Raw genomic sequence first — 288,358 nt, 5'->3', positions numbered from 1 at the left:
TAATAATTTCTTTTTGTGCCGCTGTTACTTTCAATTCAGACATTTTCGTTTTCTTTTCGAGGTGCACCACGCGAACAACGAATACAACATGGCCAAACCAAAAGCCGAAAGGGTTAAAAAGGTACGCTAAACCCAACAACAAAGGGCCATAAAATTCAAAATTCTAACCTTCAAATTTTCTTCTCCGATAGGTCCTTGAGATAAGACGGCACCTAATGCAAAATTGCTTGCGTCTGTCGTTAAATTAAAGGGTTTTTTGAAATCCTGATATTGCAAGATGGGTTCATTAATTAATAGATTTTTACAAGTTTCAAAACAAGTTACGAATTAATTATTGTGCTTGATGGTCCACCCTTCTTTAAACATTTCGTTAATGGTTTAGTTAATTTCGCAAAATTATTAATAAAACGCCGATAGTAACCCAAAAGTCCTAAAAAACCTTTTAGTTGTTTTGTTGTTTTAGGAATAGGAAAATTCTTTATTTCTTAAGTTTTAGCCGGATTTGGTTTTACTCCCGATGGTGTTACTACATGACCTAAGTAAGCAACTTCACGTCTTAAAAACCCGCCTTTATCAAGTTGAATTTTGAAATTTGAGTCACTTAATCTCTGGAAAACGAGCTTAAGATTTTCTATGGGTTCTTGCAAGGATTTTGAGAATACAATTATATCGTCAAGATACACGAGACACTTTTCATTATTTATACTACGCAGTATGGAATCCATGATTTGCTGAAAGGTTGCGGGCGCGTTTTTTAACCCGAAGGGCATTCTCAGGAACTCATAATGCCTATTTCCTGTATTCAACGCGGTTTTTTGAATATCACTTCCTTCCATTTCGATCTGATGGAAACCAGACGCAAGATCAATTGTTGAGAAAAACATTTGCCAAGCTTGTCTAAAATATCAGTTTTGTGGTAAGGGATATTTTTGTCAATCGTCTTTTCATTTAACTTGCGGTAATCAATAACCACTGGCCATTTTTGCTTTCCGGTAACATCCAACTTTTTTGGTATCACCCAAATTGGTGATGACCAAGGCGAATCCGAAGGCCTAATGATCTTTTGAACTAACATTTTCTTTATTTGGTTATTGTCTTCCTGTCTGTGAACAAAAGGGTATCGGTATGTTTTTGTGTAAACCGATAACTCGTCGGTGGTTTTAATAGAGTGTTTAATCTTATTGGTGAAGGTTAACGGTGAATTCTCGTCATAAAAAATATCAGAATATTCTTTGCATAATTTTACAATGTGATATTTATCTTCCGAATTTAGATGATCGAGTCGGAGTTTTGATGTGTCCAATTTAGGTTCTGATGCCATGTTATCCTCGAAATTGTTTAAATCTATATTTTCAATTATTGAGATATCGAAACTTAACTGTAATAGGTTCAGAGATATCAATTATCACTGGTGAAATGCCGCTATTTAAAACTGTGGTTAACGGATAACCATCTTTTGCAACTGTCAGCGATTCTGGAATTTCACAGCTGCTAATTTTTTGGTAAGGAACTATCACATTACTATTTGCAACCGTAGTTTTTATCTTAATTACTTGCTCCATGCGGAGACTTACAGTAATAAGACAATTTACAGAATTTGTTTGATGGAATTGAATTTGGATACTTGCAAAAGGGGTGACTAAACGTTATGTATTATAGTTAATGTTGGCTTGCAAATATTTTAAGTTATCTAATCCTAACAAACCGTCGAACGCATGATGAAATTTAAAAAGGTAGAACTTTAAATCTTGGTTATTTAGTAAATTAAATATTTTTGAAGTTGGGAACAATGCACTAAACCCGTGGTTTGATTTTTGGAAAACTGTACTTACTACGAACGGGTCGTAAGGTATTCGATCAGGATAAATTGTCTTTACTACGTCAGGATTCATACAGATCTAGTTGATCCTGAGTTAATGAGTATCTTTAAGTTATGTTCAGGGAATATTATATATGATAACTCGCTGTTAGAATCTAGGTTGGTAATTAGATGGACATTGATCGTAGGTAGGGTCTAATTCGGTATTGTATACTTCTTCAATGACTGGCATATTCCGGGGACGGAAGTTTGAAGAGCAAGGACCTAGTCTTGAACCGTAATTAGATCTGTTTGAATTGGAACGAAAGGATCGTTGTGTACATACGGACATAGGTGTCGGTTTACGTAATTGTTTCGAAGGGTCAGGTTTAAAAACATTCCTTGGCTTATTACCAAAGACTTGCGAATTTGTAAATAATCTTTGAGGTCGTGCATTAGTGTTAGGTGTGATATTAATTGGTTAAGACGGAAAAGATTGTCGGAATTGATTTTGTGAATTAAATCCGTTCGAAAAATTTGGGAAAAATGGTCTGACATTTTGTTGTGGGTAATATTACCCAAAAGGTTGCGACTGTCGGGGTTTCATCTGTTGCTAATGTGAATATTGCATTTTAACATTGTTTGTTGGATTACTTTGAAAATATCGTACAATACTTTCAAGTGTAACGTATTGAATAGCTTGCGCAAAGTCAATAGGCTTCATGCAACGGATGGTATTACCTAGGAGTTCTTTTAACCCAGATAAAAAAGCTGTTAAAGCCAATTTTTGGTTCATACTACGTTTTACATTTGCTGTAACATTATCGTCATGCGCATCTACATAACTAACAAGTCAATTTAAAAGTTCTAAGACTCCATCATAGAACATTTTTTAAGATTCATTATTGTTCTGTTTCAACATTACCAAATCTCTCTTGAGACAAGTTTCGTCTCGAGTGTCTGCAAAATTACGGTTTAGGGTATCTTTTAATTCTTCCCAAGTAGTAACGTTTTGAACGTTTACTACAACTCGGGCATTGCCAGAAAGTTTACCAAGTAGACAATTCAACAAATAGATATTATGAAAATTATTTCTATTGGTAACATCATAAAAATAATCTATCAGACTTACAAGTTGCTAAAAACCTGTTTAACTCACTCGGATTACCATCAAATTCTGGTACGCAATTCAGATACTCGGGTTTAAACTGAGCCATATCTGTGATTACATTATCTGTATTAGAAATTGGTAATACAACTGTTCCTGTTTCAAGAACTTTTTTAAGATTTTCTTCCAAAACTTTAATATTGTCACGAATAACATAAGTTGCACCATATTCCGTTACCTAGTCTGGCCCCGGTCTCCCCCAGTGCACTGCCGAATCAGCGAGACCGGCAAATTGGGGTCATGAGACGAGTATTTAATCAGCGTCTCAAGCCATCGAAGATTACTGGTCTCTGGGTCGGTCTATCGAGCATCAGTCCGAACTTCCTAGTGCCCGGACGGCTCGATACCTTCTTGGAATCCAGGCTGAAAAGACGAGAGTTCTTACGCAACCCTGAGGTGACCGTCCGAACTCTTGAACCTATCAGTACTTGAAGCAAGTCCTTTGGGCGTGTCGGTCAAAGGGGTTCCCAGCTCGTATCGAGAGGGTTTCGCTTGGCGACACTTCAAGAGGGCTTGCAGGGCCTTAAGTAAGTCCTTTGGGCGTGCCGGACATAGGGGACCCAGCTCGTATCGAGAGGGTACCGCTTGGCGGCACTTCAGAAGGCCTTACGCCCATTCCCCCACACCCACGCATCGTCACACCCCCCTCTCAGAGAGTGTTCCATGCACGTCCCGCCAGCGGCGGTGTTAGCGGCCCTCCTAGTCTGGGGATAAGATCTATTTAGTGTAATCGAAGTATTAAATAAAGGAGACATACTTGAGCTACGTTTATTGTTTCTCTTCCTGCGCTACCCCCAAAACGTGACATGGTGGAGGCGCCTTGTTGAATCCCGGGGCTACTGATCTCCATATCTGTGGCCAAACCAAGCCGTACGCCCTAACAGGAATGAGAAAAGCGTACAACTTGAGATCAGCAAATCCTAGCAGCCCCATTCAACCAAGGCACAGGAGCTCAAGCGTAGGAGACCCTTGGATGCAAGAAACAGATTACCTAACCCTTACGCTTGTAAATACAAGAAGGGAAGACACTGAGCAGCCACAAGAACCAGAAAACGATCTGGAAAATACAGTGATAGAGACAGGAGCACAAGTACACCCTGAGAAAGGAGATAAAGCATTAGAAGGCAAGAAGGGGTCAAGAGAAATGGCGGACATTACCATTTCGGCGGTTGAGGCAGGGGAAAAAACACCCGCACTACCTCAATTCATCAGCCCACCAACGTTCAACCCGGGCAGTGATTCAGCCCCTCAGTTTATCGGCACATACGAGCGAACGGCAGTGGCCAATAGCTGGAACGATGCGTTAAAAATACTATACTTTCACTCATACCTGCAGGGCGCCGCAAACATTTGGTATAGAGAATATAAAGCAGCAAACCCTGACAGCAACTGGCAACACATTTGTCAAGCATTCAAGACTGAGTTTAGCGACGGTATCAACAGTCGCCATTTGCTTGCAAAGTTAAGGCAAAGGAAGCAAAGGGACCTGGAACAGACAAAGAATTATTTCTATGATCTAAGGGTCCTATACGAAGAATACAAAGAAAACGTAGATCTCGACGAATTCGTAGATATTTTCCAGAGTGGGCTAAAAGATATACCAAGAGCTAAATACTACTGGCTCACAAATTTTCCTAATAACCCACCTAGGAACTTGGACGAAGTCAAAAAACTTTGCATCACAATAGATAACGCTCCTGAAAAGTTCTCGACACCGCTCACTTTTAGACCGCAGCATCAAATAGAAGAACAGGCCGCTGGACCAGTAGAACAAAGACAGTCACCTTTTGGCAATCCCCGCCCTTACAGAACCCCGCCACCGCTCAGGAGAGACTATGGCACAAACCATGCCAGTAATCCAGAAAGACAGTACCAATCCACGAGGACATATGACAACAGGCTCAGGTGCTACAACTGCGGTAAAATAGGCCACTTTGCTGCTGTGTGTAGAAGTAGACAGCAGCACCCAAACTCCAGGGGGTGGCAAAACTAAGTCCCGTCACCCTCTCCACTCGGGGCACAACGTGCTATAAGATACTATACATAAATGCTGTTGTGAACGATTATTACGTACCGGCGATTATTGACACAGGTGCGGAACTAAATGTGATAAGCCATCTCCTGGTCAACAAAAAACATAGGATCAGAGACCCACCCACGTTGCTTGTGACAGCTGGCGGTCAGAAAGTAAGAAGTCTAGGCGACACATTGGCATCACTGGAGCTCAGAGGCAATTACAAGAAAAAATTAGAAATTAAAGCAACGATATTGGAGAATACACCACAACCCCTTATTTTGGGCATGGAGTTCTTAAGGGAAATGCAGGCAGCAATTTGCTTAATATCCAACATACTCACCCTAAATCAAGATTTGGTGATACCGCTCGGTGCAAAGCAAGATTCTGCATCCAAAAAACCATGCAAAACACGAAGCTGGAGAGAAGTGATCCAAGAAATACCTGGGTCCATCTTCAGTCTTCCGAGCAGCACTGCATGGGCCGTTGCAGTCTCTTCGGCTCCCAGTAGAGATAGAGGAGTGGGAAAAGCCATCAGGGACCATTTGGCAGATTACAACACAGAAAAGCTACCCATAGGGAGCGTGGTCAGTTTGTTTAAGAAAAACAGACATACCCTACAGATGATAGTAAAAGAAGAGGGTAGCGAATATATCCCTACTCATACGCTCCAACATTGCTGTAGGAAATTGAAAGATTGGGCAATACGAAATAAAATAAGTAAGGTGGCTATACCTAGATTGACATCCGCAAACGCAAACAGCGAGTCAGATTGGGAGAAGCTTAAAGACTTGCTGTATGAGACTTTCAAGGAAACGAGTGTGACGGTACTGGTTTCAAAAAATAGAGAACCCCGACCAAGAAAGACCAAGACACAAACCAGCTCCTGGAACACCCTGCCGAACTACATAGAAAACGATGACCGCTTGATAGTTAAGTTGAAGGCAAAGGAAGATTACACTCTGAAGCCAGGAGAGAAAAAATCCATCAAAACTGAACCAAAAATACCCCTATCTACAGAGATGTTATTAGTACAAAACGAGGGATGGCTAGTACGCAACAACCTACTATGCAACCTAGAAAGAGCCGAAAACTCTATATCATTGACCCTCAAGAACATAGGGCCAACTAGAAGGGTTATTTACAAAGACACAACGGTGGCACGGCTAGAAGAGCCCAGTGGGTTGAGCACCACAGCACTCTTTACAACACAGAGAATAGACGAAGAAGTAGTGACATTAGAAGACCACAAACTGGACCACATTACGGATAAGCAGTTCAAAAAAGAACTAGAGAGTCTACTGGTTGAATATGGGGACGTATTTTGCAAGTCACCAAAATATATGGGCAAAACACAACTGATAGAGCACAAAATAGAAGTAACAGAAGATAAACCAGTGAAATGCCGCCCTTATAGAGTCTCACAATCCGAGCGAGAAATCATTGACACACAAATAAAAGAAATGCTCAATTGCGGAGTAATAAGACCATGCCACTCGCCGTGGGCAAGCCCCGTTGTACTGGTGAAAAAGAAAGATGGCACGACGAGGTTCTGCGTGGATTACAAAAGAACTATAAACCCAGTCACCAAAAAATCATGTTACCCGATACCACAAATCGATGACATTCTCACATACATGGGAAATGCCAAGTACTTTACAACTTTGGACATGTTCTCGGGTTACTGGCAGATTCCTATAGAAGAGTCGTCCAAACAATACACGGCTTTCACGGCACAGGGACATGGATCATACGAATTCAACGTGTTAAGCTTTGGTCTATGCAATGCACCAGCAACCTTCCAACAACTTGCAGATAAGATATTTAGAGACTTAAAGTGGAAGGACATACTAATATATCTAGATGATATTATTATTTATTCAGAAAACTTAGAGGAACACTTAGCAAAATTACAAAAAGTATTCCAGAAAATGAGAGAAGCCAATCTGACCTTAAAACCGAGTAAATGCGAATATTTGCAGGAAAAGATAAGGATTTTGGGCTACACAGTAAGCAAAGAAGGAATAAGCCCAGAGGAAGAAAAACTTGCAGGGATTAAGCAATTCCCCACACCAAAGAAAACAAAGGACCTACAAAGCTTTTTAGGATTATGCAATTTTTATAGGAAATTTATAAAGGACTACGCGGTATTGGCACGGCCCTTACATGAGGCCACAAAAAAGAACAAGTTCTGCTGGGGTGAAGATCAGGCGAAAGCATTTGAACTGCTGAAAGAAAAACTGACGTCATCCCCAGTATTAAAACATTACAATCCGAATATAGGATGTACAATGCACACGGACGCCTGTATAGATGGAATAGGGGCAATTCTGCTCCAAGAAGGCAGTGACGGTCAAGACCACCCGATAGCTTATATAAGCCGGGCCTTGTCAAAAGCAGAGAAGAACTATTCGATCAGCGAGCTGGAGCTATTAGCAGCAGTCTGGGGAATGACCTACCTTAGGCATCTAATTTATGGACACCCTGTAAAAATCGTAACAGATCACCACGCATTATGCTGGATACACAATGTAAAAGATCACTCAAGAAGATTAGCACGTTGGGCTCTCAAGTTGGCAGAATTTGACTACACGGTAGTCTATAAAAAAGGCAGTAAGCACCAAGATGCGGACTGCCTATCACGGAACCCGGTGGCAGGATGGAGCGAAGTCGAATTAGATGAATTAGACGATATACCCACTTTCACGATATCAACGTTAGACATAGGAGAATTGCAGAATAAGGATAAGGCCATACTAGAATTAAAAACAGCAATAAGCAACCCCGAATCAACAAACGTTGACGCACTGACACGGCGAAAAATAAAGAATTTTAGGCTGAGGGAGGGCGTTCTGTATAGAGCAACACAAACTAAGGAAGGACTGGAACACGCACTCGTGATCCCCCGGTCACTTAGGGAGGAAATTTTGTGGGAAGCTCACAACGCACCTACCAGCGGACACATGGGGGTAACAAAAACTCTGAGCAGACTTACTCCCAAATACTATTGGGATTCGATGACTAAGGACGTCAGGAATTACATTAAAGGATGTAGGGACTGCCAAGCAAGGAAAGGGCCAACAAACGATAAGCCATTAGGGTTACTCCAGCCAATAAAAGTGGGCAAAGTATTCGATAAGGTAGGAATAGACCTACTGGGACCATTCCGGAGGAGTAACCAAGGCAAGACAACGATAGTGGTGGTAACAGACTACGCGTCAAGATACGCCATCACAGCGGCCCTGCCTAACGGGAAGGCAGGACCTGTGGCAAAGTTCCTATTAGAACGTGTAATACTAATTCACGGCGTCCCTAGAAGCATCCTCAGCGATAGAGGCAAGGTATTCCAATCCGAACTGGTGCAGGAATTACAACAGATTATGGGTCTGAAAAGCACTTTTACAACGGCATACCACCCTTCGTGCAACGGCCTAACTGAACGCTTAAACAAAACGTTGGCGGACATGCTGTCACTATACTGCAACACAGAGCAGACAGATTGGTGCACGTATCTGCCTTTCGTGACATTCGCATACAATACGGCCAAACAGGAGACGACACGTTTTAGCCCATTTCAACTAATATTCGCAAGAAACCCCACACTCCCACTAGACGCCACCCTTTTAGAAACTGAGGACGAATCAAACACGAACGAATTAAGAGAAAAAGCTTTACTGTTAAGGGCAATTGCTGTAGACAATATCCACAAAAAACAGGAGAAGGACAAGGACATTTATGATAAATACCACAGAAATGGTGAATTTGAGGTAGGAGATAGGGTGAAAATATTCATTCCTATCAGGAAGGTGGGAAAAAGTGAGAAACTGCTACTACGATGGTTCGGACCCTACAGAATAATAAAGAAACTCAGTGAGGTTAACTACGAAGTAAAACAAGAAAAAGGGAAAAAAACGGATATAGTACACATAGGGAGGATTTTACCATTTTACGATGAATGGACTTTGGGGGATATATCCGATGTGGATTCAGACGTAGAAAGCAAGGAAGTGGAACAATAAAATAAGTTGTAAGGGTAACATTTTGCATAAGTAGGGTGCAAACTCAGTATATTTCATAAAGCTAACATAGTCTAAACAATTATTTAAGTAGGTTGACCAATCATTACGCCTCTTCCGCCAGGATATCACAACCTAGGAACTCACGGAACAAGCGACCATCCCGCGCACTTCGAAGTGGACGAGGAAAGTCAGTAGAGGGCGCCACCACCCGCGAACTGAGTAACGGGTGCTCTGGCGCACAGTTAGGCAAGACGAAGCCGCGTAAGGCCGCCCTCCAGGAAGGAGCAACAGATTCCAGGAGAACCACAAGGGAGATAACAAGGGGAGCGTAATAGGACATAAGTTACGATTGGTCACACGGTGTAAATAAAGCCATGGGGCATGTAGGTTATTTAGTTGAGTTAGGGTTAAGTGTCCGGGGCGAACACTCTTCAGAGGGGGGAGATGTCACGAATAACATAAGTTGCACCATATTCCGTTACCTAGTCTGGCCCCGGTCTCCCCCAGTGCACTGCCGAATCAGCGAGACCGGCAAATTGGGGTCATGAGACGAGTATTTAATCAGCGTCTCAAGCCATCGAAGATTACTGGTCTCTGGGTCGGTCTATCGAGCATCAGTCCGAACTTCCTAGTGCCCGGACGGCTCGATACCTTCTTGGAATCCAGGCTGAAAAGACGAGAGTTCTTACGCAACCCTGAGGTGACCGTCCGAACTCTTGAACCTATCAGTACTTGAAGCAAGTCCTTTGGGCGTGTCGGTCAAAGGGGTTCCCAGCTCGTATCGAGAGGGTTTCGCTTGGCGACACTTCAAGAGGGCTTGCAGGGCCTTAAGTAAGTCCTTTGGGCGTGCCGGACATAGGGGACCCAGCTCGTATCGAGAGGGTACCGCTTGGCGGCACTTCAGAAGGCCTTACGCCCATTCCCCCACACCCACGCATCGTCACACCCCCCTCTCAGAGAGTGTTCCATGCACGTCCCGCCAGCGGCGGTGTTAGCGGCCCTCCTAGTCTGGGGATAAGATCTATTTAGTGTAATCGAAGTATTAAATAAAGGAGACATACTTGAGCTACGTTTATTGTTTCTCTTCCTGCGCTACCCCCAAAACGTGACAATATTAAAATTAGATTCCGTATTACTATTAATACTTTCTTGCACTTTCCGATCTTGAAAAGCGGAGTCGATATTACTAATAGATAAATTACTAAGTAAATCAGATAAAGCGTTTTCACTTTCTGTCATTGAGAAAAATTGCACTTACATAGCTAGTGTATTTTTTTTTTGTAGCGATGTCGTCCTCTTCCAAATTCCTGTCTACCTGCGAACTCGATCAAGCCTTTGATCGAACTCCAAATATTAGCGGTATGAAATCCAGTCGTCAATGGCGATTTTGGTACACTGTCGATGCTAGGAGCCCGCGAAATCGATGGGTAGATTTCCACGATAACGACTTGTTGGCCGTTCACTTCACTGGTAGGTCCTTTTCGCGATAAAAGTACCTGATTTTGCGATTGCCAATTAATCGGAACTCGGAAAATCAATGCACGATGTACTGAATTTTGGCAATCCTACAGACTGCGCCACCTAAGATTTGTGATTGAACAAAGCCGTTTTTAAAAACTATATTTTATTACTAAAATTAGAAATTACAAATTAAAGGAATAAAATACGTCTTAACAATTACAAAGCTAGACTCTGACTGCCTTAATACAAATTATAATAAAATAATGAAAACGAATTATGACGGATTCCCAGGACTAGTCAGCAGTATAATGGCTAGCTAGAGGCATTCCTAGAATAATTGGCCTCATAACTCCTGATAGAATGATAGAATGTTTGACTGTATCATTACTTCAAACTTTTTATTACTTTTAATTACTTTCAATCTATTCTCCTTTACTCTTACCCTTTCTTATCTGTCTCAACTTCCTTTTAAGAAGTTCGGGGCAATTTAACCCTTTGTAAGTAGAGCGACTTTTATATTATTTACCAGTTAGTAGTTGACGAACAAGTGCCTATCTCACTCAATTCATATTACAGGGAGTTTTTATGATCAACCAAATCATCCTTATAAACAATATCAAAGCGGTAGCTTCTGGTACTGTTAGATTTGGCAAGTTATCACTCTATGTTTAATAAATTTTTTTCAATTTTTGAATTTTATTTTATTAATCAATAATTCCTCTTTCTTGACACCTACCTTCCTCCCCACTCTTAAGTTTAACAGTTTTCCTATGCGCACATTCAAATTAACTTTTTTCAATAAATCACTTTGCTTCGTCCATTTTGCCCTTGTTCTGCCCTCAGCAACATACATCTGAAAGTTTTTGCACTCCCCTGTACGATTGGGGCTCCCGCACCTACGGGATGGGGTCCCCCGCCACGCGGTTTTTACTTTGTTAATTTTTACAATTAATATTTAGAATGTTAATAGTTACTAAGTGTTTTTTCTCCATGATAAGGTAATGAAACTTTTTTATACTTTGATTTTATATTCCAAATTCTTTTTCAACCGTTTTACAGTTTAGTTGCCTTCCATTAATGATAAGTTAACTCTTTGCTACTAATGGGTCTCGCTGTCTATCCCTGTACAGAAAGACAGCGTCTAATGTGTTAAGCAGCTTTTAAGGTATGTCCTTCGCCATTGTCCACATTTTTGAGTTCACCTTTGTTAGAGCGTTTTAATCCTTTTAGCTCCTGATGATGGGCATGTCTATGCCCGAAACTAGTCGAGCGCGCCCCCATTAACTGGTGGGTTAATAAATTTATAGTGGAGAAGACTGTGTGTTATTCCGCACCCTGTAATAAATTTTTGTTATATTCTGGTTCATTTTGTAGAAACTAAAAACTTAACCATGCTTGATTCAAATGATCAAGACGTGGCCGAAGTGGTTGTTATATGTATAGTCTTGGTATTTTATGTGGTTCAACAAATTAGCGATAGACGGAGGGGAAATAAAGAGACTGATCCAAGGAATTGGATTGAGAATAAACTTGCTAGGGAGATTAGAAAAGATGTTTTTGAGACCTGTTTGTAACTTAAATTTAAGTTTTTCGTAAGAAATTCTTTTAAAAATATATAAAGTGAAATAGATGATGTTGCAACTTGTGGAACTTTTACTAGATCAACGTGACGGATGATCTGAAAAAATTAAGGAAGGATCCAATTATCCAGAGCTTATTCGCTATGCTTCCAAAACATCTGTTTCTATGTTTAGCGGAAATGCTGCAGGAGAGTTATTGTTGTTATTTGAGATTTGTTTGTTTTGAGTTATTGTTGATATTTTGATTGTTTATATTATTGAGTTATTGAGTATATTGTTGTTGTGGAGTACATCGAAGAAGAATGGCCCTAAGGGCTGTCGATACAACGCCAGTCCATCTGGATGGTGTAATGCTAATATATTCAAGGATTGGATCGAATTTCAAAAGATACCAAGGCTTAAAAAGTTACAGGGCAAAAAAGATTCTTCTTTGTGACAATAATTTGTCTGCCTCCGAATAGCACAAATTTAACACAGCCACTTGATCCAGGCATATTTTCGTCCCCTGTAAATTGCGTGGAGAAAAGTATTGTCAGACTGGAAAGATACCGCATTCACCACCGTTGGCAAAGGTGATGGAAAATATTACACCGCACGTTGAGAACAATTTAAAAGGTGTTCTCCGAAAGTGTGGGATATATCCACCAAATGTCGAAGACGTATTGAGCCGTATTCCTACACAACAAAATTGTGATGACAATTTGGTGCAGTTAGGGTTTTTGAAACACTTTGAAGCAAAAACAGTAAAGGTAACGAGCATTGTTAAAAGCCGTAGAAAGAAGTTAAATCTGCTGGAAAAATGTATGCGCTGAACAACCAACGGGCGAAGAGGATGAAACAGATGAAGATATCATTCCGGCACGTGAGAATGAAGAAATAATGAATAAGACGTCTGGGACGCGAACTTTACTTACTTTTTCGTGTCCGAGTCCATACTACAATTTGTCAGCCCAGTATCGGGCTACGTCCAGAGCATTATCTTTAGCAAGCCATAAATCTTCGAGGGAACAGGAGCTTGGGCAGTTCCTGCAAACCAGGAGATGTTCCATAGTCTGTGTCACCCCACAGTCGCATCTGACATCCTGTTCGTTAATAATTCCCCATTTTGCGAGGTTCGTCTTTACAGGGGCAACTCCGGTTCTGAGACGGTTGAGGGATCTCCAGCTCCTCCAGTCCAGCCTGGAGCCTGCTGAGGGTTCTTGTTTTAAGGGGAAGGCTTCTGGTGGGTCTATCGGTACTGTATTCAGGAAGCCTCTACGTGACTTCAATCGCCTCACCGGCTCGGGTGCTTCATAGAGAGGGTGACGGCTATCAAATGTTTGCCTAAATCTTTCGGTGTGTTCGATGGCTAGTCGTCGGGTTGTTGGTGGTTCGCACCCTGCAGCTTTATAGAGCTCATCCAGCGGGGTGGCCCTCATGCATCCAGTCATAAGCCTGCATGTCTCGTTAACAGCAGCATTGATAGATTTGACATGCACAGACCTATTCCACACCGGGCAAGCATACTCCGCTGTGGAGAAACATAGTGCTTCAGCCGTTGTTCTGATCACAGAGGGGTGAGCTCCCCATTTACTTCCCGTTAATTTCTTGAGGAGCTGGTTCCTAGACGATACCTTTTGTCGGGTCTTATGACAGTGGAACTTGTACGTGAGGGATCGGTCCAGAGTTACTCCCAGATATTTCGGTTGGGGTGTGTGTAGTAAAACCGTCCCATTGGATCTGTAATTTTCTTCCGGCGGCCTTGGTGTTCAGGTGGAAGGCGCATGCTTGGGTTTTCGACGGATTGGGTTTCAGAGAGTTTGCTTTATAGTAGGCTGACATCCGTAATAGGGCATTTTGTAATATCTCTTCAACAACCGGAAAGTTTTTTCCTTGGGCTGCGATGGCCAAGTCATCGGCGTAGAGGAAGTGCTCAGTATCACCAGGTGTGGGTTGGTCATTGGTGTATATGTTAAACAATATTGGGGAAAGAACACTACCCTGGGGAAGACCGTTTTTTTGTGTCCGCCATCTGCTCTTCTTGCCTTCTAGGCTTACATAGTACCTCCTATTTTGTAGTAAAGATTCGATTACCCTAGTTAACTCGTAATCCTTGGTGGTATTGTATATCTTGGAGAAGAGGGCCCTTTGGTTCACGGTGTCATAGGCCGCTGATAGGTCCACAAAAACTACTCCGGTTATATTCCTCTCCTCAAAGCCCCTCTCAATGTGTTCAGTCAAAGCTAGAACCTGCCCCGTGCATGACCTTCCTGGACGGAACCCTCCCTGTTGTGGAATCAGTCTTTGGTCCACACAGTTCTGAATTTTGTTGAGTATTAGCCGTTCATAGAGTTTGTATAAGTGGCACAGGAGAGAGATAGGTCTATAGCTACTGGCGAGGCTTGGGTCTTTGCCAGGTTTTAATAGTGCGATGACTTTTGATTTTCTCCAGGACTTGGGAATTTGTTTCGTCGAATAGCACCTATTAACTAATTGTAGGATCCACCGCTTTGTTTTATCTCCAAAATGTTTAACCTGCTCCACGCACATGTCATCCACCCCTGCCGCCTTCCCATTTTTCAGACTGTGAATGGCCTCATTAAGGTCCTTAATTGTGAAAGGTGCATTAATAGTTAGAGCTTCACCTTCGAGGTTTCTGTGGATTTTACATGCTCTAGGTTTTGCATCGGTTTTTCCATTTATCAGCAGCTGGTGGGCGATCTGATCGGGCGTGACGTTACTGGGTTGTTTCGATTCCATAGGGTCCCCGTTAAGTTTTTTCAACAGGTTCCACGCGATCTTACTACTATGGGTCATATTCAGTTTTTCGATTGTCTCAACCCATTTTTCTTGTCGTGCATGACTAAGCTCTCTGAGAAGCAGGTTACCTGATTCCACTGTTTGATCGCTAAAAGGGTCATTCTCGTACGAATCTGTGTATTGATCCAGAAGTTTTTTCGATTCGGTGGTTAGACCTGGGATGTATTGTTGTCGACATCCTCTTGGTATTGCCTTTCTGGAAACGTATTTAACTTTTTCGACGAAGCACTCGTAACTTTCGGGGGCAGGTTCTATTCCATCCACTGCCTCATCCAAAATTCCGGCAAAATCAGACCAGTTTGCCTTTCGGAAGTTAAAACGTCTTCTGTAAGGGATCGTTTGCAATCTTATGTCTGCATAGATGTTCAGACCAACCGGTCTATGTTGTGTTTTTGGCAGGGGATTATATACCATCTTGATGCATCTAGCCTCAAGGTTAGTGCTAGTGAAGCAAATATCTGGATTTGTGCCTCGTTTCCAAATTTTACTGTGAAATGATGGTGGCAGTTTTGGGTCATGGATGAGAGAAAAGCCATTAGCATCTGCCCATTCTTCCACGAGGCTACCGTCGGTGTTGGTCTCCCCGTATCCCCATGCGGTGCTATGGCTATTGAAATCACCCAGAACGAAACAGTTCTCTCGATTCCCAAAATTGGATGGTACGTCAAAGACGAACTCCTGACCGGGCGGCTTGTATACGGACGTTACGGTACATTGTCCAATTTCCACTGTAAGAATCTCTATGTTATTCACGTTTGTTGAGCTCACAGAAGTTATGTTCTGATCAGGTTTCACAAAGATTGCGCTGCCGTAATTTATATGTGGCACCTCAATAGCAAGCTTCATTCCTGGTATCTTGGGCCGGGGTGAGTTGGCATCCCTATGTGTTTCCTGTATGCAAACAACATGGCACTTGATGCTTCTACAGAACTCTGAGAGCAAATCCTGCTTATTGTTAGTCAAACCCTCTATATTCACGCTTGCTATCGTCAGAGTTGGTTCTGAGAAGAACCTTTCTCTATCTCGCATTTTCCCTTGCAATGTAGGACTCGGTGGTGGAAGGATTGGCCGTCTCGAAGAGACGTTTCCAGGGGACGCCGGCAGTGTAGTTATATCTAATGGTTTTGTTTGTCGTTTGTAATTACACTGCTCGCGTGGAGGCTCCTTCCCTGTCCCCTGGGACGCGAAATGATACCGGTGGAATGCTTTATAATGAAACTCTTCAGATGATGTGGATTTTGAAGAACTTGCTAAAGAAAGAGAGAAAGAAACTGAATCCGTAAATTTTAGAGGAAAATCATCCCCCTCTTTCTCGGAAGTGGTAAAAGAAGTAGGTAATTTCGTAGCATTTTACTATGAAAAGCAATTATACCCTGGAGAAATTGTGTCTGTTGATGAGGAAACCGTAAGATGTGGGATGGACTGACGTTGTTGGTTCAATTAAACCTCCTAAGCAAGTGTTCAAGAAGGGTACATTTTCCGTTTTAGAACTAAATCCATTCTGTGATTAAAATGAATCAATTATTTAATATGTATTAATTAAGTTTATAAAATAGGTTGTTCGAGTTTATTTCAGTTGTGATTTCAGTTTTAGAACACTTTAGTTACAGTTTTTTACTTTTTACGTTAATAAGAGGCGGTGAGATTCGCGTTGCGACCACCGTACAGTATAAACGTGTGTAGCTCGTACTATCAGTATTCTGGAAACATCTTTTTTCATAGTTAAAGAATTTAAAGAATTTTGCTGTCAACAAGATACTTAAGTCGGGCAGAAAATAAAATAAAATAAAGGCTTGCTAGCCAAATTAACCATGTATCCTGGGAGTTCGCAAGATTCCGAGTCGGACTTGTCCTCCCAGGAAGAAGGGTTCAAGAAACCCAAATCTAACAAAAAGGGGAAGAATACCCAACTCTACCCCCACCACCCACAAGCAAAACGACCTGCACTGGAAAAAGTTTCTATCAAACCAACAACAAGTCCAAAAGAACAACACCAACCATCAACAACAACACTAAACTCAAATACCCAACATTTTTGTGTACATTTTCTGTAGTTGCACCGACCACTCTCACAAGAGTTGCACTAGCTCTAAAATGGGATGAAATTAATTCTAACAACAGAGTTTTTTAATAAATCCAATGACGAGGACAACACTAGAAAGTTGCTTAACATTTTACAGCAACAAAAGATAATTAATACGTTCAATCTGTGCCCACCTAATAAAGTGAACATTACAAACACAACCAACCACTAACCGACACTTTACTCCGTCCTACTCTGTAGTAGCGACGGGCGTTGACTTGGACATTAGCGATGAGATGTTCCTCCATCATCTGCAGAAAATGCAACTTAATATCCGGTTCTGCAAGAAAATCATCTCCCGTCAAAGGGGGAGCATCAAACCTACGCTAATGATGCGACTGATCACAGGAGAGCAGAATTCACTCTGCCATAACTACTCACGATTTTATAATCAATAAACGGTTACGGTTTTGCGGGTAAACCGTAACAATATAAACATCAGATCAATAAAACAAATAACAACAACAGAGAAAAACTGCTCAAAAAACTTAAAAAACAATTTGTTGAGGACTTCAATATCGCCACAAAGGCGGTTTTCTTTGGCAATCACATGTACATTTTGATGTTCGATTTGTTACTGCCTAACAGGATCTCCCCTACGGAACCCTTTGACCAACTGAGACAAACAATAACAAGTACAGAACATTCAATTTAAAACTGATTTACGCCAACATCAACGGACTAAACCATAACAAACACCTTGTATGTAGCTAAATAGAACAAAAACTAAACTTGGACAAACACCAACATACAGACACTGGCAGTTTATTTGCAGACACGGTAACACAATTAACCATGCCAGAGGAGGAGCAACAGTATTACTAAAACCAAAAATTAAACTAGGAATAGCAAACCCTCCCGCTCTAAATAACCCGTTAAATGACTGCCTTCACTTTACTATACCCTACATAAACTTTCACTAGGGATAAAACAGCTCCAGAATCTATCAGCGCCCAATATAACTTTTCAGCTATTGTTACCTTAGCAACATTGCAGGGCCTGGAGATTCTTTTCCACTCGCAAATGTTTATCCCTACACTAACACTTTCACTTATTCCCACGTTGCCTCCATGGCAGCCGGGCTTCGGGGCTGGGAAGCGGCTGCGTCGGAGTTTAAATTTAAAGACCCAATTTCGGCGGTGCATTCCCTAGCAAAATGTCCTGGTTGGTTACATCTAAAGCAGGTTCGTTGTTGCTGATTGCTAGTGGTTGTATTTCTGGCCCTTACAGAAGTATTTCTATTTTGGTTATTGTAAACTTGAGTTGCTCGTCTAGTGTCAGGACAGTCTCGTTGGTAGTGCCCTGGTTTGTTACACTTAAAGCATAAGTTATTTCTCGTTCGAACCTGACGGAGATTTCGGGAATTTGCATTTTGGCAGTAGTTGTCCGTGTGTCCTGGCTTCTTGCAAATATTACAATAATACTTTTTAGGCTGTACGTTTTGTTGGTTCAATTTAACGGCTCGACACTCTCGGCTGGTGGATGAATGAATTAGATTCTCTATACTTTCCTCTTGCTCGGCACACTCTAACGCTGCTGTCAAGTTGCTTGGTTTTTTACTAAGTACCCGTTGTTTTAAGGGATGCACTAAGCCCAATACAAATTGTGTGGAGATGTCCTTTTCCAGTTTGCGTCGGTCAGCGGCGTCATCCGTAGCATCTCCAGTCAACTCCAGGGTTTTATTAGCAAGCAGCTTCAGACGGGTGACTTAGGTCTAGTTAGCAATTCTGGCTTAAACGTACCTTCTGGACATGTTGAGTTGAGTTCAAGCGACAGGCTTTAGGTCAAGCGGCTACGTGGTTTCTTTACGAGAATTTTGGAGGGTTTTCCAAACACCTTAGTTTCACAAATCTTGCACACTGAAGAATTTTTGTAGAACTTATTTTGCACTACTGAACATGACTAGAACTTGATCCCATTAGGTCTTTTTTGGACTTTAACCGACTTTTCACACTTGTCTTCGACTGGATGACGTTTCAGTTTTGACTGCCCGTTTCTGACTGGCCGTTGGCCAAAATGGTGGCAATATTTATACTACGAAATTTACATCATTCTGTGAGCAGGAATGCGACAGAAACCAAAGCTTGGGGATCAAAAAGGTGAGAATTTGTGGCGACAGTATTACTTGGAAAAATTCCTTTCCTTATAAACACCTACTAATAGAAATATATCCCCGCTTCTGGATTAACGACGCTGGCCAATTAAATCTCTTAGAGGTTTGGCTTAGGATTTGAAGCCAGATTTTTCTTTCAAACTAGTCTTTCATTTAAGTGTTGTGTCTAGTAGTGTTCAGATGTGCCTCAAACTAATTCCGTAAGTTTTAATTTACAATTTTGACTTTGAAAAATAAACAAAAAGAAAATTGCTATTATTTTCCCGGGGCATCACACCCTACGCTTTTGGTAAGTTAGAGAGTCCATTTATGAAGACATACTACTGCAGACATATTCTGCAAATTTTTGATACAGCTAAGAGTATTGCCTCATTACAATGGGGAGATACGTACGGTGCAATTGCTTTTATACCGCTGTCTCCAGATAAAATTTTTGAACGAAATAGAATACTCGTTGTATTTGTTGTGTTATAGAGATTATTGGCAACGATGTAAGGTCGGTTGAGAAGTGAAGGTTAGAGTCAATTAGTGAGTTGAACGGCCTATACTGCCAAAGACAATAAAAATCATGGTGTTTGTGCTAGTAAGTGTCTCTCTAAAGTTCAAAGTTACTTCTATTCCGTTAGACATTGAAACCTCCGAGTAGTCGAAACACTTAATTAAACATGGTGGCAACTGAAAAACAATAACTAACACTCTTGTGTTGTTTCACTGAATGTCAAGGTTAAAAATCTTATTATGACTGACTAAAAGGAAAGAGTACCACACACAGTATCAACTCCCAGAAGTTTTAACTTCGCCGATCCGTCGTCTCGACAAATCTGAAAGTTTAGTTCGAGCGTCGACAAAGTTAGTTCCCTTATCGGATAATACAAGTCTAGGTTTACCGCCACGAGCAATAAAACGGTTAAAGGCTTGTAAGAATTTATCAGTTGAAAGATTTGTCACAAGTTGGCAAAAAACAAATAAATATTGCTGTATAGCATTTGACTTCTTTAAAATGTTTTGATCTTCTATCACGTAAGACAAAAGGACCAGCATAATCGACGCCGGTATGTTCCAATGGAAACTTCGCCTTGAACCTATCAGCAGGTAAGTAGTAGTAGTAGTAGCCGGTAATGAGTATAATACTAGAAATTTAGAATTAATGTACCCAAAACATAGATTACTCTCTTTGAAAGATGTCCCCAATATACATATATGCTTAAAGCTGTACCATTCGGGTTTTTGCGCCAGATCCGATCGATCCGAGTCGGGGGTGTTAGAAAAATCTAGTTCTAATCATGGTTAAATGGAATAACATGGGTGCAATTACATACTGCAAACGGAGAGTTTTAATCGTAACTTTCATTATTACCGGTAATTATTTAATATTTTCTACTAAATAGTGTTTATAAACGGTTGTAAACTCCGTTGCTTGACATGAGAAAAGTATTTTTTATTTGTTATTTCTATTTCTAATTACATTGTTTGCATTAATTTTGTCATACAATTTTTTGTTACCTAGTTTTGATGCAAACTCACTTGTGCACACCAAGAAATTAGTGCTACCTTAATCTTTTTTTTTAGAATCTAAATTTCGTATTCACTTTTTGTTGTTTCGAATCCAATACGGGGGTATTTGCAACATAATTCAAAAAGAGTAGTTTATTCTCGGTGTGTTTTCTGTTAAAAGAATGATGTTTCAGGGTGTTGCAAACATGTTGTTGTGTTATTTTCTTTAAAAAAACTCTTGTCTCTACTACCCTGTGACTGCTTCTTTGTTCTGAGGGATGATTTCTAAATGGATTTAAATTTTGCTATTTTTTAGTATCTGCTGTGCATATTCGTTTCTGTAAATTTAATGTGGCTTTTAATTGCAACTCGTAAACAGTCTAATAATGTGTTTTTGTACTTTTTAATGCCTGTTTAATGTCAACGTTAATGCATTAGAAACATGTCATTTAGTCATTTTGTAAATTCTAGATGTTCGTTAGAACTAAGTACATATTGTGCTCCAAAGCCTGCTGTACGGAAAAGATTATAAACATGAATAAAAAAATGCTTATGGAAACCTATGCTAACCTAGTGGCTGATCACATTAAATCAATCAAAAACATGGTTATGCAGCAATCGTTATTTTTTAATTAAACTGTCAGTTAAACAACAAATGCTTTAAAAGCTGACTCAATCAATTTAATTTAATTAAATTAATTGTTTGTTAATGACTTTTACTGACCTTTCATTATTTTAGAACATTTTAACCATTCGAAGGATCGAAACTTCAATGTAAAAATTAAAATGGGGTATTTATAATAAATGTTGCTATATGCATTGTAATTATTTTATCATACATCACTAAAATATACATACATAGTACATTATATAGTGAAAAATATAATTACTTTTTAAAATTTATTTATATTCAATTTAAATTTATTTCTATTTCGTTCCATTGATGTCCCTTACGTATCCCAAAAACTAAACTGCTTGTTCCCAACAATAACACACATTGATTTTACGTTGCAACAACGTTCTCACCAATGTTTTAACGTTTTTCGTTGATTTTTGGGAGTGGTTTTTTAGTTGAATTTACGTTGAATAGAAAACCGCCACCATATAACAACAAATCAACGTTATTTAATAACCTTATTTTATAACTTGTTTTTCAAAAACATTGCTATCTCTTGCAACATTTTTGTCAGACATACGGTTTTTCCAAAAAAATTCAATACCTTAAAACTCAGTAAATTTTTAGGCGAGACGAACAAACATACAAAATGATAAGTAAGTCTCCTGTAGACTTGTGGATTTATCCATATCAATACTCTTGGCTGGTTCCTCCTCAGATGTCTACTAAGATGTAAATGTAAATTCAGAAGAAACTTTGCAACAATAATTAACAACTTTAACTGAGTCTTTGGTCAAAGAGTTTATATAAGTATCACATTGGATATAAGAGAATTAATTATTTGAAATGTTGATTATTTGAAAATACTGACAGATTTTAATTCAACCACCTGACTAAAAACAATTCTATTAGTTTGACGTCAGACAGTTCCTCGAAAAGGTTGCCATCGGCCCGATTTCCAATATTAAATGTACAAATCTTTGTACAACTTGTTGACATTTTATGCGAGGATGCCAATACGAGGTAAATATAAGTGAATTTTAAATTTCAAAGTTCAGTTTATTCATGCCTTCGTCCGCCTGGGTAGATTGGTCGCGTAGGTTTGTAGCTTCAGTTTGTGTCTTCTCGCAATTGTGTAGCGGTGTGCTTCGATCCATATTGTTACTAATCACGTGTTTAAAGCATTTGTTTTTTAGCGTAGATGTTATTTGTTTAATTTCTCGTTTGGTGTTTTGTTCTATATTGCTTTACAGTTCTGTGGCGAGTTTTGTAATTGCAGCTATAGCCTCCTTTAAGATACAGACTTCGGGGAATTCCCTTTTTTTCTTTGGTTTGTCTGGGTTCTCTACTCCTCCCATAAAGGTGTCAGCTACTTTTCTTTAAAAGTAAGGGTCAGAAACAGACATACTTCTGCGCGACTTGAAAAATGTGTGTAAATCCTCTTTTAGTTTAGTCTTGTTGGTATTTGCTTCGCCTATTGTATTTTCCTGCTCTTTATCATCGTCCATTACAGCTACAGCGGAGCTTTCCTTATTTAGTGGTGTTCTTACAAGGCTCGACCTTCTTGCGAAGGCATTCCAGCGACGCGTGATTGGCCCTCCCCAGAATCAATAGGGCCGGCACCGGCCACCGGGGCTTCTACCCGATCGGAACCGGTGGTAGGATTTTTACCTACCTGGGGTACTGTTTTTTTGTTATCACACATCATTTGCTTGTTTTTCCTGCCCTTCGGCGTTAGTCATCCTGGTTCTCTCTCCACCGGGGTTGGTTACCCGATCTCGAGATAAACCAGAATGTCCAAGGGCCACCAGGTGGAGGTGCGGATAAGACTTTGGCCCCCATAGAAGTTCTTACTGCTAGAATGTCATATTGGTTTGGCACCATTTTTTCCAAAACTTGGGAGTTTATGTTTTGCACCCGTTATTTACTATTCATGTAAATTAATCCAAGCTTATCCATTTAAACTATTTAAAAGAACTGAAATTAAGCAGAGTTAGTCAATACATACAGTCATTTAACCAAGTCATTAGATTAGTTGTTCCCCAATTATAAGACATGCATTTGGAGGACTCTAAGGCAACTAAACAAGTTGATTTACGCGTTGAAAATTACGTGCTTGATGACACACCCCCACAGGGTAAGTTTTTTTAAACATTGTCAGAATAAGAATTCTGCAGGAAATTTGTTAAGTTGTTGTTGTGTTTTAATCTTATCAAAAATATATTATTTTATAAGGATATAAAATAAAAACATCTACGGAGTGGTGAAACTTCTGAGGTGTTTGTAAAAGAACATCCTAACCAAGCTAGATTTGGTCATGTCGCAAAATATTGCACTGAAAAACCATGTTGTCACAAATGTGATAGGGAGTACCAATGCAAAGACTAAAAATGGATCCAAATATGAGTCGACGCTCAGCCCGGCATATAAACTGTCCAATTTATAAAAGAAACTCATTACAGTATCAATGCAATATAAATTATGAAGACATTTTTTACATCATCCCGGCTAGGCATGAGAAGTAAAAGCATAATATCCCCTCATGGAACAGCTCTGAAGCCACCCCCATCAAATTCTAAACATCAAGAATGCTTAGAAATTACCATATTTTATCACAATTTACAGTGGTTAGGAAATAGTGTAAATAAAACTGAACAAATGTTGCAAAATAATTGAGAATGCAAAATTTTTGTAATAACAGAACATTATTATTATTATACAGAAATCATAAAGTCAGCTTGTAGCTTGATCATCAGGAATTTCAGAGTGGCAGCAAATTTCTGTAGAGATGAAGGTCAACATGGACAGCAGTTTATGCGAATGTGCTTGAATGTGCTTAAAAAGAATGCAGTGAGCCCTTTTAGTAAAACAGGAATTTGAATGTGCAGCATCTTCCTGAAACATGAAAAAAAGACAATAATAGTAGTAGCCTTGTATAGACCACGATCTGATAGTATTGCGCTTTATCAAATAAAATAAAATTTGTTGTACATCTCAAAACCACTTGAAAAAAAACTTTTTTGGACGTGATTTTAACATTGACATGGCCATAGAGTATTCAAACAAACCTACCCTCTTCTCTGTAATGGAATCCTTTGGAATTGCACCAGCCATTTTTGGCCACCCTAGAGTAACCAAAATGTGTAAGAAGTGTTCTGATAATATTTTTACAAATTGGAATGATGTAATTGGCTCAATTTTTAAAACGCACATCTCGGATCACTCAGACTAAAAGATGATTTTAACATTTCAAAACAGCGTAACATAGCGTTCTATATTATTTAACAGTGGTTGCAATAATTATAGTTCAGAAGCCACCAAACTGTTTATATATTGTTTACAAATGATGACTGTAACCATGTCAAAACCATAGAGTTTAATTTTTTCTGAGCCACTGGTATGGTTAATAGTTTAGTAAGATTGTTAGTTACATGCGTAGGATTAAATCAGTATTGAAATGGCATTCAAGACTCTCAATAACTCTACCCACCCAATCTAAACCTTCAACCTCCTCAATATTAAACATGGTCCTTCGAGCCGGATATGAACCAGCGAACTATGGATGCAGAGAGGAGTTAGGCTGGATAATTTGGGGAAGCACTCATCAATCCTTAAAACAAACCAACATTGCAGTAATAAGCATGATAACACAGTCTGAAGAGAAAGAATTATCACGGTTCTGGGAATTAGAGGAAATTTCGGAAAAACGACAATTAACAAGCGATGAAAATGCATGCGAGGCATTTTACGATAAAACAACATTGCGTAATTCGAGCGGTACGTACACTGTTCAAATTCCGTTTAAAAACGAAATTGAGTCATCGCAATTAGGTGAGTCAAGGCCAAGAGCGTTGGCACGTTTACTGTCCTTGGAGAAACGATTATCTAAGGATTACAAGTTGAATTTGGAATATAAAAAATTTATGAGTGAATACATTAAGCTAGGTCACATGAAACAGGTGCAGTGGAGTAACCAAATCCAAGGAAAATATTACATACCTCATCAACCAGCTATCAAAGAAACCAGTACGACTACAAAGTTGAGAGTAGTGTTTGACGCATCATCAGAAAACGACAAATGGAAAAAGTTTAAATGACATCATGCACGTAGGTCCTAAAATTCAAGATGACCTTATAGATATTCTATTACGTTGGAGAAGTCACAGAATAGGATTTACAGCCGACATAGAGAAGATGTATAGACAAATTCGATTTTCCGAAGAAGATCAGGAATATCACAGAATCTTATGGAGATTTTCGACAAACGACCCAATTCAAGAATTAAAGTTATTGACCGTAACGTATGGAACGGCTGCAGCACCATACTTGGCTGTAAAAACAATTCAAAGGTTAGCGGAAGACGAGAAAATGTCGTATCCAACAGCATCAAAAATCAGCTTACAGGACTTCTATGTGGACGATCTAATGTCAGGTGCAGAAGACGAAAGAGAGACAATTGAAACGGTGAATGAACTAATAAGCATGTTCAAGGCCAGCGGGATAACACTAAGAAAATGGTCTAGTAATAACAGGGAAGTCATAAAAGCAATACCAGTAGAATTGCGAGACGAAAGCGCAGTCAACATTCAAGAAGATGACACCAGAAGATCATTAGGATTATTATGGTCACCAGGTGACGATTCCATAAGATTTAAGGTGGCGTTAGCACCGTCACAAAAGCTTTCGAAAAGAACAATATTAGCGGACATTGCGAAACTATTCGATCCGTTAGGATGGCTAAGTCCAGTATTAGTCAAAGCAAAATTGATCATGCAAACATTATGGTTAGAAAAACTTAGCTGGGATGAAAAAGTCTCACAAGAAATAGCAGCTTGTTGGAATAAGTTTCGGCAGCAGTTAAAGTCCGTTGAAGAAATTAGCATTCCGCGTTGGACGTATCAATCAACCAAGAACAAAATTGAACTACACGGATTTAGCGATGCTTCAGAGAAGGCATACGGAGCTGTAGTTTACGTAAAAACTATAAATAACGACAAAAGCATCAAAATCACACTATTGACTGCAAAGTCAAAAGTAGCACCAATAAAAACAAAAACAACACTACCGAAACTTGAGTTATGTGGAGCAGTATTGTTAGCAAGATTACTAACTAGAATTAAAACGGCTCTACGTTTGAATAAAACACCCACATACGCTTGGATTGGTTCCATGATAGCATTATCATGGATCCAAGGAACGCCCAATAATTGGAAAACATTTGTGGCAAATCGAGTATCTGAGATACAAAACTTGGTGCCATCTCAGCATTGGAATGTGAAATCTGAAGAAAATGTAGCAGATGTAATATCACGAGGCATTGATCCCTCTAAAATCAAAGACTTTGTTCCATGGTGGCAAGGCCCAACGTGGCTGCAAGGAAACAAATACCCAGTAAACGCAAAAATTCCAGAGACCGAAGAAGAAAGGAAAAAGAGCATACAAGTAAATGTAGCGCAAAGAAGTGAACCCAAAATTCATGAAAAAATTTCATCATTGCTGTCAATGAATCGCATAATTGCCTATTGTTATAGATTCATTAACAATTGCAAAAAAACAGGCATCAGGAAAGGTACATTAACAATTCAGGAAATTAGCAGCGCTGAAGAAAAAATTGTTCGGTTAGAACAAGCTGGAGCATTTCACGCGGAAATTCAAGCTCTAAAATCAAATAAAACAATAAATAAACAAAGTAAAATAGTCAATTTAAGTCCGTTTATCGACAAAAACAATATCCTACGAGTAGGAGGTAGACTGAAACATTCACTATTAAAATACACAGAAAAACATCCCATAATTTTACCAGGAAGATGTCATTTAACAAACTTGATTATAAGAGATGCGCATAACACAACATTACATGGAGGTAACCAGAATACCTTAGCCTTCATTAGAAGAAAATTTTGGCTGATTAATGGAAAAAAGGCAGTAAAAAAGATAATTAACAATTGTGTAAAATGTATCAGATATAAAGCTGCTACAGCACAACAGTTAATGGGAAAGTTACCACCACCTCGAGTTACTCAATCAGCGGCATTTTTACACACTGGAATTGATTATGCAGGACCAATTCAAGTGCGAACCACAAAAGGACGAGGAAATAAATCATATAGGGGTTATATTGTAGTATTTGTGTGCTTAGCAACTAAGGCACAACATCTTGAACTAGTAAGTGACATGTTAGCTGAAACATTTTTAGCAGCGTTAAAACGGTTCATATCTAGACGAGGAAAATGTGCACACATCTATAGTGACAATGGCACAACTTTTGTAGGGGCAAACAACCTAATCGAGTCAGAAGTTATCGCGTTACTCAGAAAGGAGAAAATTGAGGATCGAAGCACATCGTTGGGCATACAGTGGCACTTTATCCCTCCCTCAGCACCTCATTTTGGTGGTCTTTGGGAAGCCGGCGTCAAATCCACAAAGTATTATTTAAGACGAGTGATTGGAGATACAACATTGACCTTCGAGGAGTTATATACGTTGTTAACACTTATTGAGGCATCATTGAACTCAAGGCCTTTGTGTCCGTTGTCCGAAGACATAAACGATGTTGCCGTTCTCACACCAGGTCACTTTCTAATCGGAAGAGAACTATTGTCACCGATTACCCCAATCTGCGAAGACATCATCAGTAATATCACAGACGTACAGTGCAGACATCGGTAGTGGAAGTTTAACTTTTGTGTTATTTATTATTTTTTTTCTGCTCACATAGATATCTGATATTTACAAATATGTCGGGAAATGTGTGCAAGTACTTAAACTGTGGAAAAAGTGGTCGTGACGGTGTCCGATTATTTAGATTTCCCCATAAGAACCCTGAACTTTGTCGAAAGTGGGTGATTTACTGCGGTATGGGCTATTTTTAACTAAAAATGTTCTTATTTAGCTTGCTTTAATGTAGTGCCGCATGATGCTTTTCTGTATTAACCTATTACCTTACTTAAAAGTTAAAAGACTATGTAAAAACCCATTGTCGCACTTTGCAATAGGTATTCAATTTGTTCAGGGTTAGGACTTCTTTAATATTATTGTCGATCAATATTATTGACTATCTCGTTTATTACGAATAGGTAGGTAGGTACACTTTTATAATACAGGGCTTTATGTTACTGGTTATTTGTAAAACCTTTTTAAAAAAAGATTATTTTATTAAAATAGTTACAAAATTAAAAATACTCATAAAACAAAATAGATGTTAATACAATAAAGTCTATGTCCATTCTGAATAGTGATTCCGGGGCCCGATGGATGGTCGCCGCAAAACTCCTGAGCTGGCAATATGCAAGAGTGGTCAAATATGCATAGTCTGCATAGTCAGGTGAAGACACACACATAACTCCTCCATCCCTAAAGGGAACGCAAGGGTGGAACAACTTGCGTTTCATCAACCATTTCCATATCGGATATCGGGCGTCTCTTGTTATTCATAATCCTTCTTCTCAAGAAACGTAGCAGCAAGAAACAGGTAATGGCCAGAAGAATTGTTATTACTGATGATAAGGACCATTTGGAATAGTTGGTGTGAGATTTCAGTAGTTCGATAGGTTCTTCTTGAGATGCCTGAAGTTGGAGTTCGTGAAGTTTATCCAAAGAAGTTTTTTCTAATTTGATTTTTTCCACTTGTAAAACGGGTATCACTTTTGCATCTTGTACATCCAGTAGACTAACAGGATGGCCATGAAACATTTTCCTCTCATTTTTAAAGACGTATCTAGCTGTGGTTATCGTGCAGTTAGGTGGTATTACAAAGAGGTAAGTTCCCTCCAAAATTAATATTTCATTTTCAATGCAACTAGTTTGGATTTTTTCGCTTTTTGGAAATATTCCTATGTAGTGGGCGGAATCAATTTCTTCTATAATAGTGTTTCCAATGTGAACTGGAACTAGGCGGCACTGGTCCAAGTCTTGTTTGATTGAAAGCAGTGACGTAATACAATCAGGATGTTCATGCATAGGTAGAAGATGGTTGTTATTGCAGTAATAGTTTGGTTGTAGGTAGATGCATCCTTCTTCATGGTACTCATACTGGGTTTTACTCAGGGTTAGGTAAGTTGAAGGTGGAAGGAGAGTACATTGATTTTGATTAGGTATTGAAAACAAATGATAATGTTCAAATAAATCTGAATGCACTAATGGAAAATCTAGTGAAAAAACGATTTTCTTTTCTATTGCAAAAACGTTTGTCTCTACCACACTATAATATTTTAAATAGTCTGACACAGAAAATAGCAATTGATCTAAATTATGTGAGTTTTGAAGATCATCGACCAATTTTCTAAGGTCTTGAGGCGAAATTATGCTTCTGTGCAGAATCTTTAAAGCGGCAAAGCTGATTGCATTTTCTATTTCAGTTAAGAAATTCAATAACGAATCTAGATTAACTTTAATCTGGTCCAGTACTTCGTGTACTTCTAAATAGGCTACATAATTAAATTCTGTAGTATTTAGATCAGATATAATCTCGTTTATCTTGTTTTCGATTGACGTTTGATTATTTGTTACTGTTGTTACAGTATTGTTGAAATTTTGCATTAAATGATTTGTCAGAGAAATTTGCTTATTAACCTTTTTGATAACATTGTTTTGACTGTTCTCAAGTTCCAAAATGTTCTGATGAATTTCTTTAGCATCATCTTCATCTAAGTTACCTGTTATATATTTTATTAAGGATCCCATGGGATTAATTAAACCTCTTTTAGCTCGAGAAGGGAATAAAGAATTCGTTTTTTGATTAACAACACTTATTTCATATCCTAAATATTTATAAGCTTCATATAAAGGAATTCGGTGTGTTAAAGAAGAGCTATTAATCGTTTTCTCTAATTTTTGATAATGATTTATGATTGATTTTACTTGATTATCCAATGGTCTAAGATGAATATAATAAAGAAATGTATGCGAAGCAGTTTTAATTTTCGCGTTACCCAGTTTGAATGGCAGGATACCGGGGTTAGATTTCAAGTTCTGAATTTGAACTCTCTGCGCTCGTGTCGGGTCTCGTTGCATCAAGTACAACAGTGTCATCGATCTGTAACACAGGATTTTGTGTCAGTTTTCTGGGATTTTTAAATATTTGCTTGTGATATGTATTTTGAGCTGTAGTTACAGTTAAATCATTACTTTGCAAAATGTGTTCAGGGGTGTACAAGGGATTTATTTCTGCTTGCCTATCGGTTAGTCTTCGGTATGCAATTGCACCGGGTTGAATTACAGGGGGGTCTTTCCTGTTTTCATTTAACTTACTAATGACCTTTTGTTTATTTTCAGATGTTTTTTGGTATATTTCTTTGTACAGCTTTTGCATTGATGACTTATGTTCATTGACTTGGTTATTGATTAACAATGCATCGTTATCAATATCTATCGGTTCTTTAAGTTGAAGATGACCAAAAATCAAATCAATAGGTTTTTGTTTAGTCACAGAATGTATGGAATTGTTATAACCCAATATTGCAAGATTGAGCTTTTCAACTGAATTTAAGTCTGGATTGGTAAGATTTAAAGTACGCAAATGTTCTAAGAGAGTTGAATGAAATCTCTCTACTATAGCATTACTATTAGGATTCAATGGCATTGTATAGTGCCAATTTATTTTGTAAAGCTTAGAAAAATCCTTGATCAGACTTTGATTAAATTCAGTTCCATTATCGGAAACTATGTTTTCGGGAATTTTGTAATTCGAGACAAATTGAATTAAAGATTGGTATACATGTAAGGCTGATAATGTTGGAAGAATAAAAGCTTGTCCAAATTTAGAAAAACTGTCACAAATAGTTAAAGCAACAACATTTCCAATTTGAAAGTGTCAACATGAACTGTTTCAAAGGGTTTTTTCGGTGTGGGTGTAAGTTGTAGTTTAATCAAAGGCGGATGACGTTCATATTTAATTTGTTGGCATATTGCACAATTATTAATAAATTTCCTTGTATCGTCATTCATTTTCGGCCAGTAATATTTTGTTCGAAGTTGGTCTATCGTTTCTTTTATACCCCTATGATTAGTAAGTCCTTCATGTTGTGTTTTTATTAAACTTTTTGTTTTTCTTCCTTAGTGACATCTATAAGTATTTTATTAGATTTTAATAACTTATAGGATGAATATTTAAACGTTTGTGGAATGAAATTACACATTTGCTTAAATAATGTGTCATTTTCATCATTCTGAAAATAATAGACATATTGACGTTTCGGTTCTCCGTATTGTTTGAGATGTTCGATGATTTGAGCTTCAAATGACTCATCTGTAACGTAAAGATACCATCTTGTCCTATTAACAGGTGTTTTAAATACCTTTTTGATTTCCATTCGCGGATTTGCGTCAACTTTTGTTACAACTATTTGACATAGGAAGTAATTAATCGGTTTTTCAGTAATATTGACTGACAATATGGGATCTTCAGCACTTGTGTGCACAGTTTCACCGTCATCGTCATCTTCGGAATCAACTTGACCAATAATCGATTGATTATCTGAAGCAATCTCTGTTTCGTCCGATGGTTTTGTGCTAGGTCCAGGTTCAGATTCGTCTAGTGTAGGATTTTTATTATATTTCCGCATGTAACGCAGAATCGGAAGTTCATCCGGGTCACTGTCAGACGATGACTCCGATATCTGTTTGTTACCACTGGTTTCGTTCACATTTAATTCGATCCTAGACAAGGCGTCAGCATTTGTATTTTTCTTGCCTTTTTTATAGATGATATCGTATTCAAATTCCTCGAGTTTAAGTCGCCAACGAACTAAACGCGAATTAGGCTCTTTTAGGTTCATTAACCATTGTAGTGGTTGGTGGTCAGTAATGATCTTAAATTTTCTTCCAAATAAATAAGGGCGAAAATAGCGTGTTCCCCACACTATTGCTAAAAGTTCCTTTTCGATTACCGAATAGTTTTGTTCTGCCGGATTCAAAGTCCTAGATGCATATGCAATAGGTTTATCCTGTCCTATAGGACCTTGTGAAAGAACACAACCTATAGCGAAATTGCTAGCATCAGTTGTCAGATTAAATTCTTTAGAAAAGTCAGGATATTGTAGCAATGGTTCATTAGTTAAAATAACTTTACAATCTTCAAATGTTTTTTATAAATAGGGTCATTAACATTTATAGTTGCACCTTTACGAAGACAGCTAGTAAATGGTTTTGTTAATTTAGCAAAATTTGGAATGAACTTACGGTAGTATCCTAACAAACCTAAGAAGGCTTTGATTTCCTTTGTGGTTTTAGGTATCGGGTAATGTAAGATGGCTTTAATCTTATCTGGGTTGGTTTAATTCCGTCTGGTGTTATAATATGTCCTAGAAATGCAACTTCTTTTCTAAGAAACTCAGATTTATCGAGTTGGACTTTCAAATTATTTTCACGCAATTTTCAAAAACTTTTTTCGAATTTACAATATGCTCCTGAAGGGATGTCGAGAAGACGATAATGTCGTCCATATATACAAGACAAATTTTATTTTGTAGATCTTCAGGACGTTATCCATCACGCGTTGAAAAGTCGCTGGAGCATTTTTGAGTCCAAAAGGCATGCGTAGATATTCGTAATGCCCGTTTTCAACGTTAAATGCTGTTTTTTTAACATCATCTGGGTGCATTTCAATTTGATGAAACCCGCTCGCCAGATCTAAAGTTGAAAAATACTGACAACGACCTAATTTGTCCAAATATCGGATATATGTGGTATAGGATATTTGTCATCGATGGTACGATCGTTAATTTTCCGATAGTCTACACATATGCGCCATTTCCTCTTTCCGGACGCATCCAATTTTTTAGGAACCACCCAAATTGGGGAGGACCATGGTGAATCGCTTGGTCTAATTATTCCTTGTTTTAGCATATCGTTAATTTGACGTTCTACTTCTGGTTTATGGATGAACGGATAGCGATAAGACTTGGTGTAAACTGGTGATTCGTCGACTGTTTTAATTCTGTGTTTTACTTGATTAGTGAAAGTGAGAGGAGAGTTTTCACGGTGAAAAATGTCGGTGAACGATCGACATAATTTTTCGATATGATATTTTCTTCCACGTTCATATGGGATGTTCGAATCAAGTTTGTGATTTCATTTCTATTATTAAATTCATTCGGGGTACTTTCAATGGAAACATTGTAGATCTCAAAATTAGTAGAATGACATGATTCGACTGGTATTGGTTCGAAAAGTTGAATATCTTGAATTTCGTCACTTAAATTTTGAATTTCTACAGTAGCGTATCCATTGATTGCAGTAGTTACACATGCTGGAATTTTACATTTAAGAATTTTTGTGTCTATTATTATGATGTCCCCATTTTGAACATTTACTGGTATTTTAAAAGTTTCAACACTGCAAGGTTCGACTTGAGCATAAAATAAAAGTTTAGATTTTGATTCGTAATGAGATAAAGGTAGTTCTGCATCTGGTGTTGAAAGAACGTACTTTTGAAGATCTAATTTTACATTCATGTCTTTGAGAGTTTCATAGCCTATAAGGCCATCAAAGAAATGATGAAATTTAAAGATATAAAATTTCGTATTTTTATGAGATGCAAATTCATTAAAAGCTGGAATTTCAATACAATAATCCCTGTTGGTAGTTTGGAAAATTGATGAAACAGTAAAAGGTTCTTTCTTTACAAAATTTTGAAAATATTTTTCTGCTATATCAGGGTTAATAAACGATTTTGTTGCACCAGTATCGATTAATAGCTTGAGAGGTGGGTTTGTTATTTTACATATGGCAGATCTTTTTGTCATAGATAGAATGTATCTCTATGAACCCTTTTTGCGTAACACGACCTCTTGAAAATTTGGATCTAAAGAATTTTCAGATTCAATTACTTCAGACGTTTCTGCAATATTTTCAGGAAAATCAATTTCAAGATTACTTGCAGATTCTGGCTGGTCCATATTTTGATAATAATAATACTCAGCGTTTTCGCAAGAAAGTAGATGGGTCTGATACATCGTAGTAATAATAATAAGGATTAGGATCGGCTGTTATATTATTAACTTGAAATGGGTTTTGTGGTCTAAAGGCTTAATAGTTCCATGAGATATGCCACTCATTGGAACTGGTTTTGGCAGATATTGAGCTCTCTGTGGATTTGGTTTCCACACGTTAGTTGGGTTTCTTGGAGGGCCAAAAACTTGACGATTTGTTGGAAAATGTTGAGGGGGGTACTGGTCTCGGTTGAATATTAATTGGTCCACGAGGGAACGATGCTTGATTTTGAGGCATAAATTGCTGAGGTTGTGTATTATTGTAATTAGGCAAATATTGGTAATTTGGTAAAAATAAGTTTTGATGAGGATTATTACTGGTCCTAATCTGATGTTTAGGTTTGAACTGATTTTGATTTCCTTCAAAACGATTTGGATTTTGAATATGCCTGATATTACTTTCAGAAATTATATATTGTCTAGCTTCAGCTAAATCTTTGGTTTCATTGCTCGAACTGTTGACCCTAATGGTTCCTTTAATCCTGCTAAAAATATTTTTAAAGCATGCAGATTATAAAAATCCTTTTTCACTCTGAATGTATTAATATCAGTTGTATCAGTATGGGTATCGACATAGTTATGTAAAGCACTTAAATTAGACATTACACGGGTATAAAATTGTAAAGAAGATTCATTGGCATGTTGTCTCAATTGATCTAAATCAAATAGTAAATCATTTTCGTCACGTTGATCTCCAAAATGAGCAATTAATGCACTTTTAACAGTTTTCCCAATCTTTAGAAACACAAATACTGTATACTTCTCGGGCTTTTCCGATTAATTTTGCATAAATACCGTATATTAATGTAAGATTTTGAACACAATCAACTATCTCGCTGTTCCAGTAAGTAATAATCAGCTTATTACTGGTTTCTAAATAACTAGATAGTTCTAGAGGATTGCCATCAAATTTTGGGACGATATCTAAGAGTTTAGTATCAAAAACTGGTGGAGCCATTATTGGTAAACTTTTAGTAATAGTAAGGTTACTAAATAAATTTTCTAAAACTAAATGATCGTTTTCTGCAATAGAAATCGGTGCTCTAAACCTAACTCGTTTTCACTGTTTTCCAACGTGGAATCAGAAGAATTCGAGGAGAATGACATAGACAGGAAAATAGATTAATCAAGGATAACTTACAGGAAGGAAGCCTTCATTCTTCTTTCTGCTGGTCGTACCGGTTCTTCTATCTACCTTACGCACTACTTGTCCCGAACGAACACGTTGAACAATGTTTCCGGTCCACTTTCTTAATAATACAAGTTCGATTTTCGAATAAACGGTTGAAACCGGCGAGATTTTCGCGATGAAATCCCTTTCGAAATCCTACCGACTGCGCCACTTTATGTTACTGGTTATTTGTAAAACCTTTTAAAAAAAGATTATTTTATTAAAATAGTTACAAAATAAAAATACTCATAAAACAAAATAGATGTTAATACAATAAAGTCTATGTCCATTCTGAATAATGATTCCGGGGCCCGATGGATGGTCGCCGCAAAACTCCTGAGCTGGCAATATGCAAGAGTGGTCAAATATGCATAGTCTGCATAGTCAGGTGAAGACAGACACATAACTAGGGTGATGCTTAATAACATGATAATATCTACTAATTAGTACTATATTCATATCATAGACTAGACTTGCACATGTTTTAATGTGCAACCAATTTGGTAATTTTAACCAGTGGCTTTCGTACAGATTTTGCATTAAATATTTATTGAAAAAAATTATGCGTTATTGCATAATTCTTCGTGGTTTTTCATATTATCAAAATTATTTTGAAAGTCCTAATTGGACATGTAACATAAATTGTTATAAAATAAACAAGGAGCTGCTTTTTTTATAATATTCGAGAAATATTATTTGAGGTTGTTCTATTATAATTATTATTATTATAAATACTATTTGTAACTGATAAACTTTGTTTCTTTGGATAGGTAACAGTATTATAAGCTCCATAAAAATATATATATATATATTTTTATAAAATAAAAAAAATTAAGTTTTGTTTATAATCAACATCAGTAAACAGAAAATTTATTAGTAGATTATAGCATTTCATTTTTTCAAACAAAAGGTGTTATGTCGAATAGCACCACATTTTTTCGATTTTAGAGAGTTACAACCATTTGAGAAGAAATAATTACCTAAACTATTATTTTTGACTGCATTTTTCCGCAATTTGGTTACCCTGCTTTTTGCATTACAAAATGCGTTTTTGTGCATTTCTTTTGTATACAAACAGGATGGTCCTCCGGAACTCCATCGATTGTGATAAAGTACACTTAAAAAAATCGAAAATTTGGCTACCAACCAAAATCGATGGGGGGTCGTTGATCTAAAATATTTCCAAGTTGGTGGTACTTCCGGTTAACAATTGGTTAACTGGAGATTTTCAGTTAGATACAAAAACATTATCTTTTAATGTAATTAAGGAAATATTTGAAATTGATTCTAAATCTACGACCGCAAGAGCACTTCCAAAATTACGGAAAAGCATTTAAACCCCAATAGTTCGAGAAAATGTGTTGTTCTTTGGCCTTACAAATATTTTCAAACTCAGTAGCATGCGTCATCAGGTCATGTGTCGACACCGGTCAGATTAAAGCTGACAGTGTCGATACTGCAGATTTTGTTTCACTTTTGAACCAACTTTTTGATGCTTTGAATAGTAAAATTTTATATGCCAAAAATCCATATAATAAGCCCTTAAGCAACAGAAATCCTTTAATTAGGCCAACGCTCGAAAAAGGAATTGAATTTTTGAATCTCTTGTAAAAGTTAGTACGTCATGTCCAGCACTGAACAGAAATAAAATTGCAAAAATTTCTCGAAAAAGCAGACCACCATGCTTTGATGGAATGGTGCAGTCTATAAAAGCATAGTAATGTTATTTGAGTCGAAAAAACAAAACTCGTTCATTTTGACAAGTAAACTCAACCAAGACTATTTGGAAACTTCTTTTCAATTTTGAGGCAGAAAGGCGGATGGAATTTAAATCCTACAACTAAAGCTTTCAGGTTAAGTTTTAGAATTCAATCTATTACTAGTTTACTTGCTCCATCTAAGATATCAAATTGTGAAGATAGCATCTCTGACACTTATTACCTATTAAATCTAATAAAACCACAGATTCAAATGCTAACATATGTTCAGTGACTGACGCATCTTTACAAAATACTGACAAAGAAATTGATTTACAATGTGAAAGTGAATCTGAAGACTGTTGCGCAAATTCTGATTTTTCAAAAAGTGTTAAACTAGAAGATTGCGCAATACGGTATTATGCGGGATACCTGGTAAAGAAAACTATAACTAAATTTCAATGTTCAAATTGTATTTCAGAGTTGCAAAATGCAAATCAAATTTTAGATGATCCAAAACAAATTTTAATTCTACAAAAAATTATGGTGGAAATCTTAACTTATATTTAAAAGCACCCTCCGAATCTACCGCTAATATGGTTGAAAAATCTATGAAAATTTTTCTAAAGCATTTAGTGATATCAAAGAGCAAGAATTTATTGGCATGAAAATAAAAAAATAAATTATTTGCAGAAATAATACTTGGTTAGGAATCAAAGACAAGTACATGCTATGAGCATAAGTTTTTTTAATTAGTCATATGGTTAACACAAATTTATTTAAATTTGTGCATGGGCTAAAGGTAATAAGAAAAGTTTTAAACAAAAAATTGATAAGTTAAAACATACTGAACTCTTACAACTACCTAAGCGTGCTCTACATTTGTATTGTCAAAATGATTTTTATTTTGTAGAAAATGTAACTTTAAATTGTGCAAAATACACTTGCAATTTTGCACAGAGTGGTTCAGTAAATGGTGTATACTACGTGCATATATTTTTTTATCAATCTCTGTCATTTTGGCAAACCAGTACGCCATTTATATTTTACAAAGCTACTATTATAATTATGAATTTCAAATAAATAAGAGTGATTTTTCGAATTTCATATTTTTAACACTGAGCATGAGACACGAGTAGGACTAAGCATATACTTCTGATTCGAGAACCATCCCATAGCAGTTCCTCAATTATAGGAAACAATACAATGTGGATATACAGGGTGTCCCACGACGAAAGACATCGATTGATATTGGAAAAAGTATAAATAGGAGAGTTTTGAAAATGTGGCAGGATACTGATGTGGGGCATGCCCAATCCAACTAAATATTTTCAAGATGGTTGCACTTCCGTTTATACCGGATAGGTCGATCACAACTTTCTTATTTAAATAGAACACCCTATATATTATTACATATTTGGATTCCTCACAAAATTCTGACCACTTTTGTATAGAATGCCTTATGCCTATCTCTAGCCGTTTTCGAAATATTTGATGTTTTTCCAAAAAAGGTGACAGGTTGCAACGCTCAACATATTTTGGTACTAATGTTAAAACCGTATTTCATTTTGCAATGAAACATTGGGTTATTGTAAATAAAGGATCGGTTTTAATTAAACTGAGGGGTGCGTAATGAATCATTTGTATACGGGTCGTCAAAAAAAAAATCATAAACTTGCACTAAAAAAAATGAAAATCTCAAGTTTTTTAAATAGACCCCCATTTTTTATGACGGAATCATTTTGAGCATTAAAAATTACTATAAGTTTCAATTTACTTGCCTATACCTAAATCCAACCCATTTCGTTTTAGTGGAGCATAAACATTGTTTTATTATGCTGCACGGTTGGATTATGTGGTGTTCTAGTTGGCCATGCTTTGACACACGGTGATAGTGAGACCTGCAGAGCATGTTAATAACACTAGTTTTGAGTGTTTTGACAACTGCAAATACGCCGTCGCGTTTATGTTATTCAAACCAAGATTACTGAAATCTTTATTATTTACGGAGAATGTGATAAAGTTGTGAGTAGAACCATGTGAGGTATTTGCAAAATATCGCGCCGTTAGTCCAGAAAAACCAAGAGCCATCACCAAAACTGTCAGCAAATAATTGAAAATTTTTAGAATACGGGATATGTGAAGATAAAAGCTATTAAAACAAAAACCAATCCTTAATAATACAAATGTAGAAATTGCAATTTTGGGCTATTTAGTTAGCAAAATCCAACTTGTCAATAAGACAAGTTTCCGTAGAATCAGGCATATCCAAAAGCTCATTCAGAGGATCCTGAAGAAACATAAATTTCACCCTTTTTATTTAAAATTAGTACAACACTTAAAAGAGGTTGACTTTCCGAAGAGAGTTGTTTGTTAGTGAGTGTTTGAGAGTTTTTGCTGACTAGTCACTATGGAGATGAATTGTTTTTGAATAATATTATTTGGAGCGACGAGGCCAAAATTCACTAAAAATGAATGTTCAATAGACATAATTCACACTACTGGTGGACATAAATCCACACGTAATTAGGGAGAGAAATTTTCAAGAAATCTGGAATTTTTATAATAAAAAAATGTTTATTCTCAAATAAAACGAAATGGGTTGGATTAGGTATAGGCAAATAAAGTTGAAACTTATAGTAATTTTTAATGCTCAAAATGATTCCGTCATAAAAAATGTGGTTTCTATTTAAAAAAACTTGAGATGTTTCATTTTTTTTACAGTGGCAAGTTTATGATTTTTTTTTGACGACCCTGTATACAAAGTAGTCATTACGCACCCTCAGTTTTAATAAAACGAACATCTTTATTTACAATAACCCAAAGTTCAATTGCAAAATGAAATACGTTGTTTAACATAGTAGCAAAAATATGTTGAAGCGTTGCACTGTCACTTTTGGAAAAACATCAAATATTTCGAAAACGGCTAGAGATAGGCATAAGGCATTCTATACAAAGTTGGGTCAGAATTTTGTGAGGAATCCAAATATGTAATAATATATAGGGTGTTCTATTTAAAATAAGAAAGTTGTGATCGACTCCGGCATAAACGGAAGTGCTACATCTTGAAAATATTTTAGTTGGATTGGGCATGCCCACATCAGGATCCTGCCAAATTTTCAAACTCTCCTATTTATACTGTTTCCAATATCAATCGATGTCTTTCGTCGTGGGACACCCTGTATAGTCTCATCAATTTGCTTAGTCCGATAAAACTTGAGGCAAAGCTTTTTTGTGTTAAATAAGCTGGAATACATTTCTTTAAATCCCTAAAATTCTACATTTATTTATCAGTTGTTGATTTCTAGTTTAAATGTTAAAATAAATCATGTTACGCCTAGAAATTTAAATCGCTACTGGTTTGTTTTTAACTTTAAATTGAGTAGAAAGCGTCTTATTTATTTTCAAAACTAGACGCTTTGGCAATTGATTACCATAAATGAGTGAATCAATTGTTCGTTGTTGAAATCAAGAAAAAATATTGTAATACAAAATACATGCATCCAGGATAAGGAGAACCATTAATGGGGGATCTTATAAACGGTTAGAGGTCTGTGGAATTATTAACTTAAACTTAAAGTGAAAGAAAAAAATGTTTTCCAATTCCAAAAATAAAAGTTAAATTAAAAATAAGTAAGTTTCATACATCAATATATTCGGAAAAAAAGACCTATTTTAAAAAATTAGTTGATGGTTCCACAAAGACGAAGCGTGGGACCTAAAAACTAACCACGCCAGTTTAAAGAGCATTAAAAAGTGGCGGTAGAGAAGTGTCATTAGTTTTGATCAGGTTCAATATTAGCTTCACAAAAACATACAATCTAAATTTAAAAAAATTCATTTCTTTCAAAAAACCGAACAAAAAAGATGTTTTAATGTCATTTTATAAGGCCATGATTACCGAACTTATCTCCCCATGTTCAACCAAATCTGTATCTGTAATCGTTTTCAAGATCTCCATAGTGGCTCGCTATATCGTGAACACTTTTGCTAAAGAATGGATTTTTTTCTTTGTCATTACACATACAGAATTCATTAAATAGAAATATTTTAAGAGAACTTCAAATCTCGTTTAGAAATTTGCTTTAACTTTTACACCGTTACTTCTTGTAACAATGTGAATCATTGCTTTTTATTTGAAAAGACCACTTTGTTTAGGTAATTTTTATTTTCTATTTTAGGGTAGATTATTATTTATTAATAATTTATTATTATTGTCTACTTACGCTGTGGTTTAATGTATAAGTACTAGAAGACAATGAATAAGTGTCATATCACATGAATTATCTCACCGCTCAGTACGCTAACCTAAGAAGATTCACCGGCGGTCAGCACTGTCAGCAGATCCCCTCCACAGTCAGTGCGGACATTGGTCATTTCCTATTTTTTCTAGTTAGTCGGTAAAATTTATTAATCTAGTTAAGACATATTCTTTAACTGTATCTTTTGGTATTATTAAAGCTTTTTAAAAAGAAGTCTTCTGGTGCGTGACAGTTATTGGCGCAGGTCGGTAGGATATTTGGGGTCGATCGTATCGAACGATAGACGTTCGTGTTAACGATTTACCGAATATTGAATTTTGAGACTTTCCGTGCCGTGGTGTGTTGGATCTATCGAAGACGCAGCAGCCATTTAAGAAGACTGGGACTTGGAACCAAATCGTCCAGCTCCGCAAGGATAACGTTTAGAAGAGGACTCCATTGCCAAATTTAGACCGTTAGCCTTATAGTACATACCAAACGCAATGAAGATATTGATTGTTTGTTTTATGTAAGTACAATTGTTTGATGTCTTCCGATTCTGAAACCGAAGATTCACTTGAAACCGACTCTCAAATTTTTGAAACAGTTAATCATAAATATAATATTTCTTTAAAACCATCCGTTTTATCAAACGTTACAAATACATTTTCACAAAACAGTAACCAAGATAAAAATTTAGAAGCAAATATGTCGCAAGCATTTAACTCTGAATATCTCAAATGTGTTCCTGTTTTCGATGGAAACCCGAACGATCTGAATAGATACTTAGCAGTTTGTGAAGCCATTATAAATGAATTCTATGATAATACAAATCCCGGAAGCTTTAAAAATGTCTATCTGCTAAATTCGTTAATTTCGAAACTACAAGGAAATGCTAAGTTAGTTATTAATATACAAAACGTAGCTACTTGGTATGATGTAAAAAGTACATTGACTCGAAATTTTGCAGACCAAAGAGACGAAAGCTGTCTGAATCGCGATCTTGTTATGGATGAGGCAAAATCCTCATGAACCTCCTCAACAATTGTACGATAGAATTTTAAATATTTTGAACTTATTGTGTGCATACATTGATCTTCATGAAACTACTGGTTTAGCTAAACAATTAAAACGAGACCTATATCAAAATCTGGCTCTTAAGACATTCCTTTCTGGATTAAGAGAACCGCTAGGGACAACATTAAGATGTATGAAACCTGTTTCTCTTAGCGAAGCCTTTACAGTACGTGTTGGCCGAAGATAACGCTCATTATTTTCAAAATCCATCCTTCAAACCACCTATTAAGAATTCCTTTGGACCAAATGCTCAAAATATGACACCAGCACGCCCACACATAAAGCAAAATCAACCAATTCAAAGACACAGTAGTTTCCCAATGAACTTTCCTTTTAATAATGGAAATAATTTTACCAGAATACAAAATTCATTTCCCACTGGCCCAATTCCAATTCAGCCCAGACCTCCAATGAGGCCTCAAAGATATTTTACTAATTCTCAAGTATTTGGCTCACCAAGACCTCAAAATTCCAATTCAATTCGTAATACAAATGTGTTTAAACCTAATCCAAATAGACAACTTGACAAACCAACTCCAATGAGTTTATGCACTAGAAATAGTTATTCAACCAATCGTTTTCCCACGTTATCCTCAACCTTCCACTTCTTATAACCCACCTGCAAACCAGAATTTTATTTCTGAGGAGTTATATAACACAGAAATTCAACAAGTAATAACATGGAAGAACAGTTTACCGGAGCAGTTTCTAATCAATATGCATATTTTTATGATGAAGAAACAGGTCAATATTCAGTAGATGAAACCTCAAATGATACTGAGTTGAACCAAAATAACCTGTGACATTGACAATGAAATTGCAAATTCAAATTTTTCATAACGCCTCTCGAGAACGAACAAACTTAATATCACCACAAACGCCTCAAAAATTTTCATTTAATTTCAACAGCTCAAATGCAAGTGAATTAGCTTACATTGTTTTTCCTGAGTATAATATTAGAGTGCTCATTGATTCCGGCTCAACAAAGTCATTCATTGACCCTGAAATTGCATTTAGATTTTTTCCAAATTCTATAGTAAACGATCCATTTATTGTATCAACAGTTTTCAATCAATCTCAGAATGATTACAGTGCAATAATACCTGCATCTAAAATTTTCAATCTACCAGAAAATTTTAAATTGAAACTTTATCTATTTAAATTTCATGAATTATTTAATGGACTTATTGGTTTAGACATCCTCAAACAGTTAAAAGCTAATGTCGATTTTGAAAGCAGTTTCTTAACAACTCCTTATACTAAAATAAAAATATCATATCATAAACTAAAAAATTCCCAAAATTTAATAACTGTGTCGCCTCGAACTGAACAGGTTATTAAAATTCGAACTTCAATAAAAAACGGCGAAATAATTATACCTTACCAAAATTTTGATAACAATTGTGAAATTCCAGAAAGTCTTTCAATTGCTGAAAATGGTACCCGCGTTAACTACTATACTAATAAAACAACAGATCACATTACTCTTGACCTTTCACAACCTATTGCAGTCGAACAATTCAACAAACAAGAAATCGAACAAATAAATCTCAATAACTTCGATGACTATGACAGAACCAATACACTGGACTTTTCAAAATTTAGAACGGATCATTTAAATCCTGAAGAAAAGTCAAAAATTTTAAATTAATTTGTGATATTCAGACATTTTCTATCGCGAAAATACTCCATTAACTTTTACGAGTAAAATCAAACATAAAATTCGTACTACTGATGAGATACCAGTATACACAAAGTCCTATCGATATCCCTTCATACATAGAGCCGAAGTTGAGAGACAGATAAAACAAATGCTTGATCAAAATATCATCAGACCGAGTAATTCTCCGTGGTCCTCACCTATTTGGTAGTACCGAAAAAGTTAGACGCTTCGGGAACACAAAAATGGAGAGTTGTTGTTGATTACCGCGGTTTAAATCAGAAAACCATTGATGATAAGTATCCCCTACCTAACATCAATGATCTTCTCGATAAGCTCGGAAAATGTCAATATTTTTCGACACTTGATTTGGCGAGTGGTTTTCACCAAATCGAGATGGATCAAGACGATATTGAAAAAACCAGCCTTCAGCACTGATCATCAGGTCATTATGAATATACGCGCATGCCATTTGGTTTGAAGAATGCCCCCGCTACCTTCCAGCGAGTAATGGACAACATACTTCGTGGTCTCCAAAATGAAAAATGTGCCGTATATCTAGATGATATAATTATTTATTCTACATCCTTACAAGAACACATCGAAAAATTAAAATCAGTTTTCGATCGTTTACGCGAATCCAATTTTAAAATCCAACTAGACAAATCAGAGTTTCTGAAAAAGGAAGTCGCCTATCTAGGACACATCGTTACCCCAGAAGGAGTGAAACCTAACCCAAACAAAGTAGAAGCTATCAAAAAATATCCCATACCAAAAACTACAAAACAAATAAAAGCATTTCTCGGACTTTTAGGATATTACAGACGTTTTAATAAATAATTTTGCTAAATTAACAAAGCCTTTGACAAAGTGTTTAAAAAAGGGTGCAAAAATCGAGCATAACACCGAATTTATAGAATGTTTTGAAAAATGTAAATCCTTGCTGACCAATGACCTATACTAAAATACCCTGATTTTACTAAAACATTTAACTTGACCACCGACGCAAGTAACGTTGCAATTGGCGTTGTTCTATCACAAGGCAAGATAGGGCAAGATCTCCCTGTAGCTTATGCGTCGCGCACGCTCAATGATTCGGAACAAAATTATTCTGTTATAGAAAAGGAATTGTTAGCCATTGTATGGGCTACGAAATATTTTAGACCTTACATTTTCGGACGTAAATTTAATATCATCACTGACCATAAACCGCTTCAGTGGCTTTTTTCTCTAAAAGATCCAAATTCTAAACTTCTTCGTTGGAGAATCAAATTGGAAGAGTATGACTATAATATTATGTACAAAAAAAGGTAAACTTAATAGTAATGCCGATGCTCTTTCAAGAATAGAAATCCACGCCAATGAAACTCATCATTTATTAGATAACACTGATACTAATAATTTGGATAAAGACCAACCGCAACAAAATAATTCTGAAATAGATCAAATCATTCAGACGCTTTAAAAACACATTTTCCAGACGAGACTGACAACGTATCACTTATCGTACATACGGACAACGACACTATAGAATCACGAGTTAATGAACCCACAGTACCTTCAGTTACGCAAGAAAATGAACAACCAGCTGATGACGATGACGTCACGGTGCATTCAAACCTTGAAAATCCTGTAGTAGGTATACCCGTGAGTAACACTGCAGTTAACTTTGGTCAAAATCAAATTATTTTCAGTCTAGTATCACATTCTCCAGCAAATCCCAAAATTACTATTTTGTTTGAAAAGAAAAAGAGAATACATGTTCAATTATCGGAAAACAACTTTGAAATTGATGTTGTAAATTTTGTCAAGGAATATGTATTACCAGGTGTTCAATATTACATTTATTTTGAAAACCCTGATATATACGAGAAATTTTCAGCCACAATTCAAAAATATTTTAAATGGCCGTCCATTAAACTTTTAAGATGTCTTAAAAAACTAATTGATGTAACCGATAAAACGAGTATTAAGGAAATAATTAAAAATTACCACGAAGGAAAAACGAACCACCGAGGTATTGATGAAACATACCAACGTGTTAAAACAAAATATTATTGGCCCAATACCAAAGACGCTATACAAAGTTTCATTAATGATTGCGATATTTGCCAACAAAGCAAATATGAGCGTAATCCAATAAAAATAAAAATGAATTTTACACCAACAGCCAGTAAACCCTTCGAAATTGTTCATCTTGACACTTTTACTTTGGAACAATCTAAATTTTTGACAATCATTGATAGTTTTTTCCAAATATGCGCAAGCCTATTTCCTAAATTCGCTTTCAACCACAGAAATAACGGACAACTTGATTCAATTTTTCTCTCATCATGGCATTCCAAAACAAATCATCATAGATAATGGAACCGAGTTTAAAAATTCAGTTGTGACCGAACTTCTCGAGTTACACAAAATCAAAATCCATTTTATTTCACCATACCACCCTCAGTCAAATGGACAAATAGAAAGATTCATAGTACTATTATCGAACATATCCGTTTACTTAACACTCAAGGTTTTGCTAAAACACCAGTTAAAATGAAAATGCTTTACGCTATTTTAGCATATAATCATTCAATACATTCTTCAACGCAATTAAAACCTATCGACGTTGTAAATGGTCATATTTGTAATGACGACCCATTTAATCTTGAAATAGATAAAATTCTAGTAAACGATTACATTAATGACCATAAAGAGAAAACAAAATTATTGTATTCTAAATTGAATTCAGATCTCATGAATAATAAACAAAAACTCATTGAGAAAGGAATGAAAAACGAGACGAGACTAATATTTTTCAACCTGATCAAAAGGTATACATTAAGAAACACATAAGACAAAAAGTGCTAATAAATATTCTAAACCTGTTAAATTAACTGGAACCAACCCTGCAAGAAAGGTAGTTTCTACCGAACGACAACCAAAGGTTCACATGGATAATTTAAGACGACCTCTGCAAAAAACATACTCATTCGACTATTCTTGGTATTCAATTTCAGATTAACTGGAATTCTCGGATTTGAAGAAAAAATTGCCATCAAGAAACTTGATAACAATCCTGGAATAATTCCACTAAAACTGGGATCAGCAAGAGTAGAAAAATATTCCCACGAACTCATACATTTTTATGACTTGAATCCAATCATTGAAGAAATTAATAAACTTAAAAATGAATCACTAATACTTCAACAACTTGTAGAAACAAATGAAGATTATCAATTTGAGATTTCTAATTATCTAAAAATTCTTAAATTTGCCGAAAATAGAGTCGACACAAAACTTTCTGAAATTTTGCCTCAACCTCAAAGAACCAAACGAGGACTAATCAATGCACTGGGATCAATTTTCAAATCAATCACAGGTAATTTAGATTATACTGATGGAGAACGATATGATAAATTGATTAACCAAGTTCAAACAAATCAAATTAAATTATCAAAAACAATACGTACGCAAAATTCTCTAACCGTGGCCTTAATAGATAAATTCAACGAAACGGTTCAGCAGATAAGGCATAACGAGAAATTACTTGAAACACGACTTCGTCAGATTTCATTATTTGTGGAATCGCAAACTCAACGTGAGAACGCGAATATGATAACCGACGTTGCTAACCAACTGATAAACATGTTTGAAATATTCATATCAATTTTGCAAGACATAGAAAACTCTATCTCATTTTCTATGCTACAACAAATGCATCCGTCTATAATTAACACAGCTGATTTATATGTCGAATTGCTCAAAATAAAGCAGTTCTTAGAAAAGGATGAATTTCCTTTGAAATTAAATAAAAATACTATGCATTTATTTATTAAATACATCAGTATTAAAAGCTTTATCTACGGAAACAAAGTTGTATATGTACTTCGAATACCAATCTCATTTTCTGAAAGTTTTAAATATTATCACTTATACCCAGTTCCTATACTAACTGAGAGTCAGTTTCAAGTTATAGTACCGCGTAATAAGTACTTAATAAAAAACCAATTGTACTTTGCATATTCAAACAACCCCTGCAAAGAAATATATCCTGAGCATTTCTTTTGCGCAAATCTGGACATCGAACCTTTAAAGGCAAACAATCCCTGTGAAATCCAACTGTTGGGAATGAAAGATACTTCAAATTGCCAAAAAATGCCAATCAATCTATCTGGCACAATGATCACACGATTAGAAAACTCTAACCAATGGATTATAACGGTACCTAATGAAGAAACGTTCAAATTGAAATGCAATTCACAAAATGAAGTTCAACGACTTATCATGGGAACTTACTTGTTCGAAGTACCTGTAAGCTGCCGATTTAGTTCATCCAAAGGCACGGTAACCAACATCAAGTTTTTTGTTAACCAAACTCAACCCATGTTGTTTCCTGACCTGGTCAACAAACCATCTAATCAACACAAAGTGCCCAAAAACTTCATGGAAATTCAACTCACCGAAGACATGAATCTTGATTACCTAAAATCAATAAAAACTCAAATGTTGAATAATAATCAGCCGTTTCTATCTACAGAAACAATATCATATGTACCCAGTGTATGGACCATCGCCTGTTCCTGCCTTATGATCATAGTGGTAGCCTACCTCATTTATAAGAAGATGGACCGATCCCGTTGTTTGCCAAAAAGCAGAAGTAAACCAGCGGACAAAGAAGCTAAGGATCGTTTTAAAATAGAGCTAGCTGATGTCCAACTACCTCACTAACCCTCGTCGTTGGATCTCAGGGGGGAGGAATTATCTCACCGCTCAGTACGCTAACCCTAATGAAGATTCACCGAGTCAGCACTGTCAGCAGATCCCCTCCACAGTCAGTGCGGACATTGGTCATTTCCATATTTTTTCTAGTTAGTCGGTAAAATTTATTAATCTAGTTAAGACATATTCTTTAACTGTATCTTTTGGTATTATTAAAGCTTTTTAAAAAGAAGTCTTCTGGTGCGTGACAGTTATTTCATGTGTATTCAAAAAACAACATAATTTAAAAAATGTTCAACGTAAATTTGAATTTCTCTTATTATTCAGTACTTTTCAATTTGACTGATTTTATGTATCATCAATAAAAAAAATTCACACATAAATCCCGAAATGTTGCATTCCGTATGTGGTATTACACTTATTATTTTCTGCGATTTCTACACAACGCTGATGAGTTTCAATAAAAACGAAACAATTGATATAAACACAACGGAAAATTGCATTATTCTCAGAGTATATTTAATAATTGTACACAAAATTTCTTGGAAATTCTGTCATTAGAAAGTAATTTTTCAACTACTATAATGACCGAAACAATCAGTAATTTCACTTAGAGTATTTAATTTAATTTAATATCAATGTAATAATCTTTGTCTAATGTACTATTCCTTAAAATTAGGTAGAATTTTTAACACGTACTATTTTAGATTAAATTTAATTATTGGCAAGCATACGTACAAAATGCGCTCGGCTTTTTTTCTTATTTCTATTCCGTACCGACCCGTCGCGTCGCGCCGGTGATTTGATGCAGTTGTATAATCATAAATGCCGTGCGCCGAACGCGTCTCTGCAGAAATATGGCAACACTGCGGAAAACAAATTTCACTCGTTCAGACGATCGCAGCCGATTACGCATGAGTCATCAAAATATTTTAAAACAATTTATTAGTCTGACTGGTCTGGCGCCTTCACCAAAATTATATGGCTTCCATTTGCTCTGACCGTCTGTATATATTAGTTTGTCTGTGGTAATATGAATCAAAGATGGAAAATGATGCAAAAAATGCGTAAAGAATTTTGGAATACATGGATGCAAGAGTACATACATCAACTTCAGCAGCGGTACAAATGGACATCCAAATCAAACAATTTAGAAACGGGAGAAGTAGTAATCTTAAAAGAAGATAACGTAAAACCAAGTCAATGGCCATTAGCTCGAATAACCGAAGCGCACGCGGATAAGGACGGAATTGTTCGAGTAGTGTCAATAAAGAAGCCAGGGGGAGTAATTACCAAACGGCCGATTCATAAGCTTATACCGTTACGTGGAGAATCAGAAAAAAAGGCAGTAGAATATGAAAATGAGAGAAATCAATTTAAAGGCAAAATAAGGTCAGCGAATTTGTGGAAGAAAGCCGTTGTTGCGATTTTATTCATATTAAGCTTAGTAAATTCAGCAAAGGCTCAATAAAAGATAGAATATCCAAAACCAGGATTGTACATTGAACATATTGGACAAGCAACAATAGAAAGGGGAATCTTTCGAATTGACATAAAGCTGAATAAATCTGATATCAGCTACCACATAAAAAACATAAACATTGTTACAGGCCAGATTCAGAACGTATGCCAAAATGTGGCGGAGATATCAGAAAAAACTGAATGCAACACATTAATTTCCGATATGCAATTAAAAGAAACTAGACTAGAGTGGGTTATAAAAGGAATATACGACGTTACAAGGTCAAAGAAACGGCGAGGATTACTTGGAAAACTGATGACTTCAATTTTTGGCGTAAATGACGAAGTATACACCGACAGTAACAATCTAGAAAAGAATCAACAACAATTAATACATGCATCTAGTCATCAAACTAAATTTATGCTGCAGGCACTATCTCAGTTTAACGACACCGAAAACAGAATTTACAGCAAGCTTAAGCAGTTTCAAGAAAAGGTTATCAGAAGCCAAGCCGCTATAACTGAGATGAAGCAAAGTGGTTTCAAGCGGTGGACGAAAACAGACTTAGCATTCACCTTCTGAGCTCATATCAAGTTGGGAACAATTATTTAGATGAAGTATATGACTATTATAAAAGTCTGTCTGACATCTTATACAACACAGGCAACGTATACTCAATGTTAACACCGGGGCAGATAAGGGAAATAATCCAAACTGCAGAGCGCAAAATGCCACCAAGCATTGAAATTTTACCTCAACCCATATTGAAAACTGAACTTGAGGAAACAGAAAAACAACTACACGTTTATGTGTATTTTATAGTAACTGAGTTCAGCAATTTTACCGTAATCAAGGTCAGTGCGATACCGTCTGCAGTGGAAGGCGACACGTATTTAACAATTGACCTACCTCAAAAACTGCTAGCTAGTGATTACAATGAACAAAAATATTTTCACATAAGTGAAGAAGAATTTAAGAATTGCATAGGAATCAGAAAACATTTATTCGTATGCTCACCGCCTTTAATAAGGAACATTGAAAACAGCCCGAATTGCATTGTAGATGAAATATATCAACGAACTGAACATTCGAGCTGTCCCGTTAAGCGAGTGAAAATTAAAGCAATGCAATGGATTCACTTTACACCAAAAATTCGTGGATTTTTGTGTCACCTGATTCATCAAAAGTTGCAATAACGTGTAACGGTAATAGAGAAGATTTAGTCTTAAATAAAACAGGAATCATTTCGATTTCATCAAATTGCATTATATCGACTAATAAAATATCTATAGCAGCTAGGCGCAGCGACGTATTTCCGGTTCTAGCAGGTTTATCAAGCAGGTGGCGGTAAACTTGACCACGTCAATAAAGCAACCACCTCAAAGCCAATACGAAGAAAACATCATTCATCCCTCAGATGATTTTCGAAAGCTAAAAGAAATGGAGGAAGACATTGAAACCGAGCTAGGACAACATCACTGGAAATCCACAACTAAACATTCTATGTTCACAGGTGCACTGACATCAGCAGCGGTAGTACTTATTATCATGGCGGTCATAGTAGCAGTCAACAAATGCCGTCGGGTACTAACTACTGCCAGATCTCAACCAACAACCAACATAAGACATCTTCACAGATGATAGAACTGGCATCGCTAAGACGACACAGTCTCAACAATGAGGCCTGATATGAAATCATCAACCTCTAATTCAGCTCGCCAAATTCAGTCGAGCCCGGCAAGATGTTTAGTCTTCAGCTAAACATATATCTTAATGTTATATAAATAATCAGGGTTATTAAGGACAATCATAGTTTATGAGTTTTTAACATTTCATAATTACAATTAGTAAGCAAAACGATAATTGTTTAACTATATTCAAAACAGCGTAACATAGCGTTCTTTATTGTAACATAAAGATTACACTACATGCCGTTAACTTAAGTTGCCCCGGTCTCCCCCAGTACAATGTTTGTGTCAGCAAGATTGGCGAATTGGGGTCATGATGTAGGTATAAATACAGCATCAAAAGCACGTACAGATTACCGAACTCTGGGGTCTTCCCCAGAGGGAAGTCACTGACTGATCTCTGGGTTAGTCTGGGTACGCCTATTGTGCAACTTAACGTGGAGCAGTAGGTGACCAAATGCCACACCCTAGATCAGCCCTAGCAAAGGAAATAGTGTGGGCGCGCAGCTTAAGTTGCCGTTCCAGCTTACCTCCCTTTGTTAGGTTCCTCACGTCTTTGCCGGCTCGGTGAATGCCCTCGGACCTAAGTCTAGGGTTCATTCATCCCCGTTAAAGCGTCGCCCCCCGTGTTCCTTCTGCCCTATAACTTAATAAAAGTGGGTTACCTGTGGAATCCTGTGTATTCTTCCCCCCCAACCAACCCGTAACGTGACAATATTATTTAACAGTGGTTGCAACAATTATAGTTCAGCAGCCACCAAACTGTTTATATATTGTTTACAAATGATGACTGTAACAACCATGTCAAAACCATAGAGTTTAATTGTTTCTGAGCCACTGGTAAGGTTAATAGTTTAGTAAGATTGTTAGTTAAATGCGTAGGATTAAATCAGTTGTGAATTCCTGTAATGGAATTCAGGAAGATTGCTCAGGATACTTGGTAGTTTATAGTAGTTTAGGTTGGAAGGTTGAGTAAGAACCGCTGTTGGATTAATACTGATTTTTATTTAACAACTATTTATACACATTTACAAACGTTATAAACAAATGAAAATAATAAGTGCTGACCAATATTGTTCTGTGCTTCACATTCGAAGGTTTGGTGATTTTCCTGCTGACGCTGCGTTTGGTACCTGGTTGCCCGGTGACCTGCTGGCGGTGCATTAGCCGCAATAACCTAGTTAATTACCTTTGTGTTTATGAAATATATAAACTGATAATATTTTTTATGACTAAATGTGAATTTAGACATTCTGGGCAGTCTATTGCCATGCCATCAATGTTCAGCGCCGTCATGGGGAAATGCTGGTTCGAGGACAATCGCTTCTGTGGGTGGCTGGGCAGCTCTGATTGTATTTAATAGAATGTCTGCTGCATCTCTGTCTCTTCTCGTATTGGAGCTGTTACTTTGTCGTCGTAATCGATGTGTAAGTATGTATGATGGTGATTGTTGCAAATGCGGAATTTCATTGATGAATTGCATTTGGATTTGTAGCCATGGTTTAAGCAGTTCAAACATAGTAAACTTTTTGTCCTTGGCAGCTTTAGTCGAAGTTCCGATGATAAGGCTTTGAATTTTGTGCAGTGGTAAATCAATTGGGCTTCATTGCAGTACTTGTAGGCATCAGTACTTCTGGGTTTGTTATTGTCATTGTTGTTGTTTGAGTTGTATGGATTTTTCTTTTGTGCATCTGACATTGCTTCTAATGATTGGAATCTTGCTTGAAGAAATCTTCTAACTTCAACAAAGTCTTGTATTTCATGGGGCTTGCTTAGCGATTGTTCATAAGCTTGTTGGTTTCATGATCCCATTTTCGGCAGATGATGCGACTGATAATAGGTCCCCAATTAGAAGTATCAATTTTTAGATTATTGATGGCTTCAAGACATTCCACAACTGTATCGTGAAGCTGCTTTATCTTGGATGGTGACTCATGTTGAATTACTGGAAGATCCAAGATCCTATCTATTAGTTTGGAGACTATGAGTCTATCATTGCTGTATCTGTCATTGAGAATATTCCAAGCAGGATTATAGTTGGTTTCTGCTATGGACAAGTGCTGGATCAGTCTTCCAGCTTCCCCTCTGACATGCGTTTTAAGATACTGCATTTTCTCAATTGTTGTAATTGTTGGATTTTCATGAACCACTTTGATGAAAATATCTCGAAATGTGACCCATTCCTTCATATAGGCCATCAAAATTTGGCAATTTGATTTGAGGTAAGACTATATTGTATTGTCTCACAGTTTGTTGTACCACTTGAATCTTGGTCTTGTAGGTTTTGTACTGTTTCTTCGTACTGCTTTTCAAGGTCTTGTATGGGATTCTTGATGGTATGGTCAATTTCCTGAACTTGAAGCTCGATGTATATTTCAGAGATAACGTCCCATTGCTTGGATACTTCTCTAGTAGGAACTGATATCGGCTTCGAGACTGCTCATTGATTAGTTCCGTTGAGATGTCTCTTAAGGTTTTGACTCATCTGGTGTACTCGAACCTCTTCTTCTTTTTAAACGATTTTTCGGTGCTTGACACTGGTTCGGATTATAATATAAGGCTTCTTGTTGTGCGAGTGGTTTGGCTGCCTGAAGAAACTTTTGTTTGGAATCGGAAATATGTTTGGTAATTTCTTGAAGTAGCTCTGTAGTTGACAAAAATAGCTGGTTGTAAAATACGGATGCGTCGGAACGTCAAGCTTTATAAGCTGTTTATGGTTTCCTTCAATGCTTTCCCAACTGGCCTCGAACTCTGCAGTTTTCTTGAGAAAATATTGTTCATTTTTCCTCTCGTGGGCGTCTTTTTTGTAATTGGTAAATAGGGTTTTTTAATTTTTTACCCAAGGTCTCTTGTGCCTTGGCGAGTTCGTTGGCTTCTTCCATTGTTCTAGCTTTGTATGTCCTGGCTTCTTCTTATGATTTTAGTAGGTGTTTTTTTTTTTTTTTTTGTTTGTTGTTTGCTGGTATCTCAACCGATTTCTTTGTTTGGGTTTGGGATGGTATGATTTGGTCAAGAATTGTATAACCAGACAGTGCACCTGCTATACAAAGAAATAACTGAAAAGAACCACTACCACCCAAGGTATTCTTGGGCACCGCTCAGGCTTGATAGAATTCTAATCAGTTTGGAATGCTGCAACCAGACAAGGCACTTGTTACAGCAGGAAGGGAGGTATGTGGGTTTATTTGTAAAGGGAATTAACTGAGAAGAACCACTCCCACCCAAGGTATACTTGGGCACCGCACAGGCTTGAGAGAATTCTAATCAGTTGGTTTTTTGAAGGTTTTTTGCTCGAAGGACCAATGTAAATTCCTGTAATGGAATTCAGGAAGATTGCTCAGGATACTTGGTAGTTTATTGTTGTTTAGGTTGGAAGGTTGAGTAAGAACCGCTGTTGGATTAATACTGATTTTTTATTTAACAGAACAACTATTTATACACATTTACAAACGTTATAAACAAATGAAAATAATAAGTGCTGACCAATATTGTTCTGTGCTCCACATTCAAAGGTTTGGTGATTTTCCTGCTGACGCTGCGTTTGGTACCTGGTTGCCCGGTGACTTGCTGGCGGTGCATTAGCCGCAATAACCTAGTTAATTACCTTTGTGTTGTTATGAAATATAAACTGATAATATTTTTTATGACTAAATGTTGAATTTAGACATCAGTATTGAAATGGCATTCAAGGACTCTCAATAACTCTACCCACCCAATCTAAACCTTCAACCTCCTCAATATTAAACATAGTGTTTAACTGAAAATCCACTACTTCTATAAATATAATAAACAATGGAAAATAGGTATAAGGAAGTATTAACAATAATTAATACTAGCCTTCTTGCGAGACATTCAAAATGAGATTGGAAACATAGTGTTCCATTTGAAAATAAAAAGTTGGGGTCTTTTTTGACTCATCTGGGAACACCGCAAAGTCCAAATATTGTAGAAAGAGGGTTTGGACACAACCTCGGCTACACTCCAAATTTTAACGAAAAATATTGGGCCGTTATCTAGGTAATTCTAATATATTATCAGCGTGAATCTCTCTGTGTATTTATGACATTGATACTATAATTCAAGAGGTTTACAAGAAATAATTTACTGTTGATAAAAAGAAGACAAACTTAATAATTTTCAAAACAAAACAGCACTACACTGATTATAGTAATATCAACATAAATATTATAGAAGATAAAATGTGTCACAGCAGCAATGCTCACACGCTTAAGTTACAATGCGTCTTCGCGACAGAATGGTGAACGCACGGCCGCGATCGATAAAGGTTCAGCGCGCAGCCGCGGTAGGGTACACGAAGCAACAACGCGCCGTCGCAACTCGCGAGCTGGTAAACAGGGAATGCGCCGCGCGCTACATTGTCAGTTCTTCCCGGATCATCGCACCTCAACCGCGAAGCCGAAAGAACTTGAAACCGTAAATTTTATTGTTCTTTGCAAGCTTTGAAGGTCGAGAGTCGTTTCCTTCGGACCGCCAGTACAGGCTGTTATAACACTGCTGGTTAACTTCGAGGGCCACGACTCAGAAAACCACTCGGTGATTTGAGTTGTTTCCTCTGGACTGCCAGTACCGGATGTTATAACACTGCTGGTCAACTTCGGAGGCTACCATCTCACTATTGCCTAGGTATTTCCGAACCGTTTCCTTCGGACCGCCGGTACCGGATGTTATAACACTGCCGGTTAACTTCGAAGGCCACGGCTCCGAAATCCTGTAACCAAACCTGAATTCACCCAGGTCTTTCCGAACTGATTTCTTCGGACTGTCAGCTCCGGCCGTTTTAACCCCAACTGGTCAACTCCGAGGGCCGACCTTTTAAAAGCTGATACCGATTCTTTGACCCCCGTCTGTACCCCCAGTTTTTGTACCGTCCGAATCTGTCATTTATACCGTAACCGTCTGTTTACCCTGGCTGGGAAAAAACCGTTTCGAAACCGTCTTAGTTCTCCGAACCGTTCCCCGTTCTGAACACTAGGTTATGTTGTCCGTTTGTTTTCCGTTTCAAAGTTACCGTATTAATTTTAGTTGGGATCTCCAGGTCCGATGTACCGTTTATTGATTTGAACACGAGGCTGTGTTGTTCTCCGTTTGGTTTTGTTGTGATAGAGTTTTTTAAGTAAGTTAGGATATGAATGATTGTTTCCTGGTTAACACGACTTGTTTAGTTTTGCTGACAACCCTGTGTTTCCTTATTTTTTGTCCCACTCCCTTCATCCATTTTCAGATAACGTGAACTCTGTCTTGACTGTGTAAGGTATACGAAGCGAGTTCCTTAGTTACGCTTCTCCAAATAAAACTAAGGTGGCGCCCGAGTTTCGAAGCACCTACCCTAGGTGTGGCAAAAAACCGTTTTAAGACCAGTACGAAAAGGCGTTACATGGTATTTATATTGCCAGTATACCCAAACTAAAAGGTCGCAAAACAATTTTCTTTTGCTGGAGGGCTTGCAAAAGTGCATAAACGGACAGGAGATTAGTGCAGAGAAAAAAAACAAAAAGTGCGGATGAATTGTGGGAAAAATTGAAGAGAATCGGATTATTGAGATCTCTGATATCAGCCCGTGTGGAGAACATGGACAATATGACCGCCTACGTGAACCATGTAAAAGAAACTTCCCAAAAGTTACGAGGCACCGGATTCAACATCGATAACGAGTGGGTTGGCTCTCTGCTGCTTGCAGGTCTACCCGAAGGGGTGAAAAAGGGTGACGGACGACCGTTCTGTAAAATGTACAAATGTAAACAAGTTGGTCATTTCAAAAATAACTGCCCCATGTGGAAAAACAACAATCGCGATGGAAATTATGGAAATGGCTTTAGTGCAGTATTCATGGGTGCACATACCTTTGGCGAGCGTGATTGGTATTTGGATTCGGGTGCAAGTGTGCACATTACCAGATGCAAGGATTGGTTGCAGGACGTAACTGACTGCCGAGAGCTTAAAGAATTTTTGTGGCAAATCAAAACGCAGTTCCAGTTTTGTGCAAAGGCAACGTAAAAATCACCACTAAGGTTGGTAAATCAACATATCAGATTCTTGTAAGGGATGTGTTTTATGTACCTGATATTGCAACAAACCGTTTATCTGTAGGTTTATTAATTAAAAATAGAAACCAAGTTTATTTTATTGCTCATGGTTGCAATATATTTAATTCAAATCATAAATTGGTTGGTACAGCAAAATTGTGCAATAATATGTACAAAGTAAACATTGAAACAATGGATATGTACCAGTTTGCGTGGTTCTATTTGGCATAGACAGATGGGACGCTTGAACCAAAAGATCTTTGCAAAATGAGGGATGGAGCTGTAGAGGGGATTAATGTATTGGAGAGATTCAGTCCAGTAAAAGCAATTGTAATGTGTGCAATGAAAATAAGCATAGCAGATTACCTTTTTCAAATTGTGGATCAAGGGCCAATGATTTATTGCAAATTGTACATGCAGACATATGTGGTCCGATGTAGGAAAAGTCATTGGGAGGCGCAAGATATTTCTTGAGTTTTTAGATGATTTCAGCAATATGGCTTTTTTTGTATTTTTTAAATTCCAAGATCAGGTCCTAGATAATTTTAAAGCTTTCAAAAATCTTATGGAAAACCAAAGTAACCAAAAAATCAAGATTTGAGAACAAATAATGGTAGAGAATTTTATGGAACAAATTTTAACAATTTTTTGATAAAGCGTGGAATTCTCACCTCAGCAAAATGGTTCGGCAGAAAGGTTAAATAGTATACATCGCTGATATCGGTGGATAAAATGTACGCATTCTCCGATTCGGAAGTAGTCTTGACCTGCTATCATCATCACCTCACAAGTGGAAAACCTTTGTTGCCAACCGGGTAAGTCACGTTCAGCAGGTAATTCCCCAGGTGCCCTGGTTTTACGTGAACACTGACAAAATCCTGTTGACTGTGCTAGCCGGGGATTGACCCCTCAACAATTAATTGTACATGATCTATGGTTTCGGGGTCCACCTTGGATTATTTGGTCTATGTCAAAATGGAACTTGCGATCCATGAATTCTTGTGATAATTTTTTGAGAGCCATGATGTCCAAAAGGAAGAGAAACCTTCGGCCCTGACCGTTGTTGTTGAACCAAATTTCCTAGATTTACTGTTGAGTAACAAGTCTTCTTTAGAAAAAGTTCAGCGGATTCTTTGCTATGTACTAAGGTTCATTCCTAACAGTAAGAATAAAAATTATAATCTTTGCGGTCCTTTTACCGCTCTAGAAATGCACAAAGCTCTAACTTTGGTAAGGAGAACACAGGAGCATTATTTTTCGGGTTGTCAATTGGTCAAATTAACAGAAACGAACTTCTGCCTAAACCCTTTCGCAAATTGACTCAGTTTATCGACAAGGATGGTTTTTTTCAGAGTGGGCGGACGTTTGAGAAATTCCTTGCTTTCGTTTGAAGCAACACATCCGTAACTTTTAACTTCTCATTGTCGCATGACCGACTCCTCATTGCGCAATATCATTCGTCCATATTACACCCTGGATTAAATGCTGTTGAATATCTAATTAGACAGCAATTTTGGATACTTTCTTCTCGTAGAGCTATACAAAGAGTATTGCATAGATGCCTTCGATGTTATCGCTTAAAGTCTAAAACATATACTCCTTTTATGAGTGATTTACCTTTTTTTCGCATTTCACAACTAAATGTTTCTCTCACGTAACCTTAGGTTATGCCGGTTCGCTGCGGGTAACGATGGGAAGATATCGAGGTGTGAATCTAGTAAGGCTTATGTTTATATTTTGTTTGTGGAGCCACGAAAGCAATCCACATTGAGCTAGTCTCGGATATGACTTCGAGTGCTTTTATCGCTGCCTTGAGACGCTTTGTCGCTCGAAGAGGTGTGTGTCAGGAAAATCTGGAGCGCTTGTGGCACTAATTTCCTTGGAGCTTGTAATCAGTTGCACGAACTTTCAAAACTTGCAGCTGAAAGTCTGAAAATTAAGTGGCATTTTAATCCTCCTGGTGCCCCACACAATGAATGGGTTAAGTGAAGCGGGTGTTCGTTCCGTAAAAACACACTTGTATAGAGTGATAGGGGACCAAGTATTAACTTACGAGGAGCTCTCTACCTTGTTGACTCAGATAGAAGCTGTGTTAAATTCAAGACCACTGTCGCCTCAAAGTTCTGATCCGAAGGATCTATCCCCACTTACACTTGGTCACTTCCTTACCTTAGAACCCTTGAGCTCCTGTCAGGTCCGGATCTCTTCGCACCTTAAGATAAACTGTTTGTCCCAGATGGCAATTAGTGCAACGTCTTCATCAAGATTTTTGGAAGCGTTGGAAAACCGAATATTTGCATACGTTGCAGCAACGATCTAAATGGACTAACCCTTTGGTTACTGTTGAGCCCAATACTCTAGTGCTGATTAAGGACAAAACCAAACCACCCTTGCATGGTTACTGGGCCGAATCGAAGAAACTCACCCAGGTGCTGATGGCTATGTTAGAGTAGCTACCGTCCGCACCCAGCAAGGCTTGAATAAACGCTATCAGCAACTGTGTCCTCTTCCTGCTTAATTACTTAAATGTATATATTTTTTTGTTTGTGTATGTCGCGATAAAAAGGGAATAGTATATTAATTAACCTACTTAAATGCTTCATTGAATACATCAATTATTTATTTTATCTTTGTTTTTTCTTCTTAATTGCATTTTTTAAAACATTCGTTTTCGTGGGCGGAAAATGTTTAAACAACTTTTAGTATACCGTAATGTTCGTAAGAACGATACAGTTTCAGATTTTGGCCCTTGCCAAGGGGCGCATGTCGGGTGTCAGCAAAAGAGCACGCTTTAAGAAGCATCTGTCTCTTCAATCTCGGACGCGTGTCGAGCGTTTTGCATTTTGTATCGCTGTCGAATTAAACCTTCAAAATTCGAAAAACTGCATTTTTATAAGTGATTTTCCAACAATCTGAGAAGAACCGGGAGCTGCCCCCCAAGAAGAACAGCAAGAAAAGCAGGTAAGCGCCTTTAGTCTTTAGCCATTCGAATCTGTATGGTTTCGCGTTTGTCTTAACATATTTTTTTTTTGCATTATAATAATTAGCCGTATTTCTAAATTAAAAATCAATCGACATACAGTCCACATAATCAAACAAAGCGAAATTTTGAAAAAAACGTTTTCAATTTTTCCTGGACTTATTTGAAGAGACAAATGAAAATAACTGCCATTTTTCTCCTCTACAAGATGGCGTACTCAAATTTGGAATCCCACGTTTCGATTTTCGGAAACTATCATCAGCTTTGTTTTTTCATATAGGCGTTTTTTTGCATTTTACGGCCAGACAAAATACTCACAGACTTGGCAGTACAGAAGTAGAACGACTGTAGAACTAAGAGAGCCATACGACGAACCAAATCTGTGCAACATAATAAAGCTCAACAACTTAGATGGTGTTACGTTCTCAATTTCTGTCTTTAGGGACTTACACGTTGTTTTAATAATTTTGCTTGGACCGAAACCAAAACGGAACCGCTAATTTATTTCCGGTCCGGGTCCCTGCTTCGTATAATGTCTCGGTTTTCACAAAGCTTCCAACAAGCTCTAAAAATAATGGTCAAAGACTCGGAGCACCTTCATTTGGCGAACTTTAAGTCAATTTATTGATCTTTAGTAATAATTGAAAACTTGTTATCCCAATCTGACCAGCTTGGTTTCTTCATAATATTAATAACGTTAAAGACGAAGAACCTGTCGCTTGTCATGTATATGAATAATATCGACCAAAATAACAAACACACCCAATCACAATACACATACCACAATTCTAAAACAGCCATACGAACAAACACTGTCAAAATGCGCATCACCTTTTATCGGAGGTAAAACTAGTTAAGCTAAGTCCAACAAACTAAAAACCCATAACAAATTCCTGAATATTCGCTTTGCTGTAATATAGCCTCTACATAAAAAAAACTCCAATGGAAACAAGGATGGTCGCATTACTTGTATGTACTTTTGTCTACATCGTTACGTCATGATACTGTAGGTACCTGGAACTATTCGGTAAAATTTTTATGAAAAAAAAATCACGCTCGGCACTGCTTTCTTGTGACTTTAAATATTGTGACTCCATTTTTTTTTCTAAGCTATAAAATATTGGAATCTTTTATTCATATATATGGCGTAATGAAACAACTTTGGACATATTATTTCATATTTTCATGTCTTATTAAGCCCTGAAATAATATGAACGCCTGTATCTCTAAGCCACTTCTATATCAAGCCTCACATTATTCGGGATCACATTATTGGACATGAAGATTGGATCAAACCCCTTTATTTATAAAATATGTTAGTTATTTTCAGAATCACACGTTGAACATAAAAGATAATGGTATTAAGGTTTAGTATGTCTAAACTTCACAGTTTCTAAGATATTCGTATTTGGCAAGTGCTAAAAGATCAGTTTTATGATTTGTGGGTGAGAACTTTTCTAGCTCCAAAGAATGTCTCAAAATTTTGCCCAAATAATTGCAACCTTTAAACGGACACTTTTTACAGACGCTTTTTGAGTATTAAATATATTTTTTAAACGAGTCACAACGACGACAACATCAAACTTTAAAATGTCATTTCAAAAGCCTTAAAACATTGATTTAAACTTACTAATTAATATATGTGTGTATTTGACGTGAATAGTAACAAAACAATTGAATTTCGATAATCTTGGCCACAAATTTGTTTGCGTAAAAATAGAGAATTTTCTTAAAAATAAAAGGCAATTTTGTGACAGCTCCATTTTTAAAGTTAAACCATTTGTCAATTTATCGGCGTAAGAAAAGGTTTATACCTTCTATTAAAAAAATACTACTACTAACCTAGCTTTGAAGAATTATATTTAGTTACAATCACAAATAACAAAATTAAATAGGAGTATTAAAATAGACAAATCGTTTTTTTTACGCTTTAACTCAACAACAAACAATTTTTTAGAATATTTTTGGGTTATTTATATTTTTTGTTTGGATTATTTTATACTTATATATTATTTATACCATGCAGCTGACCCCAATTCGTGCAGTTAGGAACATGATGAACTATTGTTGACTCACCTTCCGCCGCCTTACGTGTTCGGGCTGGGATGCGGCCATAAGTATGACGGCTAAAGGCCTTTTTTACAAATTTTTTTCTTTGAAATTGCTAGAATAACTGCGATTGCACCTGGTGATCTCGGTTACGAACCATGCGAAAAAAGAGTCAGGTATGCAGTAATGACTGGTATAAAGACTGTCAGCTACGGTACCACCCGCATAAGAATGCTAAGTATACTATGCGGGAGGGTAATTAGACATATCCGTCAGGTCCCTCTCTATGAAAACAATTAAAGGTTGACAACACCTTTTGAAATTTACTAGTTGGGTGAATGAGCATGAAAAAAAAAAAAAAATTTAAATTTTTATCGAATTTTCTCTTTTTATTTTTTTCACTGGATCCCAGATCAATGGTAAGTTGGCTCTCTAATAAATTTATACAATATTTAATTCTTTAACTGTGTTACAACAGGCAAGCTTCGTTTCAGAACCTGTTTACTTACTCAAACCGTGGAGAGATACGGCTAAGCTATCTAGGCACTTGTCCTATCTTTGAAGTTTATCTAAAAATCTCTAAAGATATCCGTTGGGCACCCTATTTCAAAGAGGAGGATCTCCCTTACCACAATAGCCCCGACCCCAAAGAGCGATGTAGAGAATCCTCCAAGACACAAGGTTTAGACTTTTATTCATTGATTCCAGACGCGGTATCAGGGGTACATCCAATCATTCCCAAACTGCCTCCCCAAGATCAAGCCCAATATTTGCAAGACTTTATGAAAAGGTTTATAATATGTACAAGACTAATTTGCAAGGATCCTGAAAGTTAACGATTCAATTGGGGAGAGCAATATTAAAGTTGCAGAAGAAAAGCACCTCAACCTTCTCAGTTGATACTTTGAATTACCTGAATTTCATTGATGTTATCTCAAGTTTTTTTTATATTATTATATTGTGTACCTCCTGAGGATATTAAGCCCTTCTATTCAAAGTTTACGGAATGAATAATAGTGAACTGAAGCTTCTTGGAATCTTTGATACTGAAATTGATATTAAATACCTGTGACTTTCTGTATTATTCCTGCTGTCAATGGACTGCTTTCTGTTTGTTGAGAAGGGATGTATGTAATCCAGCGGTTAAACTTACAATTGATCAGGCAGAAGTAAAGTTGCAACAGTCAGATTATGTAAATTTTAGTAAATGAAATTTTAAAGATTGCCTGTGATGAGTATGAAGACACAAAAGTTAGTTTTGAATTTAGACATTAATGATAAAGTTCATTTGATATTAAAATGAAATCGAACAAAGTTGGTACCAAATATATCAAGGCAGAGCGGCCTAACAAGCCAGTTGTTGATTTATCTATGATAATTCTTGTTAATCCAAACCATGTTCCCTTTTATTTCTTACCTCGAAGGTTATCATTACAGTGACAAACTTGACAAAATACTAAAGATCTTTAAATAGAGACTTGATTCGTAAAAGTTCATCACACTATAGCTCTCTTATTGTACTTGTGAAAAATTCAGGTAAGGTCAGATTGTGTGGTCACTTTTAGAGACCTTAATAAACTAATTTCGCGTGATATTTTTCCAATGCCTCTTATAGATGATCAGATTGAGGAAACTTTAGAGATAAAAAGTATTTTACACGACTCGATCTTAAAGATGCCTTCTATCATGTATCAGTAGATCCAGATTGCGTTAAATATATAAGTTTTATAATTGAAATTTTTTATATTTTAAACAAATCCTTGAAAATATACCTAGTAATATTGGTTACATTGATGATTTACTGGTTTTTGGAAAAGACCAAGAGTCTCATGACAAAATTTTAAAGACAGTTTTAAAAAAGCCCAGATGTCAGGAGTCAAATTTATCAAAAGTAAATGTCACTTTAATGTAAAAGAATCAATATGTATTGGTCATATTATATCTAGTACGGGGTATATACCTTAACCCAACCAAGGTAAACAGTATTCTAATCTAAATTCTAGAAAATAAAAAATATGGAAAAATTGTTAGGTTTGGTAACTTATATTTCTTCTAAGTTCATTTCAGGTCTTTGAGAAAAAACTACCTTACTAAGGCAGTTCATTAAGGACTGTGAATACTATTAGGATTCAAATCATACTTTAGCTTTTAATAATATTAAAATACTGTTAACCACTACTCCAGTACTAAAATATTTGAATCCTAAAAAACCCATAGTAATATCTGATGATGCATCACAAAATGGCCTGGGAGCAGGTCCCGACGGGACAATTTACAGTTCAAGAGCACTTTCTGAAACTGAGAAAGGGTATACCCAAATAGAAAAAGAATTGGCGGCTGTTGTTTTTGGGTGTACCAGATTTCACCAATATATCTTTGGAAAACGTATCATAGTCGAGAGTGATCATAAACCCTTCACATCAATTTACAATAAACTCTTAGTTAATTGTCCATTAAGATCACAACAAATGTTAGTTAAATTTCAGATTTATGATATTGAAATTGTCTATAAAAAAGGGTCAGAATTAATACATGCAGACTATTTGTCTCGAAACTATTTGAAAGAAAGAAATGAAATAGACAATACAGTTTCTAAAGATATTGAAAGAAAATTTCAAGAAGCAACCCTTAAAGATAAAACATTACTTAATCTGTTGAAAGTAGTGAAAAGGAATGGCCAGAAAATAAACATTTATTAAGCGATGATCTTCAGCAGTATTGTCCATATAGGGACGAAATTGTTAGTATAAATATGTTTGTTTGATTTAAAGGAAAAAAGGTTATTGTTCCTAACTCACTCAGAAGTTAAATGTTGGATCTGATTCATTATAATCACTTAGCAATATCAAAGTGCCAACTTTATTTTGGTCAAAAATAATAAATATCTCGAGTTTTTTTATATTGACAGTATTCTTTCTACTTATTATTAAATATCTGGGTAACCCAATAAGGTGTCTTCTTGGTTTTTAAAATTTTTACATTTAAAAATTCAAAGTTGCTATATAGACAACTCGAAAAGGCTTCAGCACGATTGACCACATACAGAGTGTACGGACATTGATCGAGAAGTGCACAGAATACAACATTCCTTTACATCTGGCATTTGTCGATTACCACAAGGCGTTTGACTCTATTGAGACATGGGCTGTTTTGGACGCTATGCATGATGCGAGGATCGACTCTAGATACACTGAAATAATAGGTCATGTGTATGGAAATGCTGCAATGCGGGTAAAGATTGACGATGAATTGACCACTGATAAAATTCCAATAAACAGGGGAATCAGACAGGGGGACACGATCTCTCCTAAGCTGTTTACATTGGCCCTAGAGAACTTATTCAGAAAGCTACCATGGCTGGATAGGGGCATCTCAATCGATGGAAAACACTTGCACCATCTGAGATTTGCCGACGACATCGTGCTCATCAGTAAAGATTCTGAAGAATTATCCACAATGATAAAAGAACTACAACAAACATCCAAAACAGTAGGACTGACAATGAATATCCGAACGACCATAATAATGAGTACAGACAATATCGACGTAATTATTGAAAATCAGCCTATCGAAGTGGTGAACAAATATAACTATCTAGGCCATATCATTAAGCTCGGCAAGGAAAATCAAACTGCTGAAATAAATCGTCGAACAGGTCTTGCCTGGGCAGCTTTCTCTAGGATGGCCTATATTCTTAAAACACGATGTCCCGATTAGTCTAAAACGTAAGATCTACAACACATGTATTCTGCCAGTAGCGACTTACGGGTTAGAGACAGTCACTATGACACACGCAAATGCTAACAAGTTAAGGGTCTGTCAACGCGCCATGGAAAGAACAATGCTTGGTATTAGCCTCAGAGATCGGGTGCGAAATAAAGACATTCGGCAGAGAACAAAAGTCGATGATGTTGTAGTACGGGCGACAAGGTTAAAATGGCGCTGGGCAGGTCATGTTTAGAGACAACAATAAATGGACCAAACTCATGGAATGGAGGCCGCGAGAGTCAAGAGAAACATCGGAAGACCGCAAGCAAGGTGGCGTGACGACATCCAGAAGATTGCTGGAAGAAACTGGATCCTGGCGGCCCAAGACAGGAACCGATGGAAAATGATGGAAGAGGCCTATATCCAGCAGTGGACAGAGACAGGCTAGAAAGAAGAAGAAAGAAGATATAGACAACCTACTGCCAAATTTTAAAATTGCTCCTATTCGACGTAACATCCTCAAGGCTTGATTAGATTACTTAACAGAAGAAAAAAACCCTGCTTGGTGCACTGGTGCTACAAACCCCAATTAAAGTGGCCCCGATCAGGAAATGACGTGGAATGTAAAAAAAGTGATAGAATTATTTTGTATGTCCTCCATCTGGTATCGTGGTTGTCGCATTATGTCACATACGCGTACCAAATTGCGCAAATTCTTATTCTTCTTGCGCCCTGATTGTCTGTATTTTTCATACAATGTGCCGAGTGCCGTTCTCGGCTCTTCGAAATATGGTTACTACTGCTGTCGCTGATGTTCGTATGTTTCTTAGCCACGAGTTTTGCTTTCTTCGTGGACCTCGATGCCTCTATATTTTTCCTTGAAGAATTAGTGTAGGAATGTGATATGGCCTCCTCTAAGGATAAGGCCGAGGTAGGAAACTTTTCTTTCTTTGACCATGTTAAGTATTTCTAGTTCGTAGACTGCAGTTCTTAAAATTTTTTCATTCGTGGCATTTGCGGTCCACGGCACGCGCAAAGGTCTCCGGTGGGTCCATATTTCAAACGCTTCGATGCGGTTCAGGGTTCCAGCTTTGAGAAACCACGTTTCTGCGCCATATAGTAAGATGGGCCATATGTAACACTTTACTACCCGTAGTCTAAGTGCTAGCGGCAGACTGCAATCTAATAGGAAGTTTGAAAAATATTGTTTTTGCATAGTTCCTTCTAAGTTTAAGCGCCACTACAACCGGACAAAATAAGAAGAACACCGAACAGGTGGAGGTTGGTAAGGAATAAATAAATTCGGTAAGTATGTTTGATAGATATGAATGGCTAATTGCTGGTCTTTGTTCACTCCCAATGCCAACTTCTGCACAGTTACTCAGTTCGCCATGCGTAGATTGACATTAAAAGGAATGACACTTTACCTAATATACATTACCGACATTAAATACGAACTCTTCGGTCAAATACTGTGGAGCTGACAAAAGAATAAATAACCCACATAATATGCTGCATATGGCAATACAGTACAAGAACTGTAATAGAAAGCAAAATAGAAAATAAAACTACACACAACTCAGCCGACCATCTTTAGTTTATTGTTAAAATAAATAAGAATTCCATGCTATGAAATTCCATATATTTATTTATTTTTTACCAGATGCCTTGAACTTTTTTCAAGGCAATAGTACCTATACTTGGTATAGATCACAATTGCTAATTCGGGTTGCCGACAGAACTACTTGCAGGATTGTTGATGTTGGTGACATTTGACCTCGTGACGATCCTTTCGCGGTTCTAGGCGCGTCAAACATTTCTAGTAAGGCTGTTATGCTTCATGATCCACATTTGGAAATTGTTTACACAGAAACTTGTGCCTGAAATAAAAACTAGTTTACTATCAATTCTCAACCAACGTAAATGTAATTTGTGAAAGAACAGAATATGTATATTTATTAAAGTGTCTCAATATCTAAAATTTGATAAAGTCTTACAAAACTTTTTTTGACCTGTGTTTGCAATAGATATGGTAACCAAAAGATCGATGGCCACGCACATATATCATCAGTTTTAAATAAACTTCAACTCTGGTATTAAACAAATTAAAGCATTTCAGCCATGTTAATATAGATATAATAATTTTTGAGCTGATGTTGAGCGCTTTTAGGGTAAAAAGCAGTAGTCTTGCTTGACCCGCTTATCTGAGACCATTCTCTCCTGTCATGTATAATGGCAAGCGCTTTTGCTTAAGGAAACACTGAATAAGTTCAAATACAGAAAAAAAAAATAATAAAAATATGATGTAGAGTTATATTCTGCTGGACAAACGCATGAAATCATCTAATCATTGCATACCTTGGTTATAAATTCTACTTTTTATAACAATGTTTGAGGTAGATTGGTTTTAACCACGGTGTAAGTTCTAGTCTAGTGCGTTGCAAAGAAGAGAACTAACCTGCCGCTATCTAGTTGGTGAACACAGAATTGCTTGCCGCCGCAAAATCCCTAAATTCTAGTAGGTTTTAAGTAGTTTTTTTTTTAATCGAGGTTTTTCAACAAGGTCACTTTCGAAACGATGTTTTTTGCTTATACGGAACTAAATATTTTACATTTAGTGTGTGATCGGAAACGTCGTGGGTAACAATGTAACTGGTTATATTTCCCATACAACACTGATCTGAAAATTAAGATTTTTACCGCGGTAAAAACCGGGATTTTATCGATGTGAACAACAGTTCATTCAATAGTAAATTGATCTGATTGGATGGAAATGCCACGTTAAATTGTGAATATATATGAGAATCTATATGGACATAAATGATTTTTTTTCTACAGAACTAAACATTTTCATTATCTACAGTTAAGTAGTTAAATACGTTTTTTTTAAAGAAATTGGTGATGTATAACTACAAGCATATGTTACTAAAGTATTGAAAAGGTGTAAGGACTTTAAGCTTTACAATTTATTACAGATGAATCGGATGACAAATTTCCAGTTTAAATTTTGTTCTCATCCGGTGATTAATTAATTGATTGTTACTTTAAGAGTTATTAAAAAATACAGTAAATACCACACTTTGTAAATAGCGTTTTATTTCCTAGATGTTACTGTGCATATTTGACATTTTGTATGGTTAACTTGTATTTTGTATTGTTCGTTTGCTTGAAATGAATTACCATCTCGATCACCAGATTTGACGCTTTTAAAATATTTTCTATGGAGCCACGGGAAAAATACTTTATTTTTTACCACAAAACCGTCAAATTTAGATGATTAAAAAAAATAATTATGGATGAATGCAATCCACGCGACAGGTTACAAAACGTCATTGAAAATTTTTATTTTAATTCAGACACATTTTTAGCAGTTAATCAAATAAAAAATTGATCATTACTTGAAATTGTAGTTTTCTTTTATGATTAATAGGGTGCCAAACTGTACAAGTTAACCATACAACATGCTTCATGAAATGTGATCAGAATGAGAGACCGAATCAGAAAATGTCTTTGAAACATAGTCATTCCATAAGAAAAAACTTAACATCAATTCATTGCCATCTTGTGACTTACCCTGTAAATTCATTAATCACATAACGCTAAAACGTTTAAAAAGCGTAAATTTTTAAATACAATGTTTTTCAAATTGTAGAATATTTTTCGAAATAATTAAGGCTTGCCAGATTTTTACACACATTTTTTCAAACGATTTTCAAAACGACATTAATTAAGTACTATTTGCATGTCAATGCTACCTTAAAAATTGCTTTTTAGTTATTTTTTTATATAAAAACAAAGTTTTCCTTAACATGTTATACAGGGTGATTCACGCTGATGGTATATTAAAAGTATCTAGAGACCGACTCAATATTTTTTGTTGAAATTTGGCGTGTAGCCTAGGTTAGGTCCAAACTCTCTATCTAAAATATTTTGAACTTTGCGGCGTTGCCAGATCATTCGGAAAAAATACCAACTTTTGATTTTCAAATAGAACACCCTGTTTCTAATCTCATTTTTGAATTCCTCGCATGAAGACTAGTTAATGTTAATGTTTTGTGGTTTACGATCCTCTGTTGAACGGTTGATGTTAGGTTTCAGGAGTTGGATCATCAATGTCTTGAAATCAAACTTCACAGAGTAACAACGTTGGCTACACTGGAAAGTTTGATTTCAAGAAATTGATGGTGGATTTGTCAGCAAAACGGTAGTCTAAACATTAATTAAATTCTCAAGTTCTGAAAGGTTTGCTTATGTGACCTTTTGTCTTTAGTCAGACAAGACCACATGGTTGAAAAGCCCAGAGAATAAAAATTAAAACACCTACAGGGTAGTCAATATTTACCTTTGTCGGACAGAAAAACTACCAGAAGTTCGTTTTTTAAATGGATACACTAATGTATTATGGTTTGTAATAAAAGAACATTAAATTTAGAACAAATCTATGTATACTCTTATACATAACTGTTGCTGATTTATTAAGAGTTTTTCCTTAAAGTGCATATAAAATCGTGATCCATACTAATCTGAATATGGACACCCGCTTGTGCTCAGTTTAAACCAGTCTGAATTTGACAAATATCTGTCAGAACATGTTGTGGTTATAGAAACGACAACTAGCCATTAGCCCCAAGCAGGTGTCCGTATTCAGAGCAGTATGGATTACGATTGTATGCGTCCTTTAAGGAAAACTGTTAATAAGTCAGAAACGGTTGAAGTAAGGTGTAAGGAAGTGTATACATGGGATTTGTTCAAAGTTAATGTTCTTTAATACAAACCATAAACACCGCTGGATCCATTTTAAAAAAACGAACTTGGCAGTTTTCCTATCTGTCCGACTAAAAGGTAAATATTGACCACCCTGTAGGTTGTGTTTTTTTTCATTTTCTCTCTCTGGGTTTTCAACCATGTAGTATTGTCTAACTGAGGACAAAAGGTAATATCAGCACACCTTTTAGGACTTGAAAATCTAATTAATGTATAGACTACGGTTTTGCTGACCCAATCAACATTTTTTTTAAGAAATATCTAAGAAACGTTGCAAGATAGGTATAGGAAAGTATTAACATTAATTACTAGCCTTCTTAAGAGGAATTCAAAATGAGATTAGAAACAGGGTGTTCTATTTGAAAATCAAAAGTTGGTGTTTCTTTCCGACTGATCTGGCCACATCGCAAAGTCCAAAATATTTTGGAAAGAAAGTTTGAACTCAGCCTAGGCTACACTCAAAATTTCAGCAAAAATGTGAGTCGTTTCCTAGATACTTCTAATAACCCATCACCGTGAATCACCTGTATACTTTCAAAGCAAAAAACGTGCTGTTTTTGAACTAGATGAAATACAAAATTTCGTTCATAGGAAAAAATAAGTTGATGATAATATCTTAAAACCGAAACGTGGGAATTTAAATCCAAATACTCAGGAAAATAGTCCTTAAAAAGTTGCTCTAACAATGTTTAAGCTAAAATTTTAAAATTTTTCAAATTAGCTTGAACATTGCAACACAGCACTTTTTTGAAATGCTTGTTTATGATTTTTCGAAAATAACTTAAGAACGAACAGATATTGATGTTGGTGACAAATGGTGTTAAATTGTCATTAAATGCAATCAAATATTTCCCATTTAAAATTCCATTCTTCTGGTGACCAAATATTGAAATCATAGCTACTATGTAACAAACTGGCGGCTTATCTAATAAAATCTGTCAATTAAAACTAAAAACTGTTATATTATGAAATGGACAGTATATTTCTATTCGGGATATAGTCCACAAAATACGTTTTGAGTATGTAAAATTTTAGAAAATCTTGCCTTCAGACTTGTTGCCCTAAAGAATTATAATTATATTTGATAAAAACTATATCAAGTTAAAATGGACTGAAATCATTAGTAGGTATGGCCAAAAATTGAATAATAAATATAAAGGGAACCATAAAAGTTAAGCTATATTTTGTTTGCAAACTGCTGCAACTGATGATATAATATGCAGGATACAAAGTATACATAAATATTAAAAATATTATATTGTATGAAGTTACACTTTTTAGGTTCAGGTTAAAGCTGTTATAAATATTCGTTAAAGAACTACAATGTTGAAGTTTTCATTTTCTTGTAGTTGAAGCCCCTCAAATTTTTTTCTAGTGAGCCAATAATGTTTTGTTCTTAAAAATTCAAAATTCTTATTCGGTTTAGAAACCTTTTTGTATTATTTATTGCTTCCGTATTTGTAACCGTTTTCAAACAATTTTTTTTTTCAGAAAAAAACATCTGAATTTTATAATGCAAATTGGTAGAGAATTTGGGGTGGTTTTTCTGATAAATTTGTAACTAACTTGTAACTGTTGGAAAAAAGTTTCTAAAGTAAAAGTTTGTGAACCCCAAACCCATAAAATAAACACCCTGTAGAGTTTAGCAAAATGTTGTCTTATCCAATGATGCATGGCATTATAAAATACATATAGTTCAAATTTGAGCTAATGTCTCAAAAACCGTAAGAACCATAAGGAAAGAACTAAAATAAAAATAAACTTTTACACCCTGTATTTCTTTAACAAAGCATCTTTGGAATACAGTATACCTAGCAAACTATAGTTATTTTAAGCCTGATACACCCTGTATAAGCCTGAGAATGTATGTTGTATTGTATAGAACTCCTAAAAAGCGGTTAGGAAGATATATGAAAATAAACCTGTAAATATATGTACATGCTTTACTACGTTGTGTTTTATTATCGGTCTCAATATTTCTTTAGTATGATAAATTTTTAGCATAGAAAAATAAAACACAGTGCATAATCTTTTTGGATATCTACCCTATCCATGGCATTTTCTCTGTATAATGAAACGACAACATTTTTTTATTAAACTCCGAGAAAGACATTTTTTGGTTTATTATTCAAAGGGGCACTGAACGTTGTCACATTTAAATAAAGGATTATCATTATTGGCTGATGTATAATACCAAAAATTTTAAGAACAATTCTAGAACGGATTAATTATTAAGTAATAGATGTCTATCATTAAAACACCAATGCTTACTGTCCTTGAAATAACGATTTAACAAAATAAAACAAGTTATTTAATGTATATTAATTTATATATCTTATTAACTCTAAGTAGAAGACATTATCAAACATCTCATTATTAGTTGGCAACACGGCAATGAAATTAAAAAAATATTTTCTTATAACCTCAAATAAAAATCGTTTAAAATTCAAACCATAGAGTAGATCCAAGGTCGTGAACAGGCTATAAGTAGTATAATATAGAACTAATTAGTTAAAAAGAGCAAAAAAAATAATTTTTTTAAGTTTTGAATTTCTTTGACCAATTATATGTAATATTTCGTTATGTTTTCTTGGTTTTTGGTCAACTTTTCAGACCAATTCACTAATGAAACAGCATTCAAGTCAACTTTTTTTTCTTAATGTGAACGTTTCGGACTTTATTTAAATTAAATACTTTTCCAACACAAGATTACGGGGTGAACAATAGCTAGAAGGTTCTACATTTTCAATAAAAAAACAATAAAAAGGTTTTTATAAATAGACTTACCTATCGACAAAAAGCAGCACACAAAACACATAAAAGTGACAACAAAATTTTGACCATGCAGGCAGCTAAGTATGACGCCATATTAATTTTTATTTTTTTTTTAATAATTTATGTTGGGTTATATTTTAAACATTTCGACCATACTGTCAGTAGACTTGAAAATAAGCAGGCCTATATAGCCAGGTCTATTTGTTGAACCAAAATTTGTTTATATTAACAACATTCCTCAGATAAAACCTGAAACCGTCTGTCTACCCTTCCACATTAGCATCAATTAGCTATACCAGAATAAATTTTACATATACAGGGTGGTCCAGTTTTAAATGTCAATAATCCACTATCCGATAGTACCATCAAAAATAAGTTGACATACACTTTGTCATTTTGCTGCAAACGCTTCCTAAAAATTTAGTTTAAAAAATCGCGTTTTTGCTGTAACTGTCAGACCGTTGAAACAATTTTTATCAAATTTGAACAAATACTTGAGAAATGAATACTCATTATGTGATTTGAATGACATTTTGTCAACTTGATAAGTGGGGTAGATACAGGGAGATTAATTTTCCCACTCTATTTTCTACGATGACTGGATATTTCACAAAAATTACAGTTATTTAGAAAGGAGAGATGATGTATCTACTGTAAAATTTTGATTCAAAATTTCTTTTTGAATCAAAATGAAGGGTTTTTTGTAATGTTTTTAGTTTTCCCTACGGAAAACCCTTCATTATAATCATTTATCATCCCTTTGAACGAAGTCCAGATGTATAAAAATTAATGTAGCTCAAAATAAGTGAACGAATTCTCTTGTATCTACACGGACAGCTTAGACCAAAGTTAATCTAAATTGGTTCTACGGTCTCAAAATTATGACAAAAAACACAATTTTTGAAGCTGAACTTTGAAAAGCTGTATCTTCCTGGTAAGAGTTCTTTTAAAAAATGACAACATGTATATCTGCTTATTTTTTGAAGGACGAACAACTGACAGTTCATTGATTATAAAATAAACTATCCAATTTTTTCCAGCCCAGATATCAGTTTTTTTTTTAGGTTTTAAAACGTAATAACTCAATTATCTCGTAGACGAAGTTTCAAATTAGAATGTTACACGAAATACTTTATTTTCCAAATTGAACCATAAATTTAAAAATTACTGCCATTTTTGAAAAATGTCCAGTGACAGTAGAAAATAAGGCGGGAAATCAAAATCATTTCAAAAAAAAAAATTTTTTTTTTTTTTTTTTTTTAATTACGCATCTGAATAATTTTGATAAACGTCATTAACATTACACAATGAGTATTAATTTCAATAGTGCTTGTTCCAAATTTGATCAAAATTGCTCCAACGATCTGACAGTTATGACCAAAAAAACTTTTTTAAACTGAAATTTGGGAGACTGTATCTTTCGTAGGAATCATTTTTTACAAAAAATACATAATATATGTCAACTTATTTTTTTTTATGGGCTATCGAATGGTGAATTGTTGACATTTAAAACCAAGATATTAGAAAAACAGCTACAAATTATTCTCGAGAAATAGATGCTGCTCTCACAATATATGGCTGGAGTACTAAAATCAAGTCGCTTGCATGTAAGAAAATTATATAGTACGCAAGGAACGGCCGTAGACCTTTTTCGTCTGGTAATGTCAGTAAACAGATTCTAGATCATTCTTCAACATCTGAGGATTGATAATGCTGAAACCAGAAATGGCAGCAAGAAATAGACAACCTATTAGATATTTATTTGATGCTTTTGTCAAAACTGCAAAAAAAACGTACTCACACTTTCACTACGTTACGGTGGATGAAAAATTAGAGGCTTTTAGAGGACGATGCTCATTTAGGCAATATATTCCCCCACAAACGAAACAAATGTAGAACAAAGATATTTGCTTTAGTAAACTCAAAATGTTTACCTCTAATTTGGTAGTTCATGTCGGTAAGTAATTCTGCAACCGCCTTAGTGAAAAGACTATGTGAATTTTTAAAGGGGACAAGACGAAATATTACTACTGGCGACTGGTTTACCAGAATGGAATTATTAGATTCACTATATTCCAATAAACTAACGCTGATAGATACAATTCGCAAAAACAAAAGAGAACTTCCAGAAGAATTTGCTCGTCCTGACAAAAACGCCCAGTAAAATTTAGTATGTTTGGTTTCCGACAATACGCAACGCTCCTACAAATCAAATTAGCAGATTAAAATGTTTTACTTGTGTCCAGCCTGCACCATTATAGCAATATATATCAAAGTACGGGAAAACTAGAAATAATTATGAACTGCAATAACACAAAAGGAGGAGTCGACACAGTAGACAAACTGTGCGCAGCTTAAGACTGTGCAAGAAATACAAAAAGATGGCCTATGGTTGTGTTTTATTTACTTACTACTACTACTACAGCACTTGCCGAACAAAAAGCCCCGGAAATCCCTAAATTTACGTGTCCACATACGTTTAATCCATTAATCCATTAAGTGATTGCCCCATTACATTTTTAAATAAATATGAAAAGCCCGCAAGACTGGACTTATTCTTCAAAGATTTCATATGTTACGATTTTCCCGTGGGTTCACACAAAGTCAATTTAACTCAACAATTAATAAATTATTACACTTCAAAACACTCCGTCCAATAATTAACACAGCTACTAAAAACACTACTACAATTCCACAATTATTCCACTATTTAAACTTAGCCGCGTTCCCAAATTCACTACTACTGCGGTCGAGACCGCGTCTTTTATATTCGCAAACCACGTTCTAGAATGACCGCGAAACGCTTCGCGATTTGCGTCGAATTTTAACGATTGTTCCAGGTGCGGCGCTTCCTAACTGTGGCCTACTTTAATACGCGCCCGGCCAGATATTACGGCGCATCGGTTTCATCCCGAAGCGAGCGCTTGTTAAGAAGTATCGAGCATAGTAGGCCCAGACCGTAACACTGCCCCCCTCTTAAAGCTGCTCGTCCCGATCCGCTTCATCTAATCCCTGGTATTTCTTGAGTCTGTCCAGATGGACAATTTTCATCTTGGCTTTGGGGCTGCGTTGGACTCTGTACACGACATCGTTTAACCTTTTTACCACATTGTAAGGTCCCTCCCAAACAGGTGTTAATTTTGGTGATTTGCCTTTCTTCCTCTGAGGGTTAAACAACCAAACTTTATCATCCTTCTGGAACCCTCCCGAATTGGCCCTCAGATCATAACGAGCTTTCATCTTGTCGCTAGTTAGATTCAAACTTTCCCTGACCAGATCATGGACGTTCAGTAATCTGTCTTGCAACTCGTCAACGTAGTTCTCAATGTTCGTGCTTCGGCCTGTTGGAGATCCGAACACCACATCACATGGAAGTCGCAGTTCTCGACCAAACAGAACTTTAGATGGTGACTGTCCCGTTGAGTTGTGGACTGCTGCTCTATAAGCCATCAAGAAGAGCGGAATATGCTGGTCCCAATCTTTCTGATGCTGATCAACCACCTTTGAGAGATGTTGCTCTATGGTCTTATTAAATCTCTCGACCATTCCATCCGACTGAGGATGAAGCGGCGTTGTGCGGGTCTTCCTAATGCCTAGCAGGTCACAGAGCCTGAAAGAGCTTGGACTCAAAGTTTCGTCCCTGATCAGAGTGTAACTCCAACGGCACACCAAATATACTGAAGACATTTTCGACGAGAATATCAGCGACTGTGCTGGCTTCTTGATTTGGAATCGCAAACACCTCAGGCCATTTACTAAAGTAATCCATGGCAACAAGAATGTACTTGTTGCCTCTGTTGGTCTCAGGAAAAGGCCCAGCGACGTCTATGGCTAAACGTTCGAACGGCAATCCTACGTTGTACTGCTTCATAGGTCCCCGGGATCTCGTCTGAGGTCCGTGGCTAGCTGCACAAATGGAACATTGTCGACACCATGATTTCACGTCTTGGCAGTAGTTCACCCAGTAAAAGCGTTGCCGGATTTTGTCCAAAGTCTTATTTACTCCCAAATGAGCACCAGTCTTTCCATTGTGCATTTCCTCCAGCACGTTGTCGACCCTTCCTCTGGGAACTACCAGCTGCTTCCTTATCTCTTTTCCATCGGCACTCTCCCAAGCTCTTTTTAGCAAGCCGCCTTCAACCACAAGCGAGTCCCACTGAGCCCAAAGTGCTTTGAACGTCAGGCCTTTGCTAGAGATTTCTTGCCAAGTTGGTCTTGGCTCGCTTTGTTCCTTTCTCAACAACAATGGGCCTATGTCGCTGTCTTCTAGTTGATCCTTCCTAATCTCATCGGGACTCCATTCATCATCGGTCTTCAGCTGAACCATTCTGATGGACACAACTCCTTCACGTTGTTCCGTTTTCTGGCAATGTTTGCAATCTTCGGCGCAAGGTCTTCTTGATAGAGCATCTGCGTTATTATGCAGCTTTCCGGGTCGATGCTTGATGTTGAAATTATACTGCTGGAGTTTTTCAAGCCATCTTGCTACTTGCCCTTCCGGTTGTTTCATTCCGAGGAGCCACTTGAGTGCCGCATGGTCAGTCCTTATCAAAAATTCCTGTCCGTACAAGTACTTGTGAAAGTGATCGACTGATTTTACTTTTGCCAGTAGCTCTTTTCTCGTAACACAGTAGTTCCGTTCTGCTTTGGTAAGTTTCCTACTGAAGTATTCTATGACATGTTCTTCTCCGTTTTGGATTTGAGACAATACAGCTCCAATACCAGAATTACTGGCATCTGTGTCTAAAATGAACTTTCCTTTTGGTTGTGGATAACTGAGGATGGGACTGGAGCAAAGTGATGCTTTTAACCTTCTGAACGCCTGATCACATTGGGTATTCCAACAGTAGGGTGTTTTGTCCTCAGTAAGTTGATGTAGCGGAGCTGCGATGTTGGCAAATCCCTCCACAAACCGTCTGTAGTAGGTGGCAAGTCCTAGAAAGCTTCTCAGTTCGTGTTTATCCTTCGGTACTGGCCATTCTCTAATTGCTTGGATCTTCTTGTCGTCCGTCTGGATTCCGTCGACCGACACCACATGCCCAAGAAATTCGACTTGCTTTTGGAAGAACCAACACTTTTTGGCGTTCAATCGAAGATGGGCACCACCTATTCTAGCAAACACTTCTTGCAAGTTGTTCAGATGTTCTTCAAAAGTTTTTCCCATCACCATGATATCGTCCAGATAAACCAAGCAAGTCTTCCAGTTAAGGCCACGAAGCACAATTTCCATTAGTCTTTCAAACGTAGCAGGAGCATTATAAAGTCCGAAGGGCATCACATTGAATTGGTACAGCCCATTTCCAGCAGAAAAAAGCAGTCTTCTCCTTATCTTGCTCCTCAATGCCAACTTGCCAGTACCCACTCTTCAAATCTAAAGTGGAAAACCAACAGGATCCTGCCAAAGTCGTCAGTGTGTCGTCGATACGGGGAAGTGGATAGCTGTCCTTTTTGGTCACGTCATTCAGTTTTCGGTAATCTACACAAAATCTGCTTGATCCATCTTTCTTAGTGACCAGAACAACAGGTGATGACCAAGGGCTGCAGGATTCTTCTATAACTCCGTCGTCAAGCATTCTGTCCACTAATTCCTGCACTTCCTGTTGTTTGGCGATTGGTAGCCTCCTAGGTGGTTGTCGAATCGGTTGTGCATTGCCGGTGTTAATTCGGTGTTTTACAATGGTAGTTTTTCCCATATTGTTCGGTGTTCCAAATATGCTACCATGGTCCAAAATCAGTTTCCGAGCCTTCTTCAGTTGTGGTGTTGACAGATGTTTCCAGGTCTTTTCAAGTTCATTTAAGAGCTTGTTTTCCCCCAACTGCTCCTCCTGTTCTGGTAACCCATCGCAATTGGTTGTTTTGACTACAGGCTCGAATACCGCAATAATTTCGCCTTTGTTGATTTTGACGTCGTCTGGAAAAATGTTTGCAACTCTTATTGGGACTTCACTTCCTCCATTTACAAGTGATTTCCCAATGAGGCATCTTCCTGGTCGGTCCGGGTTCCGTACAAGTCCAACACAGCTCCCAGAATTCTGCTCCAATTGTCCAATGATTATTTGCTCGGAATTGCCGCTTATTTTTACTGTCTGAGATGCCAAACATTAATGGGTGACTCATAGCGGTGATTGGTTGACAGGATGAACTCTTCACTTCCAAACCTTAGGATATTTTGCTCGGGATTAAAAGAAAATCCATGTTGACGAATCAGGTCCATTCCCAGAATAAATTCATCTTCAATATCTGCTACTAACACGGTGTGGTAAAACGTAATCCTTCCAAGGCAAATCTTGACTGTTATTTCTCCTAAAACTTTAGCCGATTCTCCAGTCACAGTGCGCAGGAGAATACCTCTTCGTAAAGGCTTAACTTGACTTTTATCTACAAGGTTTGACCGGATCAAAGATACTGCCGCACCGGTATCCAAAGTAAAAGTAACGTTCATCGCATCCACCTTTCCATCTACGTTCAGGCTTCCCATTTATCTACCCAGGCTTCTGATGGAGATAATTCTGGGGGCTTTGTTTTCGCTAGTCAACATTCGCCCCGTAATGTTGACTAGTGGGAGTTTTCCTGGTCCCTTCTGGATGGTTGTACGTCCCTCGTTGGAGAGCGGGACGGTATCCTTACTCGACAATCTCGTTTAATGTGTCCCGTACGTCCGCATCGATAACACTCCACTCTAGTGATCGGGCGTGACCGTTCTAACTGTGTGGACTGGCCATTTGCTGATGCTGCCATTTGTTGCACTAATTGGCCGACCATTGATTCAATTTTACTTATTGATGTAGCAACATGATCGGCTGGCGGTTCTCTCTCCTCTTGAATAGTCACGGCCCTGATTTTTGGCTTCAAGTCGTTACACGCAGCTTCAACTTCCAGCGCTCGAATCAGTAATTCGCTGCTGTTGGTCCCTTTGAACATCTTCAGCATTTTCTTTACCTCCGGATCTCGAATCCCATCTACAAAATACTGTGCCACAAGTTCTTCTTGGCTTTCATCCGGGACGGCTGGGTAAGCCAGATGCACAAGGCGACGAATTTCGGCCTCAAACTCTTGTAAATTTTCACCAGTTTTCTGCAGTCTTGCCTTTAATTGTGTTTGGTACACTCCTTTCCTATGCTGATCCCCATAACGTCGTTCTGTCGCTTTGCTGTGCGATAGGCAGAGTCTGTAACAGCTCCAATGCAGGTCCTCGTAATGCCACCACCAGTGCTACAGCCATTTCCTCGTTACTCCATCGATTTGCATTTGCAGCGGCCTCAAATTGGAGTTGGTACGTTGCCCATGAAGTTTGACCGTCGTATGTGGGAGGCTTGATCTTGTTGAGCCCATTTCCGGTGAACACTGTAGAGCTGACTCCTCTGCTGTCAATTTTCCGCTCTAAGTCGCGTAGCTTTATCTCAACATCATTCTGAATTTTATTAATGTCCTCCCGAACATCAATCTGAATTTTATTAATGTCGTCCCGAACATCATTAATGTCTTCCCGAACATCGTTTAATTTTAACTGAACTTCACTCTCCATCTTTCTGAGACTATCGGTTACATTCCCTTGGATTTCTGTCTTGGTCCCCGCTAGAACGTTCAATATTTCTTCGTTACGCTTTTCTTGCCGCTCTCTATCTTCTTGACGCATTTCTATATCTTGTTGTCTCATTCTTTCTTTTTCTTCTTTGTCTTGTTGTCGAATTCTTTCTTGTTCTTCCTTCTCTTGTTGTCGAATCCTTTCTTGTTCTTCCTTCTCTTGTTGTCGAATCCTTTCTTGTTCTTCCTTCTCTTGTTGTCGAATCCTTTCTTGTTCTTCCTTCTCTTGTTGTCGATTTTGTGTAAGCATGTCCATAATAGCTGCAAATTGGGCCTCCATGTTTGCACTTTGACGTCTTGTTATTGGCATAAAATAAATTTAACACACCACTGTTCCGAAAATCTCTAGTCCGGTTCTGAACACAAGTCTCTAACCCGAAATTTAGTTCCAATTCACGTCGCACTAAAGTCTGATCGCACTTCTGACACCAATTGTTACGATTTTCCCGTGAGTTCACACAAAGTCAATTTAACTCAACAATTAATAAACTTATTACACTTCAAAACACTCCGTACAATAATTAACACAGCTACTAAAAGCACTACTACAATTCCACAATTATTCCACTATTTAAACTTAACCGCGTTCCCAAATTCACTACTACTGCGGTCGAGACCGCGTCTTTTATATTCGCAAACCACGTTCTAGAATGACCGCGAAACGCTTCGCGATTTGCGTCGAATTTTAACGATTGTTCCAGGTGCGGCGCTTCCTAACTGTGGCCTACTTTAATACGCGCCCGGCCAGATATTACGGCGCATCGGTTTCATCCCGAAGCGAGCGCTTCGGGATGAATATTTTAATAATTAATTATTTGGACGGACCAGCACAAGTTTGGTAGCAAAAATATGTAAATGATCCAAAAAATGTTTTTTAATACTTGGGCAATAATTCAAACAGATTTTCTAAAAGAATTTGCAGGTGACCAGCCATGTCGTAAACTGAAATTTAGATTAAACACGCGTAAACATGGGGACAATGAAGACATTAAAACTTATTATTATCACTTACTTACTATGGCAAATGAAATTAACAAGGACATGTTCTTGAAACTTTTAGGGATTATTTCGAAAACGGTGTAAGGGAGTGACCCAGGCAAGGATATAAGCCGATTCGCTGGGTTATTGGTCGAGTCACGGAATCACTTCAAAAGCACGTCTAAGAAGTGAGTACGTGATTTTCAACGCGGTCAACGTTCAAGCAAAAGGATAATGGTTTATGTTGTTGAAGGTTTTAGGAGGCAATCGACCCCAAAAAACCTGATGTAAGATAACACATACTGAGTAGATAAGGAGGGATTGATCGTAGTAAGCGGCAGTCAAAAAGAAGACTGATCGCGCAGCGCGGGAACTCGCATATAGTCGGTACGCGTTACTGTTAAGTTACTGTGTGCGATTAGTGATGGCGGAGTTATTAAAGTTGTTGTTATTGTTGTTCTTCGAGTTTCACTGAATCTAGCAATACGCACTGGAACTAAAGAACCCTTCTCTTGGACAACAGTAGGTCCAATAAAATAGCACACGAGTTTATCACAACGATTTAAATCCGTCGTGTTTCAGAATGTATTATTTGCTAAGCAGTAATAATAAACATTTTAGTGATTTAAACCAACTAGCCTTGAAAATAAGAGATTAAATTAAAGAGCGTGTATTATTTAGTCAAATGAATCGACAAAGTATATTTTACATTTCGTAAGGAATAAATATAAAAAAAATTAAAAACAAATTTAACAAATATGGTCCTAATCGTATTTGGTCAAATAACAATTCTAAAAATTGTGAATTTCCGTCCAACAATTATTGTAGAAAAAATTTTTACAAAAGGCCCAAGTTAAACAAAAATAATTTCTACTATCGAAATATGTCTAATAAATCACTAATATGTGAAAAGCAAAATTATTCTAGGTTTGATCAAAATCGAGGTATAACAAACAGTAATACCAGAAAGAATTGTTATTAATTGTTATTAATTGTTATTAATTGTTAAATTTACAATTTTGGACAAAATACAAATTTTTCTACACATCAGAATCCTAGTAAATGTGAAAATTCAGTCAAGTATTGATGAAGTTGCTAAACTAAACTCGACAAACAGTAAAGATAGCAATTTATTGTCAATCAAAGCTTCAATAAATAACGAGGACAATTTATTTGATGTAATTTTAGACACAGGATGTGGACGAAATTTAATTGATTTAAATCTTGTAACTAACATGTCTCTATCATCAGAGAGAATCCAATTAACTTTAGTAGGAGGTTATACTGTTAACCCAGTTGGTACTTCAAAAGTAACTCTAAAAATTTACAACATAAAGGTGGATATTGAGGCATTATGACACGCTGTTCAGCCTCTGCGACTTTTTGGGGGTGGGGGACCTGTGTGAGAAGAAGAAAGCGCGAGCTGAAAAGGGACAAATTTTCTTTCAGGGATGCCACTGAGTTTGAATTATTAACCTGAACTCAGACAGGGGGGGGGTTAAGTTTAGTACCAGAAATAATCCTAATACTTACTTGTGACTAAAAACAAAGTTAAATAAATAAATCAGCAGGTAATAAATAACAACATTAAATAAATCCTGAAATAGAATAGTATTAGACATAAAAATAAACGCTAATTTATGTCAGGCCATTTCATAAACATATTTATTACCTAAGAATCAAAAAAAAAAGTTAAACATTAGTAAAGGTAAAACCGTTTCTTAAAATACTACCCTATGGGTACCCAGGCGCTTCACATTTGTACTTAAAAGATAAAAGATAAAAGATAAAATAACGATGGTTTAAATGGTTTCAAAGAGAACCCAGAGAGACTATAAATGTAATTAAATGTCCATTTGTTTTGTTTATTGTTTTTTTTTTACGCTAAATTTGTCAAAACACTAGCGCTTTATTAAAGCTATATTTTTTAAACATAACTAAAACAGTTGAAATCCACTAACACTCCCAACAACAATAACTATCAACAACTTGGGTACCGTTTAAGTTTTTTGTTTCGGCAGCAAAAGGCAGTTGTAATAAACAGATTATCTGTTGTAAGGTGATAGGATTGGCAACTCACCCCTGTACTGCTTCACAGTTCTTAAACTTCAGTTCAAACCATTGATTGTCGACAGATGGCGTTTCTCCAGCTCTGATAACGTGCGTTGGATAAAATAAACTCAGGCGCCGCCTTCTACTGCGAATTCCAACCGGAGTGGTAAAAGCAAAATTGCTATTACAACGTAATTCCGTTGTATGTGACTTCTTGCCCAGCACCAACAAAAATATACCACTTGATGCTTCGAATACAGAAAGTTTTTTTGTATCAAACAAAGTAAGAAAGATTTAAAAAATTAACATAGACATAGAAAGAGACTGGCGTGCACACAGCGTACCTTTCTAAAACTCTTCTCTCTTCGTCACGCCGTCTCGCCCTGGGACGGCCGATCGGCTCTCCGGCCAGACACAGCGTTGCCAGTATTGCCATTACCGGTCTTTCGGCTTGCGAAAATTATTTTCTGTTTCTAATTAAACCGCATCTCAACAATTAGCAGTGAAAAACCTTTCTAAAACTCTAATTCTGGGATATAATTTTTTATCGGATTTTAATTTAATTATTGATTGCAATAAAAATACTTTCAGTATTTCACCGAAAAACAACGGTAATGAAGTGACAGTCAAGCTCTATTGACCTGATTTTGTTGTGGATTCTAAACACCAAATTCAAAAAGAATATCTATTGGGTCTAGAAATTGCTGACGTCGAAAAAAGAGGAAAACCTATAATAAAACTAAAAGTTATGAAGTGACAGTCAAGCTCTATTGACCTGATTTTGTTGTGGATTCTAAACACCAAATTCAAAAAGAATATCTATTGGGTCTAGAAATTGCTGACGTCGAAAAAAGAGGAAAACCTATAATAAAACTAAAAGTTGCGCGAAAATATATTAGAGAGATGAAGTGCAGGACGAAACGTATACGTAAACGTGACGTTTGACAGATGCGCATGCGCAGTTGAAATTTCTTCACGTTTGACTCTTAACTCGAATTTTTACGAAATTAGTCATTGTGTTGATAGCATGTTAATTTGGCGCGGTTTGACTGTCAATTCTGTCATTTTGGATTAGGCTATATCTAGTGTTGGTAACATGTAGTATGGAAGTGATGGGATTTTTAGTATTAAACACTTCTATTCCGTATTTCACACAGTCTATCTCTATTCGGTCTCTATAATCTGTAAGTTATGTTAAAAAAGCTTAATTTATTTATTGCCGGTCGAGTTTAATATTGTTAAAATGGATGAGAGTCAGAGTCTGGTCCTTGTGAGTAAAACTAGGTATAGATTCAATGATACCACGGATATGTTATTATTGCAAGAAGTTTATGGACAAAACCCATATGAAGACCCCAGTAGATGGACACTCATTCAAACAAATATGCTGCAAGTCACTGGCTGTTTGTTAAGTATCCGGACCCTCAAAGAAAGAGTCTAAAAATTACTAAAGAAGTATCTGCTAAAGGAGAGGAAAAATGAAGGACATTAGGTGGTACATAATAGTTTTTTTCTGCATAATTTGAACCCAACTTTTTAAAAGTAACTTACTGAATGAGATTGCTTTCTAAATAGGATTGTTTTAAATATGGTATCTATCAGAAACATTTTGTTTTTAGATCTGGTGTAGAAGTAGAAGTAAATGAGCTGGACGACTTACTGCAGCTGATTAAAGGACTTTTGCAAAGTGCTTCTCGAGAAAAGCTTCTGGAACTAGCATTAAAAAGGGCAGCCAAGAAGAAAAATCTTTCTATCAGAAAGAATATGAAGCAAGGAAAAGGGCTGCAACTTCCATACAAGAGCCTCCCGCTGATCTTTGTAAGTTGGGTACATACCTATGACAAATATCATACAAAAATAGGATGACGCAACAATGCGATAGACAGGTACATCGTTTTGAATGTGACAAATAAAGAAGAAAACGTCACATTCAAAGCAATGTACTTGCCTATTGCATTTTTACCTCATCTTTTCACGTATGTATATGGCAATGCAATTTTATTGCTTTGATTTTCAATAAAGAAAAGCTAGCAGTTATTGTGAACTTGTTTGTGGAAAATGCTTATTCCTATTTTAGATGATGTCAATCTGAGAGATGATACCAATAATTTGGTTTTGCCCCAGGAAATTGTCATTAAAGATACAGTTGAAAACAATGGACGTGAAAATGATGAAATACTATTTAACCATAGTGGTAAATCGGCAAAGGTATTACAAAAATCAAAGGCAAAGAAAGAATTAAAAATAGCATGTAAGTACTGTTTTACAACATCTATGTGTGCAACTTATTTTTTACTTTCTCTTTACAGCACCAAGTCGTAAAAGATGTTTGAATGTAAAACAAGAAATGGAAGCCTATGAAATAAAGAAACGCTGGGAACTGGAACAACGAAAACAAGAAATAGCTGAAGAACACCTCAAAATCTACTTAGGTGAGTTCAACAATCAACAAGAGTTGATTAAATTTATTTTTGCTTCAAAGTCATGCCAGCAATGACTGAGTGTTAGGCAGTATCCTAGTCTTGAAATACTTAGCTTACAAATGTGATGTTGTATAAGTTTATTTATATTTTAAATTTAACAGTCCTGTTTGTTAGTTCCTACTATCTCAATTTTGTGATACATTTACATTTAAGTATGAGGAAAAATAAAATATGTATTACAAATAAATTTTATGATTTTATTGCATTAGTTACGAATACCAAAGGTATAAGGTAATACCTAAGGTGTAAACAACAAAGTATGTAACAGGGTGGTCCACCACGAACCGCCGTGCTCGATTATGGAAAAACTTTAAGGACCACAATTATGAAAATTTGGTCGTAAACGAAAATCCATGACAAGTTTCCCATTTTAAAATATTTTTAAAATGGAAAACTTATAAACTATACAGTGTGTCTCTTTGAAAATAAGGGAGTCACAGAAGAACACCTCGTCTACTTCCGGTATAACTGGAAGTGACACCAGTTTGAGAATATTTTAGATTAACTGTCTCTGATTCTGTTTGGTATACTACCAAATTAGAATTGTGGTCCTTTTCCATAACAGATCGCGGAGGTTTGTGGTGGACCACCTTGTACTTATGAACTATGACAAAAATTACACAAAAACAGGATGACGCAATAATGCAATAGACTGGTTCATCGTTTTGAATGTGACGTTTGCTTCTTTATTTGTCAGATTCAAAATTATGTACCTGTCTATTGCATTGTTGCATGATCCTGTAGTATGTAATAAACCGAAGGTTATTATTTAGTTGCTTGCAAAGATCGCGACATTAGTGGAAAATAAAGCAGATTAATTAGTTCTATTTGACGCCATGTGCCGGTGTGACTGACTTGTTTTATTACACTCACCTCGTCGCATCGCCGCGAATGTGTCCATAAAGAAACTGCTGATTGATAAAGAAAAAGAGGACCAGAACGAAAAACAACACTCTTGGCTACGCAATATCCGGAAATGGTGTCGCATCGGTGAAGCCGCCACGATATTCAGAAGAGCCGAGGAAGGAACACTTTACATTGTCCAGTGAACACAACGTCAACGCTTGTGTTACTAGAAGAAGAAGGATGCATGGGCTTTGATGACACTTTGTGATTTTTTTCAACTGTGACAGTTTTTTTTGTTAAGCTTTACAATGTGTACCAACCTGTACTATTGACATTGATGAGGTGCTTAGATGGAAGTGTGCATGGCCGCTCTTTCAGTTACACTCTGCATTGAGTCTTTGGAGGAATCACTGGGTGTTTACTAAGAAAAATTAATAAAACCATATTACGATTGTCCGTGGCAGTAATATTGTCGCAGATTCCAACATTTACATTCACATACCGATCGTACTATACACTGAATAATCGTTTATGTTAGCAAGTCTGGTATGAATCAGGGTCAATTCAGCAAGGCTGGCCATCTAAAATCACTGGTCTCCGGGTTGGTCGGCGAGCAACATTCCCTAACTTGAAGTGGTGGGTCGGCTCGCTACCCTCTCAGGATCCCAGGCTGAAAAGAGAAGGGTTCTCTCGCAACTTGAAGTGACCGTTAGAACCCTAAACCCTGTCAGTTGTTTACTTGGTCCTTTGGTCATATTGTACAAGAACACCTTGCGTGCCCCTTTACGATGTAGCTGAAGGGCTAAAACCGAACTCACCCTTCCCGAACTTCCATGCGCTCAACGGTAATTACGACCGCGTTGGCCCTTCTATTCTGGGGGTAAGAATAACCTCTCTTAAGTGTTTGGTATATTTGTATAATAAACGAGGCTTGCCTGTGACCTAAGTTGTTTCTTTACCATCCCTCACTACGCACCCCTAAACGTGACAATATTAGCAGTAATGGAAGTATCAGGTGCAATTAAATGTCACGTATGGAGAGATATACGTCCGTCCTTGAGACTGCCAAGTAATAGCTTCCCAGATACGAACTACTAATACAGCTTACGAACAGCGGTATAGTGAAGGGGTAAAGAAAAAAATTGTCCGCTGGCTGTCGAGCTGCTACACCGCCCTAGTCTACATAAAGTGGTGGAAATGGTCAGAAACAAGGTTGGTATAATGAGGTAAAAGGCATGAACCTTTTTATTGCACTGGGAAAGAGGATCATGTAACTGAAAATGCAAAGTGGGGGGAAAAGTGGACTGGGGAGAAATAAAAATGAGGAAAAGGAAAGATAAGCCAAAGAAAAGCAAGAGGGGTTGATGAATGAATGGCAGAATTAGTAGGATAAATCTGGTAAGGGGAGGGAGGTGTATCAGATGTGCAGAGAAGTAGATCGGGATAGGTTGCCGGTGTCAGCTACTGACCACTGACTGGGCATGCCAACTTGTCAGATTTAGCATCAGAGAGAGTAGGCGGTGTGTATGCGGAGTGAAAGAAGAAAGAACGGAGGATGTAAAATATATGTATGATGGCAGGGAGAAGAGAGTGTGGAGTAGACTGAAACGGTTTGTAATTAAAACGAGGAGGCAAAGCTAATATGGGGAACGTAAACGTCGTAAACAGATGGGGCAAAATGTGGCACACGAGGATTGATATAACGTTTACCGGTCAGTGAGGGTTGCCTCATAATTTAAGTAAGAAAAAAATAGAATGTTAGATTAGACTAAGTTACCGTGTAACATTTAAGGTAATTGTATTAGTCGAAATAAAGGAAACCGTTCTTTTTTTCCAGTGGTTTAGAGAGTGGAGGTTGTTTTGTTTTCGATGTAAGCGGTTTTGCTGGACAACAAGGTATAGGATAGAGTGTAAGCCCCACACAGGGGTCAGGCAACTGCCATTTCAGGTATGTCCGTGGCACTAATATTAGCAGTAATGGAAGCATTAAAGCGAAAAAAAATAATTTAAAAAAAAGGAAATTTTTTTATTAAAAATGTTCTAAAAGAAAATGACTATCCTGAAACATTTATTAATAAATGTTTTGACATGTTTTGTCCAAACTTGGTTAAATATTGTAGAGGAGGTGATAACACTTGGTCATATCAAAAGAAACTGATATTTCTTGTAATTTTGTTTTCATTATAAAACCCACCTTTCACTACAACAATAGATAACCTTTTCTATTGGAATGACAAAAGTCAAAATTTATGTGTATTGGCCAAAAAATGCCTTCTTCCAATTTTGGGTCTTACAAGCTAATTTTTGGGGTTCGAGGGGAAAGCGCTATACCCTAAATGACACAACCACCAATCTCGGATCAGACATTTATTCAGGCTTCAAAAACATAGTTAAATACTCCTCTAGGTACGGTTCGGTTCCAAAGGCTTAGGTCTAGTTAGCAATTCTGGCTTTAACGTACCTTCTGGACATGTTGAGTTGAAGTGGCAGGCTTTAGGTCAAGCGGCTACGTGGTTTCTTTAAGAGAATTTTGAAGGGTTTTCCAAACACTTTAGTTTCACAGATCGTGCACCCTTAAGAATTTTGGTGGAACTTATTTTGCACTACTGAACATAACTAGAACTTGACCCAATTGGGTCTTTTTTGGACTTAAACCGAATTTTCACACTTGTCTTCGGCTTAACGACGTTTCAGTCCTGACTGCCCGATTCTGACTGACTGTTTGGCAAAATGGTGGACATATTTATACTATGAAATTCACGTCATTCTGGGAGCAGGAATGCGTCAGGTCAAAAGGTGGAATTTCAAAAACATGTCGCTGGATGCAATAAGTTAATAACAATTTTTGCGGACCATGTACCGGCAAACACAAAGAATTTTTTACTGCAGGCAATAAATCATTTTTGCTTGTGGTCAAAAAGGTGAGAATTTGTGGCGACAGTATGACTTAGAAAAATTCCTTTCCTTAGAACTACCAATAAAAATATATCCCCGCTTCTGGATTAACGACGCTGGCCAATTAAATCCCTTAGAGGTTTGGCATAGGATTTGAAGTCAGATTTTTCTTTCAAACTAGTCTTTCATTTAAGCGTTGTATCTAGTAGTGTTCAATGTGCCTCAAACTAATTCCGTAAGTACGAACTTAATTTTGATTTAAATTTTGACTTTGTAAAATAAACAAAAAGAAAATTGCTAATATTTTCCAGGGGCATCACATATGTCAATTTTCATTGACAAAACCCTTCTCGGAGTTCCAAATTGAACATTATCAGGTTTAATATTTATTAAGTTGTTGTTTTCTGTGTTCTGCCGTTGTGTTTTTTTTTTAGATTCTCTGAAGACGGTGGTAGATTTTCCACCGAAACGTCAGCGTTTTTAGGTATCAAGATCGAGCCTAAGTCAGTGGTCTTCTGTTGGGACGACTAGGTTAATGTTATTTTCAACTTAGTTGAAAATAGTGCGAAATTCCATTTTCCCAACAAAACTTTTTTGTGTGAGACAGAAGACCCACTAAACAAAGAAAAAATGAGTAACTCGTCTCAACAAACATATAGAACATATCTCCAACGTATGGAGAGATATACTTCTTTGTGACTGCCAAGTAATAGCTCCCTAGATACGAAGTACTAGTGTAACTTGTGATAATATGCTCTCGTTTACTCGGGTGGTTAACTTGTCAAGGAAGTGGCGCCTAATCATCCCCCTCTTTCTGAAATAGCACCGGGATACTGCAAGATAAGAGTGTTCTCGGGTCCTAGCCGAAGGAAAATGGTGAGTTGTTATTTTATGGAGTTGTCAAGACGAGAATCCGGCTTGAAGCATCAATACGTTCATTTTTTGATCCAGTAGATCCAAGGATTTTTTATTTAAACTGAAATCTCACAATAAAAATTTCGTGTCAAAGCCGGATTGTTTCTTTTAAAACAAATAGTACTAAGATGAATCCTTTGTTAGTTATTTACACAACATTTTCAATTTTTAAGGTTAACTTATATTTGCACGTGGCAGTTTGGGTTTCTTATCGCAAATGAATTTAACCAGTTTTGTGGTAAGGGAAATAGTATAGTAGTATGCGTGTAACTGGGTTTACTAACCTCCAAGAAGTATATAAAGTAGCACTTTAGCATTTTAAGTGATTCTGTAACAAATCACTTCTATAACTACAGATTATTAAACGAAATTTATAGATTGACACAAGATGGGAAACTATATCAATTAATCCATTCAGAATGAACAACTAATTTTTGGTATTTGAACAAGGTTTGTGTTATAAAGTCAATCTATAAATCCACGTTTACAGCAATAAATATTTAATAGTAAGTATAATAATAAGTGAAAATATACAAGTACGTTCATTTGTACAGTGTATAAGAAAAATAGGAACAACTATTAAACTTCTAGAAATTGGCCTTTGGTAGTTGTTCCAACAGCCGAACTACTTATAATTAAAGCTGACTTATTGTTTGAGTAAAGCTAAAAAAAAAACAAAACTAAACATGCGTTTGTTAAAAAAAACTATCCAATGCCCTATATGTTTCGAAGGCAGATGCAGCTCATCTTCAGGGGCTAGAAGAACAATTGTTAAGTTTAAAGAAGATTTCTTAAATATTTAGTCTATAAAGAAGATAGTACTTATCTTCAGCGAGGAATTAACAACAGTATACTACAAGCCAGATTTCATTTGGATTCACTAAAAAAACGTAGAAATATGAACTCTTGTATGTTTTTGTATAACTTAATAAACGGAAATATCGTATGCACACTTTTGTTAAAGGAACTTAACTTTCATATTCCGAAACATGTTACCCGGTTAAGCAGCTATTTTTATCTACCAGCCCCAAGCTCAAATATACTTTTTTTGTCACCTGTATACAAAATGTGTTCGACCTACAATAAGATATCGAAAGAATGTGATTTTAGCGTTCCTCAAAAATCTTTTAGACAATTGCTGTCAAGTGCACTAGTTTAGTTAGTATGTAAGTTAGGTTTAGGCGACTCTATTAGTTACATATTGTTACGGTTTTCCAGTGGGTTTACACAAAGTCAATTTAACTCGACAAGAAATAAATTTATTTACACTTCAAAATACCTCAAAACACTCCGTACAATAATTATTTCAGATACCAAAAAAAAAACACTACTACAATTCCACAATTATTATTCTACTATTTAAACTTCACCGCGTTCCCAAATCCACCACTGCTCCATCGTAACAATATGTTGGGTCCTGTATTTAAATAAATAAATAAATCCCCCGCTAAGCATTCGCCCTCCTCGCCCCCTGTTTGTTTTAGTACAATAAAGCGAGTTACCTATGGACCGAGTATTCTTTCCCCTGAGCTACCCCTAACGTGACATGGTGGAGGCGTCCCCGTCTGCTAATCCTAAGGATGTGTTTGCGAGAGAAATTAAGTCACAGAGAAAAAGGAAATGAATGAAGACGGTACATTCCGAGATCCACAAAATCTGACAGCCCGTTTCAAAAAAGGTACAGACGCTTAAGTGTAGAAGACGAATACGCTAAGACAAAGGCCAGAAGGAAATCAGAATTACGTCGAAAGATACCTAAAAAAAAAGGTGATTTGATTACACATCAAATAGAAGAGACATAGCGAAAACGAAATAAAGAATCAACAGAGTTTTGAAGGGCTAGCCTGCAGGTCCACAGTTGCTTGAACTGAGTAGGGCAATGTCAAGAAGGACCTCTACAACGCTATAAAACGGCAACCATAGAGAGAAATTTTTAGTGCATAGCAGCACATAATTTTTGTATTATATTTGGTAAGGTAAAAAGCAAATTTTCATAGTTAGGTTTTATCAAATCAGTGTATAGTTAGCGCAATTATTTACGTAATCTCGATTTCTAGGTCAGTGACGTTATTACCGACCCAGTTACTCTGCTGTGTTAGCGAAATTGCGCAAGTATGATGAGTTTTTTGTTAACAGGGTCATGTCCGAACACATGTTATGTTTATTTGTTATTGGAATTTTGCTTGGTTACGGTATACCGAAATTGTTGATTTTAGGGACCGCCTGATAACCTTGTTGCATCTATCCAACAAATGGCACACCTATTTAAAGATGCGAAAACAAGAGCAGCAATCAAGTCTTGGAGAAACGAGCGTCTTCCGATGGATCGCTCCGCAACGGTTCTATACCCGTGTGTACCCAGAGTCCCTGAAATGACAGGATGAAAAGGTTCTCCAGATAGGCTTAGAAATAAAGAAGTATGGTAGTCCAAAGGAACGTGTGCTAAAGAGAGTATGCAAATGACCAAAGATGTCGCAGCTAAGCGATGGATTTCAGCTTAGACAATGCATTGCCGAGAGAAAGTACTAGAAGATGCTGCCCTGCGATGCAGGGGACAATTTACGTAAATTTCGCTTAAATAAGAAAGCAAGAAGATGGTATTACATTGCGTTAGACTGAAAATAATGGCAACATACACTGGTTGAAATACCACGTTTTTACTACAAGTCATCGTTCAACCTATTTTTAAAGAAGTAGAGGCAGAACTTTAGAATAAAAAAAAACAGAAAAAATCGCTCTTAAAACATCTTAAAAGATTTCTAAGACTATTCTTGTAAAAATCATCTGTTTAGTTTAATATCAATTGCTTATTTGCTGGGAATTTAAAGATCAGGTGATCCTGTTTGGTATGGTGATGATTATGGAGTACTTTACATTGCTTATATCAATGTTAAAATAGAACTTGTTTTTTCAACTTTGATATAAAGTATCACTACTTCAAACATGTATGCACCAAACACAGTATGCACATTGTCAGCTGTATGGTACCAGTACTTTACTTTCTCTATAGCGGTCACAAGAATATTGACAGCGACAGTTTTTTGTCTGTGAAACGACAATTTCTTCGGAGTCAGTTGGATGCTGTACCTCTCTTTTCTCTATGAATGTTCTGACTCTAGATTTATACAACTACTCCGTGTGTTTCTACATCTACTTTTCATACAAAGCAATTTTTGATCCTTTTTGCGGTTGCGGTAAATATTATGTGAATTGGTTAAGAATTCCTTTGTCAGTTAGTTTTTCTGGCCGCGGTGTTGAAACAAAATTCTAAATTTTTTTACTTCAAAGTTTGATATGAATGGCACAGACGTTAATAAGACCAGTGTTAGAAAAATGTAGTGTGATGCAACAATAATATGTGCATGTGTTAAAGCCGCTGCTTGGTATAACATTGCGTTAAATTGTAAATTTTATATTGCATCGAGAGTTGCAATGATTACAGTACCAGAACAATGGATTAAGAATATCCACAAATCTTCCTTGTTATGCCCATAGTCTTAATTTGGAGAATTAAGGAAACTATGTATGAGTTAGTCAAAACTTTCATGAAATGAAAGAGCAAAACGTTTGCTTAAAATGAAAATGCTACATATAAGTAGTACAAATTTTCACAGGATGTGTATATTATACTAGATGGAACAGTATTTTCTATGTGATAGAAAGGATCCTGCAAGTTAACGATTCAATTGCTGCACCTCAACCTCTCTCAGTTAATGCTTTCAATTACCTGAATTTCATTGATGTTATCTCGAGTTTTTTTTATATTGACTTTTTATTCTTTCTAATTTATTATTAAATATCTTGTAGTAAACTTGTGTTGTTTATGTGGTCTAAGTATAAGAACGGTTTATTAAACGGTTTTGGTTATAAGAACATTCATGTCAATGCGTCATGTGTCACTTGAAAGAGAGATTTAGCAGGATGTGATGTTACTTTATGTATTTTCGAGAACCACTCATGTGTTTTTTTAATTTTAATAAACTTCCAATTAATTTATGGCCATCTTTATTTGAACAAACGCCCAAACTACAATCTGGGTAACCCAAAAAGGTGTCTTCTTGGCTATTAAAATTCTTACATTTAAAAACTCCAAGTGGTTATATAGACAACCTGCTGCCATCTAACTTATCAAATTTTAAAATTGCGCCCTTTCGACCCAACATCCTCTTGACTTGATTAGATTACATCAACAGAAGAAAAATACCTGCTTAGTGCACTGGTGCAACGAACAACCAAGTAAAAGTGACCCCGATCAGGAGGAAGACGTGGAATGTAAAAAAATTGAGAGAAATATTTTGTATCCCCTTGATCTGGTAAGGCAGGACGAGGTCCGATGTAGACCGTGCAGGTCCATCGTGGTCGTAACATTATGTCACATACGCGTACCAAATTGTGCGACTTCTTCTTCTTCTTGTGCCCTGTGCTTAGCCGCACGGTGGAGTTTGTCTGCACTCTTCATACAATGTGCAGAGTGCCGTTCTCGGCTCTTCGAAATATGGAGTCTGCGTCGCTGATGTTACACCAGTTTCGTATGTTTCTTAGCCAGGAGTGTTGCTTTCTTTCTGGGCCTTGACACCCCTCTATTTCTCATTGTAGAATTAGTGTAGGAATTTTATATTTGCCTCCTCTAAGAATAAAGCGGAGGTAGGAAACTTTTCTTTCTTTCTTTAACGATGTTAAGTATTTCTCGTTCGTAGCCTGAAGTTCTTAAAATTCTTCATTTGTGGCATGTGCGGTCCACGGCACGCGCAAGAATCTCCGGATGGTCCACATTTCAAACGCCTCGATGCGGTTCAGGGTTCCAGCTTTGAGAGACCCTTACTGGGCCGTATAGTAAGATAGGCCATATGTAACACTTTACTACTCGTAGTTTAAGTTTTTAAGTTTCAAAAATGTTGTTTTTGCATACTATAGTTCGTTCTAAGTTTAAGAGCGACTACAACCGGACAAAATTAGAAAAACACCGAACAGGTGGAGGTTGGTAAGGAATATATAAATTCATAAAACTTGCTGTAAAATGCCAGTCAGTTGGAAAATAAACCGTAAGTTTGATAGATATGAATGGCTGATTGCTGGTCTTTGTTCACTCCTAATGTCAACTTCTGCACAGTTACTCAGTTCGCCATGCGTAGATTGACATTAAAAGGAATGACACTTTTCCTAAAACACATTACCCACATTAAATAAAAACTCTTCGGCTAAATACTGTTGAGCTGACAAAAGAATAAATTACATAATAAATGCTGCATATAGCAAAACAGTAACAAGTAACAAGTACCGTAAAAGAAAAGCAAAATAGCTAATAAAACTACACACAACTCACCTTTCCATTTTTAGTTTATTAATAAAATAAATAATTCTATGCTAGGAAATACATTTATTTATTTTTTATCAGATGCATTGAACCTTTTTCAAGTACTCTTAAGATCTTCTAGCATTCAAAGTTTTTTAGCAATGAATATTTTTGTCTCACACAGACAGTTTGAAGTTGCTGCTATGGCTAATGGGTGGACTGAACATCAAAAAGCCACCGAGTTGGTACTTGCGCTGCAAGGTAAAGCTCTCGAAATACTTCAGAACATCCCGGAGAGTAAACAAGGAGACTACTACTCCCTTACAAATGCGCTGAAGCTAAGGTATGGGACCAAACCCTTGACGCCGGTATACCAAAGCCAAGTGAAAAGTAGATTGCAAGGACCATCAGAAACCCTACAAGAATTTGGGACTGAAGTTGGACGGTTAACTCGGCTGGCATATCCACAAGCACCCGAAGAGTGTCTGAACCAGATTGCTGTGTAAACCTTCATTGATGGTGTCAGAGGCGCAGATGTACAACTGGCGCTTCGTCTTGGCCGTTTTAACAACTTGACGGATGCCTTAGTTTACAGTCTCGAGTTCAAAGTTGCCTCTCAAAGAACCTCTCCCATAAAAAGGATAGTGTGCAAGACGCCAAATTACCGGATTTAGAAGAAGATCAGTACCAAACGGGAGATGTAGCTCTTTGTAATTGTAACGAAGTTAGATGAACTTTCTCATCGTCTTAACCAGAACATCAGAACAGATCACCGGTACTCATCTGCTAAAAGAAACATTACGTGTTATCATTGTGGACGTTGTTACGTACGAAATAGAGTTTTCGTCCGTAACTCGTTTAGTTTGTATTTTTAATGTCCGTGGGCCTAGTTACACTAGTAGACCGATTCCGATCGCTTAATAGCTCCATTTGCACTTTGTGCACATTTTGTGGTTAATGTGGGTGCGTGACCTGATGAGTTATCAGGTACCGTAGTCACGTGATTAGTTTCGATTTTTGTCGGAGAAGCGTCGGTTTGTGGTCGTGTTTCTTTGTGTCAGGTGCCATGTGGCCTATTTAATCACCCCACTTTGTGATATCAGTCCTTTTACCACTAGAGCACCCGAACTGCCGACATCTGACCTAGGTTCTGAGCGTTGTGGCACGTGTGTGACTTGTTTTTTTTTTTAATCCTCATCTGGCCGAATCACAGGTAAATTGGTTTTATTGTTGGTTCTTTTAAATTATTTTGTATCGGCCCAATTTTCCAACACAGTACTGTGTTCGGCCCGACCAGAGATCTAAGGGCTTTCCGACCAGAGATCTAAGGACTTTCCGACCAGAGATCTAAGGGTTTTTCCTACCGAAGATCTAAATCTTCCGGGCCAACCCACGTGTTGGAAAAGCCAATCAGTAGCCACAGAGTTTTAAAAGGTCGGAGCCTCAGTCAGAGTTGAGCCACCAGGTCAATTCCTTACTTTATTTAGTTTTATTTAATTTTTCTTTTTTTTTAGTGAGGTTACATCATAACGAAAAACGAGTTCCATCAGTATAGAGAACCTTGGAACCAATATATAATACGTCTGAACTCTTCGCTACATAAATGGCGGCATGCACATACAGTGGTTACCACACGTGGTAAGTCTTTTATTTAAAACGTGCCTTGTAATATACGTTTCCAGTTCTTCAGCAAACCCGTTAATGAAAGATTACTAAACAAAAAATATTAAAAAAAAAATAAAAAATTTGTTTGTAAATGTTACAGCACTTCTTGTGGTGCCGGAAGTAAGTACTAACTTGCTTATTTAAATAAAACATTCCGTTTATTGTTACACTTTTAAATACTCCTGACGATTCTAAGTATGTTTCAGGTATCATAACCTATATCTATATTCAATTATTTTCTATATATTGACGCATAAAAATTGAAATTTTTACAGCCTGGAGTGCCATAGGTCTTAAAGTGGTTGTGAGATAGAGAAAAATGATTTGTAATACTTCAACCTAATAAAAATTAGACGTTTTGGTGACATTGCGAGATAATCTCACTAAATTCCGCTCCATTTTTTAAACTAACCTGTTAATTTTCCATAGCATGATTTCCTTACCAATTTTCCTCGTTTACGTCGTCATCGAATCATTATATTACCACGGTACAATTATCTTATTGTACCGTGGTAATAGGTAGGGTGGCCCAAATTAATTATCGGATAATTCAAGGTTAGAAAGTACAGAAAAAATAGACTCCAAAGTGTCATAAAAATTGTTGGCACGTCTGATATTCCATAATTTCTCCTTGAGAATGCTTGTCTGGATATTTCTTTTCATTTTGCATTTTGCATTGACAAGTCCATATTATTATTTAAAAATTTAAAGAATTTGTAAATAATCATTTTAAAATAGTAGCACTTTAAAATACAAGCATCCCAAATACGAGAATTTTGATTAGTTAATTAAAATGGCAAAACTATTTTTTGGGGCACATATTGAGCCACACTTCTCAACCATAGTTTACATGACACTTTTTCAATTTTTATGTCAAGTTTCTGTATAAACCAGACATAAATACTGCTCGCTCTTTTAAATTAACCAGATAATTTTTTATTCTAGCATGTTCTCCATAATTACACTAGTCCTTCAGGACGAGTGAAATTTGCAAAGATGCAACTCAACCACCAAAAAAATTATTGGTAATTGAAATCTCTCGTGGTACCCCTGATAATTTCAGATTAATAAAAAAAAGTTAAATTTTAAACCGTCAAGGCCCTGTATATCCCAGTCTATCAACATTCGGATTAGGCGTGTTAGCGTGAATGGCCATCATTTCACTTTTTACTCTTTAAGTCACTGTATTGCAGAAAAAATAGTTTTTCAGTTTAAAACAAAAAATATTTCGTATGCAATTCTTCAAATTGTATCATATAATCTAGAGACATCGGGTGCCACGAATAAGGTCGTCTTTTTAAATGCTATATCTATATTTTTATTTGATAAAAAAATTATATCAAATTTAAAGCGGGACTCATTAGTAGGTATTGCCAAAAATTGTATAATAAACATACAGGAAACATTAAAAAATAGTCTCTTTTTTCTGCAAACTACTGCAACTGATGATATAAAATATAGTAAAGAATATTATATTGTATGAAGTCACCCTGTTACCCTTAAATATATATTTCGGAAATAGCCCTTTTGGTTTAATGTAGGTCTCCGTTGACACGAAATTTTGTATTCTACGGTTTTCCAGCTATCTTGCTATCTTAAGTTAAAAAGACCACCCTGTACAGGGTGTTTCAGATTTTAATACGCAAACTTAAACCGCGTATTCTACGTCCAGAAATAACTATAGTTTGATATACAGGGTGTCCCACGACGAAAGACCTCGATTGATATTGGAAAAAGTATAAATAGGAGAGTTTTGAAAATTTGGTAGGATACTGATGTGGGCATGCCGAATCCAACTAAAATATTTTCAAGATGGTTGCACTTCCGCTTATACCGGAAGTCGATCACAACTTTCTTATTTTAAATAGAACACCCTATATATTATTACATATTTGGATTCCTCACAAAATTCTGACCAACTTTTGTATAGAATGTCCTATGTCTATCTCTAGCCGTTTTCGAAATATTTGATGTTTTTCCAAAAAAGTGACAGTTGCAACGCTCAACATATTTTTGTACTATGTTAAAACCGTATTTCATTTTGCAATGAAACTTTGGGATATTGTAAATGAAGGATCGTTTTATTATACTGAGGGTGCGTAACGACTCATTTGTATACAGGGTCGTCAAAAAAAAATCATAAACTTGCCACTAAAAAAAATGAAAAATCTCAAGTTTTTTAAATGGAAACCCCCATTTTTTATGACGGAATCATTTTGAGCATTAAAAATTACTATAAGTTTCAATTTACTTGCCTATACCTACATCCAACCCATTTCGTTTTATTTGAGAATAAACATTTTTTTATTAGGCTGCATGCTCGGCTGCATGGTTGGAATTAGCTGGTACTCTAGTTGGCCATGCTTTTGACACACGGTGATATTGGAGACCTGCAGGGCATGTTAATAACAAAAAAAAAAAAATATGTTGAGCAATGCAACTATAACTTTTTTGGAAAAACATCAAATATTTCGAAAACGGCTAGAGATAGGAATAGGGCATTGTACACAAAAGTTGGTTAGAAATTGCAATTTCTACATTTGTATTATTAAGGATTGGTTTTGTTTTAATAGCTTTTATCTTCACAGATCCCGTATTCTTAAAATTTTCAATTATTTGCTTGACAGCTTTTGGTGATGGATTTGGTTTTTCTAGATAACGAGCGGCAAATACCTCACATGTTCTACTCACAACTTTATCACATTTTCCGTAAATAATAAACAGATTTATGCAATCTTGGTTTGAATAACGTAACCGCGACGGCATATTTGCAGTTGTCAAAACACTCAAGTTATTAACATGCCCTGCAGGTCTCCAATATCACCGTGTGTCAAAAGCATGGCCAAGTAGAGTACCAGCTAATCCCAACCATGCAGCCGAGCATGCAGCCTAATAAAAAAATGTTTATTCTCAAATAAAACGAAATGGGTTGGATTTAGGTATAGGCAAGTAAATTGAAACTTATAGTAATTTTTAATGCTCAAAATGATTCCGTCATAAAAAATGGGGGTTTCCATTTAAAAAACTTGAGATTTTTCATTTTTTTTAGTGGCAAGTTTATGATTTTTTTTTGACGACCCTGTATACAAATGAGTCATTACGCACCCTCAGTTTAATAAAACGATCCTTTATTTACAATAACCCAAAGTTTCATTGCAAAATGAAATACGGTTTTAACATAGTACAAAAATATGTTGAGCGTTGCAACTGTCACTTTTTTGGAAAAACATCAAATATTTCGAAAACGGCTAGGGTTAGACATAGGGCATTCTATACAAAAGTTGGTCAGAATTTTGTGAGGAATCCAAATATGTAATAATATATAGGGTGTTCTATTTAAAATAAGAAAGTTGTGATCGACTTCCGGTATAAGCGGAAGTGCAACCATCTTGAAAATATTTTAGTTGGATTGGGCATGCCCACATCAGTATCCTACCAAATTTTCAAAACTCTCCTATTTATACTTTTTCCAATATCAATCGAGGTCTTTCGTCGTGGGACACCCTGTATAAAGTATATTCCAAAAATGCTTCGTTAAAGAAATACAGTGTGAAAGTTTTAATTTTCTTGTAGTTTTAGCCCCCCAAATGGTTTTCTAGTGAGCCAATAATGTTTTTTTCCTAAAGCTACGTTTTCCTCCACGGTCGCCAGTCGTCAGCGACCGCGACACGGTAGCTGCTACCAATTCGCTAGACCTGGATTAATGTAATTTAAGTACAACTGTTTTCCTACAAATTCGCGGGTCGCTGCTACCAGTGAATCGTCGCCAGTCATTGGTCGCCAGTCGCTTGTCTCGCCCTAGAGCAGTACAGTCGTTAGTCGCAGCGAATTTAAATTTAGTTTCATTAAGTTTTATCCAGAAATGGATGGATTTACCATTGAAAAGGATGAACAGCTTGTTCATCTGATCAGTAATAACCCAGAATTATATGATCCCAGAATAAAGAATGAAATCCTTATTCTTTTCGCTTCTTAAACATTGGTAAAACTTGTTCTCTTCTTTCCCGATCATGCACTAAGGACAGTAGTAATATATCATCATCCTGATAACTGTCCAACAATAAAAGTAAAGACCTTGTTTTAGACAGGTTCATTTTAACTCCGTTTAACGTTTCAACTCCGATGAGAATTACAAAAATTCGCCAGCGAATTAAATCTAGAGGAAAACAGAAGCCGGAGCGAAAATCGTGAACGAATCAATCGTCGCTACCGAGTCGCGGTCGCTGACGACTGGCGACCGTGGAGGAAAACGTAGCTTTAAAATTCAAATTCCTGATTTGATTTAGAAACTTTTTTCTGTCATTTATTGCTTCCGTATCTCAACCGTTCTCAAGCAGACTTTTTTAAATTTTTATTTTTATGCAAATTGGAAGAAAGTTTGGGGTGGTTTTTCTGATAAATTTGTAACTAACTTAACTTAAGAGGAAAAAAAGTTTGAAAACTAAATGTTTGTGGAAGAAAAAAGGGGACCCAAACACCAAAAAAATAACACTCTGTAGAGTTTTGCAAAATGTTGGCTTATCGAATGGCATGGCATGATAAAATACATATAGTCCAAATTTGAGCTAAATGTCTCAAAAACTGTAAGCAATAAAACTACAAAAAATAAAACTTTAACACTCTGTAGTTCTTTAACAAAGCATATTCGAATATAGTTTATTTAGCAAACTGTAGTTATTTTTAGACGTAGAATACGCGGTTTAAGTTTGCGTCTTAAAACCTAAAACATTCTGTATAAGTTTAAGAATGTATATTATATTATATAGACGCCTAAAACTCGGTTAGTAATATAAGCTTTAAATCTAAACCTGTAAAATATGTGTACTTAACATGTTTCGTTTTATTACCGGTGTCAATATTTCTTAAGTAGTATAAATTGTTAGGTTAGAAAAATGACATACAGTGCATATAGACCGTTCACGATCTTTTTGGATATCTATATTATACATGAAATTTTTCCTCTATAATGAAATAATTTTTTAAACGCCGAGAAAGATTTTTTGGTATGTTATTCAGAGGGACACTAAAAGTTGTCACATTTAAATAAACAATTATCATTATTTGGCTGATGTACAAAACCAACAGTTTCAAGAACAATAATTGTAGTACGGATTAATTAATAAGTAATAGATGTCTATCATTAAAACACCAGTGCTTACTGTCCTCGAAATAACCAATTTAACAAAATAAAACAAGTTATTTAATAGTTATTTAATCAACGAGTGGCATTGACGAAAGCGATTAATAATCGAAATGATTTAACTCTAGTCGTTAATAGAATTGAGATTATTAATCGCTCATTAATAAAAGATTTGGTTACAACACTTTTCCGTCGACTGGAATCTATAATAAATGTTTATAATCCTCAAAGATTTGAAAGAAAGTAATTGTCAACTCAATACACAACACCGCAAACCGAAATCGCAGGCACCAGGCATCCTTAACAATGACAGTGACAGTTAGTTCTGTCGGTAATGGTGGATGTTAACTAAAGAATGTGCGCCTATTTCTCTTCGTTTATTACAAATTGAAAAAGATAGAACTGTAATATGAGCGTATTTGGTGACCTATGATAAAATCGTTCATTAAAATAAAACAACTGAAAAATCATGCATTAATGGTCCTCATTAATGAACGATTTTGCCTTCGTTATCGTCCATTAAAAATGTCTGTTAATACACGGTCGACGGAAAACTAGTTTACCACACTATTTTTAGAGAAAACATCTTCTGTTTTCCGTGTTTATAAAAAAAAGTTAATTTAAATCTAAATTCACCTTCTCCTTCAGAAAAATATTCAAATAGACCCTAGTAAAAAAAATTATCAATTTTTTTGAAGTCGCTCAAATTAAATTACGGAATTCAGCTGTTTCATTCAAGTTACGTATAACATTAAAAAAAAAATACACAATATAAAGGTTACAATACGTTGAAGTCTTGGGAAGATTTATCAGAAAAGGAACTGAAAGAGCAATTAAAAATAACGTTTTAAGTTTTGAGGAAATGAAGGGAAAATTGGACATGGTCTAATTAACAAAATTTTGGTATATCACAATTTCAGTCTTTTTACGATCCTTTTACTATTTAAGGTTTTTTCTTATGGCACCATGAAAAGTAGGTATACTGTACATTTAAAAATATTCATCAAGGGGTCAAATTATGTGAAATTAGTTGGAAAAGTATAGCTGAAAAATTATGAAAACAAACAGTATACCTACTTGTTGTAAGTAATAATAAAAGCCTTAAAAAAATTATTTTTTTGATAAGCTTTTTACCTTCTCCAACGTTTTTCTTGAACCACATCATCACGTAAAATATTCTAATAAATAAAAATTATTGTCCTGGAGGTATCAAAAGTATTCTTATAATATTTCCAAGATTTGCAAAGTACGTTCTGTAATCAACAAAATACAATGATACACCGCGTTTACAATAAACCAAAAAGTGCAACACGTGCTTTCAACGTGAACGACCTAGCCGAAGAACTAACGCCGTAAACGCGATAAGGGTCATTAATGGTAAATATGGGTCACTATACTGCACCTAGTATAACACAATGTAGATTCCACCTAAAGATTAGTCGGGTAGTAAATAGTGTGATAGTTAGAAGAGCGGTCGGAAAAAAAAACAAATTTTTGAAGTTCGAAAACATCGAGGTAAAACATTCTGGCCGTGAGGTAAATGGCCGTTTTGTTGCACGAGGACATGCGAGACCATACGAGGTCAAATTATCTACCAACTGTGTCTCCAAAGAGGTGAAAACAGTATTTACAATCTCCGCAGACTTCTTTCTATAATAGGAAGAACGGACGGCTTCTCTTATGACAACGAGAAAATGTGTACGGAAAATTTAGTTGTCGTAAGTATATAATTGTGTGTTAAATAGTTACAAGTGCCGAGTTACACGCGTGAGTCTGCGCGATGTTTTAATATTAATTTTGTTACCAGGAATACCGTTACCAGAATACCTTACCTTATAAACTTGTGGCCTGAAAAACTCAAGCTTGCCAGTTTAAACCATGTTCTCGACCGCTGGTTTTATATTTTCGGGAATTATTCAGTGATAAAAGAAAGGTAAGTTAAAGGGTAACTTTTCGATGACACTCTTCTCAAGGTCTTGAATAACTGGAGCTGTGATACTAGATATGGAAGCACCCCTTGCGCAACCATCAAATTATTTATAGAAAGTGTCATTGTATGCAAAATATGTAGAGTGCAATGTAGTGTCAACGGACTCAACAAACTCAGTTTTAGGAATGTCAGTTAAAGTTTTAATTTTGTTCCATTTTTCTATGGATTTTACTGCTAATTTATTTGGAAAAATTGTGTACAACGTAACCATATCTAGAGAAATAAGAAGTCATCAGGTATCTTAACGTTTTTAATTTTTTCTTTAAAATCAAAGGAATTTTTTATGTAGTACGGGTTTTGAAATGCTGCATGTTTTAGTATGTTTTTCTTGGAATTTTGCAAGCTCATTAAATGGACATTAAACGGACAAAACACTTTAGATTACTGACATACAAAAACAAAGGTATCAGCACAAAAACAGCAACACAAATATACTAATCTATCTGTAGACCAGTTCTGGGCTAAGGATACGTACTTAGAGCAAACGCTACTGACAAAATTAAAAAATATACACAAATTACTGGATAGATTGCTCTAAGACTTAAGTAACGTTCACATAAGATGCAGTGCATTTGTACTGTTAATTTAAAGTGTACTGCAAGAAGTAGACAAATGACGTTATTCAAAATAAACTCAAAATTAAATTTAGAAAATAGGAATCAGGTTAGGATTTCAGAAACACAAGACATAAACGTCATACTTATAATAGTGATCATCGTCTAGACTTCGACTATTTTATCTTTATGCACTATAATAATTATACTTGCTTCTTCCATTGAAAGGCAATTTTTTACGCTTGATTATATTCCTATGCTCCAATGAACTACAAAAAAAGATAATTACAAACTAAGACATTCACAAACAAATTCAAAAAAGCATCCTTTCAAATTTTCGAATTTTAAACAGTTAATTGACAACAAAAATACGCATGTGTCAAACGTCTGAAATGGCTCTCCTTATTGGTTGCTTGTATTAAGATGGCAATTGGTTGCTTGTATTAAGGGTAAAAGCTAAAAGCTAGATAGGCTGTGCATTACTATTAAAGTTATTAATTCCGCAGTATACAAGTGTGAACAGTACATTACTTTATACTGTATCTAACCTTTAGCAGTACACATACCTTACCGTTGCAATAGCCATAAAGTTTATGTGAATGATGCTTAATCAAAAAGATATGGAGAACCATCAAAGATATAATAGGGGGAAAAAGCAAAAGCTGTCTACACTTTGAAACTGTAATCTTTGATAATAATGTTGGTGGTGTGCAATAATCCGAGTGAGTGGGCGGAGTGAGTGAGAGTAGAGTAGAATTTGACGTAGAATTCAAATATCGATTAAAAAGTCGGTCATTGCATTTAAAAAAACAAAAGTTTGGTTTGTTACTCAAATTTGGGACACCCTGTATAATAACTGTTTATCTAAGAATAAAGTAGACCTAAATATCTACTAGTTTTGTGAAAGAAGTAGTAGTCCATATTCTTTCAGTGGAGTCGCAAGAGTACGAAAGGAAGGAAATGACAAACAGTCTTCTCCACAGTACTTTATTATGACCTTAGATGGTAAGGTCTGCTCAACAAGTTTCGGTCACATAAATGACCATCTTCAGGAGCTTAAATCGATCGATCAATGTGACTACTGTCTTTTTACAAGGGGAGAGACAGAGAGACCCATGTTATAACGAATTAGTGACTATAACATAGTTAAGTAGGTGAACAATGCTCATTATGGAGAAAAAACTAACTATAGCACATTAAATTAAAATTAAACAAAAAACTTAAACTAGACCCATTTAGGGCTGGGTGAGACCCTAGGGGGAAAAAAAGATCTTAAAACTCGTGCACCATCCACTGAAGAGGCGATCAAAAAAAAAAAAAAAAAAAAAAAAAAAAAAAAAAAAAAAAAAAAAAAAAAACGTTTTTTGATCGCCTCTTCAGTGGATGGTGCACGAGTTTTAAGATCTTTTTTTCCCCCTAGGGTCTCACCCAGCCCTAAATGGGTCTAGTTTAAGTTTTTTGTTTAATTTTAATTTAATGTGCTATAGTTAGTTTTTTCTCCATAATGAGCATTGTTCACCTACTTAACTATGTTATAGTCACTAATTCGTTATAACATGGGTCTCTCTGTCTCTCCCCTTGTAAAAAGACAGTAGTCACATTGATCGATCGATTTAAGCTCCTGAAGATGGTCATTTATGTGACCGAAACTTGTTGAGCAGACCTTACCATCTAAGGTCATAATAAAGTACTGTGGAGAAGACTGTTTGTCATTTCCTTCCTTTCGTACTAGTTTTGTATTTAACGTTTTTTGATAAAACCAAAATTAAGGAAGTTAAGGGGGTGGTCAAAATTCAATCAATCACCCTGTACCTCAAAGTTTACAGGTAGATATTCTAAATCAATTACATTCCACCCATCTGGGCATTGTGAAAATGAAAATGATTGCAAGGGCATACTTTTGGTGGCCTTCTGTAGATACGCACATAGAAGATTTGACAAAGAAGTGTGAAGCGTGCAATGTTTATGCTAACTCAAAACAGAAAACCCCTCTTGAGGTATGGCAGAAATCCGTGATCTCGTTTGCACGTGGACTTCTTTAGCCCAGTCTTAAATAAAAGTTTTATTTATAAGTCATAATTGATGCTATATCAAAATGGATTGAACGTATCTATGACTGCAAAAGTCACTATTAGTATTTGTAAGCAACTGTTTGCCAGGTACGGGCTACCGTTGGAAATTTGCTCCGTCAATGCACCGACCTTTACCTCGGATGAATTTAAACAATTTATTTAATTAAGCAATTAACTGGAGCTCCGTATCATCCTAAAACTAACGGGCTGGAAGAAAATGCGGTTAAAACTTTAAAATCTGCAATAGTGAAAGCGAAGTATGATTACAGTAATGAAGATATTCATTTAATAATTTGTAACTATCTGTTTATGTATCGAAATACGCCTCATCTTAGAACTGATCTCTCAGCAAAAATATTAATGGGTAGACATGTACGAACTCGTTTTGATTTGTTATTGCCTTCGGTAAACAACCAAGTAGACAAAAAGCAAGAACTTCAAAAAAAGCATTTTAACTCAGCAAAGGACAAACTTTGACACGGGAGATCGCGTGTGGATTCAAGATTTCAGATCTGGTTATCCTAATTGGTGCGAAGGCAACGTTAAGGAGGTTTTAGGTAGGAAAACTTATGTAACGGAAACGGATGGTGGAACAAAATAGAAACGTCACCTAGATCAACTTAACCCAAATTTGAAAGGTAAACTTTGAAACCCAGTTTCCGTTGTTCCTCAATCTACTTTTCTATCTGATATTGATGGTGTTCGTAATAATGTTGAAATTTTGAGTCAGAGTATTAATGCAAATGAACCTACCCATAGTAATAAAACTAGAGGGTTACGGCGGCATAGTCAGCTTAAACCTCCAGAGAGGCTGAATGTTAATTGATGCGGTTATACTTCATGTAAATAGTAGGTTTAGTAACTTTTTAGGTAAGGTTAGATGTATTTGTACAATTAGCTTACGTTCATTTTATAGTATATTTAAGAGGGAAGGTGTAACATATATATAATTTAAATTCTTTGTACTATCCTACTACGGCCCTGGTGGCGTAAAGAATTTGTAATTTCTTTTTGGTATTTGGTTTGTAGAGAGTCAGTTGAGATTGAGCCATGAACCATGGCCATATCTTGACCAGCACATTCTGGAACTATGATTTGTTGTTAATTCCCTAACTGAAGTCGGAGACTTAACAGAAAGGAATTTTTTGAAATGCCCACAGTTGAGGATTTGTTGGCTGAGCTCACAGATGCAAAAGGGCTTAGCATTCATGGCACAAACATGGAATTCTGTTAAATACCATTAGATCAGGAGAGTAGTAAGTTGTGTACTTTCTCAACCCCAATTGGTAGATATAACTTTAAAAGATTACCGTTTGGGATAAGTTCAGCACCAGAAATTTTTTATATAAATGTTTTAGCAAATCCTTGATAATATTGTAACATAGACATTACACTAGGTACCGTTACCTTAAGTTGCCCCGATCTCCCCCAGTACCGTAGTTATGTCAACAAGATCGGCGAATTGGGGTCACGATGTGAGTATAAATACTGCACCAAAAGCACGTACAGATTACTGATCTCCGGGTTAGTCTGGGTACGCCTATTGTGCAACTTAAAAGTGGAGCAGTAGGTGACCAAGTGCCACACCCTAGATCAGCCCTAACAAAGGAATTAGTGTGGACGCGCAGCACGAGTTGCCGTTCCAGCTTACCTCCCTTTGTTAGGCTCTTCGCGTCTTTGCCGGCTCGGTGAATGCCCTCGGACCTAAGTCTAGGGTTCATTCACCACCGCTAAAGCGTTGCCCTCCGTGTACCTTTGCCTAGAAGCCAGACCACGTCATGATCCCCGCCATCTTAGCCATCTGGGGGTAAGATTATCGTCTAGAGATTAAGGCACTATTACGTAATAAAGAGTGGGTTACCTGTGGAAACCTGAGTATTCTTCCCCCTCAACCAACCCTTAACGTGACAATATACCTAGTAATATTGGTTACATTGATGATTTACTGGTTTTTGGACCAGGAGTCTCATGATAAAGTTTTAAAGACAGTTTTAAAAAAAGCCCAGATGTCAGGAGTCAAATTTATCAAAAGTAAATGTCACTTTAATGTAAAACAATCAGTATGTATTGGTCATATTATATCTAGTACAGGGGTTAAGGTAGATCCAACCAAGGTAAGCAGTATTCTAAACTTAAAAATTCCAGTAAATAAAAAAGATGGAAAAATTGTTAGGTTTGGTAACTTATATTTCTAAGTTCATTTCAGGTCTTTGATAAAAAACTACCTTACTAAGGCAGTTTATTAAGGACTGTGAATACTATTAGGATTCAAATCATACTTTAGCTTTTAATAATATTAAAAGACTGTTAACCACTATTCCAGTACTAAAATATTTTAATCCTAAAAAACCCATAGTAATATCTGTTGATGCATCACAAAATGATCTGGGAGCAGGTCTCCGACAGGACAATTTACAGTTCAAGAGCACTTTCTGAAACTGAGAAAGGGTATGCCCAAATAGAAAAAGAATTGGCGGCTGTTGTTTTTGGGTGTACCAGATTTCACCAATATATCTTTGGAAAACGTATCATAGTCGAAAGTGATATTAAGATCACAATTTTTAGTTAAACTTCAGGTTTATGATATTGAAACTGTCTATTAAAAAGGGTTAGAATTAATACATGCAGACTATTTGTCTCGAAACTATTTGAAAGAAAGTAATGAAATGGACAATACAATTTCTAAAGATATATATTTTTTTTTTATTACTCCTAGATACATCAGCAATCTGCCAATAAGGCAATGAGCTTTACATTTGACAAAGTTAATGAATGACATGTAGAGTTTCACTCCAGTGAGTGATCTCTTTATAAATAGATTCAATTGCTACAACCTAACTATGTTTAAAACTAATTAAACTATTTGAGTACACTATAGTCTTAGTATTACACTTATTGTTGATTAGACCACCCGTTTGGACAGATCAGATGGCAACAGACGCTTCAGCCTGCGCTGTTCCCTAGCCTCGCCCGATTTTATTTGTTTAGCTAATGCGTTGGGATGCACTGACAGTCTCTCGCTGTATCTCACACTGTATCGTTGGACAGTTGCCAATACGGACTCCATTGGAATGTCGTGTAATATTATTTCGTTGGAAATGTAGAAACGCGCATCAACAATTATACGCAATACTTTGTTCTGGAACCTCTGAAGTATAGCGATGTTAGAGTCACTAGCGGTACCCCATAACTGAATACCATAAGTCCAGATGGGCTTAAGAATGGATTGGTAGAGCAACAGTTTGTTGTCCAAAGAGAGTTTCGATTTGCGGCCTATCAACCAGTACATCTGACTCAGTTTCAATCCTAGTTGTTTGCGTTTTGTGAATATATGTTTTTTCCATGTAAGACGCCTGTCTAAATGCATGCCAAGATACTTAGCTTCTTCTGCTTGTGGGAGCTGACAGTTATTGATTTTTACTGGCGGACAGGTTTCTTTCCGTAGAGTGTATGTGACATGAACGGACTTTGTTTCGTTGGCTTTTATGCGCCATTTTTTTAGCCAGATTTGCAACTTGTTAAGGTTCAGTTGGAGGTTTCTTGAAGCAGATACAGGATCCGTATGGGAGGCCAAGACAACAGTGTCGTCAGCGTATGTCGCCACCGAAGTCGTCCTTATTGTGGGTAGGTCCGCAGTGTATAATAAATATAGTATCGGGCCGAGCACGCCACCTTGGGGAACACCAGAATGTATGGGATATAACTTGGTGTATTCGTTGCCATGCTTGACTTGAAAGTGCCTCTCCGATAAATAAGATTCTAAGAGCAGATAGTAACAATGAGGAAATAGCCCAGTATGCCACACTTTGTCAAAAGCCTGTGATATATCAAGAAACGCAGCGGAACAGTACCGTTTCGCGTTTAGATCTCTGTTGATATGACATACCACACGATGTACTTGTTCTATTGTTCCATGCTTGTTACGAAATCCGAACTGGTGATTTGGAATAATTTTTCTTTCTTCTATTACAGTGTTTAGTCTTTTGGCAAATAATTTTTCGAAGACTTTAGAAAGCATCGGTAGTAAACTTATGGGCTTGTATGACGAAACTTCCTCAGGCTTTTTCCCTGGTTTAGGAATCATGATGATTTGGGCAACTTTCCAGGCGGAAGGAACGTGATTGAGTCGCAATATGGCATTAAGTTATTGGTTTAAAACAATTTTCGGGCAACTCTTGTAAAACTTTTCCAGATATTAGGTCAAAACCAGGTGCTTTCTGTGTATTAATTTCGTTCATGGTTGTTTGCTTTATGTCAGCGATCTTGAATTTCCGATGACGCACATGTTCGGCTGCACAGGGACCATTTAGAAGGTCAGTTATATCTTTCTCTTCGTTAGGAGATAGTTGAGAAGGATGTGGTGTAAAAACATTTTTTAAATGTTTTGCATAAGTCTCGGCTTTATCTTTATCACTTCGCGCCCATGTATTGTTGTCGTTTTTTAAAGGAGTATTGTGTTGTTGTGGTCTTTTTAACCTTTTGGTTGCTTTTCAGAGTGAATATTCTGTAGCTTCGGTTGGTGTCAGATTTTCTAAATACTTTTGGAATTCCTGGTTCCGGTTTTCCTGAATAAGATTTTTGAGTTCCTTGGTAGCTCTATTTAATTTTCTTTTATTGATTTCTGTTCTGTTATATTGCCATTGCTTCCTTAGTTTTCTTTTTTCTGCAAGCTTGTCTCTAATTATTGTTGGGATTTTACCATTAATTAAACGTGTTGTAACTGGTGGAGTTGCAGTCCATGAGGCTGTTTGTATATTTTGTGTTAAATTTAATACAGCGTCTTCTATGTGTATTTTACTTTTTAGTGGCACGTCCAAAGAAATGAGGCGATTCAGATTACTTCTAAACGCGTCCCAATTTGTTTGAGAGCTATGTGAAAACGGTTGCCTTTATTTGTTTAATATTTCTGTGTGAACTGTTAAGATAATTATGGAGTGATCAGAAGATAGGTCAAAACAACTTTCTACATTACATTTTTTGGCGTCGACTCCTTTTGTGACACAGAAGTCTATAACATCTGGTATTTTATGGGTGTCAGATGGCCAGTATGTTGGTTCACCAGAAGACAAACATTGTAGGTTATTAGTTTTTATGGCTTTAAAAAGTTCTCTTCCTTTTGAAGTTGTCAGTCTTGAGCCGCATTCTGGGTGTTTTGCATTGTAGTCCCCTCCTGCAAAAAATTTATTTCCTAACGTTTGGAAAAAGGCGAAATCTTCTTTATTGTTAAGGTGTTTAGGTGGACAGTATACAGCAGACATAGAAATTGGCCCATGTTTTCCGTCAATAGCCACAGTAGTGGCTTGCAGATTTTTTTTACAGAGAAAATTTTTTACTCTCATAGTGTTGAATATTATTTCGTATAATGATTGCAGTGCCTCCATGTGCCTTATTGCTTGGGTGTTTCGTGTGATATAGGTTGTATTTGGGGATGTGCAAATAGTGTTTGTCTGTAAAGTGTGTTTCAGATATCATCATAATGTCTATGTTTTCACTATTTAAAAATGTTTTTATTTCTTGGGCATGTTGCTGAAGGCCATTGGCATTCCAGATAGCAATTTTAAACTTTAATATATCCATTAAGCTAGTTTACTTACTAGTTAAAGATATTGAAACACATATCAATTTTATTGAAAAAACTCTTCCTATGTCAAAACATAAATTTCAAGAAGAAACCCTTAAAGATAAAACATTACTTAATCTTTTGAAAGTAGTGAAAAGGAATGGCCAGAAAATAAACATTTATTAAGCGATGATCTTCAGTAGTATTGTCCATATAGGAACGAAATTGTTGATGTGAATTGTTTTGATGGTCTGCGGCTACTTAAAGATGTAGACTTATGTTTGACCGAAAATTCGTCATTTCACGGTACTACTGCTGACGGAAACTTACAGAGTGTGTCAGGTTATTTTTGGGCTCCTATAACTTTAGATAATGTTACCAGACTTATGAAAATCTTAGTTATTCCTTCTTTAAAACATGAATTGATTTTGGGCATTGATTTTCTTAAGGCATTCAATATTCAATTAAATTTTAGAAATTTGTCATATCAATCAATCTTTAATTCAGTGTCTGTTATAAATAAGATTCAGTCTTCTGAAAAATTAACTTTGACACAGACTGAGGAACTTAATAAGATCAAGGATCTGTATAAAACTATTGCACCAGAAAATAAATTGGGTTTAACCCATTTAATTAAACATACCATTAACACTGGTAATGAAAAGCCTGTCAAACAGAGACAATACCCATTATCATATGCAATGCAAAAGTGTCTTAACGAGCAGGTGGATGAAATGCTGGAACTTGGTATAATATAACCTTCTAATTCACCGTGGTGTTCGCCTATGTGGCTTGAAAATCAATGGGTCTCTCAAATTTTTAGGTTATATTGTTGACCGTGATGGGCTTAGGACCAACCCTGATAAAGTTTCTGCTATTTTGGATTACCCTGTCCCTAAGAATACTACGCAAATTCGTAGACTTGTCGGTTTGATAGGTTATTATCGTAGGTTTCTTAAGGATTTTTCTTCCCTATGTAGCCCAAATACAGATCTTTTGAAAGGGCGTAAAAAAGGTCAACCTGTTGTTTGGACCCCTGAAGCAAACATTGATTTTGCTAAAATTAAAGAGGCACTTACTACTGCTCCTGTTCTTGCCAGCCCTGATTATACCAAGCCTTTTAGTTTAATGTGTGATGCTTCTGACACAGGAGTTGGCTGTGTGTTGTATCAAGAGGAGAACGGTTTGGAACACCCTATTGCCTATGCGAGTAGAACTTTAAACAAATGTCAACGTAAATATACAACCACTGAAAAGGAATTGTTAGATGTTTTGTTTGGCATTGAAAAATTCCGATATTATTTCTAAGGGACACATTTTACGGTCCATACTGATCATTCCTCTTTAGTTTGGTTGAAAACATGAAAAATCCTTCTGCTCGTATAGCTAGATGGATTGTTAAGTTATCTCAGTATTCATTTAATATTGTGCATAGAAAGGGTGTTGCCAATACTGTAGCTGATGCTCTTTCGAGAAGTTTGGAAGATGTCGCAGTTTTAAATTTGACCAATCTAATTTTGGATAAATGGTATCGTGACATGTTATAAATTTCCGACTTTTAAGGTGAAAAATAACTGTCTTGATAAACATGTATTTTCTAAGTACAACTTGGATGGCAATGTTTTCAATTGGAAAATTGTTGTACCTACGGCTCATAGACAGGAAATTCTTGAAAAGTTTCACGATCATGAAACAGCCGGTCATTTAGGCATCTCTAAAACGTTGTCTAGAGTTGCTGAACTGTATTATTGGGCAAATATGGAGATTCTGTTTACCGTTATGTTAGAAAATGCACTATTTGCGCTGTTAGTAAATCTAGTCATTTACCGCAGGCAGGTCTTATGGGTCAATACCGAAATATTAATTTTCCTTTCCAGTTATTGTCGGCTGATCTTATTAGGCACTCCAACGAAATGTCAAAAACAGCTAATCGAAATTTTTGGAAGGGCAAACACGGCAATTGAAACACTCACTTTCTTATGAATACTGATAGAGTTTTAGCTTAAATTTAGTGATTTTCTAAAGACTTAGTATTTAGAGACTCAGTTGAAATATCATAAAATGCCTGCATTTTGTTGTGTTGTGAATTGTGGGAGCCGGGGAAATAGAGACAAGCTTAGTTTCTTTAAAATTCCTAGAGTGTTAAGTCCAAAACACAAAACAATTCTGATAGAATTGTCGAAAATAAGAAAGCAACAGTGGTTAACAGCAATTAATAGAGCTGATTTAACCGAGGCTAAACTAAAATATGCACAAGTTTGCTCTAAACATTTTATTACAGGTACATAAAAACTTTTTAATGTATTAATACTGTTTAAAACATTAGCAAAGGGGTTTAATTTTTAGGAAAACGTGCTAAGCTAACAGATCAACTGCATCCAGACTGGGTACCGTCATTATTACTTGGATACTCAAAAAAGACACCGAAAGATCTTGGTCGCTATGAACGACAAAAGAATAGAAAAGTACTTCTTCAAGATAAAGAACTAGTGGTAAGCTAGTCGACTCTCATTTTTGTGTATCACAACCAAATGTACCTCATTGTTATATTGCATAGTTTATACTTAATTTTTTATGTGATTTTTCATTGGTTTTACAGGATGGTGTATATAAACTACTCCTGTCCGTAGATTTCTTTTTTGCAGAGTAATTGGGTAGTTATTTGCTAAGATAATGTTTTTATTAATAGGTATTATGCTTTATTTATTTAGGTTGCTAGTACTTCCTCTCATGAGGAAAATGTTCAAGAAATATGCCACTGTGATAATGATTTATCCAAATCCACCCAAACAGATGTTGATTTGATTAAAATGCAGAAGATTTGTCTTGAATTAGCCAACAAAACAGAACAAATTTCTAAAATGTTAAAAAACCAAATATCATGCGAGGCCATAAAATCCAACAATACTAAGACACATTATTACACTGGGCTGCCATCCTACAAACATTTTGAGTTATGTCTTGCTTTTATTAAACCATATATGAAAATTCATGGAAAAAATGTGTTGGCCTCAGAGGACCAATTGCTGTTGACATTAATGAAACTAAGGTTGAACTTAGATTACACTGACATCTCATATAGGTTTGGCATAAGTATTTCAACAGCGTCAGCAAACTTTAAAACCACCATACATATTACGTACATGCGTTTTAAAAGTCTTATTGTATGGCCAGAGAGAGCAGTTTTACTGAAAACTATGCCAAAATGTTTCAAAGAATCATTTCACGGCAAAACTGCTGTGATTATTGACTGTTTTGAAATACGGTGCGAAACACCTTCCAATTTACTCACTGCTGCTCAGGCTTGGTCTAACTACAAGCACAGTGAGACTATCAAATATCTGATTGGCATCACTCCTCAAGGTTCTATTTCTTACATTAGTGCGAGTTGGGGAGGACGCATTTCAGATAAATGCATTACCCAGAATTCTACATTTCTACAGAAGTTATGTCCAGGAGATATTATAATGGCAGATAGGGGATTTTTGATTAAAGAGTTTGTCGAGTTATTTCAGGCAACAGTAAAATTACCTGCTTTTACACGGGGCAAGGATCAGTTAGAGAGATGTCTTTGGTCAACTGTTGTTGGATGGTCAGGTGAAAGGTCAGGCGGGTCATCCGGTTGCTATTAACACAGTGCTTGGCTACATTCAGGCACCGCATCAAATAACTTCGCTCCATTGTAATTTTGATTCCTCTGCAACACTTGATAACCAAATCAGCCGGTTTTGGGAGGTCGAAGAGGTTCCAAGCGTGTCACACCTCTCTCCTGATGACCTTGCATGTGAAAAACATTTTCTTGATACCTACAAGCGAGAGAAAACTGGCAGATTTGTAGTCGAACTTCCGTTCCTCGATGCGATGCCAACCTTTCCAGGAATTCGCAATCTTGTTCTACTCCGATTTTACAGTTTAGAACGCCGACTCAGTAAAAACCCGCCTATCTATCAACAATATCGTGACTTTATCAACGAATACCTGGATTTGGATCACATGGAGCTAGTTACCGAAGTTGGAACGAGTGATTGTTTTTATTTGCCACACCATTGTGTGATCAAGCCCGAGAGTTTAACTACTAAACTGCGTGTTGTTTTCAACGGAGCTGCACATGTACCCGGACAACCTTCTCTTAATGATTGTTTGCTTCGAGGACCAAAGGTGCAGCTTGACTTAATTTCGATTTTGCTTAACTTTCGCACTCATTTATTTGTTTCTTCCGCATACATACAGAAAATGTATCGTCAAATTATTATCGCACCCAAGCATCAAGATTATCAACGCATCTTGTGGCGGTCTTCTCCACATGAACAAGTTCGTGAGTTTCGCATTAAACGTTTGGTTTACGGACTTGTTCTCCGTTTTTAGCACTCCGCAATATTCTTCAATTAGCTCAAGAAGAGGAATCAAGTTTCCCTCTTGCTGCTGACACTTTACGCACGTCAACTTATGTTGACGACCTAGTCACAGGCTGTTCATCCTTGGAAGCCGCGTTGCAGCTCCAAAAGGATTTAATCAGCCTTCTTCAACGAGGTGGATTCGAACTTAGAAAGTGGGCAAGCAACAATCCAGGGAGCCGATTCTCGAAACGAACGTTGGCGGAGCGAGGAGTTTGCGAGCGTACGATCTGCGAACGTATTGTTCCGATAATATCTATTCTCGAAAGTACACGCTCTCAAAAATTGCGTAGCGAATGCCATGAATTGGCAACAATGCTTTAAATATTACCTGTCTCTTTCTAATGCATTTCGTATTAGTTTTTGTGAAAACCTAACCTAATAATAAATATTAGAATTAGGTTAGGTTTTCTGACCGGTGTTATTATAGACATATTATATAGACAAATGGATAAGAAAATCTACTTTTAGGTGAATTTATTGTTATAATATGTTATGTTTATAGATTTAAAAACTAAAAGAAGCTCTCCCATGACGGAAGAACAGAAAAAAATTATGGTAGTATTTATAAAGAAACACCCAATTTTGCAAACCGGAAAAATTTCCGGAAAAGTGTTACAAAGACATGTCAAATTTATGGTCTGAATTAACTGAACTTCTGAGTTCTGTCCCAGGGCCACGTAAGCAATGGAAAGATTGGAGAAAGGCAAGTAAACATTTATGTAATTGTTCAGTCTTAAAAAGCCATAAAAATAAAATACAACTTTTTGTTGTGCTTGATCAGATTAGCCACCACAGCAGGATACTTCTTTGTGATACAAGGTGTTTTATATTCATTTTTTTTTACTTTCTAGACGTGGCATGACATGCGCACAAGAGCAAAAGCCAAAACAGCAAGAAATAATACTATCTTGAAGGGTACTGGTGGTGAAGTCCCTGCATCTGAAGTTATAACGCCTATTGAAGCAGACATAGTGGAATTTATATCCCCAACATGTTCTTTTGGAATTCAAGAAATCTCAGAATCACAGGTGTCTGAAATAGTTGAAGAAACAGTACTTCCTAGTCCGATAGACAATTCAATATTTTTGGAATCGGCTCCCATTCCTACAGCCACAACTACTACCCCCATCAAGAAGTCTAAAACACCTTTTTTGACTAAAAGCGGACAAAGATCTGCCACAAAGCGGCTGCAAGCCAGCATATCTGCAGTTCAAGATATTAACAGTACAATTAAAGAACGATCATCTTACCAGCAAGAATATTATACAAAAAAAATTGAGTTACTGCAGCAGCAAGTAGAAATTCAGGAAAAATTTTGCAACAGAATGAGTGCTGCAATTGAAAGAATTGCAGATGCTGCTGAAAGGCAGGGAAAGGCTGTGGAGGATCTTACAGCAGTTATAAATGAATTCATTTAGTGCTTAGTTTAGTTATGAAAAATCAACAAAAAACGTACACATTATTTAAAAAAAAATATGCCTATTATATATTAAAAGAAACAAATTTATAATATACCAATTTTAATTCAATTTTTTAAGCAAAAAAAATCATGGAAAACAAAATATCAATACCTAATAATAATTAATTGATATTTTGTTTTGCAGAGAACAAGACCTATAAATAGTATCAACACAATTTTAATTGCGAAAGTATGTGTCAACTAGGCGCTGTCTCATCCTCCGGCCTTCCGCAAGATCATGGTTTACCCTTCCCATTGGTTCATCATATTCCTCACCATCAGCCATGTCAAAATTTTCTACTATTACCACTTGATCGTCATCTTCTGGTAATGGTACATTATGTTCTATACACATGTTGTGTAGAACACAACATGCATGTACTATCCTTGCTGCAGTTGTAGGATTATAATGAAGGACGCGGTCTTTCAACAAGCACCTTGAAAATAAGTACAAATCAATGAGATTTTTAGATCCGATTGAGAATCATGGCTTAAGTTTGAGGTCAGTTGAACAAAAGCTTATTCATTCAATTTATTGTTGTTAGCTTTGAGTTTTAACACCACAAAAAAGCATTTTGAATAAAATAACTGTTGCTAAACTGAGCTCAGCTGCTATGATGTTCTTACAGGACCCAAATAATGTAATAAATACCTAACAAACGTACCTAAAACGTTGTTTCAGAACACCATTGCATCGTTCTATTCCACATCGAGTATTTTTATGTGCTGTATTGTACCTTCCTTCAGGAGTGTCTGGCAAAGGGTTACCATCAATTGGCGTTAAAAGCCACGGGCGTAGAGGATATCCAGAGTCTCCTATGATGATAATAATGATGAATGTTTATTTAGTTTCACATCAACTCACCAAGCAAATAAAAAGAGTTTCTTGCTCCATGTTGGTATTGTTGGTAGAAGTTTCTTAAAACCAACTGCACATTTGACTGATTTCATATATAAGAATCATGTGCACTTCCAGGAAATCTTGCTACAACATTTCTTATTTTCAAAGTTGAATCACAAATCTAAAAATATAGCAATATGTGTTACAGTTTTAATTGATATAACAATTATATTACTAGTTGCACATTCAGAGAATGGTACCGTTTGCGGTTTAGAAATATATGTTCCTCCTCATTGGAAGGTACAATTGCAACATGTGTGCAATCTATTAAGCCTACAACCCCAGGGAATTGATGCCTTCTGTAAAATCTACAAAAAGGTAAATACTAGATAGTACATAGTTTTACAATTTATTTATTTATTTATTTGATTACAAACCCCACAGAAATACATCCAATTATAGGGTAGGTTGGTTAAAGACAATTATTAATGTACATAGCAAATATACAAAGTAACAAGCAATAAGTTTACAGCATTTCTTGAATCATCTTTCTAAATCGATTCAAATCTACACTAAAAATATCACATTGGTCCCTAACTTGATTATATAACTTACACATACTTATAATGGGAGAATTAAAATAAAAATTAGTTCGTGCATTATCAACATACATGCTTGTTGGATTCCTGATTCGATAATTTGGCACATGAAAACTTATTAAAGTTAACAAATTAGGGTCTTCAATATTATTATTAATAAGTTTGTGTAAAAACACTAAATATGCTACAGATCTTCGACTTTCTAAGGTGTGCAAATTATATCTCTTCAGGATGTCTACTTTAGGTATATGAAGTTGATATATACCGGTTTCCTTGTATTTTATATATCTTAGCATTTTATTTTGGACTTTCTCTAAGCTATACTTATGGATATTATAATGAGGACTCCAAATAACCGAGCAATATTCTAGGATTGATCTTATATATGACACATATAGTGTCCTTATGCATGTCATATTATTAAAGTCCTTGCAGTTTCGAACTATAAATCCATACATATTATAGGCTTTATTAACAATATTACCTATATGTGTCTTAAAATTAAGTTGAGAGTTAAAAGTGACTCCTAGATCCACCATTTCAGTAACACGAGGCAACACTGCTCCATTAATTGTATAGCTAAAATAGGATAGACTTTTTTTTCGTGTATAGCTAAGGACATAACATTTATTGACATTAAGTTCCAAACCGTTTTCAACCGACCAACTATGAACTTTGTTCATATCCTCTTGAAGTGATTGACAGTCTTCCATGTTTTTTATTCTAAGGTACAATTTTAAGTCATCAGCAAATAGTAACGTTTTGGACTTATTAACGGTATCAATTAAATTGTTTATAAATAAAAGGAACAGTAGTGGTCCGAGATTAGATCCCTGTGGGACACCTGAAGTTGGTATAAAATAATTAGAGCTAAACCCCCTGAGTAGGACTTTCTGCTGGCTATTACTAAGGTAAGATTGAAAAAAATTAACCAGGCCGTCATCAAACCCAAACTCTGTATCTAGTTTTTTTAGAAGAATGTTGTGTGGGATGCAGTCAAAAGCCTTTGCAAAATCTGTGTAAATAACATCTACCTGACAACTCTTGTCTAACTTTTCTGCTATGTATTGAGTTAAATTGCATAAATTCGTGGCAGTTGATTTATTCTTCATAAATCCATGTTGCATGGGTGATATTTTATTTCGTACGTAATTATAAATCTGTTTATATATTATTGATTCAAATATTTTTGCAGGACATGACCAAATGGCGATCGGTCTATAATTCTTAATGTCTGACGTATTTCCTTTCTTAAAAACTGGACATATCTTAACTTCTTTCCACATTGCCGGAAAGTTTCTAGTACTTATTGACATGTTAAACAAAATTCTCAATGGTTCAGCAACAAATCCTACCAAACCTTTTATTACATATGATGGCAAATTATCAGGTCCTACAGACTTATTGATCTTAAGTCTTCCGACTGCCTCACACACATCATCGTGGGTAATGCCATTGATTGAAAATGACTCATTTATATAGTGCTGGGTGTGCTCTGAGTAGGGCAGCTCTTTCTCAATATATACAGAATGAAAGTAGGAAGCGAATGCGTTTGCCATATCCGTCCCGTCAGTATACTCGTCACCATCAAGAAACATTTTACATGGAATGTTTGGCGCACTTTTGTTATTTCTAATGTGTTGCCAGAATGACCTCGAATTTTCGTTAATATCCATCTGAATCCTATTTAAGTATTGTTGATATGCAGCTTTCACGTCCCTCTTGATTTTAGTTCTACGTTGTATAAAACGGTTATGGTTATCTAAGTTAAAATAATTTTTACTTTTAATCCTTAATTTATCTTTGGTTTGTATATCTTTTATTATTGTTTTGTTGAACCATACAGGATACTTTTTATGTGGTCTCACTTTTGGTACACATATTTCAAATATTGAGTTAATTTTCTTATAAAAATATTCAACTGCCAAATTAACATCATTAAAAGATTCGAGGTCACTCCAACTGACATTTTGAAAGAGCTGATACATTGCAAGAAAATCCGCTTTTTTAAAATTAAAATTTGATGTCGTATTATTACTGGGTAAAGATTTTTGCTTTGGATTTTTTAAAGAAATTTCAATTGTCAATGGTGGATGATGAGCATCGCTACCGACAAAGCCACAGCCATCACTAAACACACTACTTCCAAGATTAGTCAAAACTAAGTCCAATATGCGACCGTTGGCATTTAGAACTCTGTTTTGTTGTGTACATTCATAGAAACCTTGAAAGTTCAATAGCAGCTCAATTTGTTGATCCTTAAAGTTATTGACGTAATACTGATTTAGGTGCGTAATATTAAAATCTCCTAAAATAATAAACTTCTTTTGATAGAGATATTGCAAGCTTTCCATATATGAAAAAAGGTCTTCCCGATCTGAAATTGTACTACTGGGCGCAACATATACTAATAACACATATATAAAGCTAATTTCATCAACTTGTATCTTGACAGCTACTAAATCAATCTGTGGTATTTTAAAATCTACGTTAATCAAACTGCAACTATATTTACTTTTTACTGCCAAAAGTACACCTCCACCGCGCAGATTATCACTTCTGTTTCGACATCTAAAAATTGAGAAACGTTCTGGAAATAATTCACTGTCATAGACACCGTTAGTAATCCACGTCTCAGTTAGTGCAACAGCATCATACTCATTTTCAGTTACAGACACATTGTTATAAAATTCTATCACTTTACTGTTTAAACCACGTACATTCTGATAAGCAATTATAAAGGTGCATTCTTCTTCAAACACTCCGTTACTTACTAATGTGCTAAAAAATTGTCATTACTATAATTAGTAAGCTAATGTTGGCGTTGAATCCTTTGGTTAAATACTGGACAATTTGGATTGCGGGCTGTGTGATTTCGGTCACTTAGTTTTAACTTACTGCAGTTGGGACAATTATTAACAGTAGCTGTACATTCTGTAACATTATGAGCCTCACCACACTTATAACAGCATTATTTTGCTGTGCAGTATTTCGAAACGTGCCCGAAGAGACAACACTTGAAACATAATGCCACATTAGTATATTCCTGCACATACACTGGAGACAAATCAAAAGTTAGATTATTATTTTTAATTAACCACTTAAACAGTTGGGGTGGCGTTTGAAGAATCCAGTTTTCTTTACTTTTATTACGGCATTCCCTTTTTGTGACAAACTTAAACAGGTCAACAGCTTTTAAACCGAAGGTATCTGTTATTTCGGGATTTTCGGCAATAAACTCCTTGATAAATTCTTTATCAGAAAATCCTTTAAATATGCCATTAATCATATTCATGGGGTCATTATTGGATATATGTTTTATTTCTATTTCTTTGTTCATGAGACTATCATCTAGTTTTTGCTGCTGAATAGCATTTTGGCACTCAATAATTACAGCTCCATTTTGAAGATGTTTTACTCTTTTAAAGCTTCCCTCCATATTGGTAGCTTTGACACATTTTTTTATTTCTTGTAGAACTATCCTGGAGTCAGTTTGATTGTTGATTTTAATTAGACTTTCATGCTTTGTTTTTGGAGGAGGCGTTTTCCATTCTGGAATATCTGGTTTCAATGTTGGGTTGTTTGTAGCTGGGGTATATCCTGTTGATTTTAATACATCACTAAATGCAGGCCTTTTACTAGATAGGGATGGTAGCACAAACGTAGGTTCCGGACTAAGATTCCTATCCGGTGAATAAGTACTTGTTGATGTTAGTTTGTGCTTCAGTTCCACATTAATCTTCTCAGTTTGTCCAATTCTAAAAGCCAAAGTAGTTACTTGCTTATGAATAGTGAAAAGTGCAGATTGAACAGGATGAACTACATCTCGAGGCATTATTTCAGTTGTTTTTTGAAGGGTTTCTAGTGCCTTCAATACCTCATCTAAAATTTGCTCGGTTGGTAGAGAGTAACTTATTTGAGAAGCGTTTGAAATAAGTTGGATGCTCTGATTATTATTAGACCTCTTTGCTCTATTTTTCTCCAGTGAGGCGGGACTGGAACCAGATCTAGGCCTCTTGTTTAGTTGGGAAATTCCATTAGGATCACCAGAGACTTTCTTACTTTGATCTAAAGAATCATTACACATATTTAACTTACGTTGTTTGGAGGTGTTCGCGGTAAAAGTTTTCCGGCCTTAAATATTTCATTAGCGTTCGACGTGCTAAAATTCTCCTCGGGTTGTCCACTATCTTTGGAACGTCCAGGTAAATCATTAGTTTTATCTTTATCGGTTAAATTCTTTTCCTTGGGTTTATCAAGATATGCTTTTGCATACTTTGAACTGGTTTCTTTGTTGAATCCAATAATTTTATTAATTTCAGCTTGGCTTACATTGATATTTCCGGAGGAATTACTTCTTCGTTTAGGCCGCTTATCGGGGGGATTTTTGTCCCCAACACTATTGACACTCATCACAGTATTTTAGATGAAAAACGTTTAAGTAAACTATGCGAAAACGGCAATTATTAGAGAGCGACCACAATAGCGTCCGCACTCGTCGCTATCTCGCTATCTCTTCAATTGCAAACTTACTGGTGACGAACTTGTTCCATTTCTTGTACTGTGCTTGGAAACTTAATCCATCTGTTCATAATGTTTGGATTGTTTAGTGCTTCAATGACATCCCTTATACACCTTGACACAGAAGATTGAGAAACTGCTAGGTGAATGTTGGACCCGACATCCATCTGATAGCTTCCTATGGCATAAGTATATATTCTATGGCATTGTATGTAGGTATTTTATCTGTACCTCTACAAAATTAATGCATTCTTAAACAAAATCCTAAGAGGTATACCTACCTGAAGCAAAAAATTTTAACGCAGTGAAAATTTTAGTTTCTATATCTAGAGCTGATGCTCTACTTGGGGGTTGCAAATAAGGAGTTAACATTTCAATTAAATTTTTTGCTGTTTGTTTATCCAAACGATATGTCCGAATAAACATTCGATCTGAAAGATCAAAACTATTCCTACGTTGATGAAAATGTCTTCTCACAGCAGCATTTTCCAAATCTGCTGCAACTTCCAGAACTTCAATTTCAAAAATTGGAATTATATCTTCTAGATCATCCATTTCTAAAAAATAAGATATATATACATACCAGGGCCGTGCTGGGACACAAAAGTCAATGTTTGCGAGCTTAATACCTAAATATATATTCCTTAGGAAATTAAGTTGTAAATGTTGATAATTAATGGGCGTCCATCGCCCTAGCATAAGGGGCCCACCACGAGCCTGATACATACCCTGTGAAAAGTATGTCACAATTAAAAACTTTACTTACCACTTTTATTGTTTATACACAAAGTTAAAGGCTAATAACACTGTGATGGTGATAACACAGAGACAGCGAACTCAGATATTAACAAAATAACGCGAAAACCCTCTAACAAAAGATAATTTAATTTGTTTGACAACCTTCAAATAAACCGTTTGTTATATTTTTGTGCTTTCCAATCGAACGTGTGGTATTTGACCACACGTTGCACAGCAGCCAAAAACCGGACGTTGAGGAGCGTATGAAATTTTTAAGAATTCAACCTGGACAAAAATATTCGCCCATGACGTCACGAGCGTATCTCTCGCAAAACGTATACATTCAAGAATAGCCCCCCAGCTCTCCTCAATCGCCTTCCTTCTTCACATACCGCACTTGACCCCGCCGTTTGCTTTGGCTCACAATCGGTTTCCGAATCGTCGTTAAAGATTCTTGGTCTTCGATGGAACGCATCTTCCGATATTTTTTTCTTTTCCATCAACATACCCGCACTCAATCTTTGCACCAAACGCACCTTGCTCTCTCACCTCGCTCAAATTTTCGATCCTCTTGGAATTTTGACACCAGTTACATTTCTTCTTAAGCATTTGATTCAGCGCATATGGTCTTTAAAACTTTCGTGGGATGACGCCGTCCCGAATGACATTCTTCGTCTCTGGACACGATTTGTCGACGAGGTACCCTTGTTGAATTCACTTAATCTACCGCGTTTACTCTGTCCTGCTGGCTCTATTCGGTTTGAGCTTCATGCATTTGGTGATGCAAGCGAAACGGGTTATTGCAGTGTTCTATATTTACGCTGTTTTTCTGAAGTCTCAAAACCTACTGTCCATTTTGTCTCCGCCAAATCGAAAGTCGCCTTATTAAAAACAATTTCACTGGCGCGTCTTGAATTATGCGCAGCAGCGTTAACAGCTAAACTTGTCTCCTTTGCATTTAGCGTCTTCCAGCGCACAATCTCCATTTCTCAAGTTTTCTGTTATTCTGACTCTAAAGTCACTCTTCACTGGATTCATTCGTCCCCGCACCGGTGGCACACGTTTGTGGCCAACCGTGTGTCTTACATTCATGATAGATGTCCCGCTTCTTCTTGGTTTTATGTGCCTTCTGGTAATAATCCCGCTGATTTCGGGTCGCGAGGCCTGTTACCGGACGAATTGTTACAATGCAGAGCTTGGTGGTTTCCATCTGTACTTTTTCTGGATGACTTTCCCTCTCCATTTTCTCCACTTTCAGGTGAATGTTCGGAAACGCTCGATGAGCAAAAAAAAGTGACCCTACACAGCACTCTCTCTTCTAATTTTCTGGACTCGTTACTCGAAAGGAATTCTTCTTTATCCAGGTGTATACGCATCCTTGTTTATGTTAAACGGTTTTATCTCAACTCAAGAACACCATCATTGCATGCTCATTTTTGCCAAACGAGTTCAAGAAACCGCGTTTGTTTCCGAGATAGCCGCGGTTCGACGTGACCAGGTACCACCGCGTTTACGTAAATTGAACCCTTTTATTGACAAGTTCGGTTTGTTACGCGTTGGAGGTCGTTTACGGTACGCACCTATTTCCTATAATCGAAAATTTCCCATTTTGCTGCCGTCTCATCATCACTTTACGAGGTTGCTAATTGAGTCATTGCATCTACGCTATCTTCACGCAGGAATTCAAACTGTACATTTTTTAGTGCTGCAACAGTTTTGGATACTGTCGGCTAAACGAATCATTCGACGAGTTCTATCACAGTGCGTTCGTTGTTGGAAAACGCAACCCATTGCGACTTTACCCACTATGAGTCCTTTACCTTCGTCGCGCGTTTCCCAAGTGAAACCATTTCTTTATGTGGGAATCGATTTTGCCGGTCCATTTCACATTACGATGTCCAAAGGTCGTGGTACTCGTACCACCACAGCTTATCTCTGCGTCTTCGTGTGTTTGACAATTAAAGCCATTCACCTTGAACTGGTCTCAGATCTGTCAGCATCCGCGTTTATAGCCGCTTTCCAACGCTTTGTCAGTCGCCGTAGACGCTGTACCGATGTGTACAGCGATTGCGGGACTAATTTTGTCAAGGCGAACAAAATGCTCATGGACTTTGCCTCTTCTGCGGCCAAACGCGAGACTATTAATTGGCATTTTAATCTTCCTTCTTCACCTCACTTTGGAGGTTTGTGGGAGTCCAATATTAAATCTGTCAAAACTCACTTAATTCGCGTAGTAGGCAAATGCGTCCTTACATATGAAGAACTTTATACTTTATTGACCCGCACTGAAGCTATTGTCAATTTACGGCCACTGACGGCGATTAGTTCTGATCCTAATGATCTCGAAGCTTTAACTCCAGGTCATTTCTTGACTTTGGAATCGCTTAACGCACCGCCGGAACCCGATATTACGCTGGTTCCCTCCAATCGTCTCGTTGGCAGTTGCTCACCCAAATGCAACAGCATTTGTGGTCCCGTTGGTCTCGCGAATACTTGCACACGCTGCACCAACGTACTAAATGGCACTCCACGTCTCGTGCACTTGAACCTGGGAACTTAGTTGTCATCAAGCGGGACAACGTCCCTCCCTTAGAGTGGCCCTTAGCTCGCATCATACACGTACACCCGGGTAAGGATGGAGTTGTCCGTGTGGTAACGTTACGCACTGCTAATGGTGTTTTTAAACGACCGGCTGTTAAGGTCTGTCCGTTGCCGTTAGAGTCCTAGTTTCTCCACTTTGAGGGAGCGGAAATGGTCCGTCCACTTTGTGTGTTCGTCCAAGTTGTTGTTTTTAGCTGTATCATTCAATCCAATCATAGTTTCATAATGTTATCAGTGCTAATTATCAATCCTTTTTATCGCAATATTTATCAGTAATATTTTGTCAATTTACCGTTTTTTGAACGTCTCACTTTGTATCGACAATAAAAAATACCTTTAAGGAATGTCACCTTTCCGAATGTTATGACCGGATCTATCGTGGTCGGTTCGCGTCTTCGATCACACCATTATTCGCTTGGTTTACCGCATATTCGTTATAACGCACCATCGCCGTGAGTGACTGATATTAATCCACATCACCACGTAATCATCAGCATCAGGGAGGCCCCCACGAATTGGACCAGATTTAACCAAAGGTAACAGTTTTCTTAAAGGTCGCGCGATACGATACGTCCACTAATCTCTCACGAGCCGAGAAAACAAAGTTAACTAACTAATAAGCCAAAGCACAACAGTACATTTGAGGGACTCCAAACAACAAAACCACAAAATTGTGTTTTGGTAATTGCCATCTGTTGTTGGATTTGATAAAAACATGAATGTGATTTATCTAAAAAAATTCCATTTTCACTTTGTTTTAAAAAAAAATGATGATTTTTTACACATGTCTTCAATTGAATTGTTTTTTAACAGAAATGGACACTTGACTTCCAAACCATGGCATCTGGGGATGCTCCAAAATATGGATATTCTGAATTTATGCAGAACCCAACTGGTTTGATTACAAAGTTATCATGAAACATTTTTTGCTCATTTTCATAAGCTTATATCCCATCTTTTTCATGTTTTTTCCCCATTCAGTGGCTGCTGTTTTAAAAATGGAATTGAGTGGATAGCATATCTGTTTTATTAAAAAAAGAGATGGCTTATCCAAAGATGTTCTGGTGACTTTTTTGAAATTTGAGGCTGTTATTCGTCCTATTCGTTGTTGAAACCAACTCTCACATAATGACTGACTAACTGTGGCTTCTTGCATTTTAAGACAATCATCTTCGGCAATGGAAATATTGAGGGAAAACCCAATACTGACAAGTTCAGCTAAAGAATATGTTTGGAACTCTTCTCGGTAAAGGCTGGCATATGGGTTGTCAATACTATTTTCTAAAGGAACTTGGCTTGCTATGTGACTTGCAAATGGCTCAATAATCCACATCAGTGGACAGGTGCTGCCTATTTCATCTATTTTGCAGATCAAATGATTTAGTTCCTGATTTGATATGGGGGAATACTTTGATTGTCTGTGTAGTGAAAGGTAGTTCCAAAATTAATTTCACTGACAGGTTTGTATTCAATTTTTCGTACTGTTGGAACTTTTCACTTGGCTCGTACATCAGTTGAAGAAGTGCTTGCTTTCATTGTGTTTATGCTTAGCTCCTACATGGCTACAAACTTCACTTAAACCAGCCATACAGGTGCAATGAGCACTATTGACACTTCCATCTTGTTGACAAATAATCCAAACCTTCAGGGGATGTTCATTCATTCTTTGATAATGTTTGACCTAAATAAAAAATAAAAAATATAGATTGTGTTCAGAGAACTGACTGAAAAGTAAAATACCTTTCCTATCAACAAAATATAGTCACTAATTTTATGAGCTCCACAGTTGCTTACAAAGCCAGCATCAAAGTATTTGAATGCATTCAAACTTTTAAATGCTTTCATTTGCTGTCAGTATAGTAGCTAGTAGAAAGAACTAAGTAGCTAACTATATCCATGTTACTTACAGGAGGAAAATCTGCAGCCGATATGCTAAACTGGTCATCTTTAAGTTCAAAGGGGTCAACACCCATAACTTCTATATCTCTACAATGAAACTAATGGTAGGATGTCCTGTGCTTGCCCTTCCAAAAATATATGACGTAAAACAGCCGATTTGCTGGACTTGCCGAAACCAGTACGTTCTTGTTGTGGTGGATTGGTTCACTAAATTTGTACTTGTGCACCCTATGGCGAAAGCGACTTCTAAGGCCATAGTTAAGTTCATTGAAAATCAAGTTTTCCTTTTGTTTGGGGTTTGCCAAATTTTCTCTTGTTACAATGGTAGTCAGTTTACTAGCAAAGATCTCATGACTAAATATCATGCACAAGTAAACCACACTGAAAGAGTCAACCAAGTGATAATCACTGCAATAAGATCCTACGTTCATGAAAATCACAGGGGTTGTGATAAATCTATTTTCCAATTTGCCTAGGCTATTAGACTGGCTAAATATGAAATTACTGGTTTCTCTCCTGCATTTTTAAACTTTGCCAGAAATATACCTGTTGAGGGTTCATTTTATGGTTTAATCAGTGATAATGCTGACAATAAGGTGGAAATTTCTGATAAAGTGCATAACCCCAATACAGTTCAGGAATTACCTAGCATCTATGAGGAAGTTCGGAAACGACTTCATAAATCTTACATTCAAAGTAAACAACGTTATGATTTTCGAAAGAGAGATGTTAAGTATCATGTTGGAGATCAGGTCTGGAAGAAAAATTATGTTTTATCTAAAGCAGTAGACGGTTTTCCTGCCAAGTTGGCACCTAGGTACATTCCTTGTACTATTGTCACGAATGGAAAATCCATTAATTCAAAAGATGGACTTATTGACTTAAAAACATAAGAATATTCGAGGATTGCGAAATATTAAGCGCACGAGGCAAGGTCGCACCATGATGCACTGAGTGCATCGTATCGGTGCTGAGTCACCACCACCTGCGTTGCAGGAATATGAAAAACAGACGACGAACAATAACAAACTACGTCAGCCGATCAATCGGGTATAAAACACGCCGATTGCAGCAGTATAGGGGGAGTGTGAACCAATCGACGGTAGTGCGACCAGCTGAACCAAGAGTGTCAAGATGTCGACTCTCCTCGTCGAAAAAAGATCAAGTTAAGTAGTCCAAAGTTGTTCCAACACGAAAGTGACCAAGCCAGCCGCCAGAAAATGCTAAGTCCTTAGCTTATGAATCTATGTAAGTACAATTGTTAAATTGTCAACTTTTAGTGTGTTTATGACCGTATTGTGCAGACCCATTTATGTATACTACATTTAATAGATTTAAGTGTTTAATAGAAAACTCAGTGTTTGATTCCATCACGGCACGACGTTTAACGTCGTGAGTCAGTTTAATTGATGAACCCAGAAGGGCTCATAAATTAAACGCGACACTATTTCTAAAGTCCTCTCTAATTTGGTATACCGTTTGGTTGACAGGGATGGAAATAATTTGGGAGATTGGCATGTATCTGACATTAAACCGGGTGTGACTTTAAGTGGCGAGTCTGAGCATTCTGATGCTCATTCGTTTGACTCCTGATTATTGAGATTTAGTTTTTGTTAGGATTGACTCTAACTTTGTATGCAATTCCGTTCGTTTAATAGGTGTACACGATTTGAGTCGGTCGTATGTTTTTCTAATTGATTGAATTCATAATGAACAAGTTTGTGTTTTCTTGATTTGGTGATAATGACATTTGTTCAATAAGTGAAACACCTTTTTCAATAAGTGTCATTATTAAGGGACAGTGGCGGGTACTTATATACTCAAATGTTTAGTTGAAAGATTCTGTGGATACCGTATTACCGAATAACACATTTTAACATCGTGTACCATTTTTAATTTAATTTAATTTGACTTGTTTATTATTGGTTTTAATTTTTCTCGATTGTGACTTTAATTAATTGATTTTCCCGCTTTGGATACTCCCCTTTATTTGTTTGTTCTGGAATGAGTGTTACCGTGTAGTCAGAGATCCTGGAACGATTTGGGAGTGTCAGGGAGTACATTTTTCCTCGATTGTGTCTTTATTAATTTTTTCCCGTTTTGGATACTCCTCTTAGTTTTTTTTGTTCAGAAACGAGTGTTACCGTGTGGGTTCTTGGGACGATTTAGGAGTGTCAGGGAGTCAATTTTCCTTTTGCTCGATTGTGTCAATTGTTTTTCCCCGCAACTTGTCCCTGTAAGTACCTTAATGGCCCTGGAGTACGGGGACTTTCTACTGTGTTCGACCTCAGCCCCAATACCTTGGTTACGTGAGATTTGGCGTCAGTGGTTTTGTTCGGAACACCCCAGTAGATTTAATTTTTGTGTGGTTACTGATACACTAATCGTTCGGTGTATTTTTCGGGTTTTCTAGAGAGGGTTCCTATCAAAAACCTTTTCTTTTGTTGGTGGACAATTGTCTTCTCTTTCCTGTTAGTTTTCTTTATTTCATTTCCACCTGCCAGGTGATTTGTTTTGGTTTCTCTTTCTGTGGTTTTCCTGAGCGTTGAGTCCTGTCTCTGTTTATCTCTACTGAGACTAATGAATGAGGTTTCCTCTCACATAACGAGGTTTACGCAACGTTGGTTTCATGTTCAACCCCGTTTTAATTTTCTGGACATAAACCGGTTAGAGATTTGTAGGGTCATGACGACTTCTCCTGGGAATATTGTGCGGGTGGGAGACTGGAGCAAGTCAACTGGTATCTTGTTTTTTTTTTTCTCTCTTCAGAGCTACTTCATAGCTGTGATGAGCTTCATTTTTGCTTGAAAGGTTGTATGCCTCCTTCAAATGGTATGCTGGCGCCCATCGCATTTGTTTTCTTGATTTTGGTGGTTTACCGTCTTTTGGTTTACTTTTCTTCAGGTCAGTATCGAGGTGCTTTTTCACTTAAAAAAAAAATAAACAAATTTAATTTTTTTTGGTTACTTAGGGGTGTGTGTTAGGTACGAAATAGAGTTTTCGTCCGTAACTCGTTTGGTTTGTGTTTTTAATGTCCGTGGGCCTAGTTACACTAGTAGACCTATTCCGATCGCTTAATAGCTCCATTTGCACTTTGTGCACATTTTGTGGTTAATGTGGGTGCGTGACCTGATGAGTTATCAGGTGCCGTAGTCACGTGATTAGTTTCGATTTTTGTCGGGGAAGCGTCGGTTTGTGGTCGTGTTTCTTTGTGTCAGGTGCCATGTGGCCTATTCAATCACCCCACTTTGTGATATCGGTCCCTTTACCACTACAGCACCCAAACTGCCGACATCTGACCTAGGTTCTGAGCGTTGTGGCACGTGTGTGACTTGAATTATTTTTTTTTAATCCTTGATCATCTGGCCGAATCACAGTATTGTGTTCGGTCCGACCAGAGATCTAAGGGCTTTCCGACCAGAGATCTAAGGGTTTTTCCGACCAAAGATCTAAACTTTCCAATCGGGGATTGAAGAAACCTAACCGGGATTGCTCCGTCCAGAGTTTTCCGGGCCAACCCACGTGTTGGAAAAACCGACCAGCAGCCACAGAGTTTTAAAAGGTCAGAGCCTCAGTCAGAGTTGAGCAACCAGGTCAATTCCTTACTTGATTTTGTTTTATTTAATTTTTTTTAGTTTATATTAGTTTGCTTTAAACAACTTCAACACTTGTCATTACCTCTGGTCACCTTTTTGGTTGCCGGAACAAGTGTTGAAGCTGTTTGTTCGTTTTCCCTGGTGTTCTGCTGTTTTATGCCTTAGGTACCTGTCACCAGTCTCTGGACCCCATTTCCTACCTGGAAATCAGCGGTGGCCACTACTGACTACTGGGGAGAGGATACTGGAGGTTCCAGGACCCAAACATCGTCCTTAAAAGCTGGTAAGGGCAGTTAGGTTTGGCACTGGGACAACTTTTTCTGTTTTTTTTTTGCTTTAATTCATTTTCGATCCTGTTTAAATTTCATTTCATTTCATTTCATTCAGAACATTAGTCTTGCAACCTTGTAATTTTTGTAAAATTTGTAAATTGTAAATTTTGTGGTTGTTTTTTTTTTTGTTTGTAATATACACATGTACATACAGTGCGTTTTTTTTAACGCGCAACATAGGATTTTACGTGTTAAATTTTTAAGCCCATGTTAGACCATTTTATTTTGGAACTGCAAGTCTATAACTTGACGAGTGTGTCTTTAGTACCCTGAAGTTTAAGTAAGTGTACCAATTTGGTCTAAAAAGTGATTAAAAACTGGAAAAAAATCATTTTTTTTCGAAAAGATTTTATCGTCCCATACTCCCTGTATGCATTGTTGTTTCTTGTTGTTTTTATACTGGCAGGGCAGGTAGCAGGTAAAGTGACATATTTCGACTGCATCACGACCCGACATCTTTTGAACGTTTTATGATCATTTTATGATTGTTTGGAATACTGTTTGGCTTCAAATGGAGATCACTTTGAACAATTCACTTATAAAAATACTTCTTTTGAACTTTCTTGATATAAAGTTAATGATCACCCTGATTTACTTTCTACGCCAAATTTTACCTGCTACCTGCCGTGTCAGTATCAAAAACAACAAAGAACAACAATGCATACAGGGAGTATGAAACGATAAAACCTTTTCCAAAAAAGATGATTTTTTGCAAGCTTTTTAACACTTTTTAGGCCGAATTGGTAAACTTACTTAAGCTTCAGAGTACGAAACAGCCACCCGTCAAGTTTTATACTTGTAGTTCCAAAATAACATGGTCTAACATGGGCTTAAAAATTTAACACATAAAATCCTATGTTGCGCGTTAAAAAAAACGCACTGTATACAACTAACGGTTCGTTTGATTTCCTACGGTAAATCCAGGAGTGTTCATTTATTAAGAGCTAGTAATTATCTCATGCAATTAATCCACGACCTTGAGCTAACACAATTAAAAATGTTGAAATCTCATTAACGTGAGGTTTCATCATAACAAATTGGCGACCAACGTGAAGGGTATTTTTGATTTTTAGTGGATTGAACACGCTTGGATTGTGGGTTATCAGACTGCCTTGTTTGTGCATGTGTGTTTTTGCATGACTACAATATTTACTTAATTTTTTTTTTCACGGTGCCAGACGTATATATAGTTTAAATATTTATTCTTGAATTAAAGAGTGTCAAGTTTGGAATTGCTGGTTTATCGTACTATCGTTGAATTTTTACCTTTTGCTTCTCTGTTTTAGATTATTGATGGCCGTGTTCTTGGTATCTTGCCAAGAAGAAAGCCGGTTAGAGCAATCCTAGTGAGTTTCCCGATTACAGCATAAAAGACGGCCGTCTGTTCCAACATTTCTGGTATGTATCACCGCCGAACCGAACGATCCTTGGAAACTTTGCATCCCAAAAACTGCCCGAGACACCGTTCTACGGCAGAACCATAATGAACCGACCGCCGGACATTTGGGAATAACAAAAACTACCGTCCGTATTACCCAACGTTATTACTGGCCGGGAATGATGCGTGATATCGCTAAATATGTCCGTAATTGTTCCTCCTGTCAGAGATATAAGCTTTCACAGCAGGCACCTCCAGGCCAGATGCAACCGTCTCGTAAAAAAAGTCCCTAGGAAACCGTCAGTACCGATTTAGTTGGCCCTTTACCTCGTTCGGCCAAAGGAAACAACTCCCTAGTAGTTTTCCAAGACCGTTTCACTAAATGGGTACACTGCCGAGCAATAAGAAAGGCAACAGCTCGTGCCGTAAGCCAGGCTTTCTACGAGGAAATTGTAACTCGTTTTGGTTGTCCAAAGACCGTGCTGTCCGACAATGGCACCCAATTTACTGGCCAACGGTTTAAACAGTTGCTTGAGGAATTAGGAATAGCTCACCGTTTCACTCCGCCGTATACGCCACAAGCTAATCTTCCAGTGAGTACCAGGTTAATACTGTCACGTGGTCAATTAAATTAAGTGCTGCAACTCCCTATTAAGTTTGACCGCAAGACATTCTCGCTTTCCGTGTCGTCCGGTGTGGATGATTCAATAAACGAAGAAGCAGATAATGTATGTATTGCAGGTAAAACAGAAAACTGATGTAATTGACTGAGCAAATATTATTTACCAAACTGTCCAGAAGTTGCTAAGGATACACAAAAACCTACTGTGAACGATGTTTATACTTACAATTAAGGCTTAAATATACAATTGTTGAATAAACTTAACTACAACTCAGCTGATCCGCTCTGTCATTGGTCCATAACAGGTTGGTAAGTGTAACTTACATACAGTTGACGTACAAACCTTACACCACCAACCACAATCAACTTATTGAACAGCCTAGTATGGTCAGCAGTATCAGGGCGATTACATCTGTACAAAAACAGCTAAGGAATGGACTTACATTTAAAAATAACACTGAAAACGAGAAAAAGGATACGAAACATGTGCCTGTCCCATTTAGCCACCATAAACAGCTCGGTCACCAAAAGGTACCTCATGTACCAGAGGCAAGTTTCTTGCACTATTTAACATTTTTGGTTTTGGTTGTGTTGGAATATCTTGAAAATAGTTTTATTAATTAAGGTTATGTGCAAATCCTAAATAGGCGCGGATTTCTTTGTACACCCTTACTGATCCGTTGCCGGTATTCTAGTAACTACTTGCCCTATGCCGATTGGTTAAAATTACAATGACAGTTAACAAAGTGTTGTTTTCTCTGTTGTGTACACCGTATATGACAAAGACAGCACTAGACATAAAGTAGTTGCCGAGGCGAGGCATTTCGAATTGTATAGCGCGAATCAAACTAGTGTCGGATGACGTAACAATATTACCACCACCAAACAAATCGTGGACGTCTGACAGTCAATGTCAGTGAGTACCTTCTTTAGGATCAAAATTCCACTCATCTAATGTTAGCGCAAGTGAGAAAATCGAAAATGTACCGGAAATTCCGCAAAAAAAAAAAGTCAAGTCGGAAGTACCGGCCGGAGTGAATTCGGAAAAAGTGAAAATTGAACGAAGCAAAACGCCTTTGAGGTACTCGAGACGGTTGAAGCATCTGCCCCCCGACTACATGGAGTACTACGACGCCATCAGGGACACCTTAAAGCAGGGCAAACAAGTCATTTCGCAAGAGTCGTGAGTGTTGGTGTCGTACGTACTAACAAGACGCTCAAGACCTGTGCGAGGTTTTGCCTCGAAACTTGCGCACCAATACTCAGGGCCGTATACCGTTGTTAAAGTTGTTTCTCCCGTGGTCTATGATTATAAAGATTGTACCGGCAAAACTTTTCAACATATCCATATAAAGGACCTTAAGTCGGCTTATGTCTATGCTAGTGCGGAGGTCGATCGTAGGACAGGTCAATCATAACCGCCAGAAGTTTTTTTTTCCTCCCTGAACGTTGTTGGTGAACGATAAGGAAACTGAACGATTGGGAAAAGTGGCCGACGAAATCGTGGCTACGCCGAATCCACTAGAATGGTCCGCCGCATTGGTGGCACAACTACAAAAGTTGTGCCCACCAAACTACCCCCGAAACCTCCGGTTCCGAAGGCACTTGAAGACCAGCGATGGCCGGCGTATCCACGTAAACGTGCCTTAAATCGGACCTCTATTTTTTATTCTTTCTGTGCATAGGCATTTCCAATTTTGTTTGTTGACTGTGAAATAACTCGCGGGTAGCTTGTTGTGTTCATTTTTTTTTCGTTTCCCTGCCTCTGGGACGTCAGTTAATAGCGGAAATTTTTGTTTTTTTAAGATGTCTGACTCACCTGTGTTGGAGTTGACTTCCGAAGACCTGTGCTTGGACATTCTGTTTGCTGTGACCGATAACGAGGAAACACCGACCGTGGAAACTTGCCCGCGGCAGATGCCGGAGACAAGTGCTCAGCAATCACCGGCCTTACGGTCTCAACCGCCACAGCTAATGGGCTTGGCCGCCGATGCACCTAATAGAAGGTTGACGCTGGCAGATGTTGCAAGCGACACCGAGACCGCGCCGATGTCGGTCCCATTTAGAACGCCAGAAAATCCTTCGGAATTACCGTTATTTTTGCCAGTCAAGAGGAGACTGTGCTGGAGATGCGGCCACGAAGGGCCCCATCGGCCGATCTGCTCCCGGCTTCCCATCCGATTTTGCTCAAGATGTGGGTACCGGATTCGTATGTCTAGCAGTTGCCCGTGCAGGCCCTAGTTTGCAGAGGAGGAAAAGACCGTCCTCCCGCCTCCCAAAATTTCCCCAACGGCACGTCGCTTTGTGTCCCGGGGGATTCGCCTGGACCGCGAAAGGTCAACACGTCGGTGTGACCGGTGTGCCGGAGGGGTCGGGATGAGTTTGCGCCGCGCGTGTGACCAGTGAGCGGGTAAAATTTAAAGTTGTCGTTTTTTAATTATTTGGGGTTTACGCTTAAGCTCAGAAGGCCGTTGTAGGTCATTGTTTTGTTTAGGGACCGAAATTTTCATTATGTTTATTAAAAAACAAGTAAACTGGGTTTCTTTTTTTTTCCCGAAGAGAGAGCGGTGTGTAACGAAGTTACGAATAATTTTAGTTTTATTTTTTATGTCGTCTGTTAGTGCCGTTTGTGTTGCAGCATATCGCGGATAAATGTACTATTAATAGAAGCCGTTTAGTAAAGTAACCAGTGCTAGTACTTTGCCAAAAATACGATAAGCTGTATTTTTAAGTTATTACATTTTCTCAAGGTTGGTCAGTCGGATTTTTACAGTTCTTGTTGGAAACAATTGGTAAAATTACAGGGTTTACAACAACGCTGCAGTATGATAGCGCGTAATAGGAAATTAATGGTTTACGGCTTTCCTTGTAATTAAAATTCACGAGTTGACGTAGCCGGTCAGGTTGGCCGAAGCGTACCGGTCTCCTGCAGTACTACGGTTCTGTACGCGTCACTCGAGTAGGGCTGGGTTTCCCACTACCCGAAAGTGGGGGACCTGACTGTCTATTAACTGGCGTGCGCCGCCAGTTCGGGGCTGTTGAGATCGCCAGCTTTCCAGAGCAACATTTCAACCTCCCAGCAGCACCGCCGCACCATAGAAAGTATACCTGTTTGGTGGCTAGCCCTCCTAGTGCACTGTGTACCTGTTATTTGAACACCGAGGCTCGAGAGACCGGGTGTTCCCCTTGTTACCTAGACTACTTGTTAGTACCGAACCGCCCCCTGCACCCCGTACTGCTGTTTTCTGCAGGTTTCACACAAACGCTACATGGTTCGATAGAGCGGGCGTTTGTGGCGTTTCCCCAGTCCGGCCATTTTAGGGCCCTATTAATTTCGTAGCGTCGATGTTTGACAGACCGCGCGCTACACGTTAGATCCGCATTCAACACAATCACTACATGGTTCGATAGACCGGGCGTTTGTGCCATTTTCCCAGTCCGGCCATTTTACGGCCCCATTAGTTTCGTAGCGTCGAGGCTCGACAGACCGGGCGCTACACGTTAGTTCCGCATTCAACACAAACGCTAAATGGTTCGATAGACCGGGCGCTTGTGTCATTTTCCCAGTACGGCCATTTTACGGCCCTATTAGTTTCGTAGCGTCGAGTCTCGACAGACCGGGCGCTACACGTTAGTTCCGCATTCAACACAAGCGCTACATGGTTCGATAGACCGGGCGTTTGTGTCATTTCCCCAGTCTGGCCATTCACCGGCCCTCTTAGTTTCGTAGCATCGAAGCTCGACAGGCCGGTCACATGGTTTGATAGACCGGGCGTTTGTGACAGTTAACAGTCCGGCCACACGTCCTGTCCCTGTTTTTTTTGTTGGCTACGCTACAAGGTTCGCTAGACCGGGCAAAAGTGACAAAGTCCATTAGCTTGACAACTGGACCACTACAAGGCTCGTATAGGGTTTCAATATTTCAATAGTACCTCCTGCCGACTCTTTTACCGACCCGTGACACCGTAACTTTGTTTGCACTAGGACGGTTAAGTAGCATCGCATCCGACCCGTACCGTAACCAAGTTGCACACTCTCATTCTCGATTAGATTAAATTAAAAGGGGATTTAAAAAATGCTTATTTGAGCAGTTAATTGGTACTGTTATGCTTGCTGAAATTATAGAGTAACGAAAGAAGAATAAAAGTTAGTTGTTTGATACTTGGCTTTGGCTTTTATTAGCTCCTTTGTCTCCAGCTGTTTAAAAGCTACCTAGCGTACGAATTGTGTTTCCTGATTCACATTTCGAAAACTCTAAATACTTTATTGAAACCAGGTGGCGCCAGAGGCAATTCTCAATAACTTTAGTTCTAAAACACACTTTAATTAGAACTCCCGAATAAATAGCGTCACACTACCAAAAAACTTTTTAATGAAGTCAATGCCAACTTAGATACAAACTACTTTTTATCTTTTTTAACATGTTATATCATCCTATTTTTAAAGCAAAAAAAACAGATAAAAACAAAATAGAGTTCATGGAAAAAAAAGTTGAAGATAGTATCTTGAAACCGAAACGTGGGAATTGAAAACCAAATACACAGGAAAATAGTAATTTAAAAATTGCTCTAACAATGTTCAGAAAAATTTTCAAATTAGAGATAATACAGCACTTTTTGAAAATGCTCGTTTTTGGTTTTTCGGAAATAACTCAAGAATGAAACACTTCGCTACACAAAACGTAGCATGCACATACAGTGGTTAGTCTGTTATTTAGAACGTGCCCTGGAATATACGTTTCCAGTTCTTCAGCAAACCCGTTATTGAAACATTACTGCACACAAAATATTTAAAAAAAAATAAAAATTTTTGGTTTGTAAATTTCCTTTTTGTTTGCACAAATTGTCAACGTATACAAGATGTCCCATGACTAAAGACATCGATTGATATAAGAAAGACGATAAATAGATGAGTTTTGAAAACTTGGCAACATAGTAAAGCCACCATGTACAATTCTATTAAAATATTTTCATTGTTACAGCACTTCCTGTTGTGCCGGAAGTAAGTACTTATTTTAAATCAAACATTCTGTTTTTTGCTACACTTTTAAATATTCCTGACGATTCCAAGTATGTTTCATGTATCATATCCTATATCTATATTCAATTATTTTCGATATATTGACGCTTAAAAAATAAAATTTGCCATGGGTCTTAAAGAGGTTGTGAGATAGAGGAAAATAGTTTGCAATCTTCAACCTAATAGAAATGAGACGTTTTGGTGACATTGCGATCTTACTAAATTCCGCTCGAACTTTTAAATTAACCAGTTAATTTTCCTTAGCATCTTTTCCTTACAAATTTTCCTCGTCGTCGTGAAATTATGGAAAACATACGAACACAAAAATTATCTGTAACTTTACATCGTCATCGAATCATAATAATACCACGATACAATTCTCTTATTATATGTATGTGTTTATCAAAACATACTTCAACTTTATAAAATTCATAAACCTTATTTTATTTTGACTGTATAAAGCCTCCAGAAACTTCATATTTTATTTTATTTTATATAGGGTGGCCAAATTGATTGTCGGATAATTCAAGGTTAGAAAGTGCAAAAAAATAGACTCCAAAATATCATAAAAACTGTAGTCGAAAAGTGTCTCTGCGGAGTGCTCCTCCTAATGCCACAAACCACATTCGCCATTTTAAAGTGATCATATGAGAGTTTGTCAACTCTTGAAAATAATCTGGACAGACACGGTGGTCGATCAAAAATTTGACCGCTTCAAATTTATTTAAGCTGTAATTTTAAGTCATTCTGATGTGGCACATCTGATATTTCATACTTTCTCCTTGAAGATGCTTATCTGAATATTTCTTTTAATTTTGCATAGTTTTTCAGATACTGTCATTTTGATACTCTAACACATGATGAAAAAAAATCGTACCAGTCCAGATTATTATTTAAAAATTTAAAGAATTTATAAATAATCATTTTAAAATAGTAGCACTTTAAAATACAGGGTGTCCCATAAGTGACACGTCACAGTGACACCGCAGGTAGGCAGTGGCGGCTCCTCAATAAGTGCACATGTGCACGTGCACTCCCAAATTTTGAGTCCAAAAATGCATGTTTTCATTATAAATCTTATAATGATTGAAATAATTTTCTATTAATACCAAGTATTAATCTTGGAAATAAATAAGCTTTTATTAAACGAAACCTGCACGAATTACGGATCACCGCCGCCACCGTGCACCGTGTGCCGTGGTAAAATCAAGTGCACAGCTCATGGGTATAGTAAATCTGATTGGTCGAACTTCCGCCGTCCGCCCCCTCTGTACCCCGCGACTGTCTAGAGTCAGTCGATGTTTTAAGCTGGCCCGTGTGAACAATTAGATCGTGCACTCGGGGTTTTTCTTGTCAGTCACGTGTTATTTTTCTTCGCGATTTTTTAAATTGCCTCCAGTATTTCCTAACGTTAGTGTGCAATATTTGAAAACAATTACATATTTTAAAATTGTAGGAATTTTGGGCGTGGTCTCAAAAAATTTTTTACGAGCCGCCACTGCAGGTAGGTCAGCCAAAGAGACACCGAACCAGCCTAACATGACCCTAGTAAAAGTTGCATGGTTGCAAAACACGAAGTTTTTAATGAAATCAGCTACCGAAGCTTGAACTCCAAAAGGATGGCACACGACACTTAACTCCGTTTCAGTTGCACAAAAAAACATGCAGGTGTTACCTTGGACTCCAGAATGCAGGAAGGCTTGTATTTTTTCCTTAGCACTGTTCCTTTCTGTATGAAAATACCTGGCTATTATGCTTTTAAACTTGATTTCCTTTGCTTCAGTGTTTCAAAGCCTTGTCTCGCTATAGACTTTGTTATAATTATAAGCAATAATGACGTCCAGAACTTAATGGTGCAGTTCCAAAGATTTCCTTTTAGATGTGTATATATACGTCGAACTTGCCGGTGACTGCTGATTTAAAACTTGATTAAATCAGGCTCGAATGACCAAATATGTTCGGGCTTTACTGGCCCTAATGTTAATTGAGTGGACTGTATTAATCAAAACGGATTGTTACTGATAAATGAAAATGCCCAGCTCCACCTTGAACGGTATATTAATGAAATAAACGTATTAATAAAGATGGGGGGCTGGGGTGTCTACGAAAAAATACCAATGAACCGTGGCAAACGATACCAACGACTTGGGGCTGAATAGACAACTACTGCGGCGGTGCGGCGGACCGCCGTAACAGGTGATGGCGCTGGCGCATCGGGCGTTGGCTGCTAGTTGCCAACGTGTGGTCAGAAAACACGGCGCTGTTGCCACTAATAAAAATTCAGCTAGGCGATTCTAAACGTAAGCAAATTGTTAGCTTAAAAAAATGAAATACAGTGCATATAGACTGTTCACAATCTTTCTGGATATCTATCCTATACATGGAATTTTCCCTGTATAACGAAACGACAACAATTTCTAAACGCCGAGAAAGACATTTTTTGGTTTATTATTCAAAGGGTCATTGAACGTTGTCACATTTAAGTAAACAATTACCATTATTTGGCTGATGTACAAAACTAACAGTTTTAAGAACAATTGTAGTACGGATTAATTAATTAATAAGTAATAGATGTCTATCATTAAAACACCAATGCTTACTTTCCTCGAACTAACCAATTTAACAAAATAAAACAAGTTATTTAATATATATTAATTTATGAATCTTGTTTAACTCTAAGAAGAAGACACTTGCATTATCGAACATCTCATTATTAGTTGGCAACGCGGCAATGAAATTGAAAGAAATATTTTCCTATAAGCTTAAATAAAAATCATTGGAAAAAATATACAGAGGGCAAAATTCCATGCATAGAGTAGATCCAAGGTCGTGAACAGACTATAAGTAGTAAACTAAAGGCTATTTAGTTAAAAATAGCAAAAAAAAAAATTTTAAGCATTGAATTTCTTTGACAAATTTTATGTAATACTACATTATGATTTCTTGGTTTTTGGTCAACTTTTCAGGCCAATTCTTTAATGTGAACGTTTCAGACTTTATTTAAATCCTTCTTCAACACAAGATTACGGGTGAACAATTGATAGAAGGTTCTACATTTCAATAAAAAAACAATAAAACATTTTTATAAATAGACTTACCTATCGATAAAAAGCAGCACACAGAAACACACAAAAGTGACAACAAAATTTCGACTATGTAGGCAGCTAAGCAGAATCAACCTGTTAAAGAAAATAGCACAAGCGAGCAGCATTAGTTGCCGTACCGGCTTACCTCCCTTTAGCAGTACTATAGCGTCTTAATCGGCGTGGTGAATGCCCTGGGACACTAGTCTAGGGTTCTATTCACCCCCGGTAAGCGTGTGCCCTCCGCGAACCTCAGTAACCACTCCCGATACACCGTACATCATAATCCTCGCCATCTTGGCGATCTGGGGGTAAGACTATTGTAACTATTATCTTGAATAAAAGTGGATTACCTGTACACCTGTGGATTCCTTCTTCTGAGCTACCCCTTAACGTGACAATATTAATTTTTATTATTTTAAATAATTTATTTTGAGGGGTTACATTTTAAACATTTTGGCCATATTGTCAGTAGCCTTGAAAATAAGCAGGCCCAAACTGAACGGTCTATTTGTTGGAACAAAAATTTGTTTATATTAACAACGTTCCTGAGATAAAACCTGAAACCCTCTGTCTACCCTTTCACATTGGCATCAATTAATTATACCAGAACAAATTTTACATCCAGAGTGGCGCAGTAGTTTGGTGGCGCAAAAGTCCCATATTGTTGTTATTTCAGGTTTTTCTAAAAAAATCTTAATATTAAAGTTAATCAGGATCATTTGGCCTACATCATAAAAATATTTTCGAATATACAGGGCATGGCGTAAGTGCGGGGCAAACATATTTTTTGTTTTTTAAATGAAACACCCTGTATATTTTGGCATATTGGTATTTCCACCAGGTAGAAAGTCTGTTCTGTATAAATTAGTCAGATTTACAATTTTTTTATAATTCTCATGGTCGCTGGTTGCAAAATCACTTGGATCTTTGTAAAACAACAAATTGTAAAGCCCCCTAGTTCCTTTAAATCGTGTACCGTTTATTATTATATCACCATTATCTTTAAAACTGAGATCTGACTTTCCTAAAGTCCATTTATCGGCAGCTTTATTAAATGCAGGTCCAAATGTTATATCTATTTTTGGCGATGCCTTGAGGTATTCTGTGATGTATGTTTGTGCAATCTTAGAGTAGTCAGAATCAGAAGATTCATAATAGTCATCACTTGTGTCATCACTATTCTGCTCTATTTTGGTTTCATTATTTATATCCTCATCGTCCCCCTCAGCCTCCTCCTCCTCCTCCGCCTCAAACAATTTCTTAGGTTTTAGTTCTTGATGAGGTTGAACTAGTTGTTGTTGTTGTTGTTGTTGTTGTTGTTGTTGCGTTAGAATTAAAGCAAGTGGTTTTGTAACTGGTTTGAACAATTCGTTCAACGTTTTGTCCTCTTCAGATCGGCCTAGCTTAAGAGATTGATATTTTTTTCGAACATTTTGGCTCAATTCGGCAATTCTTCTTATACGCTCTGCATCTGCTTTACTAAGGAGTTTCATAACGGAAATAAAGTATACAAACAGTTACAACACTTTTATATACTTGTCAAAACCCTTACGGTACCGCCCACTATCTAAATCAAAATCTTTAGCAATAATTAAAACTCCAAACTTATCATTATAGCATTCAGAACACAATTTTTTAAAAACATCATAAGTCATGTCTAGTGACACGTGTTCATCAAAAGCATGTCTCAAATTCACATCATCTTGTTTAAACAAAACTATTATATTGCAATTATCTCTGATTAATTGTTTAGGTATTTTCGAATACGTTTGACAAATGTAAACAACATCAATGTCATTATGTCGACCCATTGAAAAATATGAACGTATTTTATCCTGTTTTTCACATGCAATATCATCAAATATAAATATGGAATTCTTTTTAGCATTTTGATAGTCAATTAGCTCATCATTATCTGTAAAGGGAAAATACCCCACACCTTTAACATTTTTTAACACTTAGCGCATATTTAGGTTGAAAAAGAGATTTTGAAAACACATACACATTTTCAAATCGTAATCCATTCACATTAAACAATAACGATAAAAACAGGTTTGTCTTTCCACAACCACTTCGCCCACAAATTATGGCGCGAAAACAGTTCGGCAATAATTTGCTATGTTTTACATCTTCAGTTGTTTTAAAGTCTAAATTCTCTATTGGAAGATCTATGTCTTGCAGCACTACCTCCATTTTCATAGAGAAAAATGGTTCTTGTTTTAGGTGAACAACCTATTTATATAGCTGTTTTACAGATGGTAACTTCAGTAGTATGTTAATAATCCAAGAGCACACAGGTGCTGGTATTGTCAACTCCCTAATTAACAAATTACCCTTTGAACTACATCTAGTGGTGTGGACCCGGAACTCATGTGAAAGAACGGTTAGCTAGAGGAGACACTGGAATTAATCCTTTAGATAGTGCCTGCAAAGAGCACGATCTTGCATACAGCAAAAATAAATCGTTACAAGACCGACATAAAGCTGATGCAATATTAGAAAATCAAGCTTGGGACCGTGTTAAGGCAAAAAATTCAAGTTTTGGTGAAAAAAGTGCTGCGTAAAGTAAAAGAGGTAAAAGAAAAATTCGAATTCCCCGAAGCATCCCTTTTGATGATAAAAAATTGGGGGGAATATTACCACTTTTACCAATTCTCTCGGCGTTAGGAGCGCTTGGAGCACTGGCTGGGGGTGCATCAACTGTCGCCAAGAATGTCATAGATATTACAAATGCAAAAAATAAACTAACAGGAGATAAAAAGAAAACTGAGGAAATTGGAGTGAAAGGCTCGGGACTTTATCTGAAAAAAACGCAACGGGGATTTGGGTTATATTTAAAAAAAAACTTCCAATAGCCCTTCCCAAACATGCCTTGAGCAATTATGAAATTTTAAATTATATAAAACAATTGCAAATACCTCATTTTAGAGGGGTCTTTATGCGAGATACGCTTCCCAAAACTATTAAATACAGGGAATGTGGTATAGTCAACTTGGACTCTTCAGTCATAAAGGTACTCACTGGGTGGCATACAAAAAACATGGCAACACTGTAAATTATTTTGATAGTTTCGGCCAATTAAAACCACCACAAGAACTAGTTCGTTACTTTGGTTCTAATGTTAAAATATTATACAATAAGGATCGTTATCAGAAATTCAACACATATAATTGCGGCCATCTTTGTATTGAATTTTTATATAATGTAATTGAATAATGTAATTGAATAAAATTTTATGTTTTTTAGTAACATTTGTCTATAAAATACCCCACAACCCCACTACTGCCAGTCAGTATGTCCTTAATCTTCACTTTAAAAGGACGTCAATCAACTTTATCTATAGACCTCCCCATACCCATCAATTTGAACCCAAGTTTCCAATATAGTCTTGCTTTAATTGGATTTCATTCGTATAATACAATACCCAACATCGAAACAAGCAACAGTATATTTCATTATATAGATAACACCGAATCCGCAAAATCTATCAACATTCCTCCCGGAGCTTATGAAATAACCGATATATACAATTATTTAAAAAGCTTCTTTCAACAAGGGTCAAACAATATAGTTAAAGAAGGAGAGCCAACGTTTTTCTTGCGACCAAATAATAATACCTTAAAGTGTGAAATATTTCACCCCACTTTCGACATAGACTTTAGGCCTGAGAATTCATTAGCCGGACTTTTGGGTTTTTCACATCGGCTGTTAAAAGCTGGTGAAGTACATAAATCCGATCTACCTGTAAACATTGTAAAAGTACGAACCATTCATATTGATAGTAACATAACACAAGGAGCTTACTACAACGATCGACCTTCACACACCATCTACGAATTTCCGATAAACAGCGACCCCGGATTTCCAATTGACGAAGTGCCGCGAAATTTAATATATTTACCGATCGATCGTACTGATATCAGTAACATTACTCTACAAGTTCTTGATCAGAATTCTAATTTAGTAAATTTTCGTGGCGAAGAAATTATTATTCGATTGGAATTAAAAAAATGGTCTTAGTGATCACACCCTATAAAAATCAAGTGCATGGTACACCGTCAGCAGTTCCCTTGCGGCACAGCAGGAGTAAAAACCTAAGCGGAACGTTATCTACCGTCAACAGTTTATTCTTATCTTCAATCGGCTATGTTGTCAAGCCAAATTTTAGACCTCTACCAACTGCCTACAAGCGACAATTCCATTAATCACATCGAATTTCGAACGTATTTACCATACATAAAATCCTTTCAAAACAATGATATTATTGAGATAACTGTAAACCGCAATGATGCCTGGGTTCTATTATGCGATGCAGCTTTGTCTATTAAAGGAAAACTATCAAAAATAGCGGGAACGGGTGATGTGAAATTAGTGAATAATGCAGCAGGATTTTTCTTTGATTCCATGACCTATGAACTAAACGGTGTTGAAGTTGAACATGTTAAAAATCCCGGAATTGTCAGCCTAATTCGTGGCTATCTGTGTTACAATACAAGTGATAAAAATCATTTAAAAACAGCCAGCTGGAGTTACCCAGAGAATGTGTCAGTAAATACGGATGGTACTTTTTACATGAGGATACCCTTAAAACACTTTTTTGGCATTTTCCAAGATTATCAAGTAATTATGAGTGGAAGACACACTTTTAGATTCGTTCGTTCACGAACTGACACTAATTGTGTTCTCGTATCCAAGGATGATACAACATTCACCTTAACTATTGATAATATTGAATTAAAAGTCAAACATGTGGCACCCAATGATCAAACTAAACTTGAGCTGCTAAAATCATTACGTAACGATAAACCCATTCTAATTCCATTCCGAAAATGGGAACTACATGAATTACCTAGCCTTAATGGAGGTTCTACAAAAGAGATTTGGAGTGTGAAACCAACTACAGATGTAGAATGCCCTCTTTACATCATCGTTGGATTTCAAACAAACAGAATTAATCAAGCTATGAAGGACATAACTCAGTTTGATAATTTGAATATATCTGATATCAGACTATTTCTCAACGGTGAATATTATCCTTATGAGCGATTGAATTTAAATTTTACCAATAATGATTATGCTGACGCCCACTACAACTATGTACAATTTGCATCGAGTTTCTTTAATTCAGCGGAAAGGAGGGAAACACTTTTGGATTATGATGCTTTTAAAACCCACAGTATTTTTGTTATTGACTGTTCTCGGCGTGATGATAGCCTAAAATCATCTGCTATTGATGTTAAAATAGAAATTGAAACAAGAGTGGGTATACCCGCAGCTACTAAAGCTTATTGTGTAATAATTCAGGATTGTATTATGGAGCAATTACCACTTAGTGAAATTGTTAGCAAAGTAAATTAAATAAACAAGTTTTTTTTTGTTTTTTCAAGTGGGGGTACTAATAAAAAACAATGTTGCTGCTGCTGCTGTAAGAGAGTTTTTGTGTGGAAAAATAAAGAACCAAAAAGTATAAAAAAACACATTTATTCTTCTTCTTCTCGTGCTCCCCATAATTTTATCATTTCTAAACGTGTATGTATATTGTTGCCCCAAACACATGAAAAATTTAAATTATAGGCGTTTGTAGCTTTACAACACACATCGCAATTCATATGAAAATAGTTATGCTCATGCACTAGCAAAAAAGACACACCCTTGTAGTGATAAGCCACTTTTTTGTAAAACTCATCGCCAAAATCTTCATGACATTCGAGGCAAATATTCATAATTAAATTTATAGATCTTATCTCGAGAACATAATGGAAATTACAAAAAACTATTGATTCATGGTGTTGTACAGCACGATTCCATTACCACCAATCCTTATCGCGTTGATTAACATCTCCAGTAATGTTTTGGATGCGCTTGTCAACTGGAGCTTCATAGAAATCATTCACTTCCCTTATTCTTAATGTCACGTCAATATTTGGATTATACGTGCAACAGCTATAGGTCTCACTTACGACATCTTCGCCATCATTATTTTGGTTTTCTTCTTCTTCTTCAATCACTTCGTCTGGCCGGATTTCTGGTGGTGTAACAATGTTGCACAACTCGTTGAGGGTTTCAGCACAATCACTAATGGCAGGTGACTTAGACATTGTTCTTTGTTGTATCTTAGCTGCTGCAAACTGACTTGGAAGAAAAGCTCTGTTTATTTTTACTACCGCGTTCGCTTATGCTTTTATATGCAGTTGTGACCAAAGGAAGGGGAGATAGGACATTACCAAAAACATATTTTTGTCACTTTTGAATATATTTTTGTGGTCAGATTTATGAAAAATAAGCGAAAAACAACAATTGTGTATTGATAGTAGGGCTGATAGGACATTAACAAACCCCATATTTGTTGTTTTTAAATATATTTTGTGGGTAGATACATGAAAAATAAGCGTACATCAACAACAATTATGTGTCGATAGTGGGAAAAGTGCCAAATATGGACTGATAGGGCATTTACAAAAAGCATAATTTGTTGTTTTTGAATATATTTGCAGCCAAATACCTAATTACATGAAAAATAAGCGTAAAAATTACTACGTAGTGACCCTGGTCAGACCATGTATGAAATTGGAAAATCACTTTTTGATCATTTTTCAGTAGGTGTCCGATGACCTTCACCATTTGAGCCTGTTTTGACAAGTGACAGGTGGGCCCCACGGGGCTCGAGGCCCCCGGCGGGGCTCCACGCTACGAACGCCTTCACCCATAAAAATGAACCGCCCCGCCACAAGTGACAAGTGACATGTGGGGTGGCCCCACGTGACGTCACCAACACGGCGGGGCCACGGTGGTCACCACCACGGCGGGGCTCGGGGCTCGGGGCTACGGGCCCCACGCTACGAGAACCTCGCGCCTTCACCATTTCATCAAAATGAGGCAGAACCGGCATTGCTGTACTACTGTCGCACCATTCTCCATCAGAAAGCGAAGGTACTCTTTCAGAACCCATGGAACTTAGAGCGCTGTCACTAGATGTATCCAAGCGTTCCATGTCATGGCGGGAAATGCTGGTAGTGGTACCTACTGGTGTTGCGTTCATACTCAAGTTGCTCACAGTGTTGTTGCTTTCCAACATGCGCATTGTGTACATCCCTGAAATACATAATTCAAAACAAAAATAAATTACTGATAAGTAAAACGCACAACAATTCTTAACATAATGATAGTAATTAATAATACCCAATAAGCCTAAACAAACATTAGCAAATGCGCTTACCTGAAAAACGTGTCTGTAGAGCTGCTGGTACTTGTCTTTCATGCGTTTCAGTTCTACCATAGAGTATTTGTGTTCGTTCATGACCGACATTTTCCTGTCCCTCATTTCTTTCACTTCGTCGGCCAAACTCAAAATCTGATCAAGTTTTCGCTTTCGGCAGTTCTGTGCCGCGACCTTGTTCTTGCCCCTTCTTCTAATGTCTCTAATCAAACTGAGCTGAGCCTCGCTAAGGTCGTACTTAGACAAACGTTCATTGAACTCGTCCATGGGTAAATTAATAATGTCGTCTACGGAAATGGGAATGTTTAAGGCCCTGGCCCTCTTTTCATCTCTAGTCAAATGTTCTTCTTCGGACTTTCGCAATTTTCCCTTATCTCTAGACACCGGTCGTTGCATGGCACCCGAATTTTCAGCGGGCAAATGGTACGTGTGATTGTGTTGAATATGGTCCACTCTAGGAACATGTCCAAACTCAGAAGAACAGGAATATTTTACCTCGGGTACTTTAGCTCTCGATGTAATATTTTCCTGATGAAAATTGCTAACGGGGTCTCTGTACTCTGTAAAACCCGAAGCGTGAAATCTTTTTCCATACATCAAGTGTTTTTTCTGGGCAACAGGAGGCATACGGGATGTTTCAGATAAGTTTGAGTAACTATAATCAAACGGGCGGTATTTGTTTTGATAATCTTGGGGGTAGTGCTCCCCAGTAGTGGTGTGACCAGAATCTGAACCGGCGTCGCACCATTCTCCATCAGAAAGCGAAGGTACTCTTTCAGAACCCATGGAACTTACAGCGCTGTCACTAGATGTATCCAAGCGTTCCATGTCATGGCGGGAAATGCTGGTAGTGGTACCTACTGGTGTTGCGTTCATACTCAAGTTGCTCACAGTGTTGTTGCTTTCCAACATGCGCATTGTGTACATCCCTGAAATACATAATTCAAAACAAAAATAAATTACTAATAAGTAAAACGCACAACAATTCTTAACATAATGATAGTAATTAATAATACCCAATAAGCCTAAACAAACATTAGCAAATGCGCTTACCTGAAAAACGTGTCTGTAGAGCTGCTGGTACTTGTCTTTCATGCGTTTCAGTTCTACCATAGAGTATTTGTGTTCGTTCATGACCGACATTTTCCTGTCCCTCATTTCTTTCACTTCGTCGGCCAAACTCAAAATCTGATCAAGTTTTCGCTTTCGGCAGTTCTGTGCCGCGACCTTGTTCTTGCCCCTTCTTCTAATGTCTCTAATCAAACTGAGCTGAGCCTCGCTAAGGTCGTACTTAGACAAACGTTCATTGAACTCGTCCATGGGTAAATTAATAATGTCGTCTACGGAAATGGGAATGTTTAAGGCCCTGGCCCTCTTTTCATCTCTAGTCAAATGTTCTTCTTCGGACTTTCGCAATTTTCCCTTATCTCTAGACACCGGTCGTTGCATGGCACCCGAATTTTCAGCGGGCAAATGGTACGTGTGATTGTGTTGAATATGGTCCACTCTAGGAACATGTCCAAACTCAGAAGAACAGGAATATTTTACCTCGGGTACTTTAGCTCTCGATGTAATATTTTCCTGATGAAAATTGCTAACGGGGTCTCTGTGCTCTGTAAAACCCGAAGCGTGAAATCTTTTTCCATACATCAAGTGTTTTTTCTGGGCAACAGGAGGCATACGGGATGTTTCAGATAAGTTTGAGTAACTATAATCAAACGGGCGGTATTTGTTTTGATAATCTTGGGGGTAGTGCTCCCCAGTAGTGGTGTGACCAGAATCTGAACCGGCGTCGCACCATTCTCCATCAGAAAGCGAAGGTACTCTTTCAGAACCCATGGAACTTACAGCGCTGTCACTAGATGTATCCAAGCGTTCCATGTCATGGCGGGAAATGCTGGTAGTGGTACCTACTGGTGTTGCGTTCATACTCAAGTTGCTCACAGTGTTGTTGCTTTCCAACATGCGCATTGTGTACATCCCTGAAATACATAATTCAAAACAAAAATAAATTACTAATAAGTAAAACGCACAACAATTCTTAACATAATGATAGTAATTAATAATACCCAATAAGCCTAAACAAACATTAGCAAATGCGCTTACCTGAAAAACGTGTCTGTAGAGCTGCTGGTACTTGTCTTTCATGCGTTTCAGTTCTACCATAGAGTATTTGTGTTCGTTCATGACCGACATTTTCCTGTCCCTCATTTCTTTCACTTCGTCGGCCAAACTCAAAATCTGATCAAGTTTTCGCTTTCGGCAGTTCTGTGCCGCGACCTTGTTCTTGCCCCTTCTTCTAATGTCTCTAATCAAACTGAGCTGAGCCTCGCTAAGGTCGTACTTAGACAAACGTTCATTGAACTCGTCCATGGGTAAATTAATAATGTCGTCTACGGAAATGGGAATGTTTAAGGCCCTGGCCCTCTTTTCATCTCTAGTCAAATGTTCTTCTTCGGACTTTCGCAATTTTCCCTTATCTCTAGACACCGGTCGTTGCATGGCACCCGAATTTTCAGCGGGCAAATGGTACGTGTGATTGTGTTGAATATGGTCCACTCTAGGAACATGTCCAAACTCAGAAGAACAGGAATATTTTACCTCGGGTACTTTAGCTCTCGATGTAATATTTTCCTGATGAAAATTGCTAACGGGGTCTCTGTACTCTGTAAAACCCGAAGCGTGAAATCTTTTTCCATACATCAAGTGTTTTTTCTGGGCAACAGGAGGCATACGGGATGTTTCAGATAAGTTTGAGTAACTATAATCAAACGGGCGGTATTTGTTTTGATAATCTTGGGGGTAGTGCTCCCCAGTAGTGGTGTGACCAGAATCTGAACCGGCGTCGCACCATTCTCCATCAGAAAGCGAAGGTACTCTTTCAGAACCCATGGAACTTACAGCGCTGTCACTAGATGTATCCAAGCGTTCCATGTCATGGCGGGAAATGCTGGTAGTGGTACCTACTGGTGTTGCGTTCATACTCAAGTTGCTCACAGTGTTGTTGCTTTCCAACATGCGCATTGTGTACATCCCTGAAATACATAATTCAAGACAAAAATAAATTACTGATAAGTAAAACGCACAACAATTCTTAACATAATGATAGTAATTAATAATACCCACTAAGCCTAAACAAACATTAGCAAATGCGCTTACCTGAAAAACGTGTCTGTAGAGCTGCTGGTACTTGTCTTTCATGCGTTTCAGTTCTACCATAGAGTATTTGTGTTCGTTCATGACCGACATTTTCCTGTCCCTCATTTCTTTCTCTTCGTCGGCCAAACTCAAAATCTGATCAAGTTTTCGCTTTCGGCAGTTCTGTGCCGCGACCTTGTTCTTGCCCCTTCTTCTAATGTCTCTAATCAAACTGAGCTGAGCCTCGCTAAGGTCGTACTTAGACAAACGTTCATTGAACTCGTCCATGGGTAAATTAATAATGTCGTCTACGGAAATGGGAATGTTTAAGGCCCTGGCCCTCTTTTCATCTCTAGTCAAATGTTCTTCTTCGGACTTTCGCGATTTTCCCTTATCTCTAGACACCGGTCGTTGCATGGCACCCGAATTTTCAGCGGGCAAATGGTACGTGTGATTGTGTTGAATATGGTCCACTCTAGGAACATGTCCAAAATCAGAAGAACAGGAATATTTTACCTCGGGTACTTTAGCTCTCGATGTAATATTTTCCTGATGAAACTTGCTAACGGGGTCTCTGTACTCTGTAAAACCCGAAGCGTGAAATCTTTTTCCATACATTCAGATAAGTTTGAGTAACTATAATCAAACGGGCGGTATTTGTTTTGATAATCTTGGGGGTAGTGCTCCCCAGTAGTGGTGTGACCAGAATCTGAACCGGCGTCGCACCATTCTCCATCAGAAAGCGAAGGTACTCTTTCAGAAACTCTGTTCTTTGTTCCTCTACTTCTTAAAAATCATGTGTTATTGTCGTTGTTGTTGTTGTGGATGTAAAATTTGAACTACATAAAATGCCAATGAATCTTTGCGTACGTGACCTCCCAAACAACAAATTTTTCTATACCGAAATACCTTCTGTGGAAACGGATCCTTACGTAGGTTTGTAGTTTTTGTCCCAATATTAAAGACATACTTATATAATCTATTCAGTTTCCAGTATTGACGTATTCAGTTATGCGATAAGACTATAAGGAACCAAAATTACGTCGGCGAATTTGATACTCGTTTGTGTTACACTATTAGAACATTTTTCAGTAATTGACTAAAAAATGTTTAAATATAGTACGATTTTTAGGACAAATTTACAATTCTGGTCGATAGTTTTTTAAGGATTTTTTTACTAACCTATTTAGAATACAACGGTATTGTCTCTTATTTGACGAATGGTTTCATTCATAATATTGTCAGAGTATTAATAATCAATTATTCTAATAGTAACGTAGTGAGTACAAGCAAGTACAGTTGGTTGGCTCCATGTCTATTCTTTTAATAATAGTAAAATGAAAATCAATTTGAATTTTTAGAAAAACCAGGGGCAGGCTGATTTTGCAGTGACATATAGCACATGGTATGGTACGGTACCTGTTTTAATTAAACTATAGGGTTTTACAAAACGAGGACTGAAATATAGAAAATTATGATATATTGTTGTGTATTCTACAACATAACTTATTCTACATTAAACAACTGATGTGTAATTGTGTCGTACGTCTTTATTGATCGTTTTCTTGAAATATTCAACGGAAATTTAATGTTTTGAATTATGTATTTCAGGGATGTACACAATGCGCATGTTGGAAAGCAACAACACTGTGAGCAACTTGAGTATGAACGCAACACCAGTAGGTACCACTACCAGCATTTCCCGCCATGACATGGAACGCTTGGATACATCTAGTGACAGCGCTGAACCCATGGAACTTACAGCGCTGTCACTAGATGTATCCAAGCGTTCCATGTCATGGCGGGAAATGCTAGTAGTGGTACCTACTGGTGTTGCGTTCATACTCAAGTTGCTAACAGTGTTGTTGCTTTCCAACATGTGCATTGTGTACATCCCTGAAATACATAATTCAAGACAAAAATAAATTACTGATAAGTAAAACGCACAACAATTCTTAACATAATGATAGTAATTAATAATACCCAATAAGCCTAAACAAACATTAGCAAATGCGCTTACCTGAAAAACGTGTCTGTAGAGCTGCTGGTACTTGTCTTTCATGCGTTTCAGTTCTACCATAGAGTATTTGTGTTCGTTTATGACCGACATTTTCCTGTCCCTCATTTCTTTCACTTCGTCGGCCAAACTCAAAATCTGATCAAGTTTTCGCTTTCGGCAGTTCTGTGCCGCGACCTTGTTCTTGCCCCTTCTTCTAATGTCTCTAATCAAACTGAGCTGAGCCTCGCTAAGGTCGTACTTAGACAAACGTTCATTGAACTCGTCCATGGGTAAATTAATAATGTCGTCTACGGAAATGGGAATGTTTAAGGCCCTGGCCCTCTTTTCATCTCTAGTCAAATGTTCTGCTTCGGACTTTCGCAATTTTCCCTTATCTCTAGACACCGGTCGTTGCATGGTACCCGAATTTTCAGCGGGCAAATGGTACGTGTGATTGTGTTGAATATGGTCCACTATAGGAACATGTCCAAACTCAGAAGAACAGGAATATTTTACCTCGGGTACTTTAGCTCTCGATGTAGTATTTTCCTGATGAAAATTGCTAACGGGGTCTCTGTACTCTGTAAAACCCGAAGCGTGAAATCTTTTTCCATACATCAAGTGTTTTTTCTGGGCAACAGGAGGCATACGGGATGTTTCAGATAAGTTTGAGTAACTATAATCAAACGGGCTGTATTTGTTTTGATAATCTTGGGGGTAGTGCTCCCCAGTAGTGGTGTGACCAGAATCTGAACCGGCGTCGCACCATTCTCCATCAGAAAGCGAAGGTACTCTTTCAGAACCCATGGAACTTACAGCGCTGTCACTAGATGTATCCAAGCGTTCCATGTCATGGCGGGAAATGCTGGTAGTGGTACCTACTGGTGTTGCGTTCATACTCAAGTTGCTCACAGTGTTGTTGCTTTCCAACATGCGCATTGTGTACATCCCTGAAATACATAATTCAAGACATTAAATTTCCGTTGAATATTTCAAGAAAACGATCAATAAAGACGTACGACACAATTACACATCAGTTGTTTAATGTAGGATAAGTTATGTTGTAGAATACACAACAATATATCATAATTTTCTATATTTAAGTCCTCGTTTTGTAAAACCCTATAGTTTAATTAAAACAGGTACCGTACCATACCATGTGCTATATGTCACTGCAAAATCAGCCTGCCCCTGGTTTTTCTAAAAATTCAAATTGATTTTCATTTTACTATTATTAAAAGAATAGACATGGAGCCAACCAACTGTACTTGCTTGTACTCACTACGTTACTTTTAGAATAATTGATTATTAATACTCTGACAATATTATGAATGAAACCATTCGTCAAATAAGAGACAATACCGTTGTATTCTAAATAGGTTAGTAAAAAAATCCTTAAAAAACTATCGACCAGAATTGTAAATTTGTCCTAAAAATCGTACTATATTTAAACATTTTTTAGTCAATTACTGAAAAATGGTCTAGTAGTGTAACACAAACGAGTATCAAATTCGCCGACGTAATTTTGGTTCTTTATAGTCTTATCGCATAACTGAATACATCAATACTGGAAACTGAATAGATTATATAAGTATGTCTTTAATATTGGGACAAAAACTACAAACCTACGTAAGGATCCGTTTCCACAGAAGGTATTTCGGTATAGAAAAATTTGTTGTTTGGGAGGTCACGTACGCAAAGATTCATTGGCATTTTATGTAGTTCAAATTTTACATCCACAACAACAAATACCACAACAACAACAACGACAATAACACATGAATTTTAAGAAGTAAAGGAACAAAGAACAGAGGGAGAACAATTCCAATTCGTTGCTTCTATACCCTTGTGGATGCATAACTTTCACAGAAAACCGAAGAAGTATAAGCAAATACACTATTTTCTAAAATTGACGATACAACGTTCGATTTTCTACCAGTACCAAAAATTTAACAGAAAACTTGACGTAGTAGAAACAGAGAAGTGGTCGCGACTATATGCTCGTTTAACTTATCAAAGTAGAATTTCCGTTCATTTTCAAAAGTTGCCAAGAAGATTTACGTAGATAAAAAACCGGTGCTATGATAAAGTTAAATTAAAATATCTGTTATCAAAAATAAGATAAGTGTCACAAGCGAGCGTCGTTGCCGAGGTGACTTTCTGAAAACCGCAATAACTGAGAAAAAATTCGTTACTGATCGTCAGCAACACGAACTAACAACTAATTTGAATGTTAACACTTATAGGCACCAGTACTGGATAATGGTTTATCTCACACGAACATAGATATTTTTCTTAATTTCAATGACTAAGCTATTTTCAGTAGCTCAGATAAGTTTCGTGCGTTTTAGTAAACAAGACGTTTCGGAAATAAAAAATAACCGTCTGTATAAGTAGTTACAATTGATCCAAACCTTACAATTGCTTCATTTAATATAGGTACCTAATCAGACTAAATTTTCCATGTTTAAGTACTTAAGAAAACGTTGGACTTAATAACTGATAACACTCATCGTATGAGATACTATAATAATAATATTGATAAAAATGACTGTCAGTTTTTGACTTTACATATTGATTTATGACAAAAATTGGTAACAAATTTGCAATAAAAGAAGTAATAAATTTAGTTAGAATATTTTTAAATAGTTTGAGTATAAATAGAATAAAAAAGAAAAAACATTTGGGCCTTTAGCTTGCTTATATACAGGGTGGACCATAAGTAATGGGACATAGAGCTACAGCATATTCCTGACATCAAAATAATACGATTTAGCGAAATTGTTCTATACCGAAAATTAATATTAAGAAAGATACAGGGTGTGAAAGTTGAAATTTTATTTTTGTTTTTTTATCATATCTTCACGGTCGTTTGATATAAATTACTGAAAGTTGGTATAAAGGGGTTTTGGCAGGCGTTAAATACGATGCTTTCATTTGTTTTGTAGTAGCTGATAGGGGGCGCTAGCTGCAACCATATCCGTTCCTTCAAGAGACTCTAACTTTTTTTTACGCAACTGAAACGACCATATGCTCTCAAAACATGATTCTAAGATGTTTTCTATGTAAAAAAGGTATACTTGTTGTAAGTCTTAAAAGTTGACTGTTTTCGAGTTATTTAATGTTTTATTATTGCATGCATTGTCGTATGTTAATACGATATGTGCTGTATACCCTTAAGTTACACACATAACAGTTTCTGTATGTAAATTTGACCGTTTAAAAAATGTTTGTAAACTTTAAAATAAAACTAGTTGTTATGAACGCCCTTTTTGTTTTTGTATCAAATCCTACTTAGAATTAAAAAAAAATAGTAATTAAAATCTGCTGTACATGTAAATGCATGCAATAATAAAAGATTAAATAACTCGAAAACGGTCGACTTTTAAGACTTACAACAAGTATACCTTTTTTACGTAGAAAACATCTTAGAATCATATTTTGAAGTCATATGGCCGTTTCAGTTCTGTAAAAAAAAGTTTGAACCTCTTGAAGGGACGGAGATGGTTACCGCTAGCGCCCCCTATCAGCTACTACAAAACAAATGAAAGCATCGTATTTTACGCCTGCCAAAACCCCTTTATACCAACTTTCAATAATTTATATCAAAAGACCGTGAAGATATGACAAAAAAGCTAAAATAAAATTTCAACTTTCACACCCTGTATCTTTCTTAATATTAACTTTCGGTATAGGACAATTCAGCTAAATCGTATTATTTTGATGTCAGGAATATGCTGTAGCTCTATGTCCCATTACTTATGGTCCACCCTGTATATGAAATGCGTAACGTAAATTCTACAAATTTATAAAACTTTTTTAAGCAGATATAAACTGCAGTTTATATTACTACACTGAATATTCTCATTGCATTCCTAGAACTTATAATGGGATACATCAGTGCCACAGAATATTTTGCGTTTTGATCAAAACGTATCTGACCCGTTGTCCTTATTTCTTGATACTCTCTGTTATCAATTTTCGAGAATTGATTCGTTACATTGTAACAACTCGGTTACTCTAAGTGATGTTAACTGTTTTATTGCTGTAGATAAACAGAATTATACCAAATTATATGGGAACAAGTCGTCGTTTTCAGAATAAAACTATGGCGTACTTACAGTAGTAAAACATATGGGTAAAACATATCTACAACCGAATAGACTAAACATAGAGTAACAGGAACCAGCACCAGCACTGCTCACGTAACACATTTTTTTTAAATTGCCAGACACTTTTTTAGTATCCCTCATTTTTCCCAATGCCAGCAACGCAGATAACCAGCTAGCGACGAGGTTTTCATTAACTATATGCACAGGAAGCTGTGTCCACCCTAATTATTAACTGCTATTATATTTGCAGACAAATACTAATCAATTGAGCAAACGGCGAATATGATTTAAGGACGATTCAAAATTTTCGCATATAGACACCACCTGTTAGAAAAACGAACACAATGCACTAAATTGTTTGACTGGATCAAACCAAAATAGACTCGGCCGTTTTATTTTTATCTACATTCAACAATGACTTGGCTATTTCAAGACTATTATTTAGGCTCTGCTGACAAAACATACGTTAAATAGTGACCTAATTTCGAGTTTTTACAGGATACATCGTCCTACGATCAATTCCAGTTAAGGCCGATTAAACTAGGGATAAAAGTGACCAAACTTTTTTATAAAATTTTTTCAAATTGCCGAATATTTGGCAAGCGAGCGATATTATGTGCCAGAAATTCAGGGTCATATCTGTATTCTCTGGTTTAAAAAACTTAAGTAACGCGGTTCTGAGAAGTTAACTAACTCAAAGATATAATACAATTGAAGCACTAATTAAAATTGAAAAAAGCTAGACTAAAAATAAAAAACCGTTTACCATATTATCGGGGTTTATTTGTACTTTTCAAGCCCTTTTCACTGATACTGTTCGAAAGGAATAGACGATAATCTCAACTAAAGACGTATCGTAGATGGCAAGTGTTGTGACTCGCTAAACAACAGTTTTGACATTTGACAGATCAAATTTTGGTTTCCAGTTGTGACAGTTAAACTTCACGTCATTGTGTTTCACACTTTCTCGTCTCTCAGTTTGTCTTTGTTATAAAACTTATAAGTACATTTAAAAAAATATATATGTACCTACTATTTTAAGTATTTGGAAAAAATAGCTAGACTTACCTTCATTCATGGCCATGTCCATCAGCTGCAAATCTTCGTCATTAAGCAAATTAGATAAGAAACCATCAGTCTGGTTGTTAGCAAATTCCGATCCTGAGTTATTCTTAAACCACATTAAAATAACTTATTTACATAATTGGTAAGTGAAAGACAAATTGTAAAAGATATAATTCAGGTGTTTTTGATTACGGCAAAAAGGTCCATTTCACAAAAATACTTCTACATATTTGTTTGATAGAGTTCAGCGTGAATAATCACGAAGAAAGCTATATATTTCATCATCTTCACAAGAGGGTCTAGGGGTTTGAGTAAAATAATGGAATTAATTAAAACAAGCACTTTTGTATATTAATCCTTATCTATCAGTTTCTCAATTATACTTTATTTTGTTATTTTTTTTTATTTGCGATTTTGTGATCCAGTTATTTGTACACGTAACAAATCAGAAGTAAAGGTTAATTGGAATTTAACTAGTGCAGAGTTTTGACTTCCTTAACATATCCGATAAAATGGAAATTACAATAATATGCTGTCTGCCTTTGTGACAAATTTGTTTGACTTTAATAATTTTACTGAAATATATACAGGGTAATTCAAATTCGACCCTCACCATTGGGATTACGAGAAAGTTTAAATTGGGGCAAAGTTGCGCAATTTAAAGCCAAAATTAAACCAAATGCAGTTTTAAAAATTTCGATTATCCTAGTACTTTCGAAGATATCCGAAAAAAAACTGAAAATTTATATTTTTTGTTTTTATTTATTTCTAACCTTATTTGAAGAAATATCCCAAAACTAGAAGCATTTTTTTATTGCCACTTTTTCCCAATGATTCAAATTTGCCACACGACGTTTCGTTTGGATTTTTAGCCCAAAAAATAGTACGTTTTATTCTGATTTTAGTGATGTAGACAAATCGCTCCACCAACTAAGAACGGCCATGCACCACCACCCACCGAATCAAGAAAGAGCTCTCAATCTGTCAATCCTTCCGGTGTCCGGGCCTGGTGAGGTTTCCCGTGTTGAGTCAAATTAAGCCGCAGGCTCCACTCCTGGTGGTGCCCTTCCGTCAATTCCTTTAAGTTTCAGCTTTGCAACCATACTTCCCCCGGAACCCAAAAGCTTTGGTTTCCCGGAAGCTGCCCGCCGAGTCATCGGAGGAACGTCGGCGGATCGCTAGCTGGCATCGTTTAAAGTTAGAACTTATTGGAATTTAATAGAGTATTAGGAGTAAATCGAATTTGGAATATTATTCATTTAATAAATTAATTTAAAAATGTTGAAAAATTTGGAAGCGATAGCTGATAATAATGTGTAAACAATTGCGCTTCTCCAATAAAAGCTGAAATAGAACGACTTTATTTTACTTTTTCTCATGCAAATGACGTTAAAAAGCCACGTGGCCGATTTAAAGAGTTATGAATACAGAGGTGAATATCAAAACGGAAAAAGAAAACTAAAGATAATACAACAACAACAACAATCACTTACCAAAAGTAAATCCCTGGAACGTTGACACACACAATCACTAAAAAGGCCTTATCAAAATCACTACACTGCACAAAAACACAAAATTACGAAGCACACACAGAGACGATAACGAAAAATACTTTTGAGCGCGTAACACGTAGACCGGCACGTACAAGACACGAAACGAAACAAAACGAACGCGTCGGACAGAAGGCAACGCGTAAAAATAATTTTGAGCGCGTAACACGTCGACCGGTACGTACAAGACACGAAACGAAACAGAACGAACGCGTCGGACAGAAGGCAACGCGTCAGGTAGTGCGCCACAACAAACGACCAATCAGGTATCAGTATCGCGCACGCATGCGGATGGATCATGGGCGTTGACCGGACGCGCCTGTCGCGATACGTGCAAGAATGCGGTAAAGTAATAAAACCCACTTAAACGGTAATAAAAACGTTTAAAAGCCTACGGGATGTTTTCCGTGTTGCTTACATTATACGTGCAAGAATGCGGTAAAGTAATAAAACCCTCTTAAACGGTAATAACAACGTTTAAAAGCCTACGTGATGTTTTCCGTGTTGCTTACATTAGACATACATAATACATAACATTATACGGATTAATGTAACATTCAAAAACTTGAAAATTTTATGGGGAAAAAGTTGATATGATAGACCTCATGAAAATGGTAAAAAATATTAATTAAAATTTCAAAAGAAACAAAAAATTCTAACCTAAGTAATTATGGCATTCTAAAACCATTTCCGGTGTCAAATTTAGTGTAACTGTCACAATTTCCAAAAATAGTTGAAAATGTCACTTTTTAGACAGTTTTTCGGGCGTAAAACCCTTCTAAAAGGTAATATCAACGTTTCACACCTTACGTTCTGTTTCAAGTGTTGCCTGAAATGGATTAGATGGGTTAAAGTAAAATTTAAGATTTTGAAATTTTTATCGAAAAAATTGGTATGCTACCCCCTATGAAAAGTTAAAAAAATTTGGTTTTTATTTTTTAACTGCAAAACAGTAAGTCTGGTCAAAAAAAGGTATAGAAGGTAAAACATTCGCATCAGTACGGGCCATGCGTGTTAAAAATTTCAGAATGGTAAGTTGAACAGTTTCCGAGAAAATTAGGAAAATCTGCGAAAATTTAAAATAAACTTTGGCGACCTCTAGCGGCAGAACGGTTAAGCGTAGAGGCACTGTTCGAAAGCCAATAGATAGCCTAATTGATTAGCTACAAATAGTTGTATAATGGATGTGTAGCAAAAGTTTGTAATAAGCGAGTTATTCGCGATTGAACGGAGCGGTGCACAAAAAATTGGTCGAAAGTACGGTTTTCAAGCCTTTCGATATGCTATCATGTATGACCCCGTCATTTTAGATTATGACAAAACCAAATATTCTAACATAAGTAATTTTGGCATTCTAAACCCATTTCCGGTGTCAAATTTAGTGTAACTGTCACAATTTTCAAAAAATAGTTGAAAATGTCACTTTTTAGACACTTTTTCGGGGGTATAACCCTTCTAAAAGGTAATATCAACGTTTCACACCTTACGTTCTGTTTCAAGTGTTGCCTGTAATGGATTAAACGGGTTAAAGTAAAATTTCAGATTTTGAAATTTTTATCGAAAAAATTGGTATGCTACCCCCTATGAAAATTTAAAAAAAATTGGTTTTTATTTTTTAAATGCAAAACAGTAAGTCTGGTCAAAAAAAGGTATAGAAGGTAAAACATTCGCATCAGTACGGGCCATGCGTGTTAAAAATTCCAGAATGGTAAGTTGAACAGTTTCCGAGAAAATTAGGAAAATCTGCGAAAATTTAAAATAAACTTTGGCGACCTCTAGCGGCAGAACGATTAAGCGTAGAGGCACCGTTCGAAAGCCAATAGATAGCCTAATTGATTAGCTACAAATAGTTGTATAATGGATGTGTAGCAAAAGTTTGTAATAAGCGAGTTATTCGCGATTGAACGGAGCGGTGCACAAAAAATTGGTCGAAAGTACGGTTTTTCTAGGCTTTCATATGCTACCTTATATGACACCTTCAAATTGGATTATGACAAAACAAAATAATGTAACATAGGTAATTTGGGCATTCTAAACCCACTTCCGGTGTCAAATTGAATGTAACTGTCAAATTGTAGAATTTGACCATGAAATTTACATAATTTGTGAGATTTTAGACCATATTTAGTGAAATATTCAAAAATAACTGAAATACATTGTTTAAAAGGGATAGCAAATAATAAAATACGATAAAAAAACATAAATTTAATTTTTAAATAACAAAAAAAAAAAAAAAAAAATTGACCGGCACCGAGATTCGAACCCACCATCATACGGTCACCAGCGCGGTCACCTTAACACCGTTCCACGCTGTTCACGCATTTCATTCGTTCAACACCGGTAGACTTTAGGTTAGGTGAAATGATATTTTGTCATTTGACATGTAACGATATATAATGAAAAATAAAAATTAAACTTACTTTGATAATTTCGACCATCTAAACACATTTCCGGTGTCATTTTGGGTATAACTGTTACTGTTTTTAAGATGACCTTGAAAATGTCATATTTTGAAAAATGTGACATATATAATTTTGTAAAAGGTAAAAAAAAAATTAATTGTATAAATACATAACATAATATGTTAAAGGAGTTAAAAAAAAAAAAAAAAAGTACGGGCCGACGCGAGACTCGAACCCTATACCCTACGGTTGCTAGTCCGCTCCTATACCACCGCGCCACGCTGTTCACGTCGATTGATCGTCTGGCACGTGTGCACTTTCGGTTGTGTGATAATAGTTTTTTTCATTTTCTGAGGTAACCCTAACAGATAGCGTTCTTACTGAAAGAATCATTTCGATGGGTATCGAAAATATCTACAAATTGTTATAATGCCACAATTACGTTAAAACATATTGTAACATAGTTATTGTTAAAAAACATATCTTCACTGCCAGTTTTGACATGCTGACCTGTCATTTGAAATGTGACGTGATTTTAAAGTGGGTTTTCGGTTTCAGCGAGCTCGAAAACACCTTAAAAAGTGGGTTTCGAGAAATTGTGAGGAAAAAAATTTCACTTCCAAGAGTACCTAAGCGAGCCGGCGAGTAATAATCGCCTTTTCTAACTTTTTTATTTATCAACCGATTTTCAAGTGTAGCCATATTTTTGAACGTAGAATTTCCCGCTGATTCCGAATCTGCGAAAAAAAATATATGGTGTAACACATTTTTTGATATGTCAATGTGACATCTGTCATTAAATGTCATCCTAGAGCTGTCAAACCACCGTCATTCGATAGAGGGGTAAAAATCATTAAAATGACCTGTGAACGGCACTTTCCTAACTCTAACCGTTCGGCCGTTATAACCTTTCAAAATCCCCCGTACAGGCTACAGGTCACACCTGTCATTTTGACAGAAATCGAAAATAGCCAAAATTTGCCGTTTGGTCCAAAGGGGTGCCATACGAAGCCCGATTTTTCGATTTTTTTTTAAAACCTGTCATTTTGACAGGTCAAAAAATGACATCTGTCATTTTGACATTTCATCACATATAATCGAAAGAAGGTATCGAAAATAGGGTAATCTGAAAATATGAAGAAAATCGGTTAATAAATAATGCCGGTATGACGGGTGGAAAGTGTGACATTTTTCCCTGATGATGGCGTATAAGTCGAGAACCTTAACAGTTAGCGTTTTCATCCTAATAGGCTTTTCGCTGTAGTTTGTCGAGAAGCATACTTTTGTATATCGTACTTGGTGACATAAAATCTATACTAACCAAGTTAATTGAAATAAACCACTCTAACATGTCAATTTTGACAGGTACAGCTGTCATTTGAATCTTGACAGAATTTAAACTTGCAGCATCGTTTTCAGGGACCCCGAAAACCCCTAAATAGGTGAGTTTCAGAAAATTCAGAGGAAAAAAATTTCCCTGTTAATTGGCCCTAAGCAAGCCGGCGAGTAATAATGGCCTTTTCTAACTTTTTTATTTATCAACCGATTTTCAAGTGTAGCCATATTTTTGAACGTAGAATTTCCCGCTGATTCCGAATCTGCCAAAAAAAACATATGGTGTAACACATTTTTTGACATGTCAATGTGACATCTGTCATTAAATGTCATCCTAGAGCTGTCAAACCACCGTCATTCGATAGAGGGGTAAAAATCATTAAAATGACCTGTGAACGGCACTTTCCTAACTCTAACCGTTCGGCCGCTATAACCTTTCAAAATCCCCCGTACAGGCTACAGGTCACACCTGTCATTTTGACAGAAATCGAAAATAGCCAAAAGTTGCCGTTTGGTCCAAAGGGGTGCCATACGAAGCCCGATTTTTCGATTTTTTTTTTAAAACTGTCATTTTGACAGCTTGAAAATTTGAGATCTGTCATTTTGACAGATACGAAAAATCGGTTATCATAGATCGAATCTACGCCCCAAAATTAGTTAAACCTGAAAGTTGCAAAGCAATTGAACAATTGGTTTGCCCGTAATAACGTTAAAGACTTTACTCGCTCCCGCCGTTTATGGTATAGCTAGACTTACCTTCATTCATGGCCATGTCCATCAGCTGCAAATCTTCGTCATTAAGCAAATTAGATAAGAAACCATCAGTCTGGTTGTTAGCAAATTCCGATCCTGAGTTATTCTTAAACCACATTAAAATAACTTATTTACATAATTGGTAAGTGAAAGACAAATTGTAAAAGATATAATTCAGGTGTTTTTGATTACGGCAAAAAGGTCCATTTCACAAAAATACTTCTACATATTTGTTTGATAGAGTTCAGCGTGAATAATCACGAAGAAAGCTATATATTTCATCATCTTCACAAGAGGGTCTAGGGGTTTGAGTAAAATAATGGAATTAATTAAAACAAGCACTTTTGTATATTAATCCTTATCTATCAGTTTCTCAATTATACTTTATTTTGTTATTTTTTTTATTTGCGATTTTGTGATCCAGTTATTTGTACACGTAACAAATCAGAAGTAAAGGTTAATTGGAATTTAACTAGTGCAGAGTTTTGACTTCCTTAACATATCCGATAAAATGGAAATTACAATAATATGCTGTCTGCCTTTGTGACAAATTTGTTTGACTTTAATAATTTTACTGAAATATATACAGGGTAATTCAAATTCGACCCTCACCATTGGGATTACGAGAAAGTTTAAATTGGGGCAAAGTTGCGCAATTTAAAGCCAAAATTAAACCAAATGCAGTTTTAAAAATTTCGATTATCCTAGTACTTTCGAAGATATCCGAAAAAAAAACTGAAAATTTATATTTTTTGTTTTTATTTATTTCTAACCTTATTTGAAGAAATATCCCAAAACTAGAAGCATTTTTTCGAGCATTTTTTTATTGCCACTTTTTCCCAATGATTCAAATTTGCCACACGACGTTTCGTTTGGATTTTTAGCCCAAAAAATAGTACGTTTTATTCTGATTTTAGTGATGTATAGTAAATAAGCACATATGAAGAAGTACACTTAAGTACATCTGGGTTCAGCTGTCCCCCCTTGTAGAATGACAGCCAGCAGACTAGTGATCTAGTTAAGCCTCTGAAGATGGGTGTCTGAATACACCCGAAACATGTTAGGCAGATAACAACTTAATTAATAAATATTTTATGGAGACGACGAGTTTTGTTTTTTCTCACACTCACTACTCCACTGTGGGCATATGGACTAATACTTTTCGATACATATGAAGAGTTTAGTAATATCGCTGAAATTAATAATATCGCTGACGACCTAAAATAACCACCGTGTTGGGAAAAAATGGGGAAGGTATCAGCCACATCATTAAAAAGGCTAAACTATGCTTACAATATGAAGGTGGACACTTTGAACAATTATTGTAAAAAGGTTTTTTCACAGTGTTAAATAAAATTATTATTTCGGAATTATTGTAGTTTCCGGCACAATAACACTATTAAATTTTAAAAAATCATATCTTGACAAGGAAGCATTTGGGGACCTTTTTTATAAGACATTTTCGACTCGAATTCACCTAAAGAACATGTAGTGAAACCTTGTCCCTTACCTCGCGGGACACCCTGTATATATATATCCTAACTTTGGAGTGATAATGTCGATTTCAATTCATAAACATACAAATCTTAAATTAAAAATAAATAAATTACCTGATAATACATCATGTCATTGGAAGGTGGCTCTAATTTGTAATGCGGAGCCGTGCTTGATTCGCCCATTGGTTCACTGCTGTTCGTAAGATTCATCGATGTGGCTACGGCATTTCCAATAGTTCCACCTAAATTCAACTTCAATAAATCCTTATAAAATTAAAGTAAATAAGAACTAACCTAAATTTCCATAAGGCATCGTACTATTTAAGTCTCCCATAGGTGTAGGCAACGTAGCGTTATGCAATAGGACGCCCCTGGTATCGTAAGCAGAGGGGTGAGCATGAGGGTGGGGATAGTTGGGGAGGGCGTGGTGAGCCCCGAAGGGGTGGATCTCGCCGGGGTTGGGGAGGCTCAATAAATTTGCCAGGTCTTGCCAGCGCTGCTCCATGCTTACAGTGCGCACGAGAGGCATGCGGCTCTGAAAATAGCAATCGTTACTTTTTGCTCCGAAACTTGATCGAGGAATTAAACACAATTTTAGACTGACTTTCGATTAAGGGGATTTATAGCTAAATGGCTAAGATATAGAAAATTAGTTTTTTTAAACGTCTGAAAATGAAATTTTTTAGTATTTTGTTTCTTAGATTCTTCCATAACGATAACGGATCGCTGCAATAAAAAATGCAAAAATAAACAGAAAAAATTCTTTAAACATATTATGTCGGAGCTTTAAATTCACGAGATTCGAGATGTGTGAGAAACATTTTTATATTAATTCAACAAAATTGACGTCTAATCAAACTAAAGGTTGACAAATAAACAAAACTAGCCATAGCCAACAAATCTCTCAACTTTATTTTGAGTTGCGTTTGAGAACACTTTTTTCTGTAATATCTACTGAAAGTGTCAGACTGGCATTATACAAAGTGGCGTAAAACTTATTTGAAAAAATTGCCATGATATACCGATAAATCCGCACACCGATCAAAAGATTTTTTAAATAGTAATTAATTTTGCTAAAATCGATTTTTTTACCTATATAAGTTATATAAAATACCGACCGGATGTCAATCATCTTGATTTTTGTTCAGTAATACCCCAAACTCAAGTGCACTCTACCACTTGGACAGTTAAAAAGATAAGAGCGACTGCCAGCAGGGTTCACCCAGCTTCCCACAAAGTGCTTTGTTTCCCTTAAAATCAATATTATTGTGATATTATAGTACCAATACTACAATGTGAATCGTTAGTTAGAGGTACCCTACACGAAGCTAGTGAAGAATTATTACACTGTAGGTATTACAAACCCATTACAGTAAAGTTTATCGATCAATTTGACATTTCGTATGAGAACTATTAACACCTAATAAATTAAATGTCACGATGGTTTTGTTAAAATGCACCTCAAAACTCAACATCAAACATAGAAAAACGATTATTTTCTAATTTAATTCTTGTGACGAGGGTTCCATCTTATACGACATCCGTCTGATCTGTTTAAAGACTAAGTATGACCTCGATTATACTTTTTCATTATTCATAATATATTCTAACGATATGTACTAAAGTTTAGATTTGTGAGAATGTTAACTTTCAATTAACTTGGTCAAGAAAATTCGGAAAATATTGTAAATGTAAATGTGTGGGATTCAAATTTCAAAATTTTTAAGTTTAATTTATACCCTATTATAATAGTAACAAGAAGGAAATTGTCTTCTTTCTACTTTTGAACGACGATTAACGGGATTAACATAGCATTGAATCCCTTGTTGTTTTAACAAATTAACCCTATGTGGTTAGGAGTTCTTTTGTGAACCTTTACCATTTTACACCTGCACTGACAGTTAGGACAGGTACCTAACAATGCGACTTTCATAAAAGATGAATATACTGATGATGGCGCTTTAAAACCCTCGCCGAATGATAATTTGACAAGAGGAACCCACAAGTAACAAAAGGAGACACTACCTCAGACTCCGCAGTTCATTTGTCATAATAAAAATACACTTTGAAATTTTTACTATGCGTTTCTAAAGCGCTTTGTGGTAGCGGTTATTTTCAAGATATGATTTATTAAATGAGATAGTTTCTTACAGATTTACTGGTGTAGACGAATAATTACAGCCACGTACCTATTTAAAACTTTTAAAATTATCTCTAGATACGGTGGTCTGATCGTCGAACTTACAGAAGGTTTTATCTCATGTACAAACTTAAAATAGGTTGATTTTTAACTTATAAAAATACCAAGATGTTCTTATATAGCGGTTTTATCTATTCAATAACATGACGAAGGATAAAAATAATATTTTAACTGAAAATGAATTGTATCTATAACCAGAGTAAATAAGTTTGTATAATGTTTCTTTAAAGTTTAAATAGGGCTGTTCCCCTTCTATATTCCCCAGTTCTTTAAAAGTAAATAATTAAATATTTGCAACTAAAATTCAACAAATTAAATCAACATTTGTTTTTATCATTTGGTTGAATATGTGTTTGTTAACTACGTAGTACAAAATGGGTTTTTAAACATACTTCTTTTAGCTAAACTTTCATTTACTTTCAGTCATAGAATACTTCATTAAAATGTAAATATGATATATGTGAATATGCGAATATTAACGTATTTTTCACTCTCTGTTTTCCACATAATATTACAGTTCCGAAGGCATGTCTTTAAAATAATTGAAGATTTTATAATAGAAATATCTGAGAGATACAATGAATGTTCGAATTGATCCTGAACGATTAATGAATTTATTAAGGGTTCGGTAGATTTTTAAATTACATTCCAATTCAAAAAACTGGAGATAATGGTAGTTTTCCTTACTTAATTTATTTGGTAAGTAGTCATGGTTGAGTGTTTATCTTATTTCATGCGTCGGTGCTTTTGACTGAGCGATGATTCAAAAAGCAGCAATTTTTTAATTTCTTACCTGAAAAGCCCTATGATGAGGGTGGTGAAACTGGGGTGTTTGAATCATGTCTGCAAACAAATCAAACTCGTCCCCTAAATCGCTGCCAGTAGCATTTGCTTCTGAAGCTTCTCCTGGTTTCTTGTTGCTTTCTTCTAGAGCCTCAAGACTTGCTAACAGCCCAGAGGCATTTTTCTATAATCATGCAAGTATGCGTTTTTCAAACCGGCCAGTTTTAACCAGGAATGGTAAAACAATACCTGTTGCGAATTATCATCGTCAAGTTCTACTAAACTTAGAGCTTCATCTAGAAAGAATTCGGACAGGGGTAAGGCAAGGTCTCCTAAGTCGCATGAAGAATTAGCATCGGCCCCAAGTTCTCCTTTTATCACATACTCTCCTGTAAATTGAGAAAGTAACGACAATTAGTGTTACAAATTCAGTGGCGGTAATTATATATCGATTTTAATTTATACAATACTTAAACTTTCAACATGACCGAATTAGTAGAATGGTAATGTTACCGATTTCCATTGTATATGTGGGTTTTGAATGGTTTTTACTATTTTCAGATTTATCAAAATAGATATTAAGCAAAAAATAACACAGAAAAGAAAACAATAGTCTAAACTATGCCTTTTACCGCAATATTACAATATTACAGAAAGAAAACTCCTTTTTCTTTAAAAATGTTCAGTTACATGCTGTTTACGAATGCCAGTGGATGTATTACTATTAATTAATCATAATTAATAACAGTCCGTATTTTTTTAATAACGAATAATTTTAAAACAAATTTGTAACTAGTAGAAAAGTAGGAAGCCTTAACATTTCACTTTATTAAGGATGGGTGTCCCGAGGAATTGGAGCAGTCTTACTCTTTAGATGGTTAAATAAAAACAAGATCTTCGTTATTTAGTAGACTTCATCAACTTTCTATTGAACAGCCGTTTAAATTAATTTTCTAAATTTTCATTCAAAATGGCTGTTTATTAATAACAACTGCAAAAGGCGAAATGCAATTATATGTTTTTTTCCGGAACGACCAGGATATACGCAGATATAAAGCCGATAAGTTATTGACAGCTTATAAGATCTATTAACTATTCAAATTAGTACCCGGTCTCGGTATAAAGGTAATTATTTTACAATCAGAAACTTGATTGCGTGATTTGATACTTGATTGACTTTCTAGCATGCTCTAAGTCGGATTTGAATTTGCGAATGATTATTCTTGGATAATTACGATTTTATTTAAACAAAGATGATACTACGTTTATTGACTCTTCTTTCTTTTAAAAGAAAATAACACTCACATTGGTTATTCCGTATCAAAACATAATTGCAACTTACGAATATCGATATTTTCCATGAATATGGCAACAAACCGATGTTCCACCACAATCAAAACATTAGATTGGTTCTCAAATTTATTTATAGTTTTAAATGCAGTATTTGGTGGCCCTTTCGTATTGTATCACTCAAATACCGCACAAAATCAATATTTAAGAAAATTACCTTGATAATGTTATCCAATTTTTATTATAAACGTTTTCCCAAAATTGTCACAAAAACTAACTAAAAACCGGCACTCACAAGCAATTTGGAACATTTTCATTGGATGGGATGACAAACAAAGGCCAAGAAAAAACAAGTGGTCGAAAGCTTAATATAATGATCGCCGACGGAGGACTAAGCGTGACTAAAAAGCCTACCAGCATGGTATCTTTCCCCCCTCCCCTTACGAAGGTATTAACTTTACTTCCATCTCATTGTCCCGACCAATAAATGTAACATATTTATGGGCCCTTTAGTTTCTCCACCCCGTTCATGGTCTACATTTTACGTAATTACAATGGCCGAGGAATATCGGATATTCCTTATTTTTTGTGAGGTTCTAATAAACTTCTAATAAAATTTACAAGAAAACCTGTGTATTTAAAATAAGTAACTAATTAAAAGAGACTAAAACGATATCTAACAGTGTTTTTATTTATATTTGGCGGATGATAGACCGATTTTCCGTTTTGCAGCTATTTTCGAAACTACAAATTGTTTTTTAAAAACACATCAGTGCTCCATAACTAGGCATTTTTTAATAAAATTAATAAATGACATTTCTAAAGATTTTATGTGTCAAGCTTTTACTCTAATTAAGACAATCGACAGACATATTTGACACATTATCAGTATTGGCTTGAATGTCGAACGTAGCATAATTTTGTTCTTCTGAGGATTTAAAAACTTTTAATTGGCCGGTTTATAACTTTTATGTATAATAAATTTGGTATGATGTACATGGAAACAAAAATAAAAAAAATCTAACATGGTCTTGAAAAAGGTTAAACCCATTTATTTTATAAATGTATTTGCGTTAAATAAATTCAAGTCAAATATGATAATCGTTTTACACACCCCAAATTTTGTATCTTAAGCTGTCGATAAAAACGATTTTACCACCCAAGTGAGTTTACTAGGTTAGAGGTAATCCTACTCCCTGTAGAACAGTTCCTATTACTTTTTTAATTTTTGAAAATAAGCCCAATTTAATGTGAATAACTAGTAAATGTAGTTTAAACTATGGGTCAGTGAATCTCGCATTAACACAGTAATTAAAACCAACCCCAGTGTTGTTATTTTGGTATAGTAGTTTAAGCAAAATATAAGTTTAGGAGAGAGACTTTTGTATTTCTTTTATCACTCTGAAGTAGGTACTTATTTTGGCTGACTTTAGCAAAATAATCCATTAAATTGGTGAAATTAAGTCTAGGATGCATTTAAAAAGATTAACTTTGTTGTCCTGCATAGCATAGACCACCAAATGACTCCAAAGGTGACTAACTAGTGAATAACCCAAATCGCATTAATGTGATAGTCATTATTGGTAAAAACTATTTTTGTAAAAAGTTATTCGCATTAAATTGGCTATAGACTAAAATGATAAACACAAAATGTTTCGGGATTTATTTATCATCTTGTAACTAAAACAACTCAACATGGAACAAAAGTACTACAGTATACATAATTGAATTCATTATGGTTATTGCATTTTTAGAATAAAGAAAAAAAAATTAGACATATTTGATATCAGACCATATGCAATTTTGCAGTTTTTTGAATTACTTAAAATTTTTATCGTAGGTAAGTCAAAGATATGTCCAAATTGACAATTAATGTTAATTATTTATTATTAGTTTTTCAGATTTAATTTATTGAGTTCACACTGCGGTAAAAACCTGCTTAGTACAATTGCAGTAAACATAACCAAATAATAGAAAAACTAGAGCAATAAATGATAAACATAGATTAGTTAACCAAATAAAAAGCTATTTGAATAGCGACTGAGTATGCGACGGGTAATGTTAATACAATTACTTCTTTCAAAAATGACTAGACAATTTTTATGCTGACCAAGGATGACAAGTTAACGAAATTCCAATTTATTTTGGCACTAGGTATGCATATAACAGTTTGGATTAACAGGTGTAATGTAAATAATCTATTATTATTGTGTTCTTCATATTATCAGTATGGAAGTCACCAAATACTGATAAACAATTAAGTTTTTATACGAAATTGACTGCCAACTGACCTACGATTGTTGGGTTAGATTATATTTCTGACGTCTTGTCTAATCGTCATTTACGATTAAAATCAATTTAAACTAGGAAATGCAAGTGAGAAATTGCGTAATGTTATCTCGATTTCACAAACAGCTTAGAAATGGCAGGTGTAATTGAAAACCAACTGTCAGACCCAGTTGTTGCGAAATAGTTTCGTGGATAAAAAACTGAGAAGGTCAAAAAGTAATTTATTGCCGAAATCGTTATAATAACCACATCTGTAACAATTTCATCTGGCGTTGAAAAGTAAACAATTTAAGTTCAAAACAGAACTACCAAAATGAAGGCATCACAAATCAACGAAAGTAAAAGTGATTACTTTTTAGGCTATTATTATTATATTTACCTTTCCTTACAATGGTCGGGAATACAAAAGAATTACCAGCGCTACGTATATAATATAATTACATACTTATACATTCCTATACAGGTATATATTTACTAATATTTACTCTATCACTATGTTTCAGCATTTTACTTTAACTTAACATTTTTTGCGTCCTAAGGGCTGATATTTAAAACTAAACAATGTAATCTTAAGCAAACGAAATCTTAATTAATCCAAGTAGCATTATCGAATCGCCGTTACTTTTATTAAACTCCACCTCTTTTTATTTAGACATATGAATTATTATTGAAAAAGTTAATTATGCGCAATTAAGGCGGGATGATTAAACTGAATTTCTTGGTTCGGAAAGATAGATTTCGTTCGGCCTGAAAGCCACTTACGCGTAGAAGGAATGCACCATCAAAGAAACCGCCAATGGGAACCATTCTGTTCCCTCTCTCTCTCGCAATACAGTTCTGCCGCTCCAACAAACCGCTAATGATTTTGATTTAAAAATTACATCTGCCAATGGTTTTCTGTGCCTTCCAGTGTCGTGCAAGCCCTCTTTTTTTGTTATAACAAAATCAGTTTTTTATTTTCAGTAAATTACGCTTACCTAATTTTGTAAAAAAAAGAAAAAAAAACAGGTCTGAATGCAAATAACATTTTTGTTAGTACTTTTAAATATAGCTCTATGAAACAAACAAAAAAACCGGAAAGGATCTCGTTTATATTTGAATTCATCACTCACTTTTTCAATTGCATTTAGATCGTCGTCAGGACAAAAATACAATGTTATTATTGCTTGAGTTAATTAATGAAAGATAAAGCAAAACAATACATATAATAATTGCTAAATGTTATAAAATGTTTGTTATTTTTGTATTTTTTTTACGAAATATCGCCTAATAAATCTACTGAAAGAAGGAAAACCATGTGAAGTATTAGTAGCATCTTATTTTGTGTAATAAATGTTCATATACTTGAATTAGACTCTTCTGAAGGTATTCCCAATGCCACGAACAATTGGAAATACCTATGTTAAAAACAATGTCGGCAAATCCAATCAATATCGATACAAAATTCTCTTTAGTTTCTACGCTATGTACGAGTGTCGATATTTTTTCCTAAACAAGGTATGACAAAACATTATAAACCATAAAAAGACAATTTACCACTGTTCTTGTTTGCCCTTGAAAAACCATTGCTAATGCGAAACGTGAGAAAGGATTTTTTCGACAAAATACGCTATGGATCCCTCAAGTTACGAAATAAAACACAGGAAATTAAGAAGGACTTTAAACGAGTAATAAACAAAATTGATTTTGAAGAGATTGCAAGATTTGTTCCTTTTCAGCCTTTTATTCTTCGCTTTAATCTATACGATCTCAAGTTAAAACGTGTAAGTAAAATCCTTTCCAGCCCATCGCTATCCCTTTAAGCCATTTAAATTTAATTTTTGCGCTACTTCTGTTATGTTTCAAAAAGATTATTATCTAAAATGTTATTAGACAGTCTCAAGTGCCTTTTGAGCTCTCTTAAATGTGGACTGCTGTCATCAACGTCATCCACTGTTTATTTACCTTCTTGACCGACCATAGAAAATGTAATTTTTGACACTTTACCCACTACAATAGAGTGATGGGCCCTTTCGTATTTCGATTCACGTCGGAACAAGTGCTACTTGTCCTTTTTTTTTTCGAGGAATTCCTATCGACTCTCCAATATAATCAAATAGTTAGGCCTTTGATTCAAATCTTTTTTTTATCAAATAGTTAAGGCAATAATAATTGTGTGAAGCCAAAACTGCTATACAGTATTGTCGGGGCACTTAATTAGGTTTGTTGAAAATGTGCAGGACTAGAATCTGACTGCTTAGAAATACTATAGTAGATTCTACCTAGATGTGGATAATAGTGAGGAATAAACCTAAGGGATCCCAAAAGGCCGAAATTATTTCATTTTTCAAGATCAAAACTAATTTGACCGAGTCATGCAGCAAGGTCTCTGGGCATACCTTTATATCTATTATGCCTAACCCTAGATCATTAATCATAAATTTGGATACAATATGAGTTTTTTGACGTTTTGAATGTGCAGCAAACCAAAATTATTAATATATAGATATGGTCTACTGCCGAGGCTAATGATGCCATCGAAACAAAAAGCACGTTAAATTTTAAGGATTACCAGAATACCTACCTTAAAATCCAAAAAAGATTGATTTCGTCTATAATTAGGTAATGTAAAAATCCAGAAACGGATCACACACAAAATGTTGTCAGGCACGTGATATATTCACTTTCAGTCATGAAAAGTAAATAAATAAATAAATAAGAGAAAAACGAAACTAACAATAAACCGGTACTTTTCAAGTATGCTGTATGTATCCTTCAGATCAAAGAACGTTCACTATACAGACTGTGCCGAGTTGAAAACTGGTAAAGCCAATCAGAACAGAGGCAACAGAGCGAACTCGAACAACTAATATGGCCGCCATTTCAGACAATGGGGGCCAGGGAAAGGGAATTGCAGAGGGGCTGACACAAGGGGGGATCGAAGCACATTTAACCCCCAACTATTATAGCGACTTTAACATTAATCTTTCGACTTGATCCAAGGAATTTGCCGCTGCTTTTTCCATTAAACGTTGTTCCTTTTTTTTTTATCTATATGAATTTATTATTTTTACTTTTATCGTTTATTATAAAAATATTATGTTACCCAGATACCAAGCCCCGCTGAAAATAGCTTTTATTGCCAAGAAAGTACTAATATAAAAGCTGTTGTAAGTAATTGAATTATAAAGGGTGCAACTTAAATTAAGTCTGTGTATTTTCAACCACTCTGTATGTACATACACCAGAGTTAAAAAAATTCTATAGCAAACACTTTAAAATGTACTATTTATTTCCACCCTCTGAAAATTGATAATAACTCGTTTCATTATAACACAATTTTAATAAGGACAAAATAAGGAAAAAATAGTCTCCATTAAAAAGCGAAGCCGTAAGGTGCGTTGAAAGTTTTAAATTAAGTAATTTAAAGGCAGGTGTCGGTATAAATGAAACAGCCAAAAAAGGTACTGGGCCTTCAATATAACTTTTTATTCAGCCCAGTATACGCCATGACTTAACAGTTTTACTTATACGAATGTTTCTCAGAATACCTACCCGTGTCAGGCTTGATTCCACGGCAAAGAACGTTCATTTTGAAAAGGTTTTATACCTTCAAAATTACCATGATGAAATAATTAAATTAAATTAAATTTTTGTAAAAACAAAAAGGAGCTGAATAAGCTGGAAATAACGTTCGTTTTACATAAACATATAGATCGAATAATGCCTAATACAGGGTGGTCCAAATTGATTGTATGATACTTTAGAGTGGGAGTTACATAGCGGAGCTATAGCGAGCCCTAAAATATTTGCTCCAAAAACCAGTTTTTTTATTTTAATTCCTAAACAACAAAAAACTTGAAAATAAAATTTTGGCATGTTCTCCATTTTAAAAGAGAATTTGAAATATTTTTAAAATAATCTAGACAGGTACGATTTTTATTTCTTTATGAATTATTGTATAAAAATGACCTGTATCTGAAAAACTATGCAAAATGAAAACAAATGAGCAGATAAACTTTTCTTAGGAAAAAGTATGGGCTATTACATGTGCTACATCAGAATGCTCTAAAGTTACAGCTTAAAGAAAGTTGAAGCTGTCAAACTTTTTAAACGCCATCTCTCCAGATTATTTTTATAAATTAAAAAAATCTCAAATGACCATTTTAAAATGGTGATGAACACACATGCCAAATTTTATTTGGCATGAGTAAAAGTTTAAAATGAGTAACTTTTTTTCGATTAGGAATTATATGACACTTTAGATTTTTTTTTGTACATTCCACCCTGAATTTGAACCACCATTTATATCAATACTGGAAGCAAATGGAGAATAATTTCTTAAAATGTTATCAACTAAAATAAGTCTATGCCATATATCAAAAAAGTATCACAACCTTATCATCATCCCTCAGCTTGCGATTGAGCCCCTTGATTTTCCATCATTACGAGTGTTCTGTGTTCTTGCATTAGGGGAGCGCTCTGTGATAAAACGTATTATCATTTTCCCTTTTATCTCTGCTTCGCTAGTCTTCACCGCCTCTTTTTTAATATCCCATTCCAATTTTTTTCTACCAACATTGGCGTCTTAAACCCGCGCCTTTACTACCCTTACTAATTTACTGTTTACATGCAAAGTCTGTTAAATATTCTAATGGAATTTTGGTTCTTGCAAATTCTTGAAAAAATACTAAATTCGTACACATTTTTCACCAAATTAATGAATAAAATGCGGATTTTGATTTAAACATATTTCGAGCCCTACCGTGGAATACCTTTATTTTTAAGAGAAGTTAGTACTCGCAATTAGAAATGTTTTAATGCGACATTTTATTGTACACCAAATTTTGCCTCTGTGCCCTAATTTAACCTACCTCTTGCATCTCTTGAAATACTCGAGAAACCCAGAGTCCGGGATAGAAAAATGAAACCCCGTATAAAATACAACTTTTGCAAGTGCTCTGACACATAAAGATATGACGTTTTTTCGACCTTAGCTAATCAGAAGCTTGTAATAATATTATGTTATTCAATTAGATTAAAGGCAAGGGTGGCTGGGCCCGTTTCTGTAGGGTTAGGGTATTTCACAGTAGCAATGGCGTTTATGACTAATGGTCTTCCTTGACATCCGATGAGATCAGCAAAATTTGTCTATTATTCCCCGTCTGTATTAATGATTGTATTTATTTTTGACGACTATTTTTTAGATCCCTCGGGAATAGAGACGTATCCTTGTATGAACTGTCCCCAGGTGCGAAACCGAACTTTTTGTATGGTCACAACTCCTAACCTAGACCGTTATTATATGATGCTGTACAAAATGGACAAATTGCCTCTCAACCAACGCAAAAAACAACAACAATTAACTTAACTATACCCAATAAAGCGACTTACACATTTGCCACAATTTTCTATGCTTATTTAAGTGGCTGACGTTCGTGTGTCCTTTTGTTCCCGAGATAAGAATCAATTTTAAAATAAATTATCGCGTTGATGGGTGTCTGTCATAATGTGACAAACCATTTCACAAATGCATGAGTATCATTATATGCACATTGATATGAATACCACACACGACGCGTTGTACCGTTCTTCGTTTAATAACTTTTTTGAACAACCTTTCAGTTTACAACGACCCCCTTTTAATGTCGTTTATTAAACAGGCTCAAACTCTCTGACAGTTCATAAAAAAACAACAACTATATACTCACCAGTTTCTGTGTCTACTGTGTAGTTAACTCCAGCCCAAATATCCTCTTCGGCGGTTTCGATTTCTGGTTCTTCTTCCTGTAACATTAAAAAAATCCAGTAGGAGAATTTCTAGATGCTAAATTAGCTCAGTGAATAGAATATTACTACTATTTTCAATCCCACAGTTTTGCATGTTTACAAAAAAAATTGTCATAACTGACGTTAGTAATGTTACTATGAGTTATATTGAAAGCATTGCGTTTGACACAATAGAGCGACTAACTAAACTTTCGACTACATAGCTGGTGTCGTAAAAAGTATCCAGTATTAAAAAATTTGGGATTCCTTTCTTTTTTAAAATTGACTGATGTAAAAACTGTGGTAGGAGAATAGTTTTGTTACATTAGATAAATGTGGTGCTAGTTTGAAGTTTATGAAACAAAATCACAAACCTTAACTTTTTCATTTTTAGCTTTAACTTCCTCAGCTTCCTTTTCGATAAGCAGCGATGTAGAAGCATCAGCATCATTTTTCAAAGTCTCAACTACATCAGCCGCCTTGTCCTTCAGCTGCTCTTCTTGTCTGGCTAATTCCAAAGAGAAACCAAGATCTACGTCCTGTTTCCACAAAACTTCGATAAGATCCATATCCTGTAAATGCGAAATAATAGAAAAAATTACAACATATTAACTAACATCAAATTAGTGACTTATTATAGATGAGGATATAAGTATATAAACACAATTTTGATGAGAATTTGTGCCACAACAATGACAAAACAATAAATTATAGGGACTTAACCTCTTACTTACAGCCATTGTTCCAATCGCATAACCCCAAAAAGAGAATAAATGAAGAACATTAAACCAGAGTAAAATTCAGTCAGACTTTATAAATGCCCGTACTAACTTAGATCCAAAATAATACAAGTGTTGCTAAAAACTGCGTAAAGATAACACTGGAAAGCTAATTATCGAACGCGATAAGGATAAGACTTTCAATTTTACGGCATACAATTAATAACCTTGAGCTGTGTTGTTTACCTATTTCATAAAATAGAGAAAAACTTCCTTTTCAAGTCTATAATATTAAATATGGAAAAGTTGTTGACGTTTGGTATATAATGATATCGTATGTTACGACTATATTCTACTGCAACTTACTCAATAAAATTTATAATATGATTATATTTGATGCATAAATTTGGAGATTCTAAAGCAACAATAGTTCAAAATTGCATATTAAAGATATAAAATAATAAAATTTATTAATATTTAACGGTAGCCAGATAGAGTTCTAAGGAATAAATAATTTAAGTGATTATATTAGTCGTTGTACTCTATTAGACAAAACTTATTACAGCCAAGAGTTTTCATATTTACGAGAAAAACTGAAAACCCCTGTAGATAACATTATTTGTTTTATCCAAAACGAATTCCGTAATACTTGAACTTGTACTATCATTTTAATCTTTTAGAAGAATACTTGGATTATAGAGAGAGAGAGAGATTGGATATTCTCTCTCTCTAGAGAGATAAGAATATTTGGATTTTTTTAAAAGCGAACGTTGACGAGTTTCTGGATGGAGAACTAGCAGCTTAAAAAAGTAAGTTAAGATGCTATATGAATATATTAAAACACAAAATCTTATACCAGTATCAATATGTCTTTTGCAAAAAATAAATGATATGATGTTAAGAAATACGACCAATTCAAACCTATACGTCCTGAGAGAACATAATATAATAATTATAATGAATTTCATGTATCGACAGTGAAACTACATATAACTGCATCATACTTATCATCAGGCGATTTAGTGCAATATTAATCTAAAGGAAAAATCTTGTAAAAAGACAAAAAAATACGTTCGCACATGCATGGAGCTTTCTAATTTCTCATGTCGTTAGGCTACTTTTTTTGTTACAAATGTCTCATTTCTATTGCACTGCACTGCGTTTACAGCAAATATCTTTGACAGAGTTAGAGAGTAATTGAAAGTTTTTGGTTTTGTTAACTTATTTTCAGAATAAGGTTATTCAAAAGTCAGTATACTTTTTGCCGCTTGCAATAATCGAAAAATGTGATCCCATTTGGAAGGAGCATGTATGAAAACAATGGATGTGATAGCTGTGGGGTAGTAAGAATTACTCTGAACCACACCTTCGTATCCCGCGTGGTTGTTTCAAATGAACCGCGTTTTCGGTGGCGGTCACGAAAAGGACGCCATCTTGTCGACCCGCTGCGATACATCCTATATATTGTTACGATTTTCCTGTGGGTTCACACAAAGTTAGTTTAACTCAACAATTAATAAATTTATTACACTTCAAAACACTCCGTACAATAATTAACACAGCTACTAAAACACTACTACAATTCCACAATTACTCCGCTATTTTACAACTTTACCGCGTTCCCCAAATTCACTACTACTCTACTACTCTACTCTCTCGTCGACGCCGCTTCTTTTATATTCACAAACCACGTTCTAGAATGACCGGGCGAAACGCCTTCGCGATTTGCTTCGAATCATTCAGGTGTGCGCTTTCCTACTGTGGCCTACTTTAATACGCGCCCGGCCAGATAGTGCAGGCGCATCGGTTTCATCGAGTATCGAGCTATAGTAGGCCCAAACCGTAACACTGGCCCCCCCTCTTAAAGCTGATCGTCCGATCCGCTTCATCTAATCCCTGGTATTTCTTGAGTCTGTCCAGATGGACAAGTTTTTCATCTTATCTTTGGGCTGCTTTGGACTCTGTACGCGACGTCGTTTAAACCTTTTTTACCACATTGTAAGGTCCCCTCCCAGTGTCAGTTGCCATCTTTGACTAATCCTTTGCTCCTCCTGGGTTGAAACATCCACACGGCATCACCTTCCTTATAATTGCCACCATTTGGTCTGTGGTCCAGTGTCATCTTCATACGGTTGTTGTTTGGTTTCATCTTCTCTCTCTCAAGTTCCCGAATTGTGATGGATCCCTTCTGTAACGAACACTGGTCACACCGTTTACACCATTCCTCAACGTCCTTTCTGAAGTTAATCCAGTAAAATCGATCTCTTATTCTAGCCAAAGTCTGGTTTACTCCAAAGTGTCCTCCTCCGCGACTGTCATGTATTTCTCGCAGCACATGCTCTTGCAGGAATTGGGCACTATTGTTTGATAAACAAAGGCGTTTTTCCGTCTGGACTTTTCCATTTGCGGGTAATTAAAGTCATCTCGCAGTCGAAGCGATTCCACTGCAACCAGTAACCCCTTACTGTTGGTCCATATCTGGAAATCTGTTGCCAATCCGGTTTCAAATCCTTTCTCCAACCATCTTCTGATTACTTTCAAATCAGAGTCTGAGCGCTGGTCCTTTTATTATGTCCTCCTTAGAAACGCAGTTCTTCATTCTTTTTGTAGCCCCTTTATCTGTCACCATCGCGATTTGACCAATCCTCCAACCATTATGAATTTGTCCTTTCCGATACCTTAAGTCACTATCCAAAGCTTGACGATCCTCTACATATCGCGGTAAATGTCCTGTCCGGGTTCTTCATTGTCCTGCTCCTGGTTACGCAGTTCTGCTGGGGTCGGTAAACGAGACTGCTGTCTGCAATTCCATTGGTAATGTCCTTTACGGTCCACAAATATAACATGTACGTTTCTTTAGCAGAGGAGTTCCGGTGATTTGTTCTGATTCCTGGTTTTCGTCGACACTGTGGGTTTGGAGAACAAGACCGCTGTCTGCAATTCCTTCTAATTTGTCCCGTACGTCCGCATCGATAACACTCCCGCTCGTGATGGGGCGGTGATCGTTCTAATTGTGTGTGACTGACTATTGCTTGATGCTGCCATTTGTTGCACTATTTGGCCGACCATTGATTCAATTTTATTTATTGATGTAGCAACATGATCGGCTGGCGGTTCTCTCCTCTTGAATAGTCTCTGGCTGAAAGTCATTGCACGCAGCTTCAATTTCCAGCGCTCGAATCAGTAATTCGCTGTTGTTGCTCCCTTTGAACATCTTCAGCCATTTCTTTACCTCCGGATCTCGAATCCATCTACAAAATACTGTGCCACAAGTTCTTCTTGGATTTCATCCGGGACGGCTGGGTAAGCCAGATGCACAAGGCGACGAATTTCGGTTTCAAACTCTTCTAGATTCTCACCAGTTTTCTGCTGTCTTGCCATTAATTGCGTTCGATACAGTCCTTTCTTATGTTGATCCCTATAACGACGTTCTAATGCAGCTACTAATGCTTCATAGTTGCTTCGTTGGGCGATAGGCAGAGTCTGTAACAGCTCCAATGCAGGTCCACGTAATGCCACTATTAGTGCTACAGCCATTTCCTCGTTACTCCATCCATTTGCATTTGCAGCGGCCTCAAATTGGAGTTGGTACATTGCCCATGAAGTTTGACCGTCGTATGTGGGAGGCTTGATCTTGTTGAGCCCGTTTCCGGTGATCACTGTAGAGTTGACTCTTATGCTGTCAATTTCCGCTCTAAGTCGCGTAGCTTTATCTTGACATCATTCTGAATTTTATTTATGTCCTCCCGAACATCATTAATGTCCTTCCGAACATCGTTCTGAATTTTACTGAGACTATGGGTTACATACTCTTGATTTCTGTCTTGGTCCCCGCTAGAAATTTACAATTCTGGTCGATAGTTTTTTAAGGATTTTTTTACTAACCTATTTAGAATACAACGGTATTGTCTCTTATTTGACGAATGGTTTCATTCATAATATTGTCAGAGTATTAGGTTAGGTTAGTTAACACGGTGGTCCGGGGTGGAACCCACATAGGCCAGAGGCCCGTTGTGATGCCGTATGGGGTGGTTACCACCCCCACCATTATCGTGAAAACCAGTAGCTGCTGTTAATAAACTGCATGAGGCTTTTGATACCAACCGACTGAAGATCGGATAGGTTGTCAAAAAGGGGCTGTCCCATAGCAGAAAATCTTTTTCTGGATAGGGCAGGGCAGTGACGAGTAGGTGGACCATCGTCTCTTCCTCCTCCTCATCTCGACAGCTTCTGCAGAAGTCATTTTGTTCTAGGATTCCCATACGTGCAGCATGGCATCCTCCAAGCCAGTGTCCAGTAATGGCCGCAATCGCGTTTCCAATGGAGTTTCTGGAAAGAGATAAAATCTTTAGTGCGTCGCAGGTTAAGCTCCGGCCATACCTGTCTTGACGAGGTGCAAGAACGCTCCTCCCGCCACCTAAGGTTGGTTAGGCGGAGTATTTCCTTCCGGAGGAGCGACCTTCGTTCAGCGATAGGTGCCCCTGGTATAGTATTAGCGGATATAGCCGCGAGCTTTGTACCAGCTCTTGCTAATTCGTCCGCCATGCAGTTGCCTGTTATGTCCCTGTGTCCGGGTACCCATACAACATTGACTCTTACTTTAGTCGCCAGCTCATTTAAGGCTTCACGGCATTGTATAGCCGCCTTTGAGGTCAGGTAGACCGAGTTTAGAGACTTGATGACAGCTTGGCTGTCACTTAGAATAGATATTTCATTAGACTCAAGTCCACTTTGAAGTACCCATTTGGCTGCTTCATTTATAGCTACCATTTCTGCCTGGAAAACACTACAGTGTTCCGGCAACCGAAATGATAGATTGAGAGGTGGGGACTCTGAGAAGACTCCACTTCCTACTCTCCCCTCTAGTTTTGAGCCATCTGTATAAAAAAGCGTCCCATTTGGCTTAACTAGGTTCGCCGTCCATTTTTCTCTGGACGGAATGTCCACTGTGAAATTGCGGTCGAACATCGGGGTGGGTTTCGTGTAGTCTGTGTTTTTAAGGTGAGATTAAATTCTTTCAGAATCTTGGAGTGGCCGTAGTTTACTTTAGGCCATCGTGAGACTGCATTGAGTCTGAGAGCAGCGCTGGCTGCGCACTCCTTTCCATATAGGTCTAATGGAGTTAGATGTAAGATCATTTCCAGGGCTTTTGTCGGGGTTGTCTTAAGACACCCTCGTGAGAACGGCAGCTAGTCGCTGTGCTTTTCCCACCCTTTTTCGGTTAACCTCCTTGCATAGGGCTGGCCACCATACTAATGATCCATACATAAGTGTGGGTCTTACGACCGTCGTGTATAACCAATGAACAATGCTGGGTCTCAGCCCCCATTGTTTGCCAATGGTTCTTCTGCAGGTGTATAGCGCAACTGTCGCCTTTTTCACCCTTTCCTCTATATTTTCACTCCATAACAACTTTCGGTCAAGGATAAGTCCAAGGTACCTAGCTCGTCGGAGAGTTTATTTCTTGGCCCCCTATATTGGGAAGACGAAAAGAGGGTATTTTGTGCTTCCTTGTGAAGAGAACTAGTTCCGTTTTGGTCGGGTTTATCCCTAAGCCGCATTTGTTGCACCAGTGTTCAAGTTCATTTAGTGCCCCCTGTATGACATCCGACAAAGTTCCTGGAAACTTTCCTGAAACCATGATCGCAATGTCATCGGCATAGGCCACAACTTTAATACCTAGCTTTTCCATTCTCTGGAGAAAGCCGTTGAGGGTAAGGGTCCATAGTAGGGGTGAAAGCACTCCACCCTGCGGAGTCCCCCTGCTGACCTCTCTTTGTATTTGGCATCCAGAGATCTCTGCGTGTATCCTCCTGTTGCAGAGCATGTGGCTGACAAATTCAATGATTGGCTTGTCGATTCTAAGACTTTCCATTTCCCCTGTAACAGCACTGGGGATTATATTATTGAAAGCCCCCTCAATGTCTGAGAAGGCTATCAGTGAGTATTCGTTACAGTCTAGAGACTTTTCAACTTCCAGTACTAGCTCGTGGAGGGCTGTTTCTACTGACCTCCCCTTGCAGTAGGCATGTTGGGATTGGGAAAGTATTCCCTCCCCTAGCAGTGAGTCTCTAATATACGAGTCTACTAATCGTTCTAACGTTTTTAGTAGAAATGATGATAAGCTTATAGGCCTATAATCTTTGGGGGTACTGTGCGATTGTTTACCCCCTTTAGGGATGAAACAACCTTTACCTCCTTCCATCTATTAGGTACATAAGTTAGGCTTAGGCAGGCCTTGTATATGACCTCTAACCATGGAATCACCAGTTTGGAGACTACCTGCATTTCCACTGGTGTAATATCATCTTTACCAGGTGATTTATAGGGTTGAAACTGTGCCATGGCCCACTCAATCCTTCTGGAGGTGACGATTGATGGGTTAATGTTTTGTTTGACTTTAGGATCTGCGGGTTCGCATTGCACACCTAGCTGTTGCCCAGGAAAGTGTGTGTCTACCAGCAGCTCGACAGTCTCTACGTCCGTGGTCGTCCATGTGCCATCAGGTTTGCTGAGATAGCTTGGCGCCACTGAGTTGGACGAGATGATTTTTCGTAGCCTATTGCCTTCTGTGGTGCTATCGATATTAGAACAAAATTCAGACCATGATTTGAATTTTGCGAGTCGAATTTGCTTTTTGAAGCTGTTCAGACCGGCTTTATAAGCGCCCCACTCATTGGTCTTCTTAGCTTCGTTGAACAGCTTTCTGCATTGTTTCCTGAGGTCACTGATTTCAGAAGACCACCAGGCCGGTTTGGGTTTTCCCCTGACTGTCTTCACCGGGCATGCTTTCTTCATCGCCTCGTTGAAAGTATCTGTGAGGCTTTCTACCAGCTGATCCAACTCGGCCCTAGAAGTGGGAGTGTCTGGTATCCCTGCCGGTAGAGCCTGAGAGAAGCGTTCTTTGTATATCGCCCAGTCCGTGTTACGCTTATTACGGAACTGTTTGACTGTTGGCCGAGGTGCGTCTATGTCAAATTCCAAGTATCGGTGATCTGACATGGAGTGGTCTTGTGATACTTTCCATGACCTTATCAGATTGGCAGCATGTTCGTTGGTCAATGTTATGTCCAGAACTTCCTGCCTTACGGATGTAATGAAAGTCGGCTCATTGCCTCTATTGCATATTTGAAGGTTGTTGTCTAGGATGTATTCTATAAGCGACTCACCTCTTTCGTTTGTGTCGGTGCTGCCCCATATGGTATGGTGTGCGTTCGCATCGGCACCGATGACGACTGGTGTCCGCGTCTTCGCTGCCTCCAATAAGGCTGCTTGTAACGGTCTCGGTGGAAGAAGTTCTGTATCATGCGCCATGTATGATGACATGAACCATATACTAGCCGGACCTAGTTGCACCGCAGTGCACACGTTGTCCCTGTCACAAAAATTGGGTAAGGTAAATGAACTGTATTTCTTGTTGACAAGAATACATGCTCTAGGCGGCTCTTTACCTTGCAGGTATATGACGTTGTAGTCTTTCAGTTGAAGTCCGCAAACCCGCTGTTTATGCACCCAGGGTTCTTGGACTAAGATGATCTCCTCGCCGGTTTTAGCTAGGCGAAGGAGAAGTGCAGCTGATGCTGCTTTACTGTGGTGGAGATTTATCTGCAGGACCTTCATCCGCTACAGCCGTAGCTTCTCCGCTGGATGAGCCTAGCAACTCGTCCTCCTCCGCAGCGTTGAGACGGCACAGCATGTTTGCGGCCTCGGAGACGCCGCTTTTGCCGCCGTCGGATTCATCTGCGTCAGGCGTCGCCATCCTCTCCTCTTGGGGTATGGTGGTTTTGGCGTCTGAGTTGTAGATGAGGAGTTTCACCGACCCGAGTCCATAGTGGACCACCCCCTTGTTCTCCAAGATGGGGGCCGCCGACTCGTTGTTTATGATGACAACAACCTCTCGTCTTCCTCCTTTCTCTTCGCCGACCTTTGCCACCCTCCAGTCATGGGTTGGGAGGCTAGGGTTGCTGAGCTGAAGGAACTCAAGCATTTCTGCAGGGTCTGATGGCTCTGCCGGAAGCCAGGTCTTTGACCTTGGTCTGTGCGGGATGTTCTCCTGCGTCACAGCCTCTAGTCTTGAGCCTGGCCAGACTTCGCCAATTTTTGAGATCGCTTTCTCATACAGATCTGCAGATCTCTGGTCAGCGCACGATACTAATTTGACTCGGCCTTGAAACCAGCCTGCGTCCGTGCATTGAGGGGGTGCTCCCGGATTTTCTCTGAGGAGCTCCTTAAATTGTTTTAGGAGAGCCATCTCGACCATCATCCATTTTGCTGGAGTGATGTTGCCGTCCTGATGGCCTCGGTCAATAACTGCCCTGACAAGGTGGCTTTTTACGACCGCGCTGTAAGGGCGTTTGGGCGAGGGTCCCATGTTGGGCTTCTTCGCTCTTTGATCGCTCTGCTCTCCCGATCGCTGCCGCTTAGCTGCTGGTTTAGCTGCAGTTTCAGCGTCAGTTTTCCGGGGTCGCGCGGCGGCTTTTGCCACAACTTCTCGAGCCCATTCTCTCGAGGCCAGTTGTTTTTCCGACATCTCCTTCTCGGGTATGTCCTTCGTTTTTTCCAGTAGACGATAGGCCGCTCTCCGGTCCCTATACGCCTGCAAGGAAGGGTTCACCGTCTTGGGCTTGCCGATTCCACTCGACCCTGCGGTCGGGGTGGGCGGGTTCTTCAAGCCGGTGTTTTGAGTGGCCGTGGCCGAAGGGCGCCTCCCTTCACGGGTGGGCGCTGTGGTTGGAGCAGAAGCCCCAGATTGCCTCCCTTCGCGGGTGGGCGCTGTGGTTGGGGCAAGAGCCCCGGATTGCCTCCCTTGACGGGTGGGCGGTTTGTTTTTGTTTTTGTTTTGGTTGTCCATAGTGTTCCCACGATTAGCAAGGGAAGGGTAGTCCGCCGCGGCAGAGCCCCGCATGCCGCGGTAAGGGGTCTAATACTATGGGGTGTCCCCTGGTGTCCCAAAGGAATCGTTTGCGACACACATATTTTACAACCCTGTGCCAGTCAGCCCTCGGCACGATGTCTTCCACCTTGGCTTGTGTCAGAGTATTAATAATCAATTATTCTAATAGTAACGTAGTGAGTACAAGCAAGTACAGTTGGTTGGCTCCATGTCTATTCTTTTAATAATAGTAAAATGAAAATCATTTGAATTTTTAGAAAAACCAGGGGCAGGCTGATTTGCAGTGACATATAGCACATGTATGGTACGGTACCTGTTGTAATTAAACTATAGGGTTTTACAAAACGAGGACTTAAATATAGAAAATTATGATATATTGTTGTGTATTCTACAACATACTTATTCTACATTAAACAACTGATGTGTAATTGTGTCGTACGTCTTATTGATCGTTTTCTTGAAATATTCAACGGAAATTTATGTTTTGAATTATGTATTTCAGGGATGTACACAATGCGCATGTTGGAAAGCAACAACACTGTGAGCAACCTTGAGTATGAACGCAACACCAGTAGGTACCACTACCAGCATTTCCCGCCATGACATGGAACGCTTGGATACATCTAGTGACAGCGCTGAACCCATGGAACTTACAGCGCTGTCACTAGATGTATCCAAGCGTTCCATGTCATGGCGGGAAATGCTAGGTAGTGGTACCTACTGGTGTTGCGTTCATACTCAAGTTGCTAAACAGTGTTGTTGCTTTCCAACATGTGCATTGTGTACATCCCTGAAATACATAATTCAAGACAAAATAAATTACTGATAAGTAAAACGCACAACAATTCTTAACATAATGATAGTAATTAATAATACCCAATAAGCCTAAACAAACATTAGCAAATGCGCTTACCTGAAAAACGTGTCTGTAGAGCTGCTGGTACTTGTCTTTCATGCGTTTCAGTTTCTACCATAGAGTATTTGTGTTCGTTTATGACCGACATTTTCCTGTCCCTCATTTCTTTCACTTCGTCGGCCAAACTCAAATCTGATCAAGTTTTCGCTTTCGGCAGTTCTGTGCCGCGACCTTGTTCTTGCCCCTTCTTCTAATGTCTCTAATCAAACTGAGCTGAGCCTCGCTAAGGTCGTACTTAGACAAACGTTCATTGAACTCGTCCATGGGTAAATTAATAATGTCGTCTACGGAAATGGGAATGTTTAAGGCCCTGGCCCTCTTTTCATCTCTAGTCAAATGTTCTTCTTCGGACTTTCCGCGATTTTCCCTTATCTCTAGACACCGGTCGTTGCATGGCACCCGAATTTTCAGCGGGCAAATGGTACGTGTGATTGTGTTGAATATGGTCCACTCTAGGAACATGTCCAAACTCAGAAGAACGGAATATTTTACCTCGGGTACTTTAGCTCTCGATGTAGTATTTTCCTGATGAAAATTGCTAACGGGGTCTCTGTACTCTGTAAAAACCCGAAGCGTGAAATCTTTTTCCATACATCAAGTGTTTTTTCTGGGCAACAGGAGGCATACGGGATGTTTCAGATAAGTTTGAGTAACTATAATCAAACGGGCGGTATTTGTTTTGATAATCTTGGGGGTAGTGCTCCCCAGTAGTGGTGTGACCAGAATCTGAACCGGCGTCGCACCATTCTCCATCAGAAAGCGAAGGTACTCTTTCAGAACCCATGGAACTTACAGCGCTGTCACTAGATGTATCCAAGCGTTCATGTCATGGCGGGAAATGCTGGTAGTGGTACCTACTGGTGTTGCGTTCATACTCAAGTTGCTCACAGTGTTGTTGCTTTCCAACATGCGCATTGTGTACATCCCTGAAATACATAATTCAAAACATTAAATTTCCGTTGAATATTTCAAGAAAACGATCAATAAAGACGTACGACACAATTACACATCAGTGTTTAATGTAGGATAAGTTATGTTGTAGTATACACAACAATATATCATAATTTTCTATATTTAAGTCCTCGTTTGTAAAACCCTATAGTTTAATTAAAACAGGTACCGTACCATACCATGTGCTATATGTCACTGCAAAATCAGCCTGCCCCTGGTTTTTCTAAAAATTCAAATTGATTTTCATTTTACTATGTATTAAAAGAATAGACATGGAGCCAACCAACTGTACTTGCTTGTACTCACTACGTTACTTTTAGAATAATTGATTATTAATACTCTGACAATATATGAATGAAACCATTCGTCAAATAAGAGACAATACCGTTGTATTCTAAATAGGTTAGTAAAAAAATCCTTAAAAAACTATCGACCAGAATTGTAAATTTGTCCTAAAAATCGTACTATATTTAAACATTTTTTAGTCAATTACTGAAAAATGGTCTAGTAGTGTAACACAAACGAGTATCAAATTCGCCGACGTAATTTTGGTTCTTTATAGTCTTATCGCATAACTGAATACGTCAATACTGGAAACTGAATAGATTATATAAGTATGTCTTTAATATTGGGACAAAAACTACAAACCTACGTAAGGATCCGTTTCCACAGAAGGTATTTCGGTATAGAAAAAATTTGTTGTTTGGGAGGTCACGTACGCAAAGATTCATTGGCATTTTATGTAGTTCAAATTTACATCCACAACACAAATACCACAACAACAACAACGACAATAACACATGATTTTTAAGAAGTAAAGGAACAAAGAACAGAGGGAGAACAATTCCAATTCGTTGCTTCTATACCCTTGTGGATGCATAACTTTCACAGAAAACCGAAGAAGTATAAGCAAATACACTATTTTCTAAAATTGACGATACAACGTTCGATTTTCTACCAGTACCAAAAATTTAACAGAAACTTGACGTAGTAGAAACAGAGAAGTGGTCGCGACTATATGCTCGTTTAACTTATCAAAGTAGAATTTCCGTTCATTTTCAAAAGTTGCCAAGAAGATTTACGTAGATAAAAAACCGGTGCTATGATAAAGTTAAATTAAAATATCTGTTATCAAAAATAAGATAAGTGTCACAAGCGAGCGTACGTTGCCGAGGTGACTTTCTGAAAACCGCAATAACTGAGAAAAAATTCGTTACTGATCGTCAGCAACACGAACTAACAACTAATTTGAATGTTAACACTTATAGGCACCAGTACTGGATAATGGTTTATCTCACAACGAAAATATATATTTTCTTAATTTCAATGACTAAGCTATTTTCAGTAGCTCAGATAAGTTTCGTGCGTTTTAGTAAACAAGACGTTTCGGAAATAAAAAATAACCGTCTGTATAAGTAGTTACAATTTGGATCCGAACCTTACAATTGGCTTCATTAATATAGGTACCTAATCAGACTAAATTTTCCATGTTTAAGTACTTAAGAAAACGTTGGCTTAATAACTGATAACACTCATCGTAATGAGATACTATAATAATAATATTGATAAAATGACTGTCAGTTTTTGACTTTACATATTGATTTATGACAAAAATTGGTAACAAATTTGCAATAAAAGAAGTAATAAATTTAGTTAGAATATTTTTAAATAGTTTGAGTATAAATAGAATAAAAAAGAAAAAACATTTGGGCCTTTAGCTTGCTTATATACAGGGTGGACCATAAGTAATGGACCTAGAGCTACAGCATATTCCTGACATCAAAATAATACGATTTATGCGAAATTGTTCTATACCGAAAATTAATATTAAGAAAGATACAGGTGTGAAAGTTGAAATTTTATTTTTGTTTTTTTATCATATCTTCACGGCGTTTGATATAAATTACTGAAAGTTGGTATAAAAGGGGTTTTGGCAGGCGTTAAATACGATGCTTTCATTTGTTTTGTAGTAAGCTGATAGGGGGCGCTAGCTGCAACCATATCCGTTCCTCAAGATACTCTAACTTTTTTTTTTACGGCAACTGAACGACCATATGCTCTCAAAACATGATTCTAAGATGTTTTCTATGTAAAAAAAGGTATACTTGTTGGTAAGTCTTAAAAGTTGACTGTTTTCGAGTTATTTAATGTTTTATATTTGCATGCATTGTCGTATGTTAATACGATATGTGCTGTATACCCTTAAGTTACACACATAACAGTTTCTGTATGTAAATTTGACCGTTTAAAAAAATGTTTGTAAACTTAAAATAAACTAGTTGTTATGAACGCCTTTTTGTTTTTGTATCAAATCCTACTTAGAATTAAAAAAAAAATAGTATTAAAAATCTGCTGTACATGTAAATGCATGCAATAATAAAAGATTAAATAACTCGAAAACGGTCGACTTTTAAGACTTACAACAAGTATACCTTTTTTACGTAGAAAACATCTTAGAATCATATTTTGAAGTCATATGGCCGTTTCAGTTCTGTAAAAAAAAGTTTGAACCTCTTGAAGGGACGGAGATGGTTACCGCTAGCGCCCCCTATCAGCTACTACAAAAAATGAAAGCATCGTATTTTACGCCTGCCAAAACCCCTTTATACCAACTTTCAATAATTTATATCAAAAGACCGTGAAGATATGACAAAAAAGCTAAAATAAAATTTCAACTTTCACACCCTGTATCTTTCTTAATATTAACTTTCGGTATAGGACAATTCAGCTAAATCGTATTATTTTGATGTCAGGAATATGCTGTAGCTCTATGTCCCATTACTTATGGTCCACCCTGTATATGAAATGCGTAACGTAAATTCTACAAATTTATAAAACTTTTTTAAGCAGATATAAACTGCAGTTTATTTACTACACTGAATATTCTCATTGCATTCCTAGAACTTATAATGGGATACATCAGTGCCACAGAATATTTTGCGTTTTGATCAAAACGTATCTGACCCGTTGTCCTTATTTCTTGATACTCTCTGTTATCAATTTTCGAGAATTGATTCGTTACATTGTAACAACTCGGTTACTCTAAGTGATGTTAACTGTTTTATTGCTGTAGATAAACAGAATTATACCAATTATATGGGAACAAGTCGTCGTTTTCAGAATAAAACTATGGCGTACTTACAGTAGTAAAACATATGGGTAAAACATATCTACAACCGACTAGACTAAACATAGAGTAACAGGAACCAGCACCAGCACTGCTCACGTAACACATTTTTTTTAAATTGCCAGACACTTTTTTAGTATCCCTCATTTTTCCCAATGCCAGCAACGCAGATAACCAGCTAGCGACGAGGTTTTCATTAACTATATGCACAGGAAGCTGTGTCCACCCTAATTATTAACTGCTATTATATTTGCAGACAAATACTATCAATTGAGCAAACGGCGAATATGATTTAAGGACGATTCAAAATTTTCGCATATAGACACCACCTGTTAGAAAAACGAACACAATGCACTAATTGTTTGACTGGATCAAACCAAAATAGACTCGGGCCGTTTTATTTTTATCTACATTCAACAATGACTTGGCTATTTCAAGACTATTATTTAGGCTCTGCTGACAAAACATACGTTAAATAGGACCTAATTTCGAGTTTTTACAGGATACATCGTCCTACGATCAATTCCCGTTAAGGCCGATTAAACTAGGGATAAAAGTGACCAAACTTTTTTATAAAATTTTTTCAAATTGCCGAATATTGGCAAGCGAGCGATATTATGTGCCAGAAATTCAGGGTCATATCTGTATTCTCTGGTTTAAAAAACTTAAGTAACGCGGTTCTGAGAAGTTAACTAACTCAAAGAGTTAATACAATTGAAGCACTAATTAAAATTGAAAAAAGCTAGACTAAAAATAAAAAAACCGTTACCATATTATCGGGGTTTATTTGTACTTTTCAAGCCTTTTCACTGATACTGTTCGAAAGGAATAGACGATAATCTCAACTAAAGACGTATCGTAGATGGCAAGTGTTGTGACTCGCTAAACAACAGTTTTGACATTTGACAGATCAAATTTTGGTTTCCAGTTGTGACAGTTAAACTTCACGTCATTGTGTTTCACACTTTCTCGTCTCTCAGTTTGTCTTTGTTATAAAACTTATAAGTACATTTAAAAAAATATATATGTACCTACTATTTTAAGTATTTGGAAAAAATAGCTAGACTTACCTTCATTCATGGCCATGTCCATCAGCTGCAAATCTTCGTCATTAAGCAAATTAGATAAGAAACCATCAGTCTGGTTGTTAGCAAATTCCGATCCTGAGTTATTCATTAAACCACATTAAAATAACTTATTTACATAATTGGTAAGTGAAAGACAAATTGTAAAAGATATAATTCAGGTGTTTTTGATTACGGCAAAAGGTCCATTTCACAAAAATACTTCTACATATTTGTTTGATAGAGTTCAGCGTGAATAATCACGAAGAAAGCTATATATTTCATCTCTTCACAAGAGGGTCTAGGGGTTTGAGTAAAATAATGGAATTAATTAAAACAAGCACTTTTGTATATTAATCCTTATCTATCAGTTTCTCAATTATACTTTATTTTGTTATTTTTTTTTATTTGCGATTTTGTGATCCAGTTATTTGTACACGTAACAAATCAGAAGTAAAGGTTAATTGGAATTTAACTAGTGCAGAGTTTTGACTTCCTTAACATATCCGATAAAATGGAAATTACAATAATATGCTGGCTGCCTTTGTGACAAATTTGTTTGACTTTAATAATTTTACTGAAATATATACAGGGTAATTCAAATTCGACCCTCACCATTGGGATTACGAGAAAGTTAAATTGGGGCAAAGTTGCGCAATTTAAAGCCAAAATTAAACCAAATGCAGTTTTAAAAATTTCGATTATCCTAGTACTTTCGAAGATATCCGAAAAAAAAACTGAAAATTTATATTTTTTGTTTTTATTTATTTCTAACCTTATTTGAAGAAATATCCCAAAACTAGAAGCATTTTTTTTATTGCCACTTTTTCCCAATGATTCAAATTTGCCACACGACGTTTCGTTTGGATTTTTAGCCCAAAAATAGTACGTTTTATTCTGATTTTAGTGATGTATAGTAAATAAGCACATATGAAGAAGTACACTTAAGTACATCTGGGTTCAGCTGTCCCCCCTTGTAGAATGACAGCCAGCAGACTAGTGATCTAGTTAAGCCTCTGAAGATGGGTGTCTGAATACACCCGAAACATGTTAGGCAGATAACAACTTAATTAATAAATATTTTATGGAGATCGACTCCGAGTTTTGTTTTTTCTCACACTCACTACTCCACTGTGGGCATATGGACTAATACTTTTCGATACATATGAAGAGTTTAGTAATATCGCTGAAATTAATAATATCGCTGACGACCTAAAATAACCACCGTGTTGGGAAAAAATGGGGAAGGTATCAGCACATCATTAAAAGGCCTAAACTATGCTTACAATATGAAGGTGGACACTTTGAACAATTATTGTAAAAGGTTTTTTCACAGTGTTAAATAAAATTATTATTTCGGAATTATTGTAGTTTCCGGCACAATAACACTATTAAATTTTAAAAAATCATATCTTGGCAAGGAAGCATTTGGGGACCCTTTTTTATAAGACATTTTCGACTCGAATTCACCTAAAGAACATGTAGTGAAACCTTGTCCCTTACCTCGCGGGACACCCTGTATATATATATCCTAACTTTGGAGTGATAATGTCGATTTCAATTCATAAACATACAAATCTTAAATTAAAAATAAATAAATTACCTGATAATACATCATGTCATTGGAGGTGGCTCTAATTTGTAATGCGGAGCCGTGCTTGATTCGCCCATTGGTTCACTGCTGTTCGTAAGATTCATCGATGTGGCTACGGCATTTCCAATAGTTCCACCTAAATTCAACTTCAATAATCCTTATAAAATTAAAGTAAATAAGAACTAACCTAAATTTCCATAAGGCATCGTACTATTTAAGTCTCCCATAGGTGTAGGCAACGTAGCGTTATGCAATAGGACGCCCCTGGTATCGTAAGCAGAGGGGTGAGCATGAGGGTGGGGATAGTTGGGGAGGGCGTGGTGAGCCCCGAAGGGGTGGATCTCGCCGGGGTTGGGGAGGCTCAATAAATTTGCCAGGTCTTGCCAGCGCTGCTCCATGCTTACAGTGCGCACGAGAGGCATGCGGCTCTGAAAATAGCAATCGTTACTTTTTGCTCCGAAACTTGATCGAGGAATTAAACACAATTTTAGACTGACTTTCGATTAAGGGGATTTATAGCTAAATGGCTAAGATATAGAAAATTAGTTTTTTTAAACATCTGAAAATGAAATTTTTTAGTATTTTGTTTCTTAGATTCTTCCATAACGATAACGGATCGCTGCAATAAAATGCAAAAATAAACAGAAAAAATTCTTTAAACATATTATGTCGGAGCTTTAAATTCACGAGATTCGAGATGTTGATGTGATAACATTTTTATATTAATTCAACAAAATTGACGTCTAATCAAACTAAAGGTTGACAAATAAACAAAACTAGCCATAGCCAACAATCTCTCAACTTTATTTGAGTTGCGTTTGAGAACACTTTTTTTCTGTAATATCTACTGAAAGTGTCAGACTGGCATTATACAAAGTGGCGTAAACTTATTGAAAAAATTGCCATGATATACCGATAAATCCGCACACCGATCAAAAGATTTTTTAAATAGTAATAATTTTGCTAAAATCGATTTTTTTACCTATATATAGTTATATAAAATACCGACCGGATGTCAATCATCTTGATTTTTGTTCAGTAATACCCCAACTCAAGTGCAACTCTACCACTTGGACAGTTAAAAGATAGAAGCGACTGCCAGCAGGGTTCACCCAGCTTCCCACAAAGTGCTTTGTATCCCTAAAATCAATATTATTGTGATATTATAGTACCAACTACACATGTGAATCGTAGTTAGAGGTACCCTACACGAAGCTAGTGAAGAATTATTACACTGTAGGTATTACAACCCATTACAGTAAGTTTATCGATCAATTGACATTTCGTATGAGAACTATTAACACCTAATAAATTAAATGTCACGATGGTTTTGTTAAAATGCACCTCAAAACTCAACATCAACATAGAAAAACGATTATTTCTAATTTAATTCTTGTGACGAGGGTTCCCTCTTATACGACATCCGTCTGATCTGTTAAAGACTAAGTATGACCTCGATTATACTTTTTCATATTCATAATATATTCTAACGATATGTACTAAAGTTAGATTTGTGAGAATGTTAACTTTCAATTAACTTGGTCAAGAAAATTCGGAAAATATTGTAAATGTAAATGTGTGGGATTCAAATTTCAAAATTTTAAGTTTAATTTATACCCTATTATAATAGTAACAAGAAGGAAATTGTCTTCTTTCTACTTTTGAACGACGATTAACGGGATTAACATAGCATTGAATCCCTTGTTGTTTAACAAATTAACCCTATGTGGTTAGGAGTTCTTTTGTGAACCTTACCATTTTACACCTGCACTGACAGTTAGGACAGGTACCTAACAATGCGACTTTATAAAAGATGAATATACTGATGATGGCGCTTTAAAACCCTCGCCGAATGATAATTTGACAAGAGGAACCCACAAGTAACAAAAGGAGACACTACCTCAGACTCCGCAGTTCATTTGTCATAATAAAAATACACTTTGAAATTTTTACTATGCGTTTCTAAAGCGCTTTGTGGTAGCGGTTATTTCAAGATATGATTTATTAAATGAGATAGTTTCTTACAGATTTACTGGTGTAGACGAATAATTACAGCCACGTACCTATTTAAACCTTTAAATTATCTCTAGATACGGTGGTCTGATCGTCGAACTTACAGCAGGTTTTATCTCATGTACAACTTAAAATAGGTTGATTTTTAACTTATAAAAATACCAAGATGTCTTATATAGTGGTTTTTATCTATCAATAACATGACGAAGGATAAAAATATATTTTAACTGAAAATGAATTGTATCTATAACCAGAGTAAATAAGTTTGTATAATGTTTCTTTAAAGTTTAAATAGGGCTGTTCCCCCTTCTATATTCCCCAGTTCTTTAAAAGTAAATAATTAAATATTTGCAACTAAAATTCAACAAATTAAATCCAACATTTGTTTTTATCATTTGGTGAATAGTGGTTGTTAACTACGTAGTACAAAATGGTTTTAAACATACTTCTTTTATCTAAACTTTCATTACTTTCAGTCATAGAATACTTCATTAAAGTAAATGATATATGTGAATACTGCGAATATTAAAGTATTTTTCACTCTCTGTTTTCACATAATATTACAGTTCCGAAGGCATGTCTTTAAAATAATTGAAGATTTTTATAATAGAAATATCTGAGAGATACAATGAATGTTCGAATTGATCCTGAACGATTAATGAATTTATTAAGGGTTCGGTAGATTTTTTAAATTACATTCCAATTCAAAAAACTGGAGATAATGGTAGGTTTTCCTTACTTAATTTTATTTGGTAAGTAGTCATGGTTGAGTGTTTATCTTATTTCATGCGTCGGTGCTTTTGACTGAGCGATGATTCAAAAAGCAGCAATTTTTTTTATTTCTTACCTGAAAAGCCCTATGATGAGGGTGGTGAAACTGGGGTGTTGAATCATGTCTGCAAACAAATCAAACTCGTCCCCTAAATCGCTGCCAGTAGCATTGTGCTTCTGAAGCTTCTCCTGGTTTTCTTGTTGCTTTCTTCTAGAGCCTCAAGACTTGCTAACAGCCCAGAGGCATTTTTCTATAATCATGCAAGTATGCGTTTTTCAAACCGCCAGTTTTTAGACCAGGAATGGTAAACAATACCTGTTGCGAATTATCATCGTCCAAGTTCTACTAAACTTAGAGCTTCATCTAGAAAGAATTCGGACAGGGGTAGGGCAAGGTCTCCTAAGTCGCATGAAGAATTAGCATCGGCCCCAAGTTCTCCTTTTATCACATACTCTCCTGTAAATTGAGAAAGTAACGACAATTAGTGTTACAAATTCAGTGGCGGTAATTATATATCGATTTAATTTATACAATACTTAAACTTTCAACATGACCGAATTAGTAGAATGGTAATGGTTACCGATTTCCATTGTATATGTGGGTTTTGAATGGTTTTTACTATTTTCAGATTTATCAAAATAGATATTAAGCAAAAAAATAACACAGAAAAGAAAACAATAGTCTAAACTATGCCTTTTACCGCAATATTACAATATTACAGAAAGAAAACTCCTTTTCTTTAAAAATGTTCAGTTACATGCTTGTTTACGAATGCCAGTGGATGTATTACTATTAATTAATCATAATTAATAACAGTCCGTATTTTTTAATAACGAATAATTTTAAAACAAATTTGTAACTAGTAGAAAAGTAGGAAGCCTTAACATTTCACTTTATTAAGGATGGGTGTCCCGAGGAATTGGAGCAGTCTTACTCTTTAGATGGTTAAATAAAAACAAGATCTTCGTTATTTAGTAGACTTCATCAACTTTCTATTGAACAGCCGTTTAAATTAATTTTCTAAATTTTCATTCAAAATGGCTGTTTATTAATAACAACTGCAAAAGGCGAAATGCAATTATATGTTTTTTTCCGGAACGACCAGGATATACGCAGATATAAAAGCCGATAAAGTTATTGACAGCTTATAAGATCTATTAACTATTCAAATTAGTACCCGGTCTCGGTATAAAGGTAATTATTTTTACAATCAGAAACTTGATTGCGTGATTTGATACTTGATTGACTTTCTATGCATGCTCTAAGTCGGATTTGAATTTGCGAATGATTATTCTTGGATAATTACGATTTTATTTAAACAAAGATGATACTACGTTTATTGACTCTTCTTTCTTTTAAAAGAAAATAACACTCAACATTGGTTATTCCGTATCAAAACATAATTGCAACTTTACGAATATCGATATTTTCCATGAATATGGCAACAAACCGATGTTCCACCACAATCAAAACATTAGATTGGTTCTCAAATTTATTTATAGTTTTAAATGCAGTATTTGGTGGCCCTTTCGTATTGTATCACTCAAATACCGCACAAAATCAAATATTTAAGAAAATTACCTTGATAATGTTATCCAATTTATTATTATAAACGTTTTCCAAAATTGTCACAAAAACTAACTAAAAAACCGGCACTCACAAGCAATTTGGAACATTTTCATTGGATGGATGACCAAACAAAGGCCGAGAAAAAACAAGTGGTCGAAGCTTAATATAATGATCCGCCCGACGGAGGAATAAGCGTGACTAAAAAGCCTACCAGCATGGTATCTTTCCCCCCTCCCCTTACGAAGGTATTAACTTTACTTCCATCTCATTGGTCCGACCCAATAAAATGTAACATATTTATGGCCTTTAGTTCTCCACCCCAGTTCATCTAATTTACGTAATTACAATGGCCGAGGAATATCGGATATTCCTTATTTTTGTGAGGTTCTAATAAACTTCTAATAAAATTTACAAGAAAACCTGTTTATTTAAAATAAGTAACTAATTAAAAGAGACTAAAACGATATCTAACAGTGTTTTTTTATTTATATTTGGCGGATGATAGACCGATTTTTCCGTTTCGCAGCTATTTTCGAAACTACAAATTGTTTTTAAAAACACATCAGTGCTCCATAACTAGGCATTTTTTAATAAAATTAATTAAATGACATTTCTAAAGATTTTATGTGTCAAGCTTTTACTCTAATTAAGACAATCGACAGACATATTTGACACATTATCAGTATTGGCTTGAATGTCGAACGTAGCATAATTTTGTTCTTCTGAGGATTTAAAAACTTTTAATTGGCCGGTTTATAACTTTTATTGTATAATAAATTTGGTATGATGTACATGGAAACAAAAATAAAAAAAATGCTAACATGGTCCTTTAAAAAGTTAAACCCATTTATTTTATAAATGTATTTGCGTTAAATAAATTCAAGTCAAATATGATAATCGTTTTACACACCCCAAATTTGTATCTTAAGCTGTCGATAAAAACGATTTTACCACCCAAGTGAGTTTACTAGGTTAAAGGTAATCCTACTCCCTGTAAGAACAGTTCCTATTACTTTTTTAATTTTTGAAAATAAGCCAATTTAATGTGAATAACTAATTAAATGTAGTTAAAACTATGGTCAGTGAATCTCGCATTAACACAGTAATTAAAACCAACCCAGTGTGGTTATTTTGGTATATAGTTTAAGCAAAAATATAAGTTTAGGAGAGAGACTTTTGTATTTCTTTTATCACTCTGAAGTAGGTACTTATTTTGGCTGACTTTAGCAAAATAATCCATTAAATTGGTGAAATTAAGTCTAGGATGCATTTAAAAAGATTAACTTTGTTGTCCTGCATAGCATAGACCACCAAATGACTCCAAAGGTGACTAACTAGTGAATAACCCAAATCGCATTAATGTGATAGTCATTATTGGTAAAAACTATTTTTTGTAAAAAGTTATTCGCATTAAATTGGCTATAGACTAAAATGATAAACAAAAAATGTTTCGGGATTTATTTATCATCTTTTAACTAAAACAACTCAACATGGAACAAAAGTACTACAGTATACATAATTGAATTCATTATGGTTATTGCATTTTTAGAATAAAGAAAAAAAAATTAGACATATTTGATATCAGACCATATGCAATTTTGCAGTGTTTTTTGAATTACTTAAAATTTTTATCGTAGGTAAGTCAAAGATATGTCCAAATTGACAATTAATGTTAATTATTTATTATTAGTTTTTCAGATTTAATTTATTGAGTTCACACTGCGGTATAAAACCTGCTTAGTACAATTGCAGTAAACATAACCAAATAATAGAAAAACTAGAGCAATAAATGATAAACATAGATTAGTTAACAAAATAAAAAGCTATTTGAATAGCGACTGAGTATGCGACGGGTAATGTTAATACAATTACTTCTTTCAAAAATGACTAGACAATTTTTATGCTGACCAAGGATGACAAGTTAACGAAATTCCAATTTTATTTTGGCACTAGGTATGCATATAACAGTTTGGATTAACAGGTGTAATGTAAATAATCTATTATTATTGTGTTCTTCATATTATCAGTATGGAAGTCACCAAATACTGATAAACAATTAAGTTTTTATACGAAATTGACTGCCAACTGACCTACGATTGTTGGGTTAGATTATATTTCTGACGTCTTGTCTAATCGTCATTTACGATTAAAATCAATTTAAACTAGGAAATGCAAGTGAGAAATTGCGTAATGTTATCTCGATTTCACAAACAGCTTAGAAATGGCAGGTGTAATTGAAAACCAACTGTCAGACCCAGTTGTTGCGAAATAGTTTCGTGGATAAAAAACTGAGAAGGTCAAAAAGTAATTTATTGCCGAAATCGTTATAATAACCACATCTGTAACAATTTCATCTGGCGTTGAAAAGTAAACAATTTAAGTTCAAAACAGAACTACCAAAATGAAGGCATCACAAATCAACGAAAGTAAAAGTGATTACTTTTTAGGCTATTATTAGATATTATATTTACCTTTCCTTACAATGGTCGGGAATACAAAAGAATTACCAGCGCTACGTATATAATATAATTACATACTTATACATTCCTATACAGGTATATATTGTCACGAATAACATAAGTTGCACCATGTTCCGTTACCTAGTCTGGCCCCGGTCTCCCCCAGTGCACTGCCGAATCAGCGAGACCGGCAAATTGGGGTCATGAGACGAGTATTTAATCAGCGTCTCAAGCCATCGAAGATTACTGGTCTCTGGGTCGGTCTATCGAGCATCAGTCCGAACTTCCTAGTGCCCGGACGGCTCGATACCTTCTTGGAATTCCAGGCTGAACAGACTAGAGTCCTTACGCAACCCAGTGGTGACCGTCGGGACTCTTGACCCTTTCAGTACCTAAAGTAAGTCCTTTAGGGCGTGTCGGTCATAGGGGTTCCCTGCTCGTATCGAGCGGGTTTCGCTTGGCGACACTCCAAGGGGGGCTTGCTGTGCATAAAGTAAATCCTTCGGGCTTGTCGGACATAGGGGTTCCCTGCTCGTATCGAGCGGGTTCCGCTTGGCGGCACATCAGGAGGCCTTACGCACACTCACACACACACACACCCCCACGCACCCCCTCGTAGAGAGAGTCCCATGGGCGTCCCGCCTGTAGCGGTACTAGCGGCCCTCTTAATCTGGGAGTAAGATTTAGTTAGGCATCATCGTCAGTATACAAATAAAGGAGACATACTTGAGCTACGTTTGTTGTTTCTCTTCCTGCGCTACCCCCAAAACGTGACATGGTGGAGGCGCCTTGTTGAATCCCGGGGCTACTGATCTCCATATCTGTGGCCAAACCAAGCCGTACGCCCTAACAGGAATGAGAAAAGCGTACAACTTGAGATCAGCAAATCCTAGCAGCCCCATTCAACCAAGGCACAGGAGCTCAAGCGTAGGAGACCCTTGGATGCAAGAAACAGATTACCTAACCCTTACGCTTGTAAATACAAGAAGGGAAGACACTGAGCAGCCACAAGAACCAGAAAACGATCTGGAAAATACAGTGATAGAGACAGGAGCACAAGTACACCCTGAGAAAGGAGATAAAGCATTAGAAGGCAAGAAGGGGTCAAGAGAAATGGCGGACATTACCATTTCGGCGGTTGAGGCAGGGGAAAAAACACCCGCACTACCTCAATTCATCAGCCCACCAACGTTCAACCCGGGCAGTGATTCAGCCCCTCAGTTTATCGGCACATACGAGCGAACGGCAGTGGCCAATAGCTGGAACGATGCGTTAAAAATACTATACTTTCACTCGTACCTGCAGGGCGCCGCAAACATTTGGTATAGAGAATATAAAGCAGCAAACCCTGACAGCAACTGGCAACACATTTGTCAAGCATTCAAGACTGAGTTTAGCGACGGTATCAACAGTCGCCATTTGCTTGCAAAGTTAAAGCAAAGGAAGCAAAGGGACCTGGAACAGACAAAGAATTATTTCTATGATCTAAGGGTCCTATACGAAGAATACAAAGAAAACCTAGATCTCGACGAATTCGTAGATATTTTCCAGAGTGGGCTAAAAGATATACCAAGAGCTAAATACTACTGGCTCACAAATTTTCCTAATAACCCACCTAGGAACTTGGACGAAGTCAAAAAACTTTGCATCACAATAGATAACGCTCCTGAAAAGTTCTCGACACCGCTCACTTTTAGACCGCAGCATCAAATAGAAGAACAGGCCGCTGGACCAGTAGAACAAAGACAGTCACCTTTTGGCAATCCCCGCCCTTACAGAACCCCGCCACCGCTCAGGAGGGACTATGGCACAAACCATGCCAGTAATCCAGAAAGACAGTACCAATCCACGAGGACATATGACAACAGGCTCAGGTGCTACAACTGCGGTAAAATAGGCCACTTTGCTGCTGTGTGTAGAAGTAGACAGCAGCACCCAAACTCCAGGGGGTGGCAAAACTAAGTCCCGTCACCCTCTCCACTCGGGGCACAACGTGCTATAAGATACTATACATAAATGCTGTTGTGAACGATTATTACGTACCGGCGATTATTGACACAGGTGCGGAACTAAATGTGATAAGCCATCTCCTGGTCAACAAAAAACATAGGATCAGAGACCCACCCACGTTGCTTGTGACAGCTGGCGGTCAGAAAGTAAGAAGTCTAGGCGACACATTGGCATCACTGGAGCTCAGAGGCAATTACAAGAAAAAATTAGAAATTAAAGCAACGATATTGGAGAATACACCACAACCCCTTATTTTGGGCATGGAGTTCCTAAGGGAAATGCAGGCAGCAATTTGCTTAATATCCAACATACTCACCCTAAATCAAGATTTGGTGATACCGCTCGGTGCAAAGCAAGATTCTGCATCCAAAAAACCATGCAAAACACGAAGCTGGAGAGAAGTGATCCAAGAAATACCTGGGTCCATCTTCAGTCTTCCGAGCAGCACTGCATGGGCCGTTGCAGTCTCTTCGGCTCCCAGTAGAGATAGAGGAGTGGGAAAAGCCATCAGGGACCATTTGGCAGATTACAACACAGAAAAGCTACCCATAGGGAGCGTGGTCAGTTTGTTTAAGAAAAACAGACATACCCTACAGATGATAGTAAAAGAAGAGGGTAGCGAATATATCCCTACTCATACGCTCCAACATTGCTGTAGGAAATTGAAAGATTGGGCAATACGAAATAAAATAAGTAAGGTGGCTATACCTAGATTGACATCCGCAAACGCAAACAGCGAGTCAGATTGGGAGAAGCTTAAAGACTTGCTGTATGAGACTTTCAAGGAAACGAGTGTGACGGTACTGGTTTCAAAAAATAGAGAACCCCGACCAAGAAAGACCAAGACACAAACCAGCTCCTGGAACACCCTGCCGAACTACATAGAAAACGATGACCGCTTGATAGTTAAGTTGAAGGCAAAGGAAGATTACACTCTGAAGCCAGGAGAGAAAAAATCCATCAAAACTGAACCAAAAATACCCCTATCTACAGAGATGTTATTAGTACAAAACGAGGGATGGCTAGTACGCAACAACCTACTATGCAACCTAGAAAGAGCCGAAAACTCTATATCATTGACCCTCAAGAACATAGGGCCAACTAGAAGGGTTATTTACAAAGACACAACGGTGGCACGGTTAGAAGAGCCCAGTGGGTTGAGCACCACAGCACTCTTTACAACACAGAGAATAGACGAAGAAGTAGTGACATTAGAAGACCACAAACTGGACCACATTACGGATAAGCAGTTCAAAAAAGAACTAGAGAGTCTACTGGTTGAATATGGGGACGTATTTTGCAAGTCACCAAAATATATGGGCAAAACACAACTGATAGAGCACAAAATAGAAGTAACAGAAGATAAACCAGTGAAATGCCGCCCTTATAGAGTCTCACAATCCGAGCGAGAAATCATTGACACACAAATAAAAGAAATGCTCAATTGCGGAGTAATAAGACCATGCCACTCGCCGTGGGCAAGCCCCGTTGTACTGGTGAAAAAGAAAGATGGCACGACGAGGTTCTGCGTGGATTACAAAAGAACTATAAACCCAGTCACCAAAAAATCATGTTACCCGATACCACAAATCGATGACATTCTCACATACATGGGAAATGCCAAGTACTTTACAACTTTGGACATGTTCTCGGGTTACTGGCAGATTCCTATAGAAGAGTCGTCCAAACAATACACGGCTTTCACGGCGCAGGGACATGGATCATACGAATTCAACGTGTTAAGCTTTGGTCTATGCAATGCACCAGCAACCTTCCAACAACTTGCAGATAAGATATTTAGAGACTTAAAGTGGAAGGACATACTAATATATCTAGATGATATTATTATTTATTCAGAAAACTTAGAGGAACACTTAGCAAAATTACAAAAAGTATTCCAGAAAATGAGAGAAGCCAATCTGACCTTAAAACCGAGTAAATGCGAATATTTGCAGCAAAAGATAAGGATTTTGGGCTACACAGTAAGCAAAGAAGGAATAAGCCCAGAGGAAGAAAAACTTGCAGGGATTAAGCAATTCCCCACACCAAAGAAAACAAAGGACCTACAAAGTTTTTTAGGATTATGCAATTTTTATAGGAAATTTATAAAGGACTACGCGGTATTGGCACGGCCCTTACATGAGGCCACAAAAAAGAACAAGTTCTGCTGGGGTGAAGATCAGGCGAAAGCATTTGAACTGCTGAAAGAAAAACTGACGTCATCCCCAGTATTAAAACATTACAATCCGAATATAGGATGTACAATGCACACGGACGCCTGTATAGATGGAATAGGGGCAATTCTGCTCCAAGAAGGCAGTGACGGTCAAGACCACCCGATAGCTTATATAAGCTGAGCCTTGTCAAAAGCAGAGAAGAACTATTCGATCAGCGAGCTGGAGCTATTAGCAGCAGTCTGGGGAATGACCTACCTTAGGCATCTAATTTATGGACACCCTGTAAAAATCGTAACAGATCACCACGCATTATGCTGGATACACAATGTAAAAGATCACTCAAGAAGATTAGCACGTTGGGCTCTCAAGTTGGCAGAATTTGACTACACGGTAGTCTATAAAAAAGGCAGTAAGCACCAAGATGCGGACTGCCTATCACGGAACCCGGTGGCAGGATGGAGCGAAGTCGAATTAGATGAATTAGACGATATACCCACTTTCACGATATCAACGTTAGACATAGGAGAATTGCAGAATAAGGATAAGGCCATACTAGAATTAAAAACAGCAATAAGCAACCCCGAATCAACAAACGTTGACGCACTGACACGGCGAAAAATAAAGAATTTTAGGCTGAGGGAGGGCGTTCTGTATAGAGCAACACAAACTAAGGAAGGACTGGAACACGCACTCGTGATCCCCCGGTCACTTAGGGAGGAAATTTTGTGGGAAGCTCACAACGCACCTACCAGCGGACACATGGGGGTAACAAAAACTCTGAGCAGACTTACTCCCAAATACTATTGGGATTCGATGACTAAGGACGTCAGAAATTACGTTAAAGGTTGTAGGGACTGCCAGGCGAGAAAAGGGCCAACAAATGATAAGCCATTGGGCTTACTCCAGCCAATAAAAGTGGGCAAAGTATTTGATAAAGTAGGGATAGACCTACTGGGACCATTCCGGAAAAGTAACCAAGGCAAGACAACGATAGTAGTAGTGACAGACTACGCGTCAAGATACGCCATCACAGCGGCCCTGCCTAACGGGAAGGCAGGACCTGTGGCAAAATTCTTATTGGAACGAGTAATACTAATTCACGGCGTTCCTAGAAGCATCCTCAGCGATAGAGGCAAGGTATTCCAATCCGAACTGGTGCAGGAATTACAACAGATTATGGGTCTGAAAAGCACTTTTACAACGGCATACCACCCTTCGTGCAACGGCCTAACTGAACGCTTAAACAAAACGTTGGCGGACATGCTGTCACTATACTGCAACACAGAGCAGACAGATTGGTGCACGTATCTGCCTTTCGTGACATTCGCATACAATACGGCCAAACAGGAGACGACACGTTTTAGCCCATTTCAACTAATATTCGCAAGGAACCCCACACTCCCACTGGACGCCACCCTTTTAGAAACTGAGGACGAGTCGAACACGAACGAATTACGAGAGAAAGCTTTACTGTTAAGGGCAATTGCTGTAGATAATATCCACAAAAAACAAGAAAAGGACAAGGACATTTACGACAAATATCACAGAGATGGTGAATTTGAGGTAGGAGATAGGGTGAAAATATTCATCCCAATTAGGAAAGTGGGAAAAAGTGAGAAACTGCTGCTACGATGGTTCGGACCCTACAGAATAATAAGGAAACTCAGTGAAGTTAACTATGAAGTAAAACAGGAAAAAGGAAAAAAAACGGATATAGTGCACATAGGGAGGATTTTACCATTTTACGATGAATGGACTTTGGGGGATATATCCGATGTGGATTCAGACGTAGAAAGCAAGGAAGTGGAACAATAAAATAAGTTGTAAGGGTAACATTTTGCATAAGTAGGGTGCAAACTCAGTATATTTCATAAAGCTAACATAGTCTAAACAATTATTTAAGTAGGTTGACCAATCATTACGCCTCTTCCGCCAGGATATCACAACCTAGGAACTCACGGAACAAGCGACCATCCCGCGCACTTCGAAGTGGACGAGAAAAGTCAGTAGAGGGCGCCACCACCCGCGAACTGAGTAACGGGTGCTCTGGCGCACAGTTAGGCAAGACGAAGCCGCGTAAGGCCGCCCTCCAGGAAGGAGCAACAGATTCCAGGAGAACCATAAGGGAGATAACAAGGGGAGCGTAATAGGACATAAGTTACGATTGGTCACACGGTGTAAATAAAGCCATGGGGCATGTAGGTTATTTAGTTAAGTTAGGGTTAAGTGTCCGGGGCGAACACTCTTCAGAGGGGGGAGATGTCACGAATAACATAAGTTGCACCATGTTCCGTTACCTAGTCTGGCCCCGGTCTCCCCCAGTGCACTGCCGAATCAGCGAGACCGGCAAATTGGGGTCATGAGACGAGTATTTAATCAGCGTCTCAAGCCATCGAAGATTACTGGTCTCTGGGTCGGTCTATCGAGCATCAGTCCGAACTTCCTAGTGCCCGGACGGCTCGATACCTTCTTGGAATTCCAGGCTGAACAGACTAGAGTCCTTACGCAACCCAGTGGTGACCGTCGGGACTCTTGACCCTTTCAGTACCTAAAGTAAGTCCTTTAGGGCGTGTCGGTCATAGGGGTTCCCTGCTCGTATCGAGCGGGTTTCGCTTGGCGACACTCCAAGGGGGGCTTGCTGTGCATAAAGTAAATCCTTCGGGCTTGTCGGACATAGGGGTTCCCTGCTCGTATCGAGCGGGTTCCGCTTGGCGGCACATCAGGAGGCCTTACGCACACTCACACACACACACACCCCCACGCACCCCCTCGTAGAGAGAGTCCCATGGGCGTCCCGCCTGTAGCGGTACTAGCGGCCCTCTTAATCTGGGAGTAAGATTTAGTTAGGCATCATCGTCAGTATACAAATAAAGGAGACATACTTGAGCTACGTTTGTTGTTTCTCTTCCTGCGCTACCCCCAAAACGTGACAATATTTTTACTAATATTTACTCTATCACTATGTTTCAGCATTTTACTTTAACTTAACATTTTTTGCGTCCTAAGGGCTGATATTTAAAACTAAACAATGTAATCTTAAGCAAACGAAATCTTAATTAATCCAAGTAGCATTATCGAATCGCCGTTACTTTTTATTAAACTCCACCTCTGTTTTTATTTAGACATATGAATTATTATTGAAAAAGTTAATTATGCGCAATTAAGGCGGGATGATTAAACTGAATTTCTTGGTTCGGAAAGATAGATTTCGTTCGGCCTGAAAGCCACTTACGCGTAGAAGGAATGCACCATCAAAGAAACCGCCAATGGGAACCATTCTGTTCCCTCTCTCTCTCGCAATACAGTTCTGCCGCTCCAACAAACCGCTAATGATTTTGATTTAAAAATTACATCTGCCAATGGTTTTCTGTGCCTTCCAGTGTCGTGCAAGCCCTCTTTTTTTGTTATAACAAAATCAGTTTTTTTATTTTCAGTAAATTACGCTTACCTAATTTTGTAAAAAAAAGAAAAAAAAAACAGGTCTGAATGCAAATAACATTTTTGTTAGTACTTTTAAATATAGCTCTATGAAACAAACAAAAAAAACCGGAAAGGATCTCGTTTTATATTTGAATTCATCACTCACTTTTTCAATTGCATTTAGATCGTCGTCAGGACAATAAAATACAATGTTATTATTGCTTGAGTTAATTAATGAAAGATAAAGCAAAACAATACATATAATAATTGCTAAATGTTATAAAATGTTTGTTATTTTTGTATTTTTTTTACGAAATATCGCCTAATAAATCTACTGAAAGAAGGAAAACCATGTGAAGTATTAGTATAGCATCTTATTTTGTGTAATAAATGTTCATATACTTGAATTAGACTCTTCTGAAGGTATTCCCAATGCCACGAACAATTGGAAATACCTATGTTAAAAACAATGTCGGCAAATCCAATCAATATCGATACAAAATTCTCTTTAGTTTCTACGCTATGTACGAGTGTCGATATTTTTTCCTAAACAAGGTATGACAAAACATTATAAACCATAAAAAGACAATTTACCACTGTTCTTGTTTGCCCTTGAAAAACCATTGCTAATGCGAAACGTGAGAAAGGATTTTTTCGACAAAATACGCTATGGATCCCTCAAGTTACGAAATAAAACACAGGAAATTAAGAAGGACTTTAAACGAGTAATAAACAAAATTGATTTTGAAGAGATTGCAAGATTTGTTCCTTTTCAGCCTTTTATTCTTCGCTTTAATCTATACGATCTCAAGTTAAAACGTGTAAGTAAAATCCTTTCCAGCCCATCGCTATCCCTTTAAGCCATTTAAATTTAATTTTTGCGCTACTTCTGTTATGTTTCAAAAAGATTATTATCTAAAATGTTATTAGACAGTCTCAAGTGCCTTTTGAGCTCTCTTAAATGTGGACTGCTGTCATCAACGTCATCCACTGTTTATTTACCTTCTTGACCGACCATAGAAAATGTAATTTTTGACACTTTACCCACTACAATAGAGTGATGGGCCCTTTCGTATTTCGATTCACGTCGGAACAAGTGCTACTTGTCCTTTTTTTTTTCGAGGAATTCCTATCGACTCTCCAATATAATCAAATAGTTAGGCCTTTGATTCAAATCTTTTTTTTATCAAATAGTTAAGGCAATAATAATTGTGTGAAGCCAAAACTGCTATACAGTATTGTCGGGGCACTTAATTAGGTTTGTTGAAAATGTGCAGGACTAGAATCTGACTGCTTAGAAATACTATAGTAGATTCTACCTAGATGTGGATAATAGTGAGGAATAAACCTAAGGGATCCCAAAAGGCCGAAATTATTTCATTTTTCAAGATCAAAACTAATTTGACCGAGTCATGCAGCAAGGTCTCTTGGGCATACCTTTATATCTATTATGCCTAACCCTAGATCATTAATCATAAATTTGGATACAATATGAGTTTTTTGACGTTTTGAATGTGCAGCAAACCAAAATTATTAATATATTATAGATATGGTCTACTGCCGAGGCTAATGATGCCATCGAAACAAAAAGCACGTTAAATTTTAAGGATTACCAGAATACCTACCTTAAAATCCAAAAAAGATTGATTTCGTCTATAATTAGGTAATGTAAAAATCCAGAAACGGATCACACACAAAATGTTGTCAGGCACGTGATATATTCACTTTCAGTCATGAAAAGTAAATAAATAAATAAATAAGAGAAAAACGAAACTAACAATAAACCGGTACTTTTCAAGTATGCTGTATGTATCCTTCAGATCAAAGAACGTTCACTATACAGACTGTGCCGAGTTGAAAACTGGTAAAGCCAATCAGAACAGAGGCAACAGAGCGAACTCGAACAACTAATATGGCCGCCATTTCAGACAATGGGGGCCAGGGAAAGGGAATTGCAGAGGGGCTGACACAAGGGGGGATCGAAGCACATTTAACCCCCAACTATTATAGCGACTTTAACATTAATCTTTCGACTTGATCCAAGGAATTTGCCGCTGCTTTTTCCATTAAACGTTGTTCCTTCTTTTTTTTTATCTATATGAATTTATTATTTTTACTTTTATCGTTTATTATAAAAATATTATGTTACCCAGATACCAAGCCCCGCTGAAAATAGCTTTTATTGCCAAGAAAGTACTAATAATAAAAGCTGTTGTAAGTAATTGAATTATAAAAGGGTGCAACTTAAATTAAGTCTGTGTATTTTCAACCACTCTGTATGTACATACACCAGAGTTAAAAAAATTCTATAGCAAACACTTTAAAATGTACTATTTATTTCCACCCTCTGAAAATTGATAATAACTCGTTTCATTATAACACAATTTTAATAAGGACAAAATAAGGAAAAAAATAGTCTCCATTAAAAAGCGAAGCCGTAAGGTGCGTTGAAAGTTTTAAATTAAGTAATTTAAAGGCAGGTGTCGGTATAAATGAAACAGCCAAAAAAGGTACTGGGCCTTCAATATAACTTTTTATTCAGCCCAGTATACGCCATGACTTAACAGTTTTACTTATACGAATGTTTCTCAGAATACCTACCCCGTGTCAGGCTTGATTCCACGGCAAAGAACGTTCATTTTTGAAAAGGTTTTATACCTTCAAAATTACCATGATGAAATAATTAAATTAAATTAAATTTTTGTAAAAACAAAAAGGAGCTGAATAAGCTGGAAATAACGTTCGTTTTACATAAACATATAGATCGAATAATGCCTAATACAGGGTGGTCCAAATTAATTGTATGATACTTATAGAGTGGGAGTTACATAGCGGAGCTATAGCGAGCCCTAAAATATTTGCTCCAAAAACCAGTTTTTTTATTTTAATTCCTAAACAACAAAAAACTTGAAAATGAAATTTTGGCATGTTCTCCATTTTAAAAAGAGAATTTGAAATATTTTTAAAATAATCTAGACAGGTACGATTTTTATTTCTTTATGAATTATTGTATAAAAATGACCTGTATCTGAAAAACTATGCAAAATGAAAACAAATGAGCAGATAAACTTTTCTTAGGAAAAAGTATGGGCTATTACATGTGCTACATCAGAATGCTCTAAAGTTACAGCTTAAAGAAAGTTGAAGCTGTCAAACTTTTTAAACGCCATCTCTCCAGATTATTTTTATAAATTAAAAAAAATCTCAAATGACCATTTTAAAATGGTGATGAACACACATGCCAAATTTTATTTGGCATGAGTAAAAGTTTAAAATGAGTAACTTTTTTTCGATTAGGAATTATATGACACTTTAGATTTTTTTTTTGTACATTCCACCCCTGAATTTGAACCACCATTTATATCAATACTGGAAGCAAATGGAGAATAATTTCTTAAAATGTTATCAACTAAAATAAGTCTATGCCATATTGTCACGTTTAATTTATGAGCCCTTCTGGGTTCACCAATTAAACTGACTCACGACGTTAAACGTCGTGCCGGGATCTCAGTTTTAAGGATGGAATCAAACACTGAGTTTTCTATTAAACACTTAAATCTATTAACCAAACAATACAGTCATGAACACACTAAAAGTTGACAATTTAACAATTCGTACTTACATATCATAAGCTAAGGACTTAGCATTTTCTGGCGGCTGGCTTGGTCACTTTCGTGTTGGAACAATTCTGGAGAATGGACTACTTAACTTGATCTTCTTGACCGAGGAGAGTCGACATCGCGACTTCCTGGGTCAGCTGGCCGCACTACCGTTGATCGGTTCACACTCTCCTTATACTGCTAAAATCGGCGTATTTTATACCCGATTGATCGGCTGACGCAGTTTGTTATTGTCGCTTGTTTTTCACATTTCTGCAAAGCAGGTGGTGGTGACTCATCACCGATACGGTGCACTCGGTGCATGACACATTCGGTGCATCGTGATGCGACCTTGCCTCGTGCGCTTAACATTTCGCAATCCTCGATGTTTTTTAAGTTAATCAGTCCATCTTTTCAATTAACGGATTTTCCATTCGTGACAATATATCAAAAAAGTATCACAACCTTATCATCATCCCTCAGCTTGCGATTGAGCCCCTTGATTTTCCATCAATACGAGTGTTCTGTGTTCTTGCATTAGGGGAGCGCTCTGTGATAAAACGTATTATCATTTTCCCTTTTATCTCTGCTTCGCTAGTCTTCACCGCCTGCTTTTTTAATATCCCATTCCATTTTTTTTCTACCAACACTGGCGTCTTAAACCCGCGCCTTTACTACCCTTACTAATTTACTGTTTACATGCAAAGTCTGTTAAATATTCTAATGGAATTTTGGTTCTTGCAAATTCTTGAAAAAATACTAAATTCGTACACATTTTTCACCAAATTAATGAATAAAATGCGGATTTTGATTTAAACATATTTCGAGCCCTACCGTGGAATACCTTTATTATTTTAAGAGAAGTTAGTACTCGCAATTAGAAATGTTTTAATGCGACATTTTATTGTACACCAAATTTTGCCTCTGTGCCCTAATTTAACCTACCTCTTGCATCTCTTGAAATACTCGAGAAACCCAGAGTCCGGGATAGAAAAATGAACACCCCGTATAAAATGCAACTTTTGCAAGTGCTCTGACACATAAAGATATGACGTTTTTTCGACCTTAGCTAATCAGAAGCTTGTACTGAATGAATACCACACACGACGCGTTGTACCGTTCTTCGTTTAATAACTTTTTTGAACAACCTTTCAGTTTACAACGACCCCCTTTTAATGTCGTTTATTAAACAGGCTCAACCTCTCTGACAGTTCATAAAAAAACAACAACTATATACTCACCAGTTTCTGTGTCTACTGTGTAGTTAACTCCAGCCCAAATATCCTCTTCGGCGGTTTCGATTTCTGGTTCTTCTTCCTGTAACATTAAAAAAATCCAGTAGGAGAATTTCTAGATGCTAAATTAGCTCAGTGAATAGAATATTACTACTACTATTTTCAATCCCACAGTTTTGCATGTTTACAAAAAAAATTGTCATAACTGACGTTAGTAATGTTACTATGAGTTATATTGAAAGCATTGCGTTTGACACAATAGAGCGACTAACTAAACTTTCGACTACATAGCTGGTGTCGTAAAAAGTATCCAGTATTAAAAAATTTGGGATTCCTTTCTTTTTTAAAATTGACTGATGTAAAAACTGTGGTAGGAGAATAGTTTTGTTACATTAGATAAATGTGGTGCTAGTTTGAAGTTTATGAAACAAAATCACAAACCTTAACTTTTTCATTTTTAGCTTTAACTTCCTCAGCTTCCTTTTCGATAAGCAGCGATGTAGAAGCATCAGCATCATTTTTCAAAGTCTCAACTACATCAGCCGCCTTGTCCTTCAGCTGCTCTTCTTGTCTGGCTAATTCCAAAGAGAAACCAAGATCTACGTCCTGTTTCCACAAAACTTCGATAAGATCCATATCCTGTAAATGCGAAATAATAGAAAAAATTACAACATATTAACTAACATCAAATTAGTGACTTATTATAGATGAGGATATAAGTATATAAACACAATTTTGATGAGAATTTGTGCCACAACAATGACAAAACAATAAATTATAGGGACTTAACCTTTTACTTACAGCCATTGTTCCAATCGCATAACCCCAAAAAGAGAATAAATGAAGAACATTAAACCAGAGTAAAATTCAGTCAGACTTTATAAATGCCCGTACTAACTTAGATCCAAAATAATACAAGTGTTGCTAAAAACTGCGTAAAGATAACACTGGAAAGCTAATTATCGAACGCGACAAGGATAAGACTTTCAATTTTACGGCATACAATTAATAACCTTGAGCTGTGTTGTTTACCTATTTCATAAAATAGAGAAAAACTTCCTTTTCAAGTCTATAATATTAAATATGGAAAAGTTGTTGACGTTTGGTATATAATGATATCGTATGTTACGACTATATTCTACTGCAACTTACTCAATAAAATTTTATAATATTGATTATATTTGATGCATAAATTTGGAGATTCTAAAGCAACAATAGTTCAAAATTGCATATTAAAGATATAAAATAATAAAATTTATTAATATTTAACGGTAGCCAGATAGAGTTCTAAGGAATAAATAATTTAAGTGATTATATTAGTCGTTGTACTCTATTAGACAAAACTTATTACAGCCAAGAGTTTTTCATATTTACGAGAAAAACTGAAAACCCCTGTAGATAACATTATTTGTTTTATCCAAAACGAATTCCGTAATACTTGAACTTGTACTATCATTTTAATCTTTTTAGAAGAATACTTGGATTATAGAGAGAGAGAGAGATTGGATATTCTCTCTCTCTAGAGAGATAAGAATATTTGGATTTTATTTAAAAGCGAACGTTGACGAGTTTCTGGATGGAGAACTAGCAGCTTAAAAAAGTAAGTTAAGATGCTATATGAATATATTAAAACACAAAATCTTATACCAGTATCAATATGTCTTTTGCAAAAAATAAATGTATATGATGTTAAGAAATACGACCAATTCAAACCTATACGTCCTGAGAGAACATAATATAATAATTATAATGAATTTCATGTATCGACAGTGAAACTACATATAACTGCATCATACTTATCATCAGGCGATTTAGTGCAATATTAATCTAAAGGAAAAATCTTGTAAAAAGACAAAAAAATACGTTCGCACATGCATGGAGCTTTCTAATTTCTCATGTCGTTAGGCTACTTTTTTTGTTACAAATGTCTCATTTCTATTGCACTGCACTGCGTTTACAGCAAATATCTTTGACAGAGTTAGAGAGTAATTGAAAGTTTTTGGTTTTGTCAACTTATTTTCAGAATAAGGTTATTCAAAAGTCAGTATACTTTTTGCCGCTTGCAATAATCGAAAAATGTGATCCCATTTTGGAAGGAGCATGTATGAAAACAATGGGTGTGATAGCTGTGGGGTAGTAAGAATTACTCTGAACCACACCTTCGTATCCCGCGTGGTTGTTCAAATGAAACCCGCGTTTCGGTGCGGTCACGAAAAGACGCCATCTTGTCGACCCGCTGCGATACATCCTATATATTGTTACGATTTTCCTGTGGGTTCACACAAAGTCAGTTTAACTCAACAATTAATAAATTTATTACACTTCAAAACACTCCGTACAATAATTAACACAGCTACTAAAAACACTACTACAATTCCACAATTACTCCGCTATTTAAACTTTACCGCGTTCCCAAATTCACTACTACTCTACTACTCTACTACTCTACTCTCTCGTCGACGCCGCTTCTTTTATATTCACAAACCACGTTCTAGAATGACCGCGAAACGCTTCGCGATTTGCTTCGAATCTTCCAGGTGTGGCGCTTCCTAACTGTGGCCTACTTTAATACGCGCCCGGCCAGATATTGCGGCGCATCGGTTTCATCGAGTATCGAGCATAGTAGGCCCAAACCGTAACACTGCCCCCCTCTTAAAGCTGATCGTCCCGATCCGGTTCATCTAATGCCTGGTATTTCTTGAGTCTGTCCAGATGGACAATTTTCATCTTATCTTTGGGGCTGCGTTGGACTCTGTACGCGACGTCGTTTAACCTTTTTTACCACATTGTAAGGTCCCTCCCAGTGTCGTTGCCATCTTTGACTTAATCCTTTGCTCCTCCTGGGTTGAAACATCCACACGGCATCACCTTCCTTATAATTGCCACCAGTTGGTCTGTGGTCCAGTGTCATCTTCATACGGTTGTTGTTTGGTTTCATCTTCTCTCTCTCAAGTTCCCGAATTGTGATGGATCCCTTCTGTAACGAACACTGGTCACACCGTTTACACCATTCCTCAACGTCCTTTCTGAAGTTAATCCAGTAAAATCGATCTCTTATTCTAGCCAAAGTCTGGTTTACTCCAAAGTGTCCTCCTCCGCGACTGTCATGTAGTTCTCGCAGCACATTCTCTTTGCAGGAATTGGGCACTATTGTTTGATAAACAAAGCGTTTTCCGTCTGGACTTTTCCATTTGCGGGTAATTAAGTCATCTCGCAGTCGAAGCGAATTCCACTGCAACCAGTAACCCCTTACTGTTGGTCCATATCTGGAAATCTGTTGCCAATCCGGTTTCAAATCCTTCTCCAACCATCTTCTGATTACTTTCAAATCAGAGTCTGAGCGCTGTCCTTTTATTATGTCCTCCTTAGAAACGCAGTTCTTCATTCTTTTTGTAGCCCCTTTATCTGTCACCATCGCGATTTGACCAATCCTCCAACCATTATGAATTTGTCCTTTCCGATACCTTAAGTCACTATCCAAAGCTTGACGATCCTCTACATATCGCGGTAAATGTCCTTCCGGGTTCTTCATTTCCTGCTCCTGGTTACGCCAGTTCTGCGGGGTCGGTAAACGAGACTGCTGTCTGCAATTCCATTGGTAATGTCCTTTACGTCCACAAATATAACATGTAACGTTTCTTTTAGCAGAGGAGTTCCCGTGATTTGTTCTGATGTCCTGGTTTCGTCGACACTGTGGGTTTGGAGAACAAGACCGCTGTCTGCAATTCCTTCTAATGTGTCCCGTACGTCCGCATCGATAACACTCCACTCTCGTGATGGGGCGTGATCGTTCTAATTGTGTGGACTGACTATTTCTTGATGCTGCCATTTGTTGCACTATTTGGCCGACCATTGATTCAATTTTATTTATTGATGTAGCAACATGATCGGCTGGCGGTTCTCTCTCCTCTTGAATAGTCTCTGGCTGAAAGTCATTGCACGCAGCTTCAATTTCCAGCGCTCGAATCAGTAATTCGCTGTTGTTGCTCCCTTTGAACATCTTCAGCCATTTCTTTACCTCCGGATCTCGAATCCATCTACAAAATACTGTGCCACAAGTTCTTCTTGGATTTCATCCGCGACGGCTGGGTAAGCCAGATGCACAAGGCGACGAATTTCGGTTTCAAACTCTTCTAGATTCTCACCAGTTTTCTGCTGTCTTGCCATTAATTGCGTTCGATACAGTCCTTTCTTATGTTGATCCCCATAACGACGTTCTAATGCAGCTACTAATGCTTCATAGTTGCTTCGTTGGGCGATAGGCAGAGTCTGTAACAGCTCCAATGCAGGTCCACGTAATGCCACTATTAGTGCTACAGCCATTTCCTCGTTACTCCATCCATTTGCATTTGCAGCGGCCTCAAATTGGAGTTGGTACATTGCCCATGAAGTTTGACCGTCGTATGTGGGAGGCTTGATCTTGTTGAGCCCGTTTCCGGTGATCACTGTAGAGTTGACTCTTATGCTGTCAATTTTCCGCTCTAAGTCGCGTAGCTTTATCTTGACATCATTCTGAATTTTATTTATGTCCTCCCGAACATCATTAATGTCCTTCCGAACATCGTTCTGAATTTTACTGAGACTATGGGTTACATACTCTTTGATTTCTGTCTTGGTCCCCGCTAGAACGTTCAATATTTCTACGTTACGCTTTTCATGCCGCTCTCTGTCTTCTTCTTTGTCTTGTTGTCGAATTCTTTCTTCTTGTTGTCGAATCCTTCCTTGTTCTTCCTTGTTTCGTTTTCGAATCTTTTCTTGTTCTTCTTTGTCTTGTTGTCGAATCCTTTCTCGTTCTTCCTTGTTGTGTTTTCGAATCCTTTCTTGTTCTTCTTTGTCTCGTTGTCGAAGCCTTTCTTCTTGTTGTCGAATCCTTTCTTGTTCTTCCTTGTTTTGTTTTCGAATCTTTTCTAGATCTTCTTTGGCTTGTTTAAGCATAACTTCAAATTGGGCCTCCATGTTTGCACTTCAACGTCTTGTTATTGGCATAAAATAAATTTAACACACCACTGTTCCGAAAATCTCTAGTCCGGTTCTGAACACAAGTCTCTAACCCGAAGTTTAGTTCCAATTCACGTCGCACTAAAATCTGATCGCACTTCTGACACCAATTGTTACGATTTTCCCGTGGGTTCACACAAAGTCAGTTTAACTCAACAATTAATAAATTTATTACACTTCAAAACACTCCGTACAATAATTAACACAGCTACTAAAAACACTACTACAATTCCACAATTACTCCGCTATTTAAACTTTACCGCGTTCCCAAATTCACTACTACTCTACTACTCTACTCTCTCGTCGACGCCGCTTCTTTTATATTCACAAACCACGTTCTAGAATGACCGCGAAACGCTTCGCGATTTGCTTCGAATCTTCCAGGTGTGGCGCTTCCTAACTGTGGCCTACTTTAATACGCGCCCGGCCAGATATTGCGGCGCATCGGTTTCATCGAGTATCGAGCATAGTAGGCCCAAACCGTAACAATATTATGCAGTATACACACATAGGCGGCGATGCATACACTTTATACCTTAAATTTGGCAGCAAATAAATAGCTCGTCAAGATCTATATTTGTAATGCTGTATGTATCTGTCACTGTAGAAATAGAAAAATATATAATATAGCTTTTATGACAATTGTGAAAATTAAAATTCTCTCATAGAATCACCAGCATGTAGGATGTAGGTACCATTAAGGTATCTGTGTAGACATAAAAAAATTAAGCATTAATAATAATTTTTAAAATTCATTAATTCAAAGTGACTCATCCTTAACCCTAATACTCAAATTAAATTTAGATACTATTTATAAACATGCTCGGTTTCATGTACTCGTACCTATACTAATAAAAATTTAAGTATTTTGAAACATATTTAAATCTGAACGTCACTGGTCAGATCGGCATGCACGCTAATGTCGGCAATACCTGTGAGAGGTTTTTCGTTTTTTTTTTTTTATTATGAGCTCATGATATAACTCACGCAGAGCTTTAATTTTCTACCTATACCAACCATAATGGAAAAGTAGGAGTTGTTTTGTTTTCTACGCCTTCTTTCATCTATCAACTACGTAGCCCTGCCGAGAAAATGTTAAAATCACATGCATGTATCCATTAATCATTTAAAAAAGGCAACGCCACTGTTAATTAATATTTGTTTTAAGCGGTAACTATTCGTGTTGCGTGAGCTCTTTGATAATGCATATTTATTAAAAGAAAATAGGTTCGCTTTAGGGCCTCAATGGGAATGATGGTTATGTATATTTAATACCTTTGTTTCTAGTGCCGATATAAAAGAAAAAAAAATAGAAGAAACAATGACACGAAAATTGTACATAAATCATTTTACAATAATGTTTTGCATTGCATTGCATGCATTTAAATGTTTTTTCTCGCGGCAGTCAAACTTTAAAACTAAAAAAGGATCAGAATCAAACAAGGAACGCTTATTTCGATGACTTTCTCCTGAACTTAACACTGAAAAAATTTGTACACTTTTCAATCTCCGTAATAAAAAAGGAAAGAAGATAATTTCCGTCCTTAGCCAGAACATAAAAAGTGTTTAGAATGGATTAACGTAATGGTCTAACGAATGTTAAAAGGAAGTAACCACAGTTTTTTTTACACTAGGTACAGGATTGTTTGTCCTATAAACAACAGTGCTGATTCAAAAGGGGTATACCCATCAGTCTTAGAAATATATTACTTAGGTACATTTAATCAACTTATGTAGTTATTTGTTGACAAATACAGTCAAAGCGTGTATTGAGTTAATTTAGATAAATAGCATGAAACATGTAAACGAAAAATTAACCTGTCAATAGGTAACCCGACTATTATAACAAAAATATTAAACTTATTAACTACATACCGAGCGTGATTTGAAGTTCCATAAAAGGCACTAATTTTGCATAACGATCAATAATTGCACGAAAACGCGTTTGCAATAATAATTGCATTTCGGTTTTCTTAAAAACTCGAATGCACGTGTAGCCTACTAACATTTTCGAAGACGACTAAAAGTTTATGGAAGGTTCCGACTCATTTCGGTATACCCCAAAAATTGTCATGATGACATTAAAACTTGTCTAACTTGCAAAATCATTCTCCTATATGGTAGTGCGTCTAGAGCCAATGTGTTAAACGTACTATGATTGTTTAACAATATGTTCTATACTTTTGTTGTCATTTTACAAATAAAAATAACCCTCGTCATTTTTGATATGCTCATTAATATTGACGATACATATAAATTGATCAGAATGCATGCGACCATAGTGGATGAATCCACGAGAACAATACGAAAGGATTTATAAGTTGGGTGGGGGTTCCCAAGTTGCAATAATTCCCATCACCACCGTTACTAAAAATAATGGATCTTTCAGTTGATTAAAGTAAAATAGGGTACCGCTTCGGCTTTTATCCAATGAAGACGGTCGATAAAGCAATTCAGACGAGATCTGGATTCCTATTAAGAACTATCATTTATCATCTGTCTCCACGATACTCTACACAAATAATAATACATACGGGCTCGAACACAGAACACAGGGTTGGATTCTTTTTCCAGAACAGCTGAATAATTTTACAACTCTATTATACTAGGCTACTTTTTCGCTTTGGTTACTAATTACATAAGTATACACACTTACACAGCGTACTGATTTTTCAAGCCTCGTCATGGGAATCCCGGTCATTTCAATAAGAGCTACAAGGTAGATTAAATTGAGGCAAAGTTCCATATTTGCAGCTCAATAAAATAAAAAAAAAAAAAATATTCCTAACATGCGGAAATCCAAAAAACAATTTTTTTGCTAATTAACACTTAATATTAAAAAAATAAATAAACGACACTGATAAAAAATAAATGCCACTATTCCATCCTCAACTTGGATTTTTTTTAATTGGGTAGTTTTTTCTGATTACGATGATGTGTCAGATGTTATGGTTCAGGTTTGCAATTTAGTGAAATTAACAACATTTTTGGCCAATCATCATTAAGTGTTTTGTTGTGTATTAGTCCTACGCTAGAGCGCTTAGATTTTTACGTCGTTAAAGTGTTTTTTTAACCAAACCTAACCAAACAAAAAATCCTATTGTAACAAATGCCAAAATAACATGCAGTGATTTGGGAAAATTTGTTTCAGTTGTCTCCGAAAATATTCCAAATTCCAAATTGCGTAACTTTGCCCTAATTTAACCTTCCAAGCCACATCTTTGAATAACATCTTGTACATGATGATTTACCTACTTTTAATAAATATAATAAATATACCTACTGTTAATGAATGTACAGGGTATCCGGATTTAGTGTGTTTTAGATAGATAGAGAAAAACTAGCATACATGTCTAGAGCTCGATTTTTGAAAAAAGATTAATGGCACAAACCCTATTTCAATAACTTCAGTCAGTTTGCGGCGCTAGAGGGCGTTTTTCGAATTACGCCCATTTTGAAAACTCTTCACAACTTTTTTGTTTATTAAAATATCGAAGTAAAGCAAAAACATTCTTAAGGCCCTGTTTTGATGTAATTCCAGTGGCGCGCTTAGTTTTTTGCTACCAGATATAGACCTATAATAACAAATCACTTTTTCAGTTTTTTCACACACATTAAAGTAACTAAAAAACGCAATAATTTTAAACATTCAAGTGTTGTCATAGAAACAAAAAATAAATAAACGTCACTTTTAATAGCTGATGATTTCAAAACCTGAGTCAAAGTGCATTATCTCAGTGATTTTTAAGATTAACTATAGGCATACTTTCATTGTAGTAAACGGCATAAAACGGACATTTTTTTAAAGTTATAGCCAAGTGTCATTTCAATTTAAAATAATAAAGTTAGGCAAATTTTTGAGAAAACGGTAGACATTAACAAAAAACCAAGCACGCCACTGGAATCACATCGAAAAAGTGCCTTGAGAATGTTATTTCAATAAACAAAAAGTTATGTTTTGTAAAGGAGTTTTCAAAATGGGCAAAATTTGAAAAACGCCCTCTAGCGTCGCGAACTGACAAGATATCGATATACCTACGGTTTTTGTCATTAAGCCTTTCTCAAAAATCCACCTCTAGACATGTATATTAGTTTTTTCCTATCTAGCTGGGAAATGGGATTTTCCTGTCAAAACACTCTAAATCCGGACACCCTGTATAGTCACAAATGACTATACGTTCAATAAATCAATCTAAAACGAGTAAAAAAGAAAAATTCTCTGTTTCAGCTGGACATACACATCAAAATACTAATTATTTTTCGGTTTTGCATGTAAATACTCTGAACCTTTACGCGTCGCCTGGTTAGAACTGAAGTCAATCAAGAAACCAATTTACATTAAAATGGCCAGATCAAAATTGGTTTAAACATTCCTTTGTTTCTGGCCTATGGCAAGAAACGTATAAAATCTGCATAATAAAGTAATTTATCACAACCGCCATCTTTTATTTTATATAACCGTGTACCGGTGTTGGCGCTGTTAGATATCTAAATTGGCACGCAAAATGTTATACCTTCAATGAATTTGCATAATCAATACCGATTGCGTCCATACTAACTAGTGAATTCTTTATGCTTACAAAAGATGTCCCTGTTATACCGAGTGTAATATGCATCATTTTATCCCGAGTAAATAATAATTATTTGGAAAACTGTCAATGTCTGTGTGAGGTATGAGCAAAATTTAGATAAATTCAGTTTTGACTAACGGGTGATTTAACGGTCTAAACATTTTTAAACAGTCATTTTTTAAATTTTAATTAGTTAATATCCTAATTGGCTATGTCTACCTCGACGGGCACGTCGCCCATAGACAATCAAATGTGACAAAAACAGGCAACGCCGCAGACACATGACGTTTGCGCCTTAAGAACAAGATAGTTCATATTTATTTTTACATTTTAAATGACTTTTCTTCTAGTCTTCTTAAGTTATGAAGTAAATTACGTTGAAGTAATTTGTAGCACACACACACTTCTGAGATGTCTGAATTTGTAATGATTATTCTAAACTTAGAAGAAAAGTTTAGAATAATAAAAACTTTACAAGAGGGAGCCAGAATTTGAAGCAAAAACTTGTTTGAAAATTTGAGTCATTAATTTGACAATTTCAGACTGCGCCACCACTGCGTACACGGATCAGTCGTTTGAAGTGGGACCCCATCGTTCCCCGTAGAGATCGCGCTGTTGAAAACCGCTCGCTGATTGGTCCGGGCTGATTATGTCGGCGTTTCTTTTTCCAACAGTCACGCTTCATGTGTTGCCGTCTGCCTTAGCTGACCTCCAGGCTCCGGCCCCATGCCTTTGTCCGGGATTAAAGACAGGTCCGTACTTCGCTTTATACTCCTACAAGTTTTGTTAAATCATTTTCCTTACTATAGTAGAAGGCAATACATCGGCCGATGCACGTCATTGACGTTTAACGCGCCTCGTTGCAAAATGTTTAGTTTTTTCATTAAAACACGAACTTTACATACATTTTGTTTTTATTTACTTCTTATACAGAAGTTGACGCAGTTTTTTAACAGAGAATTTTGAATAACAATATTAGTCAAAATTGAATTTTTTTTGTCTCTCTCTGTAAGCAGTTTTTAGTCAAGTCATCAACAACAAAAACAAAAACAGGAAACGGTCATCTAGCAATCTGGCAACAACGTACACAACTCGTTAAACGTCGAGATCGAGAAGTGTCAGAATTGCGTTCAGTTAATAAGCGCGTGTTAGAAAGATAGCGCTACAGGTCGCAACTAATCGCTAAGCAATACGAATGCATTTTCAAAACGTCAAACTCACTGATGACGTGCATCGCTCCCATTAGTGCCCTGGACCATACTTAGGTACTCCTCTTTCCAAGACAAAAGACAAACTTTAAAAAACGAATCTAACCTTACTTTGTATGCACGTCACAGACGCCAACACTACAAAGACACAGATCAGATGAACTCAACTTCAAAACATTTGCTTTTGATTGATTACTATCAATTGAAGGGCTCAATGTGAAAAAATGACAGACCTCAAAAAGGTAAAAATAACATATTTTACTTTGATTGTTAAAAATAATATGTAAAATACAGTAACAACTTTCATTATTTTAGTTTAGATGTCAACGCATCATAGGAAGGGCCAAAATATTTTTTTTAATGGCTTGTTATACTATTGCTTTAACTGAGCATAGCACTAACTCTTTTTGATCTCATGTGTGGCTTGTCTTTGTTTCACATTAAGCCCTTCAATTCAAATATCTCAACATGAATTTTTTTCTAGTGACAAAACAAGACTTTAAACAAACTTTTTTATATAATATGAATCTATATTTACATGAGAGAAATGTTGTAATACGGACCTGCAAAGACAAAAATATTTAGGACAGGAGCCTACGTACATAAGCTCTCCTTAAAAGAAGCATATTTTCAATTACCTACTGACTCTAGGAGTAGTTTTTAAAGTTGGCAAACTAAAATTGCTGAAATGTGAACGGCCCCTCACATGATCAGAACTGGTTACACACTGTTTTTTTTGAGCTCAAAATAATGCCACTTTTTTCCAATTTAACTAAAATTGCATTCTTTCCGAAGTCACCATGTTAGTTATTTTTATCTGGGACACTCAGTATCATACTACTTAAAAACACTATGCAAATATCATAGTATTTATTAGTATTATTTACCTAATGCAAAATTTAAGACGAATAACAGTGTTCACCATCAGGTACGTTAATTCTGACAAAAAAACTGATACGTGACTACTTGACAATTGATAAGAGAAGATTTAGAAGATTTTAGAGGTTTAGAATCACATCTAACTACTTGAAAAGTACATGTAGGACCCATGACATTGATGCGGTTATATTCTTTTAATTTATTTCATTAACATCATTATCTAAACTTTGGGTAAAGAAAAAAAATAGTATGAAAAAACATTCAATAAAGGACATTTTTTAATATTTAAATCGTTCACGAGTTTGGTAAGAAATCCTAGATAGAAAGTAGGAAATGTCTAGATTTAGAAGGCTATTATCGGAAAATGTGTAAACCACAACCACTTTATCGCATTTCAGGACAAAAATTACAATATGATCAGTATAATTCTTTCTAATTAATATCTTGATTGTACAATCCATAAAATATATTACAACAAAATTTTAGGTTTACTTTATATTCAAAACATACATACACACAACCAACGGCGCACTCACCAAAATATACACAAGTTAGCATAAAATTAATTCTGTAGTATTATGACTACATTATTCAGGCGAAAACTAAAACAATATTCAGGGTAAACCATAAGTAATGGGACATAGAGCTACACCATATTCGTGACGTCAAAATAATACGATTTAGCTACTGTCCTATACCAAAAGTCAATATTAAGAAAGATACAGATTGTAAAAGTTGAATTTTTATCATATTATCAAGGTCTTTTGATATAAATTACTAAAAATGTGTACAAGGGGGTTTTGCTAGGCGGGAAATACGATTACTTTTAAGACTTAGAATTAGTATACCTTTTTACGTAGAAAACATATTAGAATCATATTTTAAAATCTTATGTCCGTTTTAGTTGCGTAAAACAAAAGTTGCCTAAGTCTTTTTAAGCAGCTGAAATGGTTGTAGGTAGCGTCCCCTATTAGCTACTGCAAAATAGATGAAAGCATCGTACTTACCGACTGGCAAAACCCCCTTATATAAATTTTCAGTAATTTATATCAAAAGAGCTTGAAAATATGACACAAAAACCATAACAAAATTCTTAACTTTTACACCCTGGATGTTTCTTAATTTTAACTTTTGGTATTTAGCTAAATCGTATTATTTTAATGTCAGGAGTGTACTGTAGCTCTATGTCCCATTACTTATGTTTCACCCTATATAACTCGTTGGTTATTCGCTGGACATTGAAGGTTTCTAAATAGTAAATATACAGGTAAAAAGATTGACATTTTCTAAAGGGTTGTAAAAAGGTAATAAACTGCGGTCAACCGATTACGGATAAGAAAACAATCGGTATTTGACAAATGACTTTTTCAAGTTAGGGGGTGGTCATAATATCCCAAATGACAAATGATGTAAAGACACTTCGGACATTGTCGGCCCTTTTGTAATCGTCGTAGACCACCATCGGGACAACATAGACCGACCGTTCGATACTATTAATATTTCTGTCATGTCTGTTATTATTAAAAAAATACACGATATGTCAATGATACCGATTTACAATGGCTGGTATCCTTATCTAAATGTATACACGATGTATAATGTCAATTAGATTTTTTTCGGCTAATTGACAATTCATGTTTAATCTCATCTGACTTTCGGGTGGTTATTTCAGTTATTCCGCATTTTGCCAAGCATAGGTCAAAGTTGACAGTTACCACGTGACTGCAATATTTATGTAAAACATTTTAGACATATTTTGGCGTCAGTGTTTACAGTAGCCGTTTTCTTTCGGTTTGTGATTTCGGATCCAAACACGTTATGATTCAAAAGTCACGTGACCTCCATGTGATTGTATAAAAATGGTGTCATGTGATTTTTTGTTCATAACTAGTTCATAACGCGTTTGGAATACTTTGGATACAAAATCGTGGATCAAAAGAAAGCGCCTAGTGTCGACCTCACCAATTCAATTTTATAGGTGAGGTTTTGATTTTTCTTAATCAATCCCAATCCCGATCCTTTTCGCCGTATTACGGTTCATCAGTCATCAGAGAGGCTATAGGGCTTGATAACCAAAGAACAAAACCTTCATTCCAGTATATGAACTGGATGCCAGACATGATAGTTGTTATGCAACATCTGGTGACATCTGTACTTAACTCTATGAGTTAGAACATACAAATACTCCCAACTCTAGGAACACCCCCATTGCCGCATCAGTCAATTAACACTGTAATAATAATGTAATACGGCGAAACCAGTCAAAGGATTGGGATTGATAAACAAAAAACAAAACCACATCATTTTTAACCAATCATATCGGTGTGAACCGAATGATGCAGCATCAATGGGGATGTTTTTAGATTTGGGGGTGTTATTTGTACGTTCTAACTCATAGAGTTGAGTACAGATGTCACCAGATGTTGCACAACAACTAAGACGGCCTATGTTACTACAGCTTAAACTTAAAATACGCTTGTTATCTCTATTACTAACGCACGCCCTGTCAAATTTTTGTCGTTTTCTTTACTGTGATCGAAATAATAAGCAGTGTTCATGATCACTTCTACTGCGGGAAAAAGATCAGTAGAAAGTCGCCAGGGTGCGTATTCTTTAAACGAGGGAAGGGAGTTATCGAGACAAAGGTCCAGAATGTGACAGAACACACTGACAATTGCGGATTCCTACATTCCATCAACACTCCTCTTGAAAATTCCGTTCCCCGGTTTCAAGAATTAGGGCCCTGAACTCATGGTTAAAAGATTTAAGGAGATGGTTCGACCGCTCGTCTGCAGAAATCCTTCGTGGTGCAATTTCCAGAGCTATAATAATTGCCATTTGGATCGCCAACCTTCGGCAGTAGAGGGCGTGATAAGAAGAAGATGCGCATTTTCAAATGTCAAAACTCGTTGATTGCAGTCTAAAACCTCAATGACACCATTCATAGATACAGTTTGTAAGGATTGTTACAATTCCAATACGATGGAGTACGCACATACCGAGCAAACCGAATTTGGTCTGGTCTGGTTTGCGAGTTTTATTTGACTGATCAAACTTTTTGAGGACTCTAAAGGGAGCACGGAACATCAATTATCTTATTCTTGACGTCATTACTTAAAAACCATTAAGTTTTTACCTTGAAACAGAAGGCATTTTTTAGGGAGTCTTCGCAACTTTTTTAGATAAAATCGAAACTGAAAATTGAGAATTATTCGAACTTGGTTTTTCTACAGATTTGTCAAGAATCTAAAGTAAAGTAAACAATAAAGTTGACAAACAAGGTTAGTAATATATTTATAAAAAACCTTAAAATAACCCAACAACAAAATTTATGATTGCTTAATTATTCCTGAAAAAAAAAGAATAATTTCAGTCTTGTGAACCTTGGATTGCCATCAGCAATCATACCGAGAATCACACATCCGGATTCATAAATAAACATATTATTATTATAAAGTGTACACGTGCTGAAAGCAATTATTCGAGGAGTTTGTGAAAACACGTTGAATTCCAAATTCTCTTATCTAAGGAAAAGTGTTTTGAATGGAACCTTGTAAGTTACGAAAATGAGGAGACTAATAATGGCCTAAAACCACAATAATAGACTGCAGCCTGCACTTATTATACGACAAGGTTATGTTATGAATGTAAAAAAACCTTGTGACACCAGAAACTAAAGTAAAAGTCAACAATAGCCATTACGCACACAGTGGCGCAATTTTAACCAAACTTACAGCTTTTATTGAACAGCCAAGTTGAATAACGATAAAAATACCAACTTATAGTTTGAGTGAAGGAATATTAATTGATAATAATTCTAGAACGCGTTGAATATTGAAGAGGACAGCGACGTTCATTGTATTATCAACTGATGATAATACCTAACACCAATTAAATAGTGACGAATTAAAAGTGAGTAGAACTCAGTGATGTACGATATCATCATAGTTCAAGTGTAAGTTGTAGGAACTAAAATGTTTGAGAGGCTATTATATTTATGAAAGAAATAAGTGTGTATATGGCTTATTTAACGGTTGGTGCTATATAACTGGTTGGTTGCTTTGATGTGGTTAAACCACATCAAAGCAACATTGGGTAAATCCTCTTAGGTCATACATAATGAATACTAATACAGAGAAGATTTTTCCACTTACCATGGGGATGAGTAAATCCGTTCACAAAATCATCACAAAACCAAAAACGAACTGACACGCACCAGTCAGTATCACTAAATGTCAACAGGTTGATAAAACTAGAAAACAACACGCTAGGAAGCGCTGTCGTATGTTATTAGGACAATATAACAAATCCTTGACTTTGTAATAATAATGGTTAAGGTACGATTTCCATTTAGAAGCGAGTGGTCTGCTAGTAATTATCGTTTGTGTGTAATGTTCGAGACTGGTATACTTTTACGAAATGTGTATGGTTGCCTCAATTTCTGGTGAAACGCTGTTAAATATTTTCAAACGAAACGCGAGATAGCAGATTGTCGCCTCCAGCTTGATTCAAGACGGTTTCAAATGACGTCAATCGTCATTTAAATTATAAATTACAGCAAAGGTTGCGTTAGTCTATTCTCTTTGATTTGCGCTTCTAATTCATGCAGGAGAAGTGGTACTACAACCCAGTGTAAAGTTATCTTTATACATTCTGGATTATATCCCTATTTAAGAAACAAGTGCCAACACGTGAAAAAACGTAATACAGTTTGTTGAATTTTCTGCTCTTTTTGTATAACAAGTAAACAGAAAAATGTTCTTTTGATACCCTGTTAGTTAAACATAGGAGTACAAGCAGAAGTTTTATGTCAATTTTTTCTTTAAATAAGAACTTAATACTCAACAATTATATAGATAAAAGTTCAAACTACTGAAATGCCAACATAAGTTTAAGAAGCAACTCCCATATATTGAATTATCTATATTAACGAAATTTATTCAAAGCGTCAAGGTTCAGATAGAAACGGCTCGTGGATTTGTTAGTTACAACTGAATAAATAAACACAATTAGAAACTCATTTACGTTAAAAACAAATAAAAGTTTGCATATAGCTAGAACCCACGCATAACCATAGCAACCAGGCGAGAGCGTAAATCTGAAACAATGCTAAAACTAAAACGAATTTGGTTTTGATGGTGGCGCCATCTCGCGGTGAAATTTTCAACCACTATTATTGACTTTGCAGTTTACTCACTATATACATTAGCATTACCCATTAAAGCTGTAACAGGTACCCTTAAGTTCGACAATGGTTCGAGTATAATTTCACATATAGTCAATAGAGGAGCAGGCATTGTGTTTACTGTGTAGGTCAGAACGTTTATATCATGTTTCGATCCCCTATCCAACTCAAGACAAACATCTTCAAAGTCTTTTCATTCCAAAGCACACTATATATAATACCTAATAACATAAAATTTCAGATTCAAGAAAGATTGGATTTATTACTAATCCTATTTTTAACTGCCTATATATTGCACTGCACACTGGTGTAATCCAAACAAAACTTACAACTTTTGTCTCGGACTTGAACTCAAAAGAAAGTAGGTATATACGCAATAGGTCAGTGTCAACGGCTCAAATCAATCAGATTATTGATTTCATACAATATACAAAACGTCGCGGTATGTCAGTTACGAAGTTCAAGTATTCAAATATACTAACGTACTTTGGATTGGTTAATTACGTAGTTGGATACAGCATTTAGATTATTTTTAAGTACAAGTTAAAAGAAATTCAATATAAATGGAACTATAGCGATAAGCCTTATCTATATATAAAACCTTCCTAAAACGTAGTCGAAAAGTCTTTGTTATGTTTGTAATAACAAAAAACAACAACACAAAGCAGCCAAACAGTACCTATGTTGCATTGTATTGATATAATATTGGCAAGGATGAGACTAAAAATGCTCATACGTTTTCTGAATTTTTATTTTCTGGATTAATATTTACTGACTTTCTAGGGCTTTGTTAACTTTGAAAATAATTAAGTACGCCTCTGACACAAGTAATCGATGATTTTTAACAACATCCGATAAATAGCTAAACAATTTGTAAACTGCAAAACAGTGCACAACCATGAGAAACTGACTAGAGTGTAGATTAGAGATACTAATATACTGATACATTTCAGGTATAATTTATTGTTATCACTTCATAAGAACCGTATTAAAGTAGTTAAAATTTAGTGTACGTTATTTACTCATTTCTGACAACCAAAAAAATTAAGATTTTTGCTCAAATGACCTAGCCTGTAAAATAATCAATTATACAATACGTCTTGACCATATAGAGTCAGACTGTGTAAAATCAAAACAACTGACCTTAAAAACGTAATTAAGTAAATCTGGGTTACCTCCAGCTTCTAGTGAGTGCATGGGCGTTACTAATTGCACCAAGTTAAAAAGTTTAAGTTTAAAATAAATATTTTTTATGATGATGCTTGTGAATTAGGTTCATCAACCGTTTTGTTTCGTTTGAGTTTTGATCGACCTTAAGACGCAGTCAAACTCCTTGCATCTTGCATACAAATAGAATCCTTTTAATACCATTATTTTATTTATTCCTTAATGCAGTACAAGAAAGCATTGGTTGATCACTGAATTTACCTAACATAGCATGAGTCCAAGATTAAAAAAAACAAATACACACCAGGGAGATCTCCGAAACTGCAATGCATGTGGAAGTACGATTATTAACAGATTTTAGAATTGACAAGTGCAATTTTAGTTAATGCTAAGTATTTCTGTAATTATTTAAGTGTGTTAGTCCTGCTAGAAATAGACATCCTGTGGAGATGTTCTTCCTTAAGACCCTCAAGACTGCCAGACTGTCAGAAGTTTTTGATCACATTGATAAATCAGGTTATTATTTTAAACTAAACACTAAATTTACTAGAAAACTGCATAGATTGACAAATAGGTAAAAAAAAATATTCTATTTAGTGTTATGCTTTTCATACTGAAATAAAAATATTTAAGGAAAACTTTATTTAGCTACTCCACTGTAATTAACAAATTTTTACAAATTTTTAGTAGTACATTAAAAGTTCTTTATTACAACATGGGAAAATTGATGAAACATGTTGCTTTGATGAAAATTAATATATACAGACCAAAACAAAGCATTATTTAGTCACCTTCAAGAATAATTTGAAAGTTGAGGTCAAGGAGAAAATATAAATTTTACTTTATTTTATTTTGGATGTGTGAGGCTGTTATTGTATTCTTACTAGTTTAAAAATACAATCCTGGTCATTTGAGTGCAACAGACTTGCACTTCTACAGAATATAAAAATAAATGCGTTCTTTTTTTATTGCCAACCACGAAATAAGGTGACCATATGCTACGACATCCATTTTAGACCTGTACCAGGACTACAAGGGCAATCGCTAATTATATTCAATTCACTATATTACCTACTAGAAATATAAAAGAGCCCAGTAGAACATAAATTTTGGAGTAGATTTTCGTCATCCCATCATTATTGCAAACAAAGAAAGTTTACAATAGCTGTAAATCATATGAGTCAGAGGTTTCTCCTTGTGTCAAGGTCTCTAGTCCAATACCTTATGTCCATGCAAAACATAATTAAGCCGACGTTTATGGTGGGTCCTATGCCAGCACAGTGGTTTTTGCACTTTTTGAGTACATTCAGGACAATCAAGTATGGGTCAGTGGCACAAGTTTTTATTTGCTTCACCACAACAAAAAAAGAAATTTCCTAGGACTTTTGATTTAGTTTTTAATTGTAACATCTCAGTTTCTGCCTGTCAGCCAGGTGATAAAGTAGTTTAGGCTCTTCAATGAGTGATGTTCCAAGTTGCAAACACGTAAAACATACAACAATTTTGAGTAAACCAATCAAATGGAGGACAATGATCTATATTTTTGGCAATGTCTCTTATATATTTCCAGAGCAGCTTAAACAGTAAGGTTTATTTGTGTTTGGCTGCAAGCTAAAAACATGGCAAATAAATGAAACTTAAGTAAAAGCAAAACTGGTAATTGCACCAGATGAACAAACATTTAAATTTTAATTCTAACTGAAATAATAATCTATAAAACTAGTGCTAAGATCATTATGAAAATGATGGATTGGCAAATACTATATTAATACCAATCCTTGCCCCCCTCAATTAATTGAAACTAAAATTTTGTATAAAATTTGCAAAACTCTATTGCACCATTATACATTAAAACATATACAGGGTGTCCAGGATTTTTTATTAAAGGATTTACACCTGACTTACAGTATCTCTTTTATGTTTAAAGATGAGCATAATTTGTAGAGAAGAATATTTTCAAAAAAATACATTGGTGATTAAATTCAGGGAGATTTATGATTCAAATATAACAAAAATCAAGTTTAATTTTCAAACATCCATCCACCCAGCCAACTAATTGGACAACAAGTTGCAAAAATCTATTTGTTTAAAAATGGTCACAATACTTTTGCTTTTGATGTTCTAGAGGATAGATAATTAGCTATTACTTGTTGAAACTAATTTTATAAAAATATAAATTATATTTGTTTAAGAGACAAGTAAAAAAATTACCTACAAGCTTATTTTTTGGTTACCAGTTTTATATACTTCATACACATAATTGTACAAACCTATAGATATTGTTAGAATTTTTCTTTTTCTATACTGTACTGTACTTTTTATGAGTGGATAATATAGAAAACAAATAAAAATCAACAAAGTGTTAGTACTAATAATTAATGTAAGTGTGATGTGTGTAATGTAAATGTCTAGAAAAATGTAACTTACTTCTTGAGAGAGTTGGAGGTCATCTGAAACTTCATTAGTGAGAACAACATCAGATAAGGTATCTGAAGTAGCATTTTGCAGTGGTGCTGATCTAGATTCACTGTTAGTTAAAACATTCCCTGCAGCATTTCTTTCTATGTTTAGTAGATAGGCATGCACATCTCGATGCCTGAAGTTTCCTCGATTATATCTTCCAAGTGAGTTCAAGTCTGCAAATAGCTCTCTTTCATAATTGAGAAGCACTGAATCCAAGCTTTTAGGATGCACATAATGACTTCTCAATATAGAAGGTGAAAGTCCTGTTCTCCAAGTAGTGCCATTGTTCAAATCAAAATCATTTACACCATTAAGTATGTCATTGTCAAATAGAGAGTCCTGATTAATTCTAAGCAAGCTAAGAATCAGGGCGAGTTGTAAAAGCTCCTCTCTGTACACTTTTTTTATACACAACATTGTTTTTTTTTACAGATGATCACAAATAAAGTTTCAAACAAAAATGTCTTTAGTCCTAATAATCCTTACTAGAATTAAGGAACAAAAAGTCTGGTCCTCCGTTTTTTAATAATCATTTTAAGAACACTTGGAGGAATAAGTTCCTGCTTGCCCTATGTATTGTAGGGAATGTACACTGTTACTGTTAACAGTGTAAACACACTGTAAACAAAAACTCATCAGCTGATATTTAAATAGGATGACAGGTCAAAAACCGGCAAAAGTAAGGTTATATACACCGAGACACAATTTAAAGAAGATTTAGGTATTATCGTTCTAATTATCGAACACTTAACCTGAGTCACTTAAAACAAATCAGAACTCACTTAGTGTTTTTTACCTTACACGTTGACTATAAACCACAAGTGTGAACTTCAAATTATTCGAAAAGGACGAGCAACACCACAGACATTTCACAATTATTCGCGTATCGCGTATCATGATCATATCAAAGTGCGCAACGAAATTTGACTTCTCTTTCTCACGTAAATGTGGGAGAGGGGTAAAAACAACACACATACGACACGACACACGCGGTGCTTTCTACTTTTGTTTTTATTTTTATTTTTTGTTCGGATTAACGTTAACTTTTTTGGTACCTACGTACATAAAAACATCGTTGATAATAAATAATAATATGCAATATTACGCAATCATAATAAAGACTATAAAGAACCCATGTATAGACAACCAAATACCTAAAGCATTTGTCATATATGTAAAACTATTTTTTAAAACGTGTTTCTACTCCTTTATACAACTATTGTACATCAATATAATACTGATAATACTGTGGAAAAAACGATTACAGCACTAACAATCATATCCTAACTTAAATGAGTTATTAGAGTGAATTACCTGCGGCTCTAACTTGATTAATGCCATCACTTATGGGAATAATTAGCTGGTTGATCTATTATTAAGATTCTATAGATGGGCAATAAAAGTGAAATTCAGAATATCAACAAAGTGAACGTTATACAGTTTAATACGTTAACAGAAAAAGTAGATTCAATTCAAACGATACTACTGTGCCCTTTGATCTATACCTATTGAAAATTATACTTTTTAATGCCACACAAACAAAACGAACGACTGTGATTTTTCTTGTATACTAAAATAGTCACGTCAATGTACTATATAAGTTTTATATGATAATGGATGTGGGAATATCGTGTATTCGGTGTATTCAAGGTTGTCTGGCTGCGGCTAGAAACCCCTTTCCCCTCCGCCAGCCCCGTACGGATGCAGACAGACTCGACGTCGGCGAGCGACCTAGAGATTCGGGATTCGGTGCGGTCAGCGTTGCCACAGCTCGCTCGATCGAGCGAGATCTCGCTCGTTTCACACGTAAAAAACTCTCACGCTCCTCTTGGTAAAATCTCGCTCGTTTTCATAATTCTTCCAAATTTTTTGTTTTTTCTACCTAGTTTTCTACTTTGAGCTATCAGGAAAAGAAAAATTCTATTAAAGTCTCAGTCAAAACAAAATTTGTGTTTCCAGCCACGAGCAAACTATTGGCGATATTGGCGTTTGAGGATAAGAAATACGCCCTCTGGTGGTCAAGTTTGAAAAAAATTTTGGGCATCCTAGATTTTTTCAAAATTTACCATCAGATGGCGTATCGAAACGCCAATTTATCACTGCTGACGCTAACACGCTGTCAGAAGTGTCAGAACAGAACAAACAGAAGAACTGAAGACAGTGGGACAGTATTGTATGAATTAGTTGAATCATCAATTCATGATCTTATCCTTAAAATTTATTTAATTACAACTCTGATTACTGTATAAATATTTTTTAAATTGTTTCAACTTAAATTCGCAAAATTTGACCGATTTATTCTAAAAAAAAATCTCGCTCACTATTTTAAAATCTCGCTCGTTTTCAACAGGAAAACTCGCTCGAAAATATATCAGCTTGTGGCAACACTGGGTGCGGTGGCAGTGCTAAATACGAAGCAAGCCGGTGCGCACGATTTAACGCCAGATACGACGACCACGACGTAGATAAAAACGATTAACGACGTTACGAGTGTTACGACGATCACTACGTGTTTCTGTACCTTCTTTTCAACTTTTATTGTTAATCTTATTTAATACAATCAGTTAAACTACTTGCCGTGTTGCCTTTCCATTAAAACCCCACAAATATTGGGGGCTCGACCGCGATTTACACCAGGACTTCAACTGTGATTTCTACCGGGTTTCAATCAGGACCTGGCTGTGATTTAACGACGATTCAACTGTGATATCGCAAGGGATTTTGATGGACAATAACGGCATTGTTAGAAAAGCTGTAGGACGACTTCAAAACGGAAGGTAAACGTTTAGAAAACGACGCTGATGACGATTAAGGTACGTGGCCTTGGTTTATTTGAAAACGTTTGCAATACGTTTTGTTTGAAAGTTGTAACGATGGACTAAAAAGACTATAGACAGTTGATGTGTATTTAGACTGTATTTAAAGAACTGTTCAATAACGACGAGTGTGAATGAAGTAGACCGATGGTAAATTGTTGATTACTTACGACGTGGATTTGACAATTTATTTCGAACATTTTTTAAGACTGTTATCGAACGTAAGTGTGTATAGTATTTGGATGATAAAGTCCTAGTAGCTGACTTTTGGAACGATGTGTTCACTTGGTGAAATAGACATTATCGCGAACAATATTAAAACGGCACCTAATAGTGTTGTCAAAAAGTTTCATTTGTTGCTGTATGGACGTGAAGCTGATGGCAGATCCGTGAAAAAAGACGTCAAACAATTTAAGGGTTTTGAATTCAGTTCTAACTCTGAAGAATTTAAAACTAAAGTAAAGTTTGCACAGGATAATTTGTCAACAAATGATTTAACTGGTATTGCAAATATTTTGCATATTGATTATAATACAGAAAAAGAACCTCTGATTGAAAATATTTGCTCAACTTTGTCAAATTTGAAGCTTTTGGAGGAAGTTGTTTATTCTGAAGATGAATCGGAAAGCGAAGAAGAAAAATCAGAGATTGAAGAGGATAATGACAGAATTTCAGTACATCCTCAACACCGCGAAGATGTTACGTTTCCTTTGAATGTACCGAGTGGTAATTCTCAGCGGAATTCTGAGCAAAAATTAACTAGAAATATTAGTAGTGACGATCATGAAGCAGTAGCAAATCGTACTGTTTTGGAACGTGGATTTGAACAGACACATTTTTCAATGAATTTTCGAGACATTGAGGAATCTATTCGTCTCTTTGATGGAGGAAAGTGTTACCCTATTGAAAAGTGGATCGAGGACGTGGAAGACATGGCTCAACTAATGAGATGGAGTGATATACACTGCTTTATTTTTGCCAAAAAACGTCTGACTGGTGTAGCAAAGCTGTTCGTTCAAAGTGAAAGGGGAATAAGAACATGGCAATTCCTGAAGGAAGCCTTAAAAAAAGAGTTCTCTCAAAAAATGACTAGTGCAAATTTGCATGTAATGTTGTCACAAAAGAAGTTAAAACCAGGAGAGTCAGTACATGAATACTTTTTGGAAATGAGAGAAATGGCCAGCAGAGGTCAAATCGAAGCAGACGCTTTAATACATTATGTCATCGATGGAATACCGGACGATCCGAGTAATAAAGTGTTGTTGTATGGCGCTACAGGACTTGACGATTTTAAAATTAAATTACGGGTTTATTCAGATTATAGAGACAAGTTTAAGACTAAAAACAGGGGACAGAATTTTCAAAAAATGGATAGACACGACGGTAAAAGTTCATCGAACAACAGGACAGTTGGTACTGGAGATTTAAAGCCAAGAATTCGATGTTTTAATTGTGGACAACTGGGACACAAGTCTACAGAATGTACAAGAAGAAGTGAGGGATGTAAATGTTTCAACTGCGACACATTTGGACATAAATCAAGGGACTGTCCACATCCACGACGAAGATCGTTTCCCCAACCACGATGCGAAAACAATGTGGCCAAAATCGAAAATTCTACTTCAACTAACCGGACGTTCAAACAAGTGTCTATACTGGGAGTGACCTTCAATGCATTTTTCGACATTGGAAGTGACGTGCATTTGATGAACGAAAATGCGTATAGGAAAATTGGAACACCCAAGCTAGAGGAAACCAATGTTGTTCTTGGAGGATTCGGAGGTTCCACGGTTACGCCTTTAGGTCAATTTTCGTGTGACTTAAAGATTGATGAAGAATATTTTCCTAACACTGTATACGTGACAGACAACCAAGTAATGGGCAATCATGAAGTGATCTTGGGAAATCAACTTTTAGGACAAGCTGAAGTTTGCATATCCAAGTCAAATGGTTTATCCTTGATTAAAATAAATAAAGAACCTGAAAACATTGAAACTTTGGACTTAATGAAGATAGATTTTGCTGGGACGAAAGATGATATTAACATTGGACAAGACATCAATCAAGTAATGAGGAAGAAAATCATCGAACTGGTGAATTCGTATGAACCAAGAAAAGTTAAAACGACTAATATTGAGATGAAATTAATCTTGAAGGACGACGAACCCGTTTATGCCAGCCCAAGGAGACTGCCATTCAAAGAAAGAGATATTGTAGACGAGCAAGTGGAAAAATGGATGCAAGATGGAATTATTGAACCTAGTCATTCTGACTACGCTTCTCCAGTTGTCGTAGTGAAAAAGAAGTGTGGATCACCGAGAGTTTGTGTCGATTACCGCCATCTTAATAGAAAAATTGTCAAGGATCGCTTTCCTTTACCTTTGACCGAAGACCAACTAGATAGACTTCAAGGCGCAAAGATTTTTACCACCTTGGATTTGAAGAATGGATTTTTCCATGTTCCTGTCGAAGAATCTAGTCGGAAATACACAGCTTTTGTTATTCACAAGGGACAATATCAGTTTAGAAGAGTGCCTTTCGGTTTGTGCAACTCACCAGCTGTATTTCAACGATTTATTAATACAGTTTTTCGAGAATTTATTGACGAAAGTGTGACGTTGCAGTACATGGATGATCTCATCATTCCGGCTCCTGATGAAGAAGAAGCTCTGACTCGACTAAAGAAAGTTTTAGCAACAGCTGCAGATTATGGACTTGAAATAAACTTTAAAAAGTGTCAGTTTTTACAGAGAACAGTTGAATTTCTAGGGCACCAAATCGCAAATGGACATATCTATCCATCTAGTGATAAAACTAAGGCTGTATTGAACTATCCCGAACCAAAGACGATCAAGCAAATTCAAAGTTTTCTAGGACTCACGGGGTACTTTAGGAAATTTATTCCTAGGTATTCGACGCTTGCCAAGCCGCTAAGTGACTTATTGAAGAAGGACCAGAATTTTATTTTTGGAGTCAAAGAAAAGGAAGCTTTCAATTTACTGAAACGTGTTCTAGCTGAAGAACCAGTATTGAAAATTTTTGAACAAGGTTTGGAAATGGAACTTCACACTGATGCTTCAATAGATGGATTGGGAGCAATTTTACTGCAAAGATCCTTAGAAGATAATCAGTTGCATCCCGTGTACTTTGTCAGCAAGAAAACCACAGATGCAGAACGTAAATACTGTAGTTACGAGTTAGAAGTGTTAGCAGTCGTGGAAGCCTTAAAGAAGCTGCGTGTTTATCTTATTGGATTTCCATTCAAAATCGTGACAGATTGTGCTGCGTTTGAGAAGACAATGAAGAAAAAAGAATTACGTACAAGAGTTGCTAGATGGGCGCTGTTGTTGGAAGATTATGATTATACTATCCAACATCGATCTGGTACTAAAATACAGCATGTGGACGCTTTGAGTCGCCAACCCGTATGGACCATAGAAATTGACAGCATACTTTCAAGAGTAAGACGAGCACAAAAAGATGACTCTTTCACTAAGGCAATAGTACAAATATTGCAAATATTTCGTGTTATTGCAAAACCATCCTGGAGAAAGCTGGTTGAAAAATTTAAGCAATCGGTTGCCTGTACCTATGTAATTAGGTTAGTCGCATGCTGTGACAAAACCCGTTTGCAGCATGCTACTGAAACAATGTGGAACAACAATATAGTTGCTTGCAGCAAGCACCTAGGTTGACCTAGTTGCTTCAATGTAAAACCACCTTAAGACAAGAAACATGTATTAAAAATGTAAATGGCTGCAAAAAATTGACAGAAAAACCAGCTTTGGACATATGGATACTGGCCTTAACAGACGGTCAGACGAAATAAATTGTTAATATTATAGTTTATAGTAAAAAAAAGTATTCATGTAGTATTCATACAAAGCCAATAACTATGACGTTTTGAAATTTACGTCAATAAAACTGGAATGTAGACATAAGCATAAGTAAAGTGCACCTAATAAAAATAATCACTACAATTTATTAAGGGTCACCCAAATGTCTGCTGACTGTTTGCCAGTTTTTTTCTAATTGCTTTTGAAGAGGTTTAATTTAACCATTTTTTGTGAATGATTTACACTCTATGGGTTACAAAAGGCATTGCTAAATTTTTAATAATGTATTAAATTTATAAGGAAACATTGTTTATTACTTATAGAATATTTATAAAGTTGTATTTATTATACCACATGATATGTCTCTTCAAAATAACTAAATTCTATACTATTTTATGTTAAAATATTTATAAATACTTCATAGTTAATTTCACTTTTTTGTTATTTGCAAAGGTATGTAAGTAGCTAAGCAGTCAAGAACCTGAGGCCAAATTTCATTAGAAGTATTTCCAGAAAACTCATGTAAATTATTTTTTTTTCTGTAATATTCAATGAGAGGTCTAGTCAGTTGTTCATACTGTTGAAGTCTTTTTAGAACCACTTCAGGCTTATCATCCTCCCTTTGAATGAGGGGCTCTCCAGTTATGTCATCTTTACCCTGAATGTCCAAAACATTAGCTTAGTAAGTTAGCAAAAATTGAATTATATATGTACATACGGGTACTTTTGGAGAATTAAATCCTTCATTATACACTCTTCCACTAGATAAGTGAACCCATCGACCTTTGACCCTGTCAATTATAACAGGAAATGGTACTATGAGATTCAAGACAACATCTAACTTGTGTACCTCCCAAAGAGCTTCTGCTTGTGGAAGAGTTCTTGGAAAACCTTTTTAAAATATTATCTGTACATAAGTATATTTATTTACATTTTAACTTACCATCCAGTAACTTATTATTGTGACTTACGTACTTTGGCAAATGAAATTAACCCAGACATGTCTTTTGAAACTTTTAGAGATTATTTTGAAAACGGTTTAAATCCGTCGTGTTTTGAAATGTATTATTTGCTAAGCTCTAATAATAAAAATTTGAGTGATTTAAACCCACTAGTCTTGAAAATAAGTGATATTAAAGAGTGTGTATTATTTAGTCAAATGAATCGGCAAAGTAAATTTTACATTTCGGACGGAATAAATTTTCGGTCTCGTAATGATCGGTTGAAAAACAAATTTGACAAATACGGTGCTAATCGTACTTGGCCAAATAAGTATTGTAAAAATTGTGAATTTCAGTCCAACAATTATTGTGGAAATAATAAATACAAAGGGACCAAGTTAAACAAAAATGATTTCTATTATCAAAATGTGTCACGAGAAAAGCAAAAATATTCTAGGTTTGATCAAAATCGAGGTATAAGAAATAGTAATACCAGAAATAATTGTTAATCAAAATGTAAAAATTTTAATCGAGGTAGCAACAATTTTTACAATTTTGGACAAAATAAGAATTTTTCTACACATCAGAATCCTAGTAAATGTGAAAACTCAATGTTAAGTGTCGATGAAGTTGCTCTAAATTCGACAAACAGTAAAGATAGCAATTTATTGTCAATCAAAGCTTCAATAAATAACGAAGACAATTTGTTTGATATAATTTTAGACACAGGATGTGAACCAAATTTAATTGATTTAAATCTTATAACTAACATTTCTTTATCATCAGAGAAAATCGAATTAACTTCAGTAGGAGGTTATACTGTTAACCCAGTTGGTACTTCAAAAGTAACTCTAAAAATTAACAACATAAAGTTGGACATTGAAGCATTAGTACCTTTCTAAACCTTTAATTCTGGGACATAATTTTTTATCGAATTTTAACGCAATGATTGATTACAATAAAAATACTTTGAGTATTTCCCCGAATAACAACGGTGATGAAGTTACAGTCAAGCTCTATCGACCTGATTTAGATGTTACATCTAAAAACCAAGTTTAGAAAGAGTATCTAATGGGTGTAGAAATTTCTGACGTCGAAAAAACAGTAAAACCTGTAATAAAATTAAAAGTTGCTCGAAAATATATTGTAAAACCAAATACGCAAATAATGTTAAGATTGAAAACCGCGAATAATGTGCCTGATTTAACGAAATGCATTTTTATGTAAAAGAGACAGTTATTTATGTCCAAGAAATCTGTGTGTAGGCACACCATTTTTGCAAAATGGGCACAATTTATACATTAAAATTGTCAATAAGGGATTTAGAACAGTTCCTATTTTAAAGCATTCTGTTATAGGTAAATTCGACGTTAATGAATTAATCAATACAAATACGACAAAGGATTCAATGTTTTGCGTTTCCGAAAAACGCAAATCAAAAACTGCTAATAAGTTTCAGTCCGATTTTCCTATTCAATCGAAAATGTTACATCATTATTTACAGACAAGTAACATAAATGAAATCGATAATATTGATTGTCGAAGGAAAGTTGCAATGTTTAAATCAACTCGTAAAAGTTCACACCAAAATAGAGACACAGCTGACCAAGTCGAATTACAAAATGTAACATTCCCTGTATCCCAATTTTGTGGATTACAATATTCAAAGCAAAATGTGTGCTTTTAGCATTTCTATTTAGTAGAAGGTTGTATAATGGTAAAACTAGAAATCAAATAGTTTGGAGAAAAAATTGAATTTTACATAATGCAGCATGCTATTAAATTAATTTTTACATGAGTTAACTAGTCAAAACCCGAGATTGCTTTTTTAAAAAATTATTTAATTACTAAAAATTACAAATAAGTGTATCTTACAACTAACTTCAACTGACTAACTCTAACCAAATTGGAAGCGCAACTATCTAGGAGAAAACAACAAGCTAAGCATTTATAAATGTATACTAAGCACTTAGAAATATATAGTCGGCACTTTAGGGTGACTTAACTCCTCCCCCGTTGAGAATGAACTTCTAGGCTAGACGAGGAAGTTCAACATCTATGGATTCCCTGGTCCTTACGTTAGTGTTCTGGGTCTTTTTGTAAAGTAAGATGGGTAGAACTTTCTTCAGGATCAGGAACACATAGAGTATGGCAACAACGAAGTAGATGAGAATTGTCCAAAGGCTAGGAACTGTCGACACTTCGGAGAACATCATCGAGGGTTGGTTATTGACAATTTCGTTTTCCCATTGATGGAGTTCATCCAGCTTCACTTGTGTAAGATGTACACTAAGGTTGAGACAGGTTGAACAGGCAGAGATGCAGCAGTGTCAGCAAAATCAGGAAATAAGATTGGTTGTTCACTAGTTTTTCCATCTACATCATTACTTATATGCACGGTGTTTACCGTCATTTCACAGTTCAAAGGAATTTGGCACAAATATGTCCCTTTTATTCGCACAACTTCATTTTGATTGTTACATTTAAGTTGTACAGATTCTTTTTGTGGGAGTACAAGAATCCATTTATTTGTAGATTCCAATCGATTGGCTAAAATTGTTCTTGTTTTGACTTCAACTTGTTTACATTTGGAAATGTCCTTCTCGGAGTTCAAAAGCTTGTTTTCGCAGGGGCTAGTGTCCTGGATGTCTTCAAGGTCCTTTTTTGTACAAGTGAAAGATTGTGGGTTGGTTTCGATGCATTCTTCACCATAGTATGCATAGTGTAATTGATTTTTTAGGAGAAATTTATTTCGCGGTAGTACAACCTTAAACAGGCTCTGATGGTATACTGGTACTGAATATAAATGGAAATAATCAAAATATTCAGGTGCCATTATTGCTATACGAATTATGTATGTCATTTTATTATTAAATACATATGCATCTAGCGTGATTACTTTTTCAAAGAGCAAAGTGTTCTGTAAAGTAACAGGCATCACCATTTTTTCAATCCCTATTTTGTCTTGAAGGGCTTTGAGTTCAGCATAAAGATCCTTAGTTTGAATGATCGATGGATGCATAATGCGTAATTTAGAAAATGCTAATGAATTTTCCAAATCTTCAAATGGAATCAATAATTTCGTATTCATTCACTACCTGATTGATTAAATCTTTAAGATTGTATACGTTATTTTGTTTATAAGCTGAATTTTCTAGCAAAGCTGCTACTTTATTAATTCTAGACTCCAGTAGTTTCTCATTGTGATTGATTTGTTGTAACGTAGAGTTAAATCTCCTAATCACTACCAATGACAAAGAATTTTGTTTCAAAATACTTGCTTCTAAATTTTTCTGGTTACCTTGCAGTTTCTTGATGAGATGCTCGTAATGTATACCATCTGACGCATCAAGATTACCCGTAATTGTCTTAAATATTGAGCCTAAACCGTTTATTAATCCTCTTTTTACTCTGCCAGTGTGTGGTATTATTTCTGTTAGTTTGTTCTCAACTCGATTTTGTGTCAAATTTAAAAGTTTCAAGTAATTATTGATTTCGTTATAATATTCTTGATGTTTATCTAATAGCATCGTAATGTCATTTGATTTTAGATGTAAAATATTTATCTCGTCAATAATTGGATTTAAGTCGTAGTAGTGTATCAATGTATGAGAGTAGTCAGTGATTTTTGCAGTTCCTAATTTAACGGGTATAAGTCCAATGTTGTCGTCTAATTGTCTTAACACAATTTGTTCTTGCGTTCCGAACACGTAACCTAAAGCGCTGAAATATAATATCTTAGTATTTCGAAGCATGTAGTGGGAGAGTTTAAACTAATTTCTTATATTAAATACTTATAGTTAAATTTTAATTATTAAAACTATATTTATGTCTGAAAGGACGTTTAAGGTTGTCCATATGGGTCTTTCCTTGAGCAACTGTAGTCACAGTTTTTCGAATAGGGTCGATTAATTCGATATTAGTAGGCGGGTGAAATGTATTGCCTAATTTTTGTCGTTGATGTTTTTTTATATAAGTTTGAGTTTCTGGTGTAAACAAGGTCGGTGGGTCTCTATCTTCATTGAGTTTACCAATAACTTTCTCCTTTTTATTAATTAAATTTTCATTAATATTTGAATATAATATTTTGACTCTGTCTTTATGTTCTGAAACATAATTACTCATTAACATTTGATCTAATTGGATATTAAAAGGGTCGTCGTTGTTAATATGACCACTTATAATGTCAATAGGTTTGAAGTTGGTACATGAATGGATCGAGTGATTATATGCCAGTATAGCATATTTAATTTTTTGTATGATAAGTGTTTTGTCAAATACTTGATTATTTAAGAGTCGAATATGTTCAGTCAATGTCGAATGAAAACGTTCGATGACTCCGTTTGATTGGGGGTGGTTTGGTGAGCAAAAATGTATCTGAATTTTGTGTAGTTGTAAAAGTTCGGTAACAGTTATGTTTTTAAATTCAGTACCATTGTCTACAATTACTTTAGATGGAATTCCATGATGGGAGAAAAATGTGATTAAGTTTTCAGCTATTTCTGTGGCTGCTAGTGAATGCAACGGATACGCTTGAGCGTATTTAGAAAAGCTAAAAAGCTAAATGATAGTTAGAAATTTAGTTTTGTCTAGTGTGTATGTATCTAGATGAATGATTTCAAATGGTTTGGATGCTGTGGGAGTGATATTCATTTCCATTTTAATTGGGTGACGTTCGTACTTACTTTTTTGACATACTTCACATTCGTTGATGTAAGACTGAATAGAATTTTTTAGGTTGGGCCAGTAGTATCTCATTTTTATTCGTTGTTCTGTTTCGTCGATACCTCTGTGGTTGGTTTTGCCTTCATGATAATTTTTGATCACTGCTTTTACGTCATCATTATTAATTACGTCTATGAGTTTTATAGTACATCGCTTAAACTTTAAGGAGGGCCATCTGAAGTTTCTACTAATTACGTCACAGAAAGGTTCATACACATTTGGATCATCAAAATAAATCGGGTACAATTTTCCCGGTACAATATGCTCCTTAATGAATTTCATTATGTCAGCTTCGAAATTATCTTCGGATAATTGAACGTGAAATCGACGTTTTTTCTCAAACATGATAACTGTTTTAGTGTTTGCTGGTGAATGACGTACTCGTGTGATTATTATTTGATTGGCGCCGTAATTAACAGCTGATTCTATAATTGGGACACCTACTATCGGATCTTGATCTCTATTAGTGTGTACTGTTTGGTCATCGTCCTCTGCTGTTTCCTCAGGCAAATTGTGTTGGTCTAGGTCAGGTTGCACTACTGTTGACATCTGATCTATGTTTTCATCCGGGTCGTCATTCGGGTCATCAGCATCCTTGTTGTCGGGGTTTTCTAGACTTTTGTTGAATTCGTTCATATATTCAACTAAGTTTTGAAAGTTGTCCGTTTCTTTAATGTGTAGTTCTATTCGGCTAAGGGCGTCGACATTGGTGTTCAATTTTCCTTTTTTGTATGTGATATTATAATCGAATTCATCAAGTTTTATGCGCCAGCGTAATAATTTTGAATTTGGATCTTTTAAACTAAACAACCACTGAAGGGGTTTATGATCCGTAATTATATTGAATTTTCTGCCAAACAAGTACGGTCTGAAATATTTGGTAGCCCATACGAGACAAAGACATTCTTTTTCAATCGTTGAGTAATTTTGTTCTGACTCATTCAGTGTTCTTGAAGCATACGCTACAGGTCTATCTTGTCCTATAGTGCCTTGGGAAAGTACTGCTCCTAAAGCAACATTGCTTGTGTCACATGTCAAATTAAAAGATTTTGTAAAGTCTGGGTACTGGAGAATTGGTTCGTTCATAAGCAAAGTTTTGCATGTTTCAAAACAGTCAACAAATTCTTGATTGTGTTCTATTTTTGCACCCTTTTTTAGGCATTTAGTAAGTGGTTTTGTTAGTTTGGCGAAATTATTGATAAATTTCCTATAATATCCAAGCAAGCCTAAAAATCCTTTGATTTGTTTTGTTGTCGTAGGTAGGGGGTAGTTTCTAATCGCTTGTATCTTATCGGGATTAGGTTTAACGCCATCGGGTGTTACTACATGTCCTAGATATGCCACTTCGCGACGTAAGAACTCGCTCTTATCTAACTGGATTTTAAAATTAGATTCACGAAGTCTCTGAAATACTGATCTAAGTCGCTCTAGGTGTTCTTGTAGAGAAGTGGAAAATATAATGATATCGTCTAAGTAAACTAAACATTTTTCATTTTGGATTCCTCGGAGGATGTTATCCATGACTCTTTGAAATGTCGCCGGAGCGTTTTTTAGTCCAAACGGCATTCGCGTGTACTCGAAATGTCCTTGTTCAGTACTAAATGCTGTTTTTGGGATATCCCTTTCCTCCATCTTAATTTGGTGGAAACCACTTGCAAGGTCTAGAGAAGTGAAATATTGACACTTGCCAAGTTTATCGAGTAAATCAGTAATATTCGGAAGGGGGTATTTATCGTCCACTGTTTTTTCATTTAGCTTCCGAAAGTCAACACAAACACGCCATTTTTGTTTTCCCGATGCATCAGCCTTTTTGGGTACAACCCAGATAGGTGCTGACCAAGGTGAATTACTTGGGCGAATTATATTTTGTTTTAACATCTTGTTTATTTGACTTTCTACTTCTGCTTTATGTATAAATGGATACCGATATGACTTTGCATACACAGGTAGTTCATCACTTGCATGCTTAATTTTGCTTGTAAAAGTTAGTGGCATTCCCTCATAGTAGAAAATATCGGAAAATTCTTTGCACAAGTTTAAAATTTTTTGTTTTTCTTCCGAATTAAGATGATCGGTTCTTATCTGTGAGGGGTCGAATTGTTTCTGTATGTCGCTGCCATTCTCAAAATTATGCAAATTACTATCAATTAGTTGGTCATATTTGGTGTCATATTTTTCAACATCAAAGGCTCTGAAAGATCTAGAGTTACAGGGTTACAAGTGTTATTTGTTATCGTGGTTATCGCATAACCGTTGTTAGCTACTTTAATACAGTTTGGAATTTCACAATTATGCAGTTTTTGATATGGTATTATTATTTCACCATCTTGAACACTTGTTTTAATTCGAACAACTTGTTGTGCACGAGGAGCAACAGTAATATTGTTTACTTGCATTTTTGTCTCATGAAACTGTAATTTGATATTGGCATAAGGTGTATTTACTATCAAACCGTTAAAAACATTGTGAAATTTAAAGAGATAAAAATTGAGAAATTGGGGATTAGGTAATTTGAAAATTTTGGAAGCGGGTATGACTGGACTATGCTGATGAGATGATTGTTGGAATACAGTTGAAACTACAAAAGGGTCAAATGATATGCAACTTGAAAAATACTTTTTGGCTACATAGGGATCAATGAATGATTTTGTGGAACCCGAATCTATTAAGAATTTTAAGTTATGCTCTGGGAAGATAATATATGAGAGTTCACTTGTGTTAACGTTATTAAAGGGTATTATTTCAGGTTCCGGTATTATGTTTCTTGGTTGCTGGGGCCTGGTACCTGAAAATTTGCGTCAGCATTGTAAAATGAACTTGGGTCATTGTCTGATTGGTAGGGTTCAGTGTATTGCGAGGTGTAATAATCATTTTCCTGTGGTATTAATGTTTCTTCATTTTCTAGGAAAATTTGTTTTTCAGAATAGGCATTATTACAATATTCTTGACTACTTTGACTGTCAGCATGTTCTTTAACGTCATCAAATGTCTGTGTATTATAAAGTTCCTCTACTGTATAATTTGGTTGATTATAGTGTCGTTGAAAATTTTGGGGTTGCCTAAACATATTTGTCGAATTGCGAGTCGTCGTACTCATCGGAGTTGGATTTGGAAGGGACTTATTTTGATTAGGGCGGAAAACGTTGTTACCCTGTCTAGGTTTAAAAACTTGCGAATTAGTTGGAAAATGTTGTCTAAGTTTAGAGTAGTCAGGTCTAATTGGAATCGGTTGTGAAGGAAACTGAGGTCCTTGCCTAAAGAAATTATTAGGTGTTTGAGGATTATATGAATTACTAAAGTTTGGTCTGTATTGGGGCATTTGAGGCATAAATTGATTTTGAAATGGTTTAAAATTTTGTGTTGGTGATTGTTGTCTTACTGCCGATTGTGTAGGTAGTTTATTAGTGTTTTAGAAATAGTGGGTGTTATATTCTTCAGTTACGAATTGAAGAGCTTGTGGTAGATCTCTTGGACGCATACAACGTATTCTGGTTCCTAACGGTTCTTTAAGTCCCGAGAGAAATGTTTTTAAAGCTAGTTCGTTATAAAGGTTAAATTTTATTTGTTTTGCAGCATCACTATCCTCATGTACATTAATATAACAGCAAAGTAAATTTAGGATATGCAAAATTCTGTCATAAAACAGACTTGGTTTTTCATTATTTTGTTGACGAAGCATGACTAAATCTCGATTTAAACAGGCCTCATCCCTTTGGTCCGCAAAATTCCTATTCAAAATATGTTTAAGTTCGTCCCATGTTGTCACATTTTGGGTTCCTAATACTAATTTTGCATTTCCTGTTAATTTACCAGTAATACAATTTAGTAGGTAAATATTTTGAAAATCATTGGGTTGATTAGGTTTATAGAATGCATCAATCACACTTTGACAAACTGCTAGATATCTTTGGAGATCATTAGGTTTGCCATAAAAAGTAGGAATGCAGTTCAAGTATTCAGCTTTGAATTCAGGCATTTTGACTTGATTAGTTTTTAATGTTTTATTACTAATAGTTACACCGTTTAAAAAGTAAAAGTCAACATAATTAAATGAACTAAAAATATATACGGTGTTCCATTTAAAAAAATATAACTTACTGTCATATGTCAGAAACTAAACGTAATAAAAAAAAACTGACTACGCCATTGGATTCTACGTCAAAACTTCTACCGGAAACCGTTTTTCCTTTTTTGATAACTTTAATAGCAAATGAAATATAGAGGAGGTTCCAAAATGAGCAATTTTCAAAAGCCCCCCGTATCTTTGAAACAAAAGAAGTTTGCGCAGCCCACTCTTCGCCAGTCATCTCAGCTCGGAAAAATAGATCGGAACACGTATGCTACTTTTTGTCTAACTATTACCGTTTTCTCTGTACCCCGTAAAACCATCGAAAATGCAGCACCCTGTACATACCTAGTAGTCATAACAATAGTTGTTACTTAAACAAAATAATGTTAATTTAATGTTGTTTAGTAAATTGGATGGTAATTTGGCTGTTTTCTCAAAAACTAATTCATAAGGTCTTTATTTTGTTGATGTATGAACAGTGGTCTTATATGTTAAGCACCAGAATGAAAGCCATGAACAAGAAGTGTCTGGATTTTTTGAAATTTGCATTTGCATGTACTAGTATAACGACTTATGCGTGTTTTCGAGCTAACCTAGGGTTTGGTTAGGATATGCTGTAGAATTTAAAGTTTTAATTCCTAACAGCTGACAGCTTTCTCGAAATATGCTAGATAAAAATTCAGTACCTTGGTGGGAGATAACCTCATCAGAAATACAATGTCTCAAAATAAACTGTTCGACAAAAACTGGAGTGCTAGTTTCGATCTCTTTATTTCATAAGGCATATCATTCCACAAACTTGCTAAGGTCGCAGTTAATAGTAAGGATATAAAAGCCGAAAACACGAATACTTCGGCCAGGTGATGAGGCACCTAGAAAAATATCACCTCCTTGTTGCCGGAAATAGAGGTCCACGACGAAAAAGAACATCTTGGCTCCGTAATCTTCGAGAGTGGCGTCGCAAAACACCCGCTTAATTATTCCGAACTGCGATAAATAAATTTATTATAACCAAGGGTCCGGCTGCATTGGCCAACTAAATCCAAAGATATTCTCTAAAACGCCGAAGACGCCATAGATGTTATTGTCATTGGTTCGGTATGTGAAATCAAATGTTTATAACGTTTACAATCATCAAAATTCCGTATAAATTCTTCTACATCTTTCCTTAATTCATTCCACAGATAATATTTTTTTACATGATTAGACATTTTATTAATGCATGGCGACCTGCATGTGCTCCAGTAGGAAGTAAGTGAAAGCCGTTAAATATACCAGGTGTCCAAGAGCACCCTGGACATAGGAGATTAACATGGAAAAACGGTTTTGTGGTGGCGCAATAGTGTGCCAAAGTCCCATATTGTTGTTGCTTTTGATTTTTCGAAAAAAAGACTTTATGTAAAAGTTTACCAGAATCATTTGGTGTACAACATAGAAATACTTTCGACTATACAGGATGTTGCGTAAGGGCGGGGCAAAAATGTTTTTTGTTTTTTAAATAAAACACCCCATATATTTTTGCATATTTGGATTCCTTGTAAAATTCTGCATCTGAATCAGTTTTCAGATTTGCATAAAGTGGCGGCGTTGCCAACTTATTTAACAAAATTATCAAATTAGGGGTAAAACATAAATCTTTATCTTTATCTGCATTAATTGTCTAATGACTTGTAATACAGTGCGTTTTTTTTAACGCGCAACATAGGATTTTACGTGTTAAATTTTTAAGCCCATGTTAAACCATGTTGTTTTGGAACTACAAGTGTAAAACTTGACAGGTGTGTGTTTAGTACCCTGAAGGTTAAGTAAGTTTACCAATTCGGTCTAAAAAGTGTTTAAAAACTAACGAAAAATCATCTTTTTTCGAAAAGATTTTATCTTTCCATGCTCCCTGTATGCATGGTAGGTACTTGTTGTTTTTGATACTGGCAGGGCAGGTAGCAGGTAGAGTGACATATTTATTTATAACGTCAAAAAGGCATGTAACGATCGTTTGGGATACTGTTTGGTTTCAAACGGAGGTCACTTTGAACAATTTATTTAAAAAAATACTTCTGTACTTAATTCTTCATATAAAGTTAATATTCGCATTTTGACCACCCTGTTTTACTTTCTACTCCAAATTTTACCTGGTACCTGCCCTGCAAGTATCAAAAACAACAAGCACCTAGCATACATACAGGCAGTATGGAAAGATAAAATCTTTTCGAAAAAAGATGATTTTTTGAGAGTTTTTATTCACTTTTTAGACCGAATTGGTAAACTTACTTAAGCTTCAGGGTACTAAAGATACACCCGTCAAGTTTTAGACCTGTAGTTCGAAAATAACATGGGGTTAAAAATTTAACACGAGTTATGTAGCCTATAATTCCGATAATGCTGACTATTAGATTAGACTTTGCAGAATCTTATTTTATTGTTTATATAAAAATCACGCGTTCTAGATTCAAGCTAGGACCCGTAGTCAGTCTGTAAATCACTTTGCAATTGATCTTCGTTTAAAGCAGTCATATTGTGAGTCACCTATTGTTGTAATCTTTTCTGTAATAAAGTTTTTTAAAAGACTTATCGCGTGGAAGATTACTTAACTGGCGCAGTCGTCGGTAGGATCTCAGAAGATTTTTCGGTTTAACCTGTGATTTGGAAGCAGCCTTTCCTGAAGCCAGGCCCAAAAAATCGTCAGTTTCTACTGTTTGCTGAGATCGACCTTTGAACCTACAGAAGAGAACCCACAGTTGCGGATCTAAGAAAGTACCGTAAGTGAGATTCCTTCTTTTACCTTTTTATTGTAAAATTGATGTGTGTTAATGCGAAATACCATTTTTCTATATTTTTTATCATCAAATTTAACTTTGAATGTCAGTAAGTCAGATCGATAATCTAATCTTAGACATTTCAAATATTAATTTGGAAGATAATCTTGATACTACTCTCGTAAACATAGATTTAGATATGGCTACTCTTACAGCAGCAAAAGAAATTGCGCGCACACTAAAAACATTTAGTGGAAAAAGCGAGCATTTAGAATTTTTTATAGCCAGCGTAGATAGTTTCTATCAAAGATATTTTATTTCTACTCAAGATGATTCATTAAAAGAATTTGTTTTTGCTTCAATTTGCTCTAAAATTTGTGACGAAGCAGGCGATTTCTTATTATGTAGACCAGAGTTAACTACTTGACCGCTCATTAAAGCAGCTTTAAGACAAAAATTTGGCGACCGCGTAAATCGATCAGTCTTATCTCAACAATTAAACTTCATGACTAAAAATCGAAATGAAAGTGTGTTAGACTTCATTGAACGCTTAAAAGTGCTTAAAACCAGAATTTCACTAAAAATAATTGCTGATTTAACATTAACTAATGCTACCAAGCAAGCATTAATTGAACAAACAGAATTAACATCAGTCACTGTTTTAATTAGTAATTCTCCTAGTGAACTAAGGAGTATTCTAATGTTTCACAACCCTAAAACTTTAGAAGACGCTAGCACATTTGTTGTAAATTATTCGTTAGTTGAACAGCAAATCAACGCAAGATCTTATCACTCTCAGCCTAAACAACAACCACAATTTGGGAATAAGCCTCATTTTCAACATAAACCTGTAAACAGAACACCCCACTTCGCCGAAAACAGTTTCCCAGCGTTTGAAAACCGTTTTCCATCATTTCAGCCCTCATTTGTTCAAGTACAACCCCATTCTTCACAAAACTTCAATGCGCAAGCAAATTTCAAACAGCCTTTTCCCAGCCAGCCTATTAACATTCAAAGTAGACCAGTAAAACAACATTTCCCCACAAACAGTCAAGTATTTGGAAAACCTAAAAATGTATTTTCGAAAGAAAACTCGAACAGACCCACCGGACCACCAATACCTATGTCAACTTCGACAAGAAACACCATGCAACGATCATTTGTGCCCCAATCGAGAAACTTTAACAATTTCCAAAGAGCCAAGTATACTTTTACTGAATTAACCTACTTAGCTGATGGTACCCCAGTATACGCACAGGACCAATCAGAAAACCCTGATACTGACTACACTCAGTATGAATCTCCAGAATATTGCAGTGAACCTCAACAATACTATGAACCCCAATATTTTGAGGAAGAAAACGCACCTCTAAACGAAAACGAAAATTTTCAAGAACCCAGCAAGGAAATCAATCCGCCCTAAATCTAAATAGTTTCCAAGTAAATTCACTTCCTTATATCACTATAATGTTACGGTTTGGGCCGACTATGCTCGATACTGGATGCAACCGATGCACCGCAATATCTGGCCGGGCGCGTATTAAAATAGGCCACAGAAAGAAGCGCCATACCTGGAAGATTCGAGGCAAATCGCGAAGCGTTTCGCGGTCATTCTAGAACGTGGTTTGTGAATATAAAAGAAGCGGCGTCGCGTCGACGACAGAGTATAGTGTAGTAGTGAATTTGGGAACGCGGTTAAGTTTAAATAGTGGAATAATTGTGGAATTGTAGTAGTGTTTTTAGTAGCTGTGTTAATTATTGTACGGAGTGTTTTGAAGTGTAATAAATTTATTAATTGTTGAGTTAAATTGATTTTGTGTGAACCCACGGGAAAATCGTAACAATTGGTGTCAGAAGTGGGATCAGACTTTAGTGTGACGTGAATTGGAACTAAACTTCGGGTTAAAGACTTGTGTTCAGAACCGGACTAGAGATTTTCGGAACAGTGGTGTGTTAAATTTATTTTATGCCAATAACAAGACGTCAAAGTGCAAACATGGAGGCCCAACTTGCAGTTATTATGGCAATGCTTGAAGAACAAGAAAAGATTCGACAACGAGACAAAGAAGAACAAGAAAGGATTCGAAAACAAAACAAGGAAGAACAAGAAAAGATTCGACAACGAGACAAAGAAGAACAAGAAAGGATTCGAAAACAAAACAAGGAAGAACAAGAAAAGATTCGACAACGAGACAAAGAAGAACAAGAAAGGATTCGAAAACAAAACAAGGAAGAACAAGAAAAGATTCGACAACGAGACAAAGAAGAACAAGAAAGGATTCGAAAACAAAACAAGGAAGAACAAGAAAAGATTCGACAACGAGACAAAGAAGAACAAGAAAGGATTCGAAAACAAAACAAGGAAGAACAAGAAAAGATTCGACAACGAGACAAAGAAGAACAAGAAAGGATTCGAAAACAAAACAAGGAAGAACAAGAAAGGATTCGACAACAAGACAAGGAAGAACAAGAAAGGATTCGACAACAACAAGAAAGAATGCGACAACAAGATATAGAAATGCGTCAAGAAGATAGAGAGTGGCAAGAAAAGCGTAACGTAGAAATATTGAACGTTCTAGCGGGGACCAAGACAGACATCCAAGAGTATGTAACCCATAGTCTCAAAAAGATGGAGTATGACGTTCAGGTAAAATTAAATGATGCTCGGGAGGACATTAACAAAATTCAGAATGATGTCGAGATAAAGCTACGCGACTTAGAGCGGAAAATTGACAGCAGAGGAGCCAGCTCTACAGTGATCACCCGAAACGGGCTCAACAAGATCAAGCCTCCCACATACGACGGTCAAACTTCATGGGCAATGTACCAACTCCAATTTGAGGCAAATGCAAATGGATGGAGTAACGAGGAAATGGCTGTAGCACTAATAGTGGCATTACGAGGACCTGCATTGGAGCTGTTACAGACGGTGCCTATCGCCCAACGAAGCAACTATGAAGCATTAGTAGCTGCATTAGAACGTCGTTATGGGGATCAACATAAGAAAGGACTGTATCGAACGCAATTAATGGCAAGACAGCAGAAAACTGGTGAAAATCTAGAAGAGTTTGAAACCGAAATTCGTCGCCTTGTGCATCTGGCTTACCCAGCCGTCCCGGATGAAATCCAAGAAGAACTTGTGGCACAGTATTTTGTAGATGGGATTCGAGATCCGGAGGTAAAGAAATGGCTGAAGATGTTCAAAGGGAGCAACAACAGCGAATTACTGATTCGAGCGCTGGAAATTGAAGCTGCGTGCAATGATTTAAAGCCAGAGCCTATTCAAGAGGAAAGAGTACCGCCAGCCGATCATGCTGCTACATTAATAGATGAAATTAAAGCAATGGTAGGCCAATTAGTGCAACAAATGGCAGCATCAGGAAATAGTCAGTCCACACAGTTAGAACGGTCACGTCCGATCACGAGAGTGGAGTGTTATCGATGCGGACGTACGGGACACATTAGAAGGAATTGCAGACAGCGGTTTTGTTCTCCAAACCCACAGTGCCAACGAAATCAGGACATCAGAACAAATCACCGGAACTCCTCTGCTAAAAGAAACATTACATGTTATGTTTGTGGACGTAAAGGACATTACCAATGGAATTGCAGACAGCAGTCTCGTTTACCGACCCCGCAGAACTGGCGTAACCAGGAGCAGGAAATGAAGAATCCGGAAAGACATTTACCGCGATATGTAGAGGATCGTCAAGCTTTGGATAGTGACTTAAGGTACCGGAAAGGACAAATTCATAATGGTTGGAGGATTGGTCAAATCGCGATGGTGACAGATAAAGAGGTTTCAAAAAGAATGAAGAGCAGCGTTTCTAAGGAAGACATAATAAAAGGACAGCGCTCAGACTCTGATTTGAAAGTAATCAGAAGATGGTTGGAGAAGGATTTGAAACCGGATTGGCAACAGATTTCCAGATATGGACCAACAGTAAGGGGTTACTGGTTGCAGTGGAATTCGCTTCGACTGCGAGATGACTTAATTACTCGCAAATGGGAAAGTCCAGACGGAAAACGCTTTGTTTACCAAACAATAGTGCCCAAATCCTGCAAAGAGAATGTGCTGCGAGAACTACATGACAGTCGCAGAGGAGGACACTTTGGAGTAAATCAGACTTTCGCTAGAATAAGAGATCGATTTTACTGGATTAACTTCAGAAAGGACGTTGAGGAATGGTGTAAACGGTGTGACCAGTGTTCCTTACAGAAGGGATCCATCACAATTCGGGAACTTGAGAGAGAGAAGATGAAACCAAACAACGACCGTATGAAGATGACACTGGACCACAGACCAACTGGTGGCAATTATAAGGAAGGTGATGCTGTGTGGATGTTTCAACCCAGGAGGAGCAAAGGATTAAGTCAAAGATGGCAACGACACTGGGAGGGACCTTACAATGTGGTAAAAAGGTTAAACGACGTCGCGTACAGAGTCCAACGCAGCCCCAAAGGCAAGATGAAAATTGTCCATCTGGACAGACTCAAGAAATACCAGGGATTAGATGAAGCGGATCGGGACGATCAGCTTTAAGAGGGGGGCAGTGTTACGGTTTGGGCCGACTATGCTCGATACTGGATGAAACCGATGCGCCGCAATATCTGGCCGGGCGCGTATTAAAGTAGGCCACAGAAAGAAGCGCCATACCTGGAAGATTCGAGGCAAATCGCGAAGCGTTTCGCGGTCATTCTAGAACGTGGTTTGTGAATATAAAAGAAGCGGCGTCGCGTCGACGACAGAGTATAGTGTAGTAGTGAATTTGGGAACGCGGTTAAGTTTAAATAGTGGAATAATTGTGGAATTGTAGTAGTGTTTTTAGTAGCTGTGTTAATTATTGTACGGAGTGTTTTGAAGTGTAATAAATTTATTAATTGTTGAGTTAAATTGATTTTGTGTGAACCCACGGGAAAATCGTAACAATAACAAACCCCCCAGCTAAATTGTTAATTGATACTGGAAGTCATACATCTTTAATTCGACCAATTCTAGCCGAACAACACTTTCCAAATTCAATTTATACTTCTAAACATACCCTCGTAACTTGCACAGGCAACTCAAAAACTCAATTCAAATCAAAAATTCCCCTCTTACAAGAGTTTGGTATTAACAACGAATTAGAGTTTATACTATATAATTTCCATGATTATTTTGACGGTATAATAGGACTTAGAGACTTGAGAAAATTAGGTTTAGATGTAAAATTATCAGAACAAAAGTTGTGTAACAATTTCACAGAAATTCCTTTATACTATCGTGAAGATTTTGATCTCCAAAAAATTGAAATTCCACCTACATCAATTATTGTAAAGAATATTTACACTAATCTTCCTGAAGGAACAGAACTCTTTTTGCCTCATATACATAACGGAACAGTTGAAATTCCACCTTCGCTTTTATTAGTGAAAAACAATACAGTTCCATTGGAAATTCGTAATTTGTCTAAGGAAAGTATAATTATAGAATTTGACCCTTTCTCAATTGAAGAAAAAGCTCAAATCTTTAATTCTCAAAATTTTGAAATTTTTAATATTGAACAAGTACATTCAGAAATCTTTAACTTTGAAACTTTGGATTGCGACTTTGAAACTTCAGATTGCGACTTTTCTTTAATCCGTTCTCAACATCTCAATCAAGAAGAAAGAAAAGAATTAAAAAATGTCATCAAACAATTTTCAGACGTTCTGCATAAACCAAATTCACAATTAACCTTTACTAACGAAGTAAAGCATGAAATTAAGACCACAGATGAAATACCCGTGTACACTAAATCTTATCGTTATCCTTATGTTCATAAACAAGAAATTCAAAATCAAATCTCTCAAATGCTTAATGATGGCATAATTCGCCCTTCATCTAGCCCTTGGTCATCCCCAGTTTGGATTGTCCCAAAAAAAATTGACGCTTCAGGCAAACAAAAATGGCGTGTAGTTATCGATTATCGCAAAATCAATGAGAAAACGATTGACGATAGATATCCAATTCCAAACATTGCAGATATCCTCGATAAACTTGGCAGAAGTCAATATTTTACTACATTGGATCTAGCCTCAGGCTTTCACCAAATAGAAATGCATCCCAACTCTATTTCTAAAACAGCTTTCACTGTCGAAAATGGACACTACGAATATATCCGTATGCCATTCGGTCTTAAAAACGCCCCCGCTACTTTTCAAAGAGTAATGGATAATGTTTTGAAAGATCTCCAAGGAAGAATTTGTCTCGTTTACATGGACGATATCATCATCTTTTCTACATCTCTTCAAGAACATATCAGTAATCTCAAGGCCGTTTTTCGTAGACTTCGCGAGCATAATCTTAAAATCCAGCTCGATAAATCTGAATTTTTGTGTAAAACTGTTGAATTTCTTGGTCATGTTATCACCCCTGAAGGAATTAAGCCAAATCCTAAAAAAGTCGAAGCCATAAAAAAGTTTCCAATTCCTAAAACTCCAAAGGAAGTAAAATCTTTTCTCGGACTAATTGGTTACTACCGAAAATTTATTCGAAATTTTGCACATTTAACAAAACCTCTTACATATTGTCTAAAGAAAAATCAAAAGATTGAACACACCCACGAATTTGTCAATTGCTTTGAAACTTGTAAACAAATGTTAATGAATGACCCAATTTTGCAACACCCTGATTTTTCACAACCTTTTAATCTTACTACAGATGCATCTAATCATGCAATCGGAGCCATTTTGTCACAAGGTCCTATAGGTAAAGATCTACCTATCGCATATGCATCTCGAACTTTGAACCCTGCAGAAACAAACTATAGTACGATTGAAAAAGAGCTTTTAGCAATCGTCTGGGCAACCAAATATTTTAGGCCTTATCTTTTCGGTACTAAGTTTAAAATTATCACGGATCATAAACCATTACAATGGCTATTCTCCATTAAAGAACCCAATTAGTACGATGGCGCTTAAAATTGGAAGAATACGACTATGAAATCATATACAAAAAAGGAAAGCAAAACACTAATGCCGATACACTTTCTCGAATTCAAATTTACCCTATAGAGGACGATCAATTATCAATTTTTCCCAATTTTGACCCAAATGAAATTCCTGAAATTTCCAACGAAGACATTGAACAAATACTTGATTCATGGACTAAAGAAATTACACCGCCTAGTTCTTCTCCAAAGAACAAGATTAATATAATTTCAGATATAACAATTCGTCCACCAATTCAAGAAAATCAAACTAAAATTGATAATACAGACGATCTAGAAACAAGACATACAAGTGCTGAAAATCCCATAATTGGCGCACCCTATGTACAAAAACCTTTAAATATATATAAAAACCAAGTCATGTTTAGATATTCGAACAACAACAAAATTAAAATTCAAAAGCAACACATTTTTGATAAACATCGCTTATATGTATTTTTAAACAACGATCCTTCTGAAGATGAAATTTGTAAAATCATTAAAGAACATTTTACTCCTAAATGCACATATTGCTTAAATTTTAAAGATAAAAGCCTTGAACCAATTGTCTTAACTATTTTCCAAAAATACTTTAAAAATAATGCATTTAGTCTTTTCATTTCCAATACTGTGTTGGAAGACGTCGAAAATATTGAAGAACAACGACAAAAACTAAAATACTATCACGAAACTAAAACCTCACATCGTGGTATTCAGGAAAATATTGTAGCACTTAAAAAACGATTCTATTGGCCAAATTTAGAAAGTGACGTCAAGATGTACGTAAATTTATGTGAAATTTGTCAAAAGTCCAAATATGAAAGACACCCGAATAAATTGATTTTCAAACCAACACCTATAGGTTATGAACCTTTTGATCATATTTATAAGGATATCTACAAGACACACAATGTTTCATTCTTAACTATTGTAGATAGTTTTTCAAAACTAGGACAAGCATATCCTTTGCTAACGCCAAACAGCCAAACTTATTTTAATCATTTTGGATTACCTCGCAAAATTACCACCGATAACGGTACTACTTTCAAGAATGAAGTAATTCAAAATCTTTGTTCTGTGCATAGCATTGAAATCCATTATTGTACTCCTCACAATCCAAATTCTAACAGTCCCATTGAACGCTTTCACTCTACAATAAATGAAATCATTCTTAGTTTAAAAAATCAAAAACCAAAAGAAAACATTTCTAATTTAATGGCCTATGCAATTTTGTCTTACAACAACTCTACTCATAGCGCTTTGAAATACACTCCTTTTCAAATAGTGAGAGGTAAACTTGATTACAAAAACCCTTTAGAATTGTCAGAAGAAGAAAGACTTTCTCAGTATATACAAGATCATTCTGAAAATATTAAAATAATAAATAAGGAAATATACAATAAACTGACTTTTCAACAAAAATTGAATTTAGAAAAAGCCAATGTCAACAGGCAATCTGAAATACAAATTGACCCCACAAAGCCCGTGTTTACTAAGACATTCGCTCAAAAATCAAAAGCTAAAGAAGCCATTAAATATAAGAAAGTTCACTCCCCTATCATTGACCATGAAAATGTAATTGTCTCGCAAAATAAGCAGTTTCATAAAAACGTTTTAAAACCACAACGTCATTTAATTGTTTCAGATGATGCAACTCCATCTAATACTAATAATTCCCATGGTTACAACCTTAGAAATCAAAGAACTAAGTAACCCTATCCTTCCCATCTCTGTTGGAAAAGCTTACGTTGCACAATCTAAACATACGTCTTTTTATCACATTAACATCAGTGACATCGAAACATGCTTGTATAAAGTTCAGTACCTTTTAGATAAATCCAATTACATAAATAACAACTCCAGCAAAAATGAGAGCTTTACGCTTTTGACCTCTCATAAGTTCAAACAAACAGCTGACTATTTGCAACGCATTCTTAGTAATGTCGAGATATTCCATAAACCTACTAAAGTTAAACGCGGACTAATTAATATTGTCGGTAAAGTTAACAAATGGTTATTTGGTACACTAGATTCTGATGACGAAGATAGATTTAATAACTATTTTAATACAATCTTACAAAACCAACAAAAAGCACAAGATGACTTAAAAAGTGAACATACTGTCTTAATATCAGTAGTAGAAACTTATAATGTACAATTGAAAAAGCTGACTAAAAACCAAGACCTATTACTAGATAAAATCAATCAATTAAGAGACATGGAATACAATATAGGTAACGCATTGTATATGTCACTAATTTTGGATAATATTATATTTCAACTAAATACCGTAAATCAACTTGTCAGTAATATTGAAACCGCAATTTCGTTTGCTCATGTAAACACTATGCATAACTCAATATTAAATCCATCTCAGTTGAGGAAATTGATTAGTGATCTCCACAGTCTCTATAAGTCAGATAATCTTCCAAAATTTAACGAATTAATTAACTACTATAAGTACTTATCAGTGCAAGTAATGATCAAAGAAAACATAATATTATTTTCTATACACACACCAATTACTGGACCAAATCAATTTACATTGTATAAAATCTTTCCTATCCCGGTCCATAACCAAACAATTTCCGTTGCCGATCCTTATATCCTACTTACGAAAGAAGAATATTGGACAGCACAAGAAGAATGCCCGCAACTGGAAAATGTGTTCATTTGCCAACAAGAAGCTTTATCAAGAGAAGCTAGCTGTGTATTTAAGCTGATCACCACTACAGTGAATGAGTGCCCTTTAGTAGACATTTATTTTAAAAGAACAACCGTACACCGCTTGAATGGAAAGGAAATCCTGGTGATTCCAGTAAATGAAACTATCATCAAAAGTACTTGTAGAAAAGGATTGTACAGTTTACGAAATCCCAGTATAATCACTATTCCCGAATGTGCGATTAAAATTGGACACCGTGTATATGAAAAAGAAACCAGTTCAGATCTTCAATTCATAGTGGACCTGCCTGACTTTTCGTACACCGAACAAAGTACTGCCATCCCTAAACTCCAACTCGACGAGGTAAACATTGAAGAACTCAATAAAGCCCGGAAGATCCTGGACTCAGTTAAATTTCATTTCTTGAATGAACCAACTCAGTTTTCACCCACATATTGGACTCTTTTTGCACTCATTTTAGGCATACTGATCTTGGCAGCCCTTATCTACCTGTGGAGGACTCTTCGCCAAAGAAGAAAGTCTAGACGAACCCCTTCATCTAAAGACATTGATCTGCCCTTAGATGATCGAAAAAACAAGGAACCCTTGTTTTCCGAACTTACGGAGGGAGGAGTTATGTAGCCTATAATTCCGATAATGCTGACTATTAGATTAGACTTTGCAGAATCTTATTTTATTGTTTATATAAAAATCACGCTTTCTAGATTCAAGCTAGGGCCCGTAGTCAGTCTGTAAATCACTTTACAATTGATCTTCGTTTAAAGCAGTCATATTGTGAGTCACCTATTGTTGTAATCTTTTCTGTAATAAAGTTTTTTAAAAGACTTATCGCGTGGAAGATTACTTAACTCACGTAAAATCCTATGTTGCGTGTTAAAAAAAACGCACTGTATAGTAATCAAAATTAGCCTAAGGGAAGTCGAAAATGTAAGTAAAAGCTCAAATAGGCTTAGAAAATATTGCGTCATACAAGGTGTTTTGTACAGTGTGGGCCAAATTCGACGTATTTAACTGTAAAGTGCTCTTATTAATAGAGATAGACAAAAACTGATGTCGGTGTCTGAAGCTGAAATTTGATACAAAACTTAATGACGAAAACCGTTGGTTAATATCTGTTACCGTTTGACAGATATAGGGTGCTTCTCAGAATTCGTACTTTTCTTCAAAACTTCCAGGTGCACTGATTTGTATTTCTAAAATATATTTCTACACTAACTTTTCGCGTAGAATTCAGTAGTGTAAATAGTTTTTTTCTATTATACACGGTTTTTGAGATACGCATACAAAAATCGTTAGAAAGAAATAAATTTTAAATATCAAGAATGGTAATTTTAAGATCTTTTCAAAAATGAAATAATATACAGGGTGTTCCATTAAAAAAAAACAATTTTTATGTGCGTAGCTTAAAAACCGTGTCTAAAATAAAGTTTTCGTCTATTTCTATTAATAAGAGCACTTCCCATTTAAATGCGTCCAATTTGGCCCCAAAAGTTAGAAAATTTCAAAATTAGTTAAATCGTTTTTTTAAATGGAACGCCCTGTATTTAAGGGTCGCATTTTATTCTCCTGTCAATTCTCTTCAACTTTCATTATGATATCCTTATACCTATCTTCGCTTGTTTTGGCGCTATTTTAATTTTTCTGAATTATCATCTAAAAACGCGTAAGAATAAGTAGCTTAAAATTTCTAGAGTGCCGTGAAACTCACTGACAGCATTTAAATATCAAATTTATTATCGATTTAGCTGTCAGTTCAGTGTTTTAATAAATTAAATTTTTTTCATCAATAGACACCCCAGCATGTTTTATTTTTCAATATTGCACTAAGTAAGCCAAAACTAACGGAAATAGGTAATGATCACTTAACAATAATTGATGAAAATTAAAATTTCAAACACTTTAGGAGAACTAAACACACAGGGTTACATTCAAAAATTTGAAAAAAATTAAATTAATTTACGTTACTTTTGAAGAAAAATTATTTAAATTGAAAAGTCGGATAGAGTTTGTCATTAATAAACCTTGTATGGTAAAAATATTAAATAATATAACAAATGTCTAAGTACAACTTTCACTTATTTTTTTATAATAATTACAATATTTTTTATTATTATTTTTTCATACCTTCCATAGAAAACTTACAATAACAATTGACATTGGCAGTAGAAAAGTTTTCTCCACGGGTAAAAAACACTTTCTACCAACATACCCTGCAAAAATGTATACTGAGACTATTCAAACGAAAAAGAGAACACAGACTATACACGCACACACAAGACAATGATTTAAAAAGAAAACTTAACGAACTCAACAGAAACGTCGAGACTTTAATAGACCAATACAAACAAGACAAATGGCTGCAAGCATGCCAAGAAATCGAACATGACAACGGAAAAACATACTGGCAACAAATTAAAAAACTATCACGTTACAAAAAAACCAATCCGCTTGGAACAATAAACGAAAATGGCACCGAACAATACTCAGACCAAGACAAAGCTAACGCATTTGCCAGGCACTTTCAGAAGGCTTTCCAGACATCTACTAACTCTAACTTTGACGTCCAAAACTGGACCTCAGTAAATGATTGGTACAACAACTCCTTTGACAACCAAACAGACAATACTTTTCCGTTAATCTCTAACGTTGAATACGATGCAGCACTAACTAACTTAAAGAACACCGCACCAGGCAAGGATAAAATTAAAAGCAAATTGCTGAAAAACTTACCCCCGAAACTCACAAACTTACTTATACTAGACTTACTTAACAACTGCATTCGACACAACATAATTCCGGATGCATGGAAAACGGGCATAATAATACCCATTCTAAAAAAATGGACTCGATAACATACAAACTCAAAATTACAGACCTATTACACTACTTCCAGTACTAAGCAAATTACTCGAACTCATCATAAAAAACCGACTTCAAGAACAGATTGGACAGCACATTCCACTATACCAGTTTGGCTTTAAACCAAAACACTCGACTATACATCCACCTTTTATCTTAACTAACAACATACACACAACGCACCTCAACGGCAACAAAACAGCTTGTTCGTTCATGGACATTAACAAAGCTTTTGACAGTGTCTGGCACAAAGGACTACTTTACAAATTACATAAACTTGATACACCAAAATACTTACTTTACACAATCAGAAATTTACTAGTAAATAGACAACTGCACGTCCGAATAGACAACACACATTCCTTTCCTTTCAGTCCTGAACAAGGACTACCCCAAGAATCACCCCTCTCACCTTTACTTTACAACCTACACTGCCACGACATATACAATCTCAACAAGCAGGACAAAAATCAATTTGACAAAACCACATACATATTACAATACGCAGACGACACTGCACTTATAGTACACGACAAAACTACGTCAAAAGCAGTGTCAAAACTACAATCACTTACTGACGATACTATGACATGGTTCTACAGATGGAGACTGACCCCCAACTAAAAACCAACTTTTACTACCAAATCATAAGATCAAAGACGACTCCCCAAACATAACCGCGGACGGCCACATAACTGAACAAAAAACATGACGTAAAATACTTTAATACTACTACTTAAATACTACTAATACTGGACCAAAAACTAAAATTTACAAAACACTTAAAAAATGCAAGAACTGAAACTATTAAACGGACAAAACACTTTAGATCATTGACATACAAAACAAAGTTATCAGCACGAAAACAGGCATACAAATATACAAATCGATCTGTAGACCAGTTCTATACTACGGACACTTAGATCAAACGCTACTGAAAAAACTAAAAGATATACTCAGACTACGGAACAGACTGCTCTAAGACTAATAACCAAAATAAGACACCCAGAAAACCCACTACCCAACCCATACAACCAACTCCTGTACGAACGTACAAACAGGACCAAAATAACAGACTTATACAACTACAAAACAAATGGAAAAATAATCCAAACAACTAGACAATAATAAATCCACTGGTCATAACAAGACAAACCAGACAATCCCGTTACCACTTTCCCACTGCCACCCTACTAGAGCACTTTAACTAGGACTACTTTTTTTTTGTAAATAATTAGAAATAAGTTAACATGTGTACTATAACTACAAAAAAGTCCCACTGTAAACATAGGCGGAAAGACCAAGTGGTCGATAGCCTTTTTTCTATTGAAAATAAAGATTATTAGATATAAATATTATATATATATATATGCATTTCGACATATACACCTCCGACTCGCATAGTTTAACATTCGCACACGCCTCCAAAACGGAGGCCAATACGAATCGACCTTAATAGTTTCTCAGGATGTCTCTCTGGCCTCCTGGAGGCCGTACGCAAAATTTATGTCGGAGGCCATTTTAGCAATACACATATACAGTTATACAATGCAGTTCACGAAAATTCCACCACGTGCCGTAGCGATCTCATACGTTTATACAAACGACACATGGCCTGTGCGGCATCAACTCCGCATAAAACACCGCTAACCCGACTCAAAAAAGCGGCAACACCGCGGCATTACTCACTGGAGGCCAGTTGATCGAGAGCATATACCAAATTTCGAAGTTGCATATAAGAGTGAGGGGGTTGGAGGCCAAACGATCGAGAGCACATAACCAATTTGAAGGCCACTTAACTTATATTAATATATACTGGGCGTCCTAACTAGTTTGCTATCTTATACAGAGTGTCGCACCAATATCGGCTTCATTAATTGAATGTGTGATCTTTTAAAAAGTTATGTCTCAAACTAAAGCTGAGTTGGCATACTCATTTAGAATATTTAGAGAGAGGCACTTTTATTCGTGTCGGAAGTAGAGATCAACTGGATGACTTAATTTTTTTAATTTTGTGCTATTCTGTCTATTATAAGTTTTCGATTTTGATTGATCTTGCGCTAACTTGGAAAATAACCAAAAATTTAAATATTTCCGACCTTCTTTTAAAACAGCAAAATTTCTAGTTATTTTGAACGACCTGAATCTCCAATTTTGGATTTTGGACGTTTAATTGATTTTAAACGATTGATTTTCAATAAAAGTAATTCCTTTATTAATTACAGAATGCCAGGGTAAGAAATATTGTACTAGACGTTTTTGCATACAACCTAGTTTATTTAATAGCTGGGAACATTTTAGAACTTTAGTTGTGTCATATACAATAATAGGCCTGAACGGTATCTCAAAACACACGTTTAGAGATTTTTAAAATTTAATTCACAAACTTGCAAGCGTAATGTCTATTTTAATATTACATTTTATGGTGTTGCACCTTAGTTCGAACACTTCCACCATTAGAAGAATTGACTAGTAGGAGTGCAGTTTTTGAAAAGTAACTTATAAGAATAACCAACTTAAACTTATCTAACTAATTAGCTTTTACTAATTTAAAGTCTTAGTTCAAGCTTTCTAAGGGTTGTGAAAAATGTCAGTATTTTGTTGTACAAAAATGTCAGCCAAAAATGTAAAAATTTTCAAATGGACTGAAGTCATTTTTTACATTTTTACGTTCATTTAATTTGACAGTAATTGTGTACTTGGTTAAGAGCCAGTAAAATAAAAGTATAGTAATAAAAGTATACCATTCTTGAATGGAGTGGCTATAAAAATGTAAGACAATATTGTTTGAATACTTTTTAGTAGCTAATATCAAAGAATAGCTATGTAACAAGAACAGACAGTTGAAAAGAGAAAACGAATTAGAGAGAGATGGACTCTTCCTACCAAAGTTTAATTGACAAGCGACTGATATCGGCTTTGGCCGTTGATTATCAGGAGTTTTATTGGTTGTTTATTCAAGTTGTTGAAAAACGTTGCCGTATCTCAGACCACATCAAATATTTGTTTTGAAACATCGGTTTAAAGTTAATAATAGTTAATAAGGACTGATATTTTCCAATGATTAATAGGCGAACTTAAAACACTTTGACTCAAAAGAAATAAACAATGATTATAAGAAATTAGTTTATATTATATTTGATTCTGATAATTGGATGCCATTTTTATTTCAAAGAAAGAAACAACCGGCAACATGTTTCCTACCAAAGGGAACTCGAGGTCAGCCAAAAACATCACCCCAACATCAAAGGAATTATGTCCCTTCTCTATATGTTAAGCATTTTACATTTTTTTTGCATGTTGAATTTGTATTAGCGCCATCCGATGCAACAACAAATTACAATAAGCTACAAATAAAAACGTTTTAAGACAAGTTAATATACAGTGTGCTGTATATAAAATAAGTGTCGGTTGAAACAGGCTTTTCCAGAAAATTGTGGTATAGAAAATATTTGCTTTAAAATTGAACACCCTGTATACTAAAGTAATCATTCTTATATGTGGTACTCTGAAGATAAAATGTAAACATTTAATAATAAATACAGTTTTAAATTATTATGTTTTTAAACAAATTGTATGCACTAATTTGCCATAGCCTTTTTTATCGACCTATGTAGCAGTTTTTTTTATAAAAGGTTCGACAACAAATTTATAACTTTTATTTATTTTGAAGTGTGTTTACCCCTTACATAAATATGCCCAGTTTGCTAAAAGATGGCATGAGTTTTAAGCAATAGACAACATGCTCTACTAAAAGATGACATGGCCATCTTGCCAATAGATGACCCTCGCAAAGTTACATTGGTACTCAGTTTCTTCCAAACATAGCTAATTCTCTCTCTCTCTCTCTTCACACTGATTTCCGGCTGCCATACTCTAAATAGTTTCATTGGGAATAACTTGTTTTTGGACATACTATACTGATTTACATTTTCTCAAATATTTTGACCCTTCGTCTGGGTGTTCATTTTTAAGTTTTTCAGACTTTTTAGTCGTCATCTATTGGTAGTTTTACCTTATTACATTTTGTGAATAGTTTTATTTCTTTATAAGAAGGATTAGTTATATGCTGTATTAAATTTAAATTTAAAGCAGACATTTTATTCCAAACTTTGTTAAAACATTTTTTACCCGAAAAGGATCACAAAAGGCATTTTAGACACGGTGCTCGCTAGATGTGTCATTCATTTAACAATTAAAATAAAATAAATTTCTGCGGCACTCTGTAAAGTTGACCATGAATTCCACGGATTATAGTTATATGATGGTATTTTTCGGCACAATGCCTGATATTAGACAGTTATTGGTAAGGTTACGTTTTTAAACTTTTTCTTCATATTGGCACACGAATATAATGTATTAGACTCAGCAAATAGTTTTTGTCTACAAGCATCAAATAATAATGTATTTTTTTACTTTGGTATTAAGAAAATTACATTTGTGCCAAGTTGATTTTTTTGTAACCAATCAGTTGACAGACTGAAAATGCGAATATTTTAGTTTATAGACTGAACAAATTATAGGCAAGGCTTTTTTACGGTAACATTTAAGTGACTTGGTTGTCAAACAAAAATAACAGGCATTTTTAATATACCGGGTGATTCCAAAGTTGGTGCTTTCCTTTCACCTGCGAATAGGGCTTCAAAAAATAAGGTTTTTTTTCCTTTGACGCTTTTTCGAAATATGAACAATAACGAAGATACAGGGTGTCAAAATTTTACTGAAAAAAAAACAAAATAAAAAATAACTTAAATTTAATTTTAACTAACTACAGGTTATTCTTTATCAACAGACATAAACATAAACAAAAGATTTCAGCCGCCTTTGAACTAAGTTTTAATAATTTGACATTTTAAATTAAAACAGCATTTAATTTTAGGCACGCATTAAGACGGTTTTTATTTTTTTACTCAAAAGCGGTGCGTCGTAGCATTTTTAGAATTGAACAAGGCATTCAATAATACATTTTATGTTGAAAAAAAACTAGTAGGGTAATATTTTTTTTCGAAAATGTTTTTAAAAAATTATACGCGCGCCACTGGTAAACGCAAAAAAATTGTTGTTTCTTGGAAAATCTCCTTTCCACGTAGCTACTGACACCTACAAAATTTTGTTTAATTACTTCAAGTGGTTTGGCCAAAATCATTAAATTTTTATTTTTTCAGTGAAACTTTGACACCCTGTATCTTCGTTATTGTTCATATTTCGAAATAGCGTCAAAGAAAAAAAAACTTTATTTTTTGAAGCAGTATTCGCAGGTGAAAGGAAAGCACCAACTTTGGAATCACCCTGTATAAGCGTTATAAGTTAGAACGTTCTTTAATTTGCCACCCTAAAAACTATAATTTGTTTCGGCCAAAAAACTAGAATTTAAAGTTTTAAACAAACAATAGCAAAATTTCCTTTTTAACGACCTATTGAAAAATTGAGGACACTGAAAAATGACCCAACTCAATAAACATTGTTAATGTAAGGAATAAATCACGTATATAAAATAATAACAATAGTAATTTTAAATTCTCAATGACTGGTATTATAATTATAATGAGATAGTCTAGAAATGCAAGTCAAAGTGAACATAATAAATTAATAAACGATTTATAATTATATTGCAATGTTTGACAAAACTTGTTCAGCCATTTATTTTATCAATTTGCTTGAGTTAATGAATTTATTAAAAAAGAAACAAAAATATTGATGTCATTATATTCAGTTATTGTCAGACATGTGTCTAATATTAGAATGAATAACGCAGAAACTATACGAGCAGTATATAATATAGGACACCAAAAACTATCTAATGTGGCTCCTATAGCGATCGAAAAAGAACGAAAATACGGCTGGATTGAATATTAAAATAAGTTTCCTGTTCCAAGAAATCTATTTTTAGCTGTCAAGGCCAAATCAGTCGGCAAACCAGACAGATAAAATTGGCAACTGTGTCGGTGACGCCTGCGTCGGTTCCACATAGCGCTGTATATTGCGCGGAGGCCAGTAAACCGCCGCATCGTGGAGGCCGGTTACATTTAAACCCATACCGTATATACAACTTTTTTCCTTATAGTTTTTCCTTACCCCTCTGCTGTGACCATGAAAGACCTTGAATTATGAAGCGTAATCATGCAAAATACACTCCTGTAACTAGGGCGGTTATAGTGGAGGCTTGGGCGCCTGTGTTATGTATGGAGGCGACTAAGATAGAAATGCATATACATATATTTTTTCATAGTCATATAACGTGATCATGGCCAACTTCGAAAGTAATATTTAATTTTATTTATTTATTTTTACGCGTTTTTTAGGCAATAATTCAGAAAAATTAAAATAGCCTCCAAACTAGTGAAGATAGACATAGAGACATCTTAATGAAAGTTGAAAAAAATTGGTAGGAGTATAAGATGCAATGCTTAGATACAGGGTGTTCTATTTGAAAAAATCGATTAAACACACTTAGAAATTTCTTAACTTTAGCTTTATGTACAAAACACCTTGTATGACGCAACATTTTATAAGCCTATTTAAGCCTTTACTTACATGTTTGACTCCCCTTCGGCCGATTTTGATCACTTTATTACAAGTAATAATGCAATTATTGCCGATAACAAATTCTAATGTTTTGCCCTTAATTCGATTATTTTGTTTAATAACGCCACCAGTTTATGGAGAGCTGAAAACTGATTCAGATTCAGAATTTTACATGGAGTACCAATATGCAAAAATATAGGGGGTGTTTTATTTAAAAAACAAAAATTTGTTTGCCCCGCACTTACTCAACCCCCTGTATAGTCGGAAGTATTTTTATGCTGTAGACCAAATGATCCTGATTAAATTTAATATAACGATGTTTTTTAGAAAAACCAGAAATAACAACAATATGGGACTTTTGCGCCACCCTGTATGTAAAATGTATTCTGGTATAATTAATTGACGCCAATGTGGAGGGGTAGACAGAGCGTTTCAGGTTTTATTTCAGGAATGTTGTTAATATAAACAAATTTTGGTTCCAACAAATAGACTGCTCAGTTTGGGCCTGCTTATTTTCAAGGCTACTGACAATATGGCCAAAATATTTAAAATATAACCCCTCAAAATAAATTATTTAAAAATAATTAAAATTAATATGATGTCATACTTAGCTCCTACATGGTCGAAATTTGGTTGTCACTTTTGTGTGTGTGTGTGTGGGCTGCTTTTTATCGATAGGTAAGTCTATTTATAAAAAGCTTTTTATTGTTTTTTTATTGAAATGTACAACCGTCTAGCTATTATTCACCCGTAATCTTGTGTTGAAGAAGGATTTAAATAAACTCCGAAACGTTCACATTAAAGAAAAAATTTTGACTTGAATGCTGTTTCATTGTGAATTGGCCTGAAAAGTTGACCAAAAACCAAGAAAACATAATGATTTATAAAATTGGTAAAAGAAATTCAAAGCTTTATTTTTTTTTCTGCTGTTTTTAACTAAATAGCCTTTATTATACTGCCGTCCTAAGTAAAAGCATCGCATCTACATTAAGTGACATTTTGAATAAATTGATATTTAAAGTTTAAGCGTTTCCTAAACTGTTCCTAATGATAACCGGGGGACAGTTTTTGTGGTACGTTTTAATTATGTTATCAAAAACAAAACACTGATGACAGAGATAATTTTTCTTTGATTTTTCTACCTAAATCTGCAAATAGTAGGAATGGGAACACCAGTTATGGTTGAAAATGCGTAGCAAAAACACCGCAAGTACTTAAAATATGCATATGCGGTGTTGTTACTTAGGAACGAAAGCAAAATTTAATAACCTGCTGACTTTTTAAAGTGGAATAATGGAAATTTTATGCATTTTGTTTTACATTATTTTTTACCCTTTTTTATTTCTGTACTTTTTTAAAAAAACTCCATTTTAATTTAATTTTTTATTTGCTAATATAACAAAGTACGTGGTAACAAATTAACCAATACTTATTTAGAAATTAATTAAAAACATTACACAAATCTGAAACAATGAAACCATCCTTCAGTTGAATGATATTTATCGCTCTATAAATTTTTCCAAAACTCTAACCGGTTCGCTGGAATAATGCTTTGCAGATTTTTGATGATATTGTCTTTTTTTTCTTTTGCTATTCGACAAGGCTGTTCACATTGTTTCGACCTTTTCATTCCGGCCTTCTTGATTTTATTTTGAAGAAAATCCATTACGTACATATTTTCTGTGGTGTCACTTCCTAATTTGTATTTCAACGAGAAAGTTCCTCTAGTAGCAACAATTTGAATTATATCGGATATGTACGGGCGTGGTTCAGTGTTTTTAAGTTTCGTTTGTGAAGAAAAATCCTGCCATTTAAAAAAATCACAAGGCGCCATTTCCTTAATGGTAACTTTACTCGAATTGGACTCTTGAACGGCTCCGATAAAATCGTAGGTTTTTTTCTGCCTTTTTAGTGACAGTTCCACCTGGTGGTGGAAGCTGTCAGCCGACATGAATGTGTGTCCAGGTTCAAAGTATTTTATAATGATATCTTCTGCAGCTATGACATCAGAATTAACAATATAAACCAAGAAACTAAATAGTGTCCAGTTTTTATTTTGTCACCATATCAAAGCGTTATTTAACATTTATGAAGTCAAACAGGACTCTTCACACACTTATAGAAATCTTGTAGATACAGTTTAAAAAATATACGTTCTTTACAATCTTTGGGCATCGAAACAACTTCTTGGGATCCTTTAATAATTTTTTTGGTTACTTCTAAGCTTGATATTGACACTATTAAAGACTAGAAACAACAAGAGTTTGCAAATGATTTAACTACTCTTGACAAATTAGGGCTGACTTTTTAGACAAGGTAGCAATGCATAAAGTCTCAAGGGCCGACTTTTTAGACAAGGTAGCAATGCATAAAGGTAAGGTGCCCAAATCATTTTATACAGGTTCAACCAGTAAAAATCCATCTTGCTTTTATTGCTCCGAAGCACATTTAATTTATGATTGTACCAAATTTTTTTCCTTACCTATTTCTGAGCGGAAAATTAAAGTTGAAAATTTAAATCTTTGTTTTAATTGTTTACAAAAGGGTCATAGTGTGCAAAGGTGTAGAGCACGAAACTGTAAGCATTGTCAAAAAAAGAATAATTCACTTTTGCACAACGACCAAAGTACAACCATTAACATGAACGTAAGTTCGTATACTCGACAAGTTTCTTTGCATAATCAAACAATTCAGAGCCAAGTTATTCTTGCTACTGCAGTGGTTGAAGTTTTTGACACAAACGGCAAATTACATTTATGTCGGGCTCTTTTAGATAATGCCTCTATGTCTAATTTCATTTCTAAAGAGTTTGCAAGCATTTTGGGCATTAAGCAACAAAAAATTAGTTCATCGATTTCAGGCATTGGCCAGACAAGCTCCAACATTACTGCATCCTGCAACATTGCATTAAGGTCGCGTCATTTTAACTATGCTAAAAATCTGAATTGTCTGGTTATCTGATAGTATATTAAATATACCCTCACACTGCCTTTTGGCCAACTCTACTTTCTACGAACCAAACAAAATTGATCTTCTAATAGGTGCTGAAGTTTTTTGAGACTTGTTATGCCTAGAAAGAATTTATTTGGGTTCCGGCATGCCATATCTTCAAAAAAGCAAGTTAGGTTGGTTTATTTCTGGTCCATTATCATTACCCAATCCTAATAAAGTGTCATTGTGCCTCCTTTCGAGAAACTTAGATATTCAAGCTGAGACACTTTTCAGTATCTTCGCTAAATTTAGTTAAACCCGTTACTAAAGAGTAATACTATCAGAAATATCAAAGATCTATGATCCTTTAGGATTAATCAGTCCTGTCATTATAAAAGCTAAGATAATTCTTCAAATTCTATGGTCATTGAAGTCAACCTGGGACCAGCCTGTCCCTCCTGACCTAGTAAAACAATGGACAGGTTTTGCTTCTCAATTACCAGGATTAAAGGATTTGTCCATTCCTAGGTGGGTATCTAGCAAACGCACTGCTTCTATGCAATTACTTGGGTTCTGTGATGCTTCGAATGCCGCCTATGGCGCCTGTCTCTATGTGCGTGTTTTAAGATCCGATGGATCTGCTAGGTCAAAATTATTAATGTATAAAACATGAACCACTAAAATCCTGAACCGTTCCCCGCTTAGAACTTTGCGCTGCTGTTCTGCTGGTAAACTTATTTCACAAGGTTAACAGACTCAACAGTTGCCCTAGCTTGGTTAAAATCACCTCCAAGTAATTTGCAAGTATTCGTAGCTAATCGAGTAGCTACTATTCAGTCTCTTACTTCAACTTGTTCTTGGAGATACTTACCTAGCAAAGACAATCCTGCAGATATCCTTTCCCGAGGCTTGTTTCCAAATGAATTAGTTCTTTCAAAACTATGGTTTTGTGGTCCTGAATGGCTTGAAACCTCTGAGGAAACGTGGCCTATTGACATTACCTCACAAAGTCCCTTTCCAGTTGAGCAACTTCCGGAGACAAAATGTAAAGCAAGTCAAGTTTTTGTTGAAGTAGACTATAACGACTCGTTTCCCTTTAATCGTTTTTCGTCTTTTATACGATTAGTGCGTACTACAGCCTAAAGTTTAAGATTTATACGACTAGGAAAAACACTCCATCTTAAATCTCAAAGATCCACTGGTCATTTGACAATTCAAGAGCTTCGCCAAGCTAAACTGGTCTTAGTAAAACTTGTCCAAAGACAATCTTTTCCATCTGAAATGCACGTTTTAATAGCCAGGGGTGTGGTTTCCAGAAAGAGAAGAGGTCTTCTTAGCTTAGTTCCCTTTCTTGTTGATGAACTTATTCGAGTTGGAGGCAGGTTAAAAAATTCATCTTTCTCATTCGATAAAAAGCACCCGGCGATTCTTTCAGCAAGGCATCCTTTGACAATACTATTGTTCAAACAAGAACATAAAATGCTTCTACATTGCGGACCTCAAATGCTTTTGGCCCACATTCGTAATAATTTTTGGCTTGTTGCAAGGAATCCTACTCCATTGATGAGCAATCTACCTAAGTCGCGAGTCACACCTAGTTTGACAGTCACATCACTTGTTAGCAAATCGAGAAACGAATGCTTTGCTTGATGAGATAGTGTTAGTGTGCTGTGGTTTAGTAAATTTATGTCCCTCAGTTGTCCCATTAAATTAAAGTATTTTTAAATTATATAAATTTAAATGCAATAAACTTAGTTTCCAATGGTATATTAAAGCATTATATAATAATTGTTTGAATATATCATAAACAATATAATTATTATTTGGTAGGTATTTTTAATATTAAAAAAATCACACATGACATCAACTTATTATGTTATTATGTAAATGTTAAATCTTGTTATTTATAATATTACATAATATGTTTGTAACAAATTTAGAACATTATAGAAACTTAACTCTTAAACAGTGTGATTTATTATATGAAAAACTAGTACATATAAGTACTAGTAGTACTAAATCTAATAATAAAATAAATTGTATACTGAATAAAACAAAGGTTTACAACTTTATTTATTAGTCAAACAATAGTAATATATTGACCTGACCTTAAATCCTAATACAATTTGGGCACAATCCTATATCATCAGGAGTTTCTTTTAAATTAACACATTTAAAAGAGAACCATTTAATGTCACAGTTTTCGTTATCACAACAAATCATTGGTGAACCATCATCTGCAGATTTGCAAACACAATACAACATTGACTTGTGTGGTGTCTTGTGTGGACTTGTCAGAATTTGTATTAAAAAATGTCCCTAAAAGTTCTGGTAAAATTATTTTTTGATGAAAGAGTGTACTTTTTTCAGAATTATAATACCAAAACTCTTGATCAAAGTCAATTCTTTCCACAAATAGTGCATTTGAGGGATTCCAAACAACAAAATCACAAAATTGTGTTTTGGTAATTGCCATCTGTTGTTGGATTTGATAAAAATATGAATGTGATTTATCTAAAAAAATTCCATTTTTACTTTGTTTTAAAAAGAAATGATGATTTTTTACACATGTCTTCAATTGAATTGTTTTTTAACAGAAATGGACACTTGACTTCCACACATCCTGATCCACAGCACAAATATGAAACCATGGCATCTGGGGATGCTCCAAAATATGGATATTCTGAATTTATGCAGAACCCAACTGGTTTGATTACAAAGTTATCATGAAAAATGTTTTTCTCATTTTCATAAGCTTGTACCCCATCTTTTTCATGTTTTTTCCCCATTCAGTGGCTGCTGTTTTAAAAATGGAATTGAGTGGATAGCATATCTGTTTTATTAAAGAAAGAGATGGTTTATCCAAAGATGTTCTGGTGACTTTTTTGAAATTTGAGTTGTTATTCGTCCTATTCGTTGTTGAAACCAACTCTCACATAACGACTGACTAACTGTGGCTTCTTGCACTTTAAGACAATCATCTTCAGCAAAGGAAATATTGCGGGAAAACCCAATACTGACAAGTTCAGCTAAAGAATATGTTTGGAACTCTTCTTGGTAAAGGCTGGCATATGGGTTGTCAATACTATTTTCTAATGGAACTTGGCTTGCTATGTGACTTGCAAATGGCTCAATAATCCGCATCAGTGGACAAGTGCTGCCTATTTCATCTATTTTGCACATCAAATGATTTAGTTCCTGATTTGATATGGGGGAATACTTTGATTGTCTGTGTACCGAAAGGTAGTTCCAAAATTCATTTCACTGACAGGTTTGTATTCAATTTTTCGTATTGTTGGAACTTTCCATATGGCTCGTACATCAGTTGAAGAAGTGCTTGCTTTCATTGTGTTTATGGACTCAGCTGCGTACAACAAAGCTCCTACATGGCTACAAACTTCACTTAAACCAGCCATACAGGTGCAATGAGCACTATTTACACTTCCATCTAGCTGACAAATAATCCAAACCTTCAGGGGATGTTCATTCATTCTTTGAGAATGTTTGACCTAAATAAAAAATAAAGAATATAGATTGTGTTCAGAAAACTGACTGAAAAGTAAAATACCTTTCCTATCAACACAATATAGTCACTAATTTCATGAGCTCCACAGTTGCTTACAAAGCCAGCATCAAAGTATTTGAATGCATTCAAACTTTTAAATGCTTTCATTTGCTGGGCAGTATAGTAGCTAGTAGAAAGAACTAAGTAGCTAACTATATCCATATTAGTTACAGGAGGAAAATCTGCAGCCGATGTACTAAACTGGTCATCTTTAAGTTCAAAGGGGTCAACACCAATAACTTTTATTTTCTGTTCGTACCCAACCGCTACTTCGGGGTTTTGGGCACGTATTTTAAAATAGTAATCACTCATTTTAGCCATTTTAAGTAAATTCACAATCCACTACTAATTATCCACGAAAAAACGTCTTAAAGAAGCGATCTCTACAATGAAACTAATGGTAGGATGTCCTGTGCTTGCCCTTCCAAAAATATATGACGTAAAACAGCCGATTTGCTGGAGTGCCTAATTGGTTCTTATCCAAGATCAAAATCGGGAAACCAGTACGTTCTTGTTGTGGTGGATTGCTTCACTAAATTTGTACTTGTGCACCCTATGGCGAAAGCGACTTCTAAGGCCATAGTTAAGTTCATTGAAAATCAAGTTTTCCTTGTTTGGGGTTTGCCAAATTTTCTCTTGTGACAATGGTAGTCAGTTTGTGACGCGCTTTTAAAATCCTTCTAATCAACCGCTCTAAACTCGGGCGCCACCTACTGAGTCGTTACGTGCCAGTAGGAACACGATTGCCTTCGGGCGGCTTTTAAACAGTGGAGAACGAAGTTTCTGGGTTTGTGAGCTCCGCAAGGATGAGTAAAACAAACTGGTAACAAAACAACTCTCTTTATTCGGGAAAGTAACCATACGGTAAAACTTAAAACAAACTTAAAACTCCGCACGGTGCAAGAAACTTAAAAAGTACCCCTTAACCATAAACTGCCGGCCTTAACCTAGCGAACGCGTGCTTAACCTACGGTGCCTAAAACTAACGCGGCAATGTTCGGCGGCCGTCTCGCTTTGGTGAGAACTACCTTAAGAAAGAGCAGGAGACGGATTCCGACACTACGCCAGGACCCAAAGGACTAAACCAGGACCAATAGGAAAACTAAAGTAACGTGGAGCACCACAACAATGCGGAAAACTAACTTAACGTGGCACACTAAAATAATGCGGTCAACTAAAATAACGTGGAACACCACAACAATGCGGAAAACTAAAGTAAAGTGTAGCACCACAACAATGCGGAAAACTAACTTAACGTGGAACACTAAAATAATGCGGTCAACTAAAATAACGTGGAACACCACAACAATGCGGAAAACTAAAATAATGCGGTGGCCTAAGCTCTAGACAACGGCAAAAAAAAAACTTATCTACAGAACGTACAGCAGCATGCTAACGCTGAATTCCCGCCAGCGTCGGCATTCCGTATCCGGACCAGGTACGGCTCAGCCGCCGTGTACTGAGCCGGGGTCAGCAGTCGGGTCGGAAGCGGAGGCGGAGAGCAAGTGCAGATACGAGAGAGGACTCCCAGTCTCCCACAACCTGAGCAAAACAAGATGGCGGTGTTTTGCGGTGGGCATCCCTGCCGGCTGTGCCCATGTTCCCCGCATCGCCAACAGGTGTCCGGCCCCACCGGGATGAACAGGGCAGCCCGACTCAGCCTCGTCCACTCATGCCGGAGCAAAGTAAAAGGTACTGGGCCAATAGGTTGGTCCGGTATCGTCTTTAACGGATCTTCCCCCTCTATAGCCGGTTTTAGATCCCTGGGCAGGGCGACAGCCAGGACCTCGGCCAACTCCTGCGAACAACATACTATAATACCCGGAATACCCCATTCAGCTTGTTTTCACAAAAGCGAGGCGAAACGGTACTAAAATAAACTTTATTCATCGGAATCGGACGTAAATCAACAACTCAACGGTATTTACTAACAAAAACAACAAAAAGAAACAAAAGGACAAGGGGAAGAGTAACTAGGGTTTTGGGAGGGTCACACGGACCCAACCGCCGCCGGACACGGGAAGCTTGCGACGCACTCGGCCTTCCACGCCCTGTGGCCTCAACGCCCGTAGGGCCTTCCCCACCCACGGCTTCCAACTATCAGGGTTTGGGTGGCCCTGGACAAAATCCCCCAATGTCGTCGGGGCGGATGCTGAATCGTCCCTTTCCGGGACCTCGTCCGGGACCGGTTGGCGTGGTGGGGTGTCCGGGATCGGCGGCAGCATCCGGGGTATGGGCGATGGCCACCGGATAAGAGACCCTTCCGGAGAGGGCCTCTTAGGGGCCTGTTTCCTTCAGAAAACTTAATTTTAACGGATCGGCGGCGGTCCGGTTTGCCCAAAAAAAAAAAACAAAGCGTCTGTCGGTATCATGCGAAGCTGGTATGGTATCCGAGGCAACAACAACCAACAGAACCACTTTCTGGGCTGCCATCCCTTTTGCAACGGAGTTGGAACTCGGGTATACGGTCCATGGACAGCCAGTCAGTGCGGTTCAACGGGTGCCCCTGAAAAACGTTTAGAAAACCTCGCCTGACTCTCCAAGATGTCCCGGATATCCTCCAGGAGTCACCGACATGGTCCTCCAAGGTACTCCCATGTACCCACCAGGAGGTTTACGGTACATCGGCTCTCCAAGATATCCCATCCATCCTTTCAGGCTCAGTCAGACCTGACCTACCAAGATGCCACGGCGCATCCTCCAGGCACGGTCAGTGGTTTACTTCCGGACCTAACGAAGCTCTAAAAAACAACAAACTAACGACTCATGCTAGTCTCGGATACCTTTTACAACAGGAAAGGAACCTCTGCCATGTTGGTGGAGTCAATTACGGCAGACGGGCGGTAGGTTCCTGCAAACAACTGTTAAACCAAAAAAAAAACTACGAACTACGAACCGGTTATAATTTGGGCAATGACTAACTACGGACTCTCTAATCCCTCAAACCTTTCGGAGCTCAAGAACTTACTTCGCATGGTCCCCTCTACTACCAAAAAAAGAGAAAGGGTCCCTGCTCGGCGCCACCTACTGAGTCGTTACGTGCCAGTAGGAACACGATTGCCTTCGGGCGGCTTTTAAACAGTGGAGAACGAAGTTTCTGGGTTTGTGAGCTCCGCAAGGATGAGTAAAACAAACTGGTAACAAAACAACTCTCTTTATTCGGGAAAGTAACCATACGGTGAAACTTATAACTCCGCACGGTGCAAGAAACTTAAAAAGTACCCCAGAACCATAAACTGCCGGCCTTAACCTAGCGAACGCGTGCTTAACCTACGGTGCCTAAAACTAACGCGGCAATGTTCGGCGGCCGTCTCGCTTTGGTGAGAACTACCTACGCCAACACGACCAGGTAACCCTGCGACCCTACGCCAACAGGGGGGCAGGAGGGGACGGATGTGTTCTGACCATGCGCCAGAACGGTGCGGACGGAACGGTTCGGGTAGGTATACCAGAGAGAGAGTCTTGCGAAGGCGGTGCGAGACTGCCGGCTTAGTGCTACGGAGCTACATTTATACTAATCGCAGGGCCCCCACTATAATGACGCGTCGGTGGTGGGGGGCCGCCGCCGCTCAACACAGGAGCGCCACAGTTCCGATCGGTACGTTGCTCGAGGCTTACCCCCTCCACAATTTCGTCAAACCGCACACAGAAGCGTATTTACAATAATCTACGGTGCACAGTTTAACCCGCTTGGTGGAATATTAGTAACGAATTTAAACGCTTCGTTACAAGTTTACTAGCAAGGAGTTTAAAGATCTCATGACTAAGTATAGTGTCCAGAAAATTTGGTATAACGCTAAATATCATGCACAAGTAAACCTCACTGAAAGAGTCAACTAAGTGATAATCGCTGCAATAAGATCCTACATTCATGAAAATCACAGGGATTGAGATAAATCTATTTTCCAAGTTGTCCAGGCTATTAGACTGGCAAACATGAAATTACTGGTTTCACTCCTGCATTTTTAAACTTTGCCAGAAATATACCTGTTGATGGTTCATTTTATGGTTCAATCAGTGATAATGCTGACAATAAAGTGGAAATTTCTGATAAAGTGCATAACC

General features: G+C 36.4%; 9 protein-coding genes, 5 long non-coding RNA genes and 2 pseudogenes across 15 annotated transcripts; 3 read left to right on the top strand and 13 right to left on the bottom strand.

The window, feature by feature from the left end:
* The first annotated feature begins 25,246 nt into the window (after nucleotides 1-25,246).
* On the top strand, nucleotides 25,247-27,814 carry LOC145736202 (uncharacterized). Its single transcript, XM_081990503.1, has one exon. It carries the CDS (start codon nucleotides 25,247-25,249, stop codon nucleotides 27,812-27,814), a length of 2,568 nt encoding a protein of 855 aa, XP_081846629.1.
* A 40,383-nt stretch (nucleotides 27,815-68,197) lies between these two features.
* LOC145736584 (uncharacterized) lies at nucleotides 68,198-74,335 on the bottom strand. Its single transcript, XR_014180023.1, has 2 exons — nucleotides 74,170-74,335; nucleotides 68,198-68,498 (listed from the first exon to the last, which is right to left on the bottom strand). It is a non-coding gene; the product is annotated as an uncharacterized LOC145736584 (long non-coding RNA).
* A 23,990-nt stretch (nucleotides 74,336-98,325) lies between these two features.
* LOC145736640 (uncharacterized) lies at nucleotides 98,326-99,233 on the top strand. The gene is made up of 3 exons (XR_014180067.1): nucleotides 98,326-98,416; nucleotides 98,480-98,637; nucleotides 98,718-99,233. It is a non-coding gene; the product is annotated as an uncharacterized LOC145736640 (long non-coding RNA).
* Nucleotides 99,234-120,095: 20,862 nt separating this feature from the next.
* LOC145736572 (uncharacterized) lies at nucleotides 120,096-125,968 on the bottom strand. Its single transcript, XM_081991030.1, has 4 exons — nucleotides 121,117-125,968; nucleotides 120,906-121,062; nucleotides 120,706-120,856; nucleotides 120,096-120,477 (listed from the first exon to the last, which is right to left on the bottom strand). The coding sequence occupies exon 1, from the start codon at nucleotides 125,565-125,567 to the stop codon at nucleotides 124,452-124,454; it is 1,116 nt and encodes a 371-aa protein (XP_081847156.1). The 5' UTR covers nucleotides 125,568-125,968; the 3' UTR covers nucleotides 120,096-120,477; nucleotides 120,706-120,856; nucleotides 120,906-121,062; nucleotides 121,117-124,451.
* A 6,362-nt stretch (nucleotides 125,969-132,330) lies between these two features.
* Nucleotides 132,331-139,706, top strand: LOC145736459 (uncharacterized). The gene is made up of 3 exons (XR_014179948.1): nucleotides 132,331-135,118; nucleotides 136,454-136,565; nucleotides 138,974-139,706. It is a non-coding gene; the product is annotated as an uncharacterized LOC145736459 (long non-coding RNA).
* On the bottom strand, nucleotides 137,263-138,974 carry LOC145736460 (uncharacterized). Its single transcript, XR_014179949.1, has 2 exons — nucleotides 137,647-138,974; nucleotides 137,263-137,579 (listed from the first exon to the last, which is right to left on the bottom strand). It is a non-coding gene; the product is annotated as an uncharacterized LOC145736460 (long non-coding RNA).
* Nucleotides 139,707-144,094: 4,388 nt separating the features above from the next.
* On the bottom strand, nucleotides 144,095-151,592 carry LOC145736498 (uncharacterized). The gene is made up of 2 exons (XM_081990944.1): nucleotides 145,285-151,592; nucleotides 144,095-144,480 (listed from the first exon to the last, which is right to left on the bottom strand). The coding sequence occupies exon 1, from the start codon at nucleotides 146,763-146,765 to the stop codon at nucleotides 146,067-146,069; it is 699 nt and encodes a 232-aa protein (XP_081847070.1). The 5' UTR covers nucleotides 146,766-151,592; the 3' UTR covers nucleotides 144,095-144,480; nucleotides 145,285-146,066.
* A 266-nt stretch (nucleotides 151,593-151,858) lies between these two features.
* Nucleotides 151,859-153,420, bottom strand: LOC145736691 (segmentation protein cap'n'collar-like). Its single transcript, XM_081991111.1, has 3 exons — nucleotides 152,489-153,420; nucleotides 152,416-152,422; nucleotides 151,859-152,364 (listed from the first exon to the last, which is right to left on the bottom strand). The coding sequence occupies exons 1-3, from the start codon at nucleotides 153,413-153,415 to the stop codon at nucleotides 151,859-151,861; spliced, it is 1,440 nt and encodes a 479-aa protein (XP_081847237.1). The 5' UTR covers nucleotides 153,416-153,420.
* Nucleotides 151,859-193,230, bottom strand: LOC145736688 (uncharacterized). The gene is made up of 14 exons (XM_081991109.1): nucleotides 193,174-193,230; nucleotides 183,023-183,220; nucleotides 182,591-182,666; nucleotides 173,571-173,710; nucleotides 173,332-173,505; nucleotides 170,633-170,873; nucleotides 170,453-170,580; nucleotides 168,846-168,948; nucleotides 154,595-155,523; nucleotides 153,542-154,528; nucleotides 153,469-153,475; nucleotides 152,489-153,417; nucleotides 152,416-152,422; nucleotides 151,859-152,364 (listed from the first exon to the last, which is right to left on the bottom strand). Exons 1-14 carry the CDS (start codon nucleotides 193,213-193,215, stop codon nucleotides 151,859-151,861), a joined length of 4,467 nt encoding a protein of 1,488 aa, XP_081847235.1. The 5' UTR covers nucleotides 193,216-193,230.
* On the bottom strand, nucleotides 155,554-157,456 carry LOC145736690 (segmentation protein cap'n'collar pseudogene; annotated as a pseudogene).
* LOC145736689 (segmentation protein cap'n'collar-like) lies at nucleotides 157,212-164,039 on the bottom strand. The gene is made up of 2 exons (XM_081991110.1): nucleotides 162,806-164,039; nucleotides 157,212-158,575 (listed from the first exon to the last, which is right to left on the bottom strand). The coding sequence occupies exons 1-2, from the start codon at nucleotides 162,918-162,920 to the stop codon at nucleotides 157,212-157,214; spliced, it is 1,479 nt and encodes a 492-aa protein (XP_081847236.1). The 5' UTR covers nucleotides 162,921-164,039.
* LOC145736501 (uncharacterized) lies at nucleotides 186,502-188,352 on the bottom strand. Its single transcript, XM_081990946.1, has 2 exons — nucleotides 187,748-188,352; nucleotides 186,502-187,696 (listed from the first exon to the last, which is right to left on the bottom strand). Exons 1-2 carry the CDS (start codon nucleotides 188,333-188,335, stop codon nucleotides 187,607-187,609), a joined length of 678 nt encoding a protein of 225 aa, XP_081847072.1. The 5' UTR covers nucleotides 188,336-188,352; the 3' UTR covers nucleotides 186,502-187,606.
* On the bottom strand, nucleotides 190,609-192,373 carry LOC145736464 (uncharacterized). The gene is made up of 2 exons (XM_081990920.1): nucleotides 190,819-192,373; nucleotides 190,609-190,742 (listed from the first exon to the last, which is right to left on the bottom strand). Exon 1 carries the CDS (start codon nucleotides 192,270-192,272, stop codon nucleotides 190,953-190,955), a length of 1,320 nt encoding a protein of 439 aa, XP_081847046.1. The 5' UTR covers nucleotides 192,273-192,373; the 3' UTR covers nucleotides 190,609-190,742; nucleotides 190,819-190,952.
* Nucleotides 193,231-193,302: 72 nt separating the features above from the next.
* On the bottom strand, nucleotides 193,303-198,430 carry LOC145736686 (segmentation protein cap'n'collar-like). Its single transcript, XM_081991108.1, is given in 5 exon segments — nucleotides 193,303-193,525; nucleotides 193,527-193,668; nucleotides 193,720-193,993; nucleotides 194,035-194,102; nucleotides 198,325-198,430. Coding segments are annotated over 5 exon segments (813 nt in total).
* On the bottom strand, nucleotides 193,966-241,045 carry LOC145736685 (uncharacterized; annotated as a pseudogene). The gene is made up of 9 exons (XR_014180083.1): nucleotides 239,602-241,045; nucleotides 219,608-219,805; nucleotides 219,173-219,248; nucleotides 203,013-203,153; nucleotides 202,773-202,947; nucleotides 200,100-200,340; nucleotides 199,922-200,048; nucleotides 198,325-198,448; nucleotides 193,966-194,102 (listed from the first exon to the last, which is right to left on the bottom strand). The product of XR_014180083.1 is annotated as an uncharacterized LOC145736685 (transcript).
* A 5,536-nt stretch (nucleotides 241,046-246,581) lies between these two features.
* On the bottom strand, nucleotides 246,582-247,859 carry LOC145736484 (uncharacterized). Its single transcript, XR_014179972.1, has 2 exons — nucleotides 247,008-247,859; nucleotides 246,582-246,947 (listed from the first exon to the last, which is right to left on the bottom strand). It is a non-coding gene; the product is annotated as an uncharacterized LOC145736484 (long non-coding RNA).
* Between the last annotated feature and the right edge of the window lie 40,499 nt (nucleotides 247,860-288,358).

The sequence above is a fragment of the Ips typographus genome, linkage group LG12 (assembly GCF_016097725.1).
Source record: "Ips typographus isolate SLU linkage group LG12, UJ_Ityp_2.0, whole genome shotgun sequence".
Taxonomy (NCBI): Eukaryota; Metazoa; Arthropoda; class Insecta; order Coleoptera; family Curculionidae; genus Ips; species Ips typographus.
The sequence above is the reverse complement of the archived record's forward strand: the minus strand, read 5'-3'. Positions and strand labels throughout refer to the sequence as shown.

Bases quoted from the DNA above. Each gene is read 5' to 3' on its own strand.
- LOC145736202 (XM_081990503.1), top strand. From the start codon at position 25,247: ATGCACGTAGGTCCTAAAATTCAAGATGACCTTATAGATATTCTATTA.
- LOC145736572 (XM_081991030.1), bottom strand. From the start codon at position 125,567: ATGTGTAATGATTCTTTAGATCAAAGTAAGAAAGTCTCTGGTGATCCT.
- LOC145736498 (XM_081990944.1), bottom strand. From the start codon at position 146,765: ATGAAACTCCTTAGTAAAGCAGATGCAGAGCGTATAAGAAGAATTGCC.
- LOC145736691 (XM_081991111.1), bottom strand. From the start codon at position 153,415: ATGTACACAATGCGCATGTTGGAAAGCAACAACACTGTGAGCAACTTG.
- LOC145736689 (XM_081991110.1), bottom strand. From the start codon at position 162,920: ATGTGGTTTAAGAATAACTCAGGATCGGAATTTGCTAACAACCAGACT. The intron at 158,576-162,805 runs GTAAGTCTAGCT...TATGTATTTCAG, and splicing joins GGACATGGCCATGAATGAAG to GGATGTACACAATGCGCATG.
- LOC145736501 (XM_081990946.1), bottom strand. From the start codon at position 188,335: ATGTTCGACCGCAATTTCACAGTGGACATTCCGTCCAGAGAAAAATGG. The intron at 187,697-187,747 runs GTATGGCCGGAG...ATCTCTTTCCAG, and splicing joins CTTGCACCTCGTCAAGACAG to AAACTCCATTGGAAACGCGA.
- LOC145736464 (XM_081990920.1), bottom strand. From the start codon at position 192,272: ATGCGGGGCTCTGCCGCGGCGGACTACCCTTCCCTTGCTAATCGTGGG.
- LOC145736688 (XM_081991109.1), bottom strand. From the start codon at position 193,215: ATGAAAGACAAGTACCAGCAGCTCTACAGACACGTTTTTCAG. The intron at 183,221-193,173 runs GTAAGCGCATTT...TCGCATTTACAG, and splicing joins TCTACAGACACGTTTTTCAG to GATATGGATCTTATCGAAGT. The intron at 170,874-173,331 runs GTAAGAAATTAA...TGCTATTTTCAG, and splicing joins CTCATCATAGGGCTTTTCAG to AGCCGCATGCCTCTCGTGCG.